Genomic DNA, 223,212 nt, shown 5'->3' with positions numbered 1-223,212 from the left:
AAGGCTAGCCTGGTCTACAAAGTGAGTCCAGGACAGCCAAGGCTACACAGGGAAGCCCTGTCCTCAAAAAAACAAAACAAACAAAAAAAAAGAAAGAAAGAAAGAAAGAAAAGAAAACGTGCCAGGCTTGATGGCGTACACCTCCGATCCCAGCACTCAGGAGGCAGAGGCAGGCAGATCCTACAAAGCCTACAAAGTGAATCCAGGACAGGCAAGGCTACACAGAGACTCTGGCTCGAAAAACAACAACAAAACAAAACAAAGCAAACAAACAAAACTCCTTGACCCTCAGTTTGTAATCAGACTCAAATTTCTTCAGTGAAGCTAAACCCCAGAGCCACCAAGGACTGGTATTAGCATGATACAATAGAGAAGACATTATCCTAGATTGGGAAAATGATGCTTATAGATGTGAAAGTACTTGCTGAAGGCCATGGCCTTAGGAGTGGCAGTACGCTCTGAGAGCTGGTCAAATTCCAAACCCTGAGAAAAGCCAGAGTGCTGAGAAGCCTGTGAGCCACCAGAGAGGAGCTGGGCCCGGGGAGGTACTTTCTGCTGTGCCTGCTGACCTGAATTTCCCTGGGACTCAAATAGTAGCAGAAAAGAAACGACTCCCTATCTGGGTGTTGTGGTAGTCACCTTTGATCCCAGCGGATCTTTGTAAGTTCAAGACCTGCCTAGTGTACAGAACAAGTTCCAGGATAGGCAAGGCTACACAGAGAAACCTTGTATTAAAAAACTGAGAGGGGGTGGGGGTCGGGGAAACAAAGCCAGGTGTGATGGCATACACTGTTACAGGATATTTGATCACACTGTGAACCCTGAGATTGCTTACTAGAAAAACCTGTTTCTAGTTGTGGTGTGGCTCAGCCCTAGCACACACCTGTAATCCAAGAGATCTCTGTAAATGAGATTAAATAAAGTCAACCATAGGTCAAGAGCAGAGCAAGCAACCCCTTGACAGGGAGTGAACATGGGGGGAAACCGTCGAGAATGAGAGGACAGAGAGACGTCCAAGAAGCAGAAAGGAGGAAGATTCGGTTTGAAGGCTTTTTAAGTCATCATGGAGAAGGAGAAGGTCCTTTTCTTTTTGTGACATCAAATGAGTAGGAAGGTCAGCTGGGTGCCTTCTCTGCCTCTCTGAACTAGCAGGCTTTCACCACAGTGTCCGGCTCCCGAGTCTTTATTGGTAAAACCACATGTTTGGGATTTTGTTTACAAACAACACACATAGTTGACAAGTGGATCTCTGCGAGTTTGAGGCCACCATGGTCTACAGTAGTAAGTCCAGGCCAGCCTGGGCTACATAGCGAGCTACATAGCGAAATCCTGTCTAAAAAAATAACAATGTCAATGCCCATCTCACCTCTGCCTTTCCTCCCAGGAAACCACAGCTTCTCCAAGGAGTCTATGCCATGGGCTTCAATCGACTATCCAAGATCCAGGAGAATGTGTTGCCCATGATGTTTGCTGAACCATGAGTACAGACCCCACTGTACCTCTTCAGGGTTGGTTTAACTAAGTGCTTCATGAATGGCTCGGGGGGGGGGCATGGGGGGCTGTCTGGGACAACCTGCTTTCTCAGGAAAAGAGCCTCAACAGTACAGGGAGAATCACGTGGATTTAGATGCAGTTTCCTTCTTTCCCACTTGACAGTAAAAACTGATATGGGTAGTGTTTTATTTTAGACAGTTTCTAGGCTTTAGAAATTACTTTGGAGCTGGGCGTGGTGGCACATGCCTTTAATCCCAGCACTTGGGAGGCAGAGGCAGGTGGATTGCTGTGAGTTCAAGACCAGCCTGGTCTACAAAGCTAGTCCGGGACAGCCAGGGCTACACAGAGAGACCCTGTCTCGAAAAACAAAAAACAAAACAAAACAAACAACAAAAAAAAGAAATTACTTTGGAACTACACGTAGTGGTTCATACCTGTGACCCCAACACTAAAAGAGTTCAAGGCCAGGCTGGGCTATAAAGGTATTAGGGCACTGGGCCAGTAAAGGGCTGAACAGGTGAAGATGCTCACACCAAGCCTGACCATTGGAGTGACAGGACCATGAGAGGTAACTTCCCACAAGTTGGTTGCTCTCTGATCCCCACCAGTGTGCTCCCTCTCCCCATGCCACAAACAAATAAACACATGGGGGAGGGGAGTTTTAATCATATACTTCAAGTGGATAAGTTACATATGGTGGTGTGTGAGACGACACCCATCCTCCTAACCAGACAGTGTCTCACTATATAGCTCCGGCTGGCCTGGAACTTAAGGCAGTCCTCTTTCCTCGGCTCCACAATTGCTGGAATTGTAGGCATGCACCCCCATGCTCAACTTTTTCATTGCTATGGCTTTATAAGAGGGTTGAGGGGCTGCAGAGATGACTTGGTGGTTGGGAGCACTGACTGCTCTTCCAGAGGACCCATATGGCGGCTCATACCTGTCTCTAATTCCATGATCTGGTACCTGTGCACAGATACGCATGCAGGCAAAACACCTATACACATAAAAAAAAAAAAAAAATGTTTTGTTTTGTTTTAAAAAGAGGGTTGAAGCTGGGCATGGTGGCACATGCCTTTAATCCCAACTCTACAAAAGGAGTCCAGAAAAAAAATGGAAAAAAAAAAAAAAAGAGAGAGGTTGGAGGCCACAGATTTTGTAAGCTTGGGAAGACTGTGTAATAATAATCATTTCCATGAGACTTAGCCAATCTCAGCCTGCTAAGACTAAACAAAGAAAGTAGCCCCGCCCCCCCCCCCAGGAGGCTGAGGCCTTGAAGAGTGGATGGATCTACCTTCTCTCTTCCCCTGGCTTCCGGCTTCCTCCCACCCCCCAAGACAAGGGTTTCTCTTGTAGTCCTGGCTGTCCAGGACTCAATTTTTTGACCAGGCTGGCCTCAAACTCACATAGATCCACCTGCCTCTGCCTCTCAAGTGCTGGGGTTAAAGGCATGCACCACCACACCTGGCCCCCCCAACTTTTTGATAGTTAGGAAATCCACGGTCAGAGGAGGCTCCCATAGAGCAAAATTAAAAATGAAAGGCTAAAGGAGGCCCTTGCCAGCACAGTGGTAAACGTGCAAAGGCTGCTCAGAAGGGGACAGCAGGGACTATAGGCAGGCTACAGTGTCTTCAAAGCCCATCTCGGTCAGATCCCAGGAGGCAAGGCACGGAAATAACCTAATGAAACACACGCTAGTACAGCCTCAGATGAGCACGGCTGAACCAAGTACAGCCTCAGATGAGCACGGCTGAACCAAGTACAGCCTCAGATGAGCACGGCTGAACCAAGTACAGCCTCAGATGAGCACGGCTGAACCAAGTACAGCCTCAGACGAGCACGGCTGAACCAAGTACAGCCTCAGACGAGCACGGCTGAACCAAGTACAGCCTCAGATGAGCACGGCTGAACCAAGTACAGCCTCAGATGAGCACGGCTGAACCAAGTACAGCCTCAGACGAGCACGGCTGAACCAAGTACAGCCTCAGACGAGCACGGCTGAACCAAGTACAGCCTCAGATGAGCACGGCTGAACCAAGTACAGCCTCAGATGAGCACGGCTGAACCAAGTACAGCCTCAGATGAGCACGGCTGAACCAAGTACAGCCTCAGATGAGCACGGCTGAACCAAGAAACCCTGCTAAAAACCAAAGAAGTTGCTATTGACTATTGGGTGGGTTTTTTTTTGTTTGTTTGTTTGTTTTGTTTTGTTTTGTTTTGTTTGAGACAGGGTTTCTCTGTGTAGCCTTGACTATCCTGGACTCACTTTGTAGACCAGGCTGGCCTCAAACTCACAGAGATCCATCTGCCTCTGCCCACCAAGTGCTGGGATTAAAGGCGTGCACCACCACCGCCCGGCTTTGACTATTGTTTTTAAGTGCTTGGCTTTCAGGATGCTTGCTTAGGAGACACAACCTTTCAGCCTGGACCACAGATGAGCTGCTGCAACAAGACAGACTACAGGCCAGACAAGGCAGAAAGATTGCTCCAAGTTCAAGACCAGCCTGGGCTATGTAGTGAGATTCTGTCTCGAGAAGAGAAGGGGGAACAAAAGGGGAGGGGGGAGCCAGGCATGGTAGTGCACAGCTGTGATTCCAGCACTAGGGAGGCAGAAGCAGGAGGATCTCTGTGAGTTGGAGGCCAGTCTGGTCTACAAAGTGAGTCTAAGACAGCCAGGACTACAAGAGAAACCCTGTCTTGAAAAACCAAAAAACAAAACAAAACAAAAACCAAAGGAAAAAACCAAAAACAAACAAACACAAAAAAAGAAAGAAAAGAAAAAAAGGAAGAAAAGAAGGAAAATGAAGCAAGGAAGGGAAAAGGAAAAGGAAGATGGGAGGTAGTGGCAAGTGGCCAGAGTCCCAGATATTTGGGAGGCTGAAGTGAGCTAAGAGCTTGCACCTAGGCAGTTGAGGTTGTCTTAATTCAGAGAGAAAGGGGGCGGGGACAGAGAGAGATTGAGAGTCTGATAATGATTATGTAACTATAGTTGTGCCTTAGTAGTAGGAAGCCTACTTAGTGTGTCTGATGACCTGGTTTCAATGCTGAGCCCCTTTACACATAGAAATAAAGTAGTTGATAATGAGATATATAGAAACATGAGCCCAGGGTCATGGTGGGAGTCCAGCATCAATATGGACCTTGTACCCTTTTTTCTCTGCTATCTTCAGAGTATAGGATGTTTCTTTCACCTCATAGTTCTGAAAAGGCTGCTGTGCTCCAGACATTGTACCACTTCAAGTGAAAACTCTCAGGAGAGAAAAGGAAGCTTTCTTTTCACACGCTCCCTGACTGGAGGCTCACGAGCAACTGTAACCCCAGCTTCCGGGGATCCTACTTCCTCTTCTGGGCTATGCAGGCACCTACATGCACGTGTGCACACCCCCCCACACACAGGCGCACATACAACTTTTGTTTTGGTTTTTCTGACAGGATTTCTCTGTGTAGCCTTGGCTGTAGCTGTCTTGAACTTGCTTTGTAGACCAGGCTGGCCTGGAACTCACAGCAATCCTCCTGCCTCTGTCACTCGAGTGCTGGGATTACAGGTGTGTGCCACTGGGCTCTACAGTCTTTAAAGTCAGTTAAGTCTTTTTTAAAAGGGGAAGGGCTGGAGAGATGGCTCAGAGGTTAAGAGCACTGACTACTCTTCCAGAGGTCCTGAGTTCAATTCCCAGTAACCACATGGTGGCTCACAACCATCTATAATGTGATTGGATACCCTCTTCTGGCCTATAGATGTACATGCAGGCAGAGCACTGTATACATAAAAATAAATATATAAATCTTTAAAAAAAATAAAATAAAAGAGGATACTACCCTGTCTCAAAAAACCAAACCAAACCAAACAAATAAAATAAAGCAGGACACTGCCTTTGCTCTGACCACTCTTGACTTGCAAGTAACTGTAAACATATTTCCATCTCTCTGGATCTCTCTATTTCCTTCTCCTTTTTACCTATTTCTCCATATATTTCAAAGGGTCTGCCCTCAGTCCTTTTTGTTTCTGTGCACCATGTCTTTTCCAGGCCGAGAGCCTGCACTCCTAACTATCTCTTTGGCATGTCTACATGACACTTCAGACTTTACTCCTCGTCTCTTGCAGGAAGCCAAGGTCAGACTTATCATCATAAACAGCATTTAGAGGTCTCAAAGCCAAGCTTATTTCCCATCATTCCTTACCCTCCTGAGATATGAACTCATTTGAATCACAAGCAATATCTAGCCCATATTTATTAAGAGTCTACAATGGAACCAAAAAAAAAAAAAAAATAAGCAAAACAAAACAAAACCCATTAATGTGTCTACCTCGCTCACTTAAAATATAAAATCTACAGCCTTAACTGTAGTCAGTCCCAGGTCAGCCTGGGCTACAGTTAGACCCTTTCTCAAAATCAAATATATTAATTTCAAGGCATAGAGACTGTGTTACTTAACCCATCATCTCTGTCCTCCTGTATGATCTAGGATAGTCCTATAGAGAATAGACATTTAAGGAGGTTAGAGAGATAGGTAACTGATTAAAGAGGACTGGCTGCTCTTCCAGAGGACTTGGGTTCAGTTCCCAGTACCCAGGACGATCCTCTGTAACTCCAGTTCCAGGGGACCTTGGAGTCTTATGGCTTCTTATGGTCTCAGCACAGCACACGTGTGGTACACAGAAAGACATACAGGCAAAACATCCCACACATAAAAATATTACAATAGGTATCAAGAAACACTTGCCCAACTATCACCTTTGTATAAATAACTTTAACCTACAAGAATCAGAAAAACAACCAGGGATGGTGGCACACACCTTTAATCCTAGCACTCTGGGAGGCAGAGGTAAGAAGATCTCTGTGAGTTCTAGGGCCAGCCCAGTCTACAGAGAGAACTCCAGGTCAGCCAAGGCTACACAGGGAAACCCTGTCTTGAAGGAAAAGAAAAAAAAAAATCAGAAACACTAGCTATGAACATTGTTTTAAAACCTTATTTGGAGATAGGGCTTCATGTACCAGAGATGACCTTGAACTAGCTGTGTCACCAAGGATACTCATGAATTTCTGAGCCTCCTGCCCTACTTTCCCAAGTGCTGGGACTACAACATGGGCTAAGACACCTAAGATATTATACTTGCTAGACAAATCCTCCATCAACCTAGGTACACCCCAATCACACACACCCCTTTTTGTTGCTGAAACAAAGTCTCATGTTGGCCTAGAACTCACTATGTAGCCCAGGATAGTCCTGAAGTCCCAGGACCACAAGCATGTACCAGCAGGTCCAGCCAAAATATTTTGTAAGTATGCAGATAGAGATGGAAATTATATTCTGCCCCACACTCATCTGTGCCCAAAATATACAAAGATGAGTTTTCTCTAACTTTTTTCTTTTTCTTTCTTTCTTGTGTGTGTGTTGGAAAATTATTAATATTTAATATTGAATTATTATTTTAGTGAAAAATCAGTGGTTACTCCTTAACCAGCTTTATACCCAAATAACCACACAGAGAGACTAGGATCTATTTTATTAGCCTACAGCACAATAATGTGCAATCATTACTCCATCCTAAACCTCCATGCTAGCATAGTTTCCTCCCATTCTGATTTCCCACTTTATACTTGCTTTTTACTCATATCCTAGGTCTGGCTCATTCCTCCTGGTGCTTCCTGGTCTCCTCCAGGCTCCATTTGCCCAGCATTGGCTAGTTTGTTTTCATTGGCAACACAGAAAACAAATGGTGACATGTTTAAACAAACTTGAAACATGAGATGCTTAGAATAAACATCACAAATGCAATGTCCAGATTGATCCAGAGAGTAGGGTGGAGAAATCAACATTTGAACAAACAAAGTCTAAACTGTACATAGTCCTCAAGAACATTACTGTCAACAGTTTGTTTTCCAGACAGGATTTCTCTGCGTACCCTCGGCTCTCTGGAGCTTGCTCTGTAGACCAGGCTGGCCTTGAACTCACAGCAACCCACCTATCAGCCTGCTTCTGCGCTCCCCCCACCTCCAAGTGCTGGGATAAAGGTGTGCGACACCACCACCATCAGTTCCCGCGCCCCCACCCCCATGTATGCTTATGAAAGAAATTAAGACTAAGTTGCCTAGGAATGCCTCAAATGCATGATCCTTCTGCCTCAGGTCTCTTGAGTAGCTAGAAGTAAAAAAGATGACTCCTCTATCCATGTAAGCTTAAAGCCTCCCCAAACCTGTAAGTACCTAGCAAAATTTGGATTCACACTCTAGCATTGGTATTGGCCACCTATTAGCCATTTGACCTTTCGGATCTATGTCCTTGCCTATCAGGTGAGAATGCCATCTTTTCATAGGAGCCCTGAAAAGACTAGAAACAAAAGCCTCCCAGTACGCCAACTGTCATCCTGGGTGGGGCAAGCTAAGGACCACAGCTCACCCAGCTTCCATCCAGTCTGGGTAATTCCTGGCCTATAGCCCATAACCTTTGGACCGCATCCTGAGATATAAACCCTGCACATAGCCCCACCCAACCCTGAGTCTACCAGCTCTCCTATCCTGAAAAAAAATCTCCCCCAGGGCAGCAGCCTTGCTCCCCAAGCTGCTCTCTGACCAATCACAGCCTGTGCTACCCCACACGGTAACATGACATGTACCAGCCATACTATGGATGTCTGTTGAAGAAATACACACACACACACACACACACACACACACACACACACACACACACACAGAGCTACAGGGCTCTCTTCCCTGTGCTTTTCCCCCATCCAGAGACTACTCTGAGTCACAGGAAAAAGCAGCAGCGGGTGTGGTCATCCAAGAAGCCTTTATTTGGTTCCACACCAAGTGGTTGGCAGTCAGCCTGCCCTAGCATGTCCCTCCCTGTTAAGCCATATCACTGCTCCCTCCACAAAGCTTTGTGGCTCCTCTCTGACAACAATGAGGTCACATCCCTCTGTCCCACAGCAGAGCAGTGTGTCTGCTCGAAGGACTCCTTAGCTGTCATTAGCCAGGCTTCCTCCAGGAGGGCAGCCCTTCCACAGGCTGACCAAGGGGTGGCCCACCTTCAAGACTGCCACTCCAGGCTTCCCCTGTTTATGGAGCTGGTGATGTATCCCCATGGCTTATCCCAAAGAAACAAACACTTGTGGACTGCTGATGCTGAGGGCAGAGCCAGGGCTGCAAGAAGAGAAGGTACTCCGTGGGGGGAAAGAGCCACGCCCTATCTCCATCAGCGTAGCCCTCCTGGCTCTGTTCAGCAACTAGTTCCGTCAATGCTCCCAAAGCCTGCCCTTCGCAAATACACAGACTCTTTCTGCTGGTTTTGGAAGATTAACAGACGGGTCAAAGAATGAGTTAGGCGTGGTGCTATAAGGCCCAAATCCCAGTGACGGGAGGTAGAGGCAAGAGGGTTGTTGGCCAACATGGGTGACTTAGGAAGACTCTTTAGATCGAGACAGACACACAGAGAGAATGAATCTGCCCATGCTCCAACACCCAGTCTGGGAGAGAAGAAGTCAACGGAAGCAGGGCAGGTTGTCTCTCAGCTGGTTACCTGGCTATTGTCCAGCCCACACGCCTATGGGTCAGGAATCAGGTGGTTCCAGGCTTACAGCACCACAACAGTTCTCAGCAAGAACAGGCAGGCAAGGAAGGAAGGAAGGAAGAACCAGCAGTTAGGCCCACAAGGCAACTCACTGTTCTCCTGAATAAATCATTCAGCCAGGATGATTCATAAAATATGGTGGATGGCATAGGGAGAGCTCTTCCTGGTTTTCAACTCTGGGTTCCTAAATCAGCAGGTGCGGTGGTGAACGGAGAGGCAGAGGCAGGTGGATCTCTGCCGGTACAAAGCCAGCCTGGCCTAGATAGAGAGTTCCAGGACAGCCAGGGCCACAAACAGAGACCCTGTCTCAAAAAATAAAAAATAATAACTAATTTACTATATCTTTTTTGTTTCTGTGGGTTTTTAAAGATATTTTATTTGTGTGTGAGAGAGACAGACAGACAGACAGACACAGAGAAATAAACATTATGATAGCACCAGAGGAGGCCAAAAGAGGGTGTCATGCCTCTTGGAAGTGGAGTTTGGCCTCTCACTATGCAGCCAAAGATAATCTTGAACTCCTGATCCTCCTGCCCCCCTCTCTCAAGTGCTAGTATTGCAGGTGTGTGCTTGACCCCATCCAGGGCTGATGGTAAAGTCTGAACTCAGATACATACAACTCCAGCCAACACGTATCTAGAAGGAGAACCCACACTCTCAAAATGCTCCAGAACAATTTCCCCAACTCAGATATCCAGTCAGGCTTCAGCCCAGGCCTTATACAACATAGCCGGGCGTGGTGGCGCACGTCTTTAATCCCAGCACTCGGGAGGCAGAGGCAGGCAGATCACTGTGAGTTCGAAGCCAGCCTGGTCTACAAAGTGAGTCCAGAACAGCCAAGGCTACACAGAGAAACCCTGTCTCGAAAAACAAAAAACAAAAAAACCCAACTTTTATTTCTACAGTTTTGTTTTGTTTTGTTTTTTTGAGACAGAGTTTCTCTATGTTATCATGGCTGTCCTGAACTTGTTCTGTAGACCAGGTTGCCCTTGAACTCACATCAATCCGCCTGCCTCTACCTCCCGAGTGCTGGGATTAAAGGTGTGCACCACCATGCCTGGCTCTATCCTCACATTTCTATGGAATACAAAACCAGAAAACCAACCCAGTGGGCCACACTGCCAGCCTGTAAGACACAGGCCCAGGAAGCCAGATCGATAGCTTCACTACAAGAGAAAGCAGCTTCAAGGCAGTCTGTGGACTCTGTGGGTGTGTGATTCAGCAGGATTTCAGGCTCTCTTGGGACGGGCTTGGTCTAAAGTTGTGACACAGTGGACAAACTACAGCCCTTGGGACTACGGCCCCCAAAGCATCAGTAGCCTCAGCCCAGTTAGTTCCAGGGCCACACTTTAGAGATGAAAGCAAGACCCTTCCAATCCCAGCACTCAAGATTACAGGAGGCTTGCCGAGAGTTCAAAACCAGCTTGGACTACAGAGCAAACACCAGGCCAGCACGGACTACAAAGACAGGGACAAACGGACACACAGACACAAAATGGATGAGAGCTGGGTTCTCTGTCATCAGCCCCAGTAATGTACACCTCCACTGGGTTAGTATGGCTTCTATATGGCACCTTCCAAATTCATGTCTCAGCCATGCTACTTGGGTAGCATGTCCTGGTGGGCGCCATGTACTGCGTCTGGGACCAGATTGTATTAGGTGATAGTCTAAGCCCAGTGTGTCATCCCAGTAGTCAGAAGTGAGAGGAAGGAAGGTCAGGAAGTCAGTCACGCTCAGCTAGGTGGCCGATTTGAGGTCTGCCTGGGCTACTATGAGACTCTGTCTCCAAAAGCCAATAAAGGCACTGGCAAGATGACTCCAAGGGTAGAAGGGCCTGTAGTGCAAGCCTGACAACAGAGTTCAGGAGGCTTCAGGGCTGACACAAAGGCAGGAGGGGAGAATTGACTCCACAAAGTTGTCACACACACACACACACACACACACACACACACACACACACACACACACGAGAAATTAAAAAGTTCTTTCAAGCCAATAAAAACTTTATATATTCTTTATGATTTATCATCCGTAAATGATTGGTTTGTATACCTATACCTTTTTTAATGCTCATATAGATTCATAAAAATATATCAAGTAAAATAGGATCATAAGTAGAATAATACTTGTTTTTTTGGTTTGGTTTGGTTTGGTTTTTCGAGACAAGGTTTCTCTGTGTAGCCTTGGCTGTCCTGGACTCGCTTTGTAGACCAGGCTGGCCTCTGTTTCCCAAATGCTGGGATTAACGCCCAGCTTTTTTTTGCGGGGGGGATGCACAGAGAGACCCGCCTGCCTCTGCCTCCAAGTGCTGGGATTCCAGGCATGCGCCACCATGCCCAGCTGTTCTGGGGCTGGAAAAATGACTCTGGGATTGAGAGCACACGAGTTCAGTTCCCATTACCCACACAGCAGCTTATAACCTGCAACTCCAGTTCCAGGGCAGTCAACATCCTCTTCCGGCCTCCTTGTGCTGCATGCCCATGGTACACTTACATACACTCAGACAAAACATTCACGCACATAAAATAAATCCTCGAGCGACAGCAGCAAGAGAAGGAAGAGGAGGAACAGCAGCCAAAACAGGAGCAGCAGCAGCAGCCCTAGCCAAGTGTGGTGGCCCACGACTTTAATCCCAGCAAAGAGGTAGGTAGATCTCTATGAGTTGGAAACCATTCTGGTCTATAGAGCATGTTCCAAGACCAGCCAGAGGTCCTGTCTCAAAGGAGGAGGAGGAGGAGAGGGGAGATGAAGGGCAGCATTCTTCTCTTGACAGTGTAACCTCTTCCCCATGCCATGCTTTTCTTCTTGACACAGGGTCTTGCTGTACAATCCAAGTGTCCTCAAATTTGTGATCCTCCTGCCTCGGACTTCCAAGTGCACAATTACAAATGTGCACACCTATACCCAACATTTAACCTCCTGTTTAAACATCAATCCTGTCCTCACATTGCCCTGGGACAGTTTCTCTGGAGTTCTTTGACTCCCCATGTAGCCAGGGTACGGCACGGGATGGGCTGCAGTCTGGGCTCTGGGAATCTGTCTGGCTCTTGGGCCTGCATCCAATTGAAGGCAGGGAACAGTGCTGCAGGCTGGGAACTTAGCTCTGTGGTCAGGCTCTTATCTGCTTCCTCCATCAAGACAAGAGGACTTCAAAGTACTTCCCCCACTTCTACATCTAAAAAAAAAAAAAAAGCAACCAAACAAGAAAACCTTCCGCCAACCCACCCAATATATGCTTCCATCAACCAACTCCTTATCAGTTTCTATTCTTGTGGCCTGGTGGGAGGAAGCAACCAGGTGGGGAGACTCCTGCAGCTCCTGCCAAGCTCAGTAGCTGAGGAACGACCAGGCCTTTTGTTTGGCAGCTTGTGAGGTTTATCCAGGGCTTAAGCACTGTGTCAAGAGTAGATCTGGTGAAGGCTTACTCACCATAAGATGCACTGCCAGAAAGCAAAGCCATGTGAATGCCAACCCCCCCCCCCCCCCGCGCCCCCACAAAGGAAGGAGGCACCCACACACAGGGAAAGCAAAAGAGCCCTGGGTAGATAAGAAGAGGTGGAGCAGAGACAAAGGCTTGTGGTGGTCTGGGTACCTGAGGGTGTCTAGACAGGAGATAGACTGGCCCTAGGCCAGAGGTGAGGCCAACAATCATCCCGGCGTATTCTGGGCCTAAAGATGGCTGTCTCCAGGCAGTGGTAAATCAGAACAGGGTCCAAATCCTTGGAACAAACTGCTAACTTCTATTCTGTGGGCCAGGCTGCCCTATTCTCTGAACACCCTATCTTTAGCTCTCTTTTGTTCTCGTTTTATATTTAGTAATGACTTCTGGAAAGGTCAGCCTGTGGTAGGTATGCTAACAGAAACTCCAAGATATCTGCATCCACACTAGGACCAGAAACTGTAAGAGAAACAACGTCACCCCCCACCCCACCCACCCCCCACACACATGCCTCTTGAGAGTGGAGGCAGAAAGGAACTCAGTGAAAGGAACAAAAGAGACTAGAGTTGAGGTCCTTGCTAGGTCACCGTGTCACTTTGCCAGCAGAGACTTTCAAAGTTTTCTTTATACTGGGTGTGATAGCACATGCTTTAGAGAGATCCTGAAAATCCAAGGCCAGTGTGGTCTACACGGAGAGTTCCAGGCCAGCAGGGGCTACAGAGAAAGATCCTGCTTAGAAAGAGAAAGCCAGAGAAGGAGACTGAGAGCAAGAGAGAGTAAGCAAGCAAGAGAACACAGACTTTTCTTCTGAGTGCACGGGCAGCCTGGTACCCTCTGGTAACTTCTACTCTGCTCTGTGCCCAGATTTTCCATGTTAGTTCATCCCCAGGAGGGGTAGGGCAGAGATCAAGTTGACACTTTCACTTCTCAGACTCGGATAGTCTTCCTCTTCACTGAGGGGCTGAGGAATGCTGTGACCTGCTGAAGAAAGCTCCTGGTTCCCACGGTATTGCTTTCCCACATCTAGAAATCAGCCGCCATCAGCTGCTGTGAGGAGGCACAAGGGGGCCGTCTCCTTGCTTCTGACCCTTACCTCCAGGTGAGCAAATCCAGGGTGGGGGAAGAAAGGGGTCCTGCCTGCCTCCACTGCCCATTCTCAGGGAAGGCTCATGTTCCTGGATCTGTCCTAGGTTCTGAACTCCTTGCCAAAATGATATTCTTAAGGACAGGCATGGATGCCGTCAACTGGTGTGGAGTGGGGACAGAGCCCAGTGCATTTATTATGGCTCCCAGAAAACAGATTTTATCTTCTAGACTATGACGGGGACTTCCAACATTACGGTGCCGTCAAAGACCTCAGGGCTCAGGTGACCAGGGAGCACTGTGCCTGCCCTTATAAGGCAGGAATATCATTACCTCAACACTTGTGTGTGAGCATGCCAAAGGGTGACACTGGGTGTTCTCCTCTATTGCTCTCTACCTTATACCTGAGACAGGGACTGTCACTGACCATGTCACTTACCAGCTGGCTAGCAAGACTGGGAGGCAGCGCGCGCACGTGCGCACACACACACTCTCACACACACTCAAGTTATAGCTGATGTGCAACTACGTCTGGCAAGAAGAAGAAAAAGAAGGAGGAGGAGGAGGAAGAGGAGAAGAAGGAAGAAGAGGAAGAGGAAGAGGAAGAAAGTTGGGTTTTTGGATCCAAGCTCAGGTCTTCCTGCTTGCATGGCAGACACTTTACCAACTGAGCCATCACCCCAATCCAGAACTGACATTTTACAGTCAACAACGGAAACAAGAGACCAAGTAGAGCGTGACGGTGCACACCTGCAATCTCTGCTCGTTACGCAGGATCAGGAGGAGTTCAAGGTTCTCTGGTGTACAGTTAGTCTGAAACCAACTGAAGCCACATGAGATCCCATCTCAAAAAAAATTAAAAAAAAAAAAAATCTGTTCCAGTTCTGCCTTTGCTTTTTTGTTGTTGTTGTTGTTTTGTTTTGTTTGTTTAGGTGGTTTTGGTGTTTTGAGATGGGGTTTCTCTACGTAGCCTTGACTGTCCTGGACTCGCTTTGTAGACCAGGCTGGTCTTGAATTCACAGAGATCCACCTGCCTCTGTCTCCCGAGTGCTGGGAATAGAGACATGCGCCACCGCGCCCGGCACAGCAGTCTTATATGTAGGCAAATCTCATCTTTCTGATTTGGCCTCGGGTCTTCCATCTGTGTAGTGAGTTTGACAACGCCTGCGCTCCCTCTGCTAATCTGACAAACTCCTGGCAACTGTTAAATATGTAATGGTTATGAAGAAGGAGACAAGAGAGCCTGTATTTAGGCCTGAGGAGACAGGGGGACTGAGCCAGGCCTAGACACAGGCACAAGACGAGCAGGGCAGACAGGCTGCCTTGCTGGGCTGGCAAACAGTGCAGGAGGGAAAGAGCTTGCTGCCAGCAAGCATCTGAAGAGGACGAAAGACTCATGACGGCGAAACGGGCATAATGAAAGAGGAATTCAGACCAGAACTCAGAAAAGCCTACATCACTGTCTAAGAATGGAGGAGCCGGTGAGAACCGCCCCAGAGCGCCAGGGTTCCCCAGCGCTTCGTTAACAGAAAATTTCATGCCCTCAAACAGACCAAAGCCCCTCACAGGAACATTCTTCTCTCTTTCTGAACCAGAGGCCCAGGCAGTCACCTTGGCTAAGGCAAGAAGCCTATTCAAGATTGAACTTGAGGTCTCCTGTCACCAAGGATGAAGCTGAAAACCTAGGGCACACTGCTGAGGTCTCAGAACGTCCTGGCTCGGGCACGCTGCTGCAAACATCTTCACTGTGACAAATTGGAAGTGACAGAGAACCGAGGCTCAAAGAGGGCTAGTTTTGTCTTTCTGCTCAAACCTGTCCCTCTGTCCTAGGTGCTCTATTTCAGAGACTTCAGAGGGTCACAACAGTCCCCAGTAGGAGACCGCCCGAGAAAAAAATCTCTCAAGTACCTTTTCTCTACAGCCACATCCTGGTAGCCGTGCAGTAATCAGCACAGGAGCAGGGCAGCTGGCCTCGGAGGAGAAGGCAGGTAGAGCTGGGCCAAATCCTGTTTACCGGGACCTGGCTGAAGCCATCAGCAGCAAGTGTCCCCATCTCAGGCACATCCCCTTATAATGACAGTCACCATGGACACTGTGCTAGACCACAGGAGGAAGGAGCCGTTTGCTACAACCTGCCCTACCTCACCTTTTATCTCGTGGTGAGCGGGAAGGCTGAGCATCGGTGAACGAGCATCGGTCCCTCCCTAGAGCTCACTGTGGCACAGTGGACACGTCCAGCCCTACACTGCTACATAGCATCTTAGTTCTTCACCTGTGTGGGGCTTTCTTACTGTCCACCGTTTGTTTTCGACAAAATCCCACCCTGGCTGGCCTTCAAACTCCTGATTGTCCTGCTTCCTCTTTCCAAGTGCCCAGATGACAGGAGCATGCTACCACATCCTACTAACTTTTGCCTATTTTGAGACAAGTTTGGTTGGTTGGTTAGTATGATTTGGTTTTTCTTTTTTCTTTTTCATTTTTCTTTTCTTTTCCTTCTTTTTCTTTTTCCTTTTTTTTTTTTTTTTTTTTTTTTTTTTGTTTTGTTTTTTGTTTTTTTCTTTTTTTTAAGACAGGGTTTCTCTGTGTAGCCCTTTGCTGTCCTGGACTCCCTTTGTAGACCAGGCTGGCCTCGAACTCACAGAGATCCACCTACCTCTGCCTACCGAGTGCTGGGATTAAAGGCGTGCCCCACCACACCCGGCTACCTGTATTTTTTAAGTGTGGAACTAGTATGCATGACTTACTAGAGAGGCCTGGCCTCAGCATACTCACTGCCAGGTCCCAAACCACAGGGAAAACTCAGCAGGAAAAGATGTTTGTTCATGTCTACTCCCTCTCCTGGGTTCAAGCTCTAGCACCAACAGGAAAAAAGGAATATGATTCTAGATATGCTCTATAACACAGAGGGATGTCCTTCCAAAACCGAGTCTCAACCAGTAAGATTCATCTCTGGCTTTTCAAATAATTCTATATAGACAAGGCACTGATGCCTGGGCCATCGTCCCTATGACCTCCTGGATTGTGTGTGTGTGTGTGTGTGTGTGTGTGTGTGTGTGTGTGTGTGTGTGTCTCAGATTTACTTACTTATTTTATGTATATGAGTGTTCTATCTGCAGGCCAGAAGAGGGCATCAGATCCCAGTATAGATTGTTGTGAGCCACCACGTGGTTGCAGGGACCTCCAGAAGAGCAGTCAGTGCTCTTAACTGTTGAGCCATCTCTTCAGTACCATTGCCTCTTTTTAGTTGTTTCTTTTCTCTCTCTCTCCCCTTTTTTTTTTGAGACAGAGTTTCACTATGTAACTCTCAGTTGCCTGAAACTCACATGTGGACTGGGCTAGCCTTGAACTCTGAGCCTTTTGCCTCTGTTCCCTGAGTACTGGGATTAAATACACCCACCACCATGTCTGGCTGGATATTGCCTCTTAAATAATATATTTTATAGTACCCTATTTGGTCTCAGGCTGCCTCAAACAAATTCACACCATCTAGGCCACTCACATCCAGCCCTTTTTCTTTTCTGTATTCCTGGTTTCTGGAAAAGGGACTCTGTGACCCACCTCACCCTGAAATGTTGAGTCACCTTTCCTTTTTTTTTTTTTTTTAGACAAGGTTTATCTGTGTTATCTTGGCTGTACTGGACTCACTTTGTAGACCAGGCTGGCCTCGAACTCACAGAGAGCCGCCTGCCTCTGCCTCCTCAGTGCTGGGATTAAAGGCGTGCGGCACCACGCCCGGCTGAGTCGCCTTTGACATCCCTTCCTTTCCTTAGCTGGTCTACAGTCCAACAGACTTGACTACCTGAATCTCTCCCTCATCTTTCATCTGCAGCTGCCCATTCTATGCAAGGAACTGCCGTTCCTCACTATGGACGCCTTCCCACTACTAAAACCCAGATCTGCTAAGGACAGCTCCTCCAGCCTCGTCTCCACAGAGAATCTCCAGTAACCTCCAAAACGTAAAGTCACCCCAAGCTCCCCAGGAACAGCCTGGGTTGCTGCTCGGGCTAGAGGCCCTGACCCCTCTGACCCCTCTCTTAGCATGGCTTCAAGCTTCTACGTCAAGCTCAGAATTGGCTGGGTTTCGACACGATTAACCCACGGTGCAGACCTCAGATGACCCCAGATGAGAAAGGAAGCTAGCAGGCAGGCAGGGGAAACCCAGTCGGGCTGAAGCCAGAGGCTGTGTATTTCAGAAGAGCCAATGGAGCCGTACAATAGACTGTCAGGAGCTGCTGGGCTGCCCAGAGCAGGCAGCTGTCTGCATGTAAAAAACCAAGAAAGCTGTCTCTTCCTTCTTATCATACTGACCTCTAGCAAGCTGCCAAGCTGCAGAGAACAAGCCCTCCCACACTTTCTGGGAGGCACAGTCCCCTGTGACCAGCCCAGCCCAGCCTCAGCTGAAAATTTTGCCTGTCCCTTCTTAGAAGGGTAGGGCATGGAGGCCCTGTCTGGCCAGACCCCTTTAGTTCTCAGTCCCAAGGTATTTTATGCTGTGCTTCCCTGTCTTTTTGCGTCTGGGCTTTACATCTTTGTATGCGTAGCCTTCCTCTCACACCTCCCTCCTCCACTGAGACCACACTAGGCAGGTTCTCAAATCCTAGCAGATATTCCTTCTCCCTGGTGTGATCTGGTTGTGATCCTACCTCCCACCCTGGCTTAAGGAAAGCCTGGCTTGAGCAGGGCTAAGTGTAAAGAGGAACAGGGAAGCATCAGGGAGGCAGGGCCTAGGGGAGCTCTGAGTTCCAGACCAGCCTAATCTACACAGCAAGTTCCAGAGCAGCCTGGGCTACATACAGAAACCCTGTCTTGAAAAACAAACAGAGCAAGGTTTGGAGAGATGGCTCAGCAGTTAAGAGTACCACTTGCTCTTCCAGAGGTCCTGAGTTCAATTCCCGACAACCACATGGTGGCTCACAACCATCTGTAATGTGATGTCTGCAGAAAAAGCACTCATGTTCAATAAATAAATTAAAAAAAAAAAAAAAGAAAGAAAAGAAAAGCAAACAGCTGAGCATGGTGCTGCACGCCTTTAATCCCAGCACTCAGGAGGCAGAGGCAGGTGGATCACTGTGAGTTTGAGGCCAGCCCGGTCTACAAAGCAAGTCCAGGACGGCCAAGGCTACACAGAGAAATCGTCTCAAAAAAACAAACAAACAAACAAAAGAAAACAAAACAAAACCAGGAAAAACAAAACAAGACAAAAAGAGGAACAGAGGAAACCCTGTCTCAAAAACTAAAAAAAAAAAAAAGAGGAACAGAGAACTTGAAATGAGAAAACAAGAACCTAAGAATCAGCTCCCTGGCTTCTGGATGGCAGCCTAAGAAGAGGAAGATGTGAATCCAGGTCTGAGGAATATCGTGCCCTGAACCCCAGGCTACACTAAGGCTTGGAGGTCGGGGGTGAGGACCTGACCACAAGGTAGCAGCTGTCCTGGAGTCTATGTTCCCCAGAGAAGCCAGAACTGCCTTTTTGTTGCTTAATGCATCCATAAAAGTTAAGAGAGAAGTCAAAGCCGGGCAGTGGTGGCGCACGCCTTTAATCCCAGCACCCAGGAGGCAGAGGCAGGTGGATTGCTGTGAGTTCGAGGCCAGCCTGGTCTACAAAGTGAGTCCAGGACAGCCAAGGCTACATAGAGAAACCCTGTCCTGAAAATCCAAAGAAAGAGAGAGTGAGAGAACGAGAGAGGAGGGGGCAGGGAGGGAGAGAGAGGTGTCAAACCAACTTCCAGATGTCTAGATGGCCCAGTGCATTCTGGGCACCCACTCTACCTTCCTACTCAGAATGTGGCAGATGGTTAAGAGCGAACTTCTTGAGCTAGGCGTGGTGGCGCACACCTTTAATCCCAGCACTTGGGAGGCAGAGGCAGGCGGATCGTTGTGAGTTCAAGGCCAGCCTGGTCTACAAAGTGAGTCCAGAATGGCCAAGGCTACACAGAGAAACCTTGTCTCAAAAAACCAAAAAATAAAAAATAAACAATAAATAAGAGCGAACTTCTCCATAGCCCTCTAAATTCTTTATTCCCATGTGGATTCTGAATCCTAGAGAGGAATAGTGACTGGCCTTGGGTCACATAGCACTGTAGATAGTTAAGGGTATTTATATTGCATGCGCACCCGACCAAACTCAGCCCTGCACTATGAAAATAAAGTTTTGCTGCCCTGAAAATGAGTAGCTTCCTTTTTGCAAGAACCAAATAGCCCTATCCAAATCTCTAGGGGATGCTTGGAAGCTGCCAACAAAGGGGCTGCAGCTGGCTTTTCTCCCTGTCCGGCACAAGAGGAATGGCGGGGATCCACAGATGCAGAGATAAGAGCTGCCCAGTCAGACTGTGGTAGCCCACACCTTTAATTCCAGCGCTTAGGAGACAGATTTCTGAGTCTGAAGCCAGCCTGCGCTTAGGAGACAGATTTCTGAGTCTGAAGCCAGCCTGGTCTACAGAGCGAGTTACAGAACAAGACAGGCAGGACTACACAGAGAAACTGTCTCAAAAAGCAAAAAAAAAAAAAAAGGGGGGGGGGATGAATAAATAAATAAACAGTTGCCAAGACTACCAGTATGGAAGAGTCATCCCTCAGAACGCAGACATCTGGGTGTCCACATTCTTATAGATAGCCCAGGGACTTCAATACAGGCTCATGGAAACTTTCATTTCCCCCTGGCGTTTTTAACTCCAAGTCACCTTGTACTTCAAACAGGGTGGGAATGGGGGTCAGAGACAAGAGATTTAGCCTTCTACTTTTGTAATGTTCCTTTTGAAAGCAAAGGAACCCTGTGGGGAAAGGCAGGAGGGGCTAGAGGCATTGTGAGGGAGGGGTTAGACTAGTGGCATAAGCAAGGAGGTCCCCACCTCACCCCTTCAATCCTCTTACCTGGATGGCTTCCGCAATCCACCTCTTTCTCCCCCTCTTCCCTTCCAGCCTCACCCCCTACACATTCCCTTTAACCACAGAGACAAATTACCTGTTGATTTTTCCTGCCAGAGCACTTCCCTCTAGACCAATTAGCTATCTGCATTTGTTGCTGATTTTCCCCCTCTGAAGGCTGCTGACCTGCTAAGGCTGAGAGGCTGGGGCCTCTCCCACCTGAGAGATTCAAGGCAAAAGCGGTAGAGCAGTGAGGGCTGCTCCTAGGGTCCCCAGGTTAGGTCCCTTGAGCCCCATGAACCGGCTCTTTCAGAAGCCAAGAAGCCTCCACCTGAGGACACCTCGTTCAGCTTAACCACACAGCAGAAGACGGCCTCCTGTAACTCTGGGTATCCTGATCCCAATCAAAAAAGAAAGAGCCAGGCATGGTAGCGCACATCTTTAATCCCAGCACTGGGGAGGCAGAGGCAGGCAGATCTCTGGGAGTTGGAGGCCAGCCCGGTCTACAAAGTGAGTCCAGGACAGCCAAGGCTACACAGAGAAACCCTGTCTTGAAAAAGCAAAACAAAACAAAACAAAAAACAACAACAAAAATCAAGTCAGGATTTCTCTGTGTAGGCTTGGTTGTCCTGGACTTGCTTAGTAGATCAGGTTGGTCTTGAGAAAATAAGTAAGTAAACACAAAATAAGCAAAGCAAAACAAACAAACAAAAACATCTGGTTTTACAGAGGACACAAGTTCCCTTCCCAGAACCCGTTAGGCAGCTTAGAATTGACTGTGACACCAGCTCTTGGGGGATCTGAAGCCTCTGGCCTCTGTGCACACTGGCATTCTGCGCACATAGCCACAAGCACACATGTAGTTTAAAACAATAAAAGAAATCTTTAAATAATTTTAGCACCATATCAAAAGAAGCAAACATTACATGTTCCCCTTCTATGGTTTTCTCCTCCTCTCCCGACCACCTCTCTCAATTCTGTATTAGAAGTCAGGAAGCCGGGCGGGCGTGGTGGCGCACACCTTTAATCCCAGCACTTGGGAGGCAGAGGCAGGCGGGTCGCTGTGAGTTCGAGGCCAGCCTGGTCTACAAAGTGAGTCCAGGATAGCCAAGGCTACACAGAGAAACCCTGTCTCGAAAAACCAAAAAAAAAAAAAAAAAAAAAAAAAAAAAAAAAAAAAAAAAAGAAGTCAGGAAAAGGTCACATCAGAGAACTGAATTGACAAACCACACCACTTTGATCCAGGAAAGATAGCCTTCTGTTCTGCGAATCTGCAGGAAAAACCTTCTGCGTGGCACTTGAATGGACCCTGTTCCTGCCCTCCTGCCCCCTCGCGCACGGGAGAAGCTTCCCCCAGGGCTTAGCTGGAAATCTGGGGTTGCTCAAAGCCCAGCTGTGCCCTAGAGCCCTAGATGAGAGCAGTGATGGTAACATGGACGCTCGATTGACAATACGCTGTAATTACAATAATGACTTATAAATAAGCAACGAGAAGTACTTGAGAACGGCTGGCCAGGGACATAGGCGGCAGTCCCTGGTGAGTCCTGCAAAGCTGAAGGAATTGCCTACATTCTGTAGATGCAAAGTTAAGACTTTCCTTGGAAGACGCTACTTGCAGATTTCAGCCCCAAGAGTTAAGAAAGACTTGCTAACAAGCATTCTGAGCAAAGAGAAAGAAAACGAAAGAGCTGGGCATGGTGGCCCACGCCTTTAACCCCAGCACTTGGAAGGCAGAGGCAGGCGGATTGCTGTGAGTTCCGAGGCCAACCTGGTCTACAAAGCAAGTCCAGGACAGCCAGGGCTACACAGTGAGACCCTGTCTCAAAAAAACAAACCAAACAAACAAAAACAGCGCAAGTCCCCAGAGAAAGGGGCCAGGTCCTCTGACTGCTAAGGATTTGGGGATGAGGGGACATGGGGAAGAAAGGGAGGCCGGGAGAACTAAAGGGAAAGAGACCACCTTCCTTAGCTGAGAGAGGAAGTGATAGTGCTGGCCACAAAACCCAAGCTGCTCTGCGGTTACAATGGAGAACCTCTGGGGCCCCAGGCACCAAACCTCACAGAGAGTTCAAGATCAGCAGTAAAAATACTCATGGAGGGCCGGGCGTGGTGGCACACGCCTTTAATCCCAGCACTTGGGAGGCAGAGGCAGGTGCATCACTGTGAGTTCGAGGCCAGCCTGGTCTACAAAGTGAGTCTAGGACAGCCAAAGCTATCACAGAGAAACCTTGTCTCGAAAAACCAAAAAAAAAAAAACCAAAAAAAAAACTCACGGAGCTGCTAGAAGTGCTGTGGTAGCCACAGAGCTTCTGTAAAGTAGGACACATTATCTCATGAGAACCTTCCTCTTGGGTGGCCCCTGTCAGCTAAAGCAACCAACACTCATCACTTGGGCATCAAAATGCCAAACTCAAGCGAATCAAGTGTTTTTCCAGAAGACGATAGTGACTTTTTGTAACCTCTCTCAGTTCCCTCTTTTCCACCACTACTGCCAAGTCCCAGGCTTCATTACATCTTACTCAGGTCCTATCTTGTTTTCTGTATCCCTCCTCTCCTTGTCCCCTGATGACCCAGCCATGCCAGGTTGCCTATCAGTCTGCCCTTGGCTGGCTCAGAAACCTGTTACACTAACGCCTTTGCCACCTGCCAACTCAAGTCCTTGCCTAGCACCTTTTGGGTCAGTCGCTTAGAGACTCTAAGAGACTCTAATAGAGTCTGAAGGGACTGCTTCTCCTGCCACCAGTCCTGCCTCACCAGTGGGCGGCATATGCCCCAGGCTGAGATGGGAATCTGGACACAGCCAGTTTATCTTGGTGACCATGGTACTCTCATGAGGCTAACACCTGGTCCCTTATACCCACTCTGAGATCCTTAAGGAGATGTCCCAAATCACGCCTCTGATCGACATCTCACAGCCTTCCAAGAGAGCCCTTCTTTTCTTTTTTTAATTTAATTTAAATTTATTTATTTATTTTGGTTTTTTGGAACAGGGTTTCTCTGTCTAGCCTTGACTGTCCCGGACTCACTTTGTAGACCAGGCTGGCTTTGAACTCACAGTGATCCGATCTGCCTCGCCTCCTCTGCCTCCCCGAGTGCTAGGATTACAGGCGTGCACCACCACGAGTAGCGAAAGCCCTTTTTTTAATCAAAGGAATTCTCTGAAGTTCTCAGAAGCAAAGTTTGTACTGCCCTTCTCCTTTCTTTCTATCTCTTGCCCCTCTTTCTCCCTTCAAAGAAAGCCAAAGAAACTGCGTTTCCTTCCCCAATGCATTCTGTAGAGACCACAGCCCCTAAAAATGAACAACCACCACAAAAAAAATTAGGCCCTCTTTGCAAAAACAAGCCGCAAGACCTCTGTCTAACCACAGAGTAGCTCTCTGACCTACCTTGTCTGACCTCGTCATACCCATAAAAGACAGTACCCTACCTTATGTCCAAAAAGGAATACTACCATGGGCTAAGAAGTGCAGCCTTTGGCTGTCCTGGAATCTCTTTGTAGACCATGCTGGCCTCCAACTCAGAGATCTGCCTGTCTCTGCCTTGCCCAGTGCTGGAATTACAGGCGTGCGCAACCACACCTAGCTCAGCCAATGCTCTTAACCACTGAGCCACGTCTCCAGGCCCAGGCCAGCCTTTTGGGTCTTATCTCTGCACAGCTGTTTAAGCTTCTTCAAGAATAGAAGTGTATAGTTCACATGGGCCTTCAATGTTATGCTTTTCTTCCGTTAACCTGTGTTGTTTTGGTTTCTTCGGATAGGGTCTTGCTACATAGCCCAGGCTAAGCCTGAATTCATGATTCTCCTACTTCAGGTTTCCAAGTACTAAGATTGCAATATATACTGCCATGCCTGCTTCCTGGTTTTTGTTTATATGAATTCATCTATACGAATGTATGTTTGTATATGCATGGTATATATGCAGAACATTTACCTTCCTTTGAGGCACTTAATCCCCCCCCCCCCCCCCTCTCTCTTGCTCTAGCTCTCTCTCTCTCTCTCTCTCTCTCTCTTCCCCCTTCGAGACAAAGTTTCTCTGTGTAACAGTCCTGGTTGTCCTAGACTTCCTTTTTAGACCAGGCTGGCCTTGAACTCACAGAGATCCAACTGCCTCTGCCTCCTGAGTGCCAGTATTAAATGCATGTGTCACCACGCCCAGTGTAGTTCTCTTATTGGCCTGGAGCTCGCCAATTAGACTATAGACTGGCTGGCCAGCAAGCCCCAGGAATCCTCTTATGTCTGCATCTCCTGCAGTGGGATTACCAGTATGTACGACCATGCTTGATTTTATTTACTTATTTATTTATTTATTTATTTATTTTGCACGTGCTGGGAATTGAACTCAGGGCCTCATGCTTGCAAGGCAAGCGCTTTACAGACTTCCAAGATCTTCCCGGAGCCCTGCATATATTACCTTAAATTTCACATATGAAATAATGACAATGACACAATGTTGCTTTGAAGGTTCCCTAGAATGCAAGGACACCTATTGCGGGGTCTGCACATAGTGAGCACTCAATGAACCCGGTACTGAAGCTGACGGAAGGACTGTTCTAACAGATGGGCTGGGCTCAGGAGTCCTGGGGCTGCTATGTAACCCACACTTTGTCTTTTTGTTCCTCACTAACTGTACCTGGATCAACCATCTGCCTGTATACATTTTTCTTATATTATCTGTATCTACTTCTGATTGGCCTGTAAATAGATTTTTTTTTTTTTCTTCAAAACACTATGGGATTCCTCTGCCTTCTCTAAACTCCAGATTCCTGGGCATCTTGTCCAGGACTTCACCCAGCACACCCTTTAATCCTCTCAGTCTGGAAAAGCTACATGGAACAGACAAGGGTCTGTCCCGGTTAGTGCTTGGCTGTATCCGGCAGCCACCCTCTTCCAACGTCCTGGTTCCTGAACATCCTGTTTGGTCACGAGGCCTTCTCTCCAAGAACAATGGGTCTGTGGCTGTAGTGGGACTGAGAGCTCAGGCCCCACAGGCCAGGCCTCTCACTAACCTTGTCAACCCTAGGCAGCACCAGAAAGAAAGAAAAACGCCAAACAGCACAGTGGCCAGAACAAGCCTCTGTGGGGGGAAAGGTGGAAGAAAGTCTTTCTTAAGATTTCCCGTCTGTCTGGAGTAACTCACAGCTGTAATGGCTCAAGTCAGTGTTTTTCAAAATGTTAGCCCCAAGGAGCGGAGGAGAGATACAGATTCAGACCAACTGAATCAAAGAACACGGAATAGGATTCTGAGCCTTAACCAACACCCCAGGTTGATTTCAAGACCTGGAAAATACAAAGAACCCAGCACTAACCCTTTAGTCATAAGCCTCCCTGCTTGCCAGGCATAGTGGTACCAATCTGTGATCCCAGCAGGCAGGAGAGACAAGGGACTGCTGAAAGGGCCAAGCCAGCCTGGACTACACAGTAGGTTTCAGGCCAACCAGGGCTATGTAGTAAGATGCCACTTCAAAAACAAAGGCAGGCAAGATGGCTTGGTGGATAAGGCCCTTGCCAGCAACCCCAACCAGAACCTAGCAGAACCCACATGGGGGAAGGAATGAACTAACTCCTGCGAGTTCTCCTCTGACCTCCACATGTAGGTCAACACACACACACACACACACACACACACACACACACCAAATTAATTTTTTTTAAATGAAAACAAAACCAGGTGGTGGTGATGTACACCTTTAATCTGCCTGGTAGAGGCCGGCAGATCTCTGGGTTTGAGGCCAGCTGGTCTACAGAGTGAGTTCTAGGACAGCCAGGGCTACACAGAGACACCCTGTCCAAAACTAAACAACAACAACAACACCTCTAACTTCACTGAGCACCTACTATGTGTCAGGGACTGAACCAATGCAAAGTATTTCAGAAATAAAGATGCATTTAAAGAATTTCCACAAAATCAAGTACACAGCTCAGCATCAGGGCACACACCTGTGATCCCAGAGCCCCTGAGGCAGAGGCAAGAGAATCAGGGGTTCGAGGCCATCTTCAGCTACACATCCAATCTGAAGACACTCTAGATCCATGTTAGACCTTGTCTCTAAAATACAACAAAATGCAAGCATGCAACACCCCCGAGGCAAACAAAATATACTGCAGAAATATCAAAGGAATACATTTCCCACCTCTCTCCTCGAACCATTATTTCCTATACCATCTCCTGCTACTGCTAAAAGAACTCAAGGACTAGAGAGATGGCTCAATAGTTAAGAGCACTCGCTGCTTTTGTAGAGGACCAAGTTTGGTTCCTAGCACCCACATCAGGTGTCTTATAACCACCTGAAACTCCAGTTCCTGGGCATCTAGCTCCCTCTTCTGGTCTCTGAGTGCACCCACATGCACACGCTCAGACACACACACATATATAAGAATGCCAGCCAGGCGTGTTGGCACACGCCTTTAATGCCAGCACTCGGGAGGCAGAGGCAGGTGGAACGCTGTGAGTTCGAGGCCAGCCTGGTCTACAAGGTGAGTCTAGGACAGCCAAGGCTACACAGAGAGACCTTGTCTCAAAAAAAAAAAAAAAAAAGCCACAAGTCTTTTTCGTTTGATTGTATTTTGAGACAGGATTTCTCTATGTAGCTTTGGCTATCCTGGACTCGCTTTTTAGACCAGGCTAGCCTTGAACTCACAGAGATCCACCTGCCTCTGCTTCCAAAGTGCTGGGATTAAAGGCATGTGCCACCACTGCTTGGCTCACAAATCTTAAAAAAAAAAACAAAACAAAAACTCAAGCTAAGGAAGGAGCCCAAGCTGCCTTGCTTCTGCTTCCCCCACACCTTGAACAAATAAATAAATAAATAAATAATCTTCACCCCGAGGCAAGGCTTAAGGGGAGAACTCAAATGGATTTGTTTTGTTTTTTAAAACCTATGTGGTGTGTGTGTGTGTGTGTGTGTGTGTGTGTGTGTGTGTGTGTGTGTGTGTGTGTGCGCGCGCACACACATGACTGTCAGATATGCATGCCAGGACTTGTGTGTGTGGAGGTCAAAGGACAACTTCTATGGAGTCCGCTCTCTTCTTCCAATTTATTTGGGTTCCAGGGATTGAACTCAGGCCACCAGTCTTGTTTGGCAAGTACCTTTACCTGGGAGCCGTCTCAAAAACCTCCGTTTTGGGTGGGTGGTTTCTGAGACGAGATCTCACTACAAAGCCTAGGGTCCCTTGAAACTGTGTGCCTCTCGCCATCCCGAATGCTGGCATAACAAGCGTATGCCACCCTTGCCTCAAAACTAACTCTTATCTTTTGGGTTCTAAAAGTGCCTAGGGCCTATCAATCAGCATGCCACAGAAGTCCACACTGGTGTCTGGGGCGCCAACACTCCCTCAGGCCCCTGGCCATCTTGCGGAGTGTGCAGATGTAGACATAAACATTAACACAGACAGTTGGCCCCCTGGCCTCCTGTCTCCATTCGCAAGTTACAAGGTTAAAAGCATCCTATGCGCAGCCAAGGAGGGGAGTGAGCATGGGAGCCCGCGGCTTGTGGAAGCTCCCCCCACCCCAAATCTGGTTCAGATCAAGACTGCTCACTCAGGACCCTTACAAACTTCAGAAGTATCCCCCCCCCTCCCTTCCCCACTTTCTACTGGGAGGCTAGAGATAGGGGTAGAAAAGTGTGACCCAAAGGAAAACCAGGTGAAGGGAGACGGCAAACCAACCAGCCAACCAACCAGAACTGAATTATACCAGCAAGTCTGTACCCTCCCTCCCTCAGAAGGACCAGGACTAAACTTGAGATCACCGCCTACAGGCACAGTGCCTTCCTCCACAAAGCACTCAGAGCATCCCTCACAGAAGGGCAACCCCCTCCGAAGTCAGCAGCAGGAGCCAGATTATCTTAGAATGGTGACCACAGTCGTCCAGGGCCACCATCTCCATAAAGGTCCCTCCCAACCGAGACTTCTGAGCCCACCAAGCACGAACGAGGTCGGGATGGCCAAAGAGTTTCTAGACGTTTGTGGACAGACCAGTATGGGTTACTGGTCAGAACCGACTACTTCCCAAGGGCTCCAGGGTGCCATGAATCCTTCTCAGTGGACAGACGAAAAAGAAGAGGCAAAACGGGAGGAAATGGATGCAGTTGGCAAGAGAGAAACAGAACGGCTAACTTGAACAAGCAGCAAAAGGACGAAGACTTCTCACCGGGTGGAGGGCTATGTATGCAAAGGAAAGCAAGAGAGGTAATAGAAGAACTAAACAGAGGAGACTGATCTGAGCTCAGCCCAGAGCTGCATACGAGGCTGGGAAGTTTGATCCAGTTACGGCATGACTGGAGGGAAGTAACGGGTCTTACATGGCAAAGGATGGAAAGACCAGGAGGGACAAGGGACAGGGCTCAAGCCAGCATCCAGAGAGGGTGGGCACACTGACCAAGTTTCTGGTTGGTTCATGCCTCAGTTTCTCCAAAGTAGGAAGGAGGTCAAGCTGTCAGGTCTTATTAGAGAGAACTAGGCCACAGAGCGTGGCTATGGGTCAGTGCCAGGTGGGGGTAAGGCCGGAGGGAGGGTAGAGAAAATAAGAGCTAAGAGCGGATGGTGCACACAGCTTGCGACTGAGAGAAGTGGGGCAGGGGTTTCCGGATGGACCAGGTTCCCAAGAGCAGGAGGCTGGAGGTACCAACACCTGGGATGTCGAAGTGTGGACTAGGACAGAGAGAACTCAAAGGCTGAGGCTGGGGGCTGCCAGCAAGGAGTGTCACAAGAGCGCCTGGAAAACTGGGAGCGGCTAGATGTGCGGGAGCAGAAGGCGGGGATCCGGACCGAGGCCAAGGCAATCGGACCCCCGCCCACACGGCGCCCAGACCCGTGGGAAGTTGCTGGGCTGGACCCGCTGGGTCTGGGCCTCTGGGCCAAGCCCCGCTGCCCACACGGAGGAGGGTTGAGGCAACACCGGGCCCGGGGAGCCCCGCATCCCGCCCTCTCTCATCCCGCCCGCGCACCTCAGTCTGAGCTGGGCGCCGCGCGGGCCATGCCTGCTGCTCCTGCCGCCGCCTCCGCCCGTGCAGAAAGCTGCTGCCGCCGCCACCGCCGCCGCCGCCGCCGCCTCCCGCGCCCGGACCCGTTAGCTTCGCGGCTCTCCAGTCCTTTTGCCGCGGGCCAATCCCGCCCTTGCCTGGCCCTGCCCTCCCGGAGCGCCGCGGCTGCAGCCTCAACCCGGCCCCTCCCCCCACCCCTGCCCAGCTAAAGGGAAGGGTGGGGGAAGGGGGAGGGTGCCCCCTCCCCATTCACATCCTCCGGAGTTTACCCCTCCCTCTTGTCCCCCCAACTCACTCAGGCAAGCTGGGATACGTAGTCCAGTCTGGCAGGACCCGCCAGTAGAGCTCCCCATTCGGAACTATCACTCCCAGAAAGCAGTGCACTCCCTTGTATGGGATCATGGTCTTTGTAGTTCTGCCCGGATTTGGGGGTTAAGGCGCAGCATTAAGGGGCGTCTTCTGTTTCCCAGCCACGAGGCTCTGGGCAGCTGAAACCTGGGCGGGCGATGCAGTGTGCGGCGCCTCAGCCCTGCCTTGATACCTGGTTCATCAAAGGATGCAGCGAAAAAGCTGAGGATGCCTCTTACACGCGGCAGTGATCAGCTGCGGCCGAGCCCAGCTGAAGGGGACTGTTTGTACTTGCTCTTGCCAAGAGCCACGACCTGAGCCAGCTGGGTTCATGCCCTGGCCCTGCAAGCTGCAGCTGCAGTGAGGCCTCTAGGTTTGGGCTGTTGGAAAAAGGCGCACCACCAGCGAATGGGAATGGGGTTTGTCTCCTATGAGAGTGTGTACCCCACATGCGAAGTGTCTTACAAACCCCCTACAGCTCTCATCCATTAGAGCATCTCTTCACTTCAAACTTTGGTCTCTTCGATTGCCAAGTTACTAATTGATGGCACATCCACCCTCCAAATGTCTCTGACTGGCCAATGGTCCTCAAGCTGTTGTATATTGGATCCCCCTAAATAGCCTGATCAAACATAAACTTCTGATCCTAGCCAGAAGTTTCTGGTTCGTTAGCTCTGGGCCCCTAGAATATTTCAGCCCGTGCTTTCTTCTTAATATTATGTAACCCAAGGTGGCCCTAAATTCACTTTGTAAGCAAGGCTTGCCTGGAATCCATGATGGATGCTTGGGTCTTAGCTTCCTGAGGGTTGGGATGATAGACATGAACCCCTACACCCTGCAGTGCACTTTGGAAAAATAAAATCATTTATTTTGTGTGTATGTTGCTTTGCTTTGACTGCATCTATGTTTATGTAACACGTATGTGTGGTTGGTGCCAAAAGAAAGCGTTGAATTTGCTGGGCCTGGAGTTACAGGCTGTTGTAAGTGACCATGTGGGTGTTGGGAACTGGAGCTGGGTCTCCTGAAAAAGCAGCAAGTACTCTTGACTTCTGAGCCATCTCCCCAGCCCATGGTTGATTTTCTTGGTTTGGTTTGGTTTTGTTTTTCAAGACAGGTTTTTTTCTACATCCTTGAACTTGCTTTGTAGACCAGGCTGGCCTTGAACACCTGCCTCTGCTGGGATTAGAGGTGTGCAACTCACCACCAAGCCCAATGTTTTGTATTTTGCTATTTACAATCCAGCCTCTCAGGAGGGCTAGGGGGCTGGATTGTTGGCTCCGTGGTTAAGAGCACTTGTTTTTTCAAAGGCCCCCTTACCACTTAAGAACATTTGCTACTCTTGGAAAGGACAGGGTTTGGTTCACAGCACGCATATGGCAGCTCACAACTACCTGGAATCATCAGGAAAGATAGGTATTCTGTCTCCCAGTCTTTGTGGGAGGCTAGAATTCTAAGTTCATTAATTATCAGCTAACAAACACCAAGAAACTGCTCCTTTTAAAGCACCTCTGTACAAACCCAAGCTGAGTTCTTTTCTTCCCAAAGTTTTATTACTATGGTTTGTTACTGATTAAAACCCACTCTTACCACTTTAACTAGTCTCTAACCTCAGTTTTTGAAAAAGTGGGTAAATATCTACTAAGGGTCAGTCTCTAGCCTCCCCCACCCTGACCTAACCCACGCCATTCACCCAGCAGCGAAGGTTAGGTTCTCCTGACATTGTGGGCAAGCAGCCAAGTGACTAGCAGAGAAGCACTGGACCCTGACTAAAACTACCTCAGGAATGTTTGTCTGCCCTGTTTACTTCGGTGTCTCCATCACAGGCCACAGGGAGAGAGGGTGGTTGGCTGAATGGAAGGGTCTAGGTAATCCCAGCGTAGCTCAGCTCTCTAGCCATAAAACTAACAACCAAGACCTTTTTCTTTGTCTCTGCATTGCAGTAATTTGCAATGGCAGCAACTCTCATAGACGGACGTTAAAAGTCTTCTTGCCTTTTTTTTTTTTTAGTTTTTTGAGACAATTGGCTGTCCTGGAGTCACTGTGTAGACCAGGCTGGCCTCGAACTCACAGTGATCCGCCTGCCTCTGCCTCCTGAGTGCTGGGATTACAGGCATGAGCCATCACGCCCGGCTGTCTTCTTGCTCTTTTCACCTGTCTCACAATTAAAAAAAAAAGATGCTGGAAATTGAACCCAGAGCCTTATGCATATTAAGCATGTGCTCTGTCAATAAGTAATCTAGTGGCCCCAACCCCCAATTTCCTGTTAGCAGATTATTCTGGAAGGATCCGGCGGTCTTTCCTAGGCAGGGGAGAGAGATTCTCTCACTCCTTCGGCTCCAGTGAGAACTCCATTGTCACTACTTCCCACTGAGGGTCAGATAAATTTTCCTGGTGTCTGGTATCCACTTGGAGCTTTTCTTTCTTTCTTTCCTTTCTTTTTCTTTTGTTTTTTTGTTTGTTTTTTGTTGTTGTTGTTGTTGTTTTTGTTTTTTTTGAGACAGGATTTCTCTGTGGCTGTCCTGGAACTCTCTTTGTAGACTAGGCTGGCCTTGAACTCACAAAGCACTTGGGGCTTTTCTTGAGCAGGTTCCCTCCAGCAGTCTCAGCCTAGCTTTATTATTTTTTATTTCTATTTTTGAGACAAAGTATTACTATATATAGCTCTGGCTGTCCTAGAGCTCACTAGGTAGACCAGGCTGGCCTTGAACTCACAGAGATCCATCCAGCTCTACTGGCCCCCAGTGCTGGGATTAAAGGTATGAACTACCATCTGGACAGACGTTGTGGCATCTGCCTCCCAGCACTTGGGAGGCAGAGGCAGGTGGATCACTGTGAGTTTGAGGCCAGCTGGTCTACAAAGCGAGTCCAGGACAGTCAAGACTGGTACACAGAGAAACTCTGTCTCGGGAGGGGGGGGGGGGCATGCATCACTACCACAACACAGCTTTTTTTTTTTTTTTTTTTTTTTTTTTTTTGCTGTTTTAGTCTTCTATTGCTGTGGCAAACATGGTGAAAATGATCAACGTGGAGAGGAAATGATTTATTTCGTTTTACAGCTTATAGTCCCTCATGAAATTAGGGCAGAAAGGCAAGCAGGACTGGAAGAAAGCTATAGAGGAAAGCTGCTTACTGGCTTGTACTCAGCCTGTCCATAGGAAGCTGTCCCCTCTTTTATCAATTAACAATTAAAAAATAAAATGTCTCCAATACTTACCCCTATGCCAAACCAATGGAAGCACCTTCTTTCCAGGTGTAGCAAGTTGACAACTGAAACTATGATTTTTTTTTTTCTTTCAGTATGTGCATGTGAGTCTGAGGGTAGTAATGCATGTCTTTAATCCCAGCATTCAAGGGGCAGAGGCAGGCAGAACTCTGTGAGTCTGAGGCCAGTCTGGTCTTCAAAACAAGTTCTAGGACAGCCCTAACTGTATGGGGAGAACTTGCCAAATAAGTAGATGAAATTATGTGTTGTATTTGTCTTAGTTTGTGGTGTGTGTGTGTGTGTGAATGGGGGTGTGGAGATCAGAGGACACTTTTTCATTGTTTTTAAAAATTATCTGTATTACCTGTAGGCCCAGCTAGTGATCAATCAAGACACAGATATTTGTTATATTTTAAAATAGCCTTAGTTAACCTGGGGCAGGGCAGATATCTATCCCCTAAACTACCTCCCATAGTGTGGCAGGCATGGGATCCTTTCCTCAATCCCATGCCATCTGCTTCCAATAACGTCTATCAAGCCACCTTCTATCTATAGTTCCAAGTACTTGTTGGTGTTCTTCATCTGGATTCTCCATCCACACCGCCAGCCATGTGCTTCTCCTCCAGCTAACCCATGGCAGCCTTCCTCTCTTCACTTTAGGTCTCCTTTCTCCTGGTGGAGATCCTTCTTCTTCCCCAGAATTCCTCTCTCTCTCTCTCTCTCTCTCTCTCTCTCTCTCTCTCTCTCTCTCTTCTGAGACAGGGTTTCTCTGTGTAGCCTTGGCTGTCCTGGACTCGCTTTGTAGACCAGGCTGGCCTGCCCTCTGCCTCCTGAGTGCTGGGATTAAAGGCATGCACCACCATGCCTGGCTGAATTCCTCTCTCTCTTAGCCCCACCTATCTCCTTTGCCCTGCCCAGGTGGGATGGCTTTTTATTAAGCAAAGGGTCAGACACACACAGCAAGCAGTAATTAACATCAAAATATATCAGATCATCCCCCAACACTTTTTTTTCTTTTCGGTTTTTCAAGACAGGGTTTGTCTGTGTAGCCCTAGCTATCCTAGACTCACTTTGTAAACCAGGCTGGCCTCCGACTCACAGAGATCTGCCGGCCTCTGCCTCCTGAGTGCGGCACCACGCCCACCTCAGAGGACACTTCTGTGTAGCTGGTTCTCTACTTTCACCTTTAATTGAGTTCTTCGGAATGAATCCAGGTTGCCAGGCTTGTAAAGTAAGACCCTTTACCTACTGAGCCATCACATTGATTTTTCCATAAAGATTTCTTGAGAAAGGTTCTCATGTACCCTGGGCTGGCCTGGAACTTGCTATGTAGCTGAGGATGTCCTTAAACTTCTGGTCCTCTGCCTCCACCTCTCGAGAATTAGGATTACAAATGTGATGCCTGTCGGTGATATCAAACGCCTTTAATCCCAGGACTCGGGAGGCAGAGGCACCCAGATCTCTGAGTTAGTTCCAGGGCAGCCTGGTTTACAGAGTGAGTTCCCAGCCATTCAGGGCTACACTGAGAAACCCTGAAAAAAAGGGGGGGAGTTACAAATGTGAGCCACTTTCACGACTACCTCTAATTCCTGAGACTCCAACATCCTCTTTTGGATTTCTCAGACCCCTGCACTCACATATGCATACACCCACCCCCAAACATAGTCATCTAATTAAAACTAAAATACTTTTTAAGCGATTGAAGAAGACCTCAACATCCACCTCTACACACACCTGGCTTTTCTTTTCTTTTCTTTTTTTTTTTTTAATTGTGATAAATTACACAAGAGAATTTACCATCTTAACCTTAATAGCCATTTTCAGTTGGATGGTGTAAAGTCTATTCATATTATTGTTGGCAGTGATTATAATCATCACTGCCATCCATCTCTGTAATTCTTATCATAACCTTAAAAAACACGAATTCTCACTCTGTCTTCTTCCTGTCTCCTAACAGCTGCCACTCTACCTTCTCTCCCAGTATTGAGGGTTGAACATAGAATCTTGATCCTGATTTTGGCAAGTACTCTGCCAGCTCAGCTATATCCCCCCAGATACTCACTCTTCCTTCCTCCCCTCCTTCCTTCTCCCACCTCCTCTCTTGTTTGTTTTTTGAGACAGGGTTTCTCTGTGTAGCCCTGGCTGTCCTGGAACTTGTTCTGTAGACCAGGCTGGCCTCGAACTCACAGAGATCCTTCTGCCTTTGCCTCTCCAGTGCTGGGATTATAGGCATGTGCCACCACCACCCGGCTTTTTTTCTTTCTTTTTTCTTTCTTCTCCTCTGTCTCTTCTTTCTTTTTTTCCTAAAATAGGGTTTCTCTGTGTACACCTGGCTGTCCAGGAACTCACTCTGTAACCCAGACTGGCCTGCCTGCTTCAGCCTCTTCACTGCTGGGATTAAAGGCATGCACCACTGCCATCCAGCTTCTCCTTTTGTCTGTTTGTTTCTATGACTCTGACTACTTTTCCTACACATGCAAATAGGGGCCGTCATTAGAAGGGAACGAACGTAGGATTCCCGCTCATCAGCAGAACCACACAGTGTTCTGCTGTTCTTCTTCTTGTGAGTGGCTTGTTTTACTCAGCATAACGTCCTTGGGTCCATCCATGCTGCAGCATATGTCAGAATTTCCTTCCTCTTAAGGCTGAATAATATCCCATTGTAGGCACATAACATACCACGTTTTCTTTATCCATTTGCCAGTGATGAACTGCTTCCATCTCTTGGCTGTTGTGAGTAATACTGTTATGAACATGAGCTCACAAACATGTCTTTGAGTCCTTGCTTTCAATTCATTTGTTATTTATTTGGTTAGTCATTGCATGAGTATATATGTGTGCCACATGTGTGTGGAGGTGGATGCTGGGTGTCTTTTTCACTTTAATTTTTACATTTCTCTGTGCGTGTATGATATGGGTGTACATGTTTGTGGATGGCATGCATGTGGTAGTCAGAGGACGACTTCTGGGAATTGCTTCTTTCCTTCCACCACGTGGGGCCTGGGAATCAAACTCAGATGACCAGGTTGACTAATTGCTTTACCCTCTGAATGATTTCCCTAACCCTCTAGCTCATTTCTTGAGACAAAGCTTCTCGCTCAATCTGGAACTCTCTGATACTGGGGCCAGCAAGCTCCAGAGGTTTTGCAACCACCCCACCCCCACCCTCTGCTGCAACCCTGACCATGGCCGGAACTCAGGCTTGCAAGCTTTCCTGGCAAGTATTTAATGCCTAAGGCACCTCCCTAGTACATTTCTGTAAATTCATCTTTGAGACAAGGTCTGACTTTGTAACCCAGGCAGGGCCTGAAGGTAGGGCACTGCCCCTGCTTCATCACGCACAGAGGGTTAGGCTTACAAGTGTGAATCACTATAGCCACCTGGCCTCGCTTCTTCCAAATACCTGCTTGGTGGCTGCACAGCAGCCAGACTCCAAGCCTGACCCCATCTCCTCTGCCTTTATCCTGCACTTTATCTCACTTATCAAAAGAGAGAAAGAAGAAAGAAAGAGGATGGGGATTCTTTGAAACCTTTTGAGACCCGACTTGAGAGACAAGTTATGTCCAATGCTAAGACAATTGATCACTTACTGTCCCCCTTGAGTCTGTATCCACACATGGGAGCGTCTTACTTTCTATGACTCCTCTGGGAGAAACATATACTCATAGGCTCAGATGTGCTTGCTTGCATCTGTGTATGTCTCTTTTGCATAACTCTTGTGCTTAAGCCTATATTAAAATTTCATTAATAAAGCTGAGCATGGCCTTTAATCCCAGCACTCAGGAGGCAGAGGCAGGTGAATCTCTTCGAGTTCGAGGCCAGCCTGTTCAACAGAGTGAGTCCAGGACAGTCAAGGCTACACAGAGAAACCTTGTCTTGAAAAAAAAAAAAAACCAAAAAGAAAAAGTTTATTAATAAAATCTCCATTTCTGCTTCACCATAAGCTGGCTACTCCTGAAGTTCTTGTCAACACAAATGCCAAGGACCCCTAGTTAGCCTCAGTTTGGTCCCTAAAAGTCTAGGGGAGAAGGCTCTGGCTGCTGAAGGTGACAGTATGGAGCTGAGTCCTGGTCCTTCATCTGCAGAGGCACAGGCCTCTGATCCCAGCTCTAGGAAGGCAGATACCAGAGGCTCAACATAGGTTTCAGTCTATCCTAGTTTACATAGTAAGTACCAAACCAGTCAGGGTACTTAGAAAATACCTATCTAGGCCGGGTGGGTGATGCACAGCTTTGATCCTAGCACTCCAGGAAGTAGAGGCAGGTGGATCTCCGTGAGTTTGAGGCTGGCCTGGTCGACAAAGAGAGTCCAGGACAGCCAAGGCTACACAGAGAAACCCTGTATTGAACAAACAAGCAAGCAAGCAAACCAACAAACAGGACAGAATCTCACGTAACCCAAGCTAGCCTTGAATTCACCATGTAATTGAGATTGCCTTTAGACTCCTGTGAGGTAGACAAACAAGAATTTCCCTTTGTTAATGATTTATGAAGGGCACTGCTTAGGTTTCCAGAGGCATATAAGTAAGGTTAAAGTCAAAGGTTACATGCAGTTTTGCTCTAAGCCATCATGGTAGTTTGTTTTTTTTGTTGTTGTTTGTTTGTTTTGTTTTTCTTTATGTGTCTGAGTAATTTGTCTGTATGTGTCTGTGTACCATGGTGTGTGCCTGATGCTTGTGGATGTCAGATCCTATGGATCTGGATTTACAGATGGTTGTAGCCACCATGTGGGTGTTGGGAATCTAACCTAGGACCTCTGTAAGAGCAGCTAGTGCTCTTAACCACTGAGCCATCTCTCCAGCAGCCCAGCTTCCATTTGTTTTGTTTGTTTGTTTGTTTTTCCGAGACAGGGTTTCTCTGTGTAGCCTTAGCTGTCCTGGACTCCCTTTGAAGACCAGGCTGACCTTGAACTCACAGAGATCCACCTGCCTCTGCCTCCTGAGTGCTGGGAGTAAAGGGTACGCCATCATGCCTGGCTTATTTTCTTTTTTTGTTTGTTTGTTTGTTTTGTTTTTGTTTTGAAGACAGGGTTTCTCTTGTAATCCTGGCTGTCCTAGAGTCGCTTTGTAGACCAGGCTGGCCTAAAACTTACAGAGATCCACCTGCCTCTGCCTCTTGAGGGCTGAGATTAAAGGCATGAGCCACCATGCCCGGCTTTATTTTTAATTTTTAAATTATATATAAATGTATGTGTCTGCATGGGGTTTGTGCACATGTATGTAGGTACCTGCAAAGTCCAGGAAACAGCATCAGATTCCCTGGAAGCCAGTCTGGGCTGCCAGATGTGGGTTCCAGGAACTGAACTCAGGTCCTTAGAAAACTACTGAGCAAGCTGGGCGTGGTGGCGCACGCCTTTAATCCCAGCACTTGGGAGGCAGAGGCAGAGGCAGAGGCAGAGGCAGAGGCAGAGGCAGGCGGACTGTCCAGGGACAGTCAAGGCTACACAGAGAAACCGTGTCTTGAAAAAAAAAAAAAAAAAAAAAAGAAAAAAGAAAAAGAAAAAGAAAACTACTGAGCGATTTCTTCATCCCTTCCTCTCTCTCTCTCTCTCTCTCTCTCTCTCTCTCTCTCTCTCTCTGACACACACACACACACACACACACACACATACACACTCCCTTTTTTTTTCCAGAGCTGAGGACTGAACCCAGGGCCTTTTGCTTGCTAGGAAAGTGCTCTACCACTGAGCTAAATCCCTAACCCCACCTTTTTATCTCTTTTGTGGTAAGGTCTTATAATATAGACCAGGCTGGATTGGAATTTTCAACCCTCTTGCCTCAGTGTCTCAAGTGATGTGTTTACAGCCATGAGGCGCTGCCATGCCAAATCAAGGAATTCTTTCTTTTTAAACAAGATCTGATCTACTTATATAGACCATACTGGCTTTGAACTTTGGGTGATCCTCTTGTCTCTGCCTCCTGAATGCTAAGATTATAGGCCATATATGAGCCACCAGATCTGGCTAGGGATGGGCTTCCATCTAAGGAGACCTCCCTTGAGGAGCTTTGCTTCTCTGGCTGGGTGACAGTCATCACTGTCCTCCAACCCTACCTGCTCCAGGACGCGAGCGAAGAAGCCCTTTGCTTCTGAGCTCTTTGGGGACACATTCTGTTTTATGAGGCACTGCCAAAACTGCAGCAGCAGGCATCTCTGCTTCCCATTGCACTGCAGAGCCTGGGATCTGCATTGCTGAAACAGCAGCAAGAAGAGGTGTCTCATCACTTGTGAGAGACTTGGCTTCCTGGCTTCATAGAAGGAACAGACACTGGAGATGGGGTGAGGGAGACCCGGGCCAAGTGAAGAGAGGGGATGACTCTCCTGAGAGCTGAGCGGGGGGCGGGGGGGGGAGCACTTCTCCTTCTTTCATTCCACTGTTTCTAATCACTTACGACATCACATTGTAAGCACTGTTCTAGAACCTGAAGATGCAGCGTGAACAACCCAAAACTCCTCCTTAGTAGAACAGAAAGAGTGTGACAGGGATAATATGGCTGGGTCCGCCCACACACACACTGTTAACTATGGAGTCAAACCTACGTAACAATCACAGACGTTGGGTACTAGGGTTAACTCATTTTACAGGTGGACAGGCAGACACAGCTACGTCATTGGCCAAGTTATAGTACAGTCCCTCATCTCTGCTGGAACTGACCTTGTGACCTCTCAGACCCAAATTTGGAAAGTACCTTCTTGTAAGAAAAACTCAAATACAGATAAAGCTCATGCTCTTTTTGCTGTGCCCTGCAGCATGCTCTGCCCCATGATGGGTTCGCTGAAAGTCTCGTTCCTTTACATGTTTTAGGGGGTTTGGGACCCCAGAGCATCTTGCAGGCTAAGCAAGTGCTCTACTACTGAGCTACACTATCAAAGCCATAGCACATTGCTCTCCTCTTTACCGAAAAGGGGCTCAAAATCAGGATGTAGTCAAGGTTGCCCTTGAATTCCTGATTCTGCTTCCACCTCTCATGATGCAGGACTGAAAAATATTTTAATTACATTTGTGTGTGTGTGTGTGTGTGTGTTCTGTTTTTTTTTTTTTTTTTTTTTTTTTTTTTGGTTTTTCGAGACAGGGTTTCTCTGTGTAGCCTTGGCCATCCTGGACTCACTTTGTAGACCAGGCTGGCCTCGAACTCACAGCGATCCGCCTGCCTCTGTCTCCCGAGTGCTGGGATTAAAGGCATGCGCCACCATGCCCGGCTTGTGCGTGTTCTGTTTTAATCACTATTTTTTTTTCTTCCCCCAGACAGGGTTTCTCTGTGTAGCCTTGGCTGTCCTGGACTTGATTGAACTCACAGAGATCCACCTGCCTCTGTCTCCCTGAGTGCTGGGATTACAGGCTTGTGCCCAGCCTCAACACTATTTAAAGTCCAAGGCCTTTTCTGAGACTCAAGGTAATCTTTAAATGACAATCCCCTGTACAAGCAAAGTCAAAGAGCAAATCACAGACTTCCAACATACAATGGCACAGAATATACATGATCAGTCCAAAAGGGAATAGAGGGAGCATAGTGAGGAAATGCCGGACCAGAGCCCAGCAGGGCATGTTGAGTTGATTCTCTTTCTCCACCTTTACCTGTGCTATGCAGGTGAGGACCACCGTGAATGCGCGATCCCCACCCTGCATCCCCCATCTCCCAAGCACCGCGATTACAGGCCTGTGCAACCCTATCCAGCCTAACAAAATGTCTTGAAGGGCGTTCACTATTATGCATATACACCCGCCATCGTCTAGTTAAGACCTGCATAAAACAGAGCGCTATAGAGGGACACGGGAGTGTTTCCCAGTTTTTGGCTATGACAAACAATGCTGCTACCACACTTTTGTAAAACTCTGCTGCAAAGTTTTCACTGCAGAGTTGGAAGTTTGTTCCAGAAGGGTCCACCTGAGGAAAACAGAGAAACGCTACTTCAATTGTCAATTCAATTCTAGCTGCATATGTTCCCTCATCAACCACAATGGCGAACCCCTATGTCTTCACAGCTCAGGAGAAAATTAGCAGCTTTGGCTCCTGCCAGGTCAAAGAAATAGAAACTCTTTTTTGGGGCGGGTGGGTGGAGTGGTTTCAAGACAGGGTTTCTTTGTGTTAGCCTTGGCTGTCCTGGACTTACTTTGTAGACCAGGCTGGCCTCGAACTCACAGAGATCTGCCTGTCTCTGCCTCCCAAGTGCTGGGATTAAAGGCCTGCGCCACCACACCCGGCAGAAATAAAAACAAGAAAAAGGGAGGGCTGGAGAGATGGATCAGCAGTTGTGAATCCTGGTTGTTCAACCAGAGGGCCCTGTTCATTCCCAGTGCCCACATGGCGGCTCACAATGGTCTGTAACTCAAATTCCAGGGGATTCAACTCTCTCAAAAATGCAGGCAAAATATCAATGTACATAAAATAAAAATAAGTAAACACCTTTTTTTTTTTTTAAAAGAAGGGAAAGAGCCAGGCCTGGTGGCACACACCTTTACTCCCAGCACTTGGAAGGCAGGGGCAGGCAGATCGCTGTGAGTTTGAGGCCAGACTGGTGTACAAAGCAAGTCCAGGACATCCAAGGCTAACACAGAGAAACTGTGTCTCAAAAAACCAAAAAAAAAAAAAAAAAAAAAAAAAAAAAGGAAGGAAAAAAAAATCTGAAGAAGTTGGTTGGTGGTGGGGCACTCCTTTATTCCCAGCACTTAGGCAGAGACAGGCAGATCTCTGTAAATTTGAGGCTAGCCTGGTCTACAGAGTGAGTTCCAGGACAGCCAGGGCTACACAGAGAAACCCTGTCTCAAACAAAACAAAAAACTGAAGAATATGGTGATTATTGTATATAGTCCTAACACTCTAGAGACTGAAGCAGGAGGAGTTGGAGTTAGGGCAAGCCTGGACTACTTAGGGAGATCTTATCTTAAAAAAGAAAAAGGGACTGGAGAGATGGCTCAGTGGTTAGGAGCACTTACTGCGCTTCCAAAGGACCCAGGTTCAATTTCCAGCACCTACATGGCAACTCACAACTGTCTTTAACTCCAAGATCTGACACACTCACACAGGCAAAACACCGACGCACATTAAAAAAAAAAAGGACTGGAGAGATGGAGCAGCAAATGGCTGCTCTTCTAGAGGACCTAGGCTTGATTCCTATCACTCACATGGTGGCCACATTGTCTTTAACCTTAGTTTCTGGAGATCCAATGCCTTCTTCTGGCATCCGTTTCTGGCATGCATGGGGTACAAAGACAGTAATGTAGGCAAAACACTCATGCACATAAAATGACGGTGATGATGGTAATAATAAAAGTAATACTTTTTTGCCAGGCAATGGTGGCACATGCCTTTAATCCCAACACTTGGGAGGCAGAGGCAGGTGTATTTTTGTGAGTTATAGCTTAGCCTGGTCTATACAGCAAGTCCAGGACAGCCAAGGCTACATAGAGAAACTCTATCTCGGAAAAATAAAACAAACAAGAACAACAAATCTTAAAAAAAAAAAAAAAAAAAGTCAAAATTACGGGGCAGGAGAGATGGCTCAGAGGTTAAGAGCACTGCCTGCTCTTCATTCAATTTCCATCATCCACATGGTGGCTTTCAACCATCTATTAACGTGATCCGACGCCCTCTTCTGGCCTGCAGGTGTACATGCAGGCAGAACACTGTATACATAATAATAAATCTATAAATCTTAAAAAAAGAAAGAAAAGAAAAAATTTTAAAAAGTAAAAATTACATTCCCTCACGCCTTTAATTCTGGCACTCTCGAGGCAGGGGGCAGGCGGATTTCTGAGTCTGTGGCCAGCCTGGTCTACAAAGCGAGTCCTGGACGGAGAAATCCGGTTTTGAAAAAACAGGGGGAGAAAAGGTCAAAATTACACCTTTATCTTGTACCCCAGTCACAAAACACGGGCCTGTGTCGTTAAGACGCCCTGTTCTCTCTGGGGTTTGTAGATCTGGAACTTGGTGGAGCAGTCCAAGTAAGTTTGAAAACTTTCTCCCCTCAGCAAGGCCCGGCTTCGACAGTCCTCCGGCGATTCTGGCGCGAGGCCAAAAGAACTCCATTTCCCAGGGTGCGCCGCGCGGGACGCGCAGCCGTGTTAAAGAACCGGCTGTGCCAGCGCCGGGCAGACGCAGGTATGTGGGTCCGTGGGGGTCTCCAGTTCCTCTTTGGTTTGGGGCACCTTCCTGCGGGTCTCCCAGATCTCTGCTGTCGCCCCCCATCGGCAACTAGCTCCAGGGAACCTCTGTAATGCAGCTTTCTCTTCATTAGATTTATTCACAAGGAGTCCCGCGACTTGGGGACACCTTGCACACAGAGGGACATTCCCTTGAGCCGGTGGAGCTGATTTTGATTTGAACCGTTTTCCTGCCTCAGTTTACCCCACTAGGTACACATTTTGCTGTTTATAACTTGGTTTTACTTCCAGCCAACTTCTTTCTGCCTTTTGTTTTTCAGAAAGCCACTAAGTAGAGTCTTCCTGGGCCTGACACAACTAACACACACTCCTCTCTCTCCCTCTCTCTCTCTCTCTCTCTCTCTCTCTCTCTCTCTCTCTCTCTCTCTCTCTCTCTCTCTCACACACACACACACACACACACACACACTTAAGGTTTTAAAAATGCTGAAATGTTCATAGTTCGTACTTTTCTTCAATGAGCATATATGAACTGACATAGTGGCCCAGGCCTGTAAACGTAATACTGGGAAGTGGAGGCAGGAGGATGGAGAAAGTTTGAGGCCAGCTAGGGCTACATGAGTGAGAGCCTGTCTCAAAAACATGTACTTGGAGTGTGTGTGTGTGTGTGTGTGTGTGTGTGTACATGTGCGCATGAGAGGCCCTGCTGTTTTATTGTCCATGGATATGCTCACTCTTGTAATTTTGCTGAGGATTCCTAGCACTGGAAAGCAAACAAGACCAACCAAGCAAGCAACCTAAAAACCTTGACTAGTCTTCATTTACAGTATATAGCAGTACACAGGAGGGGGAGGCCATGCTTGCCTATATGGTGAATTAGAGGCCAGTGGGGAGAGGGAGGGGGAAGCCCCAGCCCCAAAACCACCAACTTGGATTGGGCAAATGCAGTTAAAAATGGGCAAAATGTTTCAGTTATTAATTCTCTGCATTCTAAGATCACTGTGCAAATGCCATGTGTGACACAGCTAACTTCAGGACTGTGCCTGAGGACACAAAGGTGAGGACACACCCAGCTGCTTGTGTTAGCTCTGCCTGACCTTAGGCAGCCTGCTTACTCTAAGCCCATGTTTCTTTACCTGCGTGGTGAAATAAGATCAGCTCTTAGTGCTGGAGTGTGGCCCCTTTGAGCTGTCACTACAATGCCTTTGGCATGGCGCCTGGGAACACTTCCTAAGCGTTACTTACTCTCTTGGCTGATCTGGTTAGGAACACTCAGCCTTGCTTGATTTCTTGAGACTTTCCCTGATAGCCTCCCCTCCCCCAACGTTATTATTTGGGATTGTCTAAGTTTGCCTTTCTATTACTGTGATAAAACTACCAAAAGCAACCTGGGGAGGAAAGGAGGGCACATTTGTCTTATACTTCCAGGTCAGAATCTTAAGGCAGGTATTTGGAGCAGGAGCCGTGGAAGAGTGCATGGAAGTGCTGCATGCGGCTTGCTTTCCTGCTAGCTTTTTTTTTTGGGGGGGTGAGACAGAGTCTCTCTGTGTAGCCTTGGCTGTCCTGGACTTACTTTGTAGAACAGGCTGGCCTCGAACTTACAGCGATCCACCTGCCTCTGCCTCTGGAATGCTGGGATTAAAGGTGTGCACCACCACTAGCTTTCTTACATGACCCAGGTCCATCCACTTAGGGATGGGGCCACACATAGGGGGATAGGGCCTCCCACATGAGCTGTCAGTCAAAACAGTCTCTCAAAGGCATGCCCGAAGAAATCAGAGTGAGGCAGTTCTTCAGTTGAGGTTCTTTTTTTGCAGGTGACTATGTTATGTCAAGTTGACAATTAAAACTAACCAAGACAGGCCGGGCGTGGTGGCGCACGCCTTTAATCCCAGCACTCGGGAGGCAGAGGCAGGTGGATCACTGTGAGTTCGAGGCCAGCCTGGTCTACAAAGTGAGTCCAGGATGGCCAAGGCTACACAGAGAAACCCTGTCTCGAAAAACAAAAAAAAAAAAAAAAAAAAAAAAAAAAAAACTAACCAAGACTAGGGCTTTGAGCTAGAGACTGTTTTAGAGCCTCCATTCCCTCCTAAACAGGGCTGGGTTAAAACTCTTAGTCGCCTGTCACCCTGGAAAGATCTGTCACTCACTCAGCCACTGTCAGGTGCCACATATCGTTTTGGGGGAGGATGACATTTAAATGTATTTATGTATTTTTTTTTTACATGTAGGAGTGCTCTGTCTGCATGTACACTGGACACCTGCAGGCCAGAAGAGGGCAACATATCCCTTTATAGATGGCTGTGAACCACCATGTGGTTGCTTGGAATTGGACCTCTGGGAGAGCAGCCAGGGTGTTTTTGTTTGTTTGTTTTTGTTTTTTGAGATAGGGTTTCTCTGTGTAACAGCTCTGGCTGTACTGGCTGTACTGGAACTCGCACTGCCTCCTGAGTGCTGGAATTAAAGACATGCACCATCACTGCCCAGCACAGCTAGTGTTCTTATTTATTTATTTATTTATTTATTTATTTATTTTTGGTTTTTCGAGACAGGGTTTCTCTGTGTAGCTTTGGCCATCCTGGACTCACTTTGTAGACCAGGCTGGCCTCGAACTCACAGCGATCCGCCTGCCTCTGCCTCCCGAGTGCTGGGATTAAAGGCACGTGCCACCACGCCCGGCTACAGCTAGTGTTCTTACTGCTGAGCCATCTCACCAGCCCTGAGGGGGACTTTTTGTTTTTTTATTTTAAGATTTATTTTATTTATTATGTATATAGTGTTCTGCCTGAAGAGGGCACCAGATCTCATTATAGATAGTTATGAGCCATCTGAGGGGGACATTTAAAGTAATGCATTTTAGAGTTTGAAAGATGGCTCAGACGTCAAGAGCACTGGCTGTTCTTCCAAAGGTCCTGAGTTCAATTCCCAGCAACCACCTGGTGGCTTACAACCATCTATAATGAGATCTTGTGCCCTCTTCTGGCTTGTAGGCACACATGCAGGCAAAATAGTATATAAATAATAAATAAATCTTTTAAAAAGTTATAATTTTTATTTTAAAAGTCCAGTAGACAAAGTTACGGATAAGGAGGGGTGGGTGAGATGGCTCGGTGGTTAAGAACACTTGCAGAGGATCCAAGTTTGAGTCCCTGCACACATATGGCTCACAACCATCTGCAACTCCAGTCTCAGGAGAATTAATACCCTCCTCTCACTTCTGAAGGCACTAGGCTCTCCACTCATGTGGTACAATATGTACATGCAAGAAAACCTTTTTTTTTCTTCCGGTTTTTGTTGTTTTTTAAAAATTATTTATTTATTTATTTTGTATATAGCATTCTGCCCACAGGCCAGAAAAGAGTACCAGATTTTGTTATAGATGGTTGTGAGCCACCATGTGGTTGCTGGGAATTGAACTCATAACCTTTGGAAGAGCAGTCAGTGCTCTTAACCTCTGAGCCATCTCTCCAGCCCCTTGTTTTGTTGTTTTTTGAGACAAGGTTTCTCTGTGTAGCCTTGGCTGTCCTGGACTTGCTTTGTAGACCAGTCTGGTCTTGAACTCACAGCGATCCACCTGCCTCTGCCTCCCGAGTGCTAGGATTAAAAGTGTGTGCCACCATTGCCCGGCATAAGAAAAACTTTTATACACAAAATAATAAAATAAAATGTAAAAAGCACCTACACTTGTGTTAAAAGTTATCAAACTGTACACCAGAAAGTTAATTTTAGTGTATGACCTTCAGAAATATTCACATATACTCATGCACTGTTGCTTTAGGAAGCCCCTCCATTTTGTCCAGAATGGATCAGCTGAAGGGGGTTGATTGGACAGTTATCATCCTGACATGCCAGTACAAGGACAGTGTCGAGGCCTTTCAGAGAGGTAGGTGACACTACCTTCCCACCTTTCCCTCTAACTACAACTCTCCAACCCTCTCCCTTACTGGAGCCCTGCTGCACTAGGAGCCTGGCAGACGCACGTTAAAATGCAGACTTTCTGCCTAGTCTTGGGACTGGAAATACATCACATCATCGGGTCTTTAGTTTTCTTATCTATGAATGTAACAGTATGTAACTTCAAAAAGTTTAGCATTTTGGCTGGAGAGATGGCTCAGAGGTTAAAAGCACTGTCTGTTCTTCTAAAGGTTGCAAGTTCAATTCCCAGCAACCACATGGTGGCTTACAACCATCCATAAAGAGATCTGGTGCCCTCTTCTGGCGTGCAGGCATGCACGTGGGCAGAATACTGTATAAATAAATAAATCTTTTTTTAAAAAGGGGGTGCAGGGGGCTGGAGAGATAGCTCAGGTTAAGAGCACTGCCTGCTCTTTCAAAGGTACTGACTTCAACTCCCAGCTTCCACATGGTGGCTCACCACCATCTATAATGTGATCTTGTGCCCTCTTCTGGTGTGCAGGTGTACATGCAGGCAGAGCACTGTATACATAATAATATATAAATAAATCTTAAAAAAAAAAGTGGGGCTGGAGAGATTCCTCAGAGGTTAAGAGCACTGACCTCTCTTCCTAGAGGTCCTGTTCAATTCCCAGCAACCACATGGTGGCTCACAACCATCTATAATGTGATCTGGTACCCTCTTCTGGCATTCAGGGGCGCAAGCAGGCAGAGCATTGTATACATAATAAATAAATAAATATTTTAAAAAAAAAAGAAAATTTAGGATATAACTACCACTGTATGAAAAGCTATGTCAAAGTAATCAAATGACTATTAACAGACTCACTCCAGTGCTTTGGGTTGGGGCAGGCTGGTAGTGACTTGTGTATACCCCAGCATTTATTTTGATCACAGAGCTGGAAATACGTCAGAAGCGGGAGCAGATCCCTGCTGGGACCATGTTACTGGCTGTGGAGGACCCCCAGACTCGAGTGGGCAGTGGAGGAGCCACCCTCAATGCGCTACTGGTGGCTGCTGAACACTTGAGTGCCCGAGCTGGCTTCACCGTGAGTGCTTCTGAGCTGCTGCCCCTCTGGCCCATGTTCCTGTTGGAACTCAGTAGTTTCTATGACTTCCACATCTTCTAGTTTGTTCAGCATTCGGTTTTTTGATCTTGAATCTTTCAGTTTGGCAGGCTCATCTCTGCCATGCCATCCAGGTAAGGGCAAAAAGGCAAGGCCAGTCTTTGGAGTGGTTTTAGAAAGAGGGGACCCAAAGCCAGGCATGGTAACACTCAGAAGGCTGAGGCAGGAGGATTTACACCAGCTCAAGGCCAACCTGGGGCATATAGTGGAAAACAAAAAACAGAAAACCCTTGTCTCAAGAAGCTTAGAGCCAGTATATCAGTATTTAATAGGATGCTTTCTGGCTTTTGGAAAGGTTCAAAGATCTTGATGGCAGTGGTGGCACACAGCTGCAATCCCAGCACTTGGGAGGCAGAGGCAGGTGGACCTCTGTGAGGCCAAGGCCAGTGTAGGAAGTTTGCTTTCCTGCTGGCTGGGGCTACATAGTGAGACCTTGTCTTCAAAACAAAATAAAAAGGTCTTGCCAGTTTGTACTGTCATTCCCATAAGGCATCTGTTCCGTTGCCTTTGAGAAGGATATGTGTATTTCTCAGAGCCTGTGTCCACTAGCAGTTTCACTCAGTCACCTTGCATGCATGGCACCAAAGCACGGAGAAGGAGGGTGGTCCTAGTCCTATTTGTACTCCAGCAGTGGAGGCGGAATTGGCAGGGGATGGGAGTACTGTAGTTGCCATTGCAGCTGGGACCTTCCAGGCACTCATCTGGCCTCAAATTGTTGCCTGTTGCCTCCCCTTCAAATAAGTCAAGGGGGTGGCCCAAGTGGATGGCTGCTTGACAGGCAGTCCCTAACTGGTCTTTTAAAAAATTATTCTTTCTTTCTTTCTATCTATCTATCTATCTATCTATCTATCTATCTATCTATCTATCTATCCTTTCATTCACATTCATTCATTGAGACAGTGTCTCTATGTAGCCCTGGCTGTCCTGGAGCTCACTATGTAGACCAGGCTGGCCTTGAAGTGACAGATCTGCCTGCCTTTGTCTCTCAAGTACTGGGATTAAAGGCATGTGGCACCGCCACCCGGCATGCTCACTGGACTCTCCTTTGGTACCTGTGTTGGAGTACCCCCTGGGCAAGAGGGTATTGTCCTTTAGGTGTCATGTGCCCATGGCCTCTGTCAACAAGGCTGTCCTGCTCTTGACAGGTGGTCACATCTGATGTCCTGCACTCGGCTTGGATCCTCATCTTGCACATGGTAAGTGGAACTGAGGGTGTGGGCTGTGTGTCAGAATCTTGGCTCTAGCGACTGGATGGGATTTAGGGGTGTTCTACCATTGTGTGTTTGTAAGGTGTGCATTGCATAAATCCAGAGGGATCTGAATGAAATGAAATGTCTGGAAATTCAGAGCCGATTAGGTATGTATTTTAGGCAAATTAAAAGGTCCATCTAGAGACAGAGAGAAGGCTCAGGCGGTAAGAGCTTTGACTGTGTAAATATGAAGACCTGAGTTCAAATCCCCAACACCCATGTAAAAGCTGGGCATGGCTTTGCGTGCCATGAGCAGAGAAAGACATATGCACCAGCACACACATGTGTATGCAGCACATACACACACCAACACAGTCTAGGCAAAACATGCAAAAAAAAATTAATGAAGATCTGACAGGCTACGTACGTATACCTCAAGATAAAGGGAATACTCAATTCCTGAGGATGTTGTCCTTTTGCATATGTGCTTTCTAATTTTGCACAGTAATCATGTTAATTGTAAAAATCCGAAGAAGAACCATCGATATGACACTTCTTTTTTAACAACTGCCTCTTCTTAATGCCTGCCACTCTTGTAGGCGGAGGTGCGGCAGCTTCCCTTCAGCAAGGACCCCCTCTCCTGAGGTTCTGCTTCCCCCCTAGGGCCGAGACTTCCCCTTCGACGACTGTGGCAGGGCCTTCACTTGCCTCCCCGTGGAGAACCCACAGGCCCCTGTGGAGGCCTTGGTTTGCAACCTGGACTGCCTGTTGGATATCATGACCCACCGGGTAAGGCCAGGCAGTCGACCACAGTGGGCCATCCCAGCTGAGCCGGTCTGCACGGACTGAGCCACCAGTGAGGGTCTGTGTGGCTCAAATGAGGGAACCCTAGAAAGAACGGTCTGAAGTGAGCGCAGCTAGAACTTGTAGCAGCTAGTCTTGGGGCCAGGTGTGGTGATGCACACCTTTACTATCAGCTCTCAGGGGCAGAGTCAGTTGTGTCTCTGAGTTCTAGCCCAGTCAGGTCTACATAGTGAGACCGCTGTCTTTAAAAAAAAAAAAAAGTGTGGCAGGAGGTTGAATGGGCAAGAGGTGTCAACAATGACATCACGGTACCTGAGAGGCCCTGATATTTCAGTGGCAGACTCCTCTCAGATTAAGTGGCTGGAAGACCACACAGAATAAGCCAATAATGGGGGGTGAAGACCACACAGGACAAGCCAACATGGGACTTAAAGAGTGCAGAAGGGGCTGGGCCAGGCCACTAGCTAAGTTCTCTCTTTTCTCTCCTCCCCCATCCCCTGCAGCTGGGTCCAGGTTCTCCACCAGGTGTGTGGGTCTGCAGCACCGACATGCTTCTGTCTGTTCCTCCAAACCCTGGTGAGCATGGGGTGGCCTGGGACCACCTTCTCTCTCCACACCCAAGGCTGCCTCTTCCTCTGTAGTCCACCCTGTTTCAGCAGCCTGTTTATACAGGAAGCATAGGCTGGACCATAGCTCTGTTGAGCCTCAGTCTGGCCCTCTGTAAACGTGACAGCTGGGTGTAGTGCCTCATACTTATAATTCTAGCACTAGGGAGGGTAAGTCAGGAAGGTTGCAGTAAATTCAAGCTCTAGTGAGTTCTAGACCAACTTAGACACCCCCCCCCACACCCCTCGGAGGGGGGGGTCGGAAAACAAATAGGAATGGCTAGAACTTTCCCAACCCTTTGACCCACAATGCTTTGTAGAACAACTTGTTTGTTGTTTTCATTTTTGGTTTTTTGAGGCAGGGTCTCTGTGTAGCCCTGGCTGTTCTGGACTCCCTTTGTAGACCAGACTGGCCTTGAACTCACAGAGATCTGCCTGCTTCTGCCTCCTGACTATAGGTGTGTGCCACCACTGCCTAGAGCTTTATGGAAGAGCTTTAGGGGAGGAGGAGTTGCCATTTTCCCAGAGAAATGTCCACGTGGCCTTGGAAACTATATTTCCCTTTTAGAGCTGCCCAGATGCCCCAGCTCTGGCTTCTTGTTTCCTCATGTCTGGGGCTCCCTACTTTGCCACCCTGATTGTGCCACCTCATAGGGATCCGTTGGGATGGCTTCCGGGGAACCAGAGTGATTGCCTTTCCTGGGAGCCTGGCCTACGCTCTGAACCATGGTGTCTACCTCACTGACTCACAGGTATTAATTACTCCTGGTACAGCTGAGCTGCCCTAGTACAGAGGTGCTTTTCCAGTCCTGCGCTCTGGAACCTGCTCTCCTTGATATTCCTAGTGGTCTTAAGCCTGAGTTCTCTTTTATGGTACCTCTCTGATGGTGCTCACTTGCCTAGATGTCAGGCTGTGTGCTCAGGTATCAAGACTGTGACAGCAACTAAAGCCACCCTCAGCCTTGTACAGGTAGAAGTGTGGTGCTTTTGTTCCCACAAATACACTGGTAACTGCCAGACTTGCATCTCTTGGAGACCATTTGCTGACCCTCTCAGCTGTGCTCACTTTCTGGTCCATTTTTGCTCATGCCCTAATTCTGTTCCTCCCCTCCGCACAGGGCTTCGTATTGGACATTTACTACCAGGGCACTAAGGCGGAGCTACAACGGTGTGTCGGGCCTGATGGGCTGGTACCACTGGTATGATTCCCTGGGCTTGGGATGAGGGATCTTGGGGACTTTTAGGGATAGGGGAGGAGAAGAGCCCCATTCTTTTTATCTGATTCCAGGCCAAGCTAGAACCAGAGCCTAAAGAGACATTCAGGAAGAACAGATGGGGCCAGAGTCTATGGAGAATGTAGACATGCAAGTTGAGGGTCTTGCCCTGTACCAGAAAGCTAGCAAATGTGAGCAAGTTAGGGTATGCAGTAGAAAAAGCCTGGATGGATGTGGGCAGGAGTGTTGGGAAGGGGTGTGGAGCTGGGTTTGGCAGGATGCTTTAAAGTGAGTTCTGTAAGGCGCTATGGCAGGAGCTGCCCAAACCTGAAATATGGGGGCTGGGGTGGCCCAGAAACTTCGTGCCTTCCATGCTACCTTACCTTGTTTGGCTCATCTGTATGTGCCTTCCTCAATTCATGCCTGAGCATGGCACTAGGGTCTCCCCACTTGAGCCTTGTGGGTCCCTCCAGGTCTCTGGAGTCGTCTTCTTCTCTGTGGAAACTGCTGAGCACCTCCTGGCCACCCACGTGAGCCCACCCCTGGATGCCTGCACCTATATGGGCTTGGACTCTGGAGCCCAGCCTGTGCAGGTGACTAAAGGAAGGCAACTGGAGTTCCGTGGCTGGGGGTGAGATGCTGTGTGACCTCAGGCCAGTCCTTTCACCTTTCTGGGTCAGCATCTCTGCAGATGGGACTATCCCAGTCGAGCCCTGGGATTGTGGGGCCCAGCTGCTGCCCTGACAATAGCTGTGCTTCTTACCCTCACCCAGCTGTCACTGTTTTTCGACATCCTGCTCTGCATGGCTCGGAATGTGAGCAGGGAGAACTTCCTGGCTGGGCGGCCCCCAGAGATGGGGCAAGGTAACATGGATGTAGCAGGTTATCTGAAGGGAGCCCGGGCCCAGCTGTGGAGGGAGCTTCGAAATCAACCCCTCACTATGGGTGGGTATTTCTTAATTGGCCCTGTAGGGTAGCGAGAGAGGTGCCCCTTAGACAGGCTAGCTCATAGACTGGACAGTTATGTTCTGCCCATCCAGAGATTTCCTGCCAAGATACTTCCTTTTCCCGTCTTCCTCTTGTAACCTTTCCCAGTACATCTACCTGCTAGCTGTGGGCCTGGGGCAGGTTGTGTATGCTCTGAACCTCAGCTTTATCATTGACCTGAGTGCCTCATACCACGGCTGTCTTCCTAGTGTGTAGTGAGGGTGTCTATTGGCAGGTAACTGACCTTTCACTGGAGCTGTAGCAGGCACAGGGTTGGTGTCAGTGATTTTTTAAAAAGATTTTTTAATTTAAAAAACTGGAGCTGGGTGTGGTGGCACATGCCTTAAATCCCAGCATTCCAGAGGCAGAGGCAGGTGGATCAGATTGCTGTGAGTTCGAGGCCAGCCTGGTCTACAAAGCAAGTCCAGGACAGCCAAGGCTACACAGAGAAACCCTGTCTCAAAAAACCAACCAACCAACCAAACAAAAAACCCCACAAAACACAAAACAACAATAAAAGAAATGGTATGTATATTTGTGTATCTGCCTGTTGGTATGTACATGTGGGTGCAGGTGCCCTGAGAAGCCAGAAGAGGGTGTTAGATCCCCTGGAGCTGGAATTACAGGTGGTTGTGAGCTGCCTGAGTGGATGCTGGAAATTGACCTTCAGTCTAATGCAAGAACAGTATGTGCTCTTAACAACTGAGCGATCTCTCAAGCCCCTTGGGTCCATACTCATGTCTTTACAGTTTATGTCCCTGATGGCGGCTACAGCTATATGACTGCTGATGCCAGTGAGTTCCTGCATAGCCTCACAATGCCTGGAGTTGCTGTGGCCCAGATCGTCCACTCCCAGGTGGAGGTGAGACCTGCCTACCCTTTAATAGGTGCCTGCTGGGTACTTGGGGTCAGGTGAGATGTGGGCTCCAAAGAAAGAAATACTTCTGCTTGAAACAGTTAAGGTGTTATCTCTATTTTAATTAATTATTCACTCTTTTCTTTTAGATTTTATTATGTATACATTGTTCTGTGTGTATGTACACCTGAACACCAGAAGAGGGCACCAGATCTCATTATAGATGGTTGTGACCACCATGTGGTTGCTGGGAATTGAGCTCAGGACCTCTGGAAGAGCAGCCAGTGCTCTTAACCTCTGAGCCATCTCTCCAGCCCCTACCTTTTTTTTTTTTTTAAACAGGGTCTCATGTAGCCCAGGCTGACATCAAAATTGATAGGTCTCCAAGGATGACTTTGAACTTCTCCCATCCCCCACAGGGTTTCTGTAGCCCGGCTGTCTTGGAACTCCATCTACAGACCAGGCTGGTCTCGAACTCAGAGATCCACTTGCTTCTGTCTCCAGACTGCCACCACCACCTGGCTGCCCTTCAATTTTTAAATCAAGACTTACATTTTTCTTTTTAACATTTTGTTTTGTTTGTTTGTGTGCACACGTGTGTGTACATGTTATAGAACACACGTGGAAGTCAGAAGACAAGAGTCAGTTTCTTTTTTGTTACTTGAGTCTCAGGGGTCAAACTCAGGTTGTCGAGCCTGGTAACACATGCCTTTACCCCATGAGCAGTTTAGTGGTCAGACTTTGAACTTTTTTTGTTTTATTTTCTTGAGACAGTGTTTCTCTGTACAATTCTGGCTGACCTTGAGCTCACAGAGATCTATCTACCTGCCTCTGCCTCCTGAGTGCTGGAATCAAAGGCATGTATCACCACACTCAGATATCTTATAGGCTCAGGGAAGCTAAGCCACTATTGAAGGCCACAGAGCCAGGGAGTAGCTAAGTTGAAGCTAGGGAAGACCTTTCTGCAGGGCCTCTAGGGAGACAGCCACACGTGGGCCTGAGTCAGTGTCATGATGCTGGGGACTGGACAGATGGAGTTCAGAGGTGACTCTGAGGGATGGGGTGCTAGATGGGACAAGTCTGTGTTTTCACAGTGGGAAAAGTTTTTTGACTTGGGCCAGGACAGGTCTAGAGGGGGATTCGGCTGGTTGAAGATTCTGGCCTTTAGCTTTTCTGATTTTCTTCCCTGGCTTACAGGAGCCACAGCTGCTAGAAGCCACATGCTCCGTGGTCAGCTGTCTGCTGGAGGGGCCTGTACAGCTGGGGCCTCGGAGTGTCCTGCAGCACTGCCATCTGAGGGTGAGCCCTGACAGCATGGGCAGGGGGAAGGAAATGGGGGTGCCACTGCTTGGCATTCGAGTGGATGTCCCACGTACCTGCTTCTCACTTCAATATGCGTGCCCCCTTCATCTCAGGGCCCCATTCGTATTGGTTCCGGCTGCTTTGTGAGTGGCCTGGATGCAGCTCATTCTGAAGCACTGCATGGGCTGGAGCTCCATGACGTCATCCTGCAGGGACACCACGTGCGGCTGCATGGCTCCCCGAGTCGTGTATTTACTCTAGCTGGCCGTCTGGACAGCTGGGAAGTAGGCATCTACCTCATATTCCTTTGCCATTATCTTCAAACTTTGGGGAACCCCCAGAGGTCTGGTGCTATCTTGTCACAGGAGCCTCTGAGCACTGGCCTGAGGGATAGACTTGGGGGTGGGGTGGGTGAGTAGACACCTCAGTAGGCCTTGGAGAACTTTATCCCACGTTAGAGGCTGGTGACTGAGGTTTAGAGTGGGTGGCTTGCCTTGGGCCCCAGTCATGGCCCCATCAGTAGCAGAACTCAGGGTTCTGCGCTAAATCTTGTATTTGGGCAGAAGTGTTAAAGTGGTCTAAAAGAAACTGTTCCTGTGTGTGTCTCTCTCTCTCTCTCTTCCAGTCTCTTTGGAGCATCTGTTCCCTAGCCTCTGGCCTGGTGTCCCCTAGTCCCTTTCAAAGACCCCTGCATTCCTGACTGCTTCTTCCTCTTCCCCCAGAGACAGGGGGCAGGCATGTATCTCAACATGTCCTGGAATGAGTTCTTCAAGAAGACAGGCATTCGGTAAGTAGCTGGTTGCTCCAGCAGCCTCTGTGGATCTCGGCAGCCAGGGTGGCTGCTTCCAAAGCTTGTCCCTGAGCAGCCCTGTCCAATCCTCTTACCACCCTGCTAGGACTAGTATAGTTGGAACAGCTGGATTCTCTCTAGAACTTTCCCCTGTGCAGCTCTAAATCCCTGGGATTTTATTTATTTATTTTTGATTCAGTATCTTAGGCAAGTTGACAAGGCAGCTTAGCCTCCCTCTCCTAGTAACATACTGCCCATGGGGGAGTATGTCCCGTCCCTGTGACAGACAGACAGTCAGGCCAGGGCTTGGGAAGGAAGCAGGAGCCTTAGTTTTCTTCCTACTAATGCACCTCTCTGTACCCCAGAGACTGGGACCTGTGGGACCCAGACACACACCCCTCAGATCGATGCCTTCTCAGTGCCCGCCTTTTCCCTGTGCTCCACCCCATGAGGGTCCTGGGGCCCCAGGACGTGCTGTGGATGCTGTATCCCCAGGAGGACAGAGGTGAGGCCCTGCGGGCCTGGCGAGCCTCTTGGCGCCTGTCCTGGGAGCAGCTGCAGCCTTGCCTGGACCGGGCTGCCACACTGGACTCCCGTCGGGATCTGTTCTTCTGCCAGGCCTTGCAGAAGGCACAGCATGTGCTAGAGGCCCGGCAGGACCTCTGCCTGCGTCCACTGATCCGGGCCGCTGTCGGTGAGGGTTGCTCTGGGCCCTTGCTGGCCATACTGGACAAGGGTGAGTGTGCTGGGTGTTCATACTTAAGGAGTAAGACTATGGTTTCCTGTCCTGCCTGCCCTTTGGGCTATCAATTGAAAGGACTAGGGAGCCATGTGATTCTGAAATAGAAGAGGCACTGGAATTTTGTTTTCTAGCAAGCTTCAGCCTTGTTAGCAAGGCTTTTAGTGGGAGGTTGCTAAGCCTATGGGTCCTTACAGCATCTACAGGCCTGTGTGTTCTGTATGGAGTGCCAGGAAAGGGGTGCAAAGCTTCAGCAGGGATCTGACATACAGGCAGCTTTCCCACCCTGTAGATGGACCATATGGCCTGGTGGTAAAGAGACTTAGCCTCATAGAAAATGACTTATTAGTGCCCCTGAGAAGATTGGACCCTTGTCCCAGATTAAATCAATCACCCATAGCCATACAACTAGATGAGACTAAGACTTGAACCCAGGTGGTTTGACCTCTAATTTTTAAAAATGTATTAAGCCAGGTGGTACATGCCTTTAATCCCAGCACTCCAGAGGTAGAAGCAAGTGGAGCTTTCTAAGTTTGAGGCCAACCTGGCCTATAGAACAAGTTCTAGGATAGCTGGGCTACAGAGAGAAACCATGTCTTAAAAAAAAAAAAAAAACAACAAAAAACAAACAACAACAAAAAAACCCCCACTATTTATTTGTATGTGCACGTAGACTTATGTGCATGTAGGGTTAGAGGACACCTTGTTCTCTCTGTCACTGTATGGCAGCCAGGGATTGAATTCAGGTTGTCAGGTCTGGCAGCAAGTGCATTTACTCTAAGCCATCTGACCCAAGGCTGAACTCTTAACCACTCACTCTACTGTCTCAGGCAGCAGTGATGGACACATTTCGGTTGCAGCTAGCAGAGTAAAACCTTTGCTAGGCAGAATAGGGTATATTCACAGGCAGGGCATGTCTCGACAAAAGCTAATAGGAATGAGGAGTCTGGAGTATTTGGGGACTGTTGAAACTGGGGGTATGGTATTAAAGGCCAGCACCTTTCTTTTCTGAAACCCTTAACTCTTGGTCTCTTAGTTGCAGCTGGGGCAGAAGATCCTGGTGTGGCAGCCCGGGCTCTGGCTTGTGTGGCAGATGTACTGGGCTGCATGGCAGAGGGCCAAGGAGGCCTGCGTAGTGGGCCAGCTGCCAACCCTGAGTGGATTCAGCCTTTCTCATACTTGGAGTGTGGAGACCTGGTGAGGGGTGTGGAGGCACTTGCCCAGGAAAGAGAAAGGTGGTTGAGCAGGTGGGTGTTAATTATATTAGAACCCGTTGAGAAACCATCTGGGGAAGGCTCTCCTGATGGTGAAAGCTCAGAGATGTCCACATTGACCATGACAAGCAATCTACCCCCAGCTTGGGGCGTCATGCCACCATCTGTCTTCGCTCTTGTCAGGCCTGCCTTGCTGATTCGAGCTGCCCGCCATTATGAGGGGGCTGAGCAGATCCTGATCCGTCAGGCCGTGATGACTGCCCGGCACTTTGTCTCCACCCAGCCAGTGGAGCTACCGGTGCCTGGGCAGTGGGTGGTGACTGAGTGCCCAGCTCGTGTGGATTTCTCTGGTGAGTTCCTTGGGTGAGGCATTGGTAACCCCAGAGCCAGGCTGGCAGGCTCTGTGACTACTTTGTTCAACTGCTATAGGGGGCTGGAGTGACACACCACCCATTGCCTATGAGCTTGGTGGAGCAGTGTTGGGCCTGGCTGTGCGGGTGGATGGCCACCGGCCCATTGGGGCCAAGGCACGCCGCATCCTGGAGCCTGAGCTGCGGCTGACAGTAGGAACTCGACAGGATGAGATGAGCATGAAGATAGTGTGCCGGAGCTTGGATGACCTGCGAGATTACTGCCAGCCTCATGCCCCAGGTCAGGACAATTGGGACATCGTCAAGGAGGGATGGCATCCATAGCCAGCTGGGATGGGCACAGAATGGGAGATCCATCCACAAAAGACTGCAGACAATTGAGGCCCTGACCTATGGCTAGCCAGAATGATTGAGGAGCCCTGAAAGACTAGAAAGGGCTGGCAGTCACTCTTCTTAGGTACAGACTAGCACAGGGCAAAGAAGTGACACATTTGCCTGTGGTAGAGAGCCGAGATATTCTTTTATGGTTTGAGGATGGGGCCTGAACTGTCCTACCAGAGGAGCTCCATCTTGGGTTGGGAAATTGCAGGGTGGTGGCCTAGGAGTGTAATTCCTTCCTTTGTGCTCATCCCTCAGGGGCCTTGTTGAAGGCAGCCTTCATCTGTGCGGGTATTGTGCATGTCCACTCAGAGCTCCCTCTACATGAACAGTTGTTATGCTCCTTTAATGGTGGCTTTGAGCTGCACACCTGGTCAGAGCTGCCACATGGCTCAGGTCTTGGTGAGTAAGCCCTGGCTCCCTGCTATCACGTCTTTCCCCCTCTACTCTTCAGACTTACTTGTGGTTCTGGCCCCTGGCCTCTGGGCAGCAGGAAAAGTGCGGTGGGACTGGGTAGAAGTGGCTCCTGACCGGTGCCTTGCTCTATGTTCTGCAGGAACCAGCAGCATCTTGGCAGGGGCTGCCCTGGCTGCCTTGCAGCGGGCTGCTGGCCGGGCAGTGGGCACAGAGGCCCTGATTCATGCAGTGTTGCACCTGGAGCAGGTGCTTACCACAGGTACAAAGAGTTCCAGGGTGGTGGAGAACTCTGAAATTTCCCATAGACCCTGTAAGGCGGGCGCCCCTCAATTTACCAGTAGCCACATAACTGTTACTCTTTAAAATGGCCTTAGTTCCCTTGTCACTTTGAGTTCTGGTGCTTTTCAACTTGCAGTGTTTTACATTAAAGGAGTTAATGTTCAGTGAATGACTACTTGAGAGCCGGAAGCTATTGCTCCTTTCAGTTTGTGTATGAACATTTGTGTGCATGCATGTATGTGAACCTTGTCTGGGCCCATAGAAGGTAGAAGAAGGTGCTGGATTCACTAGAGCTGGTTAACAGATAGATGGTAGTCAGCCACCATATGGGTGATGGGAACTGGACCGGGTACTCTGAAAGTAAATGCTCTTTTTTGTTTTGAGACAGGGTTTCTCTATGTAGCCCTGGACTCACTTTGTAGACCAGGCTGGCCTCAAACTCACAGAGATCCGCCTGCCTCTGGCTCCTGAGTGTTGGGGTTACAGGCGTGCACCACTGAGCCCAGCTAGTAAATGCTCTTAACTGCTGAGCCATCTCTCCAGCCCCAGTTGTACCTTTCTTTTGTTATTGAGTACCTGTGGTCCAGATAGTAGTGTTCATGACTACCCACTCCAGGCTGTCCTTCAGAACCAGGGGCAGATCGGGTTTGGCTTGGAGGATGGACCTGCCTTTCTGGCAACTTGTCATGCTTTTGGGCTATGAACATTTGTGCCCCACTGCGGAACAGCAAGGGCCCAGTTAACACTACACTCTGAGATGCTCTTGGCACAGACCTCCTTCAGGCCATTATGGTGCGCAGAAGCCGAGCATAATGTAAAGCAGTCACACTTTTGTTTGGTTCTAGATCCTAGACTGTTCTGTTTACCCAGGGGTCTCATCTTTGGTATAATTTGAAGGAAGCTGTCTTAAAGATGTTTGGATACCTGATCATGGAGTCTTCTCCAATTCCTTTGAAGTCCAACCTTTGTACTGACTCACATCCAACAATAAGCACTCATTAGCAAAAGTTACATATGGGAGCTTTCAGTTTCCTTATGAGGCATACCATTCAAGGTCATTTGCTCAATTGACATTTATTGATAATCTACTTTGAGGCCTGGGGATAAAAATGAGCAAAAACATGTCCCTAGTCATGGGATGTAAAAGGCACACACTCTCAGTAGCCATGGTGTGAATGTATCATTTGCACCTGCACTGAGTGCTCTGAAGCAGGGGATAGTCAAGTTCTGGACATTTCCCACTGTCTTGCCATCTGCATTCTGTACTTTAGATTCTTAAATACTGAGAGATTGAAGGTTAGAGAGATAGCTCAGTGGGTAAAGTACTTGCTGTGCAAACATGAGGACCTGACCTTAGATCTCTAGGACCAGCGCAAAAATCTCTACGGATGAAAGTATGTGCCTCTGCCTCCCAAGTGCTGGGACTACCCCCCCCCCCTGCCCCGAGACAGGGTTTCTCTGTGTAGCCTTGGCTGTACTAGACTTGCTTTGAAGACCAGGCTGGCTTTGAACTCACAGAGATCCGTCTGCCTCTGCCTCCTGAGTGCTGGGATTAAAGGCAAGTGCCACCACCACCTGGCTTTTAATTGCTGAGGCACATTTTTTGCCTTCATGAATTTATTTTCAAACACTCTTAGAAGACAGATTGTTGGGGGCACTGACAGATTACATGGAAGTCTATCCTCTGAAGCCTTATACCAATTCTAATTACATGTTAGATCTGCAACAAAACTTGGGTCCTGACTGCAGCCCCTTTCCCTTTCTGGGATTGGCCTGCTATCATGGCTCACTAGGCTCAGCTAGAGTTGGGACAAGCTGTCTTCCCATTCTGGTTCCAGCCATGAAGCAAGGTTGGGTGAGGTTGGGCTACTTAGGCTCCAACAGTGACAAGACTTTGGGCTCATAGGAGGTGGCTGGCAGGACCAAGTGAGTGGCCTAATGCCTGGCATCAAAGTGGGGCGCTCCCGGGCCCAGCTACCCCTAAAGGTAGAGGTGGAGGAAATCACTGTGCCTGAGGGCTTTGTCCAGAAGATCAATGACCACCTGCTCCTGGTGTATACTGGCAAGACCCGATTGGCACGGAATCTGCTGCAGGTGAGCTCAGACCTTAAATAAGCCAAGCAGTTTCTTGGCTGGGTGTGGCTGGACCCAGTTCTCATCACACCTCCCATGCCCTACCTGCAGGATGTGCTGAGGAACTGGTATGCTCGGTTGCCTGCTGTGGTGCAGAATGCCCGAAGACTGGTGCGACAGACTGAGAAGTGTGCTGAAGCTTTCCGCCAAGGTGAGGTGTTTATCCATCGAGAGGTAAATCTTGTCTCAGAGGCCTGACACAGATCCACATATTAGGCCCTTGGGAACCTTCTTTTCCTTGTGGGAGCCTTATCTCAGCATAAAATTTCTCTCATGGGAAAGGCCTTCTGACCCCATTTGCCAAAAAACAGGAAGAGGCTGCACAAGAGGAAGTGTGGGCTGCACAAAGCCCCAAGGGTGAAGCTATAGAATACTGGCTTGGCTGGGCCCCATGCTAGCTGTTCTGTGCTTACTAGTACTCAACCCTGTGCAGCTGGCTCTAATACTGGTGGAAACGTCCCTTTTGACACTCTCTTTCCTCTGCAGAAGTTATCACCTGAGTATCTTGGCCCAGGCAAGCCATCCTCTCTCTCCCAACTGCAGGAAACTTGCCTCTGTTGGGCCAGTACCTGACCTCATATTGGGAGCAGAAGAAGCTTATGGCCCCAGGCTGTGAGCCACTGGCTGTGCAGCGAATGATGCATGTCCTGGCCCCTTATGCATATGGCCAAAGCCTGGCAGGGGCAGGTGGTGGAGGCTTTCTCTATCTATTAACCAAGGAGCCCCGGCAGAAAGAGGCTTTGGAAGCTGTGCTGGCCAAGGCTGAGGTGCGTGCTGCTGTCAGGGTTGGAAGTTGGTTGGAGTGAAATGCTCCACTATGGCCTACCCAATCATGGTCTTCCTGCCCAGTATCAATCCAGCCTCCAAAAGGCTTGGGAATTTTCTCTTCAACCTTTTTTCCTATCCAGGGCCTCGGCAACTACAGTGTCCACCTGGTGGAAGTGGACACACAGGGCCTGAGCCTGCAGCTGTTAGGAAGCAACACCTGTCTTTGTGGGGCTGGGCCTTCTGAAGCAGGCAACACCTAGAGTTCCAGCAGCATTTCCCTTCAGTGGAGCTCAGTGATTCCTCACCTACCTCTTCAAGTCAGCTGATAAGGAAGCAAGACTTGGGTAGAAGAGGCAGTGTTTACAAACAGACTGACTTCATGGCGGGCAGTGGCTAAGACTTGGCCTCTACTCCATCGGGATGAAGGAAGGTTTTAGTGACGGTGTCTCATGTGGACTTTATGAATTCCACGGCCCAGTGTAGGTCTACTAGGGCCCTGGAAGGGATGACAATCAGAACAACTGTGGTAATACACTGTTAGGCATTCCCACATTCAACTTTGACCCTCAACCCTCTGAGGTCTAGTCCCCGGTCTGTGGCAGTGAGCCAGTACAGTGTATGGCAGGGTTTAATGTAACCCTTTTCCAGCAGCGCTACAGACAGTGCTAAGGAACCTGGTGGCAGTGGAGTCTCAACATTGGCATTCTTGGAATAAATTCTCATTTTCAAGTTTGTCTTCAGAAAACTCTGGTTCTTGCTGAGGGTAATCCCCACTCCTGACCCTGGGAAGCTGCCCCTTGATGGATCCTGCTTCTTGTGCTGACAGCGTAAGGGAGGGCTGAAGTCTAGTACTAGGTATGGAGGATCTGACTTCAGGTTTTAGGACTGTGGTGGGATGGTCTTATCCAAGCATCTAGCCCTCCTGTGCCCAACACAAAGGCATGCCTCCACGCAGTGTCTTTATTCTGATGTTTATTTGTGAACATCATAGCCTTGCCTTTAGGTCATGTCCCTTCAAGCCCTCTATGCTGTCAGGGGCATCATGTCTACTGTGGTGTGAGGGAAGGCTAGCTGGGCCATGTACTGCCTGCTTCATGTCCTACCTCTCTGTGTTGGGAAAGGCTGTCCTAAAGCACCTCTCCCCTTGCCTCCTGCCTTAACTGCTACTGGGCAGAACTGTGGAGTGGCTCTACTCCTTGCTTCCCGGTTGTCATGAGTCTGGACCTCTGGCTTACCTAAGCCAGACATCTTTGCATAGCTCTTTGGCTGTAGCTACTTAGAAGACAGGGCCTGAAGTCTGGTGGGTCACATGGCAGCTATAGGCGCAGCCTCTTGATGTCCTCATTGCGGAAGTCTATGCGTAGAGCCAGCACCTGTCTCACTTCAGCAGGGGTGAGGCGCCATGTCAAAGGGCCAGAGTTGGCACCCCAGTAATCTAGTATCTCAGTCACCTGCGTGGGAAGAATAAACTGGTCAACAGGGGTGAGTCTATTCTGAGGGATGCTCCTGGGCTTTACTAAGACAAGGCAGGGTCATGTAGGAGAGTGGGGGTGCCTTGGAGAACTGCACTGCTAGCAAATGAGGGAGTGGTGGGTTACAAACTTGGCTATGGACTCTTTCCAGTCACTTTTCTGGGCCAGGCTGAGGACTCACATACCCGCTCTAGATTGAGGATTGTAGCCATCTGGGAGAGCCGGGCAAACTTGTCTCGGATGGTCCAGGTTGTCACAGTGGTAAGGTAAGCAATGAGTGACCTCAGTTCCTTGTCAAACTGCAGACCACCTAGCTACAGGAGAATGCACATGAACCTTGTCTTTTAGTTCTGACCTTATGACAAAGCAAAACCAGAATCCAGTGGCCCTCAGAACTGGGGGGCAAAGGCTGAGTGCTCCCCACCACCCCCAATGGGCTTTTGCTTGCCAGATCCCATATGGAGAACCAGGACAACTACGAGTTATTCACATTCATACTGTGGCATGTGCTCCCCACCAAATAAGTAAATGTTTAAAAAAAAAACAAAAAAACAGAGAAAGCCTGTCTCGAAAAACAAAACAAACAAACAAACAAAAGAACTAGCAGGCAAGGCCAGCTGGGCCTATTGGTTCCAGTCTGTTCTAGTGCCCCAGAAGCCAGACAGAACTGGGCCCAGTTAAGCAAAGTGTGCTGGTAGGAGATGGCTTATAGGGCAGAGCTGTAAACCCACGCTCCTTGGAACTTACTCTGTTGAAGGTGGATTTCAGAACCACTTTTTCCAGTTCAACAGCAACAAGGCTGGTCATGAGGCCCGTCAGGCTGTCGTAGATGACTGGGGACAGGCTGACCTGCACAAAGCTTAGATCAGTAGGAGCCCCATCTAGCCCCTCTGCCTGTAATACTGTGTCTTCCAATGTCTTCCTCCATAGCCTGCCATTCAGCAGGGCCTTTGGAGGCTACAGCAAGAGTGGCAGGCCACAGGATGGTAGTGAGGGAAGAATGGGTAACTCCACAAACTCTTACTTACCTTGAACTCTGCCATCTGCTGTTCCAGGTTGAGGATGAACTGCTGTACCCAAGGGTCATTGGCCTCATAGTCATTGAATTCTTCCTATTGTGAGAAGCAAGGGGGAGTTGCCAAGGGCTTCCAAGAAGTACTACTCACCCTCATCCCCCCTCTGCCCTTTTAAGTAAATAATATATGAAGTTCTTTCTTCCTTTAAAATCAGCCCGAGGGGGCATGGGCCTCAGAGGCCGAGGCAAGATTGCCTTAAGTTTGATGTCAGCCTCAGTTACACAGTGAGAGGAGACCCTTGCCTGATAAAAATATCTCCCATTCAGCAAGGCAGTGGTGGTGTACACCTTTAATCCCAGCACTAAGGAGGGAGAGGCAGGCAGATTTCTGTGCCTTCGAGGCCAGCTTGGTCTCCCTGGCTTTGGGGAGGGGGAATCCCCACTTAAAAAGCAAAATACAAACAAACAAAACTCCTAACAAAACCCAGAAAAACAGCTTGAGTGCCAGGCTGGCCAGCAATGCTCCTGTATCTCACATCCAGCTAACAAACAGCTCTGGGCTGCAGCAGTCCATATACTGGGGCAAGGCTAGGTTAGGTGAATAAGGCTCTTATATGACTGGGTGATAGTAGAGGACTTGGGTCACAGAGGCAGGCAGAGCTCTGTGAGTTCAAGGGTGGACAGCGATACATAGACTCTGCCTCAACAGAGAAAGAAACAAACAAACAAGGGCTGGAGAGATGGCTCAGTGGCTAAGAGCACTGTCTGCTCTTCCAAAGATCCTGAGTTCAATTCCTAGAAATTACATGGTGGCTCACAACAATCTATAATGGGATTTGATGCCCTCTTCTGTCATACGTGCAAATAGAACACTCATATAAAAATAAATAAAATAAATATTAAAAAACAAAAACAAACAAAATGCTTCTAGGTCCATGACACGTGGGGAAAATGCCTTCTTATTAGAGTCACATGAAGGCAAGGTCCCTTTACATGTCTCTCTCAGCATTCTGATGGCATGAGCAAACTGTTCCATGGGAGGGATCTAGTCAATGGAGATGAAAGTGGGCTAGCAGCCCTTGAGGTCTGCTCTGCTCAGATGAATCACTGCCTTTGATGACTGTTGTGATCATGCTGACCTCCTCGATGTTGTGGGAGACTGAGAGAAAAGTGTTGATCCAAGGTTGCACCTGCGGCTTGACTGCTGAACTGTTGAGCTCCGTCAGCCCTTCCTACACCAAGACAGGGTAGAAACATATCAGACACATACTCCACCTCTTACTATCTTCCACCCACCTCTTGACTCCTGCAGCTGAGGGTCCCTGTAGGCACTTTGAGAATCATGTGGAGGTCATGATAATAAAAGCCAGGGGTGTGTCCCTTTCCAGATCTGTGCAGATTCAGGTCCAGAGATGAGGTCCTGAGATTGTCTTCATAAATCTCAAAAGGTGATTACATAATGCTTGGTGCTGGGCAGTACCTGTGGCTATGGTTAAGCATCATTGAACCATGTGGTTCAATTTCTCTGAACATCTTTCTGAGGGTTCTTGTCGTTTTGGGGCCAAGCAGAGATTCTAAAGGACCAGACACTGGCTTGTTCATGTGATATATGCTAAAAAAGAAACAGTGAGGCCTTTAGTGTCAAGGGATGTGCATGACTTCACTGGCTGGCCTGCTTTGTCCTTGCTCTCTCTCCCTGTCTCCCTGCCCATAGTGAGCCAGCAACAGTCTTTGCAGAGCATCCAGCAGCAGCTGAAACTTAGGCTTACCTGCAAGAGGTCTCGGAATTTGTTGGACACCGCAGCTAAGTCAGAAAGGCAGCTGTCAAACTTGGCCTGGGCCTGTTCCCCTCCAATGCCCTGACTGAAGAGTTTGGTGCAGTCACTCTAGGGGAAAATTCAGCTTTATTTGTTTGTTTGTTTGTTTGTTTTGGTTTTTCGAGACAGGGTTTCTCTGTGTAGCCTTGTCTGTCCTGGACTCACTTTGTAGGCCAGGCTGGCCTCGAACTCACAGTGATCCGCCTGCCTCCGCCTCCTGAGTGCTGGGATTAAAGGCGTGCGCCACCACGCCCAGCGAAAATTCAGCTTTAGAAACTGTGTCTATGCCATCATGTGACCAGGGGCAGAGAGGATCAATATGCAAGTAGCCATTTGTCCTTTGCCAGACTTCTCTGAGGAGATTCTGTATTGGTGCTCTCTACTTTGCTTCACCTCCCTTTCTTGTTTTTTGTTTGTTTTTGTTTTTCGAGACAGGGTTTCTCTGTGTAGCCTTGGCTGTCCTGGACTCACTTTGTAGACCAGGCTGGCCTCGAACTCACAGCGATCCGCCTGCCTCTGCCTCCCGAGTGCTGGGATTAAAGGCATGCACCACCACGCCCGGCTCACCTCCCTTTCTAATATGGAGTACCAGTGTTAGGAAGAAAATAGAAAAGAGAAATGGTATAATTTTTTTTATATACATTTAAGACTTACATTTCCAGGGTCAAGTCCTGGTTCAGTCTTTCTTTTTTCCTTTTTCCATGATGTGAGATACAGGAGCTCTGCTGGCCAGCCTGAGACTCAAGCTGCTTTTCTGGATTATGTTAGGAGTTAGGGTTTCTCTATGTAGCCTTGACTGTCCTGGACTCACTCTGTAGACCAGGCTGGCCTTGAACTCACAGAGATTTGCCTGCCTCTGGAGTGCCAGGATTAAAGGCGTGAGCCACTACAGCAGCTAGTCATATATTTCTTAAATGACTTTAGGCAAATAATTTAGTTGCCAAGCTTCAATTCCCCTCTCTATAAAATGGGAACAGACGTGCATCTTTAATTCTAGCACTCTAAAGGCAGAGTAGGAGGATCTCCGTGAGTTACAGGCCAGCCAGGGCTACCTAGTCATGAGACCCTGACTCAAAAATGAAAAATAAAGAGAAACACTGAGTCCTGTTCCTGTGATGGACGAGTTGTGTGAGACAATACATTAGGTGCCTAACGTGGTACATAGTAGACACTAAAACACACTCGGCATGACCTCACAGTCTCTGCTTAAATATTTGGTCTTCTGAAGCTGGTGAGACAGTGCATCATAGAGGTGTTTGTCAAGTAAGCATGGTGCTTGTCCCTAGGAAACACATATAGTGGGAGCCAAGAACGGACTCCTGAAAGTTGTCCTTTAGTGTCATGTGTGTGCTGTGCCATGGATGTCTTGTCTGTCGTGAACACATCTAACAATAAATAAGTAAGAAAAAAAAACTGAGCTGTGTGTGACTGTGGTGCACCCCTTCAATCCCAGTGCTTGGGAGGGCCAGTACAGCCAGGGCCACACAGAATCCCTGTCTCAAAAACCCCAAGTAAATAAAGTTCTTGCCCTCCTTTAACTAACATACACATGCACGCGCGCGCGCGCGCACGCACACACACACACACACACACACACACACACACACACACACCTGGAGAGATGGCTCAGAGGTTAAGGCACTGACTGCTCCTCCAGAGGTTCTGAGTTCAATTTCCAGTAACCACCTGGTAGCTCACAACCATCTATAATTTGATGCCCTCTTCTGGCCTGCAGGTGTATATGTGGGCAGAGCACTGTATACATAATAATAAATATTCAAAACAAAACAAAACACACATATCTAGAAAAAATTATAACTTAAAACAGTATTATTATTATCCTTGAGGCACAGATGAGGAAACTGAAGCTCAGAGAATTTAATAACTTGCTAAAATCACCACAGTAGCATATGGGGCCAGATTCTGACTGAGATTTCTGAGGATCTGTTCCTGTCACTGAGCTACCGCTGACTCCTGCAGGGTGACCTGCTGGAAGCTCATGGTGTTTCGGCTGTCAACAGCAGCTGACACATTTCTTGCGGTCCTCCTTACAAAGATGCTGCTTCTCTTTCTACAGCAGCCTCATTCCCACAGTAACGCCCTCACTCAGTGTTTTAGCCTTTCCCCTCATGGAAACGGATCTTCAGCCCATTGGACCTGCTTACTGCAAAGTGCTGCTGATGGGGCTAAGACAGAGTATCTGTGAAATGCAAATCTCATTTATGGGAAGTGTTCTGTTTCTAGCTATCTTCTCCGTATGTGGCCAATTCTGCTGACTCTGTAATGCAATTTTATCATTTTATGAGATTTTTTTCAAACTAACTGATTGGTATTAAGGATAAAGCTAGGAATGCAATCTGAAGCACTACAACTCAGGGGATTTAGAGGTAGATTGGTCTAGCATGTGCAAGGCCCCGAATTTAATGCCAAACAAAGCAGTCAGGCATGGTGGTACACATACCTTTATTCCCATTTAAACATTTATTGTTCAACAAACATTGTGCTGTTTGTATAATGTTTGGGAATAAACTCCTAACTTGGTCCTTGCCTCACTGTTTTCTCACAGCATCCCCAGGAACCCTATTAGCTATGAAGCATCTCCCTAGCCCCAAGGTCATACCAGTTTGACCTGGCAGCCCTTTGCCTCTGCTGCAAAGTATCTTCTTGTTAGTGTCCAACTTGGAGGCAGGACCTAACTATCCTCCCCTCTGAGAGGCTGGGTCTAGGAGTAGGAAGGAGCTGGGATCTCACTTTAATACTTCACCATGCTTGCTCTGTACTGTCATGTTTTGTTGTTTTGTTTTGGAGACAGGGTTTCTCTGTGTAGACTTGGCTGTTTTGTAGACAAGGCTGGCCTTGACCTCACAGAGGGCACCTGCCTCTGCCTCCCGAGTGCTGGGATTACAGGCGTGTGCTACCACATCCAGAGATGCTTTGTTTTCTGAGACTGTTAGCACACACTTCTCATGTATCAGGCGCTCTGTTTGGTCATGTTCATTTGGTGACAATGTTATGAGTAGAGGCCATTACCTCTGTTTTACCACTAAGGCTCAGGGAACTTAAAACAGACCTTGCTACAGCCATATAACTGGTTAGAGATCTAGTGAAGATTTGAACATCCTAGTATCTGACTTCAAGGCCCAAGAAATTCCTACTATGTTCTGCAGTTATCTGTAAAAATGACAACCAGAGGGCTTGAGAGATGGCTCAGAGGTTAAGAGCACTGATTGCTCTTCCAGATGTCCTGAGTTCAATTCCCAGAAACCACATGGTGGCTTACAACCATCTATAATGTGATCTAATGCCCTCTTCTGGTGTGCAGGCAGAGCACTGTATACATAATCAATCAATCTTTTAAAATGACAACAAGGACTGGCGAGATGGCTCAGTGGTTTAGAGGACTTTTTGCTCTTCCAGAGGACCTGGGTTCAGTTCCCAGTACCCATGCTGGGCAGTTCACAACTGCCTATAAATTCAGCTTGAAGGGATTTGATACCTCTTGCTGGTGAGAGCACCTGCACTCACATGTACGTATCTTCCTCTCTCCACATACACATAATTAAAACTAAAAAAAAATAAATCTTTTTAAAATATGTATGTGTACGTATGTGTTTCAAGGTCAATGTAAGCCTATGTGTGTATGTGCAGGCCCATGGAGGCCAGAAGAGTGTGTTAGGTGCCCAGAAGTTAAAAATCTCAGGGAGTTGTGAGTGCCTGATATGGGTGCAGGGAACCAAACTTGCGTCCTCTGGAAGAGCAATCAGTGCTCTTAGCTGTTGAGGCAGCTCTCTAGCCCCTAAAATATTTTTTTTTAAACCACGTTTATACATCATTCTCAACTGTACTTCAGGAGAGCAGGAAGGAGATCTCTAGCTCATTATACAGGACAGAGAACTAAAGGCTCAGAATGAAAGGACCTGGCCATGGTTATGCTGACTGTGCCGAAAGATATTCCAGCTCTGAGGCCGGAGCTTCCCCGCAGGTCCACAGATCCTTCGCTATGCTGCCAATCACCACTGAGCTACAAGTCACCTCAGGACAGGTGTTGAGTGCCTTTTCTTCAACGAGAGTGGCTCTGTCTACTAAAAGCTGGTAAATAATTTCCCTTGTACCTCCAGAGTCTTCTTCAGAGTTGAGATGTTTTCACTGCAGACTTCCACATTATTCAGAGTCACCTGGAAGATTATGAAAAAGGAGTGTTACTTCCTGCTCGCTGGGCTTGCTGCCCCCTCCAGCAACATCCAAAATGTCGTGTGGCTCAGAGAAGTACTATCTTTTTTTTTTTTTTTTGGTTTTTCAAGACAGGGTTTCTTTCTTTCTTTCTTTCTTTCTTTCTTTCTTTCTTTCTTTCTTTCTTTTTTTTTGGTTTTTCGAGACAGGGTCTCTCTGTGTAGCCTTGGCCATCCTGGACTCACTTTGTAGAGCAGGCTGGCCTCGAACTCACAGCGATCCGCCTGCCTCTGCCTCCCGAGTGCTGGGATTAAAGGCGTGCGCCACCACGCCCGGCGAGAAGTACTATCTTGAGTTTAGACCCAACTAAGGAAAGGCCGGACCACTGTTATTAGGCAGGATGCTCAGATCTTAGCTCAGAATGGTGAGCCAGGCTCTTGCTTTCTCCTGTTTCCAATACCAAAGCAGCAAAACCATACTACAGAAGTGACACACCAAGCCTCCATATTACTTATAGACCAAGAACAACTCAGACAAACAGGTATGTGCTGAGCCCTAGGCTCTAAGGTGGCAGACCTTGGTAAGTATTGCAAACGTATATTCAGAACTTGTGATGAGCCAGACACTGTTCTAAATACTAAAAACAAACAAGCAGCAAAACAGGCAAAACACACCCCTTTTTGGCAGGCTTTAGTGATAGAATGTGTGACTAGCAAGGGCAAAACCCTAGACTGAATTCCCAGCACCCAGCCCTGATATGTATGATTAAAAAGTCAGGTAGAGATAAAACCTATGATAAAACATAAAACAGGGATGGAGACAAATTCAAAATGAAAAGCCCATAAACTAGAGTTGGAATTAGAATCCTTTAGTCCCTACTATAGGTTAAGGGCTCCTTCTTTCATGACTCACCTGTATCTGAGACTAGATGCAGGGGGAAAGAAAGCAATCATAAAATAGTATGTGAGCTGGGTGGTAGTGGCACCTGCCTTTAATCTCAGCACTTGGGAGGCAGAGGCAGGTGGAACTGCTGTGAGTTCAAGGCCAGCCTGGTCTACAAAGTGAGTCCAAGACAGCGAAGGCTACACAGAGAAACCCTGTCACAAGAAACCAACCCCCCAAAAAAGAAGTATCTGGATTAGAGACGCCTAAGTAGTTAAGAGAGCTCCCTGCACAAGCATGAGGCCTAGAGCTGTACGCCAGCACACACACGCCTATAACCACAGCTCCAAGGGCTTCAGAACCCTCTTCTGGACTCTGAAAGGCACCCACACTCTTCCTTCCCATATGCATGTCATCTCACACAGATACACACATACACAAGTAAATCTTAAAAAAAAAAAAATGGAGGAGTAGAGGGATGTGCTCAGTTGGTAGTGCTTACAGAGCATACATAAAGCCCAGAGTTTGACTCCCAACACTGCATAAACCAGACACGACAGGGCTCACACATAAATCCAGTACTTTGGAGGTGTGCTGATTTGGATAGGTATGGCCTGCACAGACTCCTGTTTGAATGCTTGGCCCATAGGCAGTGCCACTATTAGGAGGTGTGGCCTGTTAAAGGAAGTGTGTCACTGTGGAAATGGGCTTTGAGGTCTCCTAAACTCAAGTTACACCCAGGGTGGCACAGTTTCCTTCTATTGCCTGCAGATCAAATTATAGAACTATTAGCTCCTCCTCCAGCACTATGTCTGCCTGCACACTGCCATGCTTTCCACCATGATGACAATGGACTAAACCTCTGAGACTGTAAACCAGCTCCATTTAAATGTTTTCCTTTGCACGGCACGGTGGTGCACGCCTTTAATCCCAGCACTTGGAAGGCAGAGGCAGGCAGCTCGCTATGAGTTAGAGGCTGGGTTGGTCTACAAAGTGAGTCTAGGACAGCCAAGGCTATACAGAGAAACCCTGTCTCAAAAAACAACAACAAAAAGTTTTCCTTTGTAAGAGTTGCCATGGTCACGGTGTCTTTTCACAGCAATGAAACACTAAAACAGAAGACGTTGGTGCCAGGAACTAGGGTATTGCTGTGATAGGCCTGACCATGCTTTTGTTTGGAGGAATGTAGATTTTGGGATTTTGGATTAGGAATGCAGTGGAATGCTTTACATGGAGCTAGTAGCCGAAGCTGGCCTTGAGCTCTGGATTCTGCCTCTACTTTGCTGAGATTACAGAAGTGTGCTACCACATCTGTAAACAAATGCCATACAAGCAGCTATGGCCTGGACTACTAGTACAGAGGCTATTGGTGGTACAATTCAAGTATTTGGGAGAATCTCACTGCCTCTGGCTGTTTAGTGGGTGGCATGGCCCAGGAGAACTGGGCAGGAAGTAGCCATGACTGAGGAACTTAAGGGTTTTAGGCTAAAAGGAGATTTCCAGATCCGCAGAGGTTTGGGTTGGTAAGTCTGCTGTCTTTGGAGTACCTCTTGTTGGCATCATGCAGTCACTACTGAAGACTCACACTACTGACAATGCTGCTTAGGCCACTCCAAACGGGGTTGGTTAAGGGAACTAAGGCCATAACACAGGTCTGTTAACAACGAATGCTTCCAGAGAAACGGCTACACTATTATGACAGCTGAAGGGTAAAGGTCACAACACAGGTTTTTTTTCAGGCATGTTAGGGCACTAAGAATAACTGTCCTGAGAGGAAAATGGATTTGGGCTCAAATGGTATTGATTTTCAGTTTCTCTTGGACTGACAATCCTTGCGAACATGAATTTACTGGGCTTATCCTCTGCTCATGGCAAACAGAATGTCAGTAGAGTTGGAGCATTCATTTTGACAGGAAATGAATCAAAATCTTGCACAAATCGGCTTTGCGGGGCTAGAGAGGTGGTTCAATCATTAAAGGTTCACAACCAAAATGTCAAAATATGCTTTGTAGTGGTAGAGATGACATTTTTGGGTATTTGGAACAAGGAAAACTAGAAATCTGTCAGCAAGTATTTAGCACCACCTTCCTTGTGCTTTATCATGTGAGTCTTCTAACAGCAGAACTGTTGGCCTATGGTGGTAGCCCACACCTTTAACCCCAGCTTTTCAGAGCCAGAGGCATTTGGTCCTCTAAGAGTTCGAGGCCAGCCGAGAGTCAGTTCTGGGATAGCCAAGACTACATACAGAAACTCTGTTTTAGCCCCTTCCCCCTAAATAAAACAAAACAACCAAACAAAACCCAAACCAACCCCCCACCCCCAAATGAAACCATCTAAGTGGGAGGTTCTCACAGAGGAAGGAATGGGAGCAAAGGCCCTCACTGGCCACCCCTGAGGGTGTGAAAAGGCAAGTGGTGGAATCAGAGTTTTTTTTTCAAGACGGTGCTTCTCTGGGTAGCCTTGGCTGTTCTGGACGTGCTCTGTAGTCCAGGCTGGCCTCGAACTCACAGAGATCCGCCTGCCTCTGCCTCCCTGAGTGCTGGGATTACACGTATGTGCCACCACGCCCTGCTGGGATAAAGAACTAGAAATGTAGTCCAGTTAGGTTTAAAAGGCCAAACAAGAGACCAACCATGTTTATGGCCTGTGCCAGTAATCTAGCAGCCCAGAGGCTGAGGAATGCAGGTATAAAATTTAAGGCCTGCCTGGGCTACGGAGAAGCTCGGAAGCCTGAGTGAGTTGGTGAAATCGGGAGACACATCTTAGTGGCAGAGTGCCTGCCTGGCATGTGTGAAGCCTTAGACTCAATTTCCAGCACAGAAAACACATCAACAAACAAGCAAACAAAAACCAAGTAAAACAAACAGATGCTCACTCAAAGACATGGAGCTCATGTGGTAAGCCCCAGAAGCTAGTCAGTTTCTGAGCCCAGAAATTAAAGAATGAATATAAGTTCTGTGAAAAAAAGAAACAATGCAAACAAAGCAAAGCAAAGCAAGGCCAAAAAAAATTTTTTTTTCTGGGCACTTTGGCAAAGTTCTCATAAGTAAACATTTCTTTCTTTCGTTTTTTTCTTTTTCTTTTAAGATTTATTTATTTAGCCGGGCGTAGTGGCGCACGCCTTTAATCCCAGCACTCGGGAGGCAGAGGCAGGCGGATCGCTGTGAGTTCGAGGCCAGCCTGCTCTACAAAGTGAGTCCAGGATGGCCAAGGCTACACAGAGAAACCCTGTCTCGAAAAACCAAAAAAAAAAAAAAAAAGAGATTTATTTATTTATAACATATACAGCATTCTGCCTACATGTATGCCTGTACACCAGAAGAGGGCGCCAGATCTCATCATAGATGGTCATGAGCCACCATGTATTTGCTGGGAAATTGAACTCAGGACTCTGGAAGAACAGACAGTGCTCTTAACCACTGAGGCATCTCTCCAGCTCAAGTAAACATTTCTTACAGTTTCTTTTTTTAAGTAAAAAAAATTATTTGTTTGTGTATGTATGGTGTGTGGGTCCATGTGCCATGGCATAAGTGTGGAGGTCAGAGGACAACTGAGTGGGGTTGGAGTTGGTTCTCTCCTCCCACCTTTATGTGGGTCCCAAGGATCCTTTTAGTTTGTTTGTTTGAGACAGGGTTTCACTATGTAGTTCTGGCTGGCCTGGAACTCTCTGTAGACCAAGCTGGCCTTGAGGTTACAATGCTGGTATTAAAGGTGGGTACTACTATGCCCGGCCTCTTTTCCCTTTAAAATAGACAGTCTTATGTTTGAACCTCCCAAGTGCTGGGATTATAGATGTACACTACCAGGTCTAGGTCGCTCCACTTTTTGGACAACACCCATAATATCCCAGATAGATGGAACTCATACCACAGAATGTATTTTCTTTTCTTTTTTTTTGAGACAAAGTCTGTAATCTCACCACCCAGGGGGCAGAGGCAGGTGGATCACTGTGAGTTCAAGGCCAGCCTGGTCTACAAAGTGAGTCCAGGACAGCCAAGGCTACACACAGAGACCCTGTCTTGGAAAAAATAAGTAGAGACAAAGTAACCTTGACTGGCCTGGAACTATGTAGACTGGGCTGGGCTTGAACTCACAGAGCTCTGTTTGCCTCTGCCTCTGTCTCCTGAGTAGTGGGATTAAAGGTATGAACCACTATACCTGTCTCAAGGGAAAATATTTTCAATGTCAGGAAGAAGACAGGGTAGCTAAAATAACCATGTTGGATCTGTCTGTTGACTAGTTAGTGTGATTTTGTTGTACAGGATAAAGTTTTAGCTAATGTCTCTGAGACCAAGACCCTGAATCTGACAGAAGCAGAGCACTAGAAAATGCATGGACACTATCTATCTATCTATCTATCTATCTATCTATCTATCTATCTATCTATCAATTTATTTATCTATTTTCCAATCCATCCATGGATTGTTGACTTGAGAGCTCAGGTTTGGATGTTTCCTTCAGCCTCTAGCCTCAGGCACCAAACTCAAATCTAGTGGATGTGGAGGACAGAACACGAAGGATTTATGACAGTGCTGTTCCCATATTGATGTCAGCTCAGCATGGTCTAGTGCACATGGAGGACAGAACAGAGGATCTATGACAGTGCTGCTCCCAATCATTCGAGTCAGCATGTGCCAGAGAGACTGGGTTATGAGCTTCAGATTCTTTCTTGTGTTCTTTGATATGTTACAAACTGGCTGCTACCCTGTATAAATCTTTTCATCCTCTCAGGCTTCTCTTTGCTAGTTACCATACAATGGGAAGACTCACCACTTCATTATGGCCCTCGTTTATTCTGTGTGGCTAAATACCCAGCTCCCACCCTCCTTGAGATCCCCTGGCTAACAGTGCAGGATAACCTTGAAGTCATGATGCACCTTTCCCAGCTTCCCAGGTACTGAGGTTACAGTCATGCTCCAAAGAAGTTAGTAGAAAAGCAGTCTTGGGAGGGATGAAGGACTGGTATCCATCTAGTCTGTGGGCCTTTGCTCAGAAAAGCAGTGTAGAAGGCTGGCACAGATGTTAGAGTTGTTTTTTAGGTAGATGCATATGCTGTGGAGCCCCTTAACAGCTTGTAAGAGGAGCCCTCTGAACAACACTGAGAAGTAAGGAATCTAGGCTTTTTTTTGGAGTGGGTAAAGTCCATACTTTGCCTCAGGGTGCTCAGAGCAGGTTCTTAGGGAAGAAGTGGTTTCAGAACCTAGACGAACTATTCTTAAAGGTGTTTTCCTTTTTCATTAAGTTCTAAAGGGAAAGTCTTCACCTTGCGGCGTTTTATAATGTGGCTAAGAGGTTATAGTATAACCTCTCAAGGGGCTAGGAATGTGGCTCAGTTGGTAGAGTACACCATGCTGAGCACTGCTAACAGGGCACACGCCTGTAATCCCAGCACTCCAAAGACTGAAGTTAAGTCCCTTAATTACATAGCAACTTCAAGATCAGCTTTGGCTGTAAAACCTTTTTCAAAATGGCAATAACCCTTAAGAAAAACTGACCCAGCTGCCAGCCTGATGGCCACCTACCAGGAAGGACAGCTTGGCTTCATCAGTGCTCTCGATGCCTTTTGTGTCAAACTTGCCTTGCTGGAGGCTGCTGTGCATGATGTTCACGGCACTTGTCACCCCACGCTGGATGTCCTGTAAGGTGGTGGCTGGGAAGCCCATCCGCAGCTTATTACATAGAACATCCCTGTGGGGCAGAATGGCATATGCAGAGTGATAGCATTCAACCTGGCTTACAGGACAGCAAGAACAGAGAACCCACTACCCTGACTCCACAGTACCAGCTGCTGATTTGAGGCGGAGACCTTAGGAGCCAGGACAGAACAGCAAGCAGTACTTGCTCAAAGGTACTAAGAATATATAAAGGAGATTGGTTCTTTCTTTCTTTCTTTCTTTTTTGAGACAAGGTTTCTCGATGTAACCTTGGCTGTCCTGGACTCGCTTTGTAGACCAGGCTGGCCTCAAACTCACAGAGATCCACCTGCCTCTGCATCCTGAGTGCTGGAATTAAAGGCATGTGCCACCATGCCTGGCTGGGTTAAAAAAAATAATACTTTATGGGGGCTGGAGAGATAGCTCAGTGGTTAAGAGCACCACCTGCTCTTCCAGAGGTCCTGAGTTCAATTCCCAGCAACCACATGGTGGCTCACAACCATCTGTGATGGGATCTGATGCCCTCTTCTGGCGTGCAGGTGTACATGCAGATAAAGCACTCATATACACAAAATAAATAATAAATCTTTAAAAAAATTTTATTTATTTTTATTTTATCTGCATTGTGGGTTTGCCTGCATGTATGTCTGTGGGTGTCAGATCTTGGAGTTACGAACAGTTGGGTGCTGCTAATTGAACCTGGTTCCGCTAGAAGAACAGTCAGTCCTTTTAACTGCTAAGCCATCTCTCCAGAACCTTGGTTATTTCTTTTTATAGAATACAATACAAGGGAAAAAAAGGTCAGTCATCATCTATCAAACAGCAAAGCTGGAAAAGAGGGTGGAATGGACCTCACTCTTCTTCAGTAACTACACTGTCCATGATGGTCCTGCAATGTTACTGTGGTTTTAGCTAATGTTCACTTCTTCATCAGATTTCACTTACTACCACTGAGCTTCAAAGAGGAGACACAGCCAGGTGCAGTGATGTACACCCTTAATCCCAGCACTCGAGGAGGCAGAGGTAGGCAAATTTCTGTGAGTTCAAGGCTGGCCTGGTCTACAGAGTGAGTCCAGGATAGACAAGGCTACACAGAATCACAATATAGCTTAGTAAAAAGCAGTACCATGTAGGAGCTAAAAACACATTTTGAGTCAAATCAGTACAAGCTTCCTTGTTCGACTTTTTTTGTTTTGTTTTTTGAGATAGGGTTTCTCTGGGTAGCCCTGGCTGTTCTGGACTTGCTTTGTAGATCAAGGTGGTCTCGAACTCACAGCCTGCCTCTGACTCCAGAGTGCTGGGATTAAAGGCATATGCCACAATGCCTGGCTTCTCTGTTCTACTTTTTAAGAGGTCTGTGACCCATGACAGAGGATACAATCACCAGTTCTACATTTACAAAACCGAAGGCAGTTCGTATATCTTTTTTTTTGAGACAGAGTTTCTCTGTGTAGCTCTGGCTGTCCTGGAACTCAGTTTGTAGACCAAGCTGGCCTTGAACTCACAGAGATGCACCCGTGTCTGCCTCCCAAGTGCTGGGATTAGAGACGTGCACCACCACGCCCAGCCCTATATAATTTTTAAAGATATTTACTTACTTTGTATAAGGGAACACATGCTACAGCATATCTGTGGAGGTGACGGAACAACTTGCAGGAGTTGGTTCACCTTCCACACCATGTGGGCTCTGGACATTAAACAGGTCTTAGGCTCAGCCGCAAGTATTGTTACCTGCTGAACCATCTCATCTGCCCTACATCAAGATTTCTACGCAAAGAAACCAAAAAACCCCCACAAACATGAGGAGGGGGTTGATGGCGCACACCTTTAATCCCAGTACTCAGGAGGCAGAGGCAGTCAGACCTCTGAGTTCAAGGCCAGCCTGGTCTACACAGTGAGTTCCAGAACAGCCCTTGTTCCACAGAGAAACCCTGTCTTGAAAATCCAAAAAACAATGAAGTAGGGGTAATGTTGGTATAGTGTTTGGATTGTAGAAATGGAAACTATCAATGTCTTTGTAATTACTGTTTTGTCTAAACCATATGCTTTTCTTTTGAGTCTGAGGATAATGACACCTTCAGCGTACTTTATTGAGTTAGGTCAAGTGTCAGAAGTTTGACACTCAAGGTAGCTGACTGATGGACAGTTTCCTTGAGCTAAGGATGCCATATTAGGAACAGGATAATGCATGCATGCATGCATACACACACACACACACACACACACACACACACACACGCGCGCGCGCGCGCGCGCGCGCACACACACACAACTGGGTTTCTCTGAGTTCTTGGCTGTCCTGGAACTCACTCTGTAGTCCAGGCTGGCCTCGAAGTCAGAGATCCATCTGGCTCTGCCTTCCTAAGTATTGGAATCAAAGGCATGCACCATCATGCCCAGCTAGCTGAATCTTGTTTAGAACTGAATATGACCCATAAAGAAAAAAGGAAAGAAACAGATAAGACCAAGGAATCAAATACAACTAGAATGTTTATGCCTGAAAAGCAGAAAGGAAGTCAACAGTACCTGAAGTCAGCTTCCAGCTCTCTGGTGGCAAGGTTGATCATGGCACAGAGACAGTCGATGTTAGAGCTGGACAGAGCCCGCCCAATGCACTTTTTAACAATGTAGAAGACATCATCCACCATGCTGGATGTCAACTGACCCTTCTCATAGGTATCCAGAGCTACAGCCTATCAAAAGGCAAAGTCCTCAGTGAGTATCCCAGCTCTGCGCATTCTAGATGGTTCTGGTTATACTAGACCTGTCTCTGTTCTATTTCCTACACATCATCCATGTTGGTCATAGCTCGACAAAAAAACAAAACAAAACAAAACAAAAGCTCACTTCTCTAATCACTACATTAGAAAACTTAGTATTTGGGGCCTTTGCTTAGGCAACAATCATTACCTAGGATGTCAGACATAGGAGAGGCCCTACCCATATATCAGACATAGGAGAGGCCCTACCCATATATCAGACATAGGAGAGGCCCTACCCCATATATCTGCAGGGAGGAGGGGAATAAGAAGGCTCCATGGGGGCTGAGCTGTTCTTCTGTAGTCTTTGAGAAAGACCCAACTGGGAATGTGAAGAGCATGGCAGCTCCAGAGATATCTGCTTACACACTGCATCCAAAAGTACTCTCAAAGCAGGACCAAGAAATATGACAGACAGGTCTCAACCATTGCCTTCAGCCTGGCTTCTTGGACAGGAAGCCCCATTTGCAAGAGATGAATCCTAATGTCCTACCTTATTGACAGTCTCCCTCATGAAGTACTCCTCCATGGTAATATAGTAGCCAATTAGTTCCTGCATGGTACAGCTCAATAGGCAGTTATTGAGGAGTTTGTCCAGGCACTTCTGGTGCTCTAGGGGACAGTCAAGAAAGGAACATTCACTTTTCTCCCTCAAGATAAACAGAGCAGTGTTTTTCATTTTTAAATTTCCCTTCTAGTCTTTGTTCCAAAGAGATGCATATTTTCCATGATTTAAATCACAGCGACAGTACTTTTCTACATACTTTTTGTTTAGCATAATTATTTTTAAATACTTATTTGATTATTTACTTATGTATATGTGTGTGTCTGTTTGTATATCTGCATGTAAATATCTGCAGATGCCAGAAGAGAGCATCCTCTGAAGCTGGAGTTTCAAGTGGTTGTGAGCTGCCCAACTTGGGCCTTAGGAACCAAACTCTGGACCTCTGAAGTGTCTGCAAGCACTCTTGCCCACTGAACTACCTCTTTGGCCCCTTAATTATTACTATTTTCCCCTTGGGATACTAGGATGGAACCCAGGGCCTTGTATTCACTAGATGAACGCTCCACCTCTGAGTTAAATCCTGTCCCAGCTTACTTATTTTTGATGCTCCTGTCTCAGCCTCCCATATCCTGGAATTAGGCCACTATATCCAGCATCATTGGATATTTTGTCAGAGAATTTACATTATCCTTTTTATCTATCTATCTATCTATCTATCTATCTATCTATCTATCTATCTATCTAGGTTTTCAAGACAGCGTTTCTCTGTGTAGTCCTGGCTGTCCTAGAACTCGATTTGTAGATCAGGCTGGCCCCCAATGCACAGAGATCTGCCTGCCTCTGCATCCAGAGTGCTGGGATTAAGCTGTGCTCCACCACGCCTGGCCCAGCTATATCTTGAACCAGTTTGTCTGGAACTCACAGAGATCTATCAGCGTCAGCTCCTGAGTGATGGAATTAGAGGTGTGAGCCACCATGTACAATTTTAGACATGGGATCATTTGTCTTTCTTTTATTTATTTTTTAGATAGGGTCTCTCTGTGTAGCCTGGAACTTGCTTTGTAGACCAGTCTGTCCTTGAATTCAGGGACCTATCTGTCTCTGCCTTCTGAGTGTTGGGATCAAAGGTGTGTATCTCCTTGGCTAACAGCTGGGTTCTTTTTTTTTTTTTAAACAACTGGAAATCATAATAATTGAAGATAATAGTGAACATTAAAAAAAGATTTACTTTTATTTTGTGTATATGAGTGTTTTGCCCGTATATAAATGCGGCATAAGCATGCCCTTTGCTCATGGAGGCCAGAAGACAGCACCTCTTCCCTTGTACTGGAGTCACAGGTGGTTATAAGCAGTCACATGGGCACCAGAAACAACCCAGGTCTAGAGCTCTTAATCACTGACCTACTTCTCCCACAGCGGACCATTTTATACAAATAATTTAATTCCTTTTCATTTGTTCTCCAAGATTACATAGAAGTCAAATGATACATGTTTCTAGGGCAAAGGCCAAAATATATTTGATATAAAGCACTTCATCTTCTATATCAGTACTGTCTAGCTGTTCAACAGGAAGATCCGTGATGGTGGAAATTTAAAAATATTTTATTCAAGCCGGGGTTGGTGGTGCACACCTTTAATCCCAGCACTTGGGAGGCAGAGGCAGGAGGATCACTGTGAGTTTGAGGCCAGCCCGGTCTACAAAGCGAGTCCAGGAAAGCCAAGGTTACACAGAGAAGCCAAAAAAAAATTTTTTTTAAGTTCACTATTACTGTGTTGTGTGTTAATAATGTGTGAGTGTGGGCTATATATGCCATAGTGCTCTGTGAGTGTGGGCTACACATGCCACAGTGTTCTTGTGGATGTCAAAGGACAGCTTTTAGGGAGACAGTTCTTTCTCTAGGGACTGAACTCAGGTCATGAGGCTTGTACAGCATGCACTTTCATGTCTGAGCCACCTTGCCAGACAAGGACATGTTTTATAATCATGCTGTCCAATATGATAGTCAAAAGCCATGGCACGGCTGGGGAAATGACTCAGTGGGTAAAGCGTCTGCCATGACGGCACATTCATTCAATTCTAGCACTCAGGAGACAGAGGCAGGGAGATCTCTGTAAATTCCAAGTTCACCTGGTCTACACAGTGAGTTCCAGGCCAGCCAGGGTTACACAGTGAGACCCTGTCTCAAAACAAAACTAAAACCAAGCCGGGGAGTGTGGTTGTAATCCCATCCTGGGAGATGGAAACAGGGAACCCTGATAACAAACTGGCTAGCCGATGTAAGGCTCAGCAAGAGACCCTGCTTTAATATGTAAGGTGGAGAGCAACTCAATAAGACATCCAATATGAACTTTAGGCTTTCACCCACATGTGAACATACAGGCACGTGCACCCACCACATGCATCCATAGCACGTGAACATATATGCAAGTAACATGTATGCAAAAAAAAAAAGCCATGGCAGATTTTTCCCATTAATGAAGTCTTGCTGTATATATAAAACCCAGAGTAGACTCAAACTTGTGGTGGATCTTCTGACTCAGCCAAATGTTGCGGGATGGGGTGATTCAAGGCTTTCTTTGAGGCTCTGATGCATGGAGAAGGAACATAGCTTGGCAGAGCCAGTAATAGCCTAGAGCCAGGGCCTTGGGAGATATTCCCTGAGGCCCTGATGTATGAAACCAGGAATATGCTTGGCAGAGCTGGTAATGGCCTGAGGCCTGGGCCTTGGGGGAGCTATGGCTTTGTGTCCTGAGAGCCCAACTCTTCAAGGCCACTGTGTACTTGCTCTTTAATGTTCTTGAGATACCCTGTGTTCCACTAGTGCAATATTGTTTGATTAGCTTCCTGTTGACTTTGTCCCATTGTATAATAGTTTCTGCTCAAATAGTCCCATTTCTCCCTGAAAATAGTACCTAAGATTCTGTACTTCTTAATAAGCTTGGCCTAAGACATACTTTATGTAAGATCTCCTACCCAACCTGTTCTGTCTTCTTTATATCTGATCCTTGGATCTTCCTTCTTAGGACCCTAGCACTAAAGAATGACTTGCTGGTCCAGGTCTGCCAAATACTGGCATCATCAGAGTGTGCCATCATGCCCAACTCCATGGCAACTCTTGAGACTTCAAATGTGGCTAAGGACCAAGGGACTCAATTTAAAATTTTTAACTTTAAATTTATGTGTTTATTTTTAAAGACAGGGTTTCCCTGTGTAGTCCTGCACTCACTCTATAGACCAGCTGGCCTTGGATTCAGAGATGTAACTGCATCTGCCTCCAGTGCTGGGATTAAAGGCATATACCACCATGTCCACTTTAACTTTAATTAAATTTTAATTTCAGAGGGCTGGAGAGATGACTCGGCGGTTAAGGGCACTAGCTGCTCTTCCAGAGGTCCTGAGTTCAATTCCCATCAACCACATGGTGGCTTACAGCCAACTTTGTTGAGATCTGACTCCTACTTTTGTTGCGTATGAAGATAGAGTGCTCATATACATAAAATACATGAATAAATAAATAAAGATTTATTTAAAAAAAAAAGGTTTATTTAGTATGTATACAACACCTTGCCTGTATGTGTGCCTGCTTGCCACAGACAGCACTAGTTCTTACTATGGGTGGTTATGAGACACGTGTGATGCTGGGAATTGAACTCAGGACCTCTGGAAGCATAGCCAGTGCTCTTAACCTCTGAGCCATCTCTTCAGCCCGAATACCTAAATCTTAAAAAAAAAAAAAAAAAAAAAAAAGACTAGGTAAATTAGTTACTCAGATGTGACCTATATAAATAGGTCAGAACAGTGGTGGTTGTTATCGACATCGCTAAGTACTCTGGATAAATATGTAATTCCCTTTGAACAGATGCCATATTTGTTGGCATAAGTCACAAAAAAGTCAAATTCTACATGGGTCTCTGCAGGACCCTGCAGATACCCCACATGAATTCAATCATTACTCTTTTGGGACAGGGTCTCTACTATGAAGATCAGGTTTCACTATGGGCTCAAGTAATGCTCCTACCTCAGTCTTCTTAGTAGTTAGGACTCCACAGACATGCATCGATATATCTGGTATGTACATGTATATGCATGTAACAAAATCTACTTGGAATTTGGAATGAGATGAGACCAGCCTGGGTAACATATCAGATATACTTCAAAACAAGAAAACCTGAAGAGTTTATATACAAATGAAATTAGACCATCTCTTTCAAAAATTTTATTTAATGGGTCAGAATTTTTTTATTATTATTTTAATTGCCTGGTGCCTACAAACACTAGAAGAGGGTGCTGGATCCCCTGAAACTGGCATTAGAGGCAGTTGTGAGCTTCCATATCGGTGCTGGGAACTGAACCTGGTTCTCTGCAAGACTAGCCATTGCTCTTAACTCTGGGACTATGCCCAGCTTTTTTTTTTTCTTCCTTTCTCATAGCTACATAACTCAGAGCAGGGGCCAGAGGCATATGCTTCCATGTCCTGTTTGTATTATACAGTAAGTTTACTGAGGTATAGTTTCTAGTCCACAGAATCCATCATTATATGTATACAATCCAATGATCTTTAGCAATTTATTTGTGCAACAATGGCTACTCTCCAGTTTCAGAATAGTTGTCATTTAAAAGTTCACTGTGTAAACAGGTCTTCTGTATTATTTAAACACACACACATTTACTAACTATAAACCAGAGCTGGCATAGAGAAAAGTGTAAGGAAAGAAAGGACACCAGCTTTCTCACCTTTTTTTTTTTTTAAATTTACTTATTACGTATACAGCGCTCTGTCTGCATATGCACCTGCAGTCCAGAAGAGGGCATCATATCATCACATTATAGATGGTTGTGAGCCACCATGTGGTTGCTGGGAATTGAATTCACGACCTTTGGAAGAGCAGCCAGTGCTCTTAACCTCTGAGCCATCTCTCCAGCCCCATTCTTCACCTTTATATAATGTATTTAGGGGGCTGGAAGACAGCTCAGAGGTTAAGAGAACTTGGGGTTGTTCTGAGGTCCTGAGTTCAATTCCCAGCAAACACATGGTGGCTTATAACCACCATATTGAGACCTAGTGCCCTTTTCTGACCTGTTGGCTCACATGCAGGCATAGCACTGTATACATAACCAATCAATCAATCAATCAATCTAACATATTTAGAAGCCTCTCAATTTCAGTCCAATTCTAAAATGTACCACACTGAACATTTCCACTAAGAGCCAATTCATCTACACACTCAGACATTTCCTTAGCAAGAAGTCTGACTATGACAAGACAGTGCCAGCAGCCTATGCCAGTCCTCCCCCCCCCCCCCCGAACATCAGAAGTATATTTTACCTTGCTTTACATCTTCTGAAGCCATGGAGTCCCCCACTTCAAAATCTGCGCTGATCCTTTTCCTGAGGAAGCGTAAGTACAGCTCACTGCGAGCATTCATCAGGGTAACCTCAGTCAGGACAGGGTCCAGCTCCCTGAGACACAGAGCATAGGGAATAAGAATACATTATCTCTATGAACAGAAGGGCTACAAGGTAAAAACAGACTCCCTGACCCTAACCCCAAGGGTAGTTCTGCCTGATGGCTGTGCTGCCCTGCTCATTACAGAGACAGCTACCAACCAGGGTCTCTCTATTTAGTTCTGGCTATCCTGGAACTCACTATGCAGACCAAGCTGGCCTCAAATTCAGAGATTCACTTGCTTCTGCCTCCCGAGTGCTGGGATTAAAGGTATGTGCTACTATACCCAGCTTCAACTACATTTTCAACTTGCCAGTACCTGAGTCATTTACCTTCAATATGAAAATTACCGATGCTTATGTGAAAGAAAATATGCTCTCCCCAATCTCAAATTGAGCCATGAGATTTAGGACACACCACCAAACAATGTCCTAGTCATCTATCTCAGTGAACAGCCGAACAATCCTGAGAAAACAAACTTGACTTGAACTTCCTAATTTCACAACTCACTACAGGGCTGGGAGATGGCTCACTAGTTAAGAGTGCTTGTTGCACAAAATAAAGGCCTGAGTTGGAATTCACAGCACCTGTGGTTTTTTTGTTTTTTAAAGGCTGAGTGGTGTTAGTGCATGCCTTTACTTCTAGCACTTAGGAGGAAGCGGCAGGTGGATCTTTGTAGGTTCAAGGCCAGCCTGGTCTACATAATAAGTTCCAGGACAGCCAAGGCTACATAGAGAAACTGTCTCCAAAAAAAAAAAAAAAAGTTAAAAGAAAAAAAAGGCAGGCATGGCCACATGTCTGTAACCCAGCATAAAGAGAGCTCCTTGGGAGCTCATCGGCCAACCAGGCTACCTGAAACAGCAAGCTTCAAGTCTTTTGTTTGTTTGTGTTTTGTTTTTGTTTTTTAATTTATTTATTATGTATACAGTACTCTGCTTGCAGGCCAGAAGAGGGCACCAGATCTCATTATAAATGGTTGTGAGCCACCATGTGGTAGCTGGGAATTGAACTCAGGAACTTTGGAAGAGCAGTCAGTGCTCTTAACCTCTGAGCCATCTCTCCAGCCCTTGTTTTTGGTTTTTGAGAGAGGGTTTTTCTTGTAGTCTTGGCTGTCCTGTACTCAATTTGGAGACCAGGCTGGCCTCAAACTCACAGAGATTCACCACGCCCGGCCTGAGAATGACTCTTTAATAATCCCCTCATATTTATCTTATTTCAAACTAATACTTTGCATGTACTTTCCTTGTGCTATCTGGGACACTCTTCCTTGTACTCCAACTCACTCTTTAGTCTCAGGCCTAAGAATTCCTGAAACTTGTCCATATGTGGTTATATCTTATTACATGCTCTCTTGTGCCCTATCCTTCATATACACCTCAGTGGTCACCAGCATGTATTCTAGAACTAAGCTGCTTAGATTCTGTTTCTGGCTATTATGTTGGTCAAGTCATTTAGCCTTTCTAGGCTTTAGTTTGTTCATCTGAAAATAGTTAGATTAAATTAGTGATGTACAACTGATTTTGCTCCCCCAGGGGACTATAGTGGATAGAGACAAGGATACTGCTATTCATCTCATAGTGTACAGGATTGTTCCTGGGGGGGGGGGGACCCAAAAAACAAACAAAAAACTAGCTATCTAGCCAAAATGCCAGTAGTGTAGAGGTTAAGCATACTTTGAAGTGGCTTAGTATCTGTTAGGTCCTTATATGCCTAGCATACAATAAACATTATACATGTGTTAGCTATCATTACTATGCTGGTTAGTTTTCCGTCAGCTTGACACAAGCTATGGTCTTCTGGGAAGAATGAACCTCAAATGAGAAAATGCTTTTGAAGGTTGGCCTATAGGCAAGTCCGTGAGGTATTTTTTTGATTAATGACTAATGTGGGATGGCCCAAAACCCTCAGCACCAGTGTTATCTTTGCGATGTGGTCCTGGGATGTATAGAAAAATTAGCAAGCCATGAAGAACATGTCAGTAAATAGCACTCCATAGTCTTTGCTACAGTTCCTGCCTGCTTGAGTTTTGTGTTGGCTTTCCTCAACGATGGGCTTTGATTGGAACATGTAAGCCAAATAACCGTCTACTCCAAGTTGCTTGTGGTCACTGGTGTTTATCACAGCAACAGAAAGCACAGTAGGACAATTATTATTGATCAGATAGCCTATAAGTGCCATAAGAAAGGAGTTATATATGGTTTTGGTCACCTTACTATTGTAGGAGGCAATATCTGGTACATAATATGTATATAGTGAAATTTTTCTTTTTATTTAATTTTTAAAATGAAAAACTTTAAAAATGAGCCAGGCGTGGTGGTGCACGCCTTTAATCCCAGCACTTGGGAGGCAGAGGCAGGTGGATCACTGAGTTCGAGACCAGCCTGGTTTACAAAGTGAGTCCAGGATACCCAAGGCTACATAGAGACCCTATCTTGAAAAACAAACGAACAAACAAAAAAAGAAAAGAAAAGAAAAACCAAAACACTTTAAAAATGTTTCTTTTGTTTTATTTTACATGTTTGTTTGTTTTTTGGTTTTTCGAGATAGGGTCTCTCTGTGTAGCCTTGGCTGTCCTGGACTCACTTTGTTGACTAGGCTGGCCTTGAACTCACAGAGATTTGCCTGCCTCTGCCTCCCAAGTGCTGGGATTAAAGGTGTGCGCCACAGCGCCCGGCCTTGTTTTATTTTACATGAATGGATGTTTTATGCACATGTGTATCTGTCCAACAAGATCAAGTAGTGCCTGTAGAGGCTAGAGTCCCTGGACCTGGTTACAGATGGCTGTAAGCTGCCATATGGAAGAATAGCTAGTGCTCTTCACTGCTGAGCCGTCTCTCTAGGCCTCTGATTTATGAAAAAAAAAAAAAGTATTATGTGTGTATTTATGTCTCTGTGTAGTTATGTGCATACATGTGAGTGTGGATGCCCAGAGATTTCAGAGATGTTGGATCTGCTGGAGCTGGAATTACAGGTGATTGTGAGCCATTCCATCTAGATCCTGGAAACCAAACTTGGATCCTCTGGAAGAACAGTAGATGATCTTAACCACTGGGCCATCTCTCTAGGCTCTAATTTTGTTTTTCAAATAGAGTCTCATGCAGTACCGGCTAGCCTTGAATTCACTATGTAGCTGATTATGACCCTGAACTCCTGCCTCTACCTTCTAGGGTGCTAGTTTTGTTTGTTTGTTTGTTTGTTTGAAACCAGAGCATTTATTTTATGACTGATTGAAATCCTCAAGATGAACAACAGCTGGCCTCTCGGGTTTAGGTGTTGTTCCTTCACAGAACTCATGTCTGAATCTGCAGTAGACAATCTTTAGGTCCCTCATCTGCCCAGTCCTGGTGGTGTTTTGTCTCTTAGCCTTGGCGTTGCAGCTATACTTTTACTTGCACTTGGCAGGGTAGCCACATTTGCCACAGGCCGACTCTGAAGGTGGTATTCCTTTGAGCCACAGCGGCGGCACAGTGTGTGCTTTCCAGAAGATGATGTTCCTTTTGTCACCTTCCTTTTGCTGCCATGACTGGAAGAGCAGGCACTAGTATTATAGGCATGAAGCATGGTGCCTGTTTTGGTTTTTTGTTTTGTTTTGTTTTTTAGACAGTGTTTCTCTGTTGTAACAGCCTTGACTGTCTTGGACCTGTTTTGTAGACCAGGCTGGCCTCGAACCCACAAAGATCCACCTGCCTCTGCCTCCCAAGTGCTGGGATTAAAGGTGGCTCATGCCTGTTTTTATGTGGTGCTGGGTTTTGCTGTGCATACCAGGTTAGTACTCTTACTGAGATATCCTTAGCCAGCGATCTATTATTCCTTATTAACTATATGTATTATATAGAGCTATCTTTTAAAAGTTTTTTTTTTAATTTAAGATTTATTTATTTATTATTTATACAGTATTCTGCGGGCATGTGTGCCTGCACTCCAGAAGAGGGCACCAGACCTCATTATAGATGGTTGTGAGCGACCATGTGGTTGTTGGGAATTGAACTTTGAAAAAACCTCTGAGCCATCTCTCCAGTCCTAGAAATATTTTTTTTACAATATCTTCTATTATGAGAAACTGAATTGGAAATTGGTGGCTCATGCCTGTAATCTTAGCACTTGGAGGACTGAGGCAGGTGGATTGCTATGAGTCTGAGACTAACTTGAGTAGTCAACAACTTACCTCTACAATATTTTTACAAAAATCACTCTGGGTAAGGTGGCACAGGTCTTTAATCCTAGTACTTGGGAGGCAGAGGCCGGTGGATCAGATTCTGTAAGTTCAAGGCTGACTGGATCTACATAGAGAGTTCAAGGACAGCACATAGAAAGATCTGTCTCAACAAACCAAAAACAAAATCAAAGCATAAAACCACATTTTAATACATCAGTCTCTAAATTAGATATAACTAATAATTGAAACTCTTACAGGTTGAAAGGTTATTACCTTGGTTCAATTTTTTCTGTCGCAGAATTTCTCATCAAGTTACTCTGGACAAGTCGGAACTGAAAAACACCATAGAAATCAGAACAGTATTCTTGCCTCCCATTGGCCATTCCAGCCTACAATGCTAAGCTTCATGTTGCTAACTAGGGTTGCTTTTCTTTCAAGCCAGAGGTGGACTTTCTAGCCAAAGACTTGTTTTTAATTTAGGTACTGTTGCTCATTTCTATTACTACACTTACTTAAGTTTTCATTAGTATAAGGATAGTTTGCCTGCATGTAAGTATGTGCAGCATGTATGCACTGATTGTGGAGGCCAGAAAGTGCCTTGTTCAAATCTTCTAGAACCACAGTCACAGACGGTTGTTAGCTGCCATACAAGTGCTGGGAATCAACCTTAGGTCCTCTAGAAGAGAAGCAAGTGCTCTTAACTGCTAAGCCATCTCTCCAGCCTTTGTTATTACATTTAAAAGTAATGGTGGAGCCAGGCATGGTGGTGCACACCTGTAATCCCAGCACTGGAGGCAGAGACAGGAGGATCTCTGTGAGTTCGAGGCCAGCCTGGTCTGCAAAGCGAGTCCAGGACAGCCAAGGCTGCACAGAGAAACCCTGTCTTGAAAAAATGCCCAACTCCCCTGCCCCAAGGGAAAAAAAAGTAACGACAGGGGCTAGAGAGATGGTTTAGTGGTTTAAGAACACTTGTTGCTCTCGCAGAGGCCTGGGATTTTGGTTTCAGAACCCATGTGGTGGCTAACGACCACCTGTAATTCCAATTTCAAGGGCTCTGGTGCCTTTTTCTGGCCTTAATGAGCACTAGGCACGCACATGCTGCACATACATACACATAGTCAAAACACTGATACAGAGAAAATAAAAAACAATAAATAAGTCTTAAAAAGATAAAAGTAATATTAATGACATTCTCATGCATTACTGTTGGTCTCCTAGTCTGAGGCTTTTCTTACAGATGAACCAATCTGTGTGGTCTTTTGAGACAGTGACTCACAATGTAACTCAGGCTGGCCTCAAAATAATGGTGACCCGGCTGCTTCATCCTCCCAACTGCTGGGATGACAGCTAGGTACCACCAAGCCCAGCTGGCATTCCTATGTCTGTGTGCTACTTTTATTTGTAGTGCTTACAAGGATGGAAAAATAGTTCTCAGAAAGGAAGCCATAAGGAACTATGGTGAAATTCAAAACAAATTGTTAACATTTGACCTTCAATATCATCCCCAGAGGGCACGGTTGTACATTCAATGTTGTGTTAAAGCAGCAATAGGCAAAATGTAGACCAATATACCTTCAGCATCTGTCCTTCTTCTTTAGGCACTTTCTTCCTTTCCTTCTTTCTTTTTTTAAAAATTTATTTACCTTTATTTTAAGTGTATTGGTGTTTTGCCTGCGTGCATGTTTACATGAGTGTCAAATCTTGAACTTACAGACACTCGTGAGCTGCTATGTGGGCTAGGATTTGAACCTGGGTCCTCTGGAAGAGCAGTCAGTGTCCTTAACCGCTGAGCCATCTCTCCAGGTCCCCCTAGGCAATTTCTTTCTTTCTTCATTCATTTATTCATTCATTCACTTCTTTATCTTCATTTCTCCTAGTTTCCTCTAGTGATGCCCTGACTAAAGCTGCTTTTAGACTGCAGGCGGTTCCCCTGCTCACCTGCTGGTGGTAGTCCCTCTGCTTGATGAACTTGTTTACCACTGTCTCCACCTGTCTGTCACACTCTACTTGAAGATGTTTGATCAAGGTATAGAGTCTCCCTGGTCCATAATAAGTCTCCACTATGGGTTGGTGGGTTTCCACAATTCGGGCAATCCCTAGAAGAAAGTGAGAGTTGGACTCTACGTATTTTTCCCGTAAAATAAGTTCCTTTCCCCATCAAAGGTCTAGGTCTAACTCAATCCCTTTCAGCTACCTCATTATTTGAAATGGTCAGTTCTAGTTCATGCTAGATGTTGCTATGGAAATTTATTAACTATAAACAGGGATGTATACTACCAGGCACTTGAGGGAGAAGTCATAGTGTCTTCTCTAGCAGGATCTTTAGAGTAGATCACCTTCCTTGTAGCAAATTATTTTAGGTTAAGTATATTTTAGCGTTTGGGTCTTGAGGACTAGGAAGGTTAAAAATACTGGAGAGACTTTATAATCATGCTAATCAGTTACTAATTTGGAGATAGATTATCCAATAAATCAACACATAGGAAACTACAGGATTGGCTTAAGCACACCTGAGTAGAGGGAGGGGAAAGGCTAGAATGCAGATCTTAGAAGAAAATGTCTGCAGTCTCCCTGGTGTAGAGAAAGAGGCTCACCTTCAAACAGGAGAGTGAGATTATCTGCAAAGATGACTGCAGCCCTTCGGTCACTCATGTCTGATCCCAGCACCAAGAGCAGATTCTCCTCAGCTTTACTGGCTACCTGAAAGCAGAAATACTCACACATATTTCTCAGACCAAAGACTTCTGGCGACCTTTCCTTCCACCAAATTTTCCTTGGTGGTTGAAGGTTGGAGGCAGCACTAACGAAAATCTCTTATGGGTGCACAAGTAGGACAAGGAACCTGAGTATGTGATAACTCTTTTTTCTTTATTGAGACTGGGTCTCACTATGTATCCCTCACTGGTGGCCTGGAACTTACTTGCTATGTAGATCAGGCTTGCCTACAAGACACAGAGATCCGCCTATCTCTGCTTATTTACTCCTAAGATTAAAGCTCTGTGCTCAGCAAAATATTAATCGAAATAATCTTTTAATCTCCTTGAAAATATGGACTACCATTAACTAAAAGAAGAAAACACTCTTAATTCTAATAATGATCTTAAAGTATAACTTGATAGATGTACAAACAAATGTTACAGAGCAGCGGTTCTCAACCTGTGGGTTGCAACCTGTTTGGCAAGCCTCCATCTCCAAAATATTTATGTTTTGATTCACAGCAGTAGAAAAATTAGTTATGAAGTAGCAACAACAACAACAACAACAACAAATATATCTATTTATTGGTTTTTCAATATAGGGCTTCCCTGTGTAGCCTTAGCTGTCCTGGACTCACTTTTGCAGACCAGGCTGCCCTCAAACTCACAGAGATCTGCCTGTCTCTGCCTCCCAATTGCTGGGATTACAGGCATGTGCCACCATGCCTGGCTAACAAAAATATCTTTATGGTTGGGGGCGACCACAACATGAGGAACTATACTAAAGGGTTGCTGCATCAGGAAGGCTGAGAACACTGCAACAGGGAAATAAGCTAGTCTATATGGAACGGTGTCATTTTCCTAATGGCAGAGTGGTCTCTATTATAAGAGAATTCTGGGTGTATAAAGAATGCACTGATAAGACTGTTAAAATGACCAACAACTCTGCACATTTGTTTGCTCTGCTCCTGTCCATCTTTGAGAATTAACTTGTTTGTTTTTTTAAAGTCTCCTTATTTACTATGTAGCACAGGCTAACCTTGACTTCGCCACTCTCATTCCTCCCTCCCAAGTGCTCGCGCCATCACCATCAACTGAGAATTAACTTCTTTTTTAATCTTTGTGTGTAGTGAATTAGGTAGCTCCATGCCTCAGTGAATGTGGAGGTGAGAGGACAACTTTGTAGGGTCAGTTCTCTTTTCACCTTGGCTTCTGGGGATCAAATTCAGGGTGGTAGGCTTGAACTCAAGTGTCTTTGTCTCTTCAACAGATCTTAAATGAAGACAGCCCATATGCTATACTTGGGAGCTGGGGCAGAAGGATCAGAGTTCAAGGCCAGCTTGGTCTACATATTAAGCCACCCCGGGTTACATATCAATATTCTGTCTCAAAAACAGACAACATCGGAAAGCAGTTCCTGAGCAACAGCTTAAAAGAGCGATTCAACTTATCAGAAGTTGTATTTTAATCTTCCTGTATTTTCACCTGGTCTTTTGAAAATCAATGTGTATCAGCAGATGTCCAGGCCATGTCTGGGAAAGAGCAGGCCATAAAGAAAATGTGGTGAACGGATGTATGTATCTATTTCTTCGAGATTATAGTAAAAGCAAAATCACACTAGGAAAAAGAAGGATCCATGAAAACAATTTGTTAATCCCTGCCAGAGGACTGCACTGCGATCTGAAAGCCAGCATGGGGTACCCAACAAATTCTCATTGAACTAGGGTCGCAGCACAACTCTTCCTCAAAGGACCAAACCAGACTTGTCAGCCTGGCCTGATGTTGATAGCCATAAGCCCAGCAACTTGTAAAGCTGAAGTGGGAAAATCTCAAGTTTAAGGCTTGTGTGAGTTAGAGTGAGGCTGGTGAGGGCTGGGGACACAGCTCAGTGATAGAGTGACTGCACAGATGCATGAAATCCTAGGCTCTCCTCTAGTACTGTACATGAAGAATTTAAAAACAAACTTCATTTTCCCAATGTCTTACTCTGTAGGCAAAGAACCACATCATCACACTAGGAAGTAATTACTGCCTGTGGCGGCTGTTCTTGGTTGTCAATTTGACTACATCTGGAATGAACTACAATCCAGAAATGGAGGGCACACTTGTGAGATTTTCTGCTTGGTGTGAAGTGGATGAATCCACTTCTAGTCTGGACTTTTGAGGTAGGAAGACACACATCTTTGATCTGGGATCTTGTTTGTTTGCTTGTTTGTTTTTTGAGACAAGGTTTCTCTGTAGCCTTGGTTCTCACTTTGTAGACAAGGCTGGTCTTGAACTCAGAGATCTGCCTGCCTCTGCCTCCCAGAATGCTGGGATACAGGCATCTGCTGCCATGGCCAACTTCAATATGAATCCTAAGGCAGGAAGACAGCCTTTAATCTGAGCTATACCTTCTGCTGGAAGTCTTTTATTTATTTATTTTATTTTTTTTGTTTTTTTGAGACAAGGTTTCTCTGTGTAGCCTTGACTGTCCTAGAATCACATTGTAGACCAGGCTGGCCTCGAACTCTCAGCGACCTGCCTGTCTCTGCCTCCCAAGTGCAAAGATTAAGGGCGTGTGGCACCACAGCCCGGCTTCTGCTGGAAGTCTTTTTTTTAATCTCTTTTCGGTTTATTTATTATGTATACAGTGCACATCAGATCATATTATAGATGGTTGTGAGCCACCATGCGGTTGCTGGGAATTGCACTCAGGACCTCTGGAAAAGCAGTCGGTGCTCTTAACCGCTGAGCCATCTCTCCAGCCCCCTGCTGGAAGTCTTAATATGGTCATATAAGAAAGAAGCTTTTGCTCTTTGCCTGCTTGCCCTTGCCTTGTTAGCACATCCATTCCTTCACTGGCAGTGGAGCCTACTTATTTGGGACTCTAGCATCTACAAAAGACCAGCTAGACACTCAGGCTTGTGGGACTGCACAACTACAAGATGCTCAGGCTTTCTGTTCATAGCTAGCATTGCTGGATTAGTTGGACCACAGCCTATAAGTCATTACAATAAATCCCTCATAAATATATGCATATATAGAGATTTATTCCATTAACTTCTGTCACTCTAGAGAATCCTGACTAATACACTGCTCATACCTGTTTGCAAAGATATTCTGAGAACTTGCTTAGTCCACTCTCATGTAAACCCAGCAGTGGGAAGATCTTGAAGAATCGCTCCACCTGGGGCAAATCACCTTCTTTGGTAGCAATAGCAAACTTCTCTGCTACTATGGCTTTAAGACGCTGTTCAGCTTCCTGCAGTAATTTCAGGTTGGCATCAATCATGCTTCCTGCTCAATGGAGAGAAAATGAAAATCAATGTACAGGATGGTGCTATGTCAGGCCCATGTCACTTTGTGTACCACTATTCACTTGGCAAATATATTTAAATATCTACTGTATACATGATACTCAGCAATGTGGATGACTGAAAGATGCATCCACCATGATTGTTCTGTCATGGAAAGTTATAATCAGGTAAAAGATAAAAGTCTGGGTCCTAATACACATAATACAATTCAATTTATGGTAAGAGTCATAAGAAAAGTGCCTAAAAGTTATATTTCTGGCTGAAATAATTAAAAAGACTTCCTAGAGAAGTTATGTGTCATCTCTTCAAGCTGGACAGGACTTTGGTAGCTGAGCAGGAGAGACGCACATTCCAGGAAAAGGAACTGTAATAAGCAAAGTGACAGAAGCAGAAGTATGATGAGTATTTGAAAAATACTGCAAGTAGTCTATGTCCAAGCTTAAATAAGAGCTTAAGAACCACTTGTGCAGGGCTGGAGAGATGGCTCAGAGGTTAAGAGCACTGTCTGATCTTCCAGAGGTCCTGGGTTCAATTCCCAGCAACCACATGGTGGCTCATAACCATCAATGATGAGATCTGGTGCCCTTTTCTGGTGTGTAGTCACACATGCAGGCAGAATACTGTATAAAAAAAAAAATAAGTAAATCTTAAAAAAAAAAAAAAAAAGAAAGAAAGAAAGAAACACTTGCGTAAAAGTAACTTTTAGGGGCTGGAAAGATAGCTCAGTGGTTAAGAACACTGTCTGCTCTTCCAAAGGTCCTGAATTCAATTCCCAGCAACCACATGGTGCCTCACAACCATCTATAATGAGATCTGGTGCCCTCTTCTGCCTGGAAGTCACACATGCAGGCAGAACATTGTATGCATAATAAATCTTTTTTTTTTTTAAAGTAACTTTTATTCTTCTGTTTCAATTGTCTGGGAGGCTTACTGCCTCCTTCTGTTAACCTAGGCCTAGACCTGGAAGCTTCTAGCTTCTGTATAATTTAATCTAGGCCTAGAATATTTTAGCCTCTGAGATTTACTGTTGAATAAGCTCACTCTTGTTCTTTCTGAGCTCTGGGCTGGCTGGTTCAACTCAGCTATTCTACCTCAAACTGTTCTCCCAGCTGACTTAATTAATCTGGCTTCTCTCTTGGCCTGGAATTTCTCTGCTTGGCATCAAACTAAGTCAGCAATCTGCTCTAATCTCCTGGCTTATTTTCTGGCCTGTTCCCTCTTCGCCTGAGTTCTCTCTCTGTAACCCATCTCTCTATTACTGTCCTGGTAAAAACTGCCTCCTCTCTCTGAAAAACTGCCTCTTAATAAGCTTCCTTTTTTCTCTCTTCTCATGAGAGTTGGGCGTATCCTAGTCTATCAAATGTTCTCTAATTCATCACCTTTTCTACCACTCAGTTAGACATCAGTTTCAAACATGGATGCTTCCTTCTACAAACTAAATTTACTTTTGTTTGGGATTAAAGGTATGTACCACCATGCTTGGACCTAAGCTTTTCTTTACCTGAAAATTGCTCTATACCAAGCCTTGAATTCAGATCTGTTTGCCTCTGTCTCCTGGATTAAAGGCGTGTTTGTATTCCAGCCAAATCACACAGACCTAGAAGATCTTTGGATGTGAGCTCTTGCCATTGGGATCACATAGACCCAGAAGGTCTTTGGATGTGATCTCTTGCCAGAACAGCCATGTTCTGAATTAACATTCTTACACACTTGCACAATGAATGAAGGACTTGTGACTATTCTATAGAGATGGCATGAGTCAATCACAGAAAGTCCAGAATATCAGGCAAATAAATTGTGCTGGTACTACAGACTTGAGCCACAGTAGCTGGAAACACATACTTTTCTTAATTGAGTTTGCTCAGTTTAGATCATGGATGCTTATAACTAAACCAGAACCAACAGTCTGGGATACTGACCTTCTTTGCCTTGTCGGCTGAGCTCAATGACTGACTTGTCCAGGCACAAGTAACGATGAATGTGGGCTGCAGCCTGCTCATAATCTTCATTCCTCAAAGCAGTCTGAACTCCATCCATGCAGAACTTCAGGTCCAAGATGTCATCAGCTCTCTGAATGGCCTGGTAGAGGCGGTTCTGCAAAAATTCTTTGTGCTTAAAACAATGTCCTGTTCTCTCACAATGCTCTTCAGAAAGTACTGATTTAGGAATAGAACCTAGCTGTCAGTGATTTTCAGCTGTAACTGGCAAATTAAAAAACACTACCATAACCACTTATAAAACTGTTATGGATGATATCAAGACACTAACAGATACCATGATTTAATTAGTGTGGTTAATTCATCTTAATAGAAGCATCAATGGGAACAATCCCTATTTATTTTGATAACTTCATAACTGAATCAAGATGTATGTGATACCTGGGAACATAAATTGCTGAGCTGGAGTCTAAACTAGGGCTGCAATGCATACTAGACAAGCACTCTCTCTATCCAGCTCCTTCCCTAGAGCCTTTTTGACATTGCTTGATTTTCAGATGTTAAACCAGCTTTGCATTTCTAGGACAAATCCTAATATATATAATAGATATATATAATATATATGTTATATATATATCCTAACATACACACACAGACACACACACACAGTTGGATTTCCTTTTAGTATTTGAGATTTTTATTTTTATTTTTATTTTTTTTAAGATTTATTTATTTATGTATACAGTGTTCTGCCTGCATTTAACACCTGCAGGCCAGAAGAGGGCACCAGATTTCATTGTAGATGCTTGTGAGCCACCATGTGGTTGCTGGGAATTGAATTTAGGACCTTTAGAAGAGTAGGCAGTGCTTTTTTTTTCTTTTTTTCTTTTTGTAGGCAGTGCTCTTAACCTCTGAGCCATCTCTCCAGCCAGAATTTTTATTTTTATATGTGTAAAAGCTACTGGTCTGGAGTTTTCATGTGGTATCTTTGTCAGGTTCTGGTATTTTGTATTGCTTTTTACTGGATGGTTCTTTTTGTTTGTTTGTTTGTTGTTGTTTTTCGAGACAGGGTCTCTCTGTGTAGCCTTGCTTGTCCTGGACTCACTTTGTGGACCAGGCTGGCCTCGAACTCACAGTGATCCGCCTGCCTCTGCCTCCTGAGTGCTGGGACTAAAGGCGTGCGTCACCTCGCCCAGCTACTGGGTGGTTCTTATCTAGTCTCTAATGTAACCTCTTCTCTCCCTTCTATGAGCTCAAGCATCAAATGCTCAGTGGGATTACCTTGGCCAGGTCAAGCTGCCGGACTTTGCTGGACACATTTTCAGCTAGGTTGCAGGTGAAGGTGATCATTCCGGCCAGCTGCTTCGCATCTCCCTCAATCAACTGTAGGTTGGGACTAAAGACAGACATCATCAGGGCACACTTACCCACAGAGATAGAGAACAGGAGCAAGAGGGGGAAATTAGGCCACCATGGCCTGCTTGGAATGTACAATTCTTGCTGCCATACATACTTACCCCATCCTGTGGAGAGTGACCATTTTACTTTCAATGGTGTTTTGTTGTTCCAAAAGAGCATCCAGCTCTTTCTCTACCACTTTCTGAAACACAGACAAACACACCTTATCATCAGAATGGATATAAGAAAATTTCTTTTTAAGTTACTGGGGATTAAACGTATAACCTCATATATGCTAAGCAAGTGTTCAAATATTAAACTCTATCTTTAGCCCTAGGTAGAAGGAACTTTAAGAGTTCTCTAACTTAAGCCGAATGTAGTGGCATACATCTTTAATGCCGGCACTGGGAGAAAGGCAGCTGGATCTCTGTGAGTTCAAAGCCAGCCTTGTATACATATTCAGGACAGCCAATACTACATAGAGAGATCCTGTCTCAAAACAACAACAAGCAAATGCAAAACAAAGTTACCTAGCTCAACCTAGCTAAAAGGTGAATCACATTTAAATAGTTTTTCCTTCCATTATAGTCCCTTTGGACTTCAACACTGCTTTGCTTTGTTCTGTTGGACTAAATAATTGGCTATGTCATCTTATGTTTGTTTTGATGTAAGATCTTCTGTAATCCAGGGTGGTCTATCACTTGCTTGAAATACAGGGTGACCTTGAATTCTTGTTCTTTTCTTACTTCCCAAGGACCGGGATTATAGGCATGTGCCCACTACATATTTCATTTAGTATATCTTATTCCATCTGGCAGATGAATAATACAATGGGAACAAATATTTATTCAATACTATTTGTAGAGTGTTTCAAATAGACTCTAAAACTTAGTGGCTAATTTAGATATGTGGTGATGTTGCCTTGTTATCTCAGCACCCAGGAGAGAGGCAGAAGGATCAGCAGTTAAGGCCAGTTTTGGCTACAAAGCCAGTTTGGGGGCTGTGTGAGCTATATGAGACCCTGTCTCAGCACCAGAAGAGGAACTAGAGAAATGACTCCTGCCACCAAGTCTGCTGACTGGGGTCTGAGCCTCAGCATCCACACGGTAGAAGGAGAGATCAATTCTGGAAGTTGTCCTCTGACTTTAACACTTGCGATATGACATACTTGCTTCCCCACACACATAAATTTTAAAAAGAAACAAAATAAAATATGGTAGCTAGACAAATTAAATTTCCAAAGAGACCATAATTTTAAAAAATCCTTTCTTCCTGTGTACTTAGTGCTCAGAGGGGATGATTGCACTTCTATCTCAGTGAAGCTACTTACTGTGCTACTTCAACTTACACACTCTTACGCATTAGTTGACTTTTGTCCCCTTGAGAGAGGTCTCTCTGTGCAGCCCGTGAACTTGGGATCCTATTGCCCCAGCTTCCTGCATGTTGGAATTATGGTATGAATTATACTTAGCTCTACTTCTATTTTTTCACTTGTAAAATAGGGAGAGTAATGTGTGCCTTATAGGGTTTTTATGCAAATGAAACAGGATAAGAAAATGCTTGTCATAGCATGTAGTATACTGTGCAACATTGTTAGCAACATATTTAATTAAGACAGCCTAGAAGAATGCAGAGGAAAACTTCCAGGCAGTCATTAAATACAAACATAGAGCCAACATTGTAACATTTATAAGATCTCAAATATTTCCCCAATGTTTTAATTGAATTATTGGCTATAAAATTAGGATATTTATTTATTTATTTTGGTTTTTCGAGACAGGGTTTCTCTGTGTAATCTTGGCTATTCTGGAACTCTCTTTGTAGACCAGGCTGGCTAAAAAAAAATATTTATTTTTGTTTTATGTGCATTAGTGTTTTGCCTGCATGTATGCCTGCATGACAATTTTGAATCCCCCACAACTGGAGTTACAAACAGTTGTGTGGTGTCATGTGGGTGCTAGAAATTGAACCTAGGTCTTCTGAAGAGCAGCCAATGCTCTTACTCATGAGACATTTCTCTTGCCCTGGGACTTTTATTTTTTAAGATTTATTTATTTATTTATTTATTTTGTGTGTATGAGTGCCCTATCTGCATGCCAGAACCATTACAGATGGTTGTGAGCCCTGAACTCAGAACCTCTAGAAGAGCAAACAGTGCCCTTAACTGCTAAGCCATCTCTTCAGCCCCTAAAGTTAGTAATGCTAAGACAAGAGCACTGAATTTTAAAATACTTCTTGCTGAGAAAGCATAAGAAACTGCTCGAATTGGGGAAAGACGGTATTCAAAAATATTCAATGATAATAAGGATTTTTTCCAGGGCAGTGGTGCACAGATCTCTGTGAGTTCGAGGCCAGCCTGGTCTACAAAGCAAGTCCAGGACATTCAAGGCTACACAGAGAAACTGTTTCAAAAGCAAAACAAAACAATATTAATAAGGATTCTCTTTTCCCCCATCAAAAGCGCTTTGAGTGGTGCAGGACATTAATCCCATTACTTGAGTGACAGTGGCAGGCAGATTACTAAATTCAAGGCAAGCCTAATCTACATAGTGAGCTGCAGGCCAGTTAGGGCTAGAGAGACACTGTCTAAAAAGAAAAATGTTTACCGGGAAAACCAGCTGCCAAACTTTTAGATCCAAGTTTACATCTTCTGACTAGCAAGGAACCCAACCACATTGGAAAATGAACTGAAAGCATCAGGTTGCCATGCCAAGCAAAGAAGGTATCGAGAGATAACTTGCTATCAATGGAAAGGAATCAGAATTCTGTCCACACCCATCATCAAAGGTACAAGAGAGGAAATGACTTGTTTTGAGACTAGACAGTTATGTCCTAGTCTTAAAATTCAACCTCCTTGCAGGGAGCTTTCAAATTTCGATAGAGTTGTGAGCTCACCTATAAAGCCAGCAGTTTGGGAGATTGCCACAGGAAGGTGGCAAATCTGGGCAACAAAGAGGCAGTCTCAAAATAAGAAAATGCTCAAACCCCTTCAAAGCTCTGATTTAACTGAACTGCTAAAGTTATACACATAATTCCCTACAAGATAAAGTCTTAAAACTTGAAGCTAATTTGCAGTAACTTCTCCCTTAAATGAGTCGAGAAAAAAAAAAAAAACATTCATAGCTTTTCACTTTCTAAGTCAAAATAATTCTTATTTTGAAAATCAAACAACTTGGGGTGTGTGTGTGTGTGTGTGTGTGTGTGTGTGTGTGTGTGTGTGTGTGTGTGTGTGTACACATACATAGGTTCATATATATCTATATGTATACATACAAACATGTATAAATGCACCACTTGCAGTTTTATTCGTTAGGGAAATCAATACCGGAGCAAACCAAGAAACGAGATAGTCCAGGTAAGCTTGAGTGAATAGAACTGACAGATGTACCCGAAAGCCCAAGCACACTAAAGCGTCCTGGGAAGGTGCTTTTTAGTTTTCCCTGACAGACAGACTCTAATAGAAGGAAGATCAGCTCCTCACCTCCTCGCCGCACAGACGTTCGTACACCGCTTCCAGCTCCTGCAGCTCTGTCAGAGAGCGAATGAGCTCGGTGGAGATTTCGGAGCAGTGGCCTCCCCCCACCCCCTCAGGTGGCGGAGGCGCTCCCGACAACTTCTGAGGCGACTCCACATCCGCCATCTTGGTTCCTATTAGGCGCTTCCGGGCTCGCGAGGTCCCCTCCGCGTTGGCGCGACGACCTTCGGGGCTGTCCACAGCAATGCCAGATCACTGAATTTAAAGTCTAATTTAAGAATTAATTTTCTCTCCTATGGAAATTTTACTACAAATTATAATATTTAAATAACTTAAAGCACCGCAGGAGCAAGAAGAAAGCATTTTTAAGTGACATCTATTTATCAGGCGGGAGCTGGATGCCTTTTCCCGTCGCGCGCGCCACCCGAAGGTCCGTCTTGGGGGCTAATGGCGGACGCAGGCTGGTTGGCTTCGGCGGCGGCTTAGGCCTTGAAGGAATTCAGCATCCATCGGATACCGACGCCATCCTCCTTGCGGCAGGGTAAAGAAGCGGCCTCACAATTTCTCTGTAGCTGAGGACGTGGAGGGCGGCCGCGCGAGACTGCTGCCTGGCACTTCGGCGGGCATGGCAGGGGCAGCTTTAGGCCCGAGAGGTTCGGTAGGCGTGAGGCGAGGAGGAGGCTGCCTGCTTGTGCGCACGCAGACGGCTTGCCTGGGCTCTCTCTCCGCTTCTGCTCGCGGAGTGGGAACGAGTCCTTCATAATACAACGTGGGACTCCGACGTGGCACAGCCCACCACGTACAGCCGCAACACGCGCGGCGGGGAGGTTGAGGCCCCGTTCTCGGGAGCCGGGGGGCGGGGGTGGGGGGGTACACCCATCGAGGTGACATAGTGCGACCCGGGAGGGAAGGAGCAGTGCCTGGCGCAGGTGTAAAAACCTGGTTTGTTTAGAGGTGCAAATAAGTCTCTGGAGTCGGGAATCTGGTTGGATCTGTGCGTTGGGAGCTGGGCAGACTTTTGTTTTGTCCTCCGAACCTGTTTTCTCCTGTTTTGTTTTGTCTTGGGTTTAATGAAAATGAAGGTTAATAGTACGTGCCTGAGGTTTGTGCACGACGTAAATAAAGGAGGTGGCGGAGGACACGGGGAAAGCGCAGGCTTCCCAGCGTTAGGGCTGGGGGAGGGGCGGGGAGGCGAGCTTTCCGAGTTGTGGCGGTTAAAGCTTCCTGGTCTGTCCAAGTCGTAGTACTTACTAATCTGATAGCCCGCCAGCATGCACCTCTTCAGTAGGGGAGGAAATCCGTTTGTCTCGGTGTCTGCTCAGTGAGTGAGTAGGCATTCATTTACCCTCCATCCGAAGTGTAACTCGGTGGTGGGGCACTTGGCACAAGGCCGTGAGTTTTCATTCCCGTCGCCCAAAATAAACAGACAGACAAACAAAAAAAGCCCTCAGTTATAGAATAAGTGAAAACTGGGCCATGGTACCATTTTTTTTTTTTTTTTACCGTTAAAGGAAATAACCAAAATCAAAACATCACTTTGGCTGCTTATGGTGCTACTGGAACGTGCCAGTCTTGCGAATTGTTAGGTCCTCAAAAGTCAGTTTGGAAGTATCAAGTTTTTAACAAGTTTCAATTTTAAATCCCTCAATCTGCCACTTCCACCAAGACTTAGAGGTGTACTCGTGCTCCTGTGTGTTTGCATTAACTGTCTGGCTAACGGAAGTGTAAATAGCCGTTGATTCTCTGTAGCAGAAAACTGGCCCTTTATTGTTATCTCAAAATAACTTAGGAAGTTTGAAACATTGTGCAGCAAGTACGATAAAATATGGTATAAACGTCTATTCTTGAATATACACATATATAAGCATATGGAAAGGTAATGTTAACATGTAAACCTCTAGAGAGACTTGGGTTGGGTTGCTGAGAAATGGATCTGAAGTTTTTACTGTGCATTTGAGTCTTTGTTTCTCAAGAACTCGATTTGTATAGACCAGGCTGGCCTTGAACTCACAGAGATCTGCCATCTTCTGCCTCCCACGTGCTGGAACTAAAGGTTTACGCCACCACGCCTGGCTGCATTTAAGTTGAATGATCTGTGTAGCCTGCTGAACTACAGTTAACCATAGGTGTGTTCATTTGCTTGACAGAAAAGATAAATAGGCACGTTGCCTTAATTGAACACGTTTTAGTTCCTGGCATTTCACCACTTTCTATATATTGGGCGACAGATATAATTTTTGAGCTTAAGTTTCCTTGACGCTAAGAAGTTTTGGGTTTTGAGTCAGGCTCTCTGTAATGTCGCCTGGAACTGAGGCTGGCCACTGAACTTGTAGTAGTGGGCCTTCTGCTTCTCCAGGGCAAGGGTTACCGGGGAGAGCCGTGCCCGGCCTTTCTTTTTTTTTTTTTTTTTTTTTTAAGGTGTTGCTGGGTGCAATGGTGCACAACTTTAGTCCCTGTGCCTGGAAGGTGGCTGCTGAGTTCCAGTATAGCTAGAACTACATAATGAGACCTTGTCTACAAGAAAAAAACAGAGACCAGAGTATTGCTCTATAATCCATTCTAGAATTCACTGTGTAGCTTATACTGATCTTAAACTTGGAGATAATCCTCCTGCCTTACCCTGTTGAGTGCTCAGATTGCAGGTTGGTGCCTGTATGCAGACTGTCACAGGAGTCACGTGAGGTGAGAAGCGAAGGGTGTAGTGTACTAGAATGTTGCCTAGCATATAAGCGATGCTGTGTTTTCCTTCCCAGAGATTGCACCCAGGCCCTCATTGACACTAAGCAAGCATTCTAAGAATGATCTGCGTGCCCAGACAGAGAAAGCACACTTAACTCTCTCTGCCTGTTCTGTCTGTCTTCAACCAGAAGTTCCCATACAGAATTCCTTTTCTGCTTTGTTTTGTTTTTCGTCTGTAGCCTGGTTTGACTTGAAACCATTGACAGAACCAAGACTTGAAGTGCTGAGTCAGTTTTTCTTGTCACCATGTTTCTGTACAACTTGACCTTACAGCGGGCCACTGGCATCAGCTTTGCCATCCATGGCAACTTCTCTGGTAAGTGCTGTGGGTATTATCTTTCTGAAGGGAAGTAAATTAATATATATTTTGCTTATCTTTTGCTGTAATGTTTTCTATTTACATAAAGACAAATTTTGCTGTGAGGTTTGTGTTATGTTCTGGTGTCACTCAATTTCAGGGGCATCTCTTCCCAAGTTGTCTGTTGTGAGACACAAACTCTATAAGTGATGGTCCTTTTTTTCCAAGACAGTCTCACTTTAGCCCAAGATGGCCTCACGTGATAGTGCTTCTCCCTTACCTCTCTGAAAAGGGATTACAGGCTCTTAATCTTGAGTTTGACATCAAATTTGATAAAAAAAAAAAAAAAAAAAAAAGAATATGTGTGTTCACGCCTATAACTCTAGCACCGTGGAGGCTGAGATATTGTGAGCATGCGTTCAAGGCTAGCCTGGTGAATAATAATGAATAATGAATTTGAGGCTAGCCTGAGATGCAGTCCTTGCTTTTTTTTTTTTGTTGTTGTTGTTGTTTGTTTGTTTGTTTGTTTTTTTGGAGACAGTCTCTATGTAGCCCTGGTTGTTCTAGTCCTGGTGCTGTAAACCAGGCTGGCCTAGCCTTGAACTCACAGAGCTCTCCTGCCTCTTGAGTGCTGGGATTAAAGGCATGTACCATGCACCACCACTGCATAGCTAAGATATATAGTCTTAAAAAAAAAAAAAAAAAGACTGGCAAGATAGCTCATCCAGGAAAAGTGCTTGTTGCTCAAGCTAGAGTTTGATTATTAAAGCCCAGTGTAGAAGAAAATTGACTTTTAAAGGTTGTTCTCTGCCTTACACATGCCTCATTGAACTCGAATTCACACAGTGTCGTTATCACGTTAGAAATGATGGACTGGAGAAAGCTTCATTATAGACTTGCTGTATTAAGTATAAGGACTTGAGTTTGGATCCCTAGAACCTACGGAAAGCTGAATTTGGTAGCTCCTCTGTAATCCCAGCACTCTTAAAGGGCCGCTTGGAGGTCAGATTGCCAGTGTGTGCAGTGGGTAAAAGGAGAACACCTTGTCTTATACAGGTTGAAGGTGAGGACTGACACCTGAGATTGTCCTCTGACCTTCATGTGTCTGCTGGTGGCACATGCCCACCAACACTTACACATATGTGCACATATATCATACACAGATAAACAAAAGTGCTTATCATACAAGCATAAGGATCTGAGTCCATGCACCACCACATAATTATCAGTAACAGATGCATCCCAATAGTGAATATTGGTGGCCAATCTTAGGAAAATAAAAGGGTTTTTGTTGTTGGACTTGTTTGTTTGTTTTTGTTTTTTTCAAGGCAGGGTTTCTCTGTGTCGCCTTGGCTCTAGACTCACTCTGTAGACGCACAAGGCTGGCCCTCAAATTCACAGGCCTGCCTCTGTGTCCCAAGTGCTGGGATTAAAAGTGTGCGCCACCACTGCCTGGCTAAAAGTTTGGTTTTGTTGTTGTTGTTTGTTTTTAACTTGTGTAACCCTTTATAAAAAGCTTGTGTGATAATTAGGTTTGTTAGCCAGTTCTGGGGAAAGCATCTTTTCAAGTATTCAAGTAGATATCTCCAACTTATTTTCTTTTTGTCTTTGCTGCTGCTTCTGTATATACATCCTGGTTATTTTGGGGGCTCATTCTTGTTTACTTTTTTTTTTTTTTTTGTTACCTAGGAACCAAACAACAGGAAATTGTTGTTTCCCGTGGGAAGATCTTGGAGTTACTTCGCCCAGATCCTAACACTGGCAAAGTACATACCCTCCTCACCGTTGAAGTATTTGGAGTTATCCGGTCACTTATGGCCTTTAGGCTAACAGGTGGCACCAAAGACTACATTGTAGTTGGCAGTGACTCAGGCCGCATTGTTATCTTGGAATATCAGCCATCTAAGAATATGTTTGAGAAAATTCACCAAGAAACTTTTGGCAAAAGTGGATGTCGTCGTATTGTTCCTGGCCAGTTCTTAGCTGTGGATCCCAAGGGGAGAGCTGTTATGATTAGTGAGTGCTTCGTTCTGTTTGTTCCGAGTGTTTCTCCAGTTTTTATGTGTACTCAATGTAATGTATAACGTGCTGTGATCGTGGCACTGTGCCCGTCTGTAACTTTATGTGCTAACGTTTGCCATTACGTTTATATTACTCTTACGTTGGGTTTTCACTGTTAAAGGTTTGTTTTTTTTTTTTTTTTTTTTTTTTTTTTTTTTTTTTTAAAGAACAGGAAAGTCATAAGGTAACTCCTTTTATCTAGTTGAAAATTTTTTTTTTTTTTTTTTTTTTTTTTAAAGAACAGGAAAGTCATAAGGTAACTCCTTTTATCTAGTTGAAAAAAAATTGTTTTATTGGCAACGAAGGCTACAGTGAAGTGATCTTAGTTGTGTAGTCAGTTTGGTTGCTTTCTTCAGCCTGAAGTGATGATTTACAATCATGTCTCTTCTCTGATGAATTCCTGGAGAAAATTCTGTGTGTCTGATCGGGCTTCTAGAGGGCAACTTTTTGAGCAAACAGCTAGGCCTAATTCAAAGAATAGTTAACAAGGGCAGGAGAGATGGCTCAGAGGTTAAGAGCATTGAATACTCTTCCAGAGGTCCTGAGTTCAATTCCCAGCAACCACATGGTGGCTCACAACCGTCTATATTGTAACCTGATGCCCTCTTCTGGCCTGCAGATGTACATAAGACCACTGTATAAATAATAAATAAATATTTTAAAAAATAGTTAACAAATTCATTAGTTACTGTTGTTTCTTGGTGTACTTAAGACCAGGGCACCTTAAGAATTTCTGAACAATTAGAGGGAATATTAACATTTTTATTAGAGGGGGATAATAATGACTTTGTTTCCTGGTAATTATGGAGGGCAGTATACTTGTACAGTTAGTGGTGACTGTTAATGATCTTATTTAAAAGAGTAAACATTGTATATATTTAGGTTTCTGTCTCTTCATATGGAAACCTGGTATGTTCATCTTCAACTTCAGGTGCAATTGAGAAGCAGAAATTGGTATATATCTTGAACAGAGACGCTGCAGCCCGGCTAACCATTTCATCACCCCTGGAAGCCCACAAAGCAAACACGCTAGTGTATCATGTGGTTGGAGTAGATGTGGGATTTGAAAATCCCATGTTTGCTTGTCTGGAAATGGATTATGAGGTACTTGGACACACTCACTCCTTTTTAGTCATTGCAAGTTTTTTCCGAAAATAACTTTCCTGTGTATGTAGATCTTAAATTAGTCTTTAGTTTTTAATTATTTTTTTCTCTTAAATCATTCTTTCTAGCAGCTCTTTTTTCATGTTATGAATGTTTTACTGAAAATCTTTAGAATTCTTGAAGTTGGCTATATATTATTCTTTGCTCTGATTTAAATGACTGGACTGAACTGAGATATTTATTGTGAGGAACTGCATGAGAAATGCAAAGTTCTGTTTGGGTTTTTTGTTTTAAGGGAAGTAGTAAGAGGCAAAGTATGCCACTCTTTGCTTTGGACAGAAGGCGTAGAGATTTTTGGTCCTTGTAGTTCTACCATTGTATAGTAGCATGAACTTTGTCAGACTGTTTGGAATCTGTGCATCTTTACTTGCTGTGTGTTAAATGCAAGGGTCGTGATAACCTTTTCAAGTCTAAAACTTCATCATTAGTCTTTGTGGCACTGCCCTACAGGAAGCAGACAATGACCCAACAGGGGAAGCAGCAGCTAATACCCAGCAGACGCTTACTTTCTATGAATTAGACCTTGGTTTAAATCATGTGGTTCGAAAGTACAGTGAACCTTTGGAGGAGCATGGCAACTTCCTTATTACAGGTACTTTTCTACAGTTCTGCTTTATACTTAAAAAAAAAAAAAAAAAAAACAAAACTTAATTTAACTGTGTTTTCCTTGTGTTTATGTATGGAGACCAGAAGTATGAACTAGAATTACAGACCATTGTGAGCTACCATGTGGGTGCGGAAATTGAAATCCCAGTCTCTGGAAGAACAGCAGAGCTGTCTTTTACTTGTTCGGTTTTATGCTTAAACCTAATCGGTTTTACCACATAGGATTTGGATTTTTTTTTTTTTTTAAGATGTATGTATTTATTATGTACATCCACGTGACAGAAGAGGGCATTAAATAACATTAATTGTGAGCTACCATGTGGTTGCTGGGAGCTGAACTCAAGAACAGTCAGTGCTCTTAACCTCTGAGCTATCTCTTAAGCCTAGGATTTGGATCTTAATCTCCTTCTTGTAAACCTAATGTCTTGTATGTGTTTGTTGTTTTCTGTAGTCCTGGTTACATAGTCCAAACTGACCTTGAACTCATGACAGTTCTTGCTTTAGTCTCTCATATGCTGGAATTACAGATATTTGCTACCATACCAAATTTCTGTTTTTCTTGAGGCTAAAGGTTAAGATGGTAAGGTGATTTAAAAAAAAAAAAAAAAAAAAAAAGTTGTGTGCCACATGTCTTTAGTCCCAACAGGGGATCTCTTAAGTTCATGGCCAGTCTGGTCCACAGAATGGCTTCTAGGACAGCCAGGGCCACACAGAGAAACCTCTGGGAAAACAAGGGTGTTGTGCTAAGTATCTGAAGTACTTAGCTCTTTAGTAACTCATACTCTGGAGTGTGTAGTTAACAGTTTCTGAACGTGAAAATTTAGATAAAATACTTCAAAAGCATTACCAATACTGATCTGAAGAGAAATTGATGGCCAGCGAGGTGGCTCAGCAGATCAAGGAACTTGCCAATTGTCCACATGCATGTGGGTCCCTAAGGAGGGCAAAAGAGGATGCAGATCTGGGGCTGCAGTCACAGCCCCAGTCACCTGACCTGAATACTGAGTCACCTGACCTGAATACTAAGAACTGAATCTGGGTCCTCTGAAGAGCATCAAGTGCTATTAACTGCTGAGCCATCCTTCAACTACCACCTCTATTATTTATTTATTTATTTATTTATTTATTTTTAAGGAAAACATTTCACCAGGTGTGGTGACATACCTTTAGTCCCAACGCTTGAGAGCCAGTGGCAGTTGGATCTCACTGTGTGTTGAGGCCAGCCATGGGTGTAGATAATGAGGCTCCCATCTCAAAAGAAAAGGAAAACCCAAAACACATTTTTAGAGACTAGTAAAATAAAAGCTATTTAGAAGAATAAAGCTAAGTGGGACTATCTGGCCTTAAATGAGTCTTAGATGTGAGGAAGGGGCCTGGAGATGTAGCTCAGCAGTTATGAGCACTAACAGCGAGTGGCTGTGCCTTCACTTACAGCTTTTAAATTGTCCTCACGCTTGTATGGCAAGCACTTTACCATCAGAGCCCCTATTCTTGTGTTTTGAAACTGTCTCCTATACCTCAAGAGGCTGTCTCCAAAATTTACTGTGCAACTAAAGAAGACATTTTACTCCTGATCCTCTATTCTCCCGAGTGCTGTGATTACAGACAGAAACAATCATGCCTGGCTTTTTTTTTTTTTTTTTAGAGACAGGATCTCATGTAAAAGGAGCTTTTATTCTCCTGAGGTAATTGTTGTCTTGGAGACTTAATAGCCTCTTATCTGCTAACCTAGACCTTGCCCTGGAAGCTTCTAGCCTCCATATAATCTTAACCTAGGCATAGAATATTTTCCGCCTCTGAGACTTATCTTCTTAATAAACTCACCCTTTCTAGTTCTTTCTGAGCTCATAGCTGCCTGGTTCAATTTAGCTGTTTTGGCTCCCAGCTGATCTCATCAATCTGGCTTTTCTCAGCCTAATTGCTCTGCTTGGCCTCACACTAATTCCAGCTATCTGTTCTAATCTGGATTCTTCTTCCTCTCTGATTCGGTCTGTCTTCACCTGTGTCGAGCTTGTTCTCTCATTATCTGTATTCCCTTAAGTAGCTTCCCTTTTCCTTTCTCTTGTGAGAACTGGGATATTCTATTCTGTCAAATCTTCTCTGATTTGTCACTTTTCTTTTTCTGCCACTCAGATAGACATCCCTTTCCTGCTTCTTTCTATAACCTTCATTGTTTGGGATTAAAGGCATATATCATCACACCTAGGCCTAAGCTTTTCTTTACCTGAAACTTGCTCTGTACCAGGCTGGCCTTGAACTCAGATCTGCTTACCTGTTTCCTGGATTAAAGGCATGTTTGTATCCCGGCTGAATCACACAGATCTAGAAGGTGTTTAGATGGGTTCTTGCCAGGGCAGCAGTGTTGTGAATTAACACTCCTCTACACTCATAGCTCAGACTAGCCTCAGACTTCAACCCATAACTGAAGACCACTTGACTTGTGATCCTCTTCCTCCACCTTCCAAGGACTTGCATTAAAAGCGGACATTAGGGACTTGTCTTACAGTTTCTGGCATACAGCCTCATCAAGTGGGGAGAAGAGCAATTGGAAATAAAAGCAGCTTGGGGTAGTTTAAGGTTTTTGGTTTTTCTGACTCACAGTTCCTGGAGGGTCAGATGGTCCAAGTGGAGTGCTGATCTGCTCTGAAAATTATATCACCTACAAGAACTTTGGTGACCAACCAGATATCCGATGTCCAATTCCCAGGAGACGGGTAAGGTCTTTGCTATAGAGCAAATATTATTGTTTAGGAATTGAATTAAATTTTTTATGATTATAGGATAGTTTCTTTTTACATTTATTTTGTGTGCGTGTGTGCTGTGTATGCATGTATGGGGGTTGGAAGAGAAACTGCAGGAGCCAATCTTTGTCCTTCCATCATGTGGATCTCTGCTTGAAGTCAGGTTCTTAGGCTTTGCAACCATTGTTATCTGCTGAGCCGTCTCACTGGCCCCATTGTAGCATCTTAAATTTATATGTTGCCAAGTTTAGTTATTTGAAGAAATAAATGCTGTTTTTCTTTTTTTTTTTTTTTTCTAATATTTTATTTAATTTTAATTTATGTGCATTGGTGTAGCGGTGCCAGATCTTAGAGTTACAGACAGTTGCGAGCTGCCATGTGGGTGCTGGGAATTGAACCCGGGTCCTTTGGACAATGCTCTTAACCACTGAGCCATCTCTCCAGCCCCTAAATGCTGTTTTTCTAAAACTGGATATTTTTAAAGGGTAAATTATCAATTTACTATCATCTTAATTTTATATTTTTGGGAAGCAAAGTTTCATGTAGCCCAGGATAAGCTCAAAATTTGCAATGTAGCTCAGGATAAGCCAAATGTACTTTCAAGCTACAGGATTATAGGCATGTGGTACCATGCCTAGTTTATTATCAAATTGAGCAAGTTATCACCTTATTCAGGTGGTGCCTGCCTATTTGCTTCCTTGTGAGGGTACAGAATTCGATGGTGGTCTTCCCTGTGCAATCTGTTTATCTTATGTATGCATGACCAGTCTTTCTCCTGAATCTTTTCTTACATTGTTGCCTCTTGAGCTTTTTGTTTACTTCTAATATTGGCTCCAGGTCACACCTTTACATGGCAGTTAGTTGATGTGGTTGAAGTAGATCAGTTTTCTAAAAAAACTAGGTAGAAACCTTTTCTTGGTTAAAAACATTTACTGAGCATCTAACTGCCAGGAATTTTTATTAGGTTTCGGGTAGTGAAGAGCTAAACAATTTACTTTTAGACATAATTTATAAAATGTTGCAAACATTTAAAACTCAAAGCACCAGACTCATCTCTGAGAGGCGGAGTAGGGACTTGGTACTGCACAGGCTGGTTGGTGATGGGTGGTTTCCATGGCAGTGTGGATAAATGTGGGTTTTGTTTTTAAAATTTACAAACAGCCTGAAATGATGACTACTTAATTCATGTCTCTTCTCTGACACATCTCTCTGGAGATAATTTTTGCCTTGCTTATCTGATCAGGCTGCAGAGTAGATTATTAGCTGTTTCTTGATTGCTGGGGGCGAACTTTAATTGTTTTGTTCTGTTAGCAGCTACTATGGTCAATATTTGTATGTTAGTCTTTGAGTGGTCGGTATAGTTCTTGTGGGGAAAATACTGAATTCCAGAATAAAGAGTGCTTATTTCTAAAGTGTTGACTATATATTTTGCCTTGCTAGAATGACCTGGATGACCCTGAAAGAGGAATGATTTTTGTTTGCTCTGCTACCCATAAGACCAAGTCCATGTTCTTTTTTTTGGCCCAAACGGAGCAGGGGGATATCTTTAAGATCACTTTGGAGACAGATGAAGATATGGTAAGTAGACCATGGATGGAAGGGGAAATATCTGTTTGTTGTATCTCTTTTGATTTTCAATTTGAATATAATCTAAAACCCTTGTCGTGTGTGTGTGTGTGTGTGTGTGTGTGTGTGTGTGTGTGTGTGTAAAATTTACAAAGCTATTCTTTCTTTATTTTGAGTCAGGGTTTCTTTGTGTAGTCGTTGCGATCCTAGCTCTGTAGACCAGACTGGCCTCAAACTCACAGAGATCTACCTGCCTCTGCTAGGATTAAAGGTGTGCATTACTGCTGTCTGGTTCTCATAGCTGCTTTACAAAATCATCTATACATCATAACTTTTCCCTGCGTTAAGATAGGGAGTAAGGCCAGGCGGTGGTGTCTGGAGAAAAATAAAGATAGGAGTAAGTATAACTAGTACTTGACCAGTCGCAAAGAGGGCATTTGTCTTACTGTATCTTGTTTTGTGTTTTGTCCTATTTTGCTGTTGTCTCTTGGAGGCCTGGTTTTTTCTGAAGAGGAAATGGGGGAGGAGTGAATCTGGGAGAAGTGGAGGGAGGGAGGGGAAACTGCCTCAGATCTATGGTATGAGGCAATAATATACTTTGAATAAAGAAAGGAAAACTTAGAAATTTAGATACTTTAGAAAGTGATTATCTTTGGGTTTGAATGTGAATATATGTTTTCCCATTTTGGCTAGCAAGTACCTGGAAAGCCATTTGAAATGTTAATTTTTTTAGGTTATAACAATAATTGATGTGAATAAGAAAGCTCTAATATCTTAGAAGTTGATAATGTACTTGTTTTTTTTTTTTGTTTGTTTGTTTGTTTGTTTGTTTGTCTTGGTCCTTAACAGTTGGAGATTTTAAGTGTCTTAAGTAGCTGTTTAGATGGAATTGGTAAAATTTGTAATGGTTGGGTAATTAATTTCCATATTTCTGTGCCATATAGGGTCTGTCTAAATTGAAGTAGAAAGAGCAACTGACCATGTATAAATAAATCTGCCTGGCAGGTCTGAATTGTCATTTGTTCACTTGTGGTTTAGATGCTGAGCAGTGTTTTACTTGGTTGTATTTGTGATGTATGGAGGGCAGGCTTCAGTGGCCTCTATCTACACTAGTCTTTTTTTTTCCCCCCAGGTAACTGAGATCCGCCTGAAGTATTTTGATACTGTGCCTGTTGCTGCTGCTATGTGTGTGCTTAAAACAGGCTTCCTCTTTGTGGCATCAGAATTTGGAAATCAGTGAGTAATCAATCCTTTTATTATCTCGATATATACATATGTGTGTGTGTGTATACACACACACACACACACACGTGAAAGCCAGAAGAGGCATCTGGGACTGGCGTTCCAGTTGGTTGTGAGCTGTCAACATAATGGTGCTGGGAACCAAACTCAGGTCCTCTGTAAGGACAGAAAGCGCTCTTAAATCACCACACCACCCCAAGTGATCTCTCCAGTCTCATTTCTATATTCATATTCATTGTTAGCTTCCTTTATTTAAGTGGCTTTAGTACTACTCTGAATGTCTGAGTATAGTGGCACAGGCTGAGGCAGGAGGATCTCAAATTTGAGGCCAGCTTGGGCCGCATCGTGAGATGACTGCAGAAAACTAAAAGCCTCTGATTTCCATAAGTACTTCTCTCTTGACCTTAAGTTGAAACTTGTCAGTACCCACACTGCCTACCCACATCATTAGTGTGTTTTGCTCAGTAATTTTGATTAATAATTAATGGGCTGCTTCTGGTGACTTGAGATCTCATTTTATTTTTCCTCTACTACTTTTGGTCAAGTTCAGAGTTCTAGTTTTACTTCTTAGAGTGGTTCCAGTCTAAACTTAATTTGATTGGTTTTCCTGCAAAATCTAGTCTTTATAGTCATCTCCATGTCATCTCAACAAGATAGGACAGTCCTTAGTGACATTATTTCTTGTCTCTCTGTATTAAGAATCTTTGGCTTTCTTTTTTTTTTTTTTTTTTTAAGATTTTCTTAATGTATATGAGTGCTCTATCTGTATGTTCCTCTTCAAGCCAGAAGAGGGCATCAGATCACATAGATGGCTATGAGCCACCGTGTGATTGCCCAGAATTGATCTCAGGTCCTCTGGAAGAGCAGTGCTCTCAACTGCTTGAGCCATCCATCTTTCCAGGCCCCCCCCCCCCCCTTTTATGGCTTTTCATTGCCAAATGGAAGAAATCTGAACTCTAGTCACCAATTTAAGACCAGTATCCACAACTCCAAACTCATCATCTAAGCTCAGTTTTCTCATGATTAAAGTATAGATGCTTTCTAGGATTTTTGTGCGATTTCTGCCTTGTCACCAATGGAAGTGGGTGTGTAGGCCAGATGTCAATGCCATGTGCCTTCCTCAATAGCTCTTGCCTTATTTTCTGAGATGATCTTCTTGCACTGAACCTAAAGTGTGTAGGCTGGCTGGCCAGCAAGCTTCAGGAATCAAGCTCTGGGGATTAGATGGGTACTGGTGCATTCTGGTTTTCACATGGGTAGTAGGAATTTGAACATATGTCCCCATGCTTATGTGTGAAGCATTCTTCTGACTAGGCTATCCCTAACCCATGTTCTTTCCTCAGTCTGCCATTTGTTTTAAGTACCTTATTGCGTCTCTGGCTTTGAAGTTTATACAGCCAACTTCAGTGTCACATTCCAAGTATGCTGATATCTATGCTCAAATGGTTTGTGCATAACCTGTGCCTAAGAAAATCTCTCTCCCCCCCCCCCCCCCAGTTACTTATATCAGATTGCTCATCTTGGAGATGATGATGAGGAACCTGAATTTTCATCTGCCATGCCTCTAGAAGAAGGAGACACATTCTTCTTTCAACCGAGACCACTCAAAAACCTTGTGCTGGTTGATGAATTGGACAGCCTCTCTCCCATCTTGTTTTGCCAGGTGTGGCTTTATTCTATCACCTCTCGACTGTGCCAGCCCATTATTATTAAGTCTAAAATGTAATGATTTAAAGTTTTTCTCAAATTGAGTTACAGGCTGAGAACAACCTATCTATGGAAAACTAATAGTTAGAGAAGTTCCGGGGCTAACACTAAATAATCTGTGAGGGGTGTTTGTATTGAGACAGTCTTACTCTGTGTAGCTTAAGTCTAATCTTGAACTCACTAATCCTCCTGCCTCAGCCAGTTCTCTCGAGTGCCAGGATTACAGGTGTAAACTAGCATTTGTGGCTAATTGTGTAAGGTCCAAGTTCCTGTAATCCCAGCACTCGGAGGCAGAGGCAGGTGGATCCAGGACAGCTGAGGCTGCACAGAGAAACCCTGTCTTGCGGGGTGGGGTGGGACTCAAGACGTCCTTGGTGCAGTTAACCTAGGAGTTGGCTGGCTGCGTCACAGGTGGATGTGTGATATGTAACTAACAATGTTATAACCATAGATCTAACAAGCTTTTGAAGTAGTGGTTAGAGTGAATGACGCTTGGAACACCTGAAAACTTGTAACACAGTCTAGTTGTTTTTACGGGTGGCAACATAATAGTTATTCAGTGTATTTTGGCACTTATAAGTGAAAGGAAACACTAATTTCAGGTGCAGGTTATACATAACACTTCTTTTCAGACTTCTGAACAGATTGCATTAAGTGTCTTGCGGTTTGTTGGCTTGTGGTTTTCATTTTTGTTGTTGTTTTTCAACATGGTTTCTATGTGCAGCTCTTGCTGTCTTGGAACTCAACTCTGTAGACAGACAGGCTGGTAACTAAATCAGAGATCTGCCTGCTTCTTCCTGCCACTGTTTCTCGAGTGCTGGAATTAAAGATGTGCATCACTACCCAGCAGGATTTTTTTGTTTTGTTTTTAATGTGAAATGCTGGAGCCTTTTCTTTTTTCCCAGTCAGTGCCCCTTAAATAACTTTATAAACTAGAGAATAGTTTGTTCTTTTATAATTGTGTTTAAAATTTTAGTATAATAGACATTTTCTCCTTGTCTGTGCAGATAGCTGATCTGGCCAACGAAGATACTCCACAGCTGTATGTAGCCTGTGGTAGGGGACCCCGGTCATCTCTGAGAGTCTTAAGGCATGGGCTTGAGGTAAGATGGGATTTTCTGGTTCTCTAATGGTATGAAAGGAACTCAGCACAGAACATTGTATAGGCCTACTTTGATGAGGTCAAAGATAAGCTACTGTGAACAAATACATGCTTTCTCTTGTCTCCCTGAGTTTAGATTACCTGTTCTTTAACTTACTGGCATGGTAGTTAAGGGTCACTCACTCCCTGTGACATCTTGGCAAAAGTAAATAATGCTTTCTGTGGCCATTTGTGATTGGCAAACTAGGTCTTAAGAGGACTATTTGTCTGTTTTTAATCAATTTTTGTTGAAAATATAGCCAAGATGACCTTGGTTTTAAATCTAGCCTTACTAAGCTGCTTTAAGCTTTTGTTGTATAAAATTCACTTAACGATGATACTTGCCTTAAAGAATTGTTATGTGGGCCAGGCGGTGGTGGCACACGCCTTTAATCCCAGCACTTGGGAGGCAGAGGCAGGCGGATCTCTGTGAGTTCGAGGCCAGCCTGGTCTACGAAGAGAGTCCAGGACAGCCCAAGCTACACAGAGAAAACCCTGTCTCAAAAAAAATTTTTTGTTGTTGTTGTATCATTGAGATACCATGCTTTACCTTTAAAAGTAGATACACATGTCCATAACTTGGGCCACTTTAGGCAGAGGTAGGATTTTTGAGTAGGTAGGGTTTGAGTAGGCGTCATTTTGAAAGTAAAGACAGAGCCTGTAGAAATGTTTGTTAATATTGTTTGGGGACTCTGAATGTATTTTCACTACCAAAATACACATTATTTCACTAAATTTTAAGTGGCCATGATCAAGTTTAGAGCCAGCATGTATGCTCGATGGCCATTTCTCTTTTTCTGTTTACCCTTTCTTGTCTTCTGGTCCCCCTCTCTTCTCTTACTTGTTTTTTTTGTTTGTTTGTTTGTTTGTTTGGTTTTTTGTTTTTGTTTTTGTTTTTTTAAGACAGTGTTTGTGTAATCCTTGGCTGATCTGGAATTCATTTTAAACCAGTCTGGCCTCAAACTGAGATCCACCTGCCTCTGTCTCCCAAGTGCTGGGATTTTAAAAATTTGCCATCACCACCCAACTTCCTTTTTGTTGGTAGTAGTGGTTTTTCGAGACTGGAACTCTTTGTAGACCAGGCTGACTGAATTCACAGAGATCTGCTGCTTCTGCCTCTTACTGTTTTTTTTTTTTTTTAAAGATAAGGTCTAAAGCTAAGCTGGCCTGAGCACTTCCTCTGTCCCAACTTGCATGTAGGGTGCCAAAGTTCTTGATACTTACTGCTCACTGGCTTTGTGTAGTGTAAGATAAAGACTTGGAGTTGCTTTTTATGCCTTATTGTCTGTCCTTACAACTTTATAAGCAGAGCTTTTGTTGTAGTTTTAAAATAATTCATAATTGTTGATTATGCTTTGCTCCTTATGTGTCTGTGTCTGTCTTTAACTATAATCTTAACTTTGCAGAATATGGCATCCTTGACACTTCAGTTTTACTAGTGACATTCTTATGTTGTACTGTTATACTTAAAAACTGAAAAGAATAGTGCCTTGAGTTTATTTGTTCTTACTATAAGATGTAGTTACATAATACAATGCATTAAGCAATTTACTCTGTCATTTAACAATATTTAATAGACTTATCTTAGAGCAGTTTTACATTAACAAAAAATTCTAAAGATAATAAACACAGAGTTCATGTCTAATCCACTACTGACTGTCCTTAAGGAGTATCAAAGTGTAGTTGGGGGATGGGGTTGTACCCTGATTGATTTCTGTGAGCCATCTGTTAAGGGGATTGTCAGCCCCGTGGTAAAGCAGTACTTTTCCTCAAGTGTGTGGCATTTGAATTTGTGAAGAGTTGTGATTTTGTCTTCTAGAAGTTAGAGAAAACAATAAAGTACTGTAAAGTACTGATTTAGATCATTTCATTCATTTCCAGTGGTGGTTGGTATAAGCATACCAAATCCAAAGGAAGTATATGGTTTGGTTGTAGAACCTGTACCCTTCTGTGTGTTGCATGAATTTTTGCTGACCTATGTTGTGCAGTTGTCAGAAGGCTCTTTCTCCCAAGTGACGCAATGTGAGGCTTTCCTTGCCTTTGGAATATTACTACTTAGCGTAGTGTGCAAGTAGTAGCGTGTCAGGCTCACTGGATCTGTGCTTGACTCCTTTCCTGTTAGGTGTCTGAAATGGCTGTTTCTGAGCTCCCCGGTAACCCCAATGCTGTCTGGACAGTACGTCGGCACATTGAAGGTAAGTGTCCCTTTCCTGATAGTCAAGATGGGGCCTGGGAACCATTGCCATGGGAACTTAGAAACTGCATTCATAATATGTATTGCTTCATCTAGTACCACATGCAAGAAACTTCTGGCACAACACTACATTTTTTGAGGCTTCTCCTGATCAGGGTACCTTCGTTTACTGCTGTTTTTTCTGAAAGTGGATACAGAGGGTATAGAGTGGCTGTTCGTTGCAAAATCAGAATCATCAAGCTGCCTGTGTGACTTATAAACCTTGTTTCATCAGTGTAAGGAAAGTTGTTTTCCCATTGTACTTTGAACTATGTTTTTATTGTGCTAAAAATCCCACGGAAAGTCAAGATTGTAGAACCTATTAATTGGTCAGTTCTGCTTATGCTTTAAAAAAGCATAGATTGAGTGGATTCAGTTTTAGATGAGTAGAAAAGGAGTTATGAAGGAGATGGAGTCTGAGTTCTTGAATTAAAAATGGTCACCTCACCTTAAAACTGAAAGTGTTGTTGCTTGTATGGTGTTCCAATGGCAAGGGCGTCTTTTGACATTGAACTTCAGCCCTGTGACAGTAAAACCTGTCGTGTTTCCCGTGGCTCACTGTGGAGTAGAAGGTTGTTGTTCTGAGACCCTGAGAAATGTAGACCTAGTGAGATCTGGCCAGCAAACAAAGCTATGGTTAGAAAACAGCTGTAGTTCAGCTTGAGTTTTGATGTTCTAGGTGAGTGGAATGAGCTGAAGGGAGCTGGGAAGTGTGTAGGAGGGGATTCATTAGAACACTTTGTATTTTTGTGGATTTTGTTGGGATCATAATGAGTTAGAAGGAGAACATCAACAGGAAATTGGTAGGCTTCTTTTAGCTGAGAAGGTGATTGGATATTTGGTTTGAAGAGATTTCTACATTGAATATAATTTCTACATGGAGAAGCTAGTTAATGTTGCTCTTAGCTTCGGTGGGCTTTGATAATAAGATTCTAGTGAATGTTACCTAAATTAGTTAAACTAGAAAGATGCTTTGAGAGATCTGCTGTTTTTAAAGGTAGGTCTCACTATATCCTCAGGCTGGCCTAGAACTTTTCCACAATGGCTTTGTATTCACAGTCCTTCATGCGTGCATTGATGATAGGCATGTGCCACTGTGCCCAGCTTCTAATTTTTTAGGCAATTTAAAAAATTTTTAGGGCAGATTTAGATTTGCCAGAAGTTACTCTTCATTTTTATGAAGGCAGAAAATCTCAAGTGTTGACTCTAAAGCTAATACAGCTAAATAACAGGGCCAGAACTTTGTTCTGAATCTTAAATACAGTGTTCATTTGACTCATTCTGTCGTGAGAGTCTGTAGTGTTGGTTTGTTGGGTACTTTCCTTGTCATTCAAGTGCCTGCTGTGTATTTATACTAATTAACATAGAATTTCTGTCTCAGAACTTGTCGCATAAAAGAGGCTGGAGTAGTTCAGTGGTAGAGCACATGGCAGTCAGAGGGCACTAGGGCCAGATCCTATAAAACCACCAAAAATTTTGAAAAGATAGTATCCAACTCCTATATGCATTGATGTGGCGGAAGGCACAGGCATGCTGCCAGGAGGGATTATAGGAGAGGAAACAGTCTTACTTGAAGGTGAAGGGAGTGTAGAGAGAGAAATGGTTGCCAACATTCAGTGATAGGGAGGCTGTTTCTACTGTAGTGGAACTAGTAGTTGATACTGTTCTCGGTTAAATATCAAAACCTAGGTAGCAACTATTACCTCATCAGTTTTACTGTTTGTTGTACTTGGGTCAAGTATCCACAAAAACATTTTAGATTTTCTGGTCATTTTCTTTCCAGATACCCTACGTTACTATTGAGTGAGCATTCCTCTATCCACACGTGCTTCCGTCCTCAGGCAAATACTAACCTTGGCTGGTACTTGGTGATGCATACTACCAATACCAAGCCTTTTTTTCTCTTCCACAGGTGGCTGGTGAAGGTGCTGATATCACAGGTGTGTACCTACTGCTAGGATCTGCTGTGGGATCTTATAGGGAGAGGGATGACCTGCACAGAATACTGAGGCTGCCCTAACGGCATCTCTCAGAGGGACCTTTGCAGGTGGATGTCAGTGTGTCTCCTAGTGACACTCGTCCATCTGCTTGCTTATCAGCTGGTCTAAGGCAGAAATTAACCTCTCCTTTCCCCCACAGTGTCTGGACAGTAGAACTAGTTGACTTTTATGAAACTGAAAGAACATGTAACTGGCAAACCACAGCTTCATTCTCTTTCAGAACTATCCATTCCAGCTGAGCAAGGTGGCACAGGCCTGTAATCCCTGTACTCTGGGAGGCAGAGGCAGGCAGATCTCTGTGAGTTCAAGGCCAGCCTGGTCTACAAAGTGAGTCCAGGACAGCCAAGGCTACACAGAGAAGCCCTGTCTCAAAAAACCAAAGTGGGGAGAAAAAGAATTATCCATTCCAAATCTAATGACTGAAAGATTAGGTCCTGGAGAAAAGCTTTGAGTATATAGTATATTAAACTGAGGCAACCTAAGAGCCAGGTACTCTGAATATCAGGTGAGAATGAAATACAAGAGGCTTGGGCATCTGCAGTGTGTCCCGTGTTACCTTTGGAAAGGACTGATTGAAAGACAAGAAAAGTAAAGCATTCCCGCTGTTTGTTCTCTTAGCCTAAGAGATTCCTCACAGAGACAGAAAGTGATACTTTTGTAAGGCGTGCACTGAATATTTGTAGTTCTTAGTAAGTAATGGTTTTGCCTGAAGCTTGATTTTGTTGTTGTTGTTGTTGTTGTTGTTGTTGTTCTGAATATCAACCTTTAGCCTGTAGCCTCCCTAAGAGTAATCTGTTTGAAGACTTCATTGCTTGAGAATGGTAATGATGGCAGAAGTTATATTGCGCTTGGTATTTATCAGGTAATAGGTGTTTTCAGGAACTCTGTGACTAACGTGGCTTTTAAAGCGTTAGTCGCCCGGGCAGTGGTGGCGCATGCCCTTAATCCCAGCACTTGGGAGGCACAAACAGGCAGATTGCTGTGAGTTCAAGGCCAGCCTGGTCTACAAATGGGTGCAGGACAGTCAAGGCTACACAGAGAAACCCTGTCTCAAAAAATCAATCAATAAAGTGTTAGTCATTGCTGTCTTCCTTGTGGAATTATTTAGCCAAAGTGACCACTGTTTGTTAGTGAGCATTTCCTTCATATCTGAGTAGTCTGGACCTGTGGTTAAAGGGAAGGTGTAAACCTTCTTTTTACTCACTCCATTCTCTTAATATAATATGCAAGTCAAAAACTGTATGACTTTTCTTGGAAAGGAGTACCCCTTCTCTCTCAACTGAGGGAAGACACTGGAAATTGTGGCCAATTAATTGGTTGGCTGTAGTTTAGTCTTTCGCAGCTTTGAAGGTACCCAAGTTGTAGTAAATGATAACGTGCAGTATTCTTATGAAGATAAACAGTTTCTTACTACATGTCAGAAATTTTCAAGTCAAAAGTTCAGAACTGGAGTAAAGTTGTAAGTTTGATGTCATTTCAAGATTAGCTTAGGTCTTTCTGTGACCTATTAGAAATCCATTTTGGGACAACTATATCATAATTTCCTAAAATATTATTTACTTGTTATGTATATGTGTGCCACAGTGTCCATGTGGAGTTCAGAGGACAAATTTGTGGAGTCAGTTCTCCATTCTTCTTCATGTGAAACTTGGATCAGCCTGCCTGAACAGCAAGCACCTTATTCCCTGAGCCATCCTACCAGGCCTTAAGTTGTTTTGTGATAGCAAACAGTGCTTGGCATTGTAAACCTTGGCATTATAAATGATGTCTCCAAAGCATTTACACGTGCTAACAGTTATAACAGTACAATTGAAAACCAAGTATCTGTCCTGTACTACTCCTTGAGTTTTGAAAATTGTATTTGTACTTTGTGGGTTACCAGTATACATGTCTAGCCATTAGAATGTGTCTATTGGGAAAGATCTTTGGTTTTTGTTCTCTGTCACCCTTGTTGCATATATATCACTAACTGAAGTTTTGTCAAATAGCACTTACTGTGTGAAGCAGTTTCATAACATTATTTATCTTATAAAGTACTGTTTACAACTCACCAAACTGTATGTCCTGCTGATGGGTCAGAGCACTGTGTGGCTACACCAATACCATGCCATCATTTCACTCCTACTACAAAGAAAACTGATTCAAGTAATTCAAATAATAATAATTTTGGAGTAATACAAACCAAAAATGGTCCTTGATATGGGTGGAGTAAGTAGGCTAATCCTGTGGCATTGAGCTCTGACCAGGCACAGGGCAAGCAGTGCCCTGTACTTGCTGCCAGTCTAGTTTAGTGCCCTACTCCATGATTTTTTTGTCCTTTGTTTAGCTGTTTTCTGAGTTATGGGGTACAAAATGACAAAACATTGATGTAGAAAGACAGCTATAGAGTGGGGGAAAAGTCCTAATGAAAACAACGAATGTGCCTTGTTCAGTGTATATCCAGTGTTGTGTGTTATAGATACAGGCAACTGAGAAGTTGCTTTAAGCTGTAGAGTGATGGTATGGGAAATAGATAGCCTTTGACAGTGGGATTGTGCAGAGGGAAGAAACTATTTTGGTTGCCTTTATATAGGATTCAGAACTTATGACTTTGGGAAAGAAACTCAGTGTTTGTTTATTCAATTACATTTTGAAAAGCAAATTCTAATAAGATTGCTCGTAACCACTGTCTTACTAACATTTTTAAACATTGAAACACCAGAGAGGTCAAGGACTGAAAATAATCAACATTCTCCCTTCCCCCATTTCCTGCTTGACTGGTGCTAGTCTCTTCCCAGTGGGACTAGGATTCCCAGTTTCCAGTCCTAGAATAATTAAATATGCTCCAGCCTCAAGTAGCCCATTTTATTCACTACAGATTATATTCCTACATTAGCTCCCTTGTAAGAGGTTGGGGGTGGAGACCTTGGGGGGGGGGGTGTTTTTACATAGCCTTGGCTTCCTCAAACTCAGAGATCTACCTTCTTCTGCCTCCTAAGTGCTGGGATTCAAGGAGTGCCTGACCATACCTGACTGATCTTTCTTGTTCTCTTAAAATATGCCTTAAATGGGTTGAAATTAGGCAGGATTAGTTCAGTTGCCTGTTATGCAGGAAACTCAGTTTTATCTCCAGCACTTCATATTTACAAGCTTGGCATGGTGGTATGCACCTGTAATTCTAGTACTCAGGAAAGTAGAGTCAAAAGGGACAGACATTCAAGGTCATTTTTGGCTATATAGTGAGTTTGAGTCCAACCTGTGCTACATGATTCCCTATCAGTCAACAATTGGCACAAACAGGTTTACTATAGTTTGTGCACGCACACACATAAGATTTCCCTATACTTTTGATTTTTTAAAAGTTATTATCCTTTCGGGGCTGGAGAGATAGCTCAGTGGTTAAGAGCGCCGCCTCCTCTTCCAAAGGTCATGAGTTCAATTCCCAGCAACTACATGGTGGTTCACAACCATCTGTAATATATGATGCCCTCTTCCAACCTACAGGTGCATTTGCAGGCAGAGCACTGTATACATAATAGTAAATAAATCTTTTTTTTTTTTTTTTAATATCCTCTCGTGATTATTTTTTTAACCAAATACCTGAAGAAAATACTAGTATTCAGAGATATAAAAGGAAGATATTTGTACTCAGTGTCTTTGGGCATTTATCTGTAGGTTGCTAGGACCTTTGGTCATGTGCATGTGTGTTGTGACTGCACATAGAAGTGTTGTGGAAGGTTTTTGAAACTCATTAATTGCCTTTCTAATGCTAGTAGCTTTGAATTTTTTTCCTAATAGCTCCTTTGTTTTCTTTTTCTAGACGAATTTGATGCCTACATCATTGTGTCTTTCGTGAATGCCACACTTGTGCTATCTATCGGAGAGACTGTGGAAGAAGTGACTGACTCTGGGTTCTTGGGTACCACTCCAACCTTGTCCTGCTCTTTATTAGGAGATGATGCATTGGTGCAGGTGAGCTTGCTGGCCTACTTAGCATGGCATGTCCTTCCTTTGCCCATCACGTTGTTATTCTTTGGTGTGCTTGTATTCTTGTCTCTTCATTCTCACCTTCCAGAAAACCTCAGGGAGGGTCAATGATGTTTTAATCAACATAAAAAAAGGTACACTGAGAATGAATTCCCCTCAGAATTTTACTAAGCAGTTTTAAGAACTTGAAACCTAACATTTTCTCTCAGTTTGCCATTTTTGTTATGAAACTTCATAACTGTTGTCATCTTTATTAACAAGTGGGCTTTGGGCTTTTTTGAACAGATGAGACAAAACATGAACTTTTTAAATTTTCTTTTAAAAATGATCTGTCTGGACTCTTCTAACTGATGCCTCAGTTGCATGGTTCCAGGCTTGCCAGGGGTGAGGATCATTCCAGGTGGTAATCAAATTACTAGTTAGATTTTATTCTTTGACTGACTTCTAGGTGTATCCAGATGGCATTCGACACATCCGAGCAGACAAGAGAGTCAATGAATGGAAGACTCCTGGCAAGAAAACGATTGTGAAGTGTGCAGTGAACCAGCGACAAGTGGTGATCGCTCTGACTGGGGGAGAACTGGTGTATTTTGAGATGGATCCTGTATGTGACTTGTTTTGTTGTGCTGGCCATGTGCTGTTTTTCATTATAGTTTTGGGGGTGGGGTTCTGAAATGTTAAATATTAATAGTGTTGTTATCAGTATAGCTATCACAAGAAAGAGAATTGGTAATGGCAATATCCATAAATAGTAAGACAGTCTGGCCCTTTTTAAAGATTATTTCTTTTATCCATATGTATTTGTGTCCGAATGAGTTTATGTGCTGTGTACATGCAGAACAGACAGAGTGTTGGATCCCTTGGATTTATAAGCTTCCATGTCATGTTTGTGAGAGTAGATCAGTAAACATCCCTTGAGCTGTCTCTCCAGCCCCGGTCTGACTCTTCCTAATGAAGAAAAGTTGGTAAATCTAATTCAGATTAGAGTTGTGAAATCCTCTTTTGAAGGTGAAATACTCGTTTCTTTTGTACCTTGCCCTCATTTCCTGGTGAATATTTGACAAAGATTTGTTTTCTCTTGTTTCCCCCTCCCTCCTTCCCCCCCCTCTCTCCCTCCCTCCTTCCCCCCCCCTCCATCTCTCTCTCTCTCTCTCCCTCCCTCCCTCCCTCTCCATCTCTCTCTCTTCTTCCTTTTTCTTTTTTGAGATAGCGTCTAATGTAGGATTCAAGTCAGCTGTGAAACTCATAGTAATCCTCCTGTCTGTTTTTCAACTGCTGGGATTATAGTCTTACGCTAGTACAGTTGGCTTCGTTCAGGGTTCTCAAAGAGAACAGATCAATGGTTTTTATGTATCTATCTATCTATCCTTGTCTAGGTTAGTTTATATTTGTGCCAAATCCTGCTTTTTGTCAAAGATCTCTTGGTTTTCTTTCCCTCTGGGGCATTAATGTGTTTGGCATTAACCTGGGAGGTTAATTGTGAGACTTGAAGTGCTGAAATTCTTGGTCATTAACTACTATTAAAAAATGTGAGAAAGGAGCTGGCCGTGTAGCTCAGTGGGTAGATCACAAGACTACATAAATTGGGTGTGTTCGGGACCCTTTGTGATCACAGTACTTGGTGGAGGCAGCAGGGTCTAAAGTTCAGGTTTATCCTTGGCTACATAGTTAGTATAAGCTACATGAAACCCTGTGTCAAAAGCAAAAAGGGGGGAGAGGAGGCCGCCCAAAAAAGGGCCCTAACAGCCATTTTCCTTTCCTAGGCCCAGAGTTATAGGGTGAATTAAAACATATAGACCTATTTTGTTTCCTTCCTTGTAGTCAGGACAGTTGAATGAGTACACAGAGCGGAAAGAGATGTCAGCAGACGTGGTGTGCATGAGCCTAGCCAACGTGCCCCCTGGAGAACAACGATCTCGATTCCTGGCTGTGGGGCTGGTGGACAACACTGTCAGAATCATCTCTCTTGACCCATCAGTGAGTAGTAGCACCCTCAGGTTTATGGCTGGGACCTAAGTTCCTGGCTGCCTAAATTTGTACTTGGTTGTCTTTCCTTATTTTTTGTCCAACAGTCACATCTTAGGCACCCAGTTTGGTGAGCTCTACACTGCTTCTGCTTTGACTCTTGTGCTATAGTTTGGTGGGGGAGTGATATTTGTTTGGTTGGTTTCATTTTGGGTTTGTTTGTTTGTTTTGTTTTTTCAAGGCAGAGTTTCTCTGCGTGACAGCCTTGGCTGTCCTGGACTTGCTTTGTTTTTTGTTTTGTGTTTCGAGACAGAGTCTCCGTGTTATCCTTGGCTGTCCTGGACTCACATTGTAGACCAGGCTGGCCTGGAACTTGCAGTGGTCCACCTGCCTCGCGCTTGTGCTATAGTTTACAGATTTCTATCTGAGACTATTAGATACTTTGGCATAAGATTTGAATCACTTTTGCAGTGTACAGTCTATTTTATCTATATTACTAATGCTATGTGTACATATTTGTAACAAAGTGTTTGATCCCCTGAAATGGATAATTGTTGGTCAGCATGTGGATCCTGGGTCCTCTGGGAAAGCAAGAAGTTCTTTTAACTACTGGAGCCCCAACTCTTTAGCCTTGGACTTTGTAGTTTAAAATCCCAAGACTGCTTATTAAAGAGGGATTGTACTTACATGGGGCCTTCCTTACTTTAAAAAAAGGGCCTTACATAACTTTCAAGGAGTTAGGTTTTGCTTACTTTGACCTTTATCCACTTTGACAAAAACAGACAAGAGCTCCTCAAAACTTATTCTGAGATTTAGATTTAATGACCCTCTACGGTCTCAGTTTACTTGTGGGGTTTTCCTTGCCCTTACAAAAAGTTCATTTCTTCAATCCTAACAGGTTTCTGTATTTTTTTCCCCCCAAAACTGGTAGTTTCTTATGTCTCTTCTCCCTCCTCCCTTTTCTACCTCAGGACTGTTTACAGCCTCTGAGCATGCAGGCTCTCCCAGCCCAGCCTGAGTCTCTCTGTATTGTGGAAATGGGCGGGACCGAGAAACAAGATGAGCTGGGTGAGAGGGGCTCTATTGGTTTCCTGTACCTGAACATTGGACTACAGGTAAGAGAAGTCCAGGGGCTCACATTGGTGTCAGCCTTCTGTAGAGATCAGACTGTTGCTTTATCCAGTACAGGCATTTTCTTTGCCCGTGGTTCTAGGTAGCCACCTTATGAAAATCATTTTGTAGTGCTTAGATTTCTTAGGTTAGTTTTTCTTGGCATTTAGAACATACTATGCATGCCTAGAAATAGTATGCATATATCTGCATATTTGGTAAAAATGTTTGCGATAGATGCTTTGGGTTAGAATTAAATGAGTCCTCTAGTTCCCACAGTATTCCAGCCTTTTGGAATGGAATACCTCACAGTTCATAATTGACAACATTAGCTCTAGTGAAGCCTGGATGTTCCTGTAGTCAAAGCAGCTGAGCTTATAATGTCATAGAAAATAGGAACCTAGCATAAGACATGTACTTTTAAAAAAAAAAGTTTTATTTATTTATTATTATGTATACAGTGCTCTGCTTGCATGTACTCCTGCAAGCCAGAAGAGGGCGCCATATCATATTACAGATGGTTATGAGCCACCATGTGGTTGCTGGGAATTGAACTCAGGACCTTTGGAAGAGCAGGCGGCGCTCTTAAACACTGAGCCATCTCTCTAGCCCCCATTATGTACTTTTTAAAAATAATTTTATGTGCATTAGTGTGAGGGTATCAGATCCCTTGGAACTGGAGGTATAGACAGTTGTGAGCTGCCATGTGTGTGCTGGGAATTGAACCTAGCTCCTTTGGAAAAGCAGTCAGTGCTCTTAATTGCTGAGCCAACTCTCTAGCCCCCACATCATGTACTTTTTATTTCTTTAATTAGTAACTACATAGAGACATCATTTAGTTTTTGCTTTTTAAATTTAGTTTCATATTTAGAAATGCTCGGGCATTAGACACAGGTTAGACTAATACAATATGCCTTCATTTCCCCTTGGAGTACTTTTAAAGCAAATCCAAAGCATAAATCATTCCACCTATACTTAGTAATGTCATATTGTTGTAATAAATACAAAAATGGCTAGTAATGTTTATTATTAAATAGGCTATAATTATTATGGCAGTATTATCTAACTTGCTATCATAATCAAAAAAGACACAGACACTTGATGTATTTTAGAATAAGCCTCACTTTACCTAGGGCTGGGCAGATATTTACACCTAAGTTATCTTGTTATCTCCCAGCCCCTTTCCATCTGCTTTAATCCCATCCATAATTCCATAAATCCTTGCTTATGTTCTCCATCTGGACTACTTCTCCATGGGATCCTCAGAGTCAATTCCTCCAGGCCACATGGTTCTTTACCTACCTATCCAATCTCTACTCTCCTTTCTCCTCCAATTCCTCTCTTCCCCTCCCAAGATCCTTCTCTTCCCCAAAGCCCTCAAGCCTTAGTTTTACCCTGCCCATGTGTAGGCCTTTCATTCAACCAATCAGAAATAATTTCTTAGGCAAGATTACAAACATTGTGTGGTATGTGAGTGTCTGCTCATAAAAGACAGCAAGCAGGCCTCGAGGAACAACATCGTTAACATAACACCAGACCCATCAACATTAGTAACTTTCTGAGTATCTGATACTTTGTGCATGTTATAATTTCCTCATGGAAAATTAGTACAGAGCATAGATGTTGATGGCATTCGTTTGTAACTATTTGGGTTAAGAGAAAGAGTGGTTGAAGTGGTGCTGTTTGTGTTGCATCCCATTAGGAAGTGCATAGTGTCTGGTAGTCCCACTTAGTGATGTTGAAATGCTTGTAATCAAGTCTGTAAGACAAAATGAAGTTTATTCCTTTGTTCTTAACATAGTTTATATAAGAAAAGAGTAACGGTGCTCCCTCAGCCCTCTTCTTCAGTCACTAATTTTACAATTAAGGAGTTAGGACTGTAACAATCATCCTACCTGAGTGTAGGGATTTTGTTGGTTGTGAGTGGATTCCCCCTCCCCCTCCCCCCCCCCCACACACACACACAGGGTTTCTCTGTCTGTCCTGGACTTGTTTTGTAGACCACGATGACCTTGGGCAGAAGAGGGCATCAGATCCCATTACAGATGGTTGTGAGGCCACCATGTGGTTGCTGGGAATTGAACTCAGAGATAACAACTATCGCTCTTAACCACTGATCCATCTCTCTAGCCCTTATTTTAACTATATACATTTGTGGGTGTTTTCTTCAAATTGCTGCCTTTTCTATGATTCTTATGTGTTTACTTCTTTTTTGTTTTTCAAGACAGGGTTTCTCTGTGGAGCTCTGGCTGTTCTGGACTCACTTTGTAGACCAGGCTGTCCTCAAACTCATAGCAGTCTGCCTGCCTCTGCTCCCAAGTGCTGGGCTTAAAGGTTTAGGCCACCATACCCGGCTAATTTTTTTTTTTTTACTTAAGTACAAAGTATGATGTTTAGTGTGAAATGGTTTTTACTTAGTAGATGCTTAATAACTAGGAGAGAATGAATTGCTGGTTGTTGGCGTGTTGTGATCTGTTTTATGTTTTCATCAAATCAAATTTTTTTTTTATCTTCTGCTAAAGTACCGAAAGGTCTTTAAAATTTTCCATCATGAGAAGGCTTTACATGTTCATATCTTTTCAATTTTAGAATGGTGTGTTGCTGAGAACTGTCTTAGACCCTGTTACTGGGGACCTGTCTGACACCCGTACTAGGTATCTGGGGTCCCGTCCTGTGAAACTTTTCCGAGTCCGGATGCAAGGCCAGGAAGCTGTAAGTAATACAAAGACATTTGGATATTGGTGCCATTGTGAGCTTTATGACGTATTCACTTTGTGGATGGGTTAGATGTTAACTCTCTTGATTGGTTTCATTTATGTGGAAAGTCAAGGTTTCTAATGGATGGTCATGGCATGGCACTGTGACATTATGAGGTAATCGGAAGCTTGGATCTTGATCCTTTGAGTCTTTCCTTTAGGCTGAGCTATCAGGGAAGGGAAAAGCTGGAAGTCTTCCTTCCGTTCTGGGCAGGATGATAGTGACATCATGACTCTCCACCTAGTAGGAAAGAGAGCCTGTTCTTTGCAGCTCAGAATTAACATTGCTGGCTGCTCTGTCAGTTTTTAGATATACCTTATTTAATTCCACGGGCTGTCCAGTCTTTTAATAGAATCTAATTTATACTCAAATAAGTAAGTTTAGAAAAAAGTGGTTGACCTAGCTTGTTGGTTTGTTTTTCTTTTTACAATAAGCAATCTACTACCTCTTCTTTGGGCTCCCTTTGCTTAAAATGGTTTGTAACTTTCTAACATTAGAGGCTGAAGTTGGGATTGTGTGCTTAGTAAGGCAGCCGTGCCTGAGCTTTTCCGTTGATTGGAGCTCTTCCTCTGCAGGTTCTGGCCATGTCTAGTCGCTCGTGGTTGAGCTACTCTTACCAGTCTCGCTTCCACCTCACCCCTCTGTCTTACGAGACCCTGGAATTTGCATCGGGCTTTGCCTCCGAACAGTGTCCTGAAGGCATTGTTGCCATCTCTACCAACACCTTGAGGTGAGAAGATCTTGCAGCCCAACAGGAAGCTCTTGTACCAAGGCCTTAGCCCCGGCTCTGCCAGATTTGGAGGAGTTTGTTGTAGCTGAAGCTTAGTTTAGCTCAGGATTGTAGAACCTGTGAGCCAAGTTTTCAAACTTAACTACAGTCTAGTCTTGCACTTTAAGATTTCTGTTTCCTGATAAAATGTTCATGTCACCGGATTAGTTATAGAATAAGTGTTAAATCTCTTTCTCTTTTCTTTTCTTTTCTTTTTTGTTTTGTTTTTGTTTGTTTGTTTGTTTGCTTTTGTTTTTCTAGACAAAGTTTCTCTGTGTAGCCTTGGCTGTCCTAGACTTGCTTTGTAGACCAGCTGGCCTCAAACTCACAGTGATCCACCTGCCTCCACCTCCCAAGTGCTGCTAGGATTAAAGGTGTGCACCACCACGCCCAGCCAAATCTCTTTTTCTTAACTATGTTTTTATCAACAGAACTATATCTTAATTTACCTTTTTTCTTTAAAGACAGGGTTTCACTATATACCCTGAAACATCCTAAATAGGTCAGGCTGGCCTCAAATTCAGGGAGATCCACTGGCCTCTGCCTATTAACTGCTGCAATTAAAATCTAGTTGTTTCTTTTTTATGACAGACTCTTAACAAGGTAGCCAGTCCTGGCTTCAACATCAAATTGCAAGCACATACACACGCAAATAGAGAAGGCCACTGAACACTCTAGAACTTACTGTCAGAATCAGTCACTTCTCCCTTTTTGGCTATTACTGATGTAATAAATATTTGTGTCTTAATGTTTTGTGTGAATACAGGTTTTCACTTTTATTTGAAGTAGTTTTTGAAAAAGTGAAATTTAAATTGGGGTTTCCAAAAGCTGGGGTGTTTCTTGTTCAGAAGAGCATCCATTTTACTTATGAAATATGATCAGTGTTGAGGGGTATTTGCCAGAAAAGACTGCTCAGACATGGACTTAAGCCAATAGAAAATCTACTAGCCAGCTGATGACTACACTAGGTATTTGGGATCTCAGTGTATCCTCAAGGTTTCCTCAGGTTGAGCTTTTTGTTGTTGTTTGTGGGTTTTTTATTTTGTTTTTTTAATATCAGGGTGAGCTTTTAAGCACAAAATTTTTCTGGGTTAACATATTTTAGTTATTTAACAAGAACAGCCAGAAGTGGAACTATAGAAGCCAAAAAGTGAGGTTTGTACATTTAGAGACTTTCCCAGAACTATTTACTTTGATGGATTAGGCCTTTGTTTTAGTTTAGGCAGGTGGTGTTGTCTACATACGGAGTTTTAAGCCTGAATGGTACTTCCATCATGGTTGGCTGTGCTAAGGCCTTGGCATCTAGTAAGGCTGAGGGCCCTAGTACAGTCAGCATTAAGCAGTATAAGCAGAGCTGAAGTGACAGGTTTGCTAAAGAGGTTATAACCTTGGAGGAATACTTGGAGGAACTACTTCCTCTACACCCCCACTCATCTCCAGGGGCTGAAAAATCTGGATATGTTTTCTCTGGATTTTAATCAGGGGTTGAGGGAACAGTAGAGTTTATGATTAATACCCGTTTCTACCTGGGATTCCCATGGGTCCATGATATAGAGGGAAAGGGCCCCATTTTGTCAAAGGGAAGAGAATTGGAGAGGATGCACATAGGCTTTATGTATAATTGGTCTTTTGCTACTTTGTAGGTTCTTTCTTCTACCTTTCTGCACCCCTTTTCTTCCCTTTCAACCTCCTAACACTAGAGAGGAGAGGAAAGAGATCTCTGAATAAAATCAGGGGTAACAAGGGGATGATATTGTTAGACTCCTTCTTGTTGTCAAGTTCTTTGGGGTAAGTTTGATCCTTGCCATCAGGATATCTAGTTTCTTCTTTGGGCACTGACTACTTAAAAAACTCAACCAACAATCCCTTTGAACAACCACCAACCACCTGTGGGCCTCTAACATTTATGTACCCTCTGAAAAAATTCCCAGAATTCCAAATGTCACACAATAGCAGAAATAATCTGCAGCTGGCAAAACCTTGCCTTTGCTAGAGCATGAGGCAAATCATAGTCTGCTGCTGTGAAGCAGCCCCATAGCCCCACATCTGGGATTAAAACAAAACATAGTCTTTCAATATTCTTGTGGTTTTGTTTGTTTGTTTGTTTGTTTTTGTTTTTTGTTTTGTTTTAAGAATCCAAAATTCTTGCTACAAGTACGGGCAGCCTCCATATTTGTCTGGCACTCATTACAGTAGCCTTCTTTCTGTCTGGTCATAGAGGAAGTAGATGAAGGGCCAATAAATGAAGGAGGAGGGGTAGCTATAGGGATGGTGGGAATTTCAGTTGGGCTCCTGACAGCCTGGATAGAACAGTTTCCCAACCCTATTTAGGGGGACTGTTACAAGTGAGCATTTCTTGAGCTTTCAATCTCCATATGTAAGAGTTGCCTGGACAGAAGCTGACAAGGTGAGGAACAAAAGTCTATGTCCAATCTAGTAGAGTCGACCATGGTTGCCAGGTTGAAGTCTCATTCTTTTGGACCTGGGGACAAGCTTGTTGCTCTCTGCATCCTCTGAAACTTAAGGGTGCAGGGTCCTGTTGGGGTGATATAGAGGAAGGGAAGTTACCTTGAGGAAGAGTAGCAGTAAAGGGCTTGAGGTGGCATAGGTGAATCCAGTGAGGTAGACCTGCAGGCTTACCAGCTGTGGGAGTTACAAGAATTACCTTGAAGGGCCTCTACCATTTAGGGGAGAGGGGTGAAGAAGGACATTGATCCAGAGGTGGGAGAAGGAAGGGCCTGATCACTAACATAAATTGAGGGTGGACAGGAGTTGGTGGGTAGCTGGGAGTAGGTCAGTAAAGTTTCATAGAGGAAGCAGAGATGACAGTAGGGGGTGAGTAGTTGATCAGGGAGAGGTTTGGGTGGAGGTGGGGGTCAGAACCTGTCATCTGAACATGGGCTCAAACAGTTAGATGGGAAGAGGTATCAACCTGTAGCCTAAGAAGGCCGACAGCAGGAGCTTTACTCAGTTAAAGTGAAGTTCTTGTGAGAGTTAGACAAGGATGATGTTGTTGGGTTGGTTTTGGTTTTTCAAGACAGGGGTCTCTGTACCCTTGGCTATCCTAGACTCACTTTGTAGACCAGGCTGGCCTCGAACTCACAGTGATCTAGGATAGGGTCCCACTGTGGCTTAAACTCCCCCAGGGTAGAATGTGCAGGCACTAGGATATTCTGCTCAGTCATATAGCACCAATGTTAGGGTTTGCAGTTTTGCACCAGAAGGAAGGGTACCTTGGCAATTGGGGCCAAGGAACACCACAAAGTCAAACCATGCACAGAACTCGTGTGAGAGATTTGTTGGGGGGTGGTATACGACAGCTGCCTCTTGAGCTAGGGTGGAGGAGAAATAGAACAGGCTGAGAAGGCATTTGCTTTATAAAGGGATATAGCACACAGGGAGAATATGTGACTCTTGGTCACCGTGGAAATGTGGTGTTTGGTGACTGGTGATGACATGGCTGCTGTCACAGATTACTGAAGATGGGCTTGCAGAGGTGACGGGGTGGGCAATACCCACAAATGTGCCTTCCTCAATTGCTTTCCTGTTGGAGTATGTGAAAATTCTGAGTGCTTGTTAGAAAACAAGAGTCTTGTGACCTCAGTTTCACTAAAACACAGGATTATTCTTGGAATGTATCCTGTGTTCCTCCCAGGTAGCAGCTAGGAGTGAGTTTAATTACTTCAGCTGTTGGGATTCATGTGCCTCTGGAAAAAGATGTTTTTGCCATGTGTGGCTTGTCCTTGTGATTGAACACTTTATTCATATGATTCTTCTTAACTCTCAAACTATAAATTGTCTGCTCTGAGTCAAGTTGGTTAAAGCACTTTACCAGCTGAGCCTTCTCTGTGGCTCCTGGACTTTGTTATCACATTAACTAGGAGAAGATAAATTTTTTGACAATTTTAATGTGTTTCAATGGTGAAAAGAGTGAAGTGTGTTGCTTTCTGGATCTTCTTGTCTCGTGTATAGTCCTTTAAGCTTTGAGGGCTGTTATGTGTTGCCTAATGTCATTATTGGAGTGTCAACAATTTGATTTGCAGTGACTGGTCACTTCATCATTTCCTAGGCTGAATAATGTTTTTAACTCATTTGTCTATTACCATAGGATTTTGGCATTAGAGAAGCTTGGTGCTGTCTTCAATCAAGTAGCTTTCCCACTGCAGTACACACCCAGGAAGTTCGTCATCCACCCTGAGAGTAACAACCTTATAATCATTGAGACAGACCACAATGCCTACACTGAGGCTACAAAAGCTCAGCGAAAGCAGCAGATGGCAGAGGTAATCACTCTGACCTCCAACTCTGACCTATGCAGTTGATTAGAAAAGTTTAAATTTACAACATCTGTAATTGCCTTCCTCCCTGCCACACACAACACTGCTTTGAGGCTCAGACCAGGAACTCTTGGTGATCCTGCTCCCCCGGCTTTCCAAGTGCTGGGGCACTATATGCACTATTAAATATAGCTGCAGTATTGCAGTTTTGCTGTGTAGCTTTGGCTGTCCTGGTACTCACTATGTAGACCAGGCTGGCCTTAGTGGTTTGCCTGCCTCCACTTCCAGATTGGAGGCATGCACTACCATGCCTGGCTGTCTTTGTTACTTTTTAAAGATCCAGGGCCTTTATGTATGTAGCACAGCAGTAGAGTTCATGTCTAGCATGTGCAAAGCTCTAGGTTAGATACACAGGTATGGTAGGGAGGACCCTGCAGCTAAAACCATAATCCCAGACCCTTTTCAGGACATTAAAGCAAAGTTCTTTGTCCTATTCCTTGCATTTAGAAACATTTTTGTGGCCTGAGGCAAAGTATGACCTGGCTTACTCAGAATTCAGCTCCCTCGGTGGGACTGTTCTCTGCAGTCCTTGACCTCCAGAGTAGGCTGTATTATTTGATGCCTGGATTTGAGGGACTCCTGGTACTAGCTGACAGACTTTTTTGCTACTTCTCATTTTTTTACCTCTTCTTGCTTTTTGGACTTAGGAAATGGTGGAAGCAGCAGGGGAGGATGAGCGAGAGCTGGCTGCAGAAATGGCAGCAGCATTCCTCAATGAAAACCTCCCTGAATCCATTTTTGGGGCTCCTAAGGCTGGCAACGGGCAGTGGGCCTCTGTGATTCGGGTGATGAATCCTATCCAAGGGAACACATTAGACCTTGTCCAGCTGGAGCAGAATGAGGCGGCCTTTAGGTAAGGGTGTGAGGTCAGTCTGGGCTTTGATGGTGTAAACAAATGTTCTTGGGGTTTTAACTAATGCCTGGCTTTTCCTTCTTTGACTATTTGTAGTGTGGCAGTATGTAGGTTCTCTAACACTGGCGAAGACTGGTATGTGCTGGTGGGTGTCGCCAAGGACTTGATATTGAGCCCTCGATCTGTGGCAGGGGGGTTTGTCTATACATACAAGCTTGTGAACAATGGGGAAAAATTGGAGTTTTTGCACAAGGTAAGAACCAACTTTTGGTTCTCTTGGATCTTAGGTCTTACTGGATTCTCTCATTTTGTTCTGAACTTCTGGGTTGGGTCTTTTATTTGTTTCATGGGGTTTTTTTGTTTTGTTTTGTTTTGTTTTTTATGCGATAGAGTCTCACTGTGTAGTCTTGGCTGGCCTATAACTCTCTGTATAGACCAGGCTGTCCTCTGCCAGCTGGGTGAGATGGGATTACACTACCATGTCGAGCTAAGTTGGGTCTATTGGACAGTAGCTTGTCCACTCTAATTCATCTTTGTGTAGCATGTAGAACATACTAGGAACTTCATGCTTGTGATATTCCTGTGCCTGGCACAGAACACAAGGGTTCTCACCACTCACAGTGGTGAGAAACACACAGTGATTAGTCCCTTGTTTACTGTGTAGGAAGCAGGCAACAGTTTGTGACCAGAACTCATCAATCAGTTAAAGAATTATATATCCCAGGAAGTTACTGTTTAATGGGAAGTTTCGTTTTGAGAGAACAAATAACTCTATGATCACTGTGCAGTGTGAATACATTTAATGCCATCAAAGCATAAACTCCACAGTGTAAATTTTTGTTATTTCTGTTATGCTCCTGTTTAATTCTTTCGTTTAGTTGGTTTTGGGTTTTTGAGACAGGGTTTCTTTGTGTAGCCCTGGCTGTTCTGGACTCACTTTGTAACCCAGGCTGGCTTTGAACTCCACCTACCTCCAGAGTGCAGGTATTAAAGGCATGTACCACCGTGCCCAGCTTTAAAGGAGTATTTTATGTTCTGTCCTCTATACTGACAGTACCTGAATCTGACTGTTTCCTCGGGGGAATATATCATGCTCCTTTAGGTTAAACATTTCTTTCTTAGAACTGAGATGTCACTTTTCAGTATCATTCTTTTCTCATCCCTCCATAAGCCTCAGTTGTTTCTTAGATGTTAGTACAGGCCTCTGAGCAACATTCACCAGGCACTCAAAAATGCTGTTTCATAGGGACTGTTGAGCAAGGTTAGTGCTGTTTGCAGCCTGTCTTCTGGAATGACATTAGAAAAATAGTTTTATGTGTCAAGGGTCTGGTGAGTGTATGACTGACTGTATGCTCTGTATGTTCTGAACGCCGCCATGACGTTCTTTTCCTTTCATAGACTCCAGTGGAAGAGGTCCCTGCTGCCATTGCCCCATTCCAGGGGAGGGTATTGATTGGTGTGGGCAAGCTTTTACGAGTTTATGACCTGGGGAAGAAGAAGTTACTTCGAAAGTGTGAGAATAAGGTAAGTGTGCAGTTGTGGAGTGAGCACAGTTATGGCACTTTTTTTTTTTTTTTTTTTTTTTTTTTTTTTTTTTTTTTGGTTTTTGTTTTTTTCCTTCTGAGATGGGGTTTCTATGTGTAGCCTTGGATGACCTGGTCCCCCCTTGTAGACCAGACTCACACAGATCTGCCTGCCTTGCCTTCCCGAGTGCTGGGATTACAGGCGTGTGCCTCTGTGTCCGGGTGATGGCGCCAATTCTTCTCTTCCCCCCGCCACCGCTGTTTTTCGAGACAGTACTAGCCTTGGATGACCTGGACCCCCCTTGTAGACCAGAGATCCACCTGCCTCTGCCTCACGAGTGCTGGGGTTAAAGGTGTGTGCCACTATGTCCCGCTTGGTGGCACCAATTCTTTTTTTTTTTTTTTTTTGGTTTTTCGAGACAGGGTTTCTCTGTGTAGCCTTGGTTGTCCTGGACTCACTTTGTAGACCAGGCTGGCCTCGAACTCAAAGCGATCCTCCTGCCTCTGCCTCCCGAGTGCTGGGATTAAAGGCGTGCGCCACCACGCCCGGCTGGTGGCACCAATTCTTAAAGTCACTTTAGAGGGGTGTCTTGAAAAGGCAGTAGATAATCTCAGATCTTGGCTCCTATAGACAAGCTTCCTTTCCTGTTTTATAAGAAATTTAAGCAGGAGAGTTAAACATGTATTTCCACTATTTAAAAAAAAATAGGCCGGGCGTCGTGGCGCATGCCTTTAATCCCAGCAATTGGGAGGCAGAGGCAGGCCGATCACTGTGAGTTCGAGGACAGCCAAGGCTGCACAGAGAAACCCTGTCTCGAAACCACCCCTTCCCCTCCTCCCTCCAAAAAAAGCTTCTGCTGGGTGTAGTGGTAAATTCCTATTATCTAATCCAAGCACTAGGTAAGCTGAGTCAAGAGAACCATAAGTTCAGGGCCAGCCTGGGCTACATAGAGACCCTGTTTCAAAAAGTCAAACAAGGTTCCACAAAGTGGATTAAAAGGTTAAGGCACTTGCCACCAAGCTTGACAACTTCTGTTGGCTTCTGAGAGCAGAGAGCTGACCTCCACTTGTGCATGTCCACAATGTAAAAAAACAAAACAAAAAAAAAATTTTTTTTTTTGTTTTTTTTTTTTAAAGCCAGACAAGGACTAGGGTTGTAGCACGGTAGTAGGGCACTTGCCCAACATGTATATGGCCCTGTGCTTAAACCCCAGGACTCCATTCCACCATACCCGCGAAAAATAACGCCTTCAGTGCTTACTATAGACTGATGTTCTTTTATGTATGTAGATGGTGTATGTTATAGGCAGGGAAAACTGGCCTTTCAGATTTTGCATTTTAGATTCTGAGTTCAAGGATTATACAAATTGCTATCTTTGTTTTTCCCTAGCATATCGCCAATTACATTTCTGGGATCCAGACTATTGGTCACAGGGTAATTGTGTCCGATGTTCAAGAAAGTTTCATCTGGGTTCGCTACAAGCGGAATGAGAACCAACTCATTATCTTTGCTGATGACACCTACCCCAGATGGGTCACCACTGCCAGCCTTCTCGACTATGACACTGTGGCTGGGGCAGACAAGTTTGGCAACATTTGTGTGGTGAGTTGGTGTTGGTTCTTTGGGTAACCATGATATAAACAAAGGTTTATATTTTCTAATATAAAAATAAATTTAGATATAAATTTCAATCCTGCTAAAGCCTTACTCTTTCCTCCCCCTCTTCCCCCCAGACAGGGACTCTCTGTTAGCTTTGGCTGTCCTGGACTCACTTTGTAGACCAGGCTGGCCTTGGACTCACAGTGATCCACCTGCCTCTGCATCCTGAGTGCTAGCATTGAAGGTGTGTGCCACCATGCCCAGCTTGTATCATTTCTTTGTAGGTGAGGCTCCCACCTAACACCAACGATGAGGTGGATGAAGATCCCACCGGAAACAAAGCCCTGTGGGACCGGGGTTTACTCAATGGGGCTTCACAGAAGGTAAGATTGCAGGAAGGGCCCAAGAGAAAAGCAGTACCCAGAGAAGCAGTGCAGTCGTTCACCCATACTACATAGATGTTGGGATTTTTTTTTTTTTAAGGTATCTATATCACCTGTTTCAGTTAGGGTTTATTGCTGTGAAGAGACACCATGACCATGGCAACTCTTATAAAAGAAAACATTTAATTGGGCCTGGTTCACAGTTTCAGAGGTTTAGTCCATTTTTGTCATGGCGCTAGCGTTGTGGCTCAGTTGGTAGAGTGCTTGCCTGACATTCATGCATGAGGCCCAAAGTTGCATCTCTAGCAGTACAAGGGGAGATATATGTGACTGACATGCCCGGAGACTTTTAGGAATATAGAACAGAATTGGAGGACAAATAAAGTTATCAAACTGCTTTATTTGCAGGCAGAAGTCATCATGAACTACCATGTTGGGGAGACAGTGCTGTCATTACAGAAGACCACACTGATTCCGGGTGGCTCGGAATCCCTTGTCTATACCACTTTATCTGGAGGAATTGGCATCCTTGTCCCTTTCACATCTCATGAGGTTGAGTTTCCGCATTGCCCTGACCCTGTCTTGCCTCGTATTGTTTCTTGGTGCTGAATCTGCCTCTACTTATAATTAGGACTGTTGTAGAAATTGTATAAGGTAACAGTTAATAGTGCCTGGAAAACAGAATCTTAAGTTATTTTAGGAAGATCTTTGGGGGAGGTGTGGTAATCAAGACAGGGTTTCTCTGTGTAACAACCCTGGCTGGCCTGATACTCATAGAGATCCACCTGCTTCTGCCTTCCAAGAGCTGGGATTAAAGGCGAGCACCACTATGCCCAGCTGGGAAGGTCTTTCATACTGTGGTGTGGGTATAGATTCTGAGCCCAAAGTCTCAAGAGTAGTCATCCACAAACTAGGAATTGCTAGCACTTCTGTCCTGTCCAATGGGACATGTTTGCCTGGTGCGAGTCAGTGGCTTGGAGTGGCGTCGTGGCAGATAACCTATATTCCTGACACTGAGTAGGCTACTGCCAAGAGAATTTCAAGTTGAAGTCCTGAGCTGTGTAGTGAGACACTGGCTTTTATAAATACTTTGTTCTGGAGATCACTTCTTTCTTAGAGATGATTCTGTTTCTTCATTAGGACCATGACTTCTTCCAGCATGTTGAAATGCATCTGCGGTCTGAGCATCCACCACTTTGTGGACGGGACCACCTCAGCTTTCGTTCTTACTATTTCCCTGTTAAGGTAAGTTGGAAAAAAAGAATCCTAAGCCCATTCACTGGTCTTTCTGTTGACCTTCATTTCTTTAAAATCAGGGCATGGCAGTGCATCCCTTCAGCATGTAACCTGAAGTACGAAGATCATGAGTTCCAGAGTAATCTGGGATATTTATAAAATTTATCTCAAAATAGCAAAGAGTTGGGTTTTTATTCAGTAATAGAATATTTGCTTAGCATGCACATGGCCCTGGATTAAATCAATCTATCAGTCTCTCTCTCTCTCTCTCTCTCTCTCTCTCTCTCTCTCTCTCTCTCTCTCAATCTATCAGTCTCTCTCTCTCTCTCTCCTCTCTCTCTCTCTCTCTCTCTCACTCTCTCTCTCTCTCTCTCTCTCTCTCTCTCTCTCTCACACACACCCACACACACACACACACAATATAGTAGTCAGTCCTTAGTGGAGGAGCTTGGAGGAATGGGTTGTTGAAGGGCACTTGATTCCTAGAAAGCAGACCACAGCCAGAGGAAAAGCTGCACTGGGTTTTGCCAGTCTAAACCCTGGCTACTGGGGGCATCAACTTAGAGTATCTGCATAGTGTGTCCTTCTCTCCCCCCCCCCCCCCCCCCCTTGGACGTCTTGTCTTTGTCCTCATCCAATTCTTCCATGTCCTAGAATGTGATTGATGGAGACCTTTGTGAGCAGTTCAACTCTATGGAGCCCAACAAGCAGAAGAATGTCTCTGAAGAGCTGGACCGGACCCCGCCTGAAGTGTCCAAGAAGCTTGAGGATATTCGGACCCGATACGCTTTCTGAGCCCGTCGTTACCTGGGGGCCTGCCAGACGTCTTCTTCTGTTCCCGTCACTACGTCTGGCTTCTGCCACATGGCAGGAGAAAGGTGAAAGGGTATTTAAGACTGCAAAGATAGCTCTGCACCCTCAGCTCTCCTTGAACACTGGTTCTCCCTGCAGTTGGCACTGAGGTCTGCGCCTTGAACATACTGTGTGGCCTTGTGCTTCAGTGTAGAACACAGTAGTCCTTATTTCCAAAGCCATCCCTACATTGCGTCATTTCTGGCTCTTGTCTACTTTTGTACACACTTAATTTTCATTCTTTTTCTGTAAATACAGTTTTGTACAATGTTGCTTCGTGAGATAGAGGGAGGCAAGCTAAGGTGCAGCCAGGCTGGTTGCATTGTGGCTCAGTTCTGCCCTCTGAACTGGATATATAAAACTAGTTTTAAGGTGGCTGGCATCAGTGTGGTTTGTTGCTTGTTCATTTGTTTGTTTCTGGGGATGAGAATTCAGGAGACATATTTGAGCCTGAATTGGAGCAGTAGTTGGGTCTTTCAAGTGCTGGAGTTGTGGGTATGGTCCTGCAGGCTTTGAAGTACAGAGGTTCCCGGTGCCATCCTCTAAACAGTCTCCAATCATGACCCAGCTCAACATTAGGAACCTCAGTGTTGGTGGAAACTGAAACTCAGCTGCTGGCATAAGCAGAGTACTTGGAATTGTTTTGAGAATGCTAATGTCGCGTTCATCTCCCAACCTCATCCCTAGCCCCGTTGCATTAGACTGGCTGGCTGGCTTCGGTGGGTGCCAGCATCATTCAGCCTCCTTCCTCACTCAGGTTTGACAGAAGCACTCCTACTACCATAGCAGCTATGTAAAGAAGAAAATTTAGGAAAAAAACCTTCTAGAATCCAGATTGTCAGCCCTGAACTTCCACTGCCCATTGATTGGTTCTCTACCAGAGGAAGGAAGGACATTTCTCCAGTGTCAAGGTGAAGGGTTGAATATGACGAGGGATGCATTTGCTCTGGTTCACAGCTGTTGCCCAAGGACCTATAAAAGAGGTTTTATCCCAGCTTGGAAACAGAGGCAAGTAGACCTTTGAGTTCCAGGTCAGCTAGGGCAATTTAGTGAAACCCTGTTTAACACACACACCAGGAAAAAAAACTTATAGCAGATTTACAGCAAATAGGTGAGGCTTAATTACTGGTTTAAGTGTACCACCATGGCTCTTCGGGTGGATTGAGCAAACAGGTAAGCAGGGACCTACCTTTGCCTTATTGACTTAGCAGAGCCTGTTGGGGAATGGAGAAAATTGGGTCATGCCAGGACCCTGAGTCATTGCTTACTACATTGACTCTCACCCTCTGTAAATCCCCTGCTCCTTGGATCTAAGATGGTGCAGCGCTGCTCAGCTGCCTCAGCTTTCCCCTGACCTCTCAGGGCAAAGGGTTTGCAGATGTTTCTTCCTTTGGAAGATCTCTTGCCAAGAATAGCATTCCTGTGGGGAGGGGGTTCAAACTGGACTGTGCCTGGAATGTTGCTGTTTCTGGTTTGTGTAAATGTATTGCTAGCAGGACAGCTGCTAGAGCTGGGAATGTACTCGCCGTTCCCTGCCTCACAGGGAGAGAGGGCTGGTGTCCAGGATGCCGGCCCCTCTCACGGTTCCCAGCCTTTCTTGAGAGTCAGAAATGCTGAGGAATTTTTTTCATCCATCCAGCTTTCAAGATTTATTAATAACTCGGTTCTGGTTCTTGGGGTTTTGGGGTCTCTCTCTCTCTCTCTCTCTCTCTTTTTTTTTTTTTTTTTTTTTTTTTTTTTTTTTTTTTTTTGAGACATGGTTTCTTTGTGTGGCCTTGGTTGTCTGGCTCTCCCTTCATAGAACAGGCTGGCCTTGAACTCAGAGATCCACCTGCCTCTGCCTCCTGAGTGCTGGGATTAAAGGTGTGTGCCATCACCCTGCTGGTTCTGTTTTCTATTCAAGGTAGAAATGCTGTGTTTGCTCACTTATATATGAAATACTGTACATGTGTATGTTTTAAGTTTAGGCATGCATAAAAGTAATCTCTTGAAAGCTTGTTCAAAAAATAACTGTGGGAGAGCAGGCAGCTTAGTGTGGAGCACATGGTAGCAATTCAGTGAACATTTAATGTAACTGTGGTTGGTTTTTTATTTGGGGGCCTGAGTTCTAGTGAGGTGAAAGCAGCAGTTTATGGTCTGAGCCAGTACAAGCCAGAGCTGTGTCTCCAGAAGCTTGAAAAGTCAGCATTGGAAACATTGCTGGCCAATCTCCCACTGAGGATGGTGAGTAGACTGGTGAAACAATGGGGCATTGAGCCTAGAATTTAAGGGCCGATTTCCTTAGGTCAAAAAGGAGTAGCTTGGGAATTTGTAGGAAAAATCAGGAAGTCCCAAGTCTAAAAACTGGGGTAGCGTAGGACAGCCAATGTTTAGGAAATGAGAAATCTGTCATCTTGGCTCTTAGCTCTTGTGTATATATCAGAACAGATTTCCTGGTATCTACTCAAGAACCTTGCTTTTGGGTATTTCTGAATCTAAGTGATCAGACTTGGGCCTGGATAGTTGTGACTGGTTCTTGTTCAAACAACAAGTATTAGTTGAATTTGTAAGTTAGAGTTTTAGAAAAGAAGGAGATGAATGTTTACTTTGGAGTTGCTGAGTTCAGATCCAATATACCTAGTAAGAATCCTGGGGGTCTGGAGAGATGGCTCAGTGGTAAAAATAAAAAACACTGCTCTTCCGAAGGACCTGGGTTCAATTCCCAGACCCACATGGCAGCATACAACTAACTAACTACAGTTTCAAGGGATCTGACACCCTCACACCAATGCGCATAAAAATTTAAATTTAAATAAATTAAAGAAAAAAAAAAGAATCCCAAGGTAGCCCAGCAGTGGTGGTGCACGCTTTTAGTCCCAACAAAGGCAGGCAGATCTCTGAGTTCGAGGCCAGCCTTATCTACAGAATGAATTCTAGGACAGCCAGAGCCAAAACAAACACTATCTGGGGGGTGGGGTGGAGAATCCTGAGATCGCCTACCTCAGCCTAGCTTGCCTGGCTCTCACATTTGCAACCCACATTTTTTTAATTTTGTGGTCATATATAGGCATGTGCATAATGTGTGTGGGTATATGCATCCAGGGGACAACTGGTAGCAATCAGTTCTCTCTAGCATGTGGGATGTGTGGATCAAACTCAGGTTTTCAGACTTGGCAGCAGGTACATTCACTACTGGCTGAACCACCTTGACAGCCTGAGAGCTTTTTTTTTTTTTTCCCTTTTTTTCTTTTGAGAGACTTTTTTTTTTCTGTGTAGCCTTGGCTGTCCAGGCTAGCCTCAAACTCACAGAGATCCATCTGCCTCTGCCTCCCTGAGTTCTAGGATTACAAGCATGCACCACCAAACCTGGCTGCAGTCAGCACTTTGAACTGCCGAGCCCTCTCTCTAGCCACTCCCTCCTGCCTGCCAAGAATTGCTTTTGATAAGGTTTGGGGAGAATTTCATAGGCTCCTTTGAAAGGCCATAGTGATGTGTGTATATGCGACATGCGAGTAAAGACAACTAATATTTGTTATGGGCTTCAGGGCCTGGTGCTGTCACAGAGACACACTGGGGACCTTTCCCCTAAGGAGCCAATTCTGTAACTAGGGAAAGGTAACTTTACCCACAAAGCCTTGAGAAACATCTGCTAGAGACCATGTGTCAATGAAGTCTGTGGAAAAGCACTGGACAGTGGAGTCTGATAACTTGAATGTGGCTGTGGTAACTGGAGTGCTGACTGTCCTGAGAGTGGTCCTCGCTCTGGAAGACCTGAGACCACCTCCATCCTGAACTACCAGCGGAGGAAAGGGCACCACACCAGGTCAAGAGGCCCTGAGAGGACACAGTAGTGTCCTGTGGCTGTGTGCCCGTCTCTACCTCTTCCTGACAGAACAGCCTTGGCAGAGCTTTTGTGCAGGGTCTGAGTGGTGTAGCCATTGCAAGGGGGTGCAGAGGTGAGGAATTAGCTGGGCACATCCCAGTGTGGGCATATTGTCTTGTTGCAAGTTCAGGGAATCCAGTTTTCTCAATCTAACTAAGAAAGCCTTTCTTGAACAACACCATTCATTAGCATTTAGAATAGGGCAAGCCCTTGTGTCCAGGCCAGCATTCCCAGACTAAGCTTTGTGGAGTTAAGGGGGTGGCCCTTACTGAGAGTCTGTTCATGTTGAGGAAAGCACAGACACCCCTCTTGTTGATAACTTGTTCCTTTTGACTCACCACCACTGTGATGTCTAATGGTGGAGGAGCTGAAGGATCCTTCAAGGGATGGAGGTAACCACCCCTAACTACTCCAGATACCTTCATAACATTAGGGAAGTGTGGTGGCACCCACCTATAATCCTAGCACCCCAAAGCAAAGCTCTAGACCAGCTTGAGTTACATAGCAGATTTGAAGCTAGCCTGGGCTACATGGAGAGCCTATCCTGCCCACCCCTCCACACACACCCAAAAAAAGTTTGCTATAAAAACTTGGCAAAGAAAGAGGTGCAGCCCTGCTGCATAGGGCTACTCTGGCTAGTCACCATTACTAGGTAAGCAGAAGTGCCTGTGTATGCAGGTGTGGCTCATCTCCAGAGGTTCCCAGGAGGGCTGTCTCAGGCCTTGTAGTTAGACCTCAGTAACCAGCTGTGGAGTGTTGGGTAAACACACCTCCCTGAGCTCAGGTCTGTCTGTAGATTTGACTGGGCCCTCGGCAAAAAACGCTCCTAGCCACCATCAGCTGTTTTCAGTTTTGTAATGAGAGACTCCAGGCTTACGGTTATTGGAGAGGGCCTGGAATTTTCCCTCAAAACTAGTCCAATCCACGCAGAAACTAAAGACGCCCCCAGATTCACCCTCAAGGCTGTCCCCTAGCCTTGGCTGTTTGAGGCTCCCTCCTACTCCACACTCCAAGACAGGCTGGGGCCACAAGGCCCCGCCCCACCCTGCCCTTGCTGGCTCCCATTCTAGAATCAAGTCTGAGCTGCTGTAGCTTGTGTTCCCCACCCTCTGACAGGAAGACTGCATTGTAGGCTGAGGGGCCACCACAGCCTCTCCCACATGGCACCTGCTCCAGGCCCTGAGCTGCTTAAAGCTTCCAGCAGTCCGTAGAAATCCACATCCTGACAGGTGTGCAGGTAAGCAGCATTTGGGGCTTGCTTTCACATGGCTGCTCTCCCACCCCCACCCTGCCCCTCTGTCCCTTGTGGATGCCTTCCCCTCATCAATTTAACAGCTGGAGAAATTGGAGTTGACAAAGAAGGTGCTGGCTAAGAAGCTGTAAAATGGTGTGGCCTGTCTGCTACGGGGTTTCATTTTGTTTGTTTGGTTGGTTTTGGTTTTTGAAGACAGGGTTTCTCTATGTAGCCCTGGCTGTCCTGAACTCACTTTGTAGACCAGGCTGGTCTTGAACTTAAAAAGATCCACCTGCCTCTGCCTCCTGAGTGCTGGAATTACGGGCGGGCGCCACCACACCCAGCTAGGGTTTTTGTTTCTTCAACTTTTGCTTTCCCAGCCTTGCTGGAGAAAAACAGAGCCATGTAACTATCAAATTGACTCCCCTGTGTTCCCGTCTGAATGCTGTCAGTTGACAAACCCACGTTCTGAATTGGTTTTGGCTTCTTGGGAATTGATTGCTTTAGGTCTCACTGTCCCGAGTGCATGAATCACTGCTTGTATGAAGTTCCTTGTCAAAAATTAATTGAGGCTGGCTGACATGGTGGCACACACCATGGGAAATGGAAGGGGGAAGTGCAGGTGGGAGAATTAGTTATCCTTGGCTACTTAGCAAGTTCAAGGCCAGCCTTAAGTAAGTAAATAAATAAACCTGTAAAAGAGAGGAAAACTTGGGTCTGGGAGAGAGCTCAAGTCAGTAAAATGGTTGCAAGGTACTGAAAACCGGTGTTCTTTCCCTAAAATCTGTGTGAAGAAACACTGGGCATGGTGGCATGTTTGTAATCCCGATGCTGGCTGGGCAGTCAAGCCTGCTTTGCTAGTTTCAGGCCAGTAAGAGACCCTGTCTCAGAGAAAGATGGGCAGTGACTAAGGAATGACACATAAAGTGGTTCTCTAACCTCTGCATTGCAACATACACACATGTAAAATGGCATAGGTGCCTTTTCTGTAACATGGAAATGTGAACACCCATGCACACTTGGCATGAGCCAACACAAGTAAACATGTGCTACTTAGCCTCTTTGTCAAAGCTTTGCGAAAGGTACCAGAGTAAACAACAGAGACAGGTAGAAAATGCATCCATTTTCTCAGCCAAAATAACTTCTTTTGGCCCTTTTTAGCACCACTATTCTTTTTCTGCCCTCTTCAGAGCATATTCTCCACCCAGAGTAAATCCTTGGGGCAAAGGACAAGGGCTTTTTTGTGACGCTGCTCACATTGCACATGGGTTAGCTTCCTCTCAGGAAATGACAAGACAGTTATTCATTGCTGGTCCCCTTGGTGCCCTGATGGGATGGATGGGGACTTTTGTTCTCAGAGGATTTTTCAGGAAAGAACTGGGAGCAAGGTTGCGTAGTGTTTAGTAAGTTGCTTCGTATGCATGTAGCAAGCTGATCTTGAGCACACACCTAAAGTCATGTCGTTGTACCTTGATTTGGGTATAAGAGAGAGGTTAGGAAGTGCCTTGGGAAACAGGCAGTATGCATGAAGCTTCTAGCATATCTCACGCCTCAGAAGCATCCCAAGGGCTCTTCCAGCCTGGGACTTTCCCTGGGCCATTCCCAAGCTGAGCAGGATGAAAGTCTGGGAAAGGTCTGTTCCTCTCGGCCCTTTGAGCTGAATAAAAGTTGGGTGGCTGATAGAGGACAGTGTTAGACTTTTTTTTTTTTTTTTTTTTTTTTTTTTTTTTTTTTAAAAACCTCTGCCTCTCCTGAGACCAAAAAACTGGGTGTCTGGATCAAACCTCCTTTGGATGACCCCCAGGTTCAAGCCTCCCCCACTTCAAATCAGGAATACCATCCCTCACTTCTTTTTTTGTTTTGTTTTGTTTTGGTTTTTGGTTTTTTGGTTGGTTTGGGGTTTGGGGGGGCTGTTTCTTTTTGTTTTTTCGAGACAGGGTTTCTCTGTGTAGCCTTGGCTGTCCTGGGCTCGCTTTGTAAACCCAGGCTGGCCTTGAACTCACAGCAATCCATCTGCCTTTGCCTTCCGAGTGCTGGGATTAAAGGCGTGCGCCACCACGCCCAGCCTCACCCCTCACTTCTATATTAGTTACTTTTCTATTGCTGTGGTAAAACACCATGACCAAAGAAATTTATAAATGAATTTAACTGGCTTACATTTCTGAGGTATTAGAATTTATTCTTCTTTATTTATTTTATTTTTATATTTTTGGTTTTTCAAGACAGAGTTTCTCTGTGCAGACTTGGCTGTCCTGGACTCACTTTGGAGTCCAAGCCAGCCTCAAACTCACAGCCTGCCTCTGCCTCCCAAGGGCTGTGATTAAAGGTGTGCGCCACCAGCTAGAATGTATAATGGTGGGACACAGGAATGATGGCAGGCCACTAGAGCAGCAGCTGAGAGCTCACACCTAGATCCTCAAGCAGGAGCCAGAGAGCGCACTAATAGACACCTTGGAGGCCACCCCTAGTGATTTACCTCCTTCACTGAGACCACACCTCCTAATCTTGCCTAGTGTTCCCACCAACTGGGGATCAAGTTCAGCTACACAAGACTTATGGTGGACAGACATCTCATTTAAATGACCACACCACCTCAGCCACCTTCCACAGCATAGGCCTAAGAGATCTCAGAAGAAGTGGCAAGAAAGCCCCGGAAACCTGTGGGCGCCGCTTCTGGTCTCCACCCTGCAGCAGCTATGGTGGATTGCAAGGCATACATGTGGTGCAGCATAGTGAGCCTTGGCTGTGCAGCCAGCTAAGCTGGATGGATCCCAGAGCCCTCTGCAGCACTTACCGCATCTGGCAGGGCATGGGCCCTCACTATACCTCAGGTGCCTTTTCTGTGACAGGGAAATGTCAACACCTGTGTGCAGTCAGCATGAGCCAACACAAGTAAACATGTGCTAGTTAGCCTACCTTTGTCAAAGCTTTGGGGAAGGTACCAGAGTAAACAACAGAGACAGGTAGAAAAACGCATCTTTTTTCTCAGTCAACAAACCTAGGAAGGTAGCTGGTCTTAGTATTGAGAGCCCAAGGCATAGGAGGCTCTTCTGCTTTTGAGACAGGCATGTAGCTTGTATGTAGAAAGTGGGGACAGTGACCCTGCCCTATGTGGAAGAAGAATGCAAGCAGCTGACTAGACAGAAGCTGGGAGGAAGGACAGGAACAGCGATGGCTGACACTGAGTAGAGTTTGGGTTGGGTTGACAAGTTGTGTGCTTCCAAGCTGGGCGAGGGAAAGGGGGCAAGCAGGGAAAGACACTGGTGAAGAGAGAACTGCAACTTGGCTTCAGCGATGTGGGGTTTAAGGGCCCACTGAAATCCTGTGCTGACAGCTTCCAGGGGTTGGATAGTATTGGGCATGTGGAATATATCCAGCCTTCTACCCCCATCTCAGGGGGCTTGGGTGACACCCAAAATATAGTGGGAGCCTCAGGAAAGGCCTGGTCCAAGGAAGCTGAGACCAAGACTCTGGGGATCTGGCTCGAGTCCCTTCACCGGAACACCTGGATCTCTTTAGATTACAGACTGGGACAAGGAGGTTTCCTACAGCTCTTCCGGAAGTCTGTAGAAGGTCTGCAGAAGCCACCGCAGCTGTTGTCTCTACTCTAAACCCCTGCTCCGGAGACTTCTCTGTCCTGGGTCTCTCTGACAAGGCTGTGGGAGGAAGAGGCATCTGAGAGAGGCTCTGGAACTCTGAGAACTTTGTCCCCAAGCCTGGCGCAATCCCAAGGGAGTTCCGTGTTCTCATGTCAGGCAGGCTTGCATGTGAGAGCTCAACTATGGAGCATCTCTTGGGGCCTGAGCTGTATTTGGCCTGGGAACTTTACCCCTTAGGCTTTCCAAAGGCTTCCACAATTGTTCTAGATGCAGAAAAGCCCAGAAGTGGCTGCTGCCTTGGCCTGGAGAACCAGCCAGGCTGCCCCTGAGCCCCCTCCAGGATGGGGGTTGTGTGTGGGTTGGGACATGGCTCTAGTTCTGGTGATGAGGCTGAAAGGTCAGACAGATGGGCACTCCCTGGCAGCTACAGAGGAAGACACCCCCCACACACACACTTTAACGCTTTCTGAGTTATCTGCCTATCAGCTTCCACAGCCCAAGAAAGGCTAAACTGTGACCCAAGATTCCACACCCAGGACCTCATGTCTGGCCTGGTCACTCACATGTCCTCTTTATCATCCCCCTCCCTCTAACAGCGCGTCAACCCTCCTTTATCCTCAACACCCAGCATGTTCCTGCTGCTTTTTCCTCGCTGTGACAGGGTTTCTCTGTGTAGCCTTGGCTGTCCTGTACTCGCTTTGTAAACCAGGCTGGCCTCGAACTCACAGAGATCCACCTGCCTCTGCCTCCCAAGGAATGGCATTAAAGGCATGCACCACCACGCCTGGCTCATGCTCCCGCTTCTTTATCTTTCCTGTGTCCTTGGTGTCTCTTTGCAGGTAGGTTTTCGCTGTCTCAATCATTTCTCCATCTGCAGTAGTGTTGAGTGAATGTACACTGCTGTGCAACCGATCTTGCAAAGCAGAAACTACCTACTAACAGTTCTCCAGCCCCCTCCCCAGCTCCTGATGATGACCTTTACTCTCTCTCTCTCTCTCTCTCTCTCTCTCTCTCTCTCTCTCTCTCTCTCTCTCTCTCTCTCTGATTTTGACCACTCCTCTAACTGAAGTTGCAATCTCTTGTGAATGGTGCATTTCACCTAGCAAAACCTCAAGGTTTCTCCGTGCTGTGGAATGTGGCAGGGTTCTCTTCCTTTTTCAAGCTGAAAGACATTCCACTTTGTGTGTGTGTGGTGCGTGTGTGTGTGTGTGTGTGTGTGTGTGTGTGTGTTTGCGTGTGTGTTTGCATACATATATATATATGCATTTCATCTATCTATAAACTCTCCTGTTTCTCTGTGTGTAGCCCTAGGCAATTTGGTCTTGGCACCAGAGACCTGGGTTGCAAGTACATAGTTATTAAAAAAAAAATACAAAATGAACTGAAGTCAACACTATGGCAGGACACTGAGCCCTCGAAGAAAGCTATTCTAAAGGGTCCCCACTCAGTGTCCAGCCTCGCCTCAAACTCACCACATAGCCACGACCTTGAACTTCTGATCATTATGCCGCCACCTCCAGAGTGCTGGGATGCCGTTACACCCAGTTTCTGCAGATCAAACCCAGGGTTTCATGCATGCTATGAAATGAGCTCTATCTGAAGCCCTGGAGGTTCCCATTTAATGGGATAAAGTGGCTCCTGGTCAAAGTCATCTTTGTCCTCAAATCCTGTAACACTGGGCAGGCTTGAGCCTAGGTCCCAGAGAAGTCAGCATCCTCTAAAGAACGGTGTGAAGCCAGCCAGGCTGGAAGCAGGCAGTGTTCACTCTCTGGTCAGGAACGAGGGTAGACTGTGGCAGCTAGCCCAGCAACTAGTAGAGCATTGGGACCTGAACAGTGTTGCCAGGGGCAGGAGGAGCCAGCCTGGGAGAGGTGGACAGGAAATCAAGAGCTCACAGTATATGAGTTCAAAGTCTATATACCAGCTTCTGGCTGCCTCAGGTAGCAGCTTACCCCAGCTCTGGTTCTCAGGTGGGAATAGCACCTGTGGCACAGCCGAGGCAAGGATTTGAGACTCCGTCTCTTTAAGTCAGCGCTGGGCATGGCTGGTTGTGAAACTCCAGCCGCTGTCGCAGCTGTCATTGTGTGTAAGGCTGGGGGCTAAGGTTTGTTTGAAACTCCCTGATGGCCACTGAGCACACACTCTTTTTGCTGCATGTAACCTTGCCTGGACTGAGCACATCAGAAAGGCACACTGCCTCAAGGACACACTGGCTTTGTCCTCATGTCACGTGGGAGTTTCTCTGCAGCTCACCAGCCCCTCCTGACTTGCTTCCACTGCTAGGGAACTCACCAGTCCATGACGCAGATGACGCTCCACCCTGCTAACTGCCTCTCATTGAAAGCCCGCTTTCTTGACAGGGACTTTCCAGTGTGTGGAATCCACCCATTCATAAACACTAGAAATCCCCTGAGCAGAGCCCCAGGTCACCCCAACCCGAAGTTCTTTACAAACCGCAGTCTCTCCCACCCAACTCTGAGCAACTCTTGAAGACTTAGCAACTCTTCGGGTGCTCAGGTCTGCAATGCTGCTTGAGGCCAGAAACTCGGTTTCCACAAACGTGGCACAAATGTTCACATGTGTTATCCCACTCAATCCCCACAGAACTCCCGTGAGAAGATTTTTGGTCTTTATTTAAAAAAAAAAAAAAAAAGGTATGATGAGCAAGAGCTTCTTTCAGATAAGTCAGTAGGGTGCTCGCCTAGCAAACACAAAGCCCTGAGACCAGTCCCCAGCTCTGCAGAAGCTGGGCATGGTGACCGAGATGGCCCCTGCACTCTGCAGGTGGACACAGGGCACATTGAGGTAATTGATATCTTCTTGCGGTAATCATTTTTCAGCGCACAGTTCAGTCAGCGGTGTCGGGTGTTCATATTGTTGTCTAACTCCCACCTCCACCTACCTCCAGAACTTTCTTAGCTTGCAGAACTGAAACTCTTGTCTCTCCGCTCTCTCATCCTCTCCATCCCTGATGACTTCAGCAATCTAGTCTCTGGTTCTCTAATCCTATGGAAGTGGGGTCATACAGCTTTTATCCTTTTGTGTTTGGCTTATTTCACTTAGTGTAATATCCTCATGGCTCATCCATGTTGGAGCATGTGACTGCATTTTCATCTTTTTATTTTTATTTTTTCCCTTCTTGGTTTTCCGAGACAGGGTTTCTCTGTGTAGCCTTGGCTATCCTGAAAACTCACTCTGTAGTCCAGGCTGCCCTTGAACTCACAGAGATCTGTCTGCCTCTGCCTTCCAAGTGCTGAGATTTTATGGTGTACACCAACACCACTTGATGCATTTTCTTCCTTTTTAAGGCTGAATAATACTTCTTTGTACAGATAGTTCCTGATTGACTTATCCATTCCTCTGTGTGTGGTAGGCTGCTTCCTACCTCTTAGCTAATAAGAATGTGAACACGCTATGAACATGGTGTATAAATACATCTTGGAGACCTTGCTTCTAATTCTTTTCAGTACATATCCAGATGTGGAATTGCTGGGTATGATAACTCTTTGAGGAACAGCCAGTGTTCCCTTGCACCACCAACAGGGCATAAGTATCTAGTCTCTTCATATTGTTTTCTCTCTCTTTTTTTGGGAGGGAGGGGTTGTGGTTGTGGGTTTTTTGTTTTGTTTTGTTTTTTTGGTTTTTTGTTTGTTTGTTTGTTTGTTTGTTTTGGTTTTGGTTTGTTTGGAGTTTTTGTTTTTTGTTTTTTCGAGACAGGGTTTCTCTGTGTAGCCTTGGCTGTCCTGGACTCACTTTGTAGACCAGGCTGGCCTCGAACTCTCAGAGATCTGGCTGCCTCTGCCTCCCAAGTGTTGGAATTAAAGTCATGTGCCCCCATGCCTGGCATAGTTGTGGTTCAGGACTCAGGGACCCAAGGACCCCATCTGGTAAGTGGGGCTATTGGCAGAGCAGATGAGGAAAGTGACCCGAAGATCCGTGCTTGCCGCTGGGTCTGAAGGCAGTAATGGGGTGCCCCTCCCTGGCGGTGGAATTACAGGCCTCCCCATGCCTTCTTTCTATGGCCCCCTCACTACTCTGGGTGGAGTTTTGGGAAGACTACTGTATGACGGATGGAGAAGCTGCCTAGGGGTTCTCCCAAAACCCCACAGTGGGTAGAGGTGGCGCCCCTCTCCCCAGGCTCCTTTCCTCCCCCTGCACTGAGTGCCATGCTCTGTATTCTTCCGGTGCCTTCTCTGGAGGGGCTGTCCCGGGTGACTGATGAGGCATAGGCTGCAGACCAGCTGGACCCGAGCCAGGTGCTTTCCGTATCGTATCTCCTGACAGGCAGCAAAGTGGCTTCATGGCTGCTTGTAGGGAGAGGCTGTGGCTTGGTCTTACTACTGCCCCTCCCCTCTTGAGGGGCGACAGAAAGGCACTCCTTTCTCTGTCCATGGAAATGGTGTGGGCATGCCATTGCTTACTGTTACACAACAGTGTCAGAGTTCTAAACTCTTGACCCAGGCATGTGGGGCATGGCGGTCAGGAGGAAGAGGAGGGAGAGGGGAAGAGGAGAGAGGAGGAGACTGAGCCAAGTGTTAGAGGTACATGAGATCTTGAACCTTGCCTGTCTGCCTGCAAAACCCATGCAATTTCCGGGAAAATTAATGTTTAAAAAAAATTCTTGCCAGGGCCTGGAAAGATGGCACAGGGGCTAAGAGGACTGTCTGCGAGTCTAGGACAGCCAAGGCTACACAGAGAAACCCTGTCTTCAAAAAAACCAAAACCAGGGGCTAGAGAGATGGCTAAGTGGTTAAGAGCACTGCCTGCTCTTCCAGAGGTCCTGAGTTCAATTCCCAGCAACCACATGATGGCTCACAACCATCTATAATGTGATCTGATGCCTTCTTCAGCAGATAAAGCACTCATATACAATAAATAAAATAAATAAATCTTTAAAGAAAGAAAGAAAGAAAGACCAAAACCAAACCAAAAATACCTTTAATTCCAGCACTCAGGAGGCAGAGGCAGGCAGAGCTTCCTGAGTCCAGCCTAATCTACAAATTGAGTCCAGGACAGCCAAGGCTACACAAAGAAACCCTTTCTCAAAACAACAACAACAAAAACAAATCTTAAAACTAATGAAGGATAGGGTGAGCTCAATGGTAGAGCACTTGCCTAGTGTGCATAAGGCCCTGGCATAATCCCCAGCACCACAAAAGTAAACTAGAATAAATCATGGACACATGGCTGTAGTCGCAGCACTCGGGGTGGCACGGGGAGGGAGACCGAGGCAAGGCAAGAGGATCAGGAGTCATCCTTGGCTACTTCATAAGTTGGAGGTCAGCCTGAGCCATTTGAGATCCTGACTCAGACAAAACAAAACAAAAAAACTAATATGTGTGTGTGCGCACATACACACACATATACATATGCACAGATTTAGATTCATAGAATTGAGCATACTTGAAGTGGATCTGCCCTCCTCTAAGACTAGATGTTCTGGGCTACAGCCAGGGGAACCTACCCTGATATAGTCAAGCTCAAACACACCCAGTCTTTATTCACATTTAGAACCTGCAGGATGCCCAGGTAGCCTCTCCAGCACCAGATCCACCAGGCTGCAGTCAGCCTGTCTCTCTCCCTCCCGCCCTCTCTCCCTTCCTTACTTCTGTCTTCTGACTCTTTAGCTGAATCAGAGGGCTGGGATGGGGGAATGTAGCCTATCCCTTCTGCCTTCAGACGCCTCCTCCACTGTAGAGCTGCCTGCTGGGCTTCTCAGACTGCATCTATATAAGTTTGATTACTCCCTACTTGTTTGCTGTGTGACTCCAGTTCCAGAGATTTGACACTTTCTTCTGGCACCCATTGGCACCAGGCACACATGTGGTACACAGACACATGTAGGCAAAGCATCTATCCATATAAAACAAACAAACAAAAACCCTAAAAACAAAAGACATAATAAAATGATTTTTCAAAGAATATTATCTATTATAGCTAAGTGCAGTGGCCCATGCCTATAACCCCATCATTCAGAAGCCCGAGGCAGGAAAATACTGAGATGGAAGCCAGGCTGGAATACACAGTGAGTTCCAGGCTGGCTTGGGCTACATAGTAAGACTCTGCTTTAAAACAACAGCAAAGCCGGGCAGTGGTGGTGGCACATGCCTTTAATCCTAGCACTTGGGATGCAGAGGCAAGTGGATTGTTATGAGTTTGAGGCTAGCCTAGTCTACAAAGTGAGTCCAGGACAATCAAGGCTACACAGAGAAACCCTGTCTTGAAAAACCAATACTACTACTACTAATAATAATAATATTATTAACAACAACAGTAATAATAATAATAACAGCAAAGAGGGGCCCATGTGGTGATGCACATCTTTAATCCCAGAGGCAGAGGCAGGCAGATCACCATGAGTTCGAGGCCAGCCTGGTCTATAAAGTGAGTCTAGGACAGCCAGGGCTACACAGAGAAACCTTGTCTTGAAAACAACAACAGCAAAGAATACTATTCTTTGCTGTGTTTCCACAGGAGAGTGCAGGTATTGCTTCACTTGTGTCAGCTTATTCCCGTTAATTCGGAACACAAGTGATGGCACACAAAACCAATTTAAAAAAAACAAGAGAGTGAGCCAGTGAAAACAACTCTCCCAGGCTGCTTGTCAAAACTTAAAGTGAATGTTGCATTAGTTTTCAGACATTTAAACGTACCCAATGTACTTCTGGATCCCTGGCCCAGGAATTCTGCTTCCTGCTGAGAGTCAGGCCCACATAAAGCTGGCAGTGCAGACAGTCACTGAAGCATAGCTTGTATAAGATTTAGATTACAAAGGGGGCTGGTGGGATGGCCAGTGGCCAAAGGTGATTGCTGCCAAGCTTGAAGATCTGATCACTCCAACCCGCATCATGGAGGAAGACCCTCTACTCCCACGAGCTGTCCTCTGACCTACACATACATGCCATAGCAAGCACAAACGTGCAAGAGCATGCACATGCAAAAGCACTTAAACAAATGAATACATGTGATACAAAATTAAGTACCTAAGAAAAGGACAAGATTGCAAAAGGCTAACGCTTGGCAGCAGGAGGTAGATTCTATACAGTGGTGCACTTAGCAGCTGGTGAGAGAGGGAAGGTGGAATACAGACGTCCAAATAGACTGAGCGATGTATGAATCAGCATTCTGGTAGCTTCCAAGGCAGACATTTTTTTCTTTCTTTCTTCCAGTTTTGGAAATGAAAAGTCTGGAAGCAGAATATCAGCAGGCTCACACTTCTGAGGGCTCCAAAGGAGAGTCCCTTCCTAGCTGATTCTTGGCAGTCTCTGCTTGCTGCATTTAACACTCTATGGAGAGTGGCTCTGCTATCGGACGGCCTTTATTTGTACTTATCTCTTCTCTAGTGAGGACAGCGGTCACCTGATTTAGATCACACCTTAATCTGGCTGCATCGTAATTAGTGGCATCCATAAATATTCTTTTGGTTTTGGCTGTTTTAGACAGAGTATCACTCTGGAGTCTCAGCTGATCTGGAACTTACTAATTCAGCCCAGACTGGCCTCAAACTTGTAGCCAGTCCCCTACTTCAGCCTCTGGGTCATTGGCATTACAAGGCATGGAAGTCAGCTCTGCAAAGATTGGCTCCAAATCAGGTCACATGCTGAGGTTCCAGGTAGATATGTCAGGGTGCCTGCCATTCGACTCAGCACACGCATGTGCAGTGTGATCACGCATGTGCAGTGTGATACCCTTGGAGGCAGGGAGGTGCCTGGGTGTTTTCGTGTGGTAACTGGAGGCTCAGTGGACACACACAGAGAGAAGCCTCTGGAAGAAAACACAGAAATGCCTGGTCTGTGACGGCGTGGTGGGGGTGGGAGTCGGGGGGGCAGGAGTAAGACAATTTCGCACTGTGCTCCCCCCTGCCCTCTTGAGGGCTGAGACTTGGTGCCTGCATGTCTTCAGCTGTGTGAAGGCAGGAGGCTGGGAAGGGGAGCAACATAGCTGGTAGAGCCCAGTGGGTTGCCACCTCAACTTCTGCTGAGAGGGCCATGGGACCTGCAGATCACTGAGCCTGGTGACAAGTGCTTCTGAAGGTTCTAGAACAACCCTTCACCCTAGGCTGGGTTCCACACTAAGGAAATCAGCTTCAGCCATCCCTTCCAGAAGAACTGGGCTCCTTCCTAGATTCTCATGAATGGTCTGTGAATGGAAGGAGGTGAGTTCCCATTTCTTGGCTTTGTGTTGTTTGCTGTTTGTTGTTGTTGTTTTGAGACAGGGTCTCCACTTGTCTGTGTATACGAGATGACCTTGAACTGCTGATTCTCTTGCCTCTACCTCCCAAGTGTTAGGATTGCAGGCTTGTACCACTGTGGCTGGTTGGTGTGTGCAGTGCTGGGCATGGGACCCACGGCTTTGTACATGCTAGGCAAGCACTCTGCCAACTGGTTTCTCTCTATTTGTGAGGTCCTCTCTCCACCTCCTCCCTCTCGGTGCCTGTTCGGGCTGGTAGAACCACCTCTCTCCCCCTTGGCTTCTTGCTGGGCTCAGAGTTTTCCATCTTTGTGTGCCAAACCCCTGGGCACCTGAGAGAGGCTCTGCTCAAAGATGCTCATGGAGTAATAGGCTTTCTCTCTGCTGCTCAGAGTGAAATGGGGACTTCAGGACCTGTTTGAGAAGTGTCTGCTACCAGATGGATATGGGTAGGGTGGGAGGCTGTGTGTAACTAGGGCCGGCTAGAGCTATGGTAAGGAGAGTGAAGAATGAGGAGGCTGGAACTGCCTCCTATCTGGGGCCCCAGACCTTCCCATCCACTTGGCCTAGAGATCAGGGACCACAGTCACACTCCCCCATAGCCACCAGTACAGATGCAGGTGCATAGAAAAGCCACCCTTTTCCTTCCCAGCAGGTTCTTCAGCATTCATTGCTTGACTGTGATGCTCTGAATTAGGGGCCTAGAATCTGAGACACCTCTTATTTCAGCAGGCTCAGGAGATGCAAACCTGAAGGAGTGATCAGTTCCGTGGCTTGTGAGTGTAGCAGAGTGTGAGTTTAGCAACCAAGGCCAGAGCTGGAATTAAGAGCGCCAGGCCTGGAGATGGGCGTGGGCATGATGTCCTCAGCAGCATCCATGGAAAAGTGAGACAGGGACCCAAAGTCAACAAGTATAAGGCCAAACCCTTAGCCAGACCCCTGCATGCTGGGGGCGGGGAGACACTACAACAACAAAGAAAAAACAAAGCTGCTCTGTTCACCAAGAATTCCATTTCTCCATTGTTCCCCTCCAGGAACATTCTTGAAATGGTGAAAAAAAAATGACCGAGTCCCTGGCATCTGATCCGCTGGACTCAAAAAGAAATGGGGAGGAGGCAGTAGCAGGGAGAGGAGGAGAAAGGAAAGGAGATGGAGAGAGAGGGTGCCAGACGAGGCACAGCAGTTAAGCTCCTGGCCTTACCAAGATGAGATGCAGGGTGGACAGGTTGGTCAAAGGCGCTGGGCAGACAGGAGTTAGCAGCCTTGCATGGCCCAAGAGCTAAAGGGAGAGTGTGCCCATGTAAGTGCATGCACAGGAGTGTGTGTGTGTGTGTGTGTGTGTGTGTGTGTGTGTGTGTGTGTGTGTGTGTATTTGCATGTGTGTCCATACCAGTGTACAGGTGAATGTGATTTCTTTACTGGTGAGGGAAGGAAGGGCATTCGTGTACCTACTGCAGCAGGTGCCAAGGGCTGCTGGGCTGAGGCAGGATGGGGGCTTGAACCCCAGAGGTCCTGGCTGCATGGAAGACTGTCTGTCCCTGTGGGGATGGGAGCCTTTTGGGCCTCATTGAAAATGCAGAAACCCTCCTTTGGGGGCCAAGGAGGCTAAGAATCTCAGCTCAACCACTAGCATTCCTCCCATATGTGAGGGTCAACTTAAGGGCATGTCTTTTTGAAATTTTTTCTTTTTTCTTTTTTTCTTTTTCTTTTTCTTTTTCTTTTTTCTTTAGAGACAGGGCTTCTCTTTGTAGCCTTGGCTGTCCTGGACTCAAATTGTAGACCTGGTTGACCTCGAACTCACAGAGATCTGCCTGAACTGCCTCCCCAAGTGCTGGGATTACAGGTGTGCACCACCATGCAGTGCAGTTGTTTCTGACCTTTGTTGCTAGAGCATTGAAATATAATAGCTTTTTTTGTGTTTTATGTGTATAAGGGTTTTGCTTGCCTGTATGTGTGTGCACCGTGTGTGTGCATTGTCTGCTGAGGCCAACAGAGGGCATTTGATTTTATGGCACTGAAACTGAACCCAGGTCTTCCGCAAGAGCAACGTATACTCTTACTGCTGCGGAGACTCTCCTGCCCCTTGAATGCGGGGGCAGGGGGGTGTGGAGTCAATGCCACATATGGAGGTCAGAGGACCACTCTGGGAGTTTGGTTCTTTTCTTCCGTTACATGAATCTCACAGATGAAACTCAGATCTGCAGGATTGGTGGCAGATGTCCTTATGCACTGAGCTCTCTCACCAGTCCTAGTGTGTCCTTTTAAAAAAAAACAAGGTCTAATGTAATTCAGGCTGCTCAAATGTGCTACATAGCTAGCTAAGGGCAACATGAAGTTGATCCCCTGCCTCCGCGCTCCAGGTGCTGGGGCTACAAACATATGCTACCCTACCTAGCTTAAAATATTTGTATTTTATATTTTTGTGTGGTGCTTTTGTGTCCTGCAGCTTTGCTGAACACGTTCAGTAGGTGTGTGGTTTTATCACTCCTTAGGGGTTTCTACATAAATAACAGGATTGTTTAGACATCAGGACAGTCAGCTTCTTCCTTTACAGTGTTTGTGCCGTTGGCTTTTTGTCTGTTCACTTTATGTTTTATTTTTATTGTACTGGCCTTGACTCTCCTGGACAAGGCTGAGCCAAGTGTCAAGTGCACACGCCTTTAATCCCAGCACTCGGGAGGCAGAGGCAGGTGGATGGCTGTGAGTTCATGGCCAGCCTGGTCTACAAAGTGAGTCCAGGACAGCCAAGGCTACACAAAGAAACCTTGTCTCAAAAAACAAAACAACAACAACAAAAACAAAAACCTAAAAAACCTCTTAGCCAACTATGACTGTGAGGGCGCCTCCTCCACTGTGACAGCAGCTAGACTGTGAAAGATGCTTTTCCCCAACGTCTAGAACAAGACACAGATGTCTGCAATTTTTAAGTTATGCTTTTTGCTTACCTGTGTGTGCGTGTGTACCTGTGCATACATGTGTGTACCATGCGCATGTGTGGATTTAGAAGACAAACTGTGAGAGTCTGTTCTCTCCTTCTGCCAAGTACGTCCCAGCCAGGCCTCAAACTCACTATGTCATTGAGGATTGCCTTTAACTTTGGTTCTTCCTGTCTGGGACCTCCTGATTGCTGGGGTTCCAAGCATGCACTACCATACCTGCCTTGTGCACTGATGAAAAGTTTTTCCCACCTCTCTCACTGAGGGCTCACCTTTTTTTTTTTTAAAGATTCATTTATTATTTGTACAGTATTCTGCCTGCATGTGCGCTCACATGACACAAGAGGGTACCAAATCTCAACACAGATGGCTATGAGCCACCATGTGGTTGCTGGGAACTGAACTCAGGACCTTCTTCTTCCCCCCACCCCACCTCCCCCCGGAAGAATAGACAGCACTCTCAACCTCCGAGCCATCCCTCCAGCCCTGAGGGCTTGCCATCTGAAATCATAGGAAGCAGAGAGCCTCCATCTCAGGCTCTGCTTCTGCTTCCCAGAGCCCATGTACTCTGTGGCCTGGAAGCCGGGGCTCTGTGATCAGACACCCCAGTGATACCCCAGCCTTTTCCCAGTTCTGACAGTCTCTAAAACCGATTTAGTCATGTCTCACAAGAAACTCACAGCTGGGTGCGTTGGCATGCCCATAATCCTAGCACTCAGGCGGCAGGGACGATATCACATATCCTGTATATTATATGTTTACATTATGATTTGTAACAGTAGCAATGAAGTAACAATGAAAAACACTTTATTGTTGGGAGGGGTCACCACAACATGAGGAACTGTATTAAGGGGGTTGCAGAATTCAGAAAGTTGAGAACCACTGGCTTGGAGTTTTGGCTTCATGTACTGGCTCAGATGAGTTTACTTCTGGGCTGGAGGCAGGACCAGTGAGTGTCCTAAGATATGGCAGCCACTCTGCATAGCCTGCTGTCACTGTGAGACAGTGGCCTTGGGTAACGAGCTTGCTTTTGCCCCCAAGCCCAGTTTTCTCACCTGTAAAACAGAGTTCAGTGTCCTGGATCCATGGCTCTGACGGTGCAGGCTGGTACACGGTCAATACCTGCAACAGTGGGCACTTGTTGGACAGTCCAGTCCATGGGCCTCAGCTGCCCTGAAGTAAATCCCTGAAGGCAGAGCCCAGGGGCCTGCTTTCATATCGCTTCTCGCATGGTTCCTTCTAATTACAATGCTTTGGAAGGAACCCAGGGCCTTGCAAAGCTAGGTGAGAGCTCTCCCACTGAGCTAACCCCCCAGCTGCTGCCTCCCTCTTCTTTGAGAGGGGGGGTCTCATGTAGCCCAGGTTGGCCTGGTACTTGTTCTGTAGCCAAGGGTTACCTTCATTTCCAGATCCTCCTGCTTCTCTCAAATGCTGAAATCACAAGCGAGCACCTCCATGCCTATGCTGGGATTTGAACCCAGGACTTTATGTCTCTTGGGCAAATGCTCTACCAATTGAGTTCCTGGCACTTTCACAAAAAATTCTTTTTAGACAGAGTCTCACTAAGTTGCCAAGGCTGAGCATGAGGCAGCCTGACCAGTCTCCTGAGCAGCTAGAATCATGGGCTCTTAACACCTTAACACCTGGTCCATATCTCAGATTTTTTTTTTCTTTTTTTCTTTTCAAGACAGAGTCTTTCTGTGTAACCTTGACTGTCCTGGACTCGCTTTGTAGACCAGGCTGGCCTCGAACTCACAGCAATCCGCCTGCCTCTGCTTCCCAAGTGCTGAGATTAAAAGCGTGCACCACCACCACCTGGCCAGCAGACTGATTTTTATTGTTGGTTGCTGTTGTTGAGACAGGGCTTCTCTGTGTAGCCCTGGCTATTCCGGAACTCGCTCTTTAGACCAGGCTGGCCTCAAATTCACGGAGGGAACTTGGGTCATTAGGGCTGGTAGTAAATGCTTTTCTACTGGCTGAGCCCTCTTATAGGCCTAGATCGTCTTCTTTTAAAGATGCATTGCTTGTGAGAAAACTCTGAGCTGCAGATGTTTTACTCCTGAGTGTGACTTACCCTAACAGAGTCTTTTTTATGTACATACAGACTTGTATCTGAATATTATAAAGTGCTTTGCTCTGCTCGACAGTATGCAACTAGAATTGGTAGGCTGTGTGAGCAATTCTGTTGGAGATGATCCACTGATCCAGTGTGCTGAGCATTGGCACTGCTTTCTACCTGTCATCAGAAGGCATAGAGAAGAACCTTGCCCATTCGACTTTCTGCAGGTGTAGACCAGACACACAGGGTGGCCGGGCGTGGTGCACACACGCCTTTAATCCCAGCACTAAGGAGGCAAAGGCAGGCAGATCGCTGTGAGTTCGAGGCCAGCCTGGTCCCCAAAGTGAGTCTAGGACAGCTAAGGCTACACAGAGAAACTATGTCTTGAAAAACCAAAACCAGGGCTGGAGAGATGGCTCAGAGGTTAAGAGCACTGGCTGCTCTTCCAGAGGTCCTGAGTTCAATTCCCAGCAACCACATGGTGACTCACAAGTATCTATAATGGGTGCCCTCATCTAGAATGCAGGTGTGCCAGAACATTCAAATACATTAAATAAATAATCTTAAATAAAAAAAGAAAAGAAAAGAAAAACCAAAACCAAAACTAACCAACCAACCAACCAAACAAACAAACAAACAAACCAGACACGTAGCATAGCTTCCCAGACACGGGGTTGAGCACTAGGTATCTGATTTAAGCAATTCTGAGAGAGGCTGCCAACTTTTCCTCCACAAAGTCGGCACCAAACTACACCTTGTATCAGCTTTAGAAGATTTATTACTTTGCCACATCTATGGGCTCAGTTGCCAGGTCCCTGGCTCTGTACCGATCTGATACATGAACAGTAATGACTTGGTATGGCCTTCCTTTGAATGTGTTATGAGAGGACTTTGATTTATAGTGCGTTTAAGAACCCTCTCTGGCTTCTTTTCCTTGATGACTATCTGTTGTGTTAGCTTCCAAGGCAGCATGAAAATAAGACAGAGTCTAACTTACCCCACACGGACACCAACTACAGCCCAAATGGATGACTATATATTTCCTTGAGTTCTTCCAAACTACCCTGGCCTATTCATTTTTCTCCTAAATGTTAAATTACATGTGTAATTAGGTATTTTATTTGGACTTGCTGTAATTAAAAATTCAAGTATTACGTGCACATGAAGAGAGAGTAATTGGCAATGAGTTGTCACATAGAGAACACACCTGGTGGGTGAACTACATCTGGAGCTAGAATGTGACCTGCAGGAAGATGCCCCTTCGGCCCCGGGAGTCACTCACTAGCTGATGTGACTATGGACCATCCTCCACAGGCTGGGCTGAAGACTTGATCTCCAGCAGGTGGCATTCTTTGGTGGTTCTGGAAACTTCAGGAAGTGGGGCTTAGCTACAGGAAGTAAGTCCCAGGGTTCCTGGCTTTGGAGACTATGCAAAGCTAGCAGTTCCCTCATCACTCTTGACTTCCTGTCCATCAGAGGAATGCACATGTCCAGTATCTCCGCATGCTCCCATCACACGATGCTTTGCCTCACCTTGGGCCCACATCAGTGAATGAGTGCTCTGAAACCCTGAGCCGAAGTACACCGGGGAGACAGCTCACTTGGTAAAGTGCTTGGCACACAGGCATGCGGATGTGAGTTTTGAGCCCCAGAACCCATTTTTGTGGTTGTTGTCATTTTTAAAATCTGGGCGTGGCATTGCACATTTGTATTCCCAGTATGGGGGATGTTGAGACACGCAGATCTCTGGGGCTCTCTGACTAGGCAGCCTAACTTAGCCAACTTAGTGAATTACAGACTAGTGAGAGAACTTGGCTCAAAAATTAGATGACTGGCCAGTCGTGGTGGCACACGTCTTTAATCCCAGCACTTGGGGCTTGGGTGGGGTGAGAGGAAGAGGCAAAAGGATTGCTGTGAGTTCAGATCATTGTGAGTTCAAGGCCAGCCTAGTCTACAAAGTGAGTCCAGGACAGCCAAGGCTACACAGAGAAACCCTGTCTCAAAAAACAAAAAACAAAAAAAAACAAATAATTTAGATGACCGGGTAGCTGGAGAAATGGCTCAGAGGTTAGGAGTACTGACTGCTCTTCCAGAGGTCCTGAGTTCAATTCCCAGCAACCACATGGTATCTTACAAACATCTAGACTGTGATCTGATGCCCCTTTCTGGCCTACAGGTGTACATGCAGACAGAGCACTGTATTCATAATAATAAATAAATCTTTTTAAAAATTAGATGACTGGCACCTGAGAATGACAGCTAAGGTAGGTTTTCTGGCCTTTATACAGCATGTACCCACACAGTATATATTTTTAATTAAAATGTTTTGTTTATGCTATTTATTTATTTAGGTTTTTTGAGAAAGGGTTTCTCTGTGTAGCCTTGGCTGTCCTGGACTTGCCGGCCTCAAACTTACAGAGATCCTCCTGCCTCTGCCTCCCAAGGGCTGGGATTAAAGGTGTGTACCACCACTGCCGGGCAGCTGGTCCATTTTTATGTTTAGATATTTTCACCTGGCTTCTCTTCTCACTGTATTTGTGATAATCTTGGATGTTCTAGGTTTGTAGTCATATTATCTGTAATGGGACTGATTTACTTCCTCCTATTTAATTCTTATGGTTTTGTTTTTGTTTTGGGGGGGCGCGGTTTGAGACAGGGTTTCTCTGTGTAGCCTTGGCTGTCCTGGACTCGCTTTGTAGGCTAAGCTGGCCTCGAACTCACAGAGATCCGCCTGCCTCTGCCTCCCAAGTGCTGGGATTAAAGGTGTGCGCCACCACGCTCTATACAAACCAGCATACACACACATATACCCTTAATTTAAAATAATAAAAACAGAGATTTAGAGGTGGCTCAGAGGTTATAAGCACTGTCTGTTCTTCCAAAAGTCCTGAGTTCAATTCCCAGTTACCACATGGTGGCTCACAGCCATCTATAATGAGATCTGATGCCCTCTTCTGGCTTGCAGGTGTTCCATGCAGGCAGAACACTGTATACATAATAAATAAATAAATCTTAACAAACAAACAAACAAAAAAATGAAGGCCTGGTGTGGTAGCACTCGGGAGGCAGAGGCAGGCAGATCTTTGTGAGTTCCAGGCCAACCTGGTCTACAAAGTGAGTCTAAAAAAGCCAAGGCTACACCTAGAAACCCTGTCTCAAAAAACAAAAAAAAAAAATTTTTTTTAAAGAAGTAAAATAAATAATAAATCAAACCCAAGGCCAGGTGTGGTGGCACATGGCTTTGATCCTAGCACTCAGGAGGCAGAGGCAGGTGGATCACTGTGAGTTGAGGTCAGCCTGGTCTCCAAAGCAAGTCCAGGACAGCCAAGACTACACAGAGAAACCCTGTCTGGAAAAACAAAACAAAACAAAAAACCAACCAACCAAACAAACAAACAAAAAACAAAAAAAAAACCCCAAAGATATAAAAATGGAATCACCCATCAATCCCCACTTCCAGTAGGAAAGATCTGGGCATTTGTAAAGTGCTTGCTCAGCTACAACTATGCTACGGCATAATGTAACTATGAAGTTTCTTTTCTTTTCTTTTTTCTTTTTTCTCCGAGACAGGGTTTCTCTGTGTAGCCTTGGCTGTCCTGGACTCGCTTTGTGGACCAGGCTGGCCTTGAACTCACAGCGATCCTCCTGCTTCTGCTTCCTGTGTGCTGAGATCAAAGGCGTGCGCCACCACCGCCCGGCAGCTATAAGGTTTCTTAATATTGCGCCATCCTTGCACTCCTGGTATCAGTTCCTTTCTGTCCTTTAGTGTTCTGCACTGCCCATCTGGAGAGGCTCTTTGGACTGAGGCAGTATAGCCGCTGTGGACTGTCCTGCAGACACACGCGGAGTTGGTAACTGCATATGCTACATCTCTTGCTCTGAAGTAAGCAGCCACTGGCTTGATTCCCTCCCAGGAATCCTGGCTCCTGATCTTCCCTGGAGCAATGAACAGACAGGAGGAACTAGAATTTCCCACCACATTGGGAACCTCTGCCTGACTCTCAGCTCAGTTATTTCTAGCTCAGCCTCTTGTTTTGTTAAATGTCACCGCAGAACAAACCACAGCATATTAACCCTCAGAAAGCATAGCCTAAGAGCCTGCATCCTGTATACTCTGTTGTGTTTATGTTTAGAGGATGCCCCGGAAGGCTTGGAGTCTCTGGTTTGTTCTCAACTTGGGAGTCATCGCTATTAATTGTCTCAAGAAGAATAAGATATGGGTAAAATGACTAAAGGGTCTGAACTGTAAACAAAGGAGAGCCTTTGGGTTCTCGGTCACATCTCAGTCACACCACCACGCCCGGCCACTGAGGATCTTTCTAGAAAATGAGTATGAGCAAACAGAAGCCTCTCACCCAGTGGGACAGCCCAAAGGTTAAGATAACAGAGTAGGGGCTAGAGAGATGGCCCAGAGGTTAACAATGCAAATGGTTCCTGCAGGGGACCTGAGTTAGGTTCCCAGCACCCACAATGTGAAGTTAATAAGCAGCGTAACTCCAGCTCCAGGGAATGCCTCTTCTACACCCTCAGGAGGCGCCATACTCACACATACTCAAACACATACTCATAAATTTTTTAAAAATTTAAATCTTCAAAGGGATAATGATGTTTTACTCTGGTATGATAGCCTGTGCCTATAATCCCACTGCAGAAAGCTGAGAGTTTGAAGACCGGCTGGCTACATGGCAAGACCCTGTCCCAAGAACAAAACAAAGAAGCCATTGTTGGGACCGAGGAAACAGGCTTTCTCTTTGTAGGCCTGGCTGTCCTGGGCTCACTCTGTAGACCAAGCTGGCCTCAAACTCACAGCGATCCACCTGCCTCTGCCTCCCAAGTGCTGGGATTAAAGGCGTGCACCACCACCTCCTGGCTTCCTGTTGTTTGTTGTTGTTGTTGTTTGGTTTTTCAAGACAGGCTTTCTCTGTGTAGCCTTGGCTGTCTTGGACTCACTTTGTAGACCAGGCTGGCCTTGAACTCACAGAGATCTTCCTGCCTCTGCCTCCTGAGTGCTGGGATTACAGGTGTGCACCACCACGCCCGGCCACTGAGGATCTTTCTAGAAAATGAATATGAGCAAACAGAAGCCTCTCAGTTCCTAGGCAGTCCTCTCTATGACCCTTAGTTCTGGGGACAGCAGCCCCATGCAAAAGGACTCGGGTTGCTTTTGGATGCTGCATCCATGGAGTGGGTCTCTTAGGCCGTGCTACCCATGGGCTGTGTGACATTGCTATCTGAGGAGGTGCAGTGGGCATTCTGGCTAAGGAAATATTTCTGACACTTTTTTTTTTTAAAGATTTATTTATTATTTTATACCTGTGACCGCTCTGCCTGCATGTATATAAGTGCACCAGGCGCTTACTTGGTACACATGAAGGCCAGAAGAGGGCATCAGGGTTTCAAGCCACCACGTGGGTGCTGGGAATCCTATCTGGGTCCTCGAAAGAGCAACAGACGTTCTTAACTGCTGAGTCAACTCTCCAGCCTAGAATGGGTATTTTTACATGCTTAGGGGATGTGAAGGGAGAGGCCCTGGGCCGGGTCAGGCTAGGCAGCACCCAGGTAGGGCAATCTTCAGATTTCTGAGCAATACTCTATGCTCCAAAAGGGGTTCTGCCAAACTAGGCTGAGCACCAGCCAATGAGCTCTTGTTTATTTTTAAATTCAGAAGTATAGCTTACTTAAAATAATGCCTGTAGAACCTACAAGTTCAGTTTGCTAGCGTGGTACTGTACTGTATACTGTCAACTTGATAGCTTATTATAGCAACGCAGCTGTGTTCTCTCACAGGTCTGGAGGCAAGAGATTCACAGGCAAAGTGTCAACAGGGCCCTGTTCTATCTGCAGACTGGAAGGGGGAGGACCCTGCTCCCTCCCACCAGCTTCCTGTGGCAGCGCGGCAGCTCCTGATATTCTCCATAGGCATAGGGTTTTCTCTGTGCCCCTCCTCCCTCTCCTCACGAGAGCTGGAGGTGGCCTTCACTGCCTAGCCAGTAAAGGCAACATGACAATTACTTTTCTTTTTTTTTTTTTTGGTTTTTCGAGACAGGGTCTCTCTGTGTAGCCTTGGCCATCCTGGACTCACTTTGTAGACCAGGCTGGCCTCGAACTCACAGCGATCCGCCTGCCTCTGCCTCCCAAGTGCTGGGATTAAAGGCGTGCGCCACCACGCCCGGCTTCAACATGACAATTACATAACCGCCACTCCAGGCAAGAAATGGAACATTTCCAATGCCCCAGAGTTCTGTCCCCTTCTAGCCAGCTCCAACCAGCACTGCCCATCCTGGGTGACTACAGTTGGTATCTATGACTATAGGTAGGCTTTTTTTGGGGGGGGGGTTGGTTTTTTGAGACAGGGTTTCTCTGTGTAGCCTTGGCTGACCTAGATTTACTTTGTAGACCAGGCTGGCCTCGAACTCACATCGATCTACCTGCCCCTGCCTCCTGAGTGCTGGGATTAAAGGTGTGCGCCACCACACCCAGCTTATAGGTAAGCGTTTAAAAAACAACAACAACAACAACAATCCTATTCTTAGGGCTGGAGAGATGGTTCAGCAGTTAAGAGCACTGCTTGCTCTTCCAAAGGTCCTGAGCTCAATTCCTAGCAACCACATGGTGGCTCACAACCATCTATAATGAGATCTGGTGCCCTCTTATGGCAGGCAGGTGTACATGTGGGCAGAACATGGAATACATAATAAAATAAATCTTTAAAACACACACACAGACACACACACACACACACACAACTATTCTTATATTTAAATAACTGCAGTTACAGAGCATGTGAAAATTTACGTCTGGCTTCTTTCCCTCAGAATAATGTTTCTGAGCTTCACTCCTGCTGTTGTGCTGATTAGAAGCGTGTCCTTTTTATTGTTGGGTAGCCTTCAGCCATCTACATGTCCAGACGTCTAGGAACAGATCTTTGCTCATTTTTTTTCCATTTGGGGGAACTGTACTATCTTAGTTACTCGACTTGTTGCAGTGACAAAATACCTGACCAAAGCGACTTTAGAAAAGAAAGTTCGCCGGGCGGTGGTGGCGCACACCTTTAATCCCAGCACTCAGGAGGAAGAGGCAGGCGGATCTCTGTGAGTTCGAGGCCAGCCTCGAACTCGAGAATAAGGCTCTCCCTGTCTTGACTGGACTGACTTGCTGCTGAGCTCTCTGGGCCCCTCCTGCCTCCACTTCTGAGCACTGGGATTTCAGGTGCACACCACCACACCCAGTTTTTAACCTGAGTGTTGGGATCCAGACTCAGGTTCTCATGCTTGCACGGCAGGTATTCTCATCCTGAGTCATCTCTCTGGTCTCTTCTTTTTGGGGGTGGTGTCGGGAGGAGGGTTTTTTGTTGTTGTGATGGTGGGTTCTTTTTATGTTGTTTTTTGGTTTGTTTTTGTTTTTGTTTTTTCAAGACAGGGTCTCTCTGTGTAGCCTTGGGCTGTCCTAGACTCACTTTGTAGACCAGGCTGGCCTCGAACTCACAGCAATCCACCTTGCCTCTGCCTCCCGAGTGCTGGGACTAAAGGTGTGTGCTACCATACCCGGTTATTTTATTTTATTTTATCTTATTTTATTTTTTTGATTTTCGAGACAGGGTTTCTCTTGTAGCCCTGGATGTTCTGAAACTCACTTTGTAGACTAGGCTGGCCTTAAACTCACAGAGATCCACCTGCCTCTGCCTCCCAAGTGCTGGGATTAAAGGGATGTGCCACCATGCCTGGCCCATAATTTTTATTATTATTGTTGTTGTTGTTATTAGTTTTTTTCAGACAGGCTTTATTTGTGTAGCCTTAGCTGTCCTGGACTCACATTGTAGATAAGGCTGGCCTTGAATTTATATTGATCTGCCTGCCTCTGCCTCCTGAGTTCTGGGATTAAAGGCATGCGCCAGCCACCATACCTGGCTATAATTAATTCTTTTTTTTTTTTTTAAGTTTTGTTTTTAATACGTCCCAACTGCTGTGCTGGCATATTTTAACACCTCTTTAATCTCTTTTGGTCCCTGGACCCAAAGGTTTACCTGACAATCACTCCAGGGGCAGATGAAATAGCTCAGCAGGTAAAGGCGCTCACCACCAAGCCTGACTGCCTGAGTTCAGTCCCAAGATCCACAGGATGAAAAAAGAGAATCCACCTCCAAACATTGTCCTCTGACTTCCACACGTGCATTGTGGCACATGCATGCTCCCCCTCAACACAGATTACAAAAGAATGTAATGAAAAATTAAGTGGGGCGTGGTAGCGTGCGTGTTAATACCTAGCATCTGCGAGGCAAAGTGATTTCAAGACTAGCCTGATTTATAATAAAGAGGTCTGGGACAGTGAGGGCTACATGGCGAGACTCTGTGTAAAAGGAAAAAAAAAAAAAGAAATCACTCCAGTTGCTGTGAATTTTCTGAATAAAGTCATTGGCAGTAGAACCCAGTCAATTCAGGATTGAGAAGCAGCTGCTCACGAGCCTGAATCCTATCTAATATCAGAGGAAGGCCAGATGTATGTCAAAAGAACAGTATTTCATTCACACTAGACATGTTGGCAAAGCTATGATCTGCTACTGCCTTGGCTCGCCTCGTGGGAACAAGGGCTCCATGGGAAGACAGGGTGAGGTAGAGAGGCACTCAGCCGCTCTCACTGAATGAACAGCTCGGCAGCAGTGAATGCAGCCAGCATGGACTTCCATCTGGAGTCACAGCCACAGCTACAGCTGGAGTTAGCGCCGGACTTGGGCAGGGAGAAGTGGAAGGAACAGCCCACAAGATGGCTTAGCAGCTGAAGTCCTTGCCATTCAGTCCTAGGGACTAAGTTTAATCCTTGGAACCCCATCTTGAGGTGGGAGGAGAGAACCAGTTCTGTGACGCTGTCATCTGAATGTCATACTCCCACTGTTGGCATGCATGTGCACACATGTCCGCACCTGTACACACACAATAATAATAGTAGAAGCAACAGCAGCTGAAAACCCCAGAAGTGAAGTGGCAGGGCTGAGGAACGGCACTATGACCTTCAGGCAGCAGAACACGGGGTCATGTAGTACAGATTAGACTTGGTTTTGTTTTGGGTTTGTTTGTTTCAAGACAGGGTTTCTCTGTGTCACCCTGGCTGTCCTGGAGCTTGCTCTGTAGACCAGGCTGTCCTTGAACTCACAGAGATCTGCTTGCCTCTGCCTCCCGAGTGCTGGGATTAAAGGTGTGTGCCACCACAGCCTGTCTTAGATTTGTTTTTTGATACAGTGTCTCGCTGTGCAGTGTACCAAGAATCAAGCAGCATTCAGACCTAAAGTTCAGAGAGTTTCCTGTAGCACTGTGAGTGATAAACACATGTGGGTGCACAAGTCTTGTATGCACATGCTTGTGGAATCCAGGGATTAAAGCTAGGTGTCAAGCTGGGTGTGGTGGTGCACTCCTTTAATCCCAGTACTCGGGAGGCCGAAGCAGGCAGATCACTGTGAGTTCAAGGACAGTCTGGTCTACAAATCGAGTCCAGGACAGTCAAGGACACACAGAGAGACCCAGTCTCGAAAAACAAACAACAAAACAAAACAAAGAAAGCCAGGTGTATTCCTCGATTATGTTCCATCTTGTTTTTTGTTTGATTTTGGTTTTTTGAGACAGAGTTTCCCTGTGTAGCCTTGGCTGTCTTGGACTCCCTTTGTAGACCAGGCTGGCCTCGAACTCATGGCAATCCACCTGCCTCTGCCTTCCAAGTGCTGGGATTAAAGGCATGTACCACCATGCCCAGCCCATCTTATTTTTTGAGCCTGGGTCTCTCACAGAATCTAGGGCTCACCAATTTAGCTAGACTACCTGGCCAGAAAGCCTCATCTTACCTCTGTTTTCCCTGAGCATTAGTTTTAAAGGCACACACCTGGGGTGGGGAGGTAGGTGGGTGGGGTGAGGTATCCGGGCAGTGGGTGGTGTCTCTGCAAACACCAGAGTTGGCAAAGAAGGTTCAAACTTCTTCAGTCTGACCCCGGGCAGCTTATTTGGGCATACTTAAGCACAGAAGAATTTTGGGAAACGATTTCCTGATGAGAATTAGCTCAATCCGATGTGTGCAACAAAGCTTATGACGTAAAGATGGGTTTTGTTGACTCAGAAACAATGCTTAAGATATGCATTAAGAGGCTGACTGAGATAAGCATAAGAGTCTGTGGGAGTCAGGTTTGGCCTGGTCCTACAGATAGCACTGAGGCCACCCAGGCTGCTGTAAAGTATGTGCGACATCTTCCATAGAAGGGATGGGTTCTCTTGACTGAGAAACAGGGCTCAAGATAAAGGTCTAGGGAGGGAGTCTGGGATGGACGTAATAGTCTGGGGCTTTCAAGTGTGACCTGGCCCTACAGAGAGCACAGCTCACCGACCACCAGGCTACTAGCCACATGTTTCCAGCTTTCTGGGTGGAAACCCGGCAAATGCATCCTTTTTTGAGGAGACAATCTCGTTTTCCCTAGTGTTTGTCTGTGATCACCAGGACCTTGTGCCCTTCCCTGCACCTGCACCTAGCTTTACATTTTATTCTTTCCTTTTCTTTCTTTCATTCTTTCTTTTTTTTGGTTTTTCAAGACAGGGTTTCTTTGTGTGGCCTTGGCTGTCCTGGACTCCCTTTGTAGACCAGGCTGGCCTGGAATTTACAGAGATCTGCCTGCCTCTGCCTCTCAAGTGCTGGGATTAAAGCTGTGTGCCACCACGCTCAGCTTAAATTTTATTTCTATGTGTTATGAGTCTGCCTGCGTGCTTTGCTTGTGTGTACACTGCCTGCTTGGCTGGTGCCTGCGAATGCTAGACTAGAACACTGAGTCCCCTGGAACCAGAGTTAAGAACAGCTGTTAAGCCACCATGTAGGTACTGGAAACTGAACCTCTGCAAGAATAGCAAGTGCTCTTAACCACTGAGCCATCTCTCCATTTCTAGGTCAATTGTTTTTTGAGGCAGAGTTTCATGTAGCCCAGGCTGCCCTGAAAGTATGTAGGCCTTGACCTACTGCCTCCACTTCCCAAGTGTCCAGATTATAAGCATGCACCACCAAGCTTGATATATACATGTGCTGGGGATTGAACCCATGGCCTCATGCATGCTGAGCAAGCACTCTACCAATCAAACTACATTCCCAGCCCCAAATGACTTAAAACAAACAAACAAAGAAAGAAAGAAACATCGGGCAGTGGTGGCACACACCTTTCATCCCAGCACTTGGGAGGCAGAGGCAGGTGTATCTCTGTGAGTTTGACATCAGCCTGGTCTACAAAGTGAGTCCAGGACAGTCAATGCTACTTAGAGAAACCCTATCTTGAAAAACAACCCCCTCAAAAAAAAAAAAAAAAAGAAAGAAAGAAAGAAAAGAAAAGAAAAAAGAAAAGAAAACATTTGAAGATATGCATTTTCCACTGGATCAGAAATTGTACAAGAAAGCCTGGAAGGTCCTGTAATGGCAGAGAGTGAGGAAACTCTGAAGAGTTTTGGAGTTACATCAGTAGGGCAGGAACCTGCTAGAAGGAGTTCTCATTAGCTTAATGATAAGCACAGTGTAAACATCAAGGAGAATAATAGATAGACACTTTGGAAAATAGCTTGGCTGTTGCTTATGGTTCAGTCTCCAGTGATCATAAGATTCTATGTCACTCTGAGGAAAAAGAAAAGCACTTGCACAGAAAGGCCTTGTCCTGGGTCCATTTTCATCAAACACACACACACACACAAAACCCTCGGGGCTATGTAACCTATAAAGGAAACACACTGTCAGGCCCAGTGGTGCACACCTGGAATCTGGCACTGGGATACCTGAGCTGGGAGAATCATGAGTCTAAGGCCAACTTAGGTTAGTCAGCAAGACCCTGCCTAACACAAACAAGCAAGCGATCCAACTGGCCAAAGGCAAATAGAAAGTAGGGAAGAGAAAGGGAGGGAAAAGGAAGAGAGGGATGGGCAGCCTTATTTATTTGAGAGTTTTTGAGGTTCAAGGGTACGGCAGCAACGATGGCTGAGTTCCGGTGAGGACCTCTGTGTCTGATGAGGGAGGGGCCGTGAGGAGGGACAGGGTACAAGAAAGGAAAAGCGGGTGGCCTTGCTCCTTCATTTATTTATTTATTTATTTTGGTTTTTCGAGACAGGGTTTCTCTGTGTAGCCTTGGCTGTCCCGGACTTGCTTTGTAGACCAGGTTGGCCTTGAATTCACAGCTATCCGCCTGCCTCTGCCTCCCGAGTGCTGGGATTAAAGATGTGGGCTACCACGCCCGGCTTGCTCCTTTACTATTTTTTATTTTTTATTTTTATTTTTACTTATTTATTTTTAAAAATATTTATTTATTATTATGTCTAGTGTTCCTGCCTGCATGTACACCCACAGGCCAGAAGAGGGCATTACATCACATTACAAATGGTTGTGACCCACCATGTGGTTGCTGGGAATTGAACTCAGGACCTTTGGAAGAGCAGGTGGCGCTCTTAGCCACTGAGGCATCTCTCCAGCCTCTTATTTTTTATTTTTTAAAGATTTATTTATTATTATGTATACAGTGCTCTGCCTACACATATACCTGTGTTCAAGAAGAGGGCCTTAGATCACATTATAGATGGTTGTGAGCCTCCATGTGGTTGCTGGGAATTGAATTCAGGACCTCTGGACCTGTGGAGAAGCAATCAGTGCTGTTAACCCCTAGCCATCTCTCCAGCCCCACTTTCCTCCTTTATAACAATTCTTTCTCCCAGAAGCAAAGCGGGATCCCGAGGGAAACATAAATTTCTTCCCAAGGCAGTGCTTCCCACCCCCTCCCCCTTCCTTTTTGAGTCTAATCCAGGCTAGCTTCCACTTCATTCCATAGCCCAGGCTAGCCTCAAACTCATGGAATTCTGCCTTAGTTCCCTGAGTGCTGGAATGGCAGGTGGCTGCTGCTATACCTGGTTAGGCTCCACACCTTAAAGGTTTTACCATCTCCCCACACTGAGAGCTCTGGGTACACACAGAGCCAACCTTCCATATCCATCTGCAGGGGTGCAAACTAAAACCAAATCCAGACCCTAACAACCTATGTACATTGTGAATTGCAGTTTTGTTCATAATTGCAAAAACCCTGGAAGCAATTCTAACATCCATCAAGTGACAAATGGAGAAACAGATTGTCTCACACTAGGCCACTGCTCAGACACGAAAGGAACATGCCACCAACACCCTCACCAGCATGGTGACTCCTTAAAGCACCTGCTGCTAAGTGAAAGAGAACAGGACAGTGAGGATAATGAACTATATGTTTCCACTATAGAAAATTCTGGAAAGAGTCTAACTCTAATGCTAGAAGCCAGATAAGCAGGAGTCTGGGAAGAAGACTGGCTGCAGAGGCCCAAGGGAACTTTGGGGAGCGATAGAAATATTTTACATTCTCTTTATTTATTTTAGGTTTATATCAAGACAGGGTTTTTCTGTTTAGTCTTGCCTGTCCTGGACTCCCTTTGTAGAACAGGCTGGCCTCGAACTCACAGAGATCCACCTGCCTATTCCTCCCAAGTGCTGGGATTACAGGCGTGTGCCACCATGCCCGGCTTCCTTATTTTTTCTTTTTTTTAAATTTATTTTATTTTTATTTATGGCTTTTTGTTTTTTGAAACAGTCTCCCTGTGTTAGCCTTGACTGTCCTGGACTCACTTTGTAGACCAGGCTGGCCTCAAACTCACAGTGATCCACTTGCCTCTGCCTTCCAAGTGCTGGGATTAAAGGCATGTGCCACCACACCCAGCTTCCATATTTTTTTTTCTTTTTTTAGGATTTACTTTATTTTATTTATGTGTACGGTGTGTGTCTGTGTCTGCTGTGTGAGCACAGGTGGCCTTGGAGGCCAGAAAAAGGTTATGATGGAGTTATAGGGAGTTGTAAGAGGCCCAGCATGGGAGCGGAGAACCAGGCCCTCTGTAAGGGCAGCCAGTGCTCTCAAGCACAGAGCCAATGCTCCAGCCTCTGACATACACTTTCTTTTTCTTTCTTTTTTTTTTTGTTACGTTTTATTTTTTTCCTTTTTTTATTATTAATTTATTCAAATTACATCTCAGTTGTTAGCCCATCCCTTGTATCCCTGACATACACTTTCAAACTTGTCCACTTGGAGGGTGAGCTTTACCTCAGATCAACCGTACCTTATCCAACCTTAAAAATAGCTTCAGCACATGGGCTGGAGAGATGGCTCAGTGGATAAGAGCACTGTCTGCTCTTCCAGAGGTCCTGAGTTCAATTCCCAGCAACCACATGGTGGCTCACAACCATCTACAATGAGATCTGGTGCCCTCTTCTGGCCTGCAGGTATACATGCAGATAGAGCACTCACGCACGCCTTTAATCCCAGCACTCGGAAGGCAGAGGCAGGCTGATTGCTGTGAGTTCGAGGCCAGCCTGGTCTACAAAGTGAGTCCAGGATGGCCAAGGCTACACAGAGAAACCCTGTCTCGAGGAAGAAAAAAAAAAAAGCTTCAGCAAACGGAAATAAGCAGTTAATGAGGGTGCAGCCACCATCATGAAGACAAAGGAACCGTTCAGACCAGGAGGTTCATGACCCACAACTACTTCGAAGAAACAAAAAGGGGCTGGAGAGATGGCTCAGCGCTTTAGAACACCTGCTGCTCTTGCAGAAGATCTAGTTCTGGTCCCCAGGTGGCTCACGGTCACCTGTAACTCCAGTTCCATGGGCATTCAATGCCCTCTGACCTTAAGGACACCTGTCTGCATGTATGGTAGATATACATACATACATACATTTAGACACATGCACATATATACGTGAAGTAAAATGAATACATAATACAAGCTTTAAAAAAATTTGTGTATGGTCGGACGTGGTGGTGCATGCCTTTAATCCTAGCACTTGGGAGGCAGAGGCAGGCGGATCGCTGTGAGTTCGAGGCCAGCCTGGTCTACAGAGTGAGTCCAAGACAGCCAAGGCTAACACAGAGAGATCCTGTCTCGAAAAACCAACCAACCAAACAAACCACCAAACAAACAAACAAACAAACAAACCTGTGTATGGCTGTTTTGCCTACATGTATGTCTATGCACCACAAATGTGAAGTAGCAGAAGCCACAAGAGGACATCAGCTCCTCAGGAACTGGAGTTATAGACAGTTATGAACTGTCATGTGGGTGCTGGGAATTGAACCCAGGTTCTATGGAAGAACAGCCAGTGCTCTTTTTGTTGTTGTTGTTGTTTGTTTGTTTGTTTGTTTGTTTTCTCTGTGCCCTGGCTGTCCTGGACTCACTTTGTAGATCAGGCTGGCCTCGAACTCACAGCAATCCGCCTGCCTCTGCCTCCTGAGTGCTGGGTCAGTCAGTGACCTTAACCACGGAGCCAGCTCTCTAGCCTCCAAGGCCTTTCATTAACCCTCTCTAAACACGTTCTGAAGGCCCATTTCCAAATGTCATCCTATTAGTTGCAAAGGACTTGAACATATGAATTTTGGGGTGATATAGCTTTTTAAAAATTAGTAATGTTTTGTATGTACCTGCGTGTTTGCGTGGATGTGTGCCATGCGTGCACAGGGGCCCATGGAGGCCAGAGGGAGGTATCAGATTACAGTTGTGAGCTGCATGATGTGGATGCTGGGAACTGAACCTTGGTCTTCCGGAAGCACAGGAAGTACTACTCTTAACCCTTGAGTTAATCTCTCCATGCCTTACATTTTATTTCTCTTGTGTGCATGGAAGTGTATGTGTGTGGGGACACATGTGCTGTGGCACACATGTAGAATGATCAGAGGACAATTTATGGAAGCCAGTTCTCCCCTTCACCATGTCAGTTTCAGAGGTTGGACTAAAGTTGTCAAGCTAGCTGGCAAGGGCCTTTAGCCGCTGAGCCATCTCACAGGCCCGGAAGTGATTCAAACACTTAGTTCTTAAGACGCTATGGGTGAATGAACTTGGAAACATGGTGCTAAGTGAAAGAAGCCAGGGGGAAGGGGCCAGATGCTATGCAATTCCATCTATATGAAATGTGCTGATCAACTCATTCCATAGGGGTAGAATGTCAGTAGTTCCCAGAGCCTGGACAGAAGACAGAGTAAAAAGCAAGTACCAGTGGCTGGAGAGATGGCTCAGAGGTTAAGAGCACAGACTGCTCTTCCAAAGGTCCTGAGTTCAGTTCCCAGCAACCATGTGGGCTGATGCCCTCTTCTGGCCTGCAGGTGTACAGGCAGGCAGAGTACTATATACATAATAATAAATAAATTTTTTAAAAAGCAAGTACCAATGGATGATTTATCAGGAGAGATGGCCATCTCTCCTATGTGTGGGCAGTAGTTGGGCCTGTGTTAAATTCATGCCCCAGAATTGAAATCATATTTCCTTAGTAGGAAAAGAGTAATGGGTGTAGATTTTGGGGCTGGAGAGATGGCTCAGAGGTTAAGAGCACTGGCTGCTCTTCCAGAGGTCCTGAGTTCAATTCTCAGCACCTACATGGTGGCTCACAACCATATAGAATGTGATCTGATACTCTCTCCTGGCATATATATACAGGCAGAGCACTGTATACATAATAAATATAAATCTTTAAATATATATATATATATATATATTCTGGGGGCCAGAAATGTAACTCAGTGGTAGAGTGCTTATGCAGTAGGCATGAAGCCAGAGTGCTGCTCAAAACAGGATCAGTAGTACGTGGCTGTGATCCCCCCCTTGGGGGTGGAAGCGGAAGGTGCAAGGAGTTAGCTCAAGTTGATCCTTGGTGGTGTTTACCAAGTCCGAGGGCAGCCTGCATTATATTAGGCTCTGTCTCAGAAAGAAGAGAGGGAGGGAAGGAAGGAAAGAAGGCAGAAAAGAAGGAAGGAAAAGGAGAGAGTGCTGGCCAGGTGGCTCAGTGGGTAAAAGCAAAGCAAATGCCAGGAAAGTTTGATGACCTGAATTGGATCCCACAGAGAGAGGAGACAATCAGCTCCATGGTTGGTTTGTGCTTGCTCCTCCCTCCCCCATCTCTCTCTCTCTCTCTCTCTCTCTCTCTCTCTCACACACACACACACACACACACACAGAATAATATAATAACACATTAAAATTTTTTTTATAGACAGGATTTCTCTGTGTAGCCTTGGCCGTCCTGGACTGGGTTTGTAGACCAGGCTGGCCTTGATTTTACAGCCATCCACCTGCCTCTGACTCCCGAGTGCTGTGATTAAAGGCGTGGGCCACCACCCTTGGCCACATTTAAATTTTTAAAAAAGATTTATTCATTTATCTATTATGTATACAGTGCTCTGTCTGCCCATATACCTACAGGTCAGAATAAGGCATCTGATCACAGTATAGATGGTTTGAGCCACCATGTGCTTTCTGGGAACTGAACTCAAGACCTCTGGAGTAGCAGTCAGTGCCCTTAACCTCTGAGCCATCTCTCCAGCCCACATTTAAATTTTTATAAAAGAAAATTGGAAATAAACAAAAGCTGATACAGGAACTGCATAGTGATCCTGCCTAATCCATTAGCCCGGGGCCCCTGTCTATGTTATTTCACCACCGCCCTTTGGTTAGGGTTTCCTGTAGCCCAGCTAGCTTCAAACTCATTTTGTAGCCAAGGATGACCTTGAACTGTTAATCCTTCTGCATGTACCTTCCCCGAGTGTTACCATACCCAGCTGTCTCCCTTTTTCTATGTCTTAAGTTCAGTCCTATTCTCTTCTATCTCCTCCCTGCTTAGGACATCTGTTGATTCAGCCCTGAGCCCTGAGCTCATGCCTGAGCCTCCTACACTCTTAAGGGGCCGTGGCTTAGTTCCCAGGAGGAGAGTGGGTTGAGAGTCCCGGATATGGCTCTGGGCCAGTTCTCTCCCCTCTAGGTCTCTATTTCTCATGTCTAGGATGTGGGTTTGTAAGGAATGCCTCTGAAGTCTTGTGGGGCTTGTCCTACTTAAAGAAAAGTGGCCAGGCTGGGCAGGCGACCCAATATTCATTCTGTCCCCTGGTACTTTGAGGTCATGCCTGGCCTCTTTTTCGGGGAGAAGAATGTTCCAGGTAGGTGTAATAGATAGGTTGCAAACACGGCGGTCCCAATTCTTTACCCACACCCATCCATGCTTTCATCAGAAAGTGGAATCTATCTTCCCCAAATAGTTGGTGTCATTGTTCGGAGTCTAGGATTTAAGAGGCTTTGACTCATTTGCTCTTTCTCTCTGTGAAAATTAGCATAGGCTATCCTGATGGATGTGATCCCAGTGAGGCCAAGCTAGATCAGCCAGCACTCTGCAAAGTTGGCCAGCATGAGTGGGGCTACCCTGCAGCCGTCAAACTCAGATCAGATCAGCTGAATCCAGCTTGAAGCAGCTGCATCCAACCTAAGCCAGCTGAGCCCAGTTTAGGTCAGAGAGCTCAGCCTGGATCCACTGAGCCCAGCCAGGAGCAGCAGAGCTCAGAGGACGACAGCTGAGTCCAGGGTAGATCTGTGGAGATTAGCCTGGATAGGGATTAGCCCAGGCAGAAGCAGCCAAACTCAACCTAGACCAGACCAGATTAGCTGAGCCCAACCAGGACCCACCAAACCTAGGCAAGAGCAGCCCAGCTCAGCTATGCGCCAGCCAAGCCTACTCATGGTCAGACAACCTGGATCAGCTCATCCTAGCCTACAGTTTATGAAAAACAAACACTTTCCGACTCTATTGTATGGTAATTGATGAAAGGCGTCCTGGGAACTCTGAAGGCTTTGCATTCCCTGACAGTTTTCCTTGCATGTCTTCTATGCTGCCAAACTGGATCCAGAGCTCAACTGCCATGAATCTCTGAGGAGGAGTGCTTTTGTTCCATGCTTTGAGCTTTGATCCCTGGTCACACATTAAAAAAAACAAACAAACAAACAAAAAAAAAAAACAGTGATAGCAATCCCTGCACAGGAGGCCAGAGCTGGAGGTAGAGAAGTTCAAGGTCATCTTTGAAGCTATATACTGAATTTGAAGCTGGTCTGGGATACGTAAGACCTTGTCTCAAACAAAACAAAGCAAAACAAACAAAACCAACTTCTATCTGCAGAATCTAAAGAATAAAATAGTTCAATGTGGCATTATAAACAATAGCAGGCCTCTTCCCATGCCTTCTGTCTTTCTAGATATAGGAATTTAAACAAAAACAAAAAACAAGCCCAGCTATCAGGCAGAAACGATGGTGCAGGCCTTTAATCCTAACACTGGGAAGGCAGAGGCAGGAGGATTTCTCTCTCTCTCTCTCTCTCTCTCTCTCTCTCTCTCTCTCTCTCTCTTTGGTTTTTTGAGACAGGGTTTCTCTGCATAGCCTTGACTGTCCTGGACTCACTTTGTAGACCAGGCTGGCCTCGAACTCACAGCGATCCGCCTGCCTCTGCCTCCCAAATGCTGGGATTAAAGGCGCGTGCTACCACCCATGCCTGGCCTAGGATCTCTACAAGTTCAACACCAGCCTGTTCTGTGTGGTGAGTTCCAGGCCAGCTAGAACCAGCACCGTGAGTGAGACCTTGTCTTAAAAGCAAAGAAAAACAAACAAAAAAACCCCCCAAACCCCAGCTATTAAGGGCTGGGGTCGTAGCTCATTGGAAAAGGCAAGAACTATGCTGCTTACCTAGCATGCTTGTAGCATTCAAACTTCAGTACTGCAAAAACAAGCACACCCAACTATATCTAATCTCTCCCAAGTGGTACAAGCAAGCGCTCTTCATCTCCATGGAAGATTTTGCTCATTCACCCCTTCTCCCCGCCCACACTGCCCTCTCTCTGACCCTGCCCCCAGTCCAGGACCCTGGAGTCATGATTTAGTGGGACTGCTATTTGCTTTTCATTTGTTTCTGTGACTTTGAAGCTGCTCTTCATCGTGGAACTATGCTGATCACTCCACCCTCCTCCTTTATTTTTGGTCCTTTCCTCCCTGAGTTTCCCAATAATGCCATGAGCCCCAAGGGTGGGGTGGACTGGCCTGGGAAAGGCATACACTCTTCATCTACCACCATCCTCACGCCAGGACAGGGACAGAGACAGACAGAGGAATCCAGACAGGCCCTACCCTCCTGGGATCCGAGGACATCCCAGTGATGAGGATAGAAAGATCACAGTTAGCTCTCATTGCCAGGGAGGGCAAGGCCTGTGGGCTTTAAGTAGGAAGGACTTCCTTCTGCTACTGGACCGTACTTTCTGTTGCTGTGATAAAACACCAAGACCAAGGCAACTTATCGAAGGAAGAATTTATTTGAACTTATGGTTCCAGAGAGTTAAGAGTCCATGATGGTTAAGTGTAGGAAGCAGGTGGGGTGGCTCAAACAGCAAGCTGAGAGCTCACATCTTGAGCCCAAACAGGAAGCTTAGAGAGTGAACTCCAAAGTGTCTTTAAACTCTTAAGGCTGGCTTCCAGGGACACACTTTCTCCAACAAAGCCACACATAAGCCTCCCCAAACACTACCAACAGCGACTGGATATCCAAACATCTGAGCCTAAGGGTGACATGTTATTCAAACCACCTCAGCCAGGAGCTTGACTTCCTCTGTGCCCATACCCCAGATCAGAGCCTGTCATCAAACACTTTCTTCTTGGGAGCTTCCTTGGGGTCTGGCTCTCCCATTTCAATGGGACTCATACTGGGCCACAGCGTGACACATGGTTACATGTGTGACATGAGGTTTGGTCATGCCTCTCTCCCACTTGCCTTCTCCATTAGGAACAGGCAGAGTGGGATGCATGGTAGGGTTCAATGCCAGAGTCCTTTCTGAGTGACGAAGCTGCTACCAGAGCTGGGGGCATGGCTTAGCAGGTAAGAGCTTTTGCTGTGCAAACATGAGGCCTTGAGTTTGAATTCCTAGGACCCAAGCAAACAAAACAAAACAAAACCCAAACCAAACCAAACCAGGCTCAGCTATACAAACCGCGGTGTTGTGGCAGATATAGATAGGTGGTGGCCAGCCTAGCTGCAGGTTCAGTTGGAGACGCTGCCTCAGAAAAATAAGGCAGACAGTGACTGAATAGGACACCCAACATCCTTCTCCGGCCTCTGTGCGTGCATATGGGCATGTGCTTAAGCACACACACACACACACACACACACAGAGGGTGCAAGAGAATTTCTTCAATTTGGACAGGGTCTGCACTGTAGGACACTCTACCCCCAAGTTCTGTGCATAGGAGCGTTAAGAGATAAGTAATGGTGGTGGGTGGCCCAGGCTCTGTGGTTGGTGTGCAGAGCTCTGATGGTCTAAAGGACAGTGGGACTCAAGAGAGATGGAAACTTCCATCCACACTAAAACCTGTCCACTGAGGCTTGTAGCGTTCCAAAGCATGGATCAACTCAGATGATTCTTTAATGATTTGTCTACACAGGGGGACTATTATTGAGCAAGTAAAAAGGGGAAACTATTAATAAGTACAGCAACATGACAGCCCCCCTAATTCATCACGTCAGGTGAAAGAAGTGGAATGTAAAATCTACATTTTAAGATTGCATTTATTGGGAGGTAGAGGCAGGTGGATCGCTGTGAGTTCAAGGCCAGCCTGGTCTACAAAGCGAGTCCAGGACAGCCAAAGCTACACAGAGAGACCCTGTCTCGAAAAACCAACAACAACTTAAAAAAAAAATCGCATTTATTTTATTTTATTTATTTTGGTTTTATGAGGCAGGGTTTCTCTGTGTAACAGCCCAGGCTGTCCTGGACTCCCTTTGTAGACCAGGCTGGCCTTGAACTCACAGTGATCCACCTGCCTCTGCCTCCTGAGTGGGAATGAAGTGTTTTATATATGGACTATTATAGTGGTGACAGGGCTCTATGAATTTGTCATAATTCTTAGTTAGACATTGAAAAAACCATATATATGTAGATATATTTACACATATATATGTATAAAAGACTTCCCATAAGCATGCAAAAATAATGATGAAAAGATATAGTTGGGGCTGGGGAATCTACATCAGTTGGTAAGGTGTAGAGGAATGTTAATTCAGAACATGTCTGCTTTGGCAAGAGATCACATCCAAAGACCTTCTAGGTCTATGTGATCAGGCTGGAATACAAACTCACCTTTAATTCAGGAGACAGAGGCAAACAGATCTGAGTTCAAGGCCAGTCTGGTATAGAGCAAGTATCAAGTAAAAAAAAAAAAGCTTAGGTCCAGGCTCTGTGGCACATGCCTTTAATCACAAACAATGAAGGTAAAGGTAGTTTTTAGAAAGAAGCATCCATTTTTGAAAATAATGTCTAACTGAGTGGCAGAAAAGGTGACGAATTAGAGAACATTTGACAGAATAGGATACGCCCAACTCTCACGAGAAGAGAGAGGAAGGGGAAGCTACTTAAAAGGCAGTTTTTCAGAGATAGGAGGCAGTTTTTTTACCAGGATGGTAATAGAGAGACAGAGCTCAGGTGAAGAGGGAACATGCCAGAAAATGAGAAGAAAGATTAGAGCAGATTGCGTGGTGCAGAGGCAGGCAAATCTCTGTAAGTTTGAGGCCAGCAAGTCCAGGACAGCCAAGGCTACACAGAGAAACCCTGTCTCAAAACCCAAGGGGGGGGTGTGGGGTGCGTGGCTGGGAGGCAGTTTTACAGAGAGAGGAGGAGTTTTTACCAGGACAGTAACAGAGAGATGGGATGCAGAGAAAGAACTCAGGTGAAAATATAATGAGCCAGAAAACAAGAAGCAGCCAGGAGATTAGAACAGATGGCTGGAGTTAGTCTGATGCTAAGCAGAGCAGTTCCAGGCTGAGAGAGAAGCCAGATTAATTAAGTCAGCTGGGAGAAGAGTTTGAGCCAGAACAGCTGAGTTGAACCAGTCAGCCCAGAGCTCAGAAAGAACAAGTAAGGCTGAACTTATTCAGCAGTAAGTCTCAGAGGCTGAAAACATTCAAGGCCTAGATTAGATTGTACAGACGCTAGAAGCTTCCATGATTAGGCCTAGGTTAGTAGAAGGAGGCAGTTAGCTTCCCAGACAACAACTGAACCAGGAGAATAAAAGTTACTTTTCCAGTAGAATGGTTGTCTGGTATGCGTGAGGTCCTGGGTTCCAGCTCCATTGCTGTGGGACTGGAGAGTGGTGATGCATGCCGGTAAGTCCTGTAAATCCCCCTCTCAGAGGGTAGAGACAGGAAGTCCAAGGTCATCCTCAGCTGCATAGCCAGTGAGTTTGAGGTCAACCAGAGCTAATATGAGACTATGTCCTGGTGTCCTGGGGGTTGGGGGAGCATAGTTAGTGTAGTGTTTATAGTGACCCTATAATAGGAAGGTCACCTGGGTGGGATGGGGGAGGAGGAGGAGCAGGGGGAGGAGGAAGAGCAGGGAGAGGGTCCGAGCAGGGGAGGGAGCTGGGCTGAGGCCCAGGGCCTTAACCCAGGGAAAATCTGTTTTGTTTTGTTTTTCAAGACAGGGTTTCTCTGTGTAACCTGGCTATCCTGGACTCAATTTATAGACCAGGCTGGCCCCGAACTCACAGGTATCTTCCTGCTTCTGCCTCCCTAGTGCTGGGATTAAAGGAATGTGCCACCACGCCCGGCTCCCAGGGTAAATCTGAACTATGTGGCCCTGCCTGCTTCAGGATGAGGATGAGGGCCAGTGTGTCTGTTTTGCTGTTTTGTGTGTGTGTGTTTGTGTTTAAGATTTATTTATTGCATATGATTGCTTTATCTGCAGAAGAGGGCACCAGATCACATTATAGATGGTTGTGAGTCACCATGTGGTTGCTGGGAATTGAACTCAGCACTTCTGGAAGAGCAGCTGGCACTCTTAACCACTGAGCTATCTCTCTAGCCCCTTGCTGTATGTAGCCCATGCTTCCCTAAAACTCACTGTGTAGACCAGGCTAGCCTTAGCCAGGAATTCCTTGGGCAGCCCATACTGGCCTTGGTTTTCCTACTTCCTAGCTTCTTGTTTACTGTGGCTTGACCTCAGGGCCTCCTGTATACTCAGCAAGCTCTCTACCCCTAAGTTGCAGGGCTAGCAATTTGGTACATTCTGTGGGTGTGGATGTCACCGATGTCACGATAGAGAGGGTCTCCCCCATCACACCTGATTCCCACCACGCTCTTGAGTTGTGCCCATTTCTCCTGACATCTGGGAGTGGAGATCATCCACTGAGAAACTGAATTTCCAAGCTGCCTCTGCCGACGGCCACTGCCCCCTCATCTGTAAAATGGAACCACAGCCCATAAGCCCACAGCTGGGCCCTGTGAGGGTGTTGACCTTCAGGGCTGACCAGGCTTGAATTCCTCTCCTATCCATTTGTTTGTTTGTTTCTCTCTGTGTGTAGCCCTGGCTGTCCTGGAACTCTCTGTAGACTAGGCTGGCCTTGAACTCACAGATCTACCTGCCTCTGCCAGGATTAAAGATGTGTGGCACCACACCCAGTCTTTTGTTTGTTTGGTTGGTTTTTTGAGACAGGGTCTCTCTGTGTTAGCCTTGGCTGTCCTGGACTTGCTTTGTAGACCAGGCTGGCCTGGAACTCACAGCGATCCACCTGCCTCTGCCTCCACTGCACCCGGCTCCCGGCTCCCGCTTGCTTGTTTTTTAGAGACGGAGTCTTGCTATATAGCCTCATCTGGCCTCTTCATCTTCCTGATTCAACCTCTAGAATTCTGTGGCTGCCCTGCTGTGTGTTACACCAACCGGATGTTATTTATTTATTGGCATAAGTGTGTCCTATGCAATATTTGATACCTACAGTCTTACACATCAAATGCTTCACTTGAAAGAAATGTTCGTTTATCTGGAGTGCAAGTTAAACCGGCCCATCAGTTGTTAACCTGGCAGGGGACACAGACGGGTGACAGAAAGGGACTAAGTGGTGGTGGCGAATGCAGGGTGGAACATCCTCCGCTCCCTAGCCTCCCCTGAAACATGCATCACTCGGATTTGACCCAGCATCTCACCTCCTCCAGGCTTGTGATTTCTGCCACTCTTTTAGTCCCAGCTCAGGGCTGCCAGCCCGTGTTCTGACTTGGAGACTCACTTCCTTGGCTCCAGGCAGCTGCTGAGGTGCCTTGAAGTCATTTCTTGTGTGTGAAAACAGGGCTGGGAGTCTTAGGACTGAGGACAGCAGGGACAGCATGCTTGGTGGGTCTTCCTTTCCTGGCTGGTGGCTGAGTGGCAGCCTTGCTCTTACATAATCCCCGTCTCTCTCCTCCTTCTTTTCCCAGAGCTAGACTTCACTCTGAGCAGCTGCAGTCGGAAGAAATCAGAGAAAGCGCCACCCAGCCCCAGATTCCAAGAGGCCTGCTGGGGACTCCCTTCCTCCTCCTCCTGAGACCCCAAAGCCACCGCCTCACACCAGCTCCTGAGCTGCAATGGGACTGGCAGCCGCCGCCCCCTGGCTATCCTCCGCCCTGTCAAGCAGATAGGGCGGCAGCTACCCCAGGAGTATCTGCCCCTTCTCAGCCTAAGCCAACCCTTCCTGGACTTGGTGGCCACCTTTGCTGACCTGAGGCCATGTAGGCCCTGGCTCAAGTCTCTGGACACACTGCTGGGGACAGTGCTTCTCCTCTCAGGGGGGCACCCAGTGCACCATCATGCTCTGGGGACTTGCCTGGCTATACTGTGAGTACTTGGGGGGTGGGGTGGGGTTGTACCTGGGAATCCTGTCCTGGGAGGCCTTAGTGGGTGGATGGGTGGTTCTATTGTAACCATAGCAACTAGGGCAGCTCTTGCTGGTAGGAAGTTGAGATGATTCGATGATTCCCTGGAAGGGTTGTGGGCAGCCTCAGACATGGGCGGGGGAGGGCGAAATCCATGGCCACCCTCTGTTCTGTCTGCCTCAGGTTCAGATGCTCAAGCTGAGTGGGCACAGCAGATGCAGGATGGGGTAGGCTCTGGGGTGGGTGGCAGCCTCTCACCTCTGCAGTTTCATTGGCTCAGGGGAGGCAGGGTGGGGACAGACAGAGGTGGTAGAGAGAGGGTTTCCATCCTCCTGGGTGTGGCTAGTGGGGGGGGGGTAGGGAAGGCTCAACACTTGGGAAAGAGGAGGCCTGGAGGGAGGTAGTCAGACAACAGGTCAGAAATAAAAAGCAGACAGAAAAACAATGTTCCTGGTAAAAAAAAAAAAAAGTTGAAATGAGGACAGAAATCCAGAAAGGACCTGGTGGGGTGTCTATGCCTGCTGGTTGGGAAGCCAGGCTGAGACCATCACAGACTCCAGGACTCTGGAGCAGCCACAAGGCTATTGGAGAGTTATCATCACGACAGGGACCCCCACCTGCCTTGCACTTCTGATGTCCGGTGTGATTTGAAATTAGGCATCTGGGAGCTGAACCCCAAATAAATGAGGGTAGGGCTGGAGCCCTGATGGGAGGGCACCACAAAGAGTAGATAGTGCGTGGGTACCACTTCTCCACTTAGAATGAGGGAAGGACCCAGCCAGACCCAGGGTTCTGGAAGCTTTCACATCTTCGTGAAACCGTGGAAGCGGCATGGGCAAGGGTCCTCTTGAGGAGGATTCACAGTCTAGGTGGTATGCACACTGATAAAGGTGATGGGGGGTGGGCAGTGCTTCAAGCAGAGAGACCTGTGTGTTAAGGCTTAGAGGTGGGATTGTGAGGGGCTTGGCTGGAAAGGCAGGTCATACCTGATCAGGCTCCTGAGGCCTTGAACACTGGGTCTGCTTTGTCACACAGAGTACAAGTGGTACTAGCGGATTATCGAGTCAAGGGTCAGGCCCTTTGTCGTTGTTGTTGTTGTTTTTGTTTTTGAGACAGGCTTTCCTTTGTGTAGCCCTGGCTGTCATGGACTCTCTTTGTAGACTAGGCTGGCCTCGAACTCACAGTGATCCTCTGCCTCCCAGAGTACTGGGATTAAAAGCATGTGCCATCACAGCGCAGCCTTAGTTTTATTATTTTTAATTATATGTCTGTGTGTAGGTATGCACATGTGAGTGCTAGTGCCCTAGGAGGCTAGAAGTATTAGATCTTCCCTGACATGGGTGCTGGGAACTGAACTTGGGTCCGTCTAGATGAATAGAAAATACTCTGAATCACTGACCCACCTCTTCAGCCCCAAATGATTACATTTGTTTACTTAACTGTGTTGAGGGGAGGGGAGGGGCGCTGCCACGGTCAGAGGAAGGAGACTCAGTTCTCTCCTTCCACTGTGTGAGTCCTGGGGATTGAACTCAGGACTTCAGGCTTGGTGGGTGAGCCATTTCACTAGGCCTGCCTGAGGGGAACTGAGACTGAAGAAGAGTAGCTTCAGATGGCATCTCTCAGGACTTGGCAGGGACCAGCTGGGAGAGGTTGGCAGGGCAGGGCCCACCTTGCGGGGGGGCCATGAGGGGGTAGTGAGGGGACGGTGGGGTGGTGGTGGGGGCGGTGAAGAGGTGGTGGTGAGGGACTTGGAGGATGTTGTTACCTTAACATGGTCACCACAAATTTGTGACTCTGTTAATTATTTTCCTCCTAGTTCTGGGGACTGGAGGTCTGAAATTGGGTGTCACTGGTCACCATAGCCTCTGAAGGTTCTGGGGGAGCGTCTTTCAGCTTCTGCTGGTTCCCTGTGCTCCTTGGCATGTCACAGCCTTGCCAGTTTGCATACTGCCCACATCTGCAAGGCCTTTCCAGGAGCTCTTCCTCCCGGAACATCAGCCCTTGGATCTAGGCTCTTCCTATGCCCAGGACAGCCTAGTAACAAGAGCCTTTGTTTTAATTACACCTGCAAAGAGCCTAGTTCCAAATAAAGCCATTCAAAGATTCCAGGTGAATACGAATTTGGGAGGAGGGTGCTATTCCACGCATTTTACAGGCTTACATTGGTCAGTAGGGGTGGAGGTGGCATGCTTCATGTATTCCTGCAGAAATGCTTACCTTTTTGGGGGGCCACAGATCCCCCTCTCCCCCAACAAGCGTCTGGGTCAGGGAGAGCTGTATACCTCAGCTTGTGCTTCCATCTCTGTGTTCTTATCTCTGGAGGGAGGAGGTGACAGGAAAGTCTCCTGGCTAGGGTCAGTGGAACATTAGCTGTGTGGCTCCTAGGATGCAAAGTGTGTAGGTGACGGCTAGTCTTGAGCTTTCAGCTGTGCTCTCTCTGCCTGGTCCCCAGTTTCTCTGGTGGAGGCAGCAGAAAATACACTTACAATTAATGTGTGGCCTGGCTGCAAGTGCATCTAAGCTAGGGGAAGGCAGGTCACCTATGGACAGGCTTTTCAGGGGCAGCCTACTCATCAGCCATGCCAGGCTCAAGTACTATGGTTTTTCTAAGATCATGTCATTACTTTTGCCTTCTCTTGCTGTGATAAAACACCATGGCCAAAAGCAACATGTTGAGGAAAGGGTTCATTTCAGCCTACAGTTGTAGCTCACCATGAAGGGAGTCAGGGTGGGAATTGAAGCAGAGACCACGGGAGTGCTGCTTACTGGCTTGCTTTCTATGGCTTCGTCATCCTGCTTTTCTTTCTTCCCTCCTTCCTTTCTTCCTTCCTTCCTTCCTCCTCTTCTTTCTCCTCCTCTTCCTCCTCCTCCTCCTTTTTTTGGTTTTTCAAGACAGTGTTTCTCTGTATAGTCTTGGCTGTCCTGGACTCACTGTGTAGACCAGGCTGGCCTTGAACTCACAGACATCCACTTCCCTCTGCCTCCCTGAGTGCTAGGATTACAGGAGTGTGGTACCGCACCGCACCCTGGCTTCAGCCTATTTTCTTATAAGGTCTAGAATCCAGGGGCGGCACTTCCCCTGGTACGCTGAGCCCACCCGCATCAACCATTAACCAAGAAAATGCCATACAGTTGACTACAGGCGATCTCATGCAGGCATTTTCTCAATTTAGGTTCCTCTTTTCAGATGGTGTCAACTTGACCAAAACCAACCAACTAACCAAACAAACCCAACAGGATAGACCTGGGGACTTTCTTGAGGACACGTTTGGTAAAGCTAAAGGCACTACATAGTCCCTGGGGTGGACCTGGAGGAGGGGGAGAGAAGCTAAGAGGGGGTGCATGGGCCAGGTCAGTGGGGACACAAAGACAAAAGTCTTCAAGGTGGCAGGAAGTGAGTGGGGGAGAAATCCAGTTAGTGAGGTCTATTTCTAACAGATTAGGGAGGTAACTCAGCCTGCCTGGCTGTCTTGACCAAAAGGAAAAGGAAAGAGAAGAAAAAAGGAAAAGAGCCAGGCCTAGTCGCGCACGCTACTAATCCCAGCACTCTGGAGGCAGAGGTAGGCGGGTCGCTGTGAGTTTGAAGCCAGCCTGGTCTACAAAGAGAGTCCAGAGCAACCAAGGCTACACAGAGAAACCCTGTCTTGGAGGGAAAAAAAAAAAAAAAAAAAAAAAAAAAAAAAAAGGAAAGAAAAGAAAAAAAAAAAGGCAATAAGGATAATTATTGTTTTTGACGATGATGACAATAATAGAAACTAAACTGGGCATGGTGACACACCCTTAATCCCAGCACCCAAGGAAAAGAGGCAGGTGGTTCTCTGTGAGTTCAAGTCAGTTTGATCTACACAGAAAAGTTCCAGGCCAGCCAGGGCTACATAGTGAGATTACAGCTCAAACAAACAAACAAACAAACAAGCAAAACCCAGCAACAACAACAGAAAAAAATAAAACCTAGAAAACTGGGGAGGCAGAGGCAGGTGGATTACTGTGAGTTCAAGTCCAATCTGGTCCACAAAGCTAGTCCAGGACAGCCAGGGCTACGTAGAGAAACCCTGTCTCAAAAAACCAAAACCAAAACCAAAACAAAACCTAAACCAAACCAAACAAACCAAACCAAAATCTAGAAAACTGACTGAAGAACATCTAGAAAGATGTTCTAGAGCATAAGGACGGTTGTAATAATCTCCCACAGATATTCAGTATATTTATTTGCATCCCATTTTCCAAAGCACAGGCAATCTATTAATAAAACTGAAGTTATTCTATACACTGCTGATCCTGTTGGCTCAAGCTGCCTTACGGGGGTCATTAAACATATCTGAAGTACTCCCCCTTAACATACATGACTGTGAGCAGTGTCCCAATAAATATATAAATAAATCTTTTTTTTTTTTTTTTTTTTTTTTGGTTTCTCTGTGTAGCCCTGACTGAAGTAGTTCCGAATTTGCTTTGTAGACCAGGCTGGCCTCGAACTCACAGAGATCCATCTGCCTCTGCCTCCTGAGTGTAGCACCATGCCCGGCTTAAATAAATAAATCTTTGAAGAGAATAATGATACTGCTTAAGTCTTTGCCCATTAATCTTTCCTGTGTGTGTGTGTTTCTAGTTTATGAGTTTAGTGGGCCAAAGCCTTAGTGGGTCAAAGGTTGTAGAGTCTAAATCAATTTCATTATTAAATGGGTCAAATGTATTTCCAGGCTGAGAACTCTTTTGGCAGCATCAGGATTATTAAAATGAAATCGTCTCATAAAAACCCTTTTTATTTCCTTGTCCCTGGTCGGCTTTGTGTATATCTTTTTCTCTGGTTACAGATTGCATCCGGTTGTTTTCACTTGAACTTATTTCTCTTATTCGTGAGGTTAGCCCTTTGGTGTCTCTTGCCTTTTCATCTTCTTGGCTCCTTATTCACATCGATTGTGAATTCAAATATTTTTTTCTGTTCAAGCGTACAGATCCCAAGGGCTGTTTTTGAGGCCACAGTGTCACCTACTGGTAATGGCTGGTACTGTTTCAAAGGACGGGGCCGGATTCTGTTATTTAGCATCTCAGAGCGGTTAGACTGGAAGGAGCTGTAGACCCGCGGGTGCATCTAGCGGAGAAAACCAAGACCACACAGATCACAGAAGAAAGTCTCTAGGCCAACAAAAGCCATTTTAAGATCTGGAACTAGAATCCTCTAAATGGGAAAAAAGTCAAGCAACAGCTTTGAAAACCTGTCACCCCAGACCGGGGCTGGGGTGCTCTGAAACCGGGAACTCTGCTAACCAGGGCTAGGGTGTGCTTGCTGTTCCAGGTGACAACCCCTCCTTAGGGCTCTGGCCACTTGCCTTTCCCATGAGCACTTATCACCCTTGAAAATGGATGGTAATGGATACGGCTCCACACTCAGGGGGTGCGAACACAGTGCCCGGCGTTCAGAGGCTCTTGTTGGGTGTATCCCATAGGTCTTGGGATCCTTCTTGGCGTGGCTTTGGGGAACGAGAATTTGGAGATGTGGACTCTGACCCAAGATAAGGAGTGTGACCTCACAGGCTACCTTCGGGTCAAACTTCAGTACAAGAACCGGCTTCAGTATATGGTAACTCGAGGAGCGCTAGTGGGCCCCTGTCCCCGACCCCAGGGCTCGCCTGCCTGAAGGGCGCTAGCTCCCACCTCACGTCTACATCAGCTCCAAGGTTACACTAACCCCCTCCACCGTTCTCTACCACATAACCAGTGTGTGTCCATGTACCTGCCCTCCTACCCGCCCCCCGCCGCCATCTCCTTCCCTGTCCCCCCTCCTTAGCTGACCTTTAAGTCTACTTCCATCCTACTCCTCGGGAAAGGGCCTCCAGGGACTGACTCATCTCAGGATCTTAAATACTTAGTAATAGAGGAGACAAAGACCTTCCAGTCAGAAAATGGGGTTCCTTTTGAAAGCTGGAGATGCCCATGTGCTGTTGCAGGCTTTCTACATGGCTGGGTTTGTTTTTTGTTTGTTTGGGGTTTTTTTTTTTTTTTTGGTTTTTTGGTTTTTCAAGACAGGGTTTCTCTGTGTGTAGCCTTGGCCGTCCTGGAGTCACTTTGTAGACCAGGCTGGCCTCGAACTCACAGCGATCCTCCTGTCTCTGCCTCCCGAGTGCTGGGATTAAAGGTGTGTACCACCATGCCTGCCTTGTTTGTTTGTTCCTCTGGGGAGAAGTTGCTCTTTTGTTGCTGTTGGATTGTATTTGTTTGCTTGTTTTTGTTTTTCTCTTTTTTTCTTTTTTCTTTCTTTCTTTTTTTTTTTTTTTTTTTTTGAGGCAGGGTCTCTCTGTATCAGCCTTGCCTGTCCTGGACTCACTTTGTAGACCAGGCTGGCCTCGAACTCACAGCGATCCACCTGCCTCTGCCTCCCAGGTGTTGGGATTAAAGGCATGCACCCCCATGCCCGGCTTTCTTTCTCTTTTTGATACATACTTATCTCAGGGACGCTTTGAATTTATTATGCATAGGTGACGGCCTTGAGCTTCTAATCCCTCATACAGTGCTGAGGTCTTGTGTAAAGCCACAGCCTTGTCTATGCCAGGCAAGCACCCCAGCAACCGGTTACATATATAGGGTGTCATCATGTTGCACAGGCTGGCTTTGAACTTGAGATTTTCCTGTGTCAGCCTCCTGAGTGCTAGGATTACAAGCACACACCCACCAGCTCTATAGGACTATCTCTGAGACTATCTTTATTGAAATGCAATTCATATACCATAGAGCCCACTAACTGAAAGCGTACAACACAGGCTGGTGAGATGGCTCAGTGATGAAAGGCACTTGCTTCACCAGCCGGGAGATCTGAGTTCAGTCCCCAGATCCCGCATAAAGATGGAAGGAGAGAACCAACTCCTGAAAGTTATCCTTTGACCTCCACATCAGTACATGCCTACACACACACACACACACACACACACACACACACACACACACACACACACACACCTGTCGTTTTTAGTCCAGTTGTCCAGAGCTGTCTTCTCAGCCGAGGACCTGTCTGTCATCTCATCACACTGCTAGGCTGGGTTCCTCTCTTGGGGGGGGTGGGGCTCCTGTCTAAACAGTTTCTGCCTCAGATCTCATGGTTTGTTCCTGTTCCTCCCCAGAAACACTACTTCCCCATCAACTACAGGATTGCTGTGCCTTATGAGGGGGTACTCAGAGTCGCCAACATCACAAGGCTGGTGAGGACCGTTCCTGGGACAGGGAGCCGCTGCCTTCCATGATGTCCTCAGAAGCGTGTGGGTCTTGGCAGGTCTTTTCCTAGCCATCAGGCAAGCCTGCCACTAACCTAGGCCCAAGGTGTTTGCTGGCCACATCGGGTCACTTGTGGTTGCTCCCATGCAGTGACAAATCCATGGGGTAGCGGGGTGGGGTGGTCACAACCCAAAGGCCTCTCTCTATGCTCGCAGTTCAGTGATGTCCCCTGTCCCTGCAGCAGAAGGCCCGTGTGAGTGAGCGGGAGCTGAGGTACCTGTGGGTCTTGGTGAGTCTCAACGCCACGGAGTCGGTGTTGGATGTGCTGCTTGAGGGCCACCCATCCTGGACGTATCTTCAGGAGGTTCAGACATTGCTGGAGAATGTTCAGCGGAGCCTCATGGTGAGCTGTGCGCATGCGTGTGTGGGTCTGATGGGCACCAGCAAAGGGCTGTGAAGGGAAAGTTCTCCCACGTGCTGGGAATGTGGGACACAGGAGGAACTCGATTACACGTGCTCTCCTTTTTTTTTTTTTTTAATTTGTATTTTTAAATTTGAGATATTTTTATTTTATTTATTTTGTAACCCATTGAATCCAATTAGTGCTGTCTAACTGTCTTGTGCAGGTAACCAGAGCTGTGGTGAGTTCATGGGGGGTGCAGCAGGCACCATGAGACAGCATTACTTATTTATTTTTGTATTTTTCCTAGTAAACATTGCCACATGACCCATGGAAATCTCCCAGATGAAGTCGAGTCTTTTTTTTTTTTTTTTAAAGATTTATTTATTATTATGTATACAGTGCTCTGTGTGCATGTATACCTGCAGGCCAGAAGAGGGCATCAGATCACATTTATAGATGATTGTGAGCCACCATGTGGTTACTGGGAATTGAACTCCAGACCTCTGGAAGAGCAGGCAGTGTTCTTAACGGCTAGGCCATCCCTCCATCCTTTCTTTTAACTTAATCAGTTTACAGACTGATCCCATTAAGACAGCATTATTTATTTGTTTGTTTTGAGACAGAGTTTCATGGGGAAGCCTGGCCTGGCCTGAAACTTGCTATGTCAACCAGGCTTTGCCTCTGGTGTCCTGAGTCTTAGGCAAGCCAGGAAATCCTCTGACTTGATTTCTGCATCTGAAAACTGAGGCTCCTTTAGAAAGGGGAGAAGAAAGAGAGGTGGGATGACAGGAAACTTGAGAGTTTTGAAACTATTCTGGGTAAGGTGGTAACAGTGGGTCCCATGACGTTACACTTTTATCAAAAAAGTGCCAAGGGTGAGCCCTAATAACCATGACTTAAGTTTAGGAAAAAAAAAAATGGAAGGAAAAAGAGATAGCCTGGCATGACTGTAATCCCAGAACTCTGGAGAAGAAAGATGTTAAATTGGAGGCTAGTCTGGGCTACACAGTGAGATTCTGTCTCAAAAGCAAACCCAAAAACCATCTGATCAAACAACCAAAAAAACCTCCCGGGCTGTAAAGTGACAGACATGATCACATGTCCCCACCCCGACACCCACCCAAGGCCCTTGGTGTGCACCTGCTGGGGCACACAGTTGTGCTGCCCTGCTCAGCCAGCTGTCCGGCCTCCCCAGCCCATAGCCAGCCCATCTGACACCAAGTTGGAATCTGTGAAGATGAAAGAGCTTGGGGACAGGCGACTGTTTTTGCAGCTGTTTGGAACCACTCCTGGCATGGTTCTCCAAGTTCTTGCTATGAAGGTCACAGGAATTTGCCCTTTTGTGCTCGTGGGAAAGATGGGTGCCCTGGGCAAGATGGGTGTTGGGGCAATATGGGTGCCCTGGGCAAGATGGGTGTTGGGGCAATATGGGTGCCCTGGGCAAGATGGGTGTTGGGGCAATATGGGTGCCCTGTGCAAGCTGATGTGACTTGAGGAAGAGGCCTTTCCTGCCTTTGTTTTACCCAGAGAACAGATTCTGAGAGGCTCACGGGATTGAGGCCAGTGTGGGGAGTGTGTGGCCTCAGGCCTCTGACCTGGTCCTGGGCCCTCTGACTGAAGCACTGCACAGAGGTGGTTTTATTATTTAAATGTAGGCATTCATGCCCCCCCTTTCCCTTCCCCTCCCCGCTGCTGGGGGTTGAGCCAGCGTACTGGAACTCCTACTATTGAGCTATACCTCAGCTCTGCAGCCAGCCTTGGAGATTTTTTATTATTTTTATTTTTTATTTTATTTTAAAAAATGACTTATTTATTTTATTTGTGCTGGTGTTTTATGTGCATACATGTCTGTGAGAGGGTGTTGGATGCCCTGGAACTGGAGCTACAGACAGTTGTGCGCTGTCATGTGGGTGCCAGGCATTGAACTCAGGACCTCTGCAAGGGTAGCCAGTGCTCTTAACAGTTGAGCCATCTCTCCAGCCCCTATTTTTATTTATTTATTGTTATGTATACAGTGTTCTGCCTGCATTTACACCTGCAGGCCAGAAGAGGGCATCAGATCACATTACAGATGGTTGTGAGCCACCATGTGGTTGCTGGGAATTGAACTCAGGACCTCTGGAGGAGCTGTCAGTGTTCTTAACCTCTGAGCTATCTCTCCAGCCCCTTATTTTTATTTTTTTGAGATAGGGTGTCTCTGTGTAGTTTTGGCTGTCCTTGAACTCTCTCTGTAGACCAGGCTAGCCTGGAATGCGCAGCCTGTCTCTGCCTCCCAAGTACTGAGATTAAAGGCATGAGCCACTGCCTGGCTTTTGGCCAGCCTTTAATCTTTCTTCTTCCTAATGCTGTTAAGAATCTGTGACTAGGGCCGGGCGTGGTGGCGCACGCCTTTAATCCCAGCACTCGGGAGGCAGAGGCAGGCGGATCGCTGTGAGTTCGAGGCCAGCCTGATCTACAAAGTGAGTCCAGGACAGCCAAGGCGACACAGAGAAACCCTGTCTCGAAAAACCAAAAAAAAAAAAAAAAAAAAAAAGAATCTGTGACTAGCCGGGTGTGGTGGCGCAGGCCTTTAATCCCAGCACTCGGGAGGGAGGCAGAGGCAGATGGGTCTCTGTGAGTTCGAGGCTATCCTGGTCTACAGAGTGAGTTCCAGGACAGCTAGAGGTGTTACACAGAGAAAGCCTGTCTCAAAAAACAAAACAAAACAAAACAAACCTCAAAAAAAAAAAAAAAAAAAAAAAAAAACCAAAAAATAAATAAAAGAAAAATTTTACAAAGAAAAAGAATTTAAGAAAAAGGCAACTAAAAACAAAGTCTTCTTCAGTGGAGAGCGAGCATGGAGGCTGTGCCAAGAGGGAGCACAGTTTATAATGTAAAGCGTGCTGTATTGACTATTTTTAGTTTATAGTGTTAATTACACTCACAGGGTTGTGCATCACCCCCATCCATTTCTGGCACTTTCCATCACCTCAAGCAGAAACTGTATACATGAAGCAGTCATTTCTCACCCCCAGTAGCCTATAATCTGCTTTTCCCCCCATTATGTATTTGCTTTTTTTGGGGGGGGGAGGACAGTTTCTTTCTTTCTCTTTCTTTCTTTTTTTTTTTTTTTTTTTGTTTTGTTTGTTTTTCCAGACAGAGTCTCTCTGCGTAGCCTTGGCCGTCCTGGACTCGCTTTGTAGACCAGGCTGGCCTCGAACTCACAGCAATCCGCCTACCTCTGCCTCCCAAGTGCTGGGATTAAAGGCGTGCACTACCACTGCCCAGTGGTAGGTACAGTTTCTAAGATGGGTCACGCACCATTTGCCCTTTTGTGTCTGGCTTCTTATTCTATCTTTGGCCATAACTTTTCTAGGTGCTGTAATGAATTATCTCAAACTTGGTGGCTTACCCCAAATTGTATTTTCTCAGACTGCTAGAAGTCCAGAATCGAGATGTCACAGGGCCAATTTGCCCTGGAAGGTCCTTACCTCTCCCAGCTGTTGGTGGCGCTACATACTCCTTGGCTAGAGGCGGTTTCAGGAGGCCTCCGCCTCACTCTTCACCTGGCCCAGTACCTCAGTGTCTTCTTGACCTTTCACTATAAAGATCCTAGGGCTGGGGATATCAGAAGTTGGTCTAACATGAATAAGGCCCTACTAGGTCCTGTTCCCAACACTGAGGGGACAAACCACCAATTTGTCATTGGATTTACAACCCATCTTATGTACACAGTGATGTCAACTTGAGCGCCTTAGTTATGTCTACCCAATTTCCAAGCGGGGTCACGTCCATGGGGATTGAAGGCTAGAACTAAGTGTATTTTGGAGGGCTTGGGGCACAAAGTTTAGCCCAGACACTTTGAGTTATTGCACCTTTGGGAAGATTGTCCTTTAGCTCAGGCCATACCTTTCCCATGATGCCTCTCCAGTCTCCTGGACTTCCAGGGCCAATAGCACTCATCACACTGTCCTTTTTCTCTCTTCTTTCTTTTTCTTTTTCCTTCTTTTCTTTTTTTTCCCCTTTTCTTTTTTTGTTGTTTTTCAAGACAGGGTTTCTCTGTGTAGCCTCAGCTGTCCTGGACTCGCTTTGTAGACCAGGCTGGCCTCGAACTCACAGCACCTGCCTCTGCCTCCCGAGTGCTGGGATTAAAGGTGTGCGCCACCATGCCTGGCTTAGTCTTTTTGCTTTCTGATGGGCAGTTTTCCCAGGTTGGCTGGCCATCATGCATTGGCTTGTGCCACAAGAAAGTCCCAGTCCAGCTTCCTCCCTGTCCTGGCCAGTGTGACTATTTTCTGTCGCTAGAGAAGCAGAAGCCTCTGTGAGAGATGACAGCTGGGACCCTCACGGCCTTCTGGTCCCTGGGAGTCCTATTCTGTTGAGACAGCTCCAGGGTAGACAGCCACTGTCGCTCTCATGTAGTGGGGTCTCTTTCCCGTTACATGTCCTAACAGTTTCCTTTCTCCCAGGATGTGGAAATCAGCCCTCAAGTGGAAGCTGTGTTATCTCTTCTGAGTACCCCAGGCCTAAGCCTGAAGCTGGTGCGGCCCAAAGCCTTGCTGGACAACTGCTTCCGGGTCATGGAGCTGCTGTACTGCTCTTGCTGTAAGGGGCTTCCCGTGGGCGGGGCTGACAATTGTAGACCAAGGGATCTGGGCCCAGGTTTGTGGGCAGAGTCCACACTGTCTTGAGGATGCCCTCTTTTCCTGACTGATAGGCTGTTTCTGGAAGCTGGGCTGGGCCCTGAATAGGGCGACAAGAATGTGTGGTTTGAGCTGGGCAGCACTCGGGAGGCAGTCGGGAGGCAGAGGCGGGCGGATTGCTGTGAGTTCGAGGCCAGCCTGGTCTACAAAGTGAGTCCAGGACAGCCAAGGCTACACAGAGAAACCCTGTCTCGAAAAACAAACAAAAACAACAACAACAACAACAAAATGTGTGGTTTCGCTGTCTGGCCTAAAGGGCTTCCCACCCCACCCCTTCCTTTCTGTCTCTTGCAGGTAAACAAAGCCCCATCCTAAAATGGCAGGACTGTGAGCTGCCGAGTCTCCATTCCCACAGTCCGGGGTCCTTGACGCAGTGTGCAGCTACCAACATGTACCCTTTGCCTCAGCAGCCCCCCACGTCCCTGCCCAGTTCCCCTGGCTCGAGGCATGGCCTGTTGCCCTGAGCGGTCCTGTGTGTGTGACCCTGGGTCGGGCCATTGGACGTGTTTCAGGAACTGGCCTGGGTCTGAGACTTTCCTAGATGGTGGTAGGTAGCCCTTTTTTCTGGGAAAGGTATTTTGCCTTTTCTTCCACAGCCAGGCTCAGTTTCCTGCCTTTTGTACCTGTGGTTATCACCTGGAGCCTCGGGGGAGGGGTGTAGAGGGGGAGGCTGGTTGCTGCTCCCACCGCCACCACCCTACCCTAACCCCATCTTACCCCTAACCGCCACCCTACCCTAACCGTGGCTGGTTGTGAAATCTGAAAACAGTGTTGGCCCACAGGTGGGTGCCCAGACCCAGGGTGCCACATAGGATTCCAGGACTCTCTGGGGGCTTTCCAGTTGTGCTGAATGTGGGGTGCAGGGCTGTGGACTGACCAAATGCCATATCTTGCCACAACAGTGCTCTTCCGGTCCCCTTTTTTATTAAACAGCCACTTGTTTGGTTTGGCTTGCTTTTGTGACAGTGAACCTGGAGGGACTGAGTTCTGGAGACGGAAGGGTGGTATTGGGTCTGGGCCTGAGGGTCTGGAGCCTGTAATGGGCAGAGCCTTACTGTCGGCCGGCCATCGAGTACTTGGCTCTTCCTGTCCAGTTCTAGGTCCTGACTGTCTCAGCAGAGCTGAGGAATACCGGCTGGGATGTTGAGGGGCCTCTCTGACCATGTTTGTTCCCTCCCTCTGGCTTCCTCCACAGTCCTCATGGGAGCACTTCAAAGACCAACCCAGGGACCTGCCCAAGCTTCCCCTCCCGCTCCTGCACTTGTGTCAGGGACACCTGGCTTGGAGCCCCAAGCCTGGGATGACAAGGGCCAGGGGCCACGGGTAGGCAGCAGAGCAGGTGAGCGAGGCGGGGTGTTAACTACAGTACCACTTTATTAATACTGGTATCTTCACAGTGCATTTGTTACTTGTAGCAGTGACTATTTAAATCAAGGGGAGGATGGAAAAGGGGGTGGGTGGGAAAATTTATCCAAAACTTGACAGAAAGAAAAGAATAAAAGTGGTTCTGATTGGATGGGAGAATGGGAGGTTTGGGGGTGGGGGGAAGGGTGAGTAGGAACCAGGAAGGGTGGCAAAATAAATTAAAAAAACAAAAAAACAGCCGGGCGTAGTGGCGCACGCCTTTAATCCCAGCACTCGGGAGGCAGAGGCAGGCGGATCGCTGTGAGTTCGAGGCCAGCCTGGTCTACAAAGTGAGTCCAGGATGGCCAAGGCTACACAGAGAGACCCTGTCTCGAAAAACCAAAAAAAAAAAAAAAAAAAAAAAAAACAAAAAAACAAAAAAACAAGTTAACAGCACCAGAAAAGTTACTTCAGTCAAAAGACACAATTGAAAATAATATTTTGCTGTACAAAATGAAAAATAAAATGTATGTGAAGAAGCCCCCAAACCAAAGTCTATGACGCAGGATGGTTGGCTCGGATCCCAAGGGTAGGCCTATGTGAGAAGTGGGTACTAAAGGTAGGTGGCAGTAGGGAGGATACTTGTGGGTCAGACAAGGGGTTGGAGTATGTACAGCCCTGGAGGAAACAGGAAGGCTGAAAGTGGGGGTGGGCACACCACCCCATCCTCTTCCTGGGAAGTCCCTGGCCTCCCTTCCCATCAGGGCCTGGAGCCCCCGGAAGGCAGTGAGCACATCCCCAGACCCCCCCCTCCTCTAGGACCCAGCCACACCCTGGGTGTAGGGGCCACATCTGCCCACACTGCATCCTGCATCCCTTTCCATCAGCCCTGATGGGGAAGGTGTAGCCAAAACGTCACCCAGGGTTCCACCGGTCATTTGCTTTCCTGGACCCTATACTTGGGGCTCTGGTGACAACTAAGTTTGGCGAGCCAGGTCTCAGACCCTAGAGATAATTCTCTAGGAGCCTCAGGGGCCCTGGAGGCAACTCCATCCACATGCAGGAACCCCTGCCTCACCAGACCTCCTGGGCTGCCCTGGGAGAACCCATGCCATGGGCCCAGGGCAGCCCCAACTCCATTCCACGCAGCCCACAGATGTTCTCTGGACTCCCTGTGGGGTGGGGGAATGCTGCCAGCTTTACCCGTACCTCTTGAATCTCTCCTCCGGCCCTACTTAACGTGCTTTGACTTGCTCAGACTTGGGCTGCACAGTAGAGGCAGGCCCCACTCTTTCTCTGGCCTCTGCTTGCCAGGCAGACTCTCTTGGGATGGTGTTGCCTCTGGCAACAGAAAGTCAAAACCAACCTTTTAAGACTTGCTCCAAGCTGGGCCTGCAGCTGGCTCAGACCACAACAGACTGGCCAGAGGCCCCTGGCCTACCCTCTCCAGCCTTATTCTACCAACACTCCAGACACTGGTGAGAAGAGCAGCTTCCCCTGGTTTGGGGAGAGCTGCCTCCACTCTTCTCTAGACACCAGCCCACTATGGGGCCCTCACATCTGTCTCTCAGGCACTCAGACACACACCCTGTACCACCAGCTTGCCCCATACATAATTCTTGTCTGGGGTCAGCTCCATTTTATTACATAAAATACCTCCCCACCCCCATGCCCTCTAATGTTCCAGCCCTTATCCCCAGCAATGGGCGAAACTGTAACCCCAAGGTAGCCCCAGAGTTAAAGCCTCAAAGCATCCAGACGAGAACAGGACATCTGAAACACCTGCTGTGGGCCTTGGGACTCATCCCCCTGCTGTCCTGCCTAGCCTCCACCAGCTGCTCCTCACAGAGGGTCCCCTGAGACAAGGCCCCTACAGCCCCTCCATCTAGGCTCACTTTCCCCATGAGCGTGTCTGCTCACCCAACATCTGACTGTCCATAACCCCCAGACACAAACAGATCCTCAGCTGATTGGGTGCCGGGCCCCTTCATGGCCACCCTGCCCCCACCCCCCCGAAGAGAGGAGCCTGGGAGAGGCAGGGCAAAGGCAAGAGGAAACGAGACAGGGCCCAGGCAGGGAACCAGCATTCAAGGAAAGAGCCGGGCATATGGCCTTGGAGGGCAGCGAGGCCAGAGGAATAGAGTTGCGGACCGCAGGCCAGGTGGGGCCCATGGAGCAGGCCCAGCCCTTGGTTATGGGCTCTGGGGTTTGGAAGAAGCCGGGCCTGTAGGGAAGAGGAGGATGAGCAGGTAAGGAAAGTAGAAAATAGGCTCTGTCCTGGCGAGGTGTGTGAAGGAAGTCACTTCCCGTGCGATGCAGAGATCCAGCCTGGTTGTCTTTCTATAAAGTGGCTGTGCCTTACTCCAGGCGCTGTTTTGTGTCTTCTGGCTGTGCTGCCGCCCAGCTCAGGGTGGCTGGCTGCCACTCACACAGAGCAGGCCACCTACTTGTGCCAGGCCCAGACAAGGAGGAGAGGGTGGCATCATCATAAGATGCGGGGTGCTGACCTGTCGTTGGTGACGGTCCTGCGGAGCCGGACCCCACGCCGAATGGCCACCAACATGTCTTCGGCTGGGGGATCACTGGAGGCGGCAGGGGGTGGGGTAGGTGTCTCCTCCGAGGGTGTAGCTGACAGGGCAGTAGGGAAGGGGAACTGGCCCTCACCCAGGGCATGCGCACCGGCCACCAGCTCCCCAAGCTTCTCTACCAGGCTGTGTCTGTTGGCAGCCAGCTGCTGCTCTTCATCGTCCTCAGTGGTCAGCCCAGCCGCAGGCCCGCTGTAGCTAGCTGCCTCCGGGGATGGGCTGCCCCAGGCTGTGTTGGGCAGGCTGAGCCTCTTTGGGGAGGCTTTGGCCAGGTCTGGAGCCAGAGGTGAAGCCATGTCGTCTGTGTAGAAGACACACTCCTCGCTGCCTGCCCGTGTGGGCCCCACATAGCCAGGGGAGTCGGGCACTGTGGGTGTCTTCACAGGGACAATGGGTGGGCGGATGGGGATGGGGCCGGCACTGGACAGGGCGCGGCGCACGGTGGGCTTGGTAGAGGGTGTGCGTCGGATGGTGGCCACACCAGGAGGTGCACCCGAGGGCAGCCCCATGGCTGTGGGCAGCCCCGCGGTGGGCAGCCCCGCGGTGGAGGCTGGGCGCTTGGTCTGGATCAGGCGGCGGTAGTTCTGGGCAATGTTGCTGTTCCGAGGAATGGTGGATGATTTGTCAAACTCGGGGGGACCCTCGCTGTCTGCATCCCCATTCACAGAGTAGCAGTCATAGTCTGAGCCTGGAGACACAGGGTGGGGTGAGTCCAGGGCCAAGGTGTTCCCTGAACCTCATACCTACTCAGGGGACACGGGGGGGGGGGGGGGAAGGCAGACCCGCTACTGTATGACCCTCATCTCAGCTGTCCCCAGTGGAGTGGGTCCCCAGGTTGTGAAGGCCCAGCAAGCACACCCAGCCTGTGGGACCCCTCCAGGCCCACCTTGGGAGGGGATGGTGTCCTCGGAGCAGGAAGGCGTGGTGGTCTGTGTGCTGTAACCACTGGAGTACTGCAGGGAGTCCCGGCTGCTCTTCTGGTGTTCCAGGCTCAGTCCACGGGTCAGCACCATGGCCAGGTCACTGGCGGCAGGGGACACCTCCTCACCATGCTGAGGGTGGGAAAATGGTGGATTAAAGCCTTGCTCTCCTACTTCCACCCTCTTCTGGCACTCGAGGTGACTCTGCCAAGGCGGATGGAGTTGGGCCCTGAAGACTGCCTGCTGGCATCCTCACACTGATCTGGGAGTGAAGGTGGGCCCGGTTGGGGAGCTGTCCACTTACTTTGGCTGCTATGGTGGCAGGGGACATTCGGGGTCGTGGGACCTCCTCTCCGCTGGAGCCCACAGTGCCTCCACCAGTAGGGCCTGGCTCAGCTTCTCGGAGAAGCTCCACACGATCCTTCCTCCGCTGCAGGGTGGTGGCTGAGGGTTGTTCATGGGGTCCCACCTTGGTCCAGTCCTGCAGGGTGTGGCGAGCAAGTCAGGAGGACCTGAGGCCCTTCTTTGTGGCTAAGGCTCAGGGGGGTTGCAGATCTGTGAGAGGCCTCTAGCTTGTAATCACAGCCGTGACAGGGGCGGGGCAGCCGTGACAGGGGCGGGGCAGGGCATTCCAAGACAGAAAGGTATGATCTCAGCAAATGTCTGGTGGCTGTTTGACAAAGACAGGACCCAGCACATATAGCTTTCTTGCTGAATCTGGCTACCCCTGCTCTGGTGACTGCCCCAGGTCAGGAGGGCATGGGATGGGCAACTGGTGATGGCAATGGGACTGGGGCCAGGGGCACTGACCGAGGTGGGGGAACTGCACTCGCTAACCGACTGGCAGGTTTCTGAGGCCTCGGAGGACGCAGAGCTGGAGGACTTCTGCCACGCAGAGGCGAGCCGGTGGTCGCAGATGAGGGGGCCCGAGGGCAGACAGGCAAGGGCAGGGAGGAGAAGAGAGTTCTGGTCACAGTGGTGGTATGCAGTGGGCAGTTTGATTCAGCGCCTCATGCGCTACTCCCCTCCTTGGTTGTTAGTTACCATGACCACCACAGAAGACAGCATCCCGGGATCCTGCAGGCACTGACCTACCCATGACCCAGGCCAAGAGCTACATATTTTAAGGCTCCTACTTAGGATTCACTATTGAGAGCTTATGTGTGGTGGTAAAGGCAAGAGTGACACTGAGGACCTGAAGGGTGTTTGGTTCGGGCATCCAGGTTGATAGTGTCCCTAATTTCTTAGAAATGGGATGACCTGGGGAGAAGGGACTACAGAGTCCCAAGTGCCATTGTGGGAACATTCAGCTGAGCTGGCTGCCATTAGTTCTCTGTGCACAGACACAAGTAGAACCAGGAGTGAGGGAAGGGCTGGGGCTGTAGTGCTGGGCAGCCGTCGGGCAGGATGAGGTTGTTAGAGAGAGTTGAGGGTCACAAGTGCTTGGGGGTGTTGACATTCTGTGGCAGGGAGGAAAAGGACAGTCCAGTCCAGGGGCTGCAAGGAGCTATCAAGGAAGAGGGGACTTCAAGGCTGATGCTGACTTTGGCACTGAGCTCAGAGCTGGAGTCAGCACCCTCCCCCGTCTCGCCAGGATCTCCACACCATCCCTGACTGAGACCACTAGGCTTCCTTAGTGACGAGGATTAGGGGCTAATGACACATTAGCACTCAGCAATATGACTTCAAAACAACCCAGTGCTAAAACTCAGCAAGAAAGTTCAGTGTCCGTTCACAGAAAAAGGAAAAACACCACTAGCCATGAATAATGAACTTCATTAGCACAACAGAGAAGAGCCATAGAAGTACTGACGCCTTCCCTCTGACGGTTGGAGAAGAGACAAAGATGTACACTATCATCAACAGTTATCATCTCTGCCAGTGCAATAAAGCAAGAAAAAGAAAATGAAGAATACAAGGGCTGGAAAAATGAGATGACAGGATAACGAGCCTATGAATGGTTCAATATTTCAAGCAGGATAGCAAAAGCACTAACGAATTTTTAAATGGATTTTTAAAAATTGAACTGATCTTAAAATCAGGAACTTCCAGTCCTTCAACGATACTACTAAGGGGGCTGGAGAGATAGCCCATCTGTTAAGAGCACTTGCTGAACCAGGTGTTGTGGTGCAGAGGCAGGCCGACCTCTGTGAGTTCGAGGCCAGCCTGGTCTACAAAGGGAGTCCAGGACAGCCAAGGCTGCACAGAGAAATCCTGTCTCGAATAAACAAAACAAAAAGAAAGAAAAGAAGGGTATGAAAAAATATTCTACCACATCACAAGGAATATGAACACGGGATGTTACTAGTGCATATACCTATCAAAATGATTAAAGTGAAAAATGCTATAAAATACCAGGGCTGACAGGGACATTGCACAGACAGTAACTGTTATAACCTTGTTAAGCTTTGTCAACGTGACACAGTAGCATCACCTGAGAAGAGAGTCTCAATGGAAACCGTCTACATGGAATTGGCGTGTGCACATGTATGTGAGGGTTGTCGTAAGTTAGCCGGTCCAGCCCACTGTGGGTGGCACCACTTCCTAGACAGGGGTCCTGATCTGAATAAGAGTAGAGAATGAAGCTGAACACAAGCAACCAAGCACGAATCCGCCCACTTCTCTCTCCTCACTAGCTGTCTGAAGTCCCTACCTTGGCTTCTTCCCCTGGCTGGGATCTGGACTGTGGAACGCATAAATCCCCCTCTCTTCCAAGCTGCTTTTTGTTAGGCTAGTTTATCACAGCAACAGAAACAAAACCAGAACACCACGGAACTATTTAAATGTCCCCCAAAACATAGAATACCAAATGAATGACGGCAATCTAACGGAATGTTACATATCAGTGAAAACGACACCTGTTTCCACATAAAACAGACGGCTCTCGTATCTCATAAACACAATGCCGAGAGCAGAAATCAAACACACAAGCCACATACTATATGACTTCGTATAAATCATATATGTAACTTTTTTGTGGTACTGGGATCAAACCTAAGGCTTTATGCTGCTATTTAAGGGCTTGACAACTGAATTATACTGCCAGCCTAGTAAGTTATATATGCACATATGGACATACACACAGCCAGCCAGCAATTAATTACTCTGGGTGTGGGGGAGTAGCAATGGAGGAATGCAGGGACTTTGGGATCAAGCTGTGTCTTGTTTTTGGTATTGGCTGTGTGTGTTAACTTGCACACTTACTTAGAGATACTGTGATACATTTACTTCTCTATATGGGTGGATAGTATGTATCAGGTAAAAGATCCTTGAGACTCTGTGGCAATGGATTTTAACCCATAGAACTATTTATAAGTCCATTATGGCATAAATAAATAATGTCTATGCAAATGAGTGGAAAGAAGGGGCGGGCTGATTTTTTTCAGTGGGATTTTGGTTACTAAGTGTGTCAGTGGGGAACGACAGAATTGGGAAATTGCTATCGTAACAGGTGGAGACGCTAAAATGAAGGTGTGACCGATGGATGGGGAGTGGAGTGTTTGCAGTCTCAAGGTATCACCCAGACGTTAATTACAAGAAATGAACAGCAGGTAGTCTGGCCAACTCTACCTCAGCATTGTCATGAGGCAAAATGACATCCTACAGCTGCCACACCCCCACTTCAACAGGAAGACATCAGACCAGCTCAAACCGACAGGCAGCCTATCAAACGCCTGCAATACCAAAGTCGGGAAAGACAGAAAACTGGACCATCACACGTGGGAGAAGCACAGATGGCACAAGAACTCAATGCTATCTTTGCTGGCCTCTGGTCTCCTGGACCAGATAAAAGGACAGAAGAGAGAAAACTAGTTAAGTGTGTCTGTGTCTGTGTGTGTGTGTGTGTGAGAGAGAGAGAGAAAGAGAGAGAGAGAGAGAGAGAACAAAACAAAACAAAGCATCCTTTCATTCTCGGTGCCAGGAAAAAATAAAAAAGAATTTCACATTTGTATTTAAGCTGGGTGTAGTGGCCTGCATCTTTAATCCTAGCACTTGGCAGGCAGAGACAGGCAGCTATCTGTGAGTTCAAGACCAGCCTGGTCTACAAAGCGAGTTCCAGGACATCCAGGGTGGTTATACAGGGAAACCCTATCTTGAAAGAAAAACAAAAACCAAAAAACCCCATTAACGATGACAGTGACAACGACGGTGTCTGAAGATCGAGAGTTAGCCAGGCATGCTGGCACACGCCTGTAATCCCAGCACTCAGGAGGCAGGCGGATCTCTGTTAGTTTGAGGCCAGCCTGGTTTACAAAGCGAGTCCAGGACAGCCAAGGCTACACAGAGAAACCCTGTCTCAAAAAGACAAAAACAGAAACCAAAAAACCAAAAACACAAAAAACCCTAAAACCAAGACTGAGTGTTTGGGTCTGCCTGAGTCATACACTAAGACACTGTTTCTACAAAACAAACAAACAAAACACCCTACCCCACCCCACCAGCAAAAGGGAGGTAAAATAAATAAAACTTGTTTGGTTACATAAGGTGTTAACTTTGAGGTAAGACTGTGGGCGGAGTACTTGGGACTATTCAATTTGTAACTTTTCTACAAGCCTAAAATGAAACAAGGCAGACACGGAGGCACATTCCTGTAATCCCAGCATTTGGGAGGCTGAAGCAGGGGGCTACTAGTTTGAGGCTTGCCTGTAAGCTACAGGGAAAACTTGCCCCTGCTTAAAAAAAAAAAAAATAATGTTGGGGCTGGAGAGTTGGCTCAGCAGTTAAGAACACTGGCTGCTCAATAAAAAAAAAAAAAAAAAAAAAAAGCCAAGCATGACTATGCATGTTTATAATCCCAGGTCTGGGGAAGCACAGACATGTAGAGCCAGCCGGCCTAGTCTACTTGTGAGTTACAGGCAAGTCAGACTGTGTCTTAAAAAATAAGGTAGACAGTTACTAAGGAATAATATCCAAGGTTGACATTTGGCCTCCACATGCACCTGCACACATGTACACCTACACATCTATACCCCCACCGCCACCCCCACACATGAAGCCAGTCTCTGCAACCTAAGACCCTGATTAAAGAGTACCATATGCACATGGGCTGGAGAGATGGCTCAGGGGTTAAGAGCCCTGGCTGCTCTTCCAGAGGACCGGGGTTCAATTCCCAGCAAGCATGCTGCAGCTCACAGCTGTCTGTAACTTCGGCTCTGGGAGATCTGATGCTGTCTGTTGGTCTCCCCAGGCATCAGGAGATGCATCAGCATGCACATGGTGCACAGACATCCTTATAGACAAAACACTCCCACACATACAGTAATAACAAGACTACCACATACACAAATGGCTAAGGTTGGAGGTGTAGCTCAGTGATAGAGAGCATTACTCTAGTTTGTAAAACGCTCTGGATTTGGATAAACAAGAGAATCCAGGCATATGCTAACTAAAACACAATGATACACTGTTTCAAAGAGCGGAGTTGGAGATCAGTGATAGAAACATGAAATAGCAGGAAGACCACGGGACCAGCCTCCATGAGGCCCTGGTGTTCCCCACCCACGTGGTCCTCCTGATGTTCTCTCACCTGGCTGGTGACGTCTGGAGGCATGGGAGAAGGGGGCTTGGAGTAGGTGGCATCCTGGGAGACGAAGCCAGAGTCGTGGGAAGAGACACTGGAGAGGCGGGTGGCGGCTGGCTGCGCCAGGCTGCGGTAGCGACAGGTGGAACTGGGTGAGTATGTTTGGGCACCCCCAGGCCACGAGGCTCCGCCACCCTTGGCACTGCTACTGCTGCTGGGGGCACTAAGGGAGTGAAGCGGGGAGGGGCGGGGGACACAGCAGCCAGACAGGGAGACACAGAGGTGTGTACAGAGGAAGGGTGACAGATGAGGGTGAGGAGAGGTGAGGAACAAAGGAAGGAAAAGATAGTGTCAGGCGACAAGGTCCCGAGACTCAGGTTCTACCGAGGAGTTCTGGGATGGTACATCTCATGGCTGGGGAGTCCCTGTCAGGATATACCCGATGTGAGGACTCCCTCTGCCTCCTACAGTCCTATTAGATTGCTTGTTCTTAGGTTTGTGGTGGGAAAGCTGAGTCACCGGGCATTGAAAACTGAGAACAGACACACTCCCGGTGGTTTCTAAACTGCCTCCTCACAGTCTGCTGCTTGCTGTCTAGTCACAGTTGAGTACCCGGCATATGGTGAGATGACAGTGTCTGGGAAAAGAGATTGTTTGCCAGGTGGGTCCTATCCCCCACCAGCACCTTTAGGTGTAGAGTTTTCTGTGGCTAGCAGTCCTGGCAGTAAAGACTGCCCTTCCCTTGGGAATGACCTTGGTCTCCCAAGCCCCACCCCAGACATCTCCTCTGCAATCACTTTCCTCCTGGGACAGCCACTGCCACTCACTTAAGGTCTGAAGAGCCCCCCCCCCCCCCAGGCTGTGGGCCCTTTTGGAGACACTGATCACTGGGCCCAGCTTCTCTCTAGCTTCCCATGCCCAGACAGAGAGGATTCTGGGGAAAGCGGTGGCTGCGACAGAACCTCCCTAATCTCTGAGCTGCTGTGAGTTCACTGCCCTCCCTATCCAAGGGCCCTGGAACCATGAGGAGCTCTTCAAGTCTAAGCTCAGGGCAGGCCTGATGGATGAACAAGACTCTTAGCTGCTCCTGTCTCTGTAAGACCTAAAAAGCCCACTCAAGGCAGGGCTGGTGCCTGTGGCAACCACCAGGTTGGAGTGTCCTTTATCCAGAAGCCCAAACACATGTTCCCAGAAAGCATCACACCGCTTTTTGGCCTTAGGCCCTTTCCAGTTTTGTTTATTAAGGCAGGGTCTCACATAGCCTCTGATGGGCTGCAACTTGAACCTCTGCCCCCTCCACCCCACCAGATGCTGGGGTCTCAGGCATGTGTCACCCCACCTGCCTCTTTCCCTTCCCTTCTTCCTTCCTTCCCTTTTGGTTTTTTGAGAGAAGAGTTTTTCTTTTGTTTTGTTTTGTTTTTCTTTCTTTTTTGTTTTGTTTTGTTTTTTGAGACAGGGTTTCTCTGTGTAGCCTTGGCTGTCCTAGACTCACTTTGTAAACCAGGCTGGCCTCGAACTCACAGCGATCCTCCTGCCTCTGCCTCCCGAGTGCTGGGATTAAAGGCGTGCGCCATCACGCCCGGCTGAGACAAGAGTGTTTCTATATAGCCTTGGCTGTCCTGGAACTCACTATGCAGAGCAGGCTGGCCTTGAACTCGCAGAGATCTGCCTGCCTCTGCCTCCTAAGTGCTGGGACCAAAGGCTTGCGCTACTACAACCGATGTTCCACCTAGCTTTTAAATTTAATCTTTTGGTCAGGGTCTTAACAAGTAGTGCAGGTTGGCTTTGAACCCATGATCTTCCCGCTTCCACTTCCCAAGGGCCGGAGTTACTGGCTTGCACCACCACGCCCAGCTTGATCTCTCTTTCTTACTTCCATACCATATGGTCCTAGGAGGCCTGGCAGGGATCAGTGACCAAATCATGACTCAAGTGTCTTAGCTCCCTCCCTTCCTGACACAATGGTGTCAGGATTCATTGCAGGAAAACTTTGGTGCCTGGCACACAACCTCTGCCCATCAGTGAAGCCACACTGCCTGCCATTTCCTGTCAGCCACTGTGTGTGCCCAGAGCCCTTATATGTGAAAAGTCATTGGATGCTTAATGTTGTGTGAGTTCTGGGGTGCTGAAGCAACCTTTACCGGCTTTCCCTAGACCTTCCTGGGGTTACCTCTCCCTCCATCCTCGTAGCCTGGCACCCACCTGCACATGCTGGACTTCCGGGAGCTGGAGCTGCTAGGTGAGGAGGGTGGTGTCTGGTATGACCAGCTGTAGTCAGAGCCCTTCAAGTCTTTGATCACCTGGACAAAAGCAGGATGGTCACTAGAGGCAGCTCCTCACCCGCAGAGCGTCTTACGTTTCAGAGAGCTGACAGGGCAGGGCATCTCCCGGACCTGTCCCCAACTATGAGCTACACTTCCGGATGAGCCCAAGGACCTCAAGCCCAATGGCAGCCTTCCCCTACCTCAGGCTTCTTACTGATCCCCAGGGCGGGTGTTCCCAGAAATCCCACAGCCGCTGTTGGATACTATCTGGCTTTCTTCCCCCCAAATACCTCCCCACAAAACTTCCCTCTTTTCTCTACCGTTCCCACTTAAGGGCAGGGCCATCTATCTCTTCAAGGTCTTGGTCTCAGCCCTTGACTGCAGGGCTGGCCGCACCTGCTCACTGGCGGGAGGCAGCTTGTGAGGTTCTGCTGTGAGCACCACCAGGTCGTCGATGATGCCCTGCAGGTGGGTGATCTCTCCCAGCATGGTCAGCTCGCCGTTCTGAGGAAGCACGCCAGTCAGTGTCTAGGCCCCTACACCCGCCCACCCCCTCTGGAGAAACGGACAGGCCTGTTAGGCCTCTCCTCTTTCACCCTTCCCTGATAACCAATGCTGACATGGGCCTCTACAACTGAGGTAACTCATATAACTGCCCGTCTAGACACAGGAGTGTCTCGGGCTGTGAGATCTCATTCCAGGCCAGGTGCATAGGGCCCTGAATGAATTCACCTGGGATTCCCTAAGAAGCAATCCTGGATCTGCCTCCTGCCCTCCTCCCCCACGGGGAAACGCCAAATCATTCAAGAGAACCCACCACCACAGGCTGAAGAAAAGTGATGAAGGTGCAGAAGCGACCCCGCTCTTCAATCAGCGCGCGGCGCACGGCCTGCTTCTCTGTCTCTTCCAGTAGCAGGTACATGTCACTGACGTCTTGCAGTGCGCTGTCCAGCTGGGGCTGCAGGTCTCCTTTCCCTGCGTGAGGGGGGTTGGGAGGAGAGGCTGCGCTGGGGATGCTGGCCTGGATGGTTGTACCCACGCCTCAGGCCCCTGTGGTGGTAGTGTTTTTGGCTGTGGGGTTGGGGACAAGGGAGCCAGGGAGCAATGGAGCAGACTCTAAGGCTTTTGTGGAGGCGCTGGTCCCACCAGAGCAGGCAGAGGAGCCGGGGCAGACAGACAGACAGACACACATAGCAACATCAAGCTGCACAGCCACCCGGGATCTGGGGTAGGCCAGCTGGAGGCCTCTATTATTCGGGATGATTTCACTGCCCCAGCATCCTAGTCCTGACCTCAAGAGATGGTGGGAGGTGGAGAAGGGGCAGGGTGGGTGGGGGAGGGCTGAAAGCAGGACAAAGGAGAGCAGGGTAGGTAGGGGCTCAGCTTAGCTCCAGGCCAGGCCACTAAGAGGTACAGGGGTCAGGAGAGCTAGGGCAGGGCCTAGGGAGCAGGAGGGATGTCTCAGCACAGGCCATACACAGCTCAGCACAAGGACAGCAACACAGTAGCACAAAGAAGCAGCGAGAGAGACAGAGAGAGGTGAGAGGATGATGTGGAGAAAAGGAGTTGGTGACAGGTAAGGACCTGGCTGGGCTGGTGGGAGTGGGGCAGCCAGGGCCTATGACCCCCTACCCTGCCCAGCCAGTGAACCCCTCCTGGCCTGACAGACTGACCCAGCAGTGGCTTGGTTGGGACTCATTTCTGGCCAGGGATCCCAAGGACACCTGGGGAGGTGTGCCCCAGGCCCTTCCCCTGACGGACCAACCGCTTTGCTTTTCTGGTTCCTTCACGGACAGGAGAGGTTCCTTCCAATGGCCCTGAGCTGGGTGGGTGGGGGGGGGGTGAGGGGCGGAGGCAGACAAATGCAACAAGGACGGAAGGAGCAGCTGGAGGGACGGACATTCGACTTACCAAGCAGCTCTACAGGACGGATGTGGGAGGAGGAGGAGGAGGAGGAGAGGAGACAGAGAAAGAAAGAATGTGTGAAAGACAGCCGGATGAGCCACTCCTGGGGAGGGGGGAGGGGCCTGGGCAGTCTGGGGTGCTGGGTGCTCCCTCAGTCCCACCCGACATGTTGGAGTGTCCTGTGTTGGGGACGGGATGCCCCTGGCCAGTTTGGTGCTCCGGGAGGTGCCCTGGCAGGGTGATTGAGACTACAGAGTGGGGCCCAAGGGGCTGGGCCTCAGTTGGGGCGCTGTGGGCTCTACCTTTGCGTGCTTTCTTCTGCAGTTTCAGCGTGTCGGATGACTTTTTCTTGATTTCATGCCTGGCTCGTTTATACTCTGTGCAGGGGGGAGAGGGGAGCTATAGCAAGGGGTTCTTGTGGAAAGGTGCAGGCTCTCCCCTCCCCCCCAAAGCCTCACCCTACCTTTCGCATGGTCCTTGTCCAGTTGGTTGGCTGACTTCTTCCAGTCTTCGATGCGTTCCTGCAGTGGATTGATGAGACTCTCCAGCAGTGCGCTGTGGGAGAGGGAGAGAGAGAGAGAGGAGAGAGCTGTGGCTCAGGGCTAGAGGGCTGAGCTAGGGCAAGGATAGCCTTTCTAGGCTAGGGTACCTATTACGGTCAGCTGTGCCCACTCACTTGGTGAACTGCCGCAGCTTGGTCTCGATGCTGCGGTGGCGCATGCACATGCGCGTGAGTGCTGAGCCAATGTCCCGCGTGGCCCCTGGCAAGGAAGCAAGCTGCATGGGAAGGGGCCTGGCTGGGGGTGGGGTTGGGTTGGTGGGTCTCTGCAGTCCCGGCCTTGGGCCACTAGGGGGCGAGCTGTTCCACAAAGTCCACACTCACTCCCCCACCCTCACCTCCTTCACACACACCCCCTACCCCCGCACCCGCAATCCTGCATCCGCGGGTACTAGGGCTGGGACATCGGGGGCAAGTCCTGGAGCCTTCCCTTTCTCTTAGCTGAGACAAAGCCAGCAAGCAAAATTTCCGAATGGTTCTACTGGGACCCAGGTGTGCGCAGCTTCCAGAGGATAGAGGCGTGTGCTGTGTTCTTATCACTCAAGAGTACAGAAGCCCAGGTGCTTGCTAGATGAGTCAGGAGGAAAAGGGGTACCCAGTCCCCCAAGGTCTATCTATTCTCCTGTCCCATACAACTCGTGGAAGGCATGTGGATGAGGAATTATAGCACCATCAACTGCCACCGAAGGGTTAACTGGGCTGCTCACAGCAAGAGGGTGCTTTCCCTGTCACTGCTCACCTGTCCCATGCCATCACAGCAGAAGCCAAGGTCTCCATTGTGGGATTTGTGTCCTTCCCATGGCCCATATCCCTTTCCAGCCTCCCAGCCCACTGGGTGCAATCCCCACCTCCAACCACACACCCTCCCCACCTCGGGTGTTGGTGGCCATGTCAGCTACTTTCTGGAAGGCATCTAGGAAGGCCACAGCAGCCAGCACGGTGGTCCTGGGGAGGTACACAGTGGGGCGTATGGTCATCAGGTGAGAACGTCTTTCTCCACTCTTCCCTCCCCAGCTTGGACAACCCGCGCAGCCTCACCTCAGCTGAGAGTGGAGTTTCGCAGCCTTCGAGTTGAAGTCCTCCCAGATGGGGTAGGAGCTCTGTGGTGAGGTGGGAGAGGAAGTCAGGTGTTGTGAGATGGGGCTACAGGGCTCCCACATGTTGTCCAAACTCTAGACAGTTTCTGAGATGACCCTGTCACCTCCAGCAGAGAGGTGGTGCCTGAGGCATTATGGGCAGAGGAGTGCCCAGGACAGGATGGCACGTGTCTTATCTGTCTGCAGTTGGTAACCAGGTGGCACCCATGCCACAATGTGTGGAGGCTTTCTCATAAGGCTCTGGGCTCAGCCCAGTGGAAGGCACTATATCCCTACCACATGTGGCAGGAGGTGGAGGTTGGCACAAGTAAAGGCACACAGGGTCTAATGTGGTCTGGAAGCTACTTCGGGCAGGCCAGTCATCTCTGGCCAGCATTGGTGGCTCACAGGCCCGGGGAGGCCATGGCTGCTACACAGGCTGGTCAGCCTGCCTGGGACAACTAGGCCCCAGGCTGAATGGGGCCTTGTGTGGCCAACAGAGCCACCTTTCTCCTACCCCTCCTCTCCCCTCCAGGGGAACAGTGTGGCCTTTATCCTAGCCTGGCCAGAGGCGCTATGTTGGGAGGGGGTTTCCCAGGAGGGAGGTCTGGCTCCTAGTGACTGAGTTGTCCAGTCTGATTAAGGGGCTTTTCTGACTAATGTTCTCCCTTCATAGCCGCCAGGCCAGGAGAAAATTCAGCCCTGGCCTGAGGGTGGCCCGAGGGAGACCTTGCTCTTTGAAGGATTGCCTAGGGCTAGCAGTGACCTAGTCCCTGTCCCACATAAGGCTGACTGGGGCTGAGGCTTCTCAGTACCAAGGTAAAAGGGACACTAGAGCCTCAGGTCCTAGGGTTCAGGGAGGGCTGGGCTTGCCTGGAACCCCAGGGTCGGTTTGGCCAGCTTCTCCAGGGACAGCAGGGAGGCGGGTCACTTCACAGACCCTACCTCCCCCCCCCCTCTCCTCCCGCCCCACCAGCCAAACCAGTGTCAGGGAAAGCAAATATTTGAGAAGTGCACCAAGGCTGGAACAAGAAGAGGAGGCTGTGGGTGGGCTGTCCCCATCCACAAAGCTCTGGATAAAAAGGCCCTGGAGGTTGTCCCCAGCAGTCTTCAGGAGCTAACCCAAGCACTGGCTTCTAGGGGGTCTTTTAAGAAGGGGCACCCTCACACCTCCTAAATGCCACTTGGCAGAGAAAATACTGGGGAGCAGGGTGTCCAAAGTTAGTTCTCCTCGTCCCCGGGAAAGCTCAGTTCCCTCAGCAACTCCTGGGCAGTCTCAGAGAATAAGGGATCCTCCAGTGGTGGTGGTGGGGGACATGGTGCTGGGGAGGCAAGCCCAGTTTCCCCTCAGTTGGGCCAGTTACCGTGGGCAAATGGATCTGAAAACCTCAGTCTTAAAGGACCTGTTTTTTTTTCTTCCTTGTCCCTTGGTTCATAAAGAACCCCAGAGGCAAAAGGGGTGGGGGGGGGGGGGGGGAGGCCTGAATGACAGCTGCCTCAGGCAGTGTCAGCTTCACCTGGCGCAGGCTCTAAGCCATAGTAACTGCACCTGCTGGCCAGGTGTTCCGGGTCAACTGCTGCCTCAGTCCTTACAGTGAGCGGAGCGCTCAAGCATCTTCCACCACCTGGCGAGTGAATCCTGAGTGACGCCCATTATCACCCCATTTTCTTGATGGGGAACTAGAGGCTCAGTGAGGTTAATTGATCTTCTATCTGTCACATCAGGATAAAGGGATCCTGTTTTCAGGGGAGCAGAGTGAGGAGCACCTACATACACTTCTATGTGGGGAGGTGACAGGGCCTGAGAGAACAGGGGAGAGATACCGGGGGGGGGCACAGGGGGGGATGGCTCTGGAGCGGTGGGGGAGGTGTTTAAGTGGCCAGGATGAGGCTAATGTGGGCTGCGGTGGAGATGGAGTGTGTCTGGGGCAACCCAGGCTCTGGTCTCAGAAGAGGCTTTTGGGGGTGACCCTGGGTATGCAACCCAGCCTCAGATTTCTTCCGCTGTAAAATCAGAGCCTGTGCATGAGCGGGGTGGGGGCACTTACCGTGGGCAAACTGAAACTGGCTAAGAGGGCAGGAGCCCCCACCTCTTTGCTAGGAGCCCTCCCCCATAGCCAGGGCCTATGTGTCTGTGTGACACTCCCCACTCTGGATTAAGATGAGCCCGTTTTCTGGGTAGCACAATGTTTGGTGGAGGCCCCCACTGCCTCTGTTGACTAGGCCTATTGCCCCAGAGAGTTTAAGTCTCTGGGTTCAGCTGGCTTGAGACAGAGAAGACAGGGCAAACTAGCTGGCTATCCAGGGACCCCTCAGCCTCTGAGTCAGTGCCCTTCTCTGTCCACATAGTTGCAGATATGACTGGGGACCTTTCTTTTCAGGGTGTCCCTCAGCCTAGGGTTAGGCCTTCTAGTGGCTCTAGAGAGTGTCAGTGGGGACCTTCCTGGGGATCATCCCCTTGGGGCAATTTGAGCCTCCCTGACCTTCTTCATGGTGGCCACTGGGTAAGCAGCCAGAAGCAGCCCTCTAAAGTCTAGTCACTCAGGCTCCGGGTGAACAGTCCCCTCTCTCATGCCAGGGTCCCTGGTCACATGCATGCCATTGATGGGGCATAGCGTATGTGATGTGACAGTACTTGGTAACGCCTCCTCCTTCATGCTCCCACATATCTAGAAATCCTCCCTGCCTCTTAGCTTGAGCTCCTCGCTGAGACTGGACCTGTGTCTCACTGGAGTTCCTTGCAACTGGCGGAAATGGAGGACACAGTCCTGTTGTCTCTTCTGGGCAGAAGCGGCTGCTTGCTGCAGTGTTTGCTAAGTGGCCGCCAGTGGGAGGTGGTGCGGGCGGCTCCCACCCTCTGCCAGCCCAGGAGTGGCTAGGGGAGGTGGTCTGGGTTACCCAGTTTCAGAAAGGCAATGCTGGCACCAAGATTAAAATGGTTACAAGGTGGGCCAAGAATTCCGAGGGCTAGTGATGAGGCCCTTAGGTGCAGTTGCCAGGGATTGGTGGTGGTGGGGGATCCCAGGGGAAAATACAGAACTATGGAAGGTACCGACGTGCTGCTGACTGGCAAGTCTCAGGCCAGTGGGGTTTTAGGCCTCTTTTTAGGGGCAAGTATCTGAAAGATGCCTCTTCTCACTGAGGGTGTTACCTTGGCAGCTCCAGGAGGGGGGGTCCCAATCCCTGCAAGCCACCACCTTCCTAAATCACTTGCCTGGAACCCTTGGGTAGGGTGCACCTGTCTGTAGGTTCTGTAGCCCCCCCTCCCCCCCGGTCTAGCAGGATTCTGGCTTGTTTTTGATGAGTGTGGGCCTAGAGCGGGAGGGGGGCTCAGGAGTTGCTGTGCAGGACTTAGTACCTTCCCTGTCTGCCATCCTGTTCCTAGGCTAAGGAAGGGGTACAGTGGAGGGCAGGAACACTGGCTCTGGCCTCTCCCCTTCCCCCCCAGGGCTCTCCCTGCCTACTCAGTTTGGAGTAGTCCTGTCAAAAACTGGCCTCTTTTGGGGTGAGGGAAGAATTCAGTTAATTGGCAAATAGATAATAAAGGCTGAAGTCAGAAGCAGGATCCAATGATCTCCTTAATGACCTTGAGCCATTCCCTGGCCTCAGTTTCCCCATCTGAAAGGGGCACCTGCTTAGTCT

The 223,212-nt window shown here is 46.6% G+C and overlaps 5 protein-coding genes and 2 non-coding genes across 12 annotated transcripts in view; 5 read left to right on the top strand and 2 right to left on the bottom strand.

The window, feature by feature from the left end:
• Positions 1–42,953: 42,953 nt before the first annotated feature.
• On the top strand, positions 42,954–62,754 carry Fcsk (fucose kinase). Of its 4 annotated transcripts, none has more exons than XM_051168498.1 (25): positions 42,959–43,079; positions 43,216–43,333; positions 46,860–46,964; positions 47,894–48,045; positions 49,269–49,319; positions 49,977–50,102; positions 50,621–50,693; positions 51,377–51,474; positions 51,841–51,921; positions 52,410–52,529; positions 52,710–52,881; positions 53,673–53,785; positions 54,977–55,078; positions 55,195–55,365; positions 55,804–55,868; positions 56,237–56,607; positions 57,653–57,857; positions 58,008–58,174; positions 58,254–58,475; positions 58,832–58,975; positions 59,130–59,249; positions 61,176–61,363; positions 61,454–61,553; positions 61,946–62,169; positions 62,311–62,754. In XM_051168498.1, exons 3-25 carry the CDS (start codon positions 46,883–46,885, stop codon positions 62,428–62,430), a joined length of 3,267 nt encoding a protein of 1,088 aa, XP_051024455.1. In that variant the 5' UTR covers positions 42,959–43,079; positions 43,216–43,333; positions 46,860–46,882; the 3' UTR covers positions 62,431–62,754. The 4 variants fall into 4 exon arrangements, with proteins under 4 accessions (XP_051024453.1, XP_051024455.1, XP_051024452.1 ...); XM_051168495.1 differs by having other exon boundaries at positions 57,647–57,857; XM_051168496.1 differs by lacking the exon at positions 43,216–43,333 and having other exon boundaries at positions 42,954–43,079; positions 57,647–57,857.
• Positions 62,755–62,844: 90 nt separating this feature from the next.
• On the bottom strand, positions 62,845–103,040 carry Cog4 (component of oligomeric golgi complex 4). Its single transcript, XM_051169043.1, has 19 exons — positions 102,859–103,040; positions 99,497–99,579; positions 99,261–99,375; positions 97,962–98,136; positions 95,829–96,022; positions 92,642–92,747; positions 91,986–92,143; positions 90,321–90,379; positions 85,772–85,905; positions 80,433–80,551; positions 79,707–79,873; positions 77,049–77,214; positions 70,587–70,649; positions 66,427–66,543; positions 65,797–65,889; positions 64,671–64,754; positions 64,390–64,491; positions 63,828–63,956; positions 62,845–63,621 (listed from the first exon to the last, which is right to left on the bottom strand). The coding sequence occupies exons 1-19, from the start codon at positions 103,015–103,017 to the stop codon at positions 63,487–63,489; spliced, it is 2,358 nt and encodes a 785-aa protein (XP_051025000.1). The 5' UTR covers positions 103,018–103,040; the 3' UTR covers positions 62,845–63,486.
• A 212-nt stretch (positions 103,041–103,252) lies between these two features.
• On the top strand, positions 103,253–143,675 carry Sf3b3 (splicing factor 3b subunit 3). Its single transcript, XM_051169042.1, has 26 exons — positions 103,253–103,393; positions 105,771–105,907; positions 107,579–107,905; positions 108,882–109,054; positions 109,565–109,706; positions 112,322–112,434; positions 113,902–114,039; positions 115,160–115,263; positions 116,767–116,932; positions 117,984–118,079; positions 120,240–120,312; positions 126,150–126,301; positions 126,765–126,920; positions 128,138–128,293; positions 129,253–129,396; positions 131,981–132,103; positions 132,724–132,878; positions 137,026–137,200; positions 137,902–138,107; positions 138,204–138,360; positions 139,506–139,631; positions 141,021–141,233; positions 141,515–141,613; positions 142,022–142,165; positions 142,754–142,858; positions 143,504–143,675. The coding sequence occupies exons 2-26, from the start codon at positions 105,838–105,840 to the stop codon at positions 143,642–143,644; spliced, it is 3,654 nt and encodes a 1,217-aa protein (XP_051024999.1). The 5' UTR covers positions 103,253–103,393; positions 105,771–105,837; the 3' UTR covers positions 143,645–143,675.
• Positions 108,304–108,382, top strand: LOC127209686 (small nucleolar RNA SNORD111). Its single transcript, XR_007833203.1, has one exon. It is a non-coding gene; the product is annotated as a small nucleolar RNA SNORD111 (small nucleolar RNA).
• LOC127209736 (small nucleolar RNA SNORD111) lies at positions 113,620–113,708 on the top strand. Its single transcript, XR_007833244.1, has one exon. It is a non-coding gene; the product is annotated as a small nucleolar RNA SNORD111 (small nucleolar RNA).
• Positions 143,676–190,765: 47,090 nt separating the features above from the next.
• Positions 190,766–204,098, top strand: Il34 (interleukin 34). Of its 2 annotated transcripts, none has more exons than XM_051169000.1 (6): positions 190,766–191,070; positions 196,553–196,686; positions 198,221–198,298; positions 198,556–198,714; positions 203,163–203,298; positions 203,691–204,098. In XM_051169000.1, exons 1-6 carry the CDS (start codon positions 191,043–191,045, stop codon positions 203,858–203,860), a joined length of 705 nt encoding a protein of 234 aa, XP_051024957.1. In that variant the 5' UTR covers positions 190,766–191,042; the 3' UTR covers positions 203,861–204,098. The 2 variants fall into 2 exon arrangements, with proteins under 2 accessions (XP_051024957.1, XP_051024956.1); XM_051168999.1 differs by having other exon boundaries at positions 198,553–198,714.
• A 3,043-nt stretch (positions 204,099–207,141) lies between these two features.
• Mtss2 (MTSS I-BAR domain containing 2) overlaps positions 207,142–223,212 on the bottom strand; it is a 17,057-nt gene continuing 986 nt past the window's right edge. Inside the window, exons 2-14 of one of the 2 annotated variants that reach the window (XM_051168890.1) lie at positions 219,533–219,594; positions 219,366–219,439; positions 218,612–218,696; positions 218,399–218,490; positions 218,238–218,312; positions 216,848–217,005; positions 216,427–216,534; positions 215,969–216,066; positions 213,773–213,989; positions 209,056–209,130; positions 208,550–208,726; positions 208,212–208,377; positions 207,142–208,013 (exon numbers count right to left, since the gene is read on the bottom strand). In XM_051168890.1, coding sequence (XP_051024847.1) covers positions 207,226–208,013; positions 208,212–208,377; positions 208,550–208,726; positions 209,056–209,130; positions 213,773–213,989; positions 215,969–216,066; positions 216,427–216,534; positions 216,848–217,005; positions 218,238–218,312; positions 218,399–218,490; positions 218,612–218,696; positions 219,366–219,439; positions 219,533–219,594 — 2,175 coding nt within the window. In that variant the 3' untranslated portion in view covers positions 207,142–207,225. The remainder of the gene's footprint in view (positions 208,014–208,211; positions 208,378–208,549; positions 208,727–209,055; positions 209,131–213,772; positions 213,990–215,968; positions 216,067–216,426; positions 216,535–216,847; positions 217,006–218,237; positions 218,313–218,398; positions 218,491–218,611; positions 218,697–219,365; positions 219,440–219,532; positions 219,595–223,212) is intronic. The other variant, XM_051168891.1, reaches the window with a different exon arrangement.

This window comes from Acomys russatus, chromosome 26, assembly GCF_903995435.1.
Source record: "Acomys russatus chromosome 26, mAcoRus1.1, whole genome shotgun sequence".
Lineage (NCBI taxonomy): Eukaryota > Metazoa > Chordata > Mammalia > Rodentia > Muridae > Acomys > Acomys russatus.
The sequence above is the reverse complement of the archived record's forward strand: the minus strand, read 5'-3'. Positions and strand labels throughout refer to the sequence as shown.

Coding starts and splice junctions, on each gene's coding strand:
- Fcsk (XM_051168496.1), top strand. CDS start 46,883: ATGGATCAGCTGAAGGGGGTTGATTGGACAGTTATCATCCTGACATGC. Junction 50,694..51,376: donor GTCTGTTCCTCCAAACCCTG/GTGAGCATGGGG, acceptor GCCACCTCATAG/GGATCCGTTGGGATGGCTTC. Junction 58,175..58,253: donor AGCTCGTGTGGATTTCTCTG/GTGAGTTCCTTG, acceptor CAACTGCTATAG/GGGGCTGGAGTGACACACCA.
- Cog4 (XM_051169043.1), bottom strand. CDS start 103,017: ATGGCGGATGTGGAGTCGCCTCAGAAGTTGTCGGGAGCGCCTCCGCCA. Junction 99,580..102,858: donor AACGTCTGTGCGGCGAGGAG/GTGAGGAGCTGA, acceptor TCTGTGTTTCAG/AAAGTGGTAGAGAAAGAGCT. Junction 64,492..64,670: donor AGCAGATGGCAGAGTTCAAG/GTAAGTAAGAGT, acceptor AGCTTTGTGCAG/GTCAGCCTGTCCCCAGTCAT.
- Sf3b3 (XM_051169042.1), top strand. CDS start 105,838: ATGTTTCTGTACAACTTGACCTTACAGCGGGCCACTGGCATCAGCTTT. Junction 120,313..126,149: donor AGTACGTCGGCACATTGAAG/GTAAGTGTCCCT, acceptor TTCTTTTTCTAG/ACGAATTTGATGCCTACATC. Junction 142,859..143,503: donor CTTACTATTTCCCTGTTAAG/GTAAGTTGGAAA, acceptor TCCATGTCCTAG/AATGTGATTGATGGAGACCT.
- Il34 (XM_051168999.1), top strand. CDS start 191,043: ATGCTCTGGGGACTTGCCTGGCTATACT. Junction 191,071..196,552: donor GGGACTTGCCTGGCTATACT/GTGAGTACTTGG, acceptor TGTATCCCATAG/GTCTTGGGATCCTTCTTGGC. Junction 203,299..203,690: donor GCTGCTGTACTGCTCTTGCT/GTAAGGGGCTTC, acceptor TGTCTCTTGCAG/GTAAACAAAGCCCCATCCTA.